At 34.7% G+C, this 288,358-nt stretch overlaps 19 protein-coding genes and 1 long non-coding RNA gene across 23 annotated transcripts in view; 8 read left to right on the plus strand and 12 right to left on the minus strand.

Moving 5' to 3' along the window:
- Positions 1-9,107: 9,107 nt before the first annotated feature.
- On the plus strand, positions 9,108-24,197 carry LOC131953779 (uncharacterized). The gene is made up of 7 exons (XM_059317149.1): positions 9,108-9,140; positions 10,186-10,337; positions 10,560-10,671; positions 19,661-19,785; positions 20,467-20,596; positions 23,343-23,498; positions 24,118-24,197. Coding segments are annotated over exons 2-7 (663 nt in total). The 5' UTR covers positions 9,108-9,140; positions 10,186-10,198; the 3' UTR covers positions 24,119-24,197.
- Positions 24,198-27,967: 3,770 nt separating this feature from the next.
- LOC131953781 (uncharacterized) lies at positions 27,968-42,566 on the plus strand. Its single transcript, XM_059317151.1, has 9 exons — positions 27,968-28,077; positions 29,157-29,268; positions 33,965-34,092; positions 35,397-35,526; positions 36,231-36,382; positions 36,607-36,718; positions 41,380-41,504; positions 41,796-41,925; positions 42,353-42,566. Exons 1-9 carry the CDS (start codon positions 28,023-28,025, stop codon positions 42,564-42,566), a joined length of 1,158 nt encoding a protein of 385 aa, XP_059173134.1. The 5' UTR covers positions 27,968-28,022.
- A 9,852-nt stretch (positions 42,567-52,418) lies between these two features.
- LOC131953792 (uncharacterized) lies at positions 52,419-60,462 on the minus strand. Of its 3 annotated transcripts, none has more exons than XM_059317164.1 (6): positions 60,288-60,462; positions 59,556-59,661; positions 57,608-57,735; positions 55,871-55,982; positions 55,190-55,339; positions 52,419-52,491 (listed from the first exon to the last, which is right to left on the minus strand). In XM_059317164.1, exons 1-6 carry the CDS (start codon positions 60,415-60,417, stop codon positions 52,485-52,487), a joined length of 633 nt encoding a protein of 210 aa, XP_059173147.1. In that variant the 5' UTR covers positions 60,418-60,462; the 3' UTR covers positions 52,419-52,484. The 3 variants fall into 3 exon arrangements, with proteins under 3 accessions (XP_059173147.1, XP_059173145.1, XP_059173146.1); XM_059317162.1 differs by having other exon boundaries at positions 52,419-52,492; positions 55,275-55,339; positions 60,288-60,461; XM_059317163.1 differs by having other exon boundaries at positions 52,419-52,492; positions 55,184-55,339; positions 60,288-60,460.
- A 14,123-nt stretch (positions 60,463-74,585) lies between these two features.
- Positions 74,586-80,263, minus strand: LOC131953797 (uncharacterized). The gene is made up of 6 exons (XM_059317170.1): positions 80,132-80,263; positions 78,885-79,023; positions 77,264-77,391; positions 76,135-76,246; positions 75,048-75,224; positions 74,586-74,719 (listed from the first exon to the last, which is right to left on the minus strand). Coding segments are annotated over exons 1-6 (636 nt in total). The 5' UTR covers positions 80,211-80,263; the 3' UTR covers positions 74,586-74,718.
- A 3,870-nt stretch (positions 80,264-84,133) lies between these two features.
- LOC131953798 (uncharacterized) lies at positions 84,134-86,111 on the minus strand. Its single transcript, XR_009388681.1, has 3 exons — positions 86,011-86,111; positions 84,651-84,815; positions 84,134-84,213 (listed from the first exon to the last, which is right to left on the minus strand). It is a non-coding gene; the product is annotated as an uncharacterized LOC131953798 (long non-coding RNA).
- Positions 86,112-86,158: 47 nt separating this feature from the next.
- Positions 86,159-88,267, minus strand: LOC131953782 (uncharacterized). The gene is made up of 4 exons (XM_059317152.1): positions 88,178-88,267; positions 87,299-87,437; positions 86,328-86,454; positions 86,159-86,176 (listed from the first exon to the last, which is right to left on the minus strand). The coding sequence occupies exons 1-4, from the start codon at positions 88,254-88,256 to the stop codon at positions 86,159-86,161; spliced, it is 363 nt and encodes a 120-aa protein (XP_059173135.1). The 5' UTR covers positions 88,257-88,267.
- A 927-nt stretch (positions 88,268-89,194) lies between these two features.
- LOC131953783 (uncharacterized) lies at positions 89,195-90,310 on the plus strand. Its single transcript, XM_059317153.1, has 3 exons — positions 89,195-89,282; positions 89,783-90,008; positions 90,183-90,310. The coding sequence occupies exons 1-3, from the start codon at positions 89,238-89,240 to the stop codon at positions 90,308-90,310; spliced, it is 399 nt and encodes a 132-aa protein (XP_059173136.1). The 5' UTR covers positions 89,195-89,237.
- Positions 90,311-94,144: 3,834 nt separating this feature from the next.
- LOC131953801 (uncharacterized) lies at positions 94,145-98,588 on the minus strand. The gene is made up of 6 exons (XM_059317172.1): positions 98,490-98,588; positions 97,873-98,008; positions 96,720-96,847; positions 96,419-96,524; positions 94,607-94,771; positions 94,145-94,286 (listed from the first exon to the last, which is right to left on the minus strand). Exons 1-5 carry the CDS (start codon positions 98,566-98,568, stop codon positions 94,633-94,635), a joined length of 588 nt encoding a protein of 195 aa, XP_059173155.1. The 5' UTR covers positions 98,569-98,588; the 3' UTR covers positions 94,145-94,286; positions 94,607-94,632.
- A 285-nt stretch (positions 98,589-98,873) lies between these two features.
- Positions 98,874-99,560, minus strand: LOC131953785 (proteasome subunit alpha type-3-like). Its single transcript, XM_059317154.1, has one exon. It carries the CDS (start codon positions 99,558-99,560, stop codon positions 98,874-98,876), a length of 687 nt encoding a protein of 228 aa, XP_059173137.1.
- Positions 99,561-102,559: 2,999 nt separating this feature from the next.
- On the minus strand, positions 102,560-106,571 carry LOC131953799 (uncharacterized). Its single transcript, XM_059317171.1, has 6 exons — positions 106,482-106,571; positions 105,896-106,040; positions 104,721-104,860; positions 104,469-104,574; positions 103,007-103,171; positions 102,560-102,717 (listed from the first exon to the last, which is right to left on the minus strand). The coding sequence occupies exons 1-5, from the start codon at positions 106,558-106,560 to the stop codon at positions 103,033-103,035; spliced, it is 609 nt and encodes a 202-aa protein (XP_059173154.1). The 5' UTR covers positions 106,561-106,571; the 3' UTR covers positions 102,560-102,717; positions 103,007-103,032.
- A 15,158-nt stretch (positions 106,572-121,729) lies between these two features.
- LOC131953795 (uncharacterized) lies at positions 121,730-125,760 on the minus strand. The gene is made up of 6 exons (XM_059317168.1): positions 125,667-125,760; positions 125,080-125,224; positions 123,914-124,053; positions 123,662-123,767; positions 122,202-122,366; positions 121,730-121,912 (listed from the first exon to the last, which is right to left on the minus strand). The coding sequence occupies exons 1-5, from the start codon at positions 125,743-125,745 to the stop codon at positions 122,228-122,230; spliced, it is 609 nt and encodes a 202-aa protein (XP_059173151.1). The 5' UTR covers positions 125,746-125,760; the 3' UTR covers positions 121,730-121,912; positions 122,202-122,227.
- Positions 125,761-139,879: 14,119 nt separating this feature from the next.
- LOC131953802 (uncharacterized) lies at positions 139,880-144,871 on the minus strand. Its single transcript, XM_059317173.1, has 5 exons — positions 144,708-144,871; positions 143,683-143,806; positions 141,542-141,678; positions 140,637-140,760; positions 139,880-140,080 (listed from the first exon to the last, which is right to left on the minus strand). The coding sequence occupies exons 1-5, from the start codon at positions 144,760-144,762 to the stop codon at positions 139,933-139,935; spliced, it is 588 nt and encodes a 195-aa protein (XP_059173156.1). The 5' UTR covers positions 144,763-144,871; the 3' UTR covers positions 139,880-139,932.
- Positions 144,872-155,770: 10,899 nt separating this feature from the next.
- Positions 155,771-160,775, minus strand: LOC131953803 (uncharacterized). Of its 2 annotated transcripts, none has more exons than XM_059317175.1 (5): positions 160,585-160,775; positions 159,636-159,759; positions 157,937-158,073; positions 156,945-156,987; positions 155,771-155,974 (listed from the first exon to the last, which is right to left on the minus strand). In XM_059317175.1, exons 1-5 carry the CDS (start codon positions 160,637-160,639, stop codon positions 155,824-155,826), a joined length of 510 nt encoding a protein of 169 aa, XP_059173158.1. In that variant the 5' UTR covers positions 160,640-160,775; the 3' UTR covers positions 155,771-155,823. The 2 variants fall into 2 exon arrangements, with proteins under 2 accessions (XP_059173158.1, XP_059173157.1); XM_059317174.1 differs by having other exon boundaries at positions 156,945-157,065.
- A 27,940-nt stretch (positions 160,776-188,715) lies between these two features.
- LOC131953786 (uncharacterized) lies at positions 188,716-191,385 on the minus strand. The gene is made up of 4 exons (XM_059317155.1): positions 191,233-191,385; positions 190,221-190,377; positions 188,952-189,211; positions 188,716-188,862 (listed from the first exon to the last, which is right to left on the minus strand). The coding sequence occupies exons 1-4, from the start codon at positions 191,383-191,385 to the stop codon at positions 188,716-188,718; spliced, it is 717 nt and encodes a 238-aa protein (XP_059173138.1).
- A 4,058-nt stretch (positions 191,386-195,443) lies between these two features.
- LOC131953796 (uncharacterized) lies at positions 195,444-206,864 on the plus strand. Its single transcript, XM_059317169.1, has 2 exons — positions 195,444-195,526; positions 206,086-206,864. Exon 2 carries the CDS (start codon positions 206,099-206,101, stop codon positions 206,525-206,527), a length of 429 nt encoding a protein of 142 aa, XP_059173152.1. The 5' UTR covers positions 195,444-195,526; positions 206,086-206,098; the 3' UTR covers positions 206,528-206,864.
- A 21,155-nt stretch (positions 206,865-228,019) lies between these two features.
- Positions 228,020-233,842, minus strand: LOC131953787 (QRFP-like peptide receptor). The gene is made up of 4 exons (XM_059317156.1): positions 233,795-233,842; positions 231,407-231,563; positions 228,199-228,809; positions 228,020-228,025 (listed from the first exon to the last, which is right to left on the minus strand). The coding sequence occupies exons 1-4, from the start codon at positions 233,840-233,842 to the stop codon at positions 228,020-228,022; spliced, it is 822 nt and encodes a 273-aa protein (XP_059173139.1).
- A 12,193-nt stretch (positions 233,843-246,035) lies between these two features.
- Positions 246,036-248,343, plus strand: LOC131953788 (QRFP-like peptide receptor). The gene is made up of 3 exons (XM_059317158.1): positions 246,036-246,188; positions 247,026-247,182; positions 247,649-248,343. Exons 1-3 carry the CDS (start codon positions 246,036-246,038, stop codon positions 248,341-248,343), a joined length of 1,005 nt encoding a protein of 334 aa, XP_059173141.1.
- Positions 248,344-255,163: 6,820 nt separating this feature from the next.
- LOC131953793 (E3 ubiquitin-protein ligase MIB2) lies at positions 255,164-265,392 on the plus strand. The gene is made up of 11 exons (XM_059317166.1): positions 255,164-255,327; positions 255,878-255,987; positions 256,765-256,959; positions 257,388-257,521; positions 258,214-258,457; positions 259,831-260,002; positions 260,650-260,762; positions 261,537-261,734; positions 262,571-262,692; positions 263,641-263,748; positions 264,721-265,392. Exons 1-11 carry the CDS (start codon positions 255,266-255,268, stop codon positions 265,159-265,161), a joined length of 1,899 nt encoding a protein of 632 aa, XP_059173149.1. The 5' UTR covers positions 255,164-255,265; the 3' UTR covers positions 265,162-265,392.
- Positions 265,393-268,778: 3,386 nt separating this feature from the next.
- On the plus strand, positions 268,779-273,171 carry LOC131953794 (E3 ubiquitin-protein ligase MIB2). The gene is made up of 6 exons (XM_059317167.1): positions 268,779-268,940; positions 270,184-270,296; positions 271,196-271,390; positions 271,744-271,865; positions 272,316-272,417; positions 272,736-273,171. The coding sequence occupies exons 1-6, from the start codon at positions 268,879-268,881 to the stop codon at positions 273,027-273,029; spliced, it is 888 nt and encodes a 295-aa protein (XP_059173150.1). The 5' UTR covers positions 268,779-268,878; the 3' UTR covers positions 273,030-273,171.
- A 6,482-nt stretch (positions 273,172-279,653) lies between these two features.
- LOC131953789 (uncharacterized) overlaps positions 279,654-288,358 on the plus strand; it is a 10,854-nt gene continuing 2,149 nt past the window's right edge. The window contains exons 1-7 of the mRNA XM_059317159.1: positions 279,654-279,742; positions 280,237-280,485; positions 283,970-284,141; positions 284,311-284,420; positions 286,386-286,580; positions 287,060-287,205; positions 287,808-288,030. Coding sequence (XP_059173142.1) covers positions 280,266-280,485; positions 283,970-284,141; positions 284,311-284,420; positions 286,386-286,580; positions 287,060-287,205; positions 287,808-288,030 — 1,066 coding nt within the window. The 5' untranslated portion in view covers positions 279,654-279,742; positions 280,237-280,265. The remainder of the gene's footprint in view (positions 279,743-280,236; positions 280,486-283,969; positions 284,142-284,310; positions 284,421-286,385; positions 286,581-287,059; positions 287,206-287,807; positions 288,031-288,358) is intronic.

Raw genomic sequence — 288,358 nt, forward strand, 5'->3', positions numbered from 1 at the left:
GAAAAGAGTACTTATCTCAATGAAACGAAAAACAAAATTTAATTTCTTTGAAACTCAAAGTTAATAAGTCACGTCGTCAATTTAATAACAAAATAATTTTTTTTCAAGTTTGTTATTTCTTATAATTATCAAGGGTATTCAGAATATAATATATTTTTAAATTAACTATTTATATCAACTAAACTTGTTTTGGATTTTTAGTATCTAATGAGCTAAAAACAGGTTGTCGAGTCGTCTACTTTCTTTAAACATGTGTCCTCCTAGATACTTAGATACGTGAATTATGTAAAGTAGTTTAGAAGCTGAACCTCTCTTTGAGTGTGTACATTCTGTAAAGTAGATCCGACGCTGTGTGATTGTGGCTAAAAAAGCCCCGTTAACATATTTAAACGGCGTATGCCTCGCTTCTGTTCAATCGAGTTTGACAGTGAAGCAAGAACACACACACGAACATACGAGGAGAGCTTACGTTTCTACCTGTTAAAGATGACCAACCTGATGAAAGTTGTCCTGATCTTTGCCACGTTTGTAGTCACGGCAGGTGAGTGGTAGAGCGCTAGTCTGCTAACCTGAAAGTCTCGAGCGCGAATCCGGGTTTTAGTTAGTAAAGGCGATGGGCATAGTGCTGACCACACTAGTTGATCATATGCTGTGGTCACAGAAACAAGTGACCTTTATAGGACTGTCAGGTTTGAAAAGAGAACCTTACATTTACTTTTTTAAGTGAGTGGTATTTTACCTTATGGCAATTGAGTGGTAGTTGAATTTATTACAGGTGAGCGATAGTTTACCTCGTGATACTTAACAATATGGCAGGTTAATAATATCTTATAGCGAATTAGTGATAATTTTCATAATGATACTCTTATATACAGTGGATTTGTTATACTTTGTATTATGTCATGTTTGTCGGTGGCGTCGCTAGGTCGATTTTCACCCGATGCGTCACTTTGTGGTGTCACCCCCCCCAAGAAACAAGCATATATATATATATATATATATATATATATATATATATATATATATATATATATATATATATATATATATGTATAAACTTTAATCACTGCATAATTAATAACGATGTTTATCTATAGTTTGTTAATAATACAGTTGGATGTAGAATTGTTTTCTCTATAGTTAGCACGTTGTAATAATTGTAGATTTGCAATTACAAGACTTTAACTTTAATTAATCATTAATTAATCATTAATTGAACTGGCAAAAAGAATGTTTCTTCTGTACATTTTTCTTTTTTTTTTCTTCACAAAGTTTACTGCGTCTGTTTGCCACAAATCCGATAAATTAGTTACGACCCTCTTCGAATAAAGCAATTTAAAAAAGTATTGTCAGTCTTAAAAATCTCTTGCAAAGCTAAGTTCCCTATGCACTTAACTAACGAAACAGTTTATTTTATTAAAATATTTCATTTAAAATCATAAAATTTTAATTGTTTTACATTTATGTTATGATTTAACAATATGATCATTTACAAAGAAATCTAATTCATTATATTGTGATATTTATAATTATATTCAAATGTATCTTGATAGCATCTATTTTACAATGAAACACCATACGAAAAGTCACATGTTTTTAAAATCAGAAAGCCACTATAAATAGGCCTATGTCCCACTTAGATAATCCTTTTCCATGACATTAAAGTGTACATATTTTTCACAAATTAGAAAGCCACGAGGAATGTTCCACACTTAAGAAATGTGTGACTCCTGGCATTAAACAATTCTTGCGTCGTCCATACTACTACATAGACAGTAAAACACTGGAAGCATTTTGTAGGTGAGTATCAATCCTGACTGTTTATAAAGATTTGATAATAACTTTAAAATATTATGACGGATGCAATATTATAAGTCAAATAGGCATGTTAGTAGACTAGCGTCTAGAGAAGTTAGAAAACTAGAATTACACAACAAATTTAACAAGAATGTCGAGCATGAAGTAAGCCACCATTTTTACATATATTTTTGCCCCGGAAATAGTCATGATAATAACCATTAACGTTTAGATATATTTCAACTTTTAATTTTAAAAGTAAATACATATGTATGGAAAAAAAAGCTTTTTTTTATTCTAAATATAAATATATATACATAAATAAAATTAAAAAATAAAATATAAATAGATAGTGAATGAATTTAGTAAATGAATTTAATGAATGAATTTAATGAATAAATGAGCGAATGAACGAATGAACGAATGAACGAATGAACGAATGAACAATGAACGAATGAACGAATGAACGAATGAACGAATGAACGAATGAACGAATGAACGAATGAACGAATGAACGAATGAACGAATGAACGAATGAACGAATGAACGAATGAACGAATGAACGAATGAACGAATGAACGAATGAACGAATGAACGAATGAACGAATGAACGAATGAACGAATGAACGAATGAACGAATGAACGAATGAACGAATGAACGAATGAACGAATGAACGAATGAACGAATGAACGAATGAACGAATGAACGAATGAACGAATGAACGAATGAACGAATGAACGAATGAACGAATGAACGAATGAACGAATGAACGAATGAACGAATGAACGAATGAACGAATGAACGAATGAACGAATGAACGAATGAACGAATGAACGAATGAACGAACGAACGAATGAACGAATGAACGAATGAACGAATGAACGAATGAACGAATGAACGAATGTAGGAATGAACGAATGAACGAATAAACGAATGAACGAATGAACGAATGAACCAATGAACCAATGAACCAATGAACCAATGAACCAATGAAAGAATGAAAGAATGAACGAATGAACGAATGAACGATTGAACGAATGAACGAATGAACGAATGAACGAACGAACGAATGAACGAATGAAAAATGAACGAATGAACGAATGAATGAATGAACGAATGAACGAATGAACGAATGAACGAATGAACAAATGAACAAATGAACGAATGAACGAATGAACAAATGAACGAATGAACGAATGAACGAATGAGCGAATGAACGAATATATATATATATATATATATATATATATATATATATATATATATATATATATATATATATATATATATATATATATATATATATATATATATATCGATGGTCTCGGTCGCAAACCGTCTAACTCAAAAAAATTCGATTTTCTTTTTTTTACATAAATCAAAAGCCAATATGATTCCCCATAATGCCTGAAAATATTAGAGAAATCTGTAGAATGATTATTGAGATATAATCATTTGAACAAACCGCCTATTATTTCTAGCGCTAAAAATCTCGGCGCAAAACGAATATCGCTATATTTGTCAGTACACTTTTGATCGGGAACGCAGTCGCACGCCGTAATCACACAATTTTACAGCACAGCAGTCATAGTACTTATAGGTAAGGATATTTGATTAATTATGTTCAACTATTCTATTACATTTTATCATTTTAAAGAATAATAAACAAATAGTATTTGTTTAATATAGCCTATTTCCAGATTTTCAATAACCAAACTGATTTGTTTACATTTTTTAGGCTAACACAATGCTTTGAAACTAGATCTTCATTCTAGAATCTAAATATCAATCAAAACAATATAATTCGAATTATATTTCCACAAGAATATGCAATACATTTAATAATTGTTAATTCACTACTAGCCATAGATTGAGGGTTTAGATACGTGATAAGAAATGTTTATATGGTAGGTTACAAAATGTTTGGCGTACATGTTCAACGACATGGTTAGTTGTCTTTAGTAGATGCTTTTATGATTAATTTTTCAACAGACAAGCCTATCTCAACACACCAGCCTCTCTCAACATACCAGCCTCTCTCAACAGACCAGCCTCTTTCAACAGACCAGCCTCTCTCAACAGACCAGCTTCTCTCAACAGACCAGCCTCTCTCAGCAGACCAGCCTCTCTCAACAGACCAGCCTCTCTCAGCAGACCAGCCTCTCAACATATCAGCCTCTCTCAACAGACCAGCCTTTCTCAACAGATTAGCCTCTCTCAACAGACCAGCCTCTCAAAATACCAGCCTCTCTTAACAGACCAGCCTCTCTAAAAAGACCAGCCTCTTTCAACAGACCAGCCTCTCTCAACATATCAGCCTCTCTCAACAGACCAGCCTCTCTCAACAGACCAGACTTACCACATAACAGACCAGCCTCTCTCAAAAGACCAGCCTCTTTCAACAGACCAGCCTCTCTCAACAGACCAGCCTCTCTTAACAGACCAGCCTCTCTCAAAAGACCAGCCTCTTTCAACAGACCAGCCTCTCTCAACAGACCAGCCTCTCTCAGCAGACCAGCCTCTCTCAACAGACCAGCCTCTCTCAGCATACCAGCTTCTCACAACAGACCAGTCTTACCACATAACAGACCAGCCTCTCTCAACAGACCAGCCTCTCTACATATCAGCCTCTCTCAACAGACCAGCCTCTCTCAACAGACCAGCCTCTCTCAACAGACCAGCCTCTCTTAACAGACCAGCCTCTCTCAACACAACAGACCAGCCTCTCTCAACACAACAGACCAGCCTCTCTCAACAGACCAGCCTCTCTCAACAGACCAGCCTCTCAACATATCAGCCTCTCTCAAAAGACCATCCTCTCTCAACAGACCAGACTTACCACATAACAGACCAGCCTCTCTCAAGAGACCAGCTTCTCTCAACAGACCAGCCTCTCTCAACAGACCAGCCTCTCTTAACAGACCAGCCTCTCTCAAAAGACCAGCCTCTTTCAACAGACCAGCCTCTCTCAACAGACCAGCTTCTCTCAACAGACCAGCCTCTCTCAGCAGACCAGCCTCTCTCAACAGACCAGCCTCTCTCAGCAGACCAGCCTCTCAACATATCAGCCTCTCTCAACAGACCAGCCTTTTTCAACAGATTAGCCTCTCTCAACAGACCAGCCTCTCAAAATACCAGCCTCTCTTAACAGACCAGCCTCTCTAAAAAGACCAGCCTCTTTCAACAGACCAGCCTCTCTCAACATATCAGCCTCTCTCAACAGACCAGCCTCTCTCAACAGACCAGACTTACCACATAACAGACCAGCCTCTCTCAAAAGACCAGCCTCTTTCAACAGACCAGCCTCTCTCAACAGACCAGCCTCTCTTAACAGACCAGCCTCTCTCAAAAGACCAGCCTCTTTCAACAGACCAGCCTCTCTCAACAGACCAGCCTCTCTCAGCAGACCAGCCTCTCTCAACAGACCAGCCTCTCTCAGCAGACCAGCCTCTCAACATATCAGCCTCTCTCAACAGACCAGCCTTTCTCAACAGACCAGCCTATCTCAACAGACCAGCCTCTCTCAGCAGACCAGCCTCTCTCAACAGACCAGCCTCTCTCAACACAACAGACCAGCCTCTCTTAACAGACCAGCCTCTCTCAATAGACCAGCCTCTTTCAACAGACCAGCCTCTCTCAACAGACCAGCCTCTCTCAACAGACCAGCCTCTCTCAACAGACCAGCCTCTCAACATTTCAGCCTCTCTCAACAGACCAGCCTCTCTCAACAGACCAGACTTACCACATAACAGACCAGCCTCTCTCAACAGACCAGCCCCTCTCAACATATCAGCCTCTCTCAACAGACCAGCCTCTCAACATCCCAGTCTTACCACATAACAGACCAGCCTCTCTTAACAGATCAGCCTATCTCGACAGACCAGCCTCTCTCAACATACTAGCCTCTCTCAACATACCAGCCACACTCAACAGATCAGCCTCTCTCAACAGACAGTCTCTCTTGACATATCAGCCTCTCTCATACGGTCATAATATATCTGACAATACGGTTTCTGTTTTTACTATTATCATTCTACAAACCCAGCACCCACCAGATTTAGTAAAATAAACTGTGAGAATAGAAAGATGTTATAAATAAAGCATAACCTTCAACAGTTAACAAGTCTAGTGCTAAATACAGACATAATGAATACACTCGAAAGCGATAAAGCCATACTAAAACATCTCTATTAAAAATTAAACTGACCCCATAATGCAGAATATACTCAAATAATTAAAATATGAGCCCAAAACTATAATCTAAATATTATGAAGTGTTAATTATAACTTAAAAATAACTAAATCACGTTCATCGGACAAAACGAACGAACGCGGCTGAGACCGAAATTCTCGGTTCAAAACGGCTAAGTCTGCGCGCGCACAGATAGACGGTTTGCACCGAGAATTTTAGACCGAGCAAACCGTCTATCTTTTTAAACCTGCTATAATTTTGGAAATATCAACAAAACCCATTTTAAAACGCTACAGTATAGTCGGTAGAGAGTTTCTTCGGAGATATCTTTAAAAAAAATTTGTATTAGAGCGATCGAGAAGGAAATAATCAGTTTTTTGTCTCTCCTGTAAAATTTACATTTTCGGAGTTAGACGGTTTGCGACCGAGACCATCGATATATATATATATATATGTATATACACATATACATATATAGCCTACTCTTTTTGTTTGTTGTTTATTTAATTTTAACCACGTGCCCGTTTCACCCACGACGCTACTATTAGTGCATTGAATGACTACATCTCTTGTGTGAACGAGTTTGCATGGGGCTGTGACGATGATTCCATTGTGCATTATCATGAAGAGATAATTACACGGGGAAAGTATGTCTGCACCAATGTGTCGAAAAAAGGTATGGCTATTCTCAATCTGTGGTAGGAGGCTCGGCCCAAGTTAGCCTATTCTAATAGACCCAATTTTGTTATACCAGCGGGTGGTAGACAACAACTAATTGCACAACTTTCTCAGCCTTCTTTAGACAGCGAGCTCACGCTGTAAGCCCGTGTTCATTCTCACTTTGTTATCATTGTATTTGTCAACCTAAAAAACAATCAACAAGGCTGTAGTTGTTTGATTAATCTTGTTTTATGTACTAGATACGTTGTTATCCCCAGCTATCGAGCCTCATCTGCCTGGGGGTTCAATCTCGGGAATTTTAAGTATAAGTATAAGAACCATGCAATACACATATACTAAACCCTGCACAAACATTAAAACCCACTTATATAAACACACTTTTAGAGGCATGTAGAACATGGAAAAAATATATTAAATAACTTGATTTGCCGTTACCTGAAACCTATTCCAATTCTTTTTCCCACGATGTATGTAACATATATGGGCACTCCTTTGTTCCTCTTTCACTATAGGTACTTTCGGGTAGAAAAGCAATACATTCTACTACTCACAACGTCACATTACAACACATTACACCATATAACAACAAATGGCACAACATCACAACACATGACATCACATCACATCACTTTACATCACACTACACACCACACCACTGTACGCCAGAGCACACCACATCATACTACACCACATCACATCAAACCACTGTACACAACAGCACAGCACATTATATAGCACACGGCCACACGACATCACACCACACCACATCACACAACATCACGCCACACCACATCACACAACATCACACCACACAACTTCACACCACATCACACAACATCACACCACGCCACATCAATTCACACAACACTGTACACACAGCACACCACATTATATAGCACCACGCCACACTAAATCACACCACACAACTACACTCCACGCCACATCACACCACATCACACCACATCACACCACACCACATCACATCACATCACACCACATCGCACCACATCACACCACATCACACCACACCACATCACACCACATCACACCACATCACACCACATCACACCACATCACACCACATCACACCACATCACACCACACCACATCACATCACATCACACCACATCGCACCACATCACACCACATCACACCACATCACACCACACCACATCACAATACATCACACCACATCACACCACATCACACCACATCACACCACATCACACCACATCACATCACACCACATCACACCACATCACTCCACCACACCACACAACATCACACCACATCACACCACATCACACCACATCACATCACATCACACCACATCACACCACATCACTCCACCACACCACACCACATCACACCACATCATACCACATCACACCACATCAAACCACATCACACTACATCACACTACATCACACCACATCACACCACATCACACCACATCACATCACATCAAACCACATCTCGCCACATCACAACACATCACAACACATCATTCCACCACACCACACCACATCACACTACATCACACCACATAACACCACATCACACCACATCACACCACATCACACCACATCACTCCACATCACACCACATCTCACCACATCTCACCACATCACACCACATTAATCACACGATACCACATAACACAACTCTACATCACACCACATCACAACACACTACATCACACAACACCACACTATATCACATAACACGACATCAAACAACATCACACCACATTACAACAAACCACAACACACCACATCACATCACACAACACCACATCACACTACACCACTCTACATCACAACACGCCAGATCACATTACTTCAGACCACATTACATCACATCACACCACATCACACTACATGACACCACTTCATACAACATCACACAAGATCATAACACACCGCATCCAATAACATAACATCACATAACATAACATCATCCCACATCACATAACATCAAATAACATCACACCTCTTCACACCACACCACATGAAACCTAATGACACCACACAGCATCACATCGTATCATAAGACACCATCTAACATCAAACAATACCACATAACACCACATACAACCATATTACACCACATACCACCACTCCAGGACAAGAACAAGCTAAAACTAAATAAACCCCGCTACATATCCCACACACCCCTCTTTCATATACTTACTTTCTGTTCACATTATATCCTTAATAAGCAGTTTTTTGACATGTTTAAATATTTATACTATAATTTATCTTAGTTTTCTAAACTTTTTTTTTGTTTAAACAATTTGTCTTTTTTACTAATGTTTAAATACCTTTTAATGTGAACAGCTGTTAACGATTTGACTGCTTCACGATGCCTTACTGATACGAAGAAGAAGGAAGAAGTTGAAAATGCGATAGACTTTTGTTCATGGATTACCTACAAATATCCTTACAATCAAATTGAGGACGTGTGCCAGTAATAAAACTTAATATTATAGTTTAGATGAAACATTATGTGACTAACTGTTTAAATGTTTAACCTAATGACGTATGCGTTAGACGTTGTATCGACAAGAAAAACACATATACAGATAGGAATTATACTTTGTGGATAACATCAGAAAACAATATATATACAATTCAAAACAATGTTTTAATAGGTTATAAAATAATCCGTTAAGTAGATTCAGTTTATTCTATACGAAAAAAATCTTAAAATATCTTTCATATCATATTCATATTATATTTTTTTACAGAAATTTAAAATTATTTAATATTTAAGATATATATTTTTTGGATCAATTGTCTTTAGATCAAAAGACCTGATACCATTTAAACTAAAATTATTTGCCGTGAGATAATTAATTTGTAATGAGATCATTTGTCCTGAGATTGTTTTTCAAGAGATTATTAGTAAAAAGGATAATTTATAATGCGATCATTGGTCCGTGAGATCATTTGCCTGTCATCATTTGTCCTGGGATGATTTGTCCGGAGATCATTCGTCCTAAGATCGTTTTTCATGAAAATTTGTAAACGGATCATCTGTTATGAGATATTATTTTTTTTTTAATTTGGGATCCTTTTTAATGAGTTATTTTATAAATTTAGCTTCTAATTTAGTGTTTCTGAAATATGTATGTATGTTAGATCATTTTTCCTAATAATTTGTCTTTAGACGATTTATTCTGAGATAATTTGTCCTGAGATTATTTATTCTGAGATAATTTGTCCTGAGTTCATTTTTCATATGATCATTTCTCCCGCAATCATCTGTGCTGAGATAATTTGTAATGACATTATTTGTTAAGAGATCGTTTTCCTTGAGATATTTTCAAATGAGATCATTTGTCCTGAGATTATTTGTCGTAGTATCATTTGACATTAGATCATTTAAATTTTTGTCTTGGGATAATTTATCGTGAGATCAATATATTCGGGCCATTAGTCCTGATATCATTTGTAAGGAGAGTGCTTTTACTGAGAAAATTACCGTGTCTCCATTTCATATCTACAAATAGGCTTGGATCACTTATGCAGAGCTGTTATGAAACAAAGTTGACTGCTTTGTGTGGTAGAGCTGGAGGGGACTTCTACAGCAGGTTAATCTGGGAAGAGTTGGAGGGACGATTTTTCGCTTATGGCTGTAAATTGGAGGAGGAAAAACATAAAGGTCTAGATAAAGATAATTTAACGTTTCAAAAATTTTAAAAAGGTTTATAGAAATTTAAATAAGTTTATTGTACATATAAAAATTGTATTATGATTGGAAATTACATTTTCATTTAAATTGTGTCTAAATCAATTGATGAGCATTATTATAACAAATGAAAACACTTTTGGATGTGTATCTCGTATCACAACACGCAAATGGTTACACATTTTATTATTTTAGTAAGCTGGAAAAAATGTAATCTACTTACTGAATGCTTGGAGGATGAAATACGCAGCTTACTATATAAATTTTACAACAGCATGGACAATACAACACTCACAGCCTTTTGTTAGTGAGTTGCAATTTCTTACATCGGTTAAATTTAAAAAGAATAAGTTAACGAATGTATTCTCAATTCATGAAATGTTTATAGGCTAATTTGTCAGGATGTTGTCAATCTAGAGTTACTCTTAAAAACTATTGTAAACATAAACATAAACATAAACATAAACATAAACATAAACATAAACATAAACATAAACATAAACATAAACATAAACATAAACATAAACATAAACATAAACATAAACATAAACATAAACATAAACATAAACATAAACATAAACATAAACATAAACATAAACATAAACATAAACATAAACATAAACATAAACATAAACATAAACATAAACATAAACATAAACATAAACATAAACATAAACATAAACATAAACATAAACATAAACATAAACATAAACATAAACATAAACATAAACATAAACATAAACATAAACATAAACATAAACATAAACATAAACATAAACATAAACATAAACATAAACATAAACATAAACATAAACATAAACATAAACATAAACATAAACATAAACATAAACATAAACATAAACATAAACATAAACATAAACATAAACATAAACATAAACATAAACATAAACATAAACATAAACATAAACATAAACATAAACATAAACATAAACATAAACATAAACATAAACATAAACATAAACATAAACATAAACATAAACATAAACATAAACATAAACATAAACATAAACATAAACATAAACATAAACATAAACATAAACATAAACATAAACATAAACATAAACATAAACATAAACATAAACATAAACATAAACATAAACATAAACATAAACATAAACATAAACATAAACATAAACATAAACATAAACATAAACATAAACATAAACATAAACATAAACATAAACATAAACATAAACATAAACATAAACATAAACATAAACATAAACATAAACATAAACATAAACATAAACATAAACATAAACATAAACATAAACATAAACATAAACATAAACATAAACATAAACATAAACATAAACATAAACATAAACATAAACATAAACATAAACATAAACATAAACATAAACATAAACATAAACATAAACATAAACATAAACATAAACATAAACATAAACATAAACATAAACATAAACATAAACATAAACATAAACATAAACATAAACATAAACATAAACATAAACATAAACATAAACATAAACATAAACATAAACATAAACATAAACATAAACATAAACATAAACATAAACATAAACATAAACATAAACATAAACATAAACATAAACATAAACATAAACATAAACATAAACATAAACATAAACATAAACATAAACATAAACATAAACATAAACATAAACATAAACATAAACATAAACATAAACATAAACATAAACATAAACATAAACATAAACATAAACATAAACATAAACATAAACATAAACATAAACATAAACATAAACATAAACATAAACATAAACATAAACATAAACATAAACATAAACATAAACATAAACATAAACATAAACATAAACATAAACATAAACATAAACATAAACATAAACATAAACATAAACATAAACATAAACATAAACATAACATAAACATAAACATAAACATAAACATAAACATAAACATAAACATAAACATAAACATAAACATAAACATAAACATAAACATAAACATAAACATAAACATAAACATAAACATAAACATAAACATAAACATAAACATAAACATAAACATAAACATAAACATAAACATAAACATAAACATAAACATAAACATAAACATAAACATAAACATAAACATAAACATAAACATAAACATAAACATAAACATAAACATAAACATAAACATAAACATAAACATAAACATAAACATAAACATAAACATAAACATAAACATAAACATAAACATAAACATAAACATAAACATAAACATAAACATAAACATAAACATAAACATAAACATAAACATAAACATAAACATAAACATAAACATAAACATAAACATAAACATAAACATAAACATAAACATAAACATAAACATAAACATAAACATAAACATAAACATAAACATAAACATAAACATAAACATAAACATAAACATAAACATAAACATAAACATAAACATAAACATAAACATAAACATAAACATAAACATAAACATAAACATAAACATAAACATAAACATAAACATAAACATAAACATAAACATAAACATAAACATAAACATAAACATAAACATAAACATAAACATAAACATAAACATAAACATAAACATAAACATAAACATAAACATAAACATAAACATAAACATAAACATAAACATAAACATAAACATAAACATAAACATAAACATAAACATAAACATAAACATAAACATAAACATAAACATAAACATAAACATAAACATAAACATAAACATAAACATAAACATAAACATAAACATAAACATAAACATAAACATAAACATAAACATAAACATAAACATAAACATAAACATAAACATAAACATAAACATAAACATAAACATAAACATAAACATAAACATAAACATAAACATAAACATAAACATAACATAAACATAAACATAAACATAAACATAAACATAAACATAAACATAAACATAAACATAAACATAAACATAAACATAAACATAAACATAAACATAAACATAAACATAAACATAAACATAAACATAAACATAAACATAAACATAAACATAAACATAAACATAAACATAAACATAAACATAAACATAAACATAAACATAAACATAAACATAAACATAAACATAAACATAAACATAAACATAAACATAAACATAAACATAAACATAAACATAAACATAAACATAAACATAAACATAAACATAAACATAAACATAAACATAAACATAAACATAAACATAAACATAAACATAAACATAAACATAAACATAAACATAAACATAAACATAAACATAAACATAAACATAAACATAAACATAAACATAAACATAAACATAAACATAAACATAAACATAAACATAAACATAAACATAAACATAAACATAAACATAAACATAAACATAAACATAAACATAAACATAAACATAAACATAAACATAAACATAAACATAAACATAAACATAAACATAAACATAAACATAAACATAAACATAAACATAAACATAAACATAAACATAAACATAAACATAAACATAAACATAAACATAAACATAAACATAAACATAAACATAAACATAAACATAAACATAAACATAAACATAAACATAAACATAAACATAAACATAAACATAAACATAAACATAAACATAAACATAAACATAAACATAAACATAAACATAAACATAAACATAAACATAAACATAAACATAAACATAAACATAAACATAAACATAAACATAAACATAAACATAAACATAAACATAAACATAAACATAAACATAAACATAAACATAAACATAAACATAAACATAAACATAAACATAAACATAAACATAAACATAAACATAAACATAAACATAAACATAAACATAAACATAAACATAAACATAAACATAAACATAAACATAAACATAAACATAAACATAAACATAAACATAAACATAAACATAAACATAAACATAAACATAAACATAAACATAAACATAAACATAAACATAAACATAAACATAAACATAAACATAAACATAAACATAAACATAAACATAAACATAAACATAAACATAAACATAAACATAAACATAAACATAAACATAAACATAAACATAAACATAAACATAAACATAAACATAAACATAAACATAAACATAAACATAAACATAAACATAAACATAAACATAAACATAAACATAAACATAAACATAAACATAAACATAAACATAAACATAAACATAAACATAAACATAAACATAAACATAAACATAAACATAAACATAAACATAAACATAAACATAAACATAAACATAAACATAAACATAAACATAAACATAAACATAAACATAAACATAAACATAAACATAAACATAAACATAAACATAAACATAAACATAAACATAAACATAAACATAAACATAAACATAAACATAAACATAAACATAAACATAAACATAAACATAAACATAAACATAAACATAAACATAAACATAAACATAAACATAAACATAAACATAAACATAAACATAAACATAAACATAAACATAAACATAAACATAAACATAAACATAAACATAAACATAAACATAAACATAAACATAAACATAAACATAAACATAAACATAAACATAAACATAAACATAAACATAAACATAAACATAAACATAAACATAAACATAAACATAAACATAAACATAAACATAAACATAAACATAAACATAAACATAAACATAAACATAAACATAAACATAAACATAAACATAAACATAAACATAAACATAAACATAAACATAAACATAAACATAAACATAAACATAAACATAAACATAAACATAAACATAAACATAAACATAAACATAAACATAAACATAAACATAAACATAAACATAAACATAAACATAAACATAAACATAAACATAAACATAAACATAAACATAAACATAAACATAAACATAAACATAAACATAAACATAAACATAAACATAAACATAAACATAAACATAAACATAAACATAAACATAAACATAAACATAAACATAAACATAAACATAAACATAAACATAAACATAAACATAAACATAAACATAAACATAAACATAAACATAAACATAAACATAAACATAAACATAAACATAAACATAAACATAAACATAAACATAAACATAAACATAAACATAAACATAAACATAAACATAAACATAAACATAAACATAAACATAAACATAAACATAAACATAAACATAAACATAAACATAAACATAAACATAAACATAAACATAAACATAAACATAAACATAAACATAAACATAAACATAAACATAAACATAAACATAAACATAAACATAAACATAAACATAAACATAAACATAAACATAAACATAAACATAAACATAAACATAAACATAAACATAAACATAAACATAAACATAAACATAAACATAAACATAAACATAAACATAAACATAAACATAAACATAAACATAAACATAAACATAAACATAAACATAAACATAAACATAAACATAAACATAAACATAAACATAAACATAAACATAAACATAAACATAAACATAAACATAAACATAAACATAAACATAAACATAAACATAAACATAAACATAAACATAAACATAAACATAAACATAAACATAAACATAAACATAAACATAAACATAAACATAAACATAAACATAAACATAAACATAAACATAAACATAAACATAAACATAAACATAAACATAAACATAAACATAAACATAAACATAAACATAAACATAAACATAAACATAAACATAAACATAAACATAAACATAAACATAAACATAAACATAAACATAAACATAAACATAAACATAAACATAAACATAAACATAAACATAAACATAAACATAAACATAAACATAAACATAAACATAAACATAAACATAAACATAAACATAAACATAAACATAAACATAAACATAAACATAAACATAAACATAAACATAAACATAAACATAAACATAAACATAAACATAAACATAAACATAAACATAAACATAAACATAAACATAAACATAAACATAAACATAAACATAAACATAAACATAAACATAAACATAAACATAAACATAAACATAAACATAAACATAAACATAAACATAAACATAAACATAAACATAAACATAAACATAAACATAAACATAAACATAAACATAAACATAAACATAAACATAAACATAAACATAAACATAAACATAAACATAAACATAAACATAAACATAAACATAAACATAAACATAAACATAAACATAAACATAAACATAAACATAAACATAAACATAAACATAAACATAAACATAAACATAAACATAAACATAAACATAAACATAAACATAAACATAAACATAAACATAAACATAAACATAAACATAAACATAAACATAAACATAAACATAAACATAAACATAAACATAAACATAAACATAAACATAAACATAAACATAAACATAAACATAAACATAAACATAAACATAAACATAAACATAAACATAAACATAAACATAAACATAAACATAAACATAAACATAAACATAAACATAAACATAAACATAAACATAAACATAAACATAAACATAAACATAAACATAAACATAAACATAAACATAAACATAAACATAAACATAAACATAAACATAAACATAAACATAAACATAAACATAAACATAAACATAAACATAAACATAAACATAAACATAAACATAAACATAAACATAAACATAAACATAAACATAAACATAAACATAAACATAAACATAAACATAAACATAAACATAAACATAAACATAAACATAAACATAAACATAAACATAAACATAAACATAAACATAAACATAAACATAAACATAAACATAAACATAAACATAAACATAAACATAAACATAAACATAAACATAAACATAAACATAAACATAAACATAAACATAAACATAAACATAAACATAAACATAAACATAAACATAAACATAAACATAAACATAAACATAAACATAAACATAAACATAAACATAAACATAAACATAAACATAAACATAAACATAAACATAAACATAAACATAAACATAAACATAAACATAAACATAAACATAAACATAAACATAAACATAAACATAAACATAAACATAAACATAAACATAAACATAAACATAAACATAAACATAAACATAAACATAAACATAAACATAAACATAAACATAAACATAAACATAAACATAAACATAAACATAAACATAAACATAAACATAAACATAAACATAAACATAAACATAAACATAAACATAAACATAAACATAAACATAAACATAAACATAAACATAAACATAAACATAAACATAAACATAAACATAAACATAAACATAAACATAAACATAAACATAAACATAAACATAAACATAAACATAAACATAAACATAAACATAAACATAAACATAAACATAAACATAAACATAAACATAAACATAAACATAAACATAAACATAAACATAAACATAAACATAAACATAAACATAAACATAAACATAAACATAAACATAAACATAAACATAAACATAAACATAAACATAAACATAAACATAAACATAAGCATAAGCATAAACATAAACATAAACATAAACATAAACATAAACATAAACATAAACGTAAACGTAAACGTAAACGTAAACGTAAACGTAAACGTAAACGTAAACGTAAACGTAAACGTAAACGTAAACGTAAACGTAAACATAATCATAAACATAAACAAAAACAAAAACATAAACATAAACATAAACAAAAACATAAACATAAACATAAACATAAACATAAACATAAACATAAACATAAACATAAACATAAACATAAACATAAACATAAACATAAACAAAAACAAAAACAAAAACGTAAACGTAAACGTAAACGTAAACGTAAACGTAAACGTAAACGTAAACGTAAACGTAAACGTAAACGTAAACGTAAACGTAAACGTAAACGTAAACGTAAACGTAAACGTAAACGTAAACGTAAACGTAAACGTAAACGTAAACGTACACGTACACGTACACGTACACGTACACGTACACGTACACGTACACGTAAACGTAAACGTACACGTACACGTACACGTACACGTACACGTACACGTACACGTACACGTACACGTACACGTACACGTACACGTACACGTACACGTACACGTACACGTACACGTACACGTACACGTACACGTACACGTACACGTACTCGTCGACGTCAACGTCAACGTCAACGTCAACGTCAACGTCAACGTAAACGTAAACGTAAACGTAAACCTAAACATAAACATAAACATAAACATAAACATAAACATAAACATAAACATAATCATAAACATAAACATAAACATAAACATAAACATAAACATAAACATAAACATAAACATAAACATAAACATAAACATTAACATAAACATAAACATAAACATAAACATAAACATAAACATAAACATAAACATAAACATAAACATAAACATAAACATAAACATAAACATAAACATAAACATAAACATAAACATAAACATAAACATAAACATAAACATGAACATGAACATAAACATAAACAAAAACAAAAACAAAAACATAAACATAAACATAAACATAAACGTAAACGTAAACGTAAACGTAAACGTAAACATAAACATAAACATAAACATAAACGTAAACGTAAACGTAAACGTAAACGTAAACATAAACGTAAACGTAAACGTAAACGTAAACGTAAACGTAAACGTAAACGTAAACGTAAACGTAAACGTAAACGTAAACGTAAACGTAAACGTAAACGTAAACGTAAACGTAAACGTAAACGTAAACGTAAACGTAAACGTAAACGTAAACGTAAACGTAAACGTAAACGTAAACGTAAACGTAAACGTAAACATAAACGTACACGTAAACGTACACGTACACGTACACGTACACGTACACGTACACGTACACGTACACGTACACGTACACGTACACGTACACGTCGACGTCGACGTCAACGTCAACGTAAACGTAAACGTAAACGTTAACGTTAACGTTAACGTTAACGCAAACCTTAACGGAAATGTTTATATATATATATATATATATATATATATATATATATATATATATATATATATATATATATATATATATATATATATATATATATATATATATATATATATATATATATATATATATATATATATATATATATATATATATATATATATATATATATATATATATATAGGTCTATTTATACTAACTTTTCAAACTATTCCACATGACCAAAGTGAATTTAATACATATACCAATTGCTTGGCAATACACAAAGACTGTGACAATACCATGATTGTAGATTTCTATGAGAAGGATGTTACAGCTGGACACTATTTGTGCACCGATGAAGTGAAAAAAGGTATGGTTATTCATTATCAATGCAGCGTTTTTTTGTTAACTAGTAGAATAAGATCATGGTGGCACTGTTCAAATTGACCCAACTCTGTGATACGTACTCATTTAGAATACCTTTTGAAAACCCTCTTAAAAGCAGCTTTCCGTGAAATAAACATAATAGCGTTATCTCCCCTACGTGTCAAACGTTTAAAAACGTTATTATCTGCCCCTTTACTAGATCGACCGGCTCTACAATTTTTAACATTCGGTATGGATCAAAGCTCACCAGACTATTCGGATGATAACGTCAAACTCGTTAGCTCTTTTTCTTTTATTGAATATATTAATGATCGAGTGATTCAACATCGTTATTTCTTATTAGATTCAAAACAGTAATTTTTATTAACTAATAATTTTTAAAAAAAATAGACATTTATTTCCATTAGGTTGGGTTGTTTCTGGAAAGTTTGAACGAAATCGCCGCCTTAAATTTGGGAAAAAAATTGAGTTACAAGATTTGCTACCAATACACAAACAAACAAGCGAACAATTAGACAAGCGTTGTGAATTAAATAAAAGCTTGTAAAGCTTGTAACAAAAATGACTTTTTAATGGTCTGTACTACATTTCATCCTTATTGCCTGATATTTTATCAATAGATTTTTAAAATCTAAAATCTTAAACCCATGTTTTATATGAACAGCTGTTGAAGCTCTGACAGCTTCACAGTGCCTCATTGATGAGAACAAGAAGAAGAAGGTTGAAAATGCGGTTAATGTTTGTTATAACACCTACACAACTGATGAAGCAAATGACAATGCAGAAATGTGCAGGTAAAAAATTGAACACTTCTACCGTAATCCTATTGATATTTTGGTTGAGATAAACTGTTTGTTAACTCCTGGGAAAACAATAATGTATGCAAATTTTATTTAAGTTTATTGGGAAATAAAAAACAAATTATAATATTTTGATTGTAATAATAAGACTTTATGAATAACAGCAATAAAATATAATTAAAGTTACTGCATTATTTTAATGAAAATGTTAAAGTTTTCTTTAGGTAGTAAGTTTCTATAGGAGTAAATGTATTCGGTTGCATATTCTTTGGACATTTTGTAATTTAGAAGCATATAATAGGTGCATATATATATATATATATATATATATATATATATATATATATATATATATATATATATATATATATATATATATATATATATATATATATATATGCATTGATTATGAATAACCATACCTTTTTTCACTTCATCGGTGGAGAAATGTTTTCCAGCTGTAACATCCTATATAGGCCTATATATTGTTTGCCGTCCACTTGAAGCGCATTTCTTTTTTTTCCTGAGAGATGCTATTCTATTTTGAAACGATTAAGTAATTAAAAATGGATAAAAAATCATGTCTATATCTCGAGTTGCCATTCCCTGTAGTGTAATATAATAAAATAAGTTTTAGTGGAGATCACTCCCGCTTTTTAACCCTTTCCCCGGCGACTGGGTGTAATCGACCCGAAGTCGCTATATTTTTGCTCATATCTCGAGTCTCGTTTTATAAATTTTTCTGGGCCTCATTCCCATCTATAAGGTGGTTGGGATAAACACATTGGAGGTTGTAAATTTTAAAAATATGCGTAAAAAAATTTTTTATGAGGGTTTGAAATTTTTTTATACTGTCCCTGGCAACTGGGTGCTACACACCCGTACACAATTTTGAATGGAAAAAATATTTATAACTTATAAACTGGCTTCTAACAATTTGTTTTTACTCATTGTGGGTTAAGTCATTGTGTTACATTTTCAAAGTTTAACTATACATTAACAATCTGAAGGTATTTGAGTAACAAAAATATTAAACCGGATTGAAAAAATCAACTTTAGTAACAAAATAATAGAACATTAACACGTTTTTAAAATTTGCACACCAGAGAGCACAGTTGTTAGATAAAATTAAAATAACTGGACATTTCCTTTTGCTGGCAGGGAACTTTTGTTTTCTTTGACAAAATATGGGCACCCTTTTAGTGGTGTTACATGAGTCACAGGTCCAAAACATTTGAATTCCATACTTATCGGAATTGCTTGGTATGTATTGGATAAATCTACTCCCACCTCTAAAATCAACCACTTGCTAATTAGTAATGATCTCTCCAGAAACATAACACCTTTCTAAATTTGAATGGAATATCTACCATAATGGAAGCAAATATACCATGAGCCTGATGGACTGTTAGTGTTATTGTTGTGAAGTGAATATGACCCAGAAGGTTTCTGAATTTCTTCATAGAAAATTCTGCCTTCAAAAACTTCCATAAGCAGAACTGAATAGACATACAACTATATTGTTATTCTGCAGAGTGTCAGTGTCTCCGCTTGCTTTCTCTCCATCCCTGCTAATGCAGTCAAATATTGGTTGTATTATTTTTTGTATTCATGCACAGAAGAAATATTTAGGGTCAGGCTGTTTATAAATTTCCTGGGATTAGCACTTCAGGCAGTGGTCTAGTGTATTGTTACTTTGTCTTTCCTGAAAATATTTCTTTTTCTTCACTTTGCACCAGCCGTTTCATTTTATTATGAGTGCCAACTGTTGACACATTATTGATAGTTGAAATGCAGTATATTGGGTAGATCTCGTCATCAGAGCTGCTTGATACTGATGGCTGCCATTCTTCATCTTCTACTTCTGATACTAATAGTTCAGACTCAAAACTTGTTGGTCATTTTCACCTGCTATACTAAAACTGGCAAATATATTCCTTTATCATTAGCACTTGAGTTTAGACAAAAGCGTTCAAGACTTGTTTCTGTTGTGTTCTCAATAACGTTTGTGACTATTTATAAACCTAACTCTCAGGGTCACAACCTGTAGAACACCCACCCACTGCCAGTTTGATCAATTAATTGCCCAGTATAAACTTCCAAGCAGCATTACAAAGTTGTTTTGCCTTTTTGTCCTCATTCGTACTCCAAATGAGGTTAATGTCAAGTTACTCTAAAAGGCTCGAATGTCTCTATCTACATTCCAGAGCTCCCAAAAAGAGTACAAATCACTATATATGTCCTCCCACAGGCAATCTTACCCCTGCATTTCATTAACCTATTGTAACTCTAAACTACAGTTCTGTCTGTAACTGCAAGTCAGAGCTCCAGTAAAGAGTATAAATCACTACATGTGTCCACCCACAGGTTAACTCTTGCTTGAGAATCCCATCAACCACTAGTATCATATTACAGCTCTCCCATTGACAACAACATGTCTTGTGTTCCCCATGGCCTCTGTGCCCTGTATACCTCAACTGTGTCAGTATTGTTACCCACCCCACAATGAATAAAGAAAATAATTTACTATAAGAAAGTCTTTGGGTGTGATCCACCCAGTTGCCGGGGACAGGGTTAAGACATCAAAATGTTACGTCTCTTGTATTAAGATAATTTTTCTTGCCACTATATTGCATTAAATCTGTACAAAGATAAGTATTTGCTCTATTTTTCCTTCATTATGTATCTGAACATAACAAATCCAACATAAATTGTACACTTTTTTATTTTTGTGAACTAGAATTCTGAACAAAATGAAGGACTGTTATGATTTGGAACTGACAGCTGTTTGTGGTAAAATTGGAGGGGAATTCTACAGCACATTTAACTTTGAGAATGAGGAAGGATACTTTTACCAAAAGAATTGTATTAGGAACGAGCTTGCAACAGAACATTGGTACGTTATGGCACCTACTTAGGTGAAAGGAGAATCCTAGGTGTGCGATTTGTGCTAGCTAGTCAGGTCGATTCGGTAGTGTCATAAAATGTGGGACGGCGTGGCCTAGAGACAGAGCGCTAGGCTACTAAACCGAAAGTCTCGCGTTCGAATCCGAGTTCAAGTCAGCGGAACATCACTGTGTCCACCCACCTTGACGTTCCACTGACTGAATTCTGCCTGGAAGAAACTTGGGCACGAAAGGGAAAATACGATAATGATGATGATGATGTCATAAACTGAGACAGGTGTAGGAATCTACACCACGGTGTGTAAGATTAGCGATTATATTTTACAGAAGTGTCCAGTATATCTATTTTCGGTATGTCATTGACATTTAAAATCATCGCCAATAGCGTAATTGTACTACGAATTAAGATATATTTTCAAAAAATCATTGTAGATATAGAGAATACTATTAGAGATAAAAAGGGACAAAAAGAACATTTATTTTCAATATCCAGCAAGGTAGCTAAATTGGTCTACATACTTTTTTAAGTTAGTGGTTTTGTTACGTTTTACTATTACACAACTTAGTATAACTAATGGTATTTTGTATTGTTTTTCACTTTTTCCCCAGAAATTTGAGAAAGGCAGGATAAAATACGGATTTCGATGGTACTTATATACAATGTATCTGCCAATAAAAGTATAGATACCAATATCAGTTTAGATCTTTTATTTTAAGTATTGTTTTATGTGTCAGAATTATCCGGTGGAAATATTCGTTTTATGACATTTATATATTTTTACTTTTGTCTGCCTTAGACATTTAATTTACAGCGTCAGTCTTCTTCTTCTTTCTTCTTAGTTCTTAATTTTTAGTGTTGGAAGGGATCGAGCCTTAACTGCCAGAGGGTTTGAATTTATCAACCATGTGCTTTTGCCGACTCGATCATGCCTCCATCACAATTAAGAATACGTGTGAACTGTTTATGCACCATTGAGTCTGATTTCAGCCTGCTTTTCTTTTTTGGATTTGCTTCCATAGCCTTTGTCCAACCAAGAACAAACTACAAGGCAGCAGTTGTTTGATTTGGCTGTCCCCAGCTAACGAGCCTCATGTTCCCGAGGGTTCGAACTCGAGATTTTTCGGTTTAGCAACCATGAGCTTTACCGCTTCGACCACGCCGACCCCACAGCGTCAGTGATTTTCTTCCTTTAAGGATGGAGGGGAGGTCTTGAAACTTTACAGGGTTTGGGGAAGGATTACAAATGGTAGGGGGGGGGGGGCACTTGAGACCATTCGGGTGTGGCGGTGGTGTACATTTTCGGGGGCAGGGTCGAGAGGACACTTGTAAATGTTTTATAATCACTGAATGAGCCAGAAAAGGTAGAAAAAGATCCAATGCCGGTTATCGGAAATCGCATAAAAGTTGATACAAAAATACAAATGTGATATAATGCTTATATATGAATTTGTATGAACCTAGCTGTAACGGTACTTAAACTATCGTGTTCACAGACACACATACACACACAGTACGGACAAAATTGCAAAATTGTTTTTTTCGACTCAGGAAAGTGTGAAACGTCGAGATTTGTGAAAATATCGATGTCGATGTTTTTTCCACGATAACAATTCGACCTCTATACTTCGTATACGAGAAAGTAAAAAAAAAAACAATTGCTCAACAAGTGAACGCCAAACAATATGTGTATAATAGTGTGGAATATTATTAGTACTTTATAAATTCACGTGCGTTATTTTGAGAAATCTGAAAAAGCATAAATTACTTTTTTCGGTCAACGAAAATTACTCAAAATTTGTCAGAAGCCAGATAATTAGTTCTTTACTTACATGTGAAATTTCAGTTATCTATCTGAAACAGTACTGAAGTTATAGGCATTTGAAAAATTGAAATTAGAATAAATTCCATTTCCGGTTACCGGAAATTGCTGAAAAGTTGATACAGAACTACACATTTGATATAATAATAGTATATTAAATTTTAATAATTTTATCAACCTAGCTATAACTTTTACTCAAGTTTTCATGTTCACAGACTCAATTACACACATACATACACACACACAGAGACATTTGGACAAAATTGCAAAACTATGTTTTTCTGACTTAGAGAGGTGTAAAACATCGAGAGTTGCAAAGGCGTGGTGGTATCTTAGAGGTTGTAGATTGCTTAAATTAGACTAATCGTGGGTTGCTTAATCGTGAATTGAGAATATTGAGTCGCTGAGCTGAAAAGCCACTGGGAGTGTTTTGGAGTAGTCGAGTGAGTTAATCGTATCGAACTGATAGTATCGAGTTTATGGCATCGAGTTGATGATTTTGGTTTGATGAATCGAGATGATTGTATTGCATCATTAGGTAATGTTTGTGAGAAGTAATAAGTTGAGTAATAGAGAGTTTATGATATCGTGTTGTTGGTTGTTGATTGTAGTTGGCCTAGAGGTAGCCCGAAAGTCACAAGTTCGGATCATGGGCTCGAGGCCGTGGGTTGCCCTTGACCAAACTGCCCCTCATGACTAAACAGGTGATGCGATGCACTGGGGGAGGAATGAAAAGCCTGGAGGGTCTAGCTACTACGAACATTGGTGAGAGAAATGCTCGATTCCAAACCCTGTAAAGTCTGCCTGGCTAATGAGCAATAGCTTGAACCGGTAATTGCGTACAGGAGAAGATACATTGTTCTAGGTTTTCGTGATAAATGTACTGAGTTAATTCGTTCTATTCTGTGTGTATGTGTGAGCGGGGAGGGGGAACCAATAATACGGTTAACTAGTGGTGGTCGTAGGCAAGATGGTGGTGTCAGTTGTCCTACCGTCACGCGAAGTAATTGTTAGGTTTGGGCATATTTGTGATGTATCTTGACCGGTACATGTCTGAAGTAAGCTGCCAGGATTGGAAATAAGTGAACGGTTTTTTTGACATGGTACAGGTCTTGAGTCAGCTTGTCTAGTTTTAGAAATATTTGTACTTAATGTTATCTAGGCATCACACGCTTATTTGCTAAAAGTATAATCGTTATTGATGTCGCAAAGTGCATAATGCCCATGAGTTGGCAGTTTCCCAAATAGACGGTGTTTACACTAATCTCTGCTAACTACTAGTAAGAACGTGTAAGCTGACACCAAACCAGTGATGATCTAAAGCGGATTAGTACAACCATAATGTGTTCTCATGTAATCTCAATGCATTGGGTCCCACGTTGAGATTGATCCTGTACAAGATTAGCTTTACAATAACACGATTCAACTATTTCCGGTATATGCTATGGCTACTAAGCTGAGGTATGGAACAGAATTATTAAAACAATGAATATTTAATCCTTGCTGTATATCCTCCCGCATCATAAAACTTCTTCAATTGTAAAACTAAATTTCTTGCTTTGTCATTGCATTAGAATAGTGCCAACATAAATGAATCATTTTTTTAACCACTAGTAAATGAGTAAAACTTATAAGTCTATTTCGGATCAGTAAGTTGATATCATGATTGCTTACTACCCGTACGTACGTCTACCCTTGTTGTGATACACGACTGTTTTAAGCCTCGTTTTGAATAACTTAATGCAATGCAGTGGATTCATACATGGTTCAGCGGCGTCAATATAATTTGTATGTAGCATTGTTTATATCTGTTGTTCGAAAATTTGCCTGGGTTTCGTTTATTTATCTAAAAATATCTGCAATTCTGAATTATGTCTGAGAAAATACACACATTTTATTACACTTGTGTACTACATTTGCATAGTACTGCTGACCCGAAAATTCGGATACAGGATCATGCCTGTAGAACGTCCCTGAGTCTATCCAGCTCTGATGTTGTCGAACTCACGATAAGGAAACTGCTAGGCATAGTGCTGACCACATTATCCATTGGTATGCTGATGCCGCTGAAAAAGGTGATTCTACCTCACCTGCCCCATGGAAAGGGTACTTTACTTTTACTAACAGATCATGTACTAAATTTCATCTAAAGACTGTGATGACATATACGGTTTTAGTAGTTTTACAAGTTTTTTTTTCGAGTCTTGTTTATGGGTATCTTTGTATTTATACAAAAGAAACGAACAAAATAATTTAATTTCTTTTAAAATCAAAGTCACGTCGTCTATTTTATAACAATATGAATTTTTAAAGTTTTTTTTTATTTCTTATAATTATCAAGTTTTTTTGGGAATATATCATATTTTTTAAATAAATATTTATAACAACTAAACTTGTTACGGATTTTTGAATCTTATGAGATCAAAGACAGGTTTTCGAGTCGCCTACTTTATTTAACCATGTGTCCTCTTAGATACTTAGATACGTGAATTATGTAAAGTGGTTTAGAAGCTGAACCTCTCTTTGATGTGTACATTCTGTAAAGTAGATCCGACGCTGTGTGATTGTGGCTAAAAAAAGCCCCGTTAACATATTTAAACGGCGTATGCCTCGCTTGTGTTCAATTGAGTGGACAGTATAACAAGAACACACGCACGAACATACTGGGACAGCTTACGTTTCTACCTGTTAAAGATGACCACCGTAATCAAAGTTGTTCTGATCTTTGCCGCGTTTGTTGTGACGGCAGGTGAGTGGTAGAGCGCTAGTATGCTAATTCGAAAGTCTTACCTTAATTTAGGCTAGCTATAATTTACTACATGATTATCTCCAATGAAAAAGACTCGACACTTAGTCCTCGTTTACGTCGGCGGTTCCTATAGGCCCTACCCATGAGTTATATGTTACAATACAATCATTCACCAGAAAATTTATATATATAATTCTCTTCTTGGAGACGTTAGAAAACAAGCTGTAAGCGCGTCTTGCAGTCCCCTCTCTTCATCTCTAGGAAGTCTGGTGAGGTTTGGTTCACGCTAAATGTTTACAATCGTAGAGCCGGGTTTACTGACGGCTATTAAGGCCAGATAATCTAGCTTGAAACGATTTTAAACTTAGGGGACGTAGCTAAGAGGAGGTTACTTTCACGGGGTTGGGGGGGGGGTGGTTTAGGGGTTGCGGAAAAGGATGGGGGGGGGGGGGGAATTATCGTCCTTAACGACTTACTGATTGTGTTTTAAAGCAAATATTTTCAGTGACAGCAGTGGTACTGTCGAATTCACTAATTATGAATCACTGAAAAGTAGAAAATAAAAAAACTAAATAGCGGCGTCGGCGTATGATACGCCGCGGGTCGGCTCGTATTATTTAATACGCTGGTGTTAAATACTGTTCTCAATACGTTTTTCTATTCTATACTCTTTACACAAAGTTTACTGCGCCTATTTGCGACAAATCCTATAAATTAAAAAAAAATGTTATCCGTCTTAAATTCTCTTGCATAGTTAAGTTCCCTGTGCATTTAACAAATGAAATAAAGATTATTTTTTGTATTAAAATTCCATTTTAAACCATCAAATTGTAATAGTTTTATTTTTGCTTTATGATTTAACGATATCATTATTTACAGTAAAATATAATTCATTATATTGTGATAATTATAACTAGTTTCAAATGTATCTTGATAACATCTATTTTATTAGCCTTGGTGCAATAAAACACCATAAGAACAGTCACATGTTTTTAAAATCAGAAAGCCCCAACAAATAAGTCCCACTAAGTAAATCCTTGTCCATGACTTTAAATTGTACATATTACTTGTGGAATTAGAAAGCCACGAGGAATGCACCGCACTTAAGGAATGCGTGACTCCTGGCATTAAACAATTCTTGCCTCGTCCATACTACTACATAGACAGTAAAACACTGGAAACATTTTGTAGGTGAGTATCAATCCTGACTGTTTATATATATTTGATTATAACTTTAAAATATTATGACGGAGGCAATATTATCAGTCAAATTGGCATGTTCTTAGACTAGCGTCTAGAGAAGTTAGAAGAATAGATTTACACAACAAGTTTAACAAGAATGTCGAACATGAAATAATCCATCATTTTTAAAAATATTTTTTACCCAGAAATAGTCAAGATAATTACCATCAGCGGCTCTATATATTTCAACTTTTAATTTTAAAAGTAAATACACCTGTATTAAAAATTTTTTTTAAAAAATTATATATATATATATATATATATATATATACATATATATATATATATATATATATATATATATATATATATATATATATATATATATATATATATAAAGCTATGTATGTGTGTCTGTCCGTGTGTCTGTCATTTATGCATTACTACACCTCTCATCACATCGCCGTGAAACTTTGGGAAGTTGTTGTGAATATTTCTGGGAAGGATTCTGCGGAAAAAAATTCAAATTCGCATGGGTGGAGCCCCTGCAGGGCGCAATTTGTTTTTCTCTTTATACGGTTTATAAAAATTAAAATAGATTTTGGTTTGACACCATTCATCCGATCGCCATCAAACTTTGGTGAGTTCATTAGAACACTCTTTGGAAGGGTTCAGTAAAAACATTTTTAATTTCGCAAGGGCGTCGCCACGGGAGGGTGCGATCCTTCTCTTTATACGATTTATAAAAAATGATAGTCAGATGCGGTTCGACACCGCTTATCAGCGTGCCATAAAACTTTAGGGAGTTGATGAATACTCCCGAAATCAACCCTGTTGATTTGTGTAACTTTAGCGAATGACGCAATCTGTATCGTTGTTTCTGGATGCTCTGGGTTATCCTGTTTGTTATTTTTAAGGAGCCAGCGGCCGTACGCTGCGCCTCTGTGGTAGTGTTTTCGGGGAGTTCCTGAGAGTGCCCCTCTACGTTTCTGATACATGGGCGGTCACGAAGTGTGTTCTACCTCATTGTTTCGATGAGTGATTAACGTACATTCAAGGATTTCAAGCGATAGTGTAGGTAAACCCGTGTCCCGTTAATTATGATCCTAGCGCAGGCATTGTTTACATTTGAATGTATCAGTTTTAGATAACAATGTCACGCGTCTTAGTACATAGAATTTGCAAGGCATTGATGAAACCCTTCTTATATATTTCGTCAGACTTTCTATTATCCCCGAGGCAACGCGTGGGGGACGTATACTAGTATAAAAATAAAAATACATAAGTAAAATGTTTAAAATATTTAAATAAATAAATTAATGAATAAATGAATAAATCTATAAATAATCGAATAAGATAACAATAAATTGAAAGAATGAATGAATGAGCAAATGAACGAACGAACGAACGAACGAACGAACGAACGAACGAAAGAACGAACGAACGAACGAAAGAACGAACGAACAAACGAACGAACGAACGAACGAACGAACGAACGAACGAACGAACGAACGAACGAACGAACAAACGAACGAACGAACGAACGAACGAACGAACGAACGAACGAACGAACGAACGAACGAACGAACAAACGAACGAACGAACGAACGAACAAACGAACGAACGATCGAACGAACGAACGATCGAACGAACAAACGAACGAGCGAATGAACGAACGAACGAACGAACGATCGATCGAACGAACGAACGAACGAACGAACGAACGAACGAACGAACGAAAGAACGATCGAACAAACGAACGAACGAACGAACGAACGAACGAATGAATGAATGAATGAATGAATATATATATACGAGAAAAATGGCCCGTTGAGGAAGGATACAACGGGCGCTAGGTTGATAGTGCTGTCTATTTTCTCTAAACTAAAACCTAACCCCCCCCCCCCCCACACACACACACCCCAAAACATGTCTACCGTCAGATTCAACGAAATATAATTATATACTTTTTCCAGTGTCCGCCCCCTCTCAGAAAATTCTACCCCCGCCCCCCGAAAATTTCAAGTACCCCCACCCCTATCCGGGGAGGAAAAAGTCTGAAAGAAACACTGGTCGCGTTTGTAGATCATACAATCTAAAGGAAGAACCTGGGCGTGGCTTCGTTCCTACCGGAAGAGATGCATGAAAAAAAACTGCGCACGCTAAACACTTTTTAGATTAGAAAAAGTTCCTCCCTCCGGGGAGGAAAAAGTCTGAAAGAAACACTGGTGTCGCGTTAGCCACTACCCTAAGAATTGCATGAAAGAAACTCTGCACTCAAACCACTTTTTAGATTAGACACATGAATTAGGCGGTAATTTTATTATAGAGTATCGATGACGACATTTCTTTTGAGTTGGGGGGGGGGGGGTTCGGCTTAGACGTTCTTACGCGGGGGATGGGCTTCGCCCCTGCCCGATGAATTGTATGAAAGAAACTCTTCACGCAAACCACTTTAAAGATTAGACAAAATTGGCTTTTTAATTCAATGTTTACTCGAGAATCAATGACGTCATATTATTGTGAGCACTCTCCGGCTTGAGATTATTTTTTACTATATGCTAAATGTGATGTCGTATTTCGTTTCCGTCATACTCTGAAAGTTTTTATTTTGCTTGTGTTTTCTCTAGAGCGTTCAGATACATAGGCAGATACATAGACAGACAGCGAAGCTATAAGTATTTATATATATATATATATATATATATATATATATATATATATATATATATATATATATATATATATATATATATATATATATAAACTAGCGGGGATAGAAGAAAGTTTGACGAAATGTATTAGAAGGATTTCACCAACGCGTTACCAATCATATGTTCTTAGACGCGTGACCGTCTTTTCTAAAAGTGAGTTATTTAAATGCAAACAATGCCTGCGCTTAAATCATAAATATCGGGATACGGGTTTACCTACACTACCGCATGTAAACATTGAGTGTACATTAACCACTCACCGAAATAATGTTAGAACACACTTCGGTGACCGCCCATGTGTCAGAGACGCACAGGGGCACTCTCAGGGCCCCCACCCCCCGATTAGACTACCGCATAGGCGCGGCGTACGACCCCTGGCTCCTTAAAAGTAAAAGGCGCCATCGTGTCAAATAGCATTAATACTAATAGTTTCGCTTTCTGTCTATGTATCAATCTGACAAGAACGCTCTCGAGAAAACACAAGCAAAATAAAAACTTTCATAGTAATACGAAAACGAAACATGACGTCACATTAAGTATAGAGTAGAAAATAATATCAAGCAGGAGAGTGCACACAATAATATGACGTCATTGATTCTCGAGTAAACATTGACTGGCTTGTCTAATAGTAGATGCTTAATGCATCATTCGCAAAGTGACGAAACTCTAGAGGATGCTGCTCATATACAAAAAATTATTTTTTCATCTTTGGCAAGGTGACGAAACAGTACAGAAGGATTTCCTCGCGTTACAAAGTTATTTTTAGAAGCCTGTTGTAGTTTTACCGCTGAATATAGTAGTACCCCTTACTCGCTATGCAGGACGCTCGATTAACTGATGCCAAGTGCCAACATAGTCGCTCTAAAACTCTGGGCGTCAAACCGGGTATTGACGAAAGTTGTACCCTATATGGCGCCGCCCATAAGAAACTTTAGTTTTCTTTTTTGCAGAAATATTCTCGGCAGTATTCTCATCTACTCCCTAAAGTTTCATGGCACTCGGATGAACCGCATCCGAGTTTTATTTTTTATATACCGTGTATAGAGAAAAAGAATTGCAGAACCCTAATATTGAGTGATCTAATAATCTCCCAAAAGTTTCATGGTACACGGATGAACGGTGTGAAACCGAAATAGACTTTTATTTTTATAAACCGTATATAGAAAAAAATCGCAGTCTCCCGTGGCGCCGCCCTTGCGAAATTTAAAAAGGATTTTATTTAAAAAAAAACCCTTCCCATGAATTGTTCTTATCAACTCCCCCAAAGTCTCATGGCTATCGGATAACGGTGTCACACCAAAATCGACTTTTATTTTTATAAACCGTATATAGAGAAAAATCGCACCCTCCCGTGGCGCCGCCCTTGAGAAATTAAAAATTAATTTTTACATAACCCTTTCCTAGAGTTTTATAATGAACTCCTCAAAGTTTCATGGCTATTGGATGAACGGTGTCACTACAATTCACTTTTATTATTTTTATATTCCGTATATAGAGAAAAATCGCACCCTCCCGTGGCGCCGCCCTTGAGAAATTAAAAATGATTTTTGTACAGAGCCCTTTCCGAGAGAGTTCTAATCAACTCCCTAAAGTCTCATGGCTATCGGATGAACGCTGTCAAACCAAATTCGACTTTTATTTTCATATACCGCATATTGAGAAAAAACAAATCGCGCCCTGCCGGGGCGCCACTCCGGCGAATTTGAATTTTTTTTTTCCGCAGAAACCTCCCCAGGAATATTCTCAACAACTTCCCAAAGTTTCACTGCGATGTGATAAGAGGTGTGGTAAAGCATAAAATACACACACACAGACACACAGACAAACACAGACAAACAGACACACAGACACACATACATTGCTTTATCTCTCTCTCTCTCTCTCTCTCTTTATATATATATATATATATATATATATATATATATATATATATATATATATATATATATATATATATATATATATATATACTCCCACGACGCTACTATTAGTGAATTGAATGATTACATCTATTGTGTGAACGCCATTGCATGGGGCTGTGATGATGATTCCATTGTGCATTATCATGAGGAGACAATTACACGGGGAAAGTATGTCTGCACCAGTTCTGTGAAAAAAGGTTTGGCTATTCTCAATTAAATCATGTATTTCCCTGTGTTGGGAGCCTCGGCCCAAGTTTGCCTGTTCGAATAGACCCCATTTTACTGATGCCAGCGGTGGTAGACAGCTATTAATTGTAAAACCTTTTCAAACATACTCAGACCGCGAACTTACCAAAAAAGACCAATTTTTGTAATTCTCGGTAGATTTTCCCCCAAAATGTAAACCCAAAGATACTTCATCCTACTTATCTGGATATGACGCATTCATTTACTAAGTGAAGATCTTCCTCTTTCTTCTATTTTAACTTGTTGATGTTTGCCTGTTTTCATTCATTTGTTTCCATAGCATTTGTCCACCCAAAGGTAAACAACAAGAGTGTAGTTGTTTGATTTTGGTGTTTGCTGTACTAGATACGTTGTTGTCCCAAACTATCAAGCCTCATCTGCCTGGGGGTTCTATCTCGGGAATTTTAAGTATAAAAACCATGCGATATACACATACTACACCATACACAAACATAAGAACCCACTCCTTGAGGCATATAGAACACGGAAAAACATACCAAATAACTCGATTCGCGGCTACCTTTTAAAACTCAAGGCATAAGAATAAAACCTATGCCAACTCTTTTTCCAACAATGCCTATGACAAATATGGACACTCTTTTGTGCTCCTCACAACATCACATTACACCACTTGACACCATATCACCACAAATGACAAAACATCACAACATATGACACCACATCACTTCACATCTCAGTACTACATATAATATCACATCAATCATAACACACACGCATAACATCACACCACATCACAGCACAGCACACCACATCACATAACACCACATAACACGACATCACAAGACATCACATCACAAAACATCACATCACATAACACGAGATCATATGACATGATATGACATGACATGACATGACATGACATGACATGACATGACATGACATGACATGACATGACATGACATGACATGACATGACATGACATGACATGACATGATATGACATGACATGACACCACACCACACCACATCACACCACATTACATTACATCACATCACATAACACCACTTGAACACCACTCCAGGACAAAAACAAGAACAAGCTAAAACTAATGAACCCAACCACATAACTCCCATACGCCTCCTTATGTATTAAATTCCTGGTCAAATTTCATCCTTAAATGCACAGTTTAAATTGACATGTTTTAATATTTATACTTATAATTTATCTTACTTTTCAAACATTTTATTCTTTAAACTTTTTTTACTAATGTTTAAAAACCTTTTAATGTGAACAGCTGTTGACGATTTGACTGCTTCACGATGCCTAACTGATAAGAAGAAGAAGGAAGAAGTTGAACATGCAATAGATTATTGTTCGTGGATTAGCTATATCTATCCTTACAATCTCATTGAGGACGTGTGCCAGTAATAAAACTTAATATTATAGTTTAGATAAAACATTATGTGACTTGCTGTTTAACTGTTTAAACTAATGACGTATGCGTCAGACGTTGTATGGGCAAGTAAAACACATAATATGCAGATTGGAATTATAGTTTATAAAATAATTCATTAAGAAGATTCAGTTTTATCGATACGAGAAATATCTTAAAATATATTTAGAATTAAATATATATATATATATATATATATATATATATATATATATATATATATATATATATATATAACATATTTTAAAATATCTTAAAATATCTTTAGTATTTATATATATATATATATATATATATATATATATATATATATATATAAATATATATATAAATATATATATAAATATATATAAATAAATAAATATATATATATATATATATATATATATATATATATATATATATTTACAGAAATTTTACCTAATTTAGTGTTTATGATATTTATTTTTTAGCATCAATTATCCTTAGATCAATAATCCTGATATAATTGTATTGAAATCATTGGCATTGTGATAATTTGTAATGAGATCATTTATCCTGAGATTATTTGTCTTAGGATCATTTAACCTAAGATCATTTAAGTTTTGTCTTGGGATAATTTATCCTGAGATCATTTGTAAGGAGGATATTTTTCCTAAAAACATAACCCTGAATCTATTTCAAATCTACAAATAGCCTTGGATCACTTATGCAGAGCTGTTATGAAACAAAGTTGACTGCTTTTTGTGGTAGAGCTGGAGGGGACTTCTACAGCAGGCTAATCTGGGAAGAGTTGGAGGGACCATTTTTTGATTATGACTGTAAATTGGAGGAGGAAAACCATAAAGGTCTAGATAAAGATAATTTAACGTGTCAAAATTTAAAAATGTTTTATAGAAATTTAAAAAAGGGTTATTGAACAATATAACTAGTATTAACATTTGCAGTTACATCATTTTGATTTAAATTCTGTCTTAATCAATTGATGAGCATTATTATAATAAGTGAAAACACTTTTGGATGTGTATCTCGTATCACAACACGCAAATAGTTACACATTTTATTATTTTAGTAAGCTGGAAAAAATGTAATCTACTTACTGAATGCTTGGAGCATAAGATATTCAACTCTATAAATGAATTTTACTACTTCATCGACAATACAACACTCGCAGCCTTTTGTGAGTAAGTTGCAAATTTTTCCACCGGTTAGATTTAAATAGAATAATTTGGGGGATGTATTCTTAATTCATGACAGTATGTTTATGTACTCATTGATAGAGACATTGGAAATCTAGAATCACACGAGAAAACTCTTTAAAACTATAGTATACATAAACATAAAAATAAGCATAAGCATAAGCGTAAGCGTAAGCGTAAGCGTAAGCGTAAGCGTAAGCGTAAGCGTAAGCGTAAGCGTAAGCGTAAGCGTAAGCGTAAGCGTAAGCGTAAGCGTAAGCGTCAACGTAAGCGTCAACGTAAACGTCAACGTAAACGTAAACGTCAACGTCAACGTCAACGTCAACGTAAACGTAAACGTAAAAGTAAACGTAAACATAAACGTAAACATAAACGTAAACATAAACATAAACATAAACATAAACATAAACATAAACATAAACATAAACATAAACATAAACATAAACATAAACATAAACATAAACATAAACATAAACATAAACATAAACATAAACATAAACATAAACATAAACATAAACATAAACATAAACATAAACATAAACATAAACATAAACATAAACATAAACATAAACATAAACATAAACATAAACATAAACATAAACATAAACATAAACATAAACATAAACATAAACATAAACATAAACATAAACATAAACATAAACATAAACATAAACATAAACATAAACATAAACATAAACATAAACATAAACATAAACATAAACATAAACATAAACATAAACATAAACATAAACATAAACATAAACATAAACATAAACATAAACATAAACATAAACATAAACATAAACATAAACATAAACATAAACATAAACATAAACATAAACATAAACATAAACATAAACATAAACATAAACATAAACATAAACATAAACATAAACATAAACATAAACATAAACATAAACATAAACATAAACATAAACATAAACATAAACATAAACATAAACATAAACATAAACATAAACATAAACATAAACATAAACATAAACATAAACATAAACATAAACATAAACATAAACATAAACATAAACATAAACATAAACATAAACATAAACATAAACATAAACATAAACATAAACATAAACATAAACATAAACATAAACATAAACATAAACATAAACATAAACATAAACATAAACATAAACATAAACATAAACATAAACATAAACATAAACATAAACATAAACATAAACATAAACATAAACATAAACATAAACATAAACATAAACATAAACATAAACATAAACATAAACATAAACATAAACATAAACATAAACATAAACATAAACATAAACATAAACATAAACATAAACATAAACATAAACATAAACATAAACATAAACATAAACATAAACATAAACATAAACATAAACATAAACATAAACATAAACATAAACATAAACATAAACATAAACATAAACATAAACATAAACATAAACATAAACATAAACATAAACATAAACATAAACATAAACATAAACATAAACATAAACATAAACATAAACATAAACATAAACATAAACATAAACATAAACATAAACATAAACATAAACATAAACATAAACATAAACATAAACATAAACATAAACATAAACATAAACATAAACATAAACATAAACATAAACATAAACATAAACATAAACATAAACATAAACATAAACATAAACATAAACATAAACATAAACATAAACATAAACATAAACATAAACATAAACATAAACATAAACATAAACATAAACATAAACATAAACATAAACATAAACATAAACATAAACATAAACATAAACATAAACATAAACATAAACATAAACATAAACATAAACATAAACATAAACATAAACATAAACATAAACATAAACATAAACATAAACATAAACATAAACATAAACATAAACATAAACATAAACATAAACATAAACATAAACATAAACATAAACATAAACATAAACATAAACATAAACATAAACATAAACAAATGTTTCCAGTGTCCGCCCCCTCTCAGAAAATTCTACCCCCACCCCCCAAAAAATTCAAGTACCCTCACCCCTCGCCGGGGAAGAAAATGTCTGAAAGAAACACTAGTCGTATGTGAAGATTATATAAACTAAAGGAAGAACCTGGACGGGCTTCGCCCCTATCTGAAGTGATGCATGAAAAAAACTGTGCACGCTAAACACTTTTTAGATTGGAAAAAGTTTCTCCCTCCGGGGAGGAAAAAGTCTGAAAGAAACACTGGTGTCGCGCTTAGCCACTACCCGAAGAATTGCATGAATGAAACTGCAAGCAAACCACTTTTTAGATTAGACACATTAATTAGGCTGTAATTTTATTATAGAGTATCGATGACGTCATTTCTTTTGAGTTCTCAGACGTTCTTACGCGGGGGTGGGGCTTCGCCCCTACCCGAAGAATTGTATGAAAGAAACTCCTCACGTAAACCACTTAGATTAGTAAAAATTGCTTTTTTATTCAATGTTTACTCGATAATCAATGACGTCATATTACTGTGTGCATTCTCCTGCTTGATATTATTTTCTACTATATGTTAAATGTGACGTCATATTTCGTTTTCGTTTTACTATGCATGTTTTTATTTTGCTTGTGTTTTCTCTATAGCTTTCTTGTCAGATAGATACACAGACAGATAGATAGATAGACAGACAGCGAAACTATTAGTATTAACTATTAATATATATACGAGAAAAATGGCCCGTTGAGGAAGGATACAACGGGCGCTAGGTTGATAGTGCTGTCTATTTTCTTTAAACTAAAACCAAAACCAAAATCACCACCTTAATTCAATTTAACCGGAAACGAAAAATGACATTGAAAACGGATTTTTATCCAGAATCGGTACTTTAATTTATACAAAATATAGTCATAGGCATATCCCTAAACCATGCACCTAATCTCATTCATGACAAAAGTCGCATTTAGAGTTTCTTTCAGGCAACTCTACTTGGGAGAAGGGGGCTCCACCCCCCCCCCCAACCCAAAATATGTCTACCGTCCTATTCAACGAAATATAATTATATACTTTTTCCAGTGACAGCCCCCTCTCAGAAAATTCAACCCCCGCCCCCCAAAAAATTTAAATACCCCCACCCCTCTCCTGGGATGAAAACATCTGAAAGAAACACTGGTCGCATTTGTATATCATACAAACTAAAGGAAGAACCTGGACGGGGCTTCGCCCCTACCGGAAGAGATGCATGAATAATAATCATTAAAAAAGTTTAAAAAAACCCACGTTTTCTGATTGAACTAAAAAGTAGAAAATAAATACTATACATCACAATAATGCAAGCGATCACTCTACTATAAGCGATGAAAAACGTGGGGCGCCGAAGTAAAAGTTATATTACTATTGATTAGATAATACTATTGACTTTTATTAGGGAGCTTGTAGAGAGTCAACAGTATTAGAAACTGTAAGAAAATCACGGCGCCCCACGTTTTTAGTTCAATCAGAAAACGTGGGTTTTTTAAAACTTTTTAATGATTATTATTTTCTACGTTTTAGTCTTTGTCTGTTTGTTTGCATTGAAATCTTGCTATCGATTTTATCTTTTCACTTTTTTTTGGGTAAACGAAGACAACTCGTAAAAAGACAACTCGTAAAAAACGAGAGACCCTTTCTTCTTCGGTCTCAATCGCAAGTGAATGATTGTCAGAGGTTAGTTGATAGCGGTTAGGACGAGGGCTGGTTACTGACTAGAACACATAGATTTGAACCCGTGTGCCCCAATCGTGTGCCCAACCACTCGACCATATCGTCTCCCCCAAACTGGCCACCAGTGGTAATAGTTACCTCCTGTAAGTTTAAAGTCGGTTCAAACTAAATTATCTGCCCCTAAGCCTGTCGCGACGTGGGATCGTTCGCTTCACTGCGCGCGGCAAGAGAGAGGCGAGCTACGCGTCGCTCGTTTTTTTTTTCTAATGGCTCGCAGAGGAGAATTATATATATATATAGATTATATAGCGGTCTAAAATGCTCAATAAAATGTTTCCATTGATCAATTTAGTAATAATAACAATTGAATATTCTATGGTCATCCAAAAGAAAGCTTCCCTGAAAATTTCAGCGCGCTAGCTAACTGGGAAGTGCCAGAAATTTTGATCGCAAGATTTGATTGGAAAAACAAACAAACAAACAGAGAAAGCAAGTTAAAGAAAACGTGGGAAAAAAACTTCGCCCCTACCCAAAGATTTGTATGAAAGAAACTCTTCACGTAAACCACTTAGATTAGACAAAATAGGCTTTTTAATTCGATGTTTAGTCGATAATCAATGACGTCATATTATTGTGTGCACTCTCCGGCTTGATACTATTTTCTACTATATGCTAAATGTGACGTCATATTTCTTTTCCGTATTACTCATGCATGTTTTTAATTTGCTTGTGTTTTCTCTATAGCGTTCCTGTCAGATAGATAGATAGATAGATACATAGATACATAGATAGACAGACAGCGAAACTATTATATAGAATATATATATATATATATATATATGTATATATATATATATATATATATATATATATATATATATATATATATATATATATATATATATATATATATATATATATATATATATAATTTTTAAACTATCCCACATGACCAAAGTGAATTGAATACACATACCGATTGTCTGACAAAACACAAAGACTGTGGCATTAGCGAGATTGTGAATTCCTATGAGAATGATGTTACAATTGGAAATTATTTCTGCACTGATGAAGTGAAAAAAGGTATGGTTATCGATAATCAATGCAGCGATTTTTTTTTTTGTGGGTTAGTAGACCCAGATCATTGTGGCACTGTTCAAATTGACCCAACACTGTGATACGTACATATTTAGAAAAAATCTTTTGAATACCCATCTTAAAGCTTTTTTCTGTGACCAGATTTTACTTACGAAATTATGTTCATAATCGTTTTTCACCTCTTAGTAAAGGGTTGTACAAAATAGACTTTTTTAAAGGTCTGTACTACATTTTATCCTTATTGCTTAATATTATCAATGTGTTTTACATAAACAGCTGTTGAAGCTCTGACAGCCTCACAATGCCTCATCGATAAGGAAAAGAAACAAAAGGTAGAAAAAGCGAGGAGGACGTGTTATAATACCGGCCGACGTTATGAAACAAATGACAATGAAGCAAGGTGCAGGTAAAAAATCGAACAATTTTACCTTACTACTATTGATAGTTTGGTTCAAATATACTGTTTGTTACCTGCCGTGAAAACAATAATGTATGCAACATTTAATTTAAATTTATAGTGAAATTTAAAAAAAAAAATTATAATATTTTGATTTTAATAAGACTTTATGAATAACAGCAATAAAATATATTTAGAGTTACTGCATTATTTTAATGAAAAGGTTAAAGGTTACTTTAGTGAAGATCACTTCCGGTTTATTATGCTATTAATTGTTACGTTTCTGAGATATGCTTGTATTGAGATCATTTTTCTTGCCACTATAGCTTTAAATCTATTCACAGATATGTATCTGCTTATTCTCTTCCTTGATTATCTATCTGAACATAACAATTCCGGAATAAAATGTAAATTTATATTGATTTGTGTGAACTAGTTTTCTGAACAGAAAGAAGGACTGTTATGAGCTGGAACTGACGGCCGTTTGTGGTAAAATTGGAGGGGAATTCTACAGCACATTAATCTTTGAGCATGAGGAAGGAGACTATTACCACAAGAATTGTATTAGGATCGAGCTTGCAACAGAACATTGGTACGTTTTGACATCTACTCAGGTGAAAGGAGAATCCTATGTGTGCGGTATGTGCTAGCTAGTCAGGTATGTCGTAATTTATGAGACGGCCTGGCCTAGAGATAAAGCGCTAAGCTACTAAACCGAAAGTTTCGCTTTCGAATCCGAGTTCAAGTCAGAAGTACGTCCCTGAGTCTACCAATCTCTGATGGGTACCTACCTCACGTTAGCGAAAACACACTATATTTTCATCTGAAACAGACTGACTTTACTTCGTCTGTTCAGTGTGCCTTGGGCAGTGTTTTTTTCATACTTTTTCTCGGGGGGGGGGCACTTAACATTTCAGCGGAGGGAGTGCGGACACTGGTATATCTATATAAATTCCATTTCATTCGGGGTGGGGGGGGGGGTGGGACGGTAGACGAACATTCGGGTGGGAGGGGGGGGGGCTCCGTCTGGAAGAAACTCTGGCCTGGGGCACGAACGGGAAAAGACGATGATGTCATAAACTGAGACAGGTGTAGGAATCTACACCCCGGTGTGTAAGATTAGCGAGAACCGTAGTTTATATCAGTTATGTTATAAAGAAGTGCCCAGTGAACCTATTTTCTGTATGTAATTGACGCCGATAGCGTAATTGTACGACGAATTAAGATAGTTTTAAAAAAATATTGGGGAATAAGTGTAGATATTGAGATAAAAAGAGACGAAAAGAAAGTTTAAAAAAAAAAAAAATCCAGCTAGATAACTAAATTGGTCTACAAACTTTATTAAGGTATTACTTTTACACAACTTTGGATAACTAATGGTGTATTTTTTATTTTTTTCCACAGAAAATTGATAAAGGCCGGATAAAGTATTGATTTAGACCAGGGGTCTCCAAACTACGGCCCGCGTGCCGGATGCGGCCCGCGAGGTCCTCTCATCCGGCCCGCGGAGATCTTTCTGTCCAAGGAAAAATCGTTTGTTGCTGATGGCCGAGGAACTATGCCCAGAAAAATCAAAGACGTGTCTGGAACTGAAAATTTATAGTTAAAGCGGCCCTCAGACTGAAAAGTTTGGAGACCCCTGATTTAGACGATACTTATATATAATGTATCTGCCAATAAAAGTATAGATAATAATATCAGTTTAGATATTTTATTTAAGTGTATGTTTCTAGGTGTCTTGTAACTTTCCTGGGTGGGGATAGGCTTATATTTTCGGGGCGTTGGGGGGGGGGAGGGACGCTTAAACTTTCGGAAGGAGCGGCGAAGGGACAACTATAAAAGTTTTATATTCCTGCATTTTCTATATAAATTGTATTCCTTTTTCCGGGTGGGGGGGGGGGGGGGGAATTGGGGGGGGGGGAGGGCGGTGGGTGGACGTGATTCAGGTGTGCCGGTATGGGGGAAGGGGGAGATTCCTTCCGATTTGATGCGAGAAAGAAATTCTGGTATTAATAAAGCCTCAGTAAAAATCAATTTTAAAAAAAATTTGAACTAAACAGATGTAAAACAAATGTGTTTTTTTTTAAAGAGTTACATGTCTGTACTGTTAGTTATTCTGCTGTATCGTGTAGTTTATATCATGTACCGTGTGTGACTAAAATGTAACATTGTAACACGGACTTTAAAAATTGGCTTAAAAAGTGTGACGTAAGTTCAGGACTATCCCTTAGCTAAATATAACCCTATGACAACATTTCTTATTCATGAATGCATGTTGTTTAAGTTGTTAATAGAAAAAAATTGAGCCAATATAATAGCAGTATCTATATAGATTATTTTTAAAAACCAAATTTCTTGTAACCAACACTCTTATTAAAAAGATAACGTAATGCCAATTTCAGTTTCTGTGTTCATTTTATTTTTAATGGAATAAATATTGTTGGGTCCAATCTTTATTTCTTCGTTATTTTTTGTTATGCTGCAAGCTAGCTGTTGTTTCTTTTGGGGATGTCTTTCCTAGATAAATTGCTGTCCCCAGCTATCGAGCCTCATCTGCCCAAGGGTTCCAACTCGAGAATTTTCGGTTAAGCAACCGTGAGCTTTACCAACTCAACCAACTCAATTCAAAAATAAAATCCTGTACATTCAGTGACTGATAAATACTGCGCATCAGACTTTTCAAAGATGGAAGTGTGTACTTTTTCACCAAATTAAATCGTTAATGTTTTAAACCTTGTTGGTGCGTAGATAAATCGCTTAACACATAGAATCCAATTGTATTAACGGATAATGATCGATTAAGTAACAGTAGAATAAATACCCTTAAGAAATTGTGACCATTCACTAAGGGGAAAGTTCAGTGCCCCCCCCCCCCCCCCCCCCGGAGAAAAAAGTCTGAAAGAAACACTGCCCAAGCTGCCCAAGGCACACTGAACAGAAGAAGGGATAGCGTGATTTCCCTAACGTGAGGTTAGTTAAGTGATTAATTAGAGTGTTAAACAGTCTTTTAAGAGCAAATTTGACAAATCCCGACGAGGGTGGAGGACAGGGGGGGGGGGGGGGGGGTGACACCATAACGTACACCTGCTAATGATAAAGAAAACATGCTTCATCAAGCAGAATTTATAACCGACTATAGATAAAAATCGTTAATACTATATCTGAGCACAGTTTAAAGCAATCGCCGTGGGGGAGGGGTGAGTCCGGGGAAGTTACATTAACTTAACGTTGCAAAAGTTACCTGAGGTAAACGGTTTGGTTGAGAATCGTAATTATTTATGTGTTAATTCATGTAGGGGTGGGGGGAAGTAAAAAATATATGTGAATACATAAAGGCCTACACATGTGTACCTCGCCACGTCACTGTCAAAGTCAAAGTAAGGTATTACAAACGTGACAGAAGACCAGACTAGTTACTTTAGTTTAGAGCTGAATTAAATCGCTGTTCTGAAGTGTGAGGCTATACCTGGTCTAGGGATTCATTATTTAAAAACATTGATTGTTATTGGTTGACTAATGCGAAAGATGTACTCACCACTTTAAAGTACAGTTACATAATGTTAAAACGTATATTCTTGTGTTGCTTTAATTAATTAAAAAAATATTAAAATATAAAAAGAGACGAATCTGATTTTAAGTTACCTATATTTTTACTTTCTCGTATACATAGTATAGAGGAAGTATTGTAGACCTAATCGTGCACAAAAATTACATGGAATTTTCAGTTTTCATCGTTTTACTTCTCAGTACTTCATCATATACGGAATGTAGGAGATTTATTTTAATCGAGTAAAAATTTTAAATGCAGTTTTATAAAGAGTTCGGCGTTTTACGCGTAATCGAGTCGGAAAAACTGGACTTAGCAATTCTGTCTGTGTGTGTATGTGAGTTTGTAAACATGATAACTTGAGTACCGTTACAGCTAGGTTGATGATAATTTATATACATGTATTAAATCAAAGTTGTAGTTATGTGTCAACTTTTCAACGATTTCCGGTAAACGGAAGTGGAGTTTATTCTCTTTTGAGTTTTTCAATAACTTGAGTTGTGAGTTTTCAAGGACGTGTAACATCTTCATTACTGTAGAACTCTCCAATGTTTAGACTTTATTAAATGTCCACAACGTATTAGCTGCTGGCTACTGTATAGCATAGACGGCTAAAATTAAAACAAGATCACAGAAAACTTCAAATAAAAAAATTCATAAAAAAAAGCGTTTTAATAACAAGCTTTTATGTAATAATGCACTGAAAAGTAGAAAATAAATTATACACTACTATTTAAATAACTATAAAGAAAAGCATGGGTCTCTTCCTAAACATTAGTAAAGGTATCCAATAGATACTAAAGTAACCCACGCTTTTCTTTATAGTCATTTAAATAGTAGTGTATAATGTATTTTCTACTTTAATCAAATTTAATGTCATAATGCATTGTCTTCATGTCTTGACCCACGTACCAATTACGAACCGTATCTGTCAGTTAGAAGTGTCCGAATTTTCGCTCCGGCGTTTCGATCTAGACTGACGACAGACAGACAGACAGACAGACAGACAGACAGACAGACAGACAGACAGACAGACAGACAGACAGACAGACAGACAGACAGACAGACAGACAGACAGACAGACAGACAGACAGACAGACAGACAGACAGACAGACAGACAGACAGACAGACAGACAGACAGACAGACAGACAGACAGACAGACAGACAGACAGACAGACAGACAGACAGACAGACAGACAGACAGACAGACAGACAGACAGACAGACAGACAGACAGACAGACAGACAGACAGACAGACAGACAGACAGACAGACAGACAGACAGACAGACAGACAGACAGACAGACAGACAGACAGACAGACAGACAGACAGACAGACAGACAGACAGACAGACAGACAGACAGACAGACAGACAGACAGACAGACAGACAGACAGACAGACAGACAGACAGACAGACAGACAGACAGACAGACAGACAGACAGACAGACAGACAGACAGACAGACAGACAGACAGACAGACAGACAGACAGACAGACAGACAGACAGACAGACAGACAGACAGACAGACAGACAGACAGACAGACAGACAGACAGACAGACAGACAGACAGACAGACAGACAGACAGACAGACAGACAGACAGACAGACAGACAGACAGACAGACAGACAGACAGACAGACAGACAGACAGACAGACAGACAGACAGACAGACAGACAGACAGACAGACAGACAGACAGACAGACAGACAGACAGACAGACAGACAGACAGACAGACAGACAGACAGACAGACAGACAGACAGACAGACAGACAGACAGACAGACAGACAGACAGACAGACAGACAGACAGACAGACAGACAGACAGACAGACAGACAGACAGACAGACAGACAGACAGACAGACAGACAGACAGACAGACAGACAGACAGACAGACAGACAGACAGACAGACAGACAGACAGACAGACAGACAGACAGATAGACAGACAGACAGACAGACAGAGGAAGTGAGTTAAATAAAAGCTTGTAAAAGTAGTGTCAACTAATGATAAATAAACTTCAATTACCGTTTCGTATTGATTAATAAAACGGGAGTGATCTCCCCTAAACTTTCTAAAATATTCTTATCTGACTCTACGGGAGATGGCAAATCACGATATAGACATGATTTTTAATCCATTTTTAATTACTTAAACTTAAAAAAATAGAATAGAATCTCGTAGAAAAAAGAATTGCACACCATCGGCGTGGTTAGCTGAGGGAGGGTGGGGGGGGGGGAGGGGGTTGGTTTTTTTTTTAAGTAGAGCTGAAATAAATTGGGGATTACAGAAAATTTAAATGATACCGGAAAAGTTATGTTGATTACAATGAGCCACATCAAATCAAACATTCTTCCCTTTCAAACATCTATATCTATTGCAGTCCTTCCACAGTTTTTTTTTTTAAATTTATTTATTCTAAACATTTAAAATATTTGGTGGTTCTACACAGCTTCAAAGACATATGACTTGTTCCAATGATAATTTACTCGAGGGCTGATAGAATGATGTGGGGAAAAAAATAATCAAGGGAAATAATTTACAAATTAAATTTGATACAATTCAGAAAAAGGATAACCACATACTGAAAACATTTAATATAATATTTAGATCTTTGTAATAATATTTAAAAATAGTTTATTAAGTTTCTATTTAAATTAGATAAAAATACTGACCCATTTTAGAATCTAAATAAAATTTTGTCTTTAATATAAAAAACAAAACCTTTTAGTTTTATTTCACAAATTTTATTTATTAAAGATAACCAATTTTGAAAGTCGTTTCTCCTTTGTCGGTTGTTTTTCGATAAAGTATCTCAGATTTATCTCGATGTATAAATTAAACGTACCGAGCTTTCTTACTTAATTTTATTTTTCAAGTGCCAAAAAAAAAATTAATCAAACGTAGTAAAGCGTGCGGAAGATAAGTACTCTATAAACCAGGGGTCGACAACTTGCGGCTAGCGGCTATTTTGATGTCGAGATGTGGCTCTCCAGCTCCTTGCACAAATATTAATAGTTATTTTATTTTCAAAACTTATTAAAAATTATATAAATAAAAACTACTTTAGTAGGATAAAAACACTCATCAGAGAATTTTGGGGGTAGGTAAGGAGAGAGTATACCGACAGCTGACAGCCGCTTGAGCACCAGGCCCAGCCCCAAAGTCATGCTGTGACCAGCACAGTGGCAACGGTTCCATTATTGCAACTGCCGACTCTTTCGAATATCATTAAATGGGAAATGCCAGTGGCGTAGGCAGGAGGGGGGGGGGGGGTTAGGGGGGGTCATACAACCCCCATAGACCCCTCGGTATCTATATAAAGTATGAGAGGGGTGCAAATCGAAAGTTTGAGGGGGGGGGGGGTGCAAATCGAAAGTTTGAGGGGGGGGGGGGGGTGCAGATCTAAATTTTGTCCCTGGGTAAAAATTTGACCCCCCCCCCCCATGAGACGATCCTGGCTACGCTACTGGGAAATGTTATTTTATACAGAATGCATTTTTCTATCTGTCAGTATGCATTAATTTGACTTAAGTGACGTGTTTTTTAAAGTTATTAGCTTCCTACGGTTGAGCAGGTGGGGTACGAATTTACTATGCGTTCAGTGGGGTGGAAGATAAGCCCAGTGAGAACCGAAGACAGAAGCGACCGATATCCAAGCCAGTTAATCGGTGCTTGTCGTGTTGAGGCCTGCCTGGCTATGGGAGATACCTCCTGAGGGTTCCATGACAAATGATCTCAGACAAAATATCTCACGGACAAATGATCTCAGGACAAATGATCTCAGGACAAATGATCTCACGGACAAAAGATACCAGGACAAAATAAATCAGGACAAATGATATCATGGACAAATGATCTCAGACAAAATATCTCAGACAAAATATCTCACAGCAAAATTCTGATAGTATGTACAATGATTTTAGTTGATTTGAATTTGTTTTTATTGACTGTCAATATGATTTTGATTACTTTTTTTACGCATCATAATTATGAATATAATGAATTTGTTAAACTTAACAAACCATCAAAAGATTTATTAAACTTAATCTTTGTAATAGCATTCGATTTGAAAAAGTAAAAATTAAAGCAAACTTTCTCCTTTAGCCTGAAAGGTATAATAAATGATAATGTATAAAAAAAAAAATAAAGTAACGGTAGCTATACAACATTAATGTTCAACACATGCGAAATATCTATCAAAAATGTGAATGGGTCTTCAGGTTCGTAACGTAAAATTATTGTTTTTATTCCATCATCAACACAAACATAACGCTTACGTTTTTTTGCGGACAGCGCATCTTTATGATCACACCTCTCCAATACTATGTGATCATGTATTGTGTCAACTCTTGCTCGACATGTTCTAACTTCACAGTTCCAAATATCTTTGCCTGCTGCTCCACGTATGGAGAGATGACAGTTACAATTTATAAACATAAATTCACCAGAAACTAATGTCCTATACCCTTTCTGCGAGGTAACCAAAGAGGCAATAACTGAATAATCACCACTGACACTGCTTTGTTTGCATGCACATTAAGACAAACTAAGCTCCACGATGACCGCTGTCGTTTATATAAGCATAGGTCATCTGATCACTAAGGTGTGACCGACGCATAACAATAGACTTTAGATGCTAGTTGTATTGTCCATGGAGGGCGGATGTCTTTCCCTTAAGGCATGTCCCTGCCATCGAAAGAGGCGGCCACCTTGATACGAAGGTGTGTCTGTATTGTTATTTCATTCATTTTGATCTAGTTTCGTCCACCTGACATGTTAGGATTTTCTCATGTTTGGCAGGTTCACCTACGCTGTCTATCGAAAAAATTTCTTTAATCTTCGCATACTATATTATTAATCATAATTTTAAAATGTTTAGTGCAGTATATTAAATTTATACGGCAAACATTTCTTACAGGTATCATATAGGCCTATAAACAATATTAATCATAGTAAACAAAACCATATGACAGTCAATAAAAATTAATGTTAAGATCAACTAAAATCACCCGATACACTATTAAAATTTAGGTGTGAAAATATTTTGTCCGAGATATTTTGTCTGAGATCAATTGTCCATGGTATCATTTGTCCTGGTATATTTTGTCCTGGTATGTTTTGTCCGTGAGATCATTTGTCCTTGAGATCATTTGTCCTGAGATAATTTGTCCTAAGATAATTTGCCTGTGAGATATTTTGTCTGAGATATTTTGTCTGAGATCATTTGTCCTGAGATCATTTGTCCTGTCACCTTCCTGAGCCGGTGGTGTCCGTAAAGAAAGAAAAAAAAGTTATTGGCTTCAAAACTTGATTGGGATAGTCGTATAGTTATATTATTTGATTATTAATTTTATCATAGCAGAACTAGCTAAAATATTTTAATATGTTTTGTGCGAAATATTAGTATGTGTTTTTAAGTATGATTATTATTTCATATTTAAAGCTATTACTTTCAAATAAAAAATCAACTGTATTTATCTAATCATCATCAAATGCCGAAATATTGAAATAAAAATGTAAGTGGCTCTTTAAAAACTGGGAACTTTTGTAAATTGTAACTTTTGGCTCTTCCGGCTCAAAGGTTGCCGACCCCTGCTATAAACTCATATGGTTTGAGAAATCGGAAATAGCGTAAAGTACTACTTTTGGTCAACGGAAATTACTCTTTTACTTTTAAGTGAAATTTAGTCTATCTATCAGAATCAGTACTCAAGTTACATGCTTTGAAAAATCGAAAGTAGAATAAATTGCATTTCAGGTTACGGAAATTGCTGAAAAATTGTTACAGAACTACAGATTTGATATAATACTTATATATGAAGTTTCGTAAACGGTACTCCAGTTATCGTGTTCACAGACACACACCCATACAGACATACGGGCAAAATTGCAAATATATGTTTTCCGACTCAGGGAGGTGTAAAACGTCGGGATTTGTGAAAATCTATATTTCGATTATTTTCAGGATCACTTCTTTTCTTCTTCTTCTTCTTCGTTCTTAATTATTAGTGTTGAAGGGGATCGAGATTTATCTGCGAGGGGGTTTGAACTGGAGACTTTGTTCGAATTATCAACCATGAGCTTTTTACCGACTCGACCACGCCTCCAACACAATTAAGCGTTACGTGTCAACTGGTTATGCGCCATTGAGGCCGTTGACTCCGATTTCAGCCTGCTTTTCTTTTTGGATTTGCTTTTGTCCAACCAAGAACAAACTACAAGGCAGCAGTTGTTTTTAATTTTGGAGTTGTCTCTCCTAGAAGAGTGGCTGTCCCCAGCTAACGAGCCTCATCTGCCCGAGGGTTCGATCTCGAGACTTTTCGGTTTAGCAACCATGAGCTTTACCGACTCGACTACGCCGACCCCTTCAGGATCACAATACTACATTTACAGGCCTACTTCGTATACGAGAAAGTAATTTAAAAAAAAATTATTTTCTCTTTTCCCTCCCTTCAATTGCATAGCAATCTCGAATGTTCTTAACATAAGATGTGTCATACATAGCTAGCATTACGTTTCATACAACATGTTTTATAAAAGTAATCAACGATTACTTGAGCGTGTTTGTATCTGCCTTGTGATATAATTTCAGTTTATCAAACAGAAGTTTAAATATTTGAAATCTGAACAATTAATCTAATTACTTATTACATATTATTTAATGTATACCAACTAATTTATTTGTAGTTTTCGTGTGTTTGGTTTTATTAGTCGTTGTGGTCAATGTATGCAAGAATGCTAGTGTGGTCAAATTTTAAATGAGTTTTACTTACTTTTTATCACAAATTAATCTTTAATTCTCACAAAATCAAAAGTGGAGTCAGTCAATTTTAACAGTTAGGGTAATAGACACTGTAGAACTAAAATGACAACGGTTTTTTTGCACAACCTTTAAGAATAATTCTGACTTATGAAAAATATGGTTAAAATAGATTGTAAAAAATTGACATTGTTATCCAGTGATTTTATTTTGCGGATAAAATTAGTTTTTGAGTCAATATTTTTCCTGCCAGTGTCACATTTCTGAAGAAAAAATTACAAATTATTACATCATCATTTATTTCTAGTTGTGTACATTTAAAATCAACTATCTTATTATTTTGCTTCAGACTCAATATTAAGCGTCAATGTGCCTTGTAAACGTGTTTACTTTTGTATAACAATTTTAACCCATCAGCGTGTTAGGACTAATATAAAATTAAGGAAATGGATATTTTTTTGACAAGTACTTTCATTGGAAATTACATTATATGTAAAATAATGAACTTATAGGCTTCATACATTTTTGTTCAAACCAAAAGTTATTGAATAATCGTTAATAAACTTCTTGTTTCATTAATTTCTGGAGAGAAAATTAAGATGACTTAAAAAACTGGACCTGAAATTTCACAGTGAAACTGTTTATGGCAGATTAGATTTATAGGTTGTGGTGAATTAAATTTGGGATTTAAAAAAAATTGTATTATCCGCAAATATGACATATGTGGTAAAACAAGACAGTTCAATATAATACATTTTTCCTTTACAAACGGATAAATACGTTTAACTAATGAAAATACGTCTATAATATTGTGCATAGTATAAATTATAATGCGTTGATAATAACATAAAACATGTCCAGGGGAAGTAAATCAACATTATCGACATAGCTTGCAGTTTTCATTGTTATGTCCCTTTGCTAATAAAAGGGAAGGCGGAGAGGTAAAAATAGTCCAAAATACCTTGACGTCATTTAAGGATGACCCCTTTAGTTTAAGGATTTCCGAAATATTTTAAACGGAAGTTTACTAATGTAACCTCAGAATTTGATGCTGCACGCAATGGGGCGACTGGGCGGTATTGTGGACAAACCAGCACCATTAACAACTCAGATCCAAGAAAATAGCGAATGCTTTATTTTAATTTAATCAGTTTTAGAAAACAAGGTCACGCGTTTAAAAATACACAATCGTTAATGCATAGATGTAATCTTTTTAAATAATTGCATCAGCTTGTGTAATATAATGTGTTGACAATATAATAATATAAAATATTACCAAGGGAGGTAACTCAACTTTATCAACACAAAATGTAGTTGTTTTCATTGTTATGTCCCTTTGAGCATAACAATTTAAGAATTTTTGAGTTTTACGATGTCAAGAAAAAAAATTGGATGACAGACCTATTTTTCTTTTAACCTGACGCCTCAAGTTTACACGATTCGCCCCACTCCCCCACCTCCCACCTCCCACCTCCAAAAGGAGATATCTACTAAAATAATATATAAACTCTTACTTGTACTATAGTTTTTTAAAAAATAATTTAACATATGTAGTGTATGTGTTACTTGCAATGATAATTTTTACATACTGATTTATTCTATTCCGCAATGTCTGATTTTCAATATTTTAAAGTAGCAACTGGAATTAGCAACACAAGTAAAGTTAATTAGAGGTTCGAAATACTATAAATATATATACTATAAATATATAATGTTCCCCTATTTTATCTAATTTTTGACGTTTTTTCTTTTTCGTTTGTAGGAAACTGATAAAGGGTATTAAATTATCTATTTTCGCTGGTCAAGAAAAAAAAATTAAGTGCTGTTGTAGAGAAAAGCGGCATTACAATAAGTTCCCATTACAACAAAACAAGCAGAACAAAATAAATATAATTTATATATCATATTTATATATAAATAATAATGCTCATCTGCATTATATAATGTGCAAGACCAGTGGCGTAGCCAGGATCGTCTCAAGGGGGGGGGGGGGGCGGGGTTCCAATTTTTACCCGGGGACAAACTTTCGATTTGCACCCCCCCCCCCCTCCCCCCTCAAACTTTCGATTTGCACCCCCCCCCCCCCCCCCCCCTCAAACTTTCGATTTGCACCCCACCCCCTCAAACCAAACTTTCGATTTGCACCCCCCCCTAACCCCCCCCCCCTGCCTACGCCACTGTGCAAGACAATCACAGATATTCTAGTTAAGAGATTATTTTATAACCCATTTTTTTACCGGATGCTCGATTGAAAATAAGAATTCTGATATTGCCAACAGCGTTGAAAAGGGGAGATAAGTTTAGTATTATTTTTAATTTAAGTCAATTACTTCCCTTTACTCAGACTGACGCATGCCTTTAAAAAGTCGTGACGATTTAGTTGGAGTAGGCGATAGCGAAAAGTAAAGTAGGATCAATTTGAATCTTTGCTGGATAGTATTAGAAACTAGCCAGATTCGCCCCTATTCATTAGACGGTTTAAAGGGAAGTCAGCTGTTTTGATCTGCCTGGCTTACTTCCCTTTTTTAACCTCTTAATATTATTCTCAATGCTAATACTTATGGGTTTTATTGAAATAAATCTAGGATATTATTGTATTCAGTTTTATTATTACGATGAGCGAAAGCGTGGTTGGGTGGTAGAATATTCGACTGTTTAAACAAAAGTCTTAGGTTTGAGTCGACCCAGCTCTTTAGGCGGTTGGGCATAGTATCTGTACATCTATCTATATTCTATATCATAATGAGAACAATTGCTTTCATGTTCGGTTATCTGTAGTGCTTATCACACTTCCGCTTATAGGCCAAGATCAACGAAACTGATGAACTCTACTTCATCTCTCCCAAATAGCTTACCCATGCACAGGATACGATAATTTTAATTATTATTATGTTATCATCATGACATTCGTAATTAACGAGATACATTGTGTATTAGTTAATGACAGAACTTACTAATTATCTGTTTTGGGCTGGTTCGCGCTACACCACAAGGCGTAAAAGAGTCCATCTATCTCTTCCCATACCAACCTTCCATAGATCTTACCCTCCTCTTCTCCACACCTATGAGTCATCACTTTTTTCAGACACCTTTTTGTTTTTAACGTGGAGCTAGTGCAAAGAAATCCAAACATTAGTTCATTCTAGATTAGTTTCTTTACAGCGTTATTTTATCAATACATTTTAAACTAAATGGGTGAGAGAGATTTAAAATTTGTTTAAAGACATTAAAAAATAAGTATAGTTAATCAGGCAATTAACAATAGCTGTTGTAGAAAATATAAATTTTACTAAATATAATTCTTTCTACTTTTATATAGTGTATAAAATATAATACTACGAGCTAGTTACTTAAGATAATTGTTTTTATAGAAGCTAGATCTGCCTCTAGAATTGCATTGTTACAATAATTATTTTAAAACCTATTCGAAAATTCGTGAAATTGTAAATAAATTTTACTGCTGTAATTCAGAAAGTTATATTCCTTTTCTCAAAACGTGTATGAATGTTTCACATGTGTAAATATGTCAAATTCAATATGACTTTCGTCAACGTTTGTACTTGTACATCTATATCAAAATAAAAACAATTGACAACATATTCTGGTATCTATAAAGAACAATAGATTTAATGGTCTGGTACCTGCACGTCTTGTGTTCACCAATTTCGTCGTCTGTACATTTGGATAATGCTTTCTCCACAAATTTATTTCTTTTTTTCTTTACACACCCCGACTCAGTCAGCTTGTCCACAGCTGGTGGTGTGGGCAAAAAAAATGTTATGAAATATGCTCGTGTCAAATGACTTTAAAAAGTAGGCAATATAAAAATATGCGTATGTCAATTGTCATTTGAAAAATACGATAATATTAGATATGTTCGTGTCAAAAGGCCTAGCGGTAGAGAGCTGGACTGCTATCCCGAAATGTTCAAGTTCGAATCCGGGTTCAATCAGTAGACCGTACCTGAGTCCACTCAGCTGTTATGGGTACATAACTCAAGACAGGGAAAACAAATGCGGCTGGGCATAGTGATGACCACACTATCCCTACATGTGACGAGGTCTCAGAAACAGATGAACTCTACTTTCTCTGCCCATTGTGTCTTGGACTCGAACATGAAAACATGACAAGATAATAGTCATGTCGAATGTCATTAGAAAAGTAGATGGATAACAATTTTATCATGTCGAATGTCATTAGAAAAGTAGATGGATAACAATTTTGCCATGTCGAATGTCATTAGAAAAGTAGATTGATAACAATTTGTTTATGTTGAATGCCATTAGAAAAGTAGGAGGAAAACAATTTGGTCAAATCAGTGGCGTAGCAAGGTCGGGTGTCAGCCGGTGTCACCCCCCCCCCCCCCCAGAGGCGTAGCGACAAACTTCTAATTTTCGATTTGCACCCCCCCTCCCCACAAACAAGCTTTCGATTAAACGACTATTTAACACTTGAATTAATCACTCAATTAAGTGGAATTATCATTTTTCTCTATATATTTTGCTATTTTTTGCTTTGGTGTCACCCCCCTAAATGGTGTCACCCGGTGCAGTCACCCCCCCCCCCCCCCTCGCTACGCCTCTGGGTCAAATGTAGTTAGGATAAGATAGGGAGATAGGGTTTGAGGGAGTATGTGTGGTTTGGGGGGGGGGTGACGTTTGGTGAGCTAGAGCTTGGTGTCGGGAGAGGGGGAGGGGGAGCAAAGAAAGGCACCGATTTGAGGCAGGGTTGACGTTTTATTTTTGTGTATGTGAGTGCGTTTCCGTGAGAGTGTGTGTGTTTGCGGTGTGTACCTGCGGGTGTGTACATGTGTGTATATAACTGTGTGAGTGTGTAAATGTGTACTTATTATCTGTGTGTGTGTTTGTGTCTATGTATGTGTGTAAGTATGCTATTTTCTTCTTCTTCTTCTTCGTTCTTTGTTTTTAAAGTTAGTGTTGGAAGAGATCCCCTCCGACACAATTAAGTATGGGTATCAGCTGGTTATGTGCCATTGAGGCCATTGACTCAGATTTCAGCCTGCTTTTCTTTGGATTTGCTTCCATAGCCTTTAACCAACCAATAACAAACTACAAGGCAGCAGTTGTTTGATTTTGGAGTTGTCTCTCCTAGAAGAGTGGTTGTCCCCAGCTAACGAGCCTCATCTGCCCGAGATGTTAATCACAAACCGCGGTTCATTCACCACGGCTACTGTGTAGCTGTGGATGTGTATGTGTGCGTGTATACCTGTGCGTGTGAATCTGTACCAATACTTGTGTGCGTCTACGTGTATATGCGTTATTAAAAATGGGGGTTTAATCGTCTAGCCTTGACAGAAAAATTTCTATAAGGTTATGTACCTTTGTGTTGTTTATATATAAAATGGAGTAAAACAATACCTTTTTTACCGGCATCGCTGCAAGCGAAGTTCCCCACAGAAATAATGTGCTCCATACCTATCACAGTGTAGGTGTGGTCACAGTTTTTCTTACCTTTGTCCACACAGTTCTTGTAGTCCTGCAGTTCACTGAAACAATTACGTGATGCTTGAGATTAATTCTCAGTAATGTCTGTTGAAGCTTTAGGTATACAATCACGTGATGCGTGTGATCCAATCAGTGGGATTAATTCTCAGTAATGTCTATTAAAGCTTTAGGTAAAACGTAAGTTTAAGTTGAAATTATGATTCATTGTATACAGATTGTTGTTAGTTTATTTTGTTATTTGTAAAAAAAAAAAAGTGTAATGCTTCAGTCAAATTGATTCATTGAACGACTAGTTCCTTCAAAACCATATAATACCCAATTATACAATTAAAATGTATGTAGCGTATTATGTTAATTGTATTTCAATTGGGAAGGCGTGACCGTATGGTAGACAGCTCGACTGCTAACGCGAATGTCACGACTTCGTATCCGGGTTCAAACCAGTAGAGGGCCCAGCTGTTATGGGTATCTAACTTACGTTAGACAAAGGCGGCTGAGTAAAGTGCTGACCACATTATTCCAGTGTATGCTGAGGTCATTGAAACAGATTAACTCTACTTCATCTGTCCCATATAGCTTGGGCAAAAACGGAAAAAAGTGATAATGCTAAATTTTATATTTTTATATAAAAAAAACAACACAATCGCTAATTTTAATGCGTAGTTCTTGTGATGTGTTATTCTTGTCCAGGGCATATACGACCAATTTTTACTTTCTCGTATATGCGAAGTATAGAGAAAGTCTTGTAATCGTGTAAAAAAATCTCGACGTTTTACACCTCACTGATACGGAAAAACATAATTTTGCAATCTTGTCCGTATGTCTGTGTGTCTGTGTGTGTGTCTGTCTGTATGTAAACACGATAACTTGATTACCGGTTTAGCTAGGTTGATGAAATTTCATATATAAGTATTTTATCAAAATCATAGATCCTGATAAACTTTTGAGCGATTTCCGATAACCGGAAGTGGTACTTTTTCTACTTTGAATTTTTCAAAAGCCTATAACTTGAGTAATATTTCAGATAGATAAATGAAATTTCTCATCAAAGTAAAAGATCTAATTCTCTACATTCTGTTAAATTTTGAGTAATTTCCGTTGACTGGAAGTACTAATTTACGCTATTTTCTGATTTTTCAAAAAAACGCATGTAAATTTATAGAGTAGTAATAATATTGCGCACTATTATGCACATTTTGTTTTGGCGTTCGCTTGGTGCGCAATTCTATGAGATTCTATTCTTTTTTTAAAAGTTTAAGTAATTAAAAATCATGACTATATTCCAAGTTATATAAGAATATTCGAGAAAGTTTAGGGGAGATCACTCCCGATTTATTTTAATTGCTTAACGAAATCTCGCCAACAGTTGTGAGGGGAGAGAACAACAAATTTGAAAGGAACACAATTTCACGTTTCTTACTCTTTATAAATATTAAAAACAAAATGCTAATGTTAGTCATAGACACTTCATGGTATTCCAGTACAGATCCTAGCTGTTTACTGGTGTGATTCTATGCTTCTATGCATCTCTACACTTGACCCAAAGACAGTGACCTCAGAGCACATCCCTAAAGTAATCGACCATTAAGGTCCATGGGATGCAGGTGAAGTAGAGTTCACTTGTTTCCGTAACCTCGACAAATAAATGGATGGTGTGGTCAGCACAATGCCCGGTCAACTTTTACTTTCCCTTACGTGTGTAAGGTAATGATCAGAGCGGGGTGAACTCATGAACGCGAAAGGACTCGAGCCCTGAGTCCAAACTCGAGCAATCGAAGACTCTACCATCACCATCTCAATAAATTTTATGTCATCATGACATTCATAACTAATGGCTGAAACAACTGAAACCGGTACTCACCTACAAAAAGCTGCAAGTGTTGCATTGTCGTAGTAGTAGTCTGGATTAGATGGAAGCAGTTGAAGATCCGGAACCGAGCACTTTAAAAGTGGGTTACAGTTGCTTTCTGGTGAACAGTTTTATTGAGTGGGGCACATTTGTTAAGATAAACTACCACTAACCTGCCTTAAGATAAACTACCACTAACCTGCCTTAAGATAAGCTACCACTAACCTGTCTTAAGGTAAACTACCACCCACCTGTCTTAAGGTAAACTACCACTAACCTGTCTTAAGGTAAACTACCACTCACCTGTCTTAAGGTAAACTACCACTAAAGTGCCTTAAGATAAACTACCACTAACCTGTCTTAAGGTAAGCTACCACTCACCTGTCTTAAGGTAAACTACCACTAACCTGTCTTAAGGTAAACTACCACTAACCTGTCTTAAGGTAAACTAACACTAACCTGTCTTAAGGTAAACTACCACTCACCTGTCTTAAGGTAAACTACCACCCACCTGTCTTAAGGTAAACTACCACTAACCTGTCTTAAGGTAAACTACCACTCACCTGTCTTAAGGTAAACTACCACTAACCTGCCTTAAGGTAAACTACCACTAACCTGTCATAAGGTAAACTACCACTAACCTGCCTTTAGGTAAACTACTACTAACCTGTCTTAAGATAAACTACTACTCACCTGTCATAATGTAAATTACCACCCATATGTCATAAGGTAACTACCACTCACCTGCCGTGACAACAAACGCAGCAATGATCAGGAGAACTTTGATCAGGTTCACCATCTTTAACAGGTAGGAACGTAAGCTGATCACGTTTGTTCGCATATACGTGCTTGCTTTATTTCCCACTAGACTCATCACATTCGAGACATCCACGGTTTATATTGGTTCATCTGACTATGTCTAGCGTCGGATCTACGTTACAGATAGACAGAGTGGGGGGTTCAAACACAGACACATTTTGAAATTATGTAAAACCCGTGATTAATTTTTTTTTTAAATTTAAAATATGTGTATATTTTTTAATTTAAATTATGGTAATGAGTTATTGCTAAAATATATTTTGTCTACATTACCCCTGATCAAGGCGGGAAAACACAAATCAACTCTAGTGAAAATTTCATATTTTTTGTTTTTAAATAGCATGAACCTCTTGTCAAGAGAAAGAGAACTAAACTATTAAAGTTGTTGTTTTTTTAACGTTTGATTAAAAATTTTGTTTATATTTAATTGTAATGTGTATTAAAGCTATAAAACTTTTGAATATACGTTTTGCAGATACGGGACATGGTGGTCGAGAGGTAGATCTTTTATCTGCCAGCCCGAAAATCTAGAGTTCGTTTCTCGGTTAGAACTTGAGACTGTTGATCGTCTGTGAGTCCACCCAGTTCTTTTGTGTACCTGGCATAACTAATGGCGGCTGGGCATAATGCAGAAACACCATCCATTAATATGCTGTGCCAAGAATCATATGAACTCTACTTCATCTATCCAACGGATCGCTAGGTCTCAAGAGGAATCTATACTTTTTCACATTACGTTTAGCAGATGATATAATCTATAAACACAACTATTGCAATATATAACCCACAACAACCTCCAAGATTTTAGAACAATTTATATAAACCAGAAACGTTATTTAGAAAATTGTATCTACGCCACTACATTTTTTTAATCCCCCTAGATCAATGCTGGGACTATCATTCAAATATTAATATAGTCGCAGCCGTCTTGTTTTCTACACCCTTGTGGTAAGTAAAGCTTTAAATACATTTTAAAAAAAAATATAGTCGCATGACGGTCCCTTATGTAGATAATATTAAAATTCTTCATTTTAAAATATCACCCTATGATGTTAACCTTTCAAAGTCACTCCACTCCAATTTTGCACATATTGTGATAAACATCCAAACTATCATCGCTCTTCATCCTACCCCCTTGAACCACGCATGAATATGACATAACTTTTTACCCCTATGTAAAACAAAATAACTTCCTGATGTATAAATAGGCATTACCATGTGCTCAAACAAATTGTATGGAAACAAGTATCATTAGTACCTATATTATCAAACATACTCTTTTAGATACTATAATATCAATCTATATTTTAATCGTGAAACTTCAAATTATGTGGGTTCTTTAAACTCATTTAATATATTTTAAAAAACTTTTGATGTTTTATATATACGGAAATAATTTAACACAATTAAGTTTTAATAAATACACACGACTTCGAGACTTTCCCGCACCCCCACGCATACTTATCGCATTTATCTAACCTTCATGTAATAGACGTATGGAAATAATTTAATACAGTAAAGTTTATAATAAATACACACAACTACGTGCCTTTTCCCTCACCCCATCCCCATTCTTATCGCATTATGTGGACAACTCACCCCTACCCACAACAACACCTACATTTTAAGTACACACATTCTTTCGTCAACTCTGAGTGTAATGTTTACAACCTTTTTACAATTTGTTTTTACTCTATGTATTAGACGTACGGAAATTTTATACAGTTAAGTTCATAAAAAATACACACAACTACGTGACTTTCCCGCACCCACTCGCATACTCATTGCATTAAGTATTAACCATACATCGACACCTACACTTACACTCACAACTTTACAGCTACAAAAACAACATCAAATACATCTTTATTTTCACTAGTTCCTACATTTACAACCTCACCTGTATCTACACCAACCCCTACATTTAAATCTACAACTTCATTTACAAATTAATTCAATTTAAAACTTTTCATCATTTTAGATATTTTACTTAAAAAATTGCTAAGCTGTGGAAATATTTAACCGCTTTAGCCAACATCGTTTAAAATTCGACTCGCCCTCTTTTCTCTTACTTTCTTCCAATTTCCAATCCCCGTGTAGCAAATATTCGTCATGGTTCAATTGATTAAATGGTATAGTGTTTACTTTCTTGTACAATGAGTTATTAAGAAACAAGCCAATCAAACTCGACCTAATATGTAAGCGACAGATATAGGCTCCGCATATTTACTTGTTTACATGTTTTAGTTCTCTAACTTTTAAGGAGTTGTAATTTGTATTTCATTATTTTATTTGGCTATAATTAATTTAAATGATGCACTAAAATTATTTAAGTTCATCAAAGGTCTTTAAAACACTGTTGATAATTGTCTGCTTCTTCACATTAAATCTATATTTTTAGTATTTAAACAAGCATGGTCTGCCGAAAAGAGAAATCGATGTCTATATATCCGCGTCGTTTTTTGAGCGCGTAGCGAAGTATTTTTTCTACTGCAGAAATTAAACCAAGGGAAATAATCGAACAAATCAATAGGTCGGCTGTAAGGAGCTTTTGAATTTTTTAAATTTATTGTCCGTATGAATTTTGTCATACGTTAAAAATGATACCAATCGATAAAGGATTTAATTACGCTCATTTTGATGTACGTTAAACGCGTGAAACATTACCGCTAGCATTTTTAGGTTGGTTTACAAAATTGAAAGTCAAAGAAGCATGCTTCTATCCTTTTCGATACTTCCTCATAAGCTCCTATATTGAGATTATGCCACCTAACCTACTAATATATATATATATATATATATATATATATATATATATATATATATATATATATATGAGTGTGTGTATGTGCTACAGTCCGTAAACGATTTAATAATTACGGTATATGACTTTCGTTCCCTAAAACTTTACTCGACGCCAGTTAAATTCCCCTTTAGATGCGTTATCTTTCAAAATTATATTGAAGAACCTAAATTAGTGTTTTCCTGTGAATTTGAAAGCTTGTTGCTATAAAAAAAAACACCTTTTGTTTTTACCTTTCAGTGATTTATAATTTATGAAGTCGACACGACTTAAAGTATTTGCTTTAAAACACCATCAGTAGCTTGCGACATCTAAAAGACGATAATCCGTCCCGTGAAAAGCAAACTATATGATCGACGATTGCAAAGATTTTCGTGACCCACAGCTCACCAGACTGTTAATATGATTGCGTCTAGCTAGTTATCTCCTCTTATGAATATAGTAATCTAAAAGTAAAAATAAAGTTCCCTTTCAAACTTGATAGTCTACGGGGCAAGTAAAGTAGATTTCACGGACTGGCCTAGCGGTAGAGAGTTAGACTGCTAACCCGTTTGTCTCGAGTTAGAATCCGGGTTCAAGTCAGTAGACCGTCCCTGAGTCCACCAAGCTTTAATGGGTACCTAACTCATGTGAAGGAAAGTAAAAGCGGCTGTGCATAGTACTGACCACACTATCCCTTCATGAGGTCACAGAGACAATTGATATAGTTATCTATCGATTAATTTAATTTTGTTATCCCCTCTTGTTTCGAAACCATAAAATTAATTTTAATGACTAAATAAACATCTAATTAATAATATCAGAAAGACAGTAAATAACATCACTAAGCAGGTGTTGGTGTAAACTAGGTAGTTAGGTAGTTACAGATAGTAGTGATAAAAATAAGAACAACGAGAAGTTGGTGGTTAGGGCACTGTATCAGAAAGACAGTATATAGCATCACTAAGCAGGAGCTGGTGTGAAATCCACAGGGAAAGAGGAAGAGAAGAAGACAAAAAAAAAGTCATGAATGAAATTTTTCGAAATGAAGATGGGCGAGGTTGTATTATTAGAGATCAATCTTCATAAAATTCAAGTGAGTTGACGAAGTGTTGCCTACGCCTATGCTTCTCATGACGCAAAAACAAATCTAAGGAAGAAAACCACAAGAGTTTAAAGCAGTGGTTCTTAACCTGGTTTAGATCGGTGAGTCAGTTGCAGGGATCCACTGGAGGTCAAGACACACATCCAACTCGTCAAGATCGGAATTAGTCAGCGCATATAAAACTGGTGGGGTTTTTGTTCCTCCAAAAAGATTAAGAACCACTGCTTTAGAGTGTAGTTTGTAGAAGATGCAAGCTCATTTTGTCTACATTTGGTCGTGTCTTTACAACAATTTCGATTATGGTATGTTATAGTTTTAAATTGTCAGTTAGGTTGATTAAAGTATTAAACAGTAGCAGTTGACTTGCAGCGCAGTACCAGTATTACCAAGTTTAAAAAGTCTAGCGTGTTAATTATTGGGTAGCGGAAAGGGCAAAATTTATGTACACAAACTTATATATTTATTGTAAATCATTAATAATCTTATATCGTAAATTATTATTATAATCTTATATTGTGAAACATTAATATAATATTATATGGTGAAATATTATTAAAATATTTCAATGTGAAACATTAATATAATCTTATATTATGAAACATTAATATAATCTTATATTATGAAACATTAATATAATCTTATATTATGAAACATTAATATAATCTTATATTATGAAACATTAATATAATCTTATATTGTAAAACAGTAGCTGGTTGGGAAAAAATGATCAAGGTATTATCTAAAATCTTGGGAACCCCTGACACGCTGACTTTAGGTGATGAAGTTTCTCCAGTAATCTCTCACAGACAGCTGTAGCTGAAAACGTGTTCAGTTTTAGGGGTTTGACGGAGGTCAAAACACAAAAACCGACTCATATGATTCACGATCAGATTTCGTCAGTGCAAACGATTAAACTATTAATTGAATTAGCAAATGGGAGAGATTGAGTTCGGTACCTTCATAAGGGTTAAGAACCTCTGCTAAAAATCCCTAAAATTACAACCTATACGGTGCAACCACGTTAACTTTAATTTGTCAACACCTTGATTTTTTTACCCCATCCCTAGCTCTAATAACCTTTATCTGTATTTACAAGCACAAATCTATATATTCTCTTACATAATCCTAACTTATCGTACAGGCTTAACGTGTTTGCCTGCCAAGTTTTCTAATATCTTATTTTAAACATCTTATTTCATGTTGTAGGATTACATTAAACAAACAAATATCCCAAGATCAATGAAGGCAAATTGTCTAACAGTAAATGAAAATTTGTTGAACAGTTTGTCGTTGTTACAGGTTTCTGTCTATCCCATGTTTGGTTCAACTAGGAATGGCTTGTCTTACCGCATCTTTGATATAGCTAACACTGGCTACCTTTAATCCCCCAATAGGTGTAGCTAGAAATGGCTACGGCTACTCCAATCTTTGATGTAGTGGGAACAGATTGATCTAATATCATCTGCGGTATAGTTGCCACCGGCTTTATCTTAGGATTAGGGCGAGTATTAAAATAGGGATAGGTATGGGCTAGGGCAGGGGTTCCCAACCTTTTTTTACTCTAGAGCACATTCTAAAATATCGGTAGGGTGGCGGGCACCACCTATTTTAAATCGACAAACTCCTTCCAGAGGCGTAGCGACCCTTCCTGTCACCCGGGGACAAAACTTTCGATTTTACACCCCCCCCTTCAAACTTTCGATTTGCACCCACCCCGTCAAATTTTCGATTTGCACCCCCCCCCTCTCAAACTTTCGAATTCCACCCCCTTCAACTTTTCAATAATGTTTATGAAAAAAAATCTGTCTGTCGAATAGTGAGAGGCGGGCACATACGAATCGTTCGGCGGGCGCCATAGGAACCCCTGGGCTAGGGTTTCAAGTTAACTTTAAGGTTTAAGTTAAGGTTCAGTTAAGGGTATAGTGTTAGGTTTAAGTTAAATTTTGGGAGTCAGTTTCGGGTTTAGGTTAAAAGTTGAGGTTTAGGTTAATGTTTGGTTACCAGTTCAGGTTAAGGTTCCAGTTAAGGTTTAAGTTCTTGCCGAGTTACGGTTTCGAGTGCTGGTTCTTGTTCAGGTGAATATTGGTGTTGATGTTGGTTTTGAGGTTGGTGTTGAGGTTGGTGTTGATGTTGGTGTTGAGGTTGAAGTTAAGTTTGAAGATTAGGGTAAAGTCAAATTTATGTTAAGTGAATGTCAATATCAATGCCAATGACAATGCCAATGTATAGTTTTAGGTTTAGGATTAGGTTTAGGTTAAGGTTTAGGTTTAGGTTTAGATTTAGGTTTAGGTTTAGGTTTAGGTTTAGGTTTAGATTTAGATTTAGATTTAGATTTAGATTTAGATTTGGTTTAGGTTTAGGTTTAGGTTTAGGTTTAGGTTTAGGTTTAGGTTTAGGTTTAGGTTTAGGTTTAGGTTTAGGTTTAGGTTTAGGTTTAGATTTAGGTTTAGGTTTAGGTTTAGGTTTAGGTTTAGGTTTAGGTTTAGGTTTAGGTTTAGGTTTAGATTTGGTTTAGGTTTAGGTTAAGGTTTAGAGTAGGTTTAGGTTCATGTTCAGGCTCCAAGTGTTATTGATAAAGATCTTGAGAATCTCTGACACGTAGATGGATCTGGGCTGTGTGGCCTGACCATTCACACCCCCCCTCCTTACACACAGACTGCTATAGATTATACAGTTTTAAGCATACACATCATTTAAGCCATAGAGCCTTAAAGTTACAATCTATACTAAGCATCCACGTTAACTCAATATTTCAACACCGTGATTCTACTACCCATCCCCCAGCTATAATAATGTTAGTCTGTTATTATTAACCCATATCAGACACACACATCGACAAGCTAATCACACAGCCACGGTGTATTTGCATGCTTACTTTTATAATCCCTTCATTTTGTCACTTCATTTAGTGTTGTAGGATTACATTAGCAAAGACATAGCCTGTGATTTATCATGGTCGTTTGTATAACGCTAATTAAACTGTTGAAATAGATTGCGATGGGTACAGATTTCTATCTATCCTATATGGGTATAGCTAACAAGAGTTTTGTCTAATACAATCCTTAGTACGGACAGCACTCGATTAATCTAATCCCATTCTTAGTGTAGCTAGCAGTTTTCGAAATGAAAAGCCATAACACGTTCTGCTCCTTCGTTTTCCCTCGTACGAAAATCTTGTGAGATCATAAAATTGTACAACGATTCTAAAGGCTAAACACATTAGAATGAGAGCGAATTTGTTAAGCAACAGTGCTTTCAATCTAGCACCCGTATAGACTGTGATGATATGGTGACTAGAAGCTAATGGCCTAGGCAGTAGCTCTCAACTAGAGACCCATACAATAGGTGTCAGCTAGAGACCCAGACAGTAGCTGTCACCTAGAGACCCAGACCCATAGAGTAGCTTTCAGCTAGAGACCCAGACATAGACAGTATATGTCATCAAGAAGCCTTAGATATAAGAAAAAGCCTTAACTTACAAAAGCAATTATAGAACTAGGTCTTTTTAACAGTAAATTAAAATATTGTCAGACGTGTTTGATCCGAAAATTAAAGTCGTTTGACCTTGTGAATGTGACATAAAAAATCCAGGGGGTCAAAAGTTCATAAGGTCACCAGGTATATAGTTGTCATTTAATGTCATCTCGTGTAATTTAATTTACTTCCCAGTTATTCAGTCACCATCACCAGCTATACAGCCTCAATCTTCCAGTTCTAGTTTCCTACTCACAGCTATAGTCTCCTCCCAGCTATACAGTCCCCATCTCCCTGTTATAAAGTCCCCATATAGCAGCTATACCGTCTCCATCTCCCAGCTATACAATCTCTATCTCCCAGTTACATAGTCCCCATATCCCAGTAATACCGTTTTTATATCACAGTTATACACGGAATTTCGCAACACAACTTAAGGGCTTCTTCGGTGGGTGACTGAAATGTTATTCTAATAGGTGGGTGGTGGCCACAATTTCCTCTACGGGTGACTAATTCTAATAGGTTATGATGTTCTTTTGTAACGCAATGTGATGTTGTGATTTGAGTGGTGGCTTAGTTTCTCTGAGTGGGAGGATTTTAATTCATTGGTAGTGATTCATTTTGAACATTAAAAGTCAACACACCCCTGACACCACGTGAAATCACGTGATCACCACGTGAATGCACGTGATAGCTCAGTCACAGCTTGAAAACATTAGAATCGCATTTGGGGGTCAGCTTGCTATATTGGTTTTGATCAGTGGCATTCAGAGGGGGGGGGGGGGACGACGGGGCCTAGTCCCCGGGCATCCACTTCGAGGGGGCATCCGTTGAAGTGCATTTGATTATTTATTTTTTTTGGAAATTGTATCTTTGAGTCATAATACGTTTTCATCTGCCTCCACAATGATTGCGGATTGATTTTTTTTTTTTTTTGCCAATCCCACTCACAACAAACACATTGTCATTCTCAATCGTCTATCATTCGTTATGGGAAAAGCGGGCTATAAAGTTTCTTTAATAAATGCGGTCTTTATATTAAAGTGTGTATTTGATATTTATTTTGTATAGTTTAGGGGCATCATTTAGAATACTTTTTGCCCATTTAATTCCTAGGCACTAAAGGGGCATCTTTTTAAAGTATTTAAAGTAATTATGCCCATATTCGTTTTACTACTTTTCAATGAGAACCTTAGAGTAATAATTATTATATCCATATATATATTTATACACTGCAGGAGCATCTTTGAAGTTATTAAGCTTATATTCGTTTGATGTATTTGAAGGGCATCCATACAGTAACCATACCCATAATCATTTTATCTATTGTTGGGGGCATCTTTAAAGTATTTATGTCTATATTCATTATAATACATTTTAAAGGCATCCTTATAAGTTTGGGGGAATTTTTTGTAAAATAAATTTAAAGGCATTTGGAGATGAAGTAAGCCCGTATTATTTTTTGATAAATTGTAGGGGCACCCTAGAGAATTTATTCGGTTTGATGCATATGAATATACTAAAGAATAAGAATGTCCGTATTGTTTCTGAGACACTGTAAGGACACCCTCAAGAATATGCATCAACTGATTTTTTAAATATACATTGTAGTGATATAATTTCAAACAATTGTGCCCATATTATTTTTTATGAATTGTAGGGGCATGCTAAAAGTTGTGTTAAAGTATTTTAATGCAAAGTAGAGCTATCTGTAAAGAATGGGCTCTTAAACAGAACTAATGTTATAAAAAGTAGAGCCATTTGTAAAGTGAGTCCACGTTGATTTAATGAATTGAGGGAGTTATAACGGCCCTGGTAGCCGTTACTGGATTCATTCCCACACAGGGCTGGCATAAGAATACTCGGGGTCTAGAGCCGACCATAGAGTGGGCCCCAAGTTTAACATCGTTGTCTCAAACATGTACAGCGAGGCTTATCAAACCAGGGAAATATAGTGTTTTAATTGTTCGTAACCTTTTCTTCCAATTTGGAAAAGTAGCATTTTTTCTTCTGCTCAAAGCGATTTAATATTATGTCGACGATATAATTGTATTATTGTTTTAATTTTATATTAGCTCCACTATTATATCTCTGGCCTCGACATTCACCAATCTTATTGCCATATTTCTCGAGTAATGCTGGCAGTCAAGCTAAATATCTTTGCCTGTTATGTATTTAGCGATACAAAAATTCTATTACACATCGACAAAGCGCACAAGCATATATATATATATATATATATATATATATATATAATATATATATATATATATATATATATATATATATATATATATATATATATATACATATACATATATATATATATATAATTTATGGGGGCACCTTCCCTTGGGTTTGCCCTGGGCATCAACATAGCTCTACACGCCACTGGTTTTTATGATTCTCATCAGAAGGTATGTCGCTTTGAGCTTTTATTGTTTACACTGGTTTCTTTGGGCGTATGGTGAATAAACGTGCATTTTTAATGAGGTTTAGTTGAAGCTACTTACTCCACTTGCTCTCTCTCTCTCACACACACACACACACATGCACGCACACGTATTCACACTCACTTACAAACGACAAAAATATCCCAAAGCATAAGATATCATTATATCTTTGACAAATTAACTCAAACAAATACATCATTGTATAATACATACAGTATATTGCATACAAGATATTAGTCGACTGAACATATTTTTATTGATTCTAGCTGTATACCCGTGCTCCGCCACGGAAAACCTTTTTAAAATGTAACAACTTGAGAATAGAACAAAACAAAACAAAACACAAACACAACACAAACACAACACAAACACAACATAAACTCAACACAAACACAACACAAACACAACACAAACACAACACAAACACAACAAAACACAACACAAACACAACACAAACACAACACATACACAACACAACATAAACACAACACAAACACAACACAAACACAACATGAGGCCTAGCAATGGACAGCGTTTGAGCCTGCGGTGAAGAAAAAAAATATCTTTCTATATACTACTAAAACTCAAGTTTGTTTACATGTTTGAATATTTTTTTTTGTTTGACTGATTGACTATTGTAAATGGATCTACTCTATGTGGAGAGCTATAAAATAGTATGTAGGTAGAGAACATTTTTTTGTTTTCAGACAGACTGTTATTAAAAAATTTATTTAAAGACGTTAATTAATTTATTGATTTATTCATAGGTAGATTAACCACATTAATTTTAAAGTTTTAGAACAATGGCATTCTTTGACTGAATAGTGACGTCACAAGTTTTGTTTACTTTTTAGTACAATAACATGGCGGCTTCGATCATGGACTTTGTGGCCCATTCAAAAGTTTAACGCGTTCTACAGCTAATTTTCTGTCGGCCATAACTTTAACAATACGTCCGTTTGCTGTTTTTATTACGTTCCAACACTTTTATAAATTTTCAACTGTCTTTTTCATTTAGTTTTACAATAAATTTCTCTAGCTCTACGATCTGCCCAAGAAAGTTATTTAAAGATCTAAAAATATCATGTGGCCAAGCAAGTTATTTATCGATCTAGATCTAGAATCTAGGTCAAACCAAAGATTAATTAGACACATACCAAAGATTAATTAGATAAAAATACAATCCATTTTTATAATCATAATACATTTTTTAGTCCTTAAATACTTGACATAAATCTTTGTGATTTATCTATCTAGATCTAGACCTATCTAGCTAAAATAGGCCTAATGAAATGATTAGATCTAGATTCTAGATCTAGCAAGAGTTACGCAAAAAACTAGACTTAAGACTTAGCAAACGAGTCGTAGAATCTAGATCTAGACAATTCTATCTAGATCTAGATAATTTCAGACCTTCATTATTTTATATAAATCTTTGTTTGGCCAATTTAAGATAAAATTTAATTTGAAAGTTACTACTACTAGTCTTAGATCTAGATCTATGAACTTGGCGGGATACAGGGCAGGTGAAGTAGAGTTAATCTGTTTCTTTGTCCTAAGCATATGAAGGGATAGTGTGGTCAGAGACATGCTCAGCTGGAATCGTTTTTTTTAAACGATAAAAACATGTTGTCTGAGACTTGGTGGGACACAGGGCAGGTGAAGTAGAGTGAGTAGGTGTTTTTAAAAGATAAAAAAAAAACATCTTTTTGAATGTGGGGTATGGTTTTTTGTGACGATAAGTGACAGACGTGATGTATTTTATGGATGATCCCCGAAACTCACAGTTATCCAACGGATGATGGGTAGTCTAGTTTCTATTAAAAATCACAAATGTTCTATAGAAATGCAAAATATTTTGATATAAACCAGAAACATTATTATGAACAAAATTAAACCAAATCTTCATTTAAAAATAGTGTGGTTATGAATATGCCCAGCTGCCTTCAATTTTCATAAAGAACGACAGGTACTCATTACAGCTGGGTGGACTCGGGGATGCCCTATCAATCACAGTCCGGTATCCGAACTTGAGGTCGTTCTACCATGTCGTAGCGTAATTTAATTACAATCAGACTAAAGGTCTTACTTGATTTGCCTTCAATGTAACATCAACTTTTATATCTTCACTTTAATAAGAACAAAGATAATGATAATAATAATCACTTGCATAATTACAATGTGAATTGTATCAATTCTTCAGCTCAATGAAAAGTAAAACAAACCTTCATGCTAATTATTTAGTTAGTATTAAAGGACACGCTTTTAGAACTTCATTCAAGAAAGCTAAGTGATTGATATTTTAATAGATAGATAGAACTCACACTCAGATGATGCGAAAAGCTTTGGTTTTGTAAAAGGGGGTACCTTCTTCAACCAAATATTTTTTAGCAAACAGAGAGAGTCACAACCAATATTTTTATTATTTCTTTTGAAGTAAAGAGTTATCTAAAATTAGGCAATTTTTAGACGTAAATGCTCAGTAGTTTAAATTATGTAGAATTGCATTATTTAGCAGCATTGCATCATGATATACAAAAATCTTTCTTGCTATGATCAAATTTTGATATTATTCATTGATCCACTCATAGTTACTGTGATGTATTTGTTTATATAAAGTGTGTGTGAGAGTGGCCTCCCCTTGTAGTGGTGTGCAAGCGAGGGAAGAAGTGTGTGAACTGTAGTGTGTAAGCGGTGTGTGGTGTAGAGCGTAGCATGTAGTCAGTGGTTTTCGTCTCGATGTTCACTGTTTCTATGTAGAAGTTACAAGATTATATTTGACTGTTATAAATGAACTGTGGATTCTGTTTTTGATTTGTGTTGTGCCTTGTTCCAACATTAAATGGAAAGCTGAGCATAACAGTTACTCATTCTGAGTTAATTTGAGCTCAATATTTCACTTAGGTAAAAGATAATCTGTTGTTGAATGAAAGCCCTGCGTGTTCAAAAATAGGGGGTGGGGTTCCATGTTCCACTTTTGTTTTTCAAACGTTTTATCCATAAATATCTTATTTTATGGTTTATTATGCTTTCATATATTTGATAACAAAAGATTCTGGGAAGTTTAAACCCTATCTACCATGTAGTTTACAGCTATGATCATTTAAAAAAAAAACTTCTTCACAAAAGTTTAAAAAATTCTGTGTTAAAAAATGCACCTTTTTAAATAGGAAAACAAATAACTTTTAACCATTGGAAATACATAAAAAACGAAAGCTTTTCTATGATTGTTATGTTTTTACTCATTTAACATGCAGTCAACTCATTGCAATCAAATTTTTTTTTTAAATTTTATCCTAGTAATTATACCTCACCTTTAATAAAAAAAATGTAAAGCATCTTTCATGCCTTTCTTAATAGTGTAGCGGGTAAGCAAAGACGGTCAGGCATATTTATTCTATAATTCTGCTTGTCTTAATGCTTGCGAGGGCGAGCTAATTCACTATGTAGATGCTAGCTGACTGAATAATATTGACTCGTGCTTTTTTTCAAGAGGCGTCAATCATCAACTCATTTGTCAGAATTCGACCGGAGTTATTGTTTTATAAATCTAAAATCAGCCCATTTTATTGTCCTAAGACAAAGCTGTCCAGACTATTTATTTTAGGGAGCGTTGCCTTTATGTAAAAATGTATGGGGAGGAGGTGATGACAGCTGGTATTTTTACTAAAGTAAAACTCGTGTTGAATATTGTTTTTTAAAAATTGAAATAAGCTTGTGATTTTATAATAATTAAAAAAAAATGTTGCTTGAAAGTGAATTTTACTATGATTGAAATAAAAAATTTGAAGGTCCCCTAAAAATCGGGTCCCAGACTTTAGCCCTTTAAGCTTCCCCTTTCCCACTTAATTGGAGACGGAGTGGTCTAGCAGTAGAGAGTTGGACTGCTAAACCGTAAGTCTCGAGTTCGAATCCGGGTTCAAGTTAGTAGAACGTCCCTGAGTCCACCCAACTCTGATGGGTACCTAACTCACGTTAGGGAAAGTAAAGACGGCTGGGCATAGTACTGACCACACTAACTCTTCATATGCCGAGGTCACAGAAACAAGTGAACTCTACTTCACTTGCACCATAGACCGTCAGGTTTGAAAGGGAAACAAACTTTCCCACTTAATCCGCTACTGGCTGTCATTAACATGTACGCAGTTTGTTCATGCTGCTAGAACCAGTTTAAAATGGACAAAACTGTTAATCTCCATATGCGATAATGGGTTTCAGCAAAAATACACTAACATTACAACAGTATTGTATTCCTACGCCCGTATTGAGTATCCCCATGATGTGTTCCTCGAGTATAAAGCAAAAACCGGAACTGAAAGTAAATTTAACTTAAGAAAACCTAGTGTATTCTGATACGGTTTTAAAAAAAAAATGTAAACAATAAGAACACTCAAATGAAAAAAAGAGCTGGGATATTTAACTGTGTTTTATTATCATTTTAAGAAGCAAATTTTATTTTGTATATTCATTTTAAGCATTTTGTGTTGAAACATTACTTCACAAATTCTGGGTTGTTTATTTTACGAAACCTGTGTGTGGCCTTCTGTAAAAAAAAATTAAAATATTTGTTCAGAAAAATATACTTAGTTCTATGTTATGTTTGGTAATAAATTATCAGTGATATTTCTAAACTGTTGGTAATATTTACAAGTTTAGATGTGAAATTTGTCCTTGCAATATTGGCTAACTAAAATTGTATTGCGGTATGAAAATAAATATTATAAACGTAAAGGTTATTCACTACGATAACTTTAAATATTGCACTAAAGAAATTTTAATTTATATTATGACATTTATTAAAATGATATTTGGTAGCTATTGATTGATAACATATAACCCTGTTGCCTAAAAGTGTAACATAAATAACTAACCAGATAACATAGTTATTTAGCAGAAATGTCAAAAAAGGTGACATGTAACATATCTGAGCACGTAAAGAACCCAGGACGGATTCCCATGCAACACTGGCAAAGACCCGAGCACCATTCTCGCCACAGTCAGATTGTATAGCCACCCTTAAGCATTGCTTTTCTTCTGTAGGGTCGTTGCTGTTTGCAAAAAGTTTTTTTAATGTAATGTTTTATACTTTAGACTAAATGATACTAAAAGAAAAAAAAACACGTCAAAGTTAAGTGCTGTTCACACGTGACACGGTTGGTGATTTTTTTAATAAACTAAGACATACTTTAATTATTTTTTGATTCTTTAATTCACGCACAAACCAGTGGTTTAATTGATAGCAAGAAAGGTGTTTTTCTCTTTAATAATACTTATGTTTACATAAAACATCCGCAATTTTGCATCCATCCATACTTGCAAACTTTAATCTTGGTGTCTATACTTTAAAATAACAGTTGAAGGCATTTTTTTTAATAAATATAGGATTTCTGGTTTTATAAAGTATATAAAGGAATTAATGTTCTAATACTATTATGGATTTTGTCCTAAGAATGAACCCAGATGATTTCTAGAGAATGGCGCTGAACAGGACTCTACAAGGAAAAAGAAAACAAGGAAGACCAAGGAAGACATGAAGGCGCACAGAGAAGAAGCAGTTGGCAGAGGCAGGACTGTCGTGGGAAGCTGCAAGGAAAATTGCCGGTGACTGACAAAAGTGGAGGGAGCTCTCCATAACGGCCCCGTGTGTCTTGGACACACGAAAGAAAAGATAATGATGATGATTTTGGGTTTTTGTTCTATACCTTTATCACTTCAAGAAAGAAAGTAGTACGCATTTTAACTAAAGTGTACATTCTTAATTTATACACAATATTAGAGTTTACCCAAATACACTATTTATAATTCAGATTAACTTTTTTCAAATTTTATTCTCTTTTTTGAATTTAGAGAGAACTTCATATTATCTGTAACAATGATATGTTCCAAATTTCACTAGCATATTATTGTGTTTGATTATGTACGTATCTGTATATTAAAGGGATAGCAATGGTATACAACCTGCAATTATAGTTGTCGTAGTCAGCATCAAAACATGTTTCTATAGCATCCAGTACCCTCTCTTTTTTCTCCTCATCAATCAGACACTGCGAAGTTTCGAGATCTTCAACAGCTGGTCATAGTAAAACCAACAAATACAATTTGAATAATATAATCACACAAGTTTATACTTCTTTAAAATAAATTTTATTTCCATAACATCAGCGTAAACATAGGGTTTAGAGTTTACACTTGTCATCATGCATGTTTCTTAAGAATACCTTTTAAGTCATGTAATAGTTTGGTTATTATCTATATCTATCTACAGGGGCTTAGCGAGGGGGAGGGGGTGCGGACCGCACCGGGTGACACCATTTAGGGGGGTGACACCAAGGCAAAAAATAGCAAAATATATAGAGAAAAACTCGAGGGGGGGTGCAAATCGAAAGTTTGAGGGGGGGGGGGGGTGTGCAAATCGAAAACTTGAGGGGGGTGCAAATCGAAAATTTGAAAGTTTGTCCCTGGGAATGGTCTCTATGCCTCTGGGGGGTGACACCATTAAGTGCCGCACCGGGTGACACCCGACCTCGCTACGCCACTGTCTATCTATCTATATATATATATATATAAACAATGTTTGTGTGTTTTTGCATCTGTCTGTCTGTCTGGATGTCTTTTATGCGGTACTACACCTTTCATCCGATAACCATGAGACTTTAGAAGTTGTTGAGAATATTCCTGAGGAGGTTTCTGCGAAAATAAAATTTCAAATTCGCAGGGATGGCGCCCCGACTGGGCACGATTTGTTTTTTCTCTATAAACGGTTTATAAAAATAAAAGTCGATTGCAGTTTCACAGCGTTTATCCGATCGCCATGAAACTTTGGGGAATTGATTAGAATAATACAGGAAAGGGTTCTGCAAAAAAAATATTGTTGTAAATTTGCAAGGTCGGCGCGATTTTTCTCTATATGCGGTTTATAAATAATAAAAGTAGAATGAGGTTTGACACCGTTTATGCTAGTGCTATGAAACTTTGGGTAGTTGATGAGAATACTCCCGAAAAGTTTTCTTGCGACTTTTTTTAAACTCGCGGCAACGCGCGTGGACGGGCACGCTAGTTTAAAATAAAACAGCAAAAGTGTATTTACCGGACCTCCCTGCATCGTTACAAAGTATGTTGCCAATAGTTTTTATGGTATCTGTGATTACTCGACGTGATGTGAAACTGCAAGAAGACTGGTTTCTGTCCACACACAATTTGAACTCGTCAAAGTCTCTGAAATCAGTTGAAACACTACATTTTATGTAGGTGTAAAAACATTTTGTAAATGCGGTGCTCTAAAATTAGGTATTTCTAATTTTTTTTTAAAATTACCTCGCCAATGCGTAGCCTAGCAGCCATTCTGCTTGGAATTAAAATCAGTTATATTGTGCAATAGCAACAACACAGTTTATTTAAGAGTGAAACAATTTCAAGTGGATAAAGTATTTTTTTAAATAAATTATAATTAGAAAATATTTAGTAAAAGATTACTACGGTTAGAAAAAAATGACAGTTTGTTTTCTGGACGAAAGTCTCAAAAATATCGCTAAATTTAACCAAATCTAATGAGTATCAAACACACATTAGGATATGTAAAGACAGCTTGCTGACTTTTAATTATTAAGTACCGAGGTCAGAAAACCAGTTAAATTTAACATCATCCGTTCAATCGAACATCTGATTCGAAATGGTGATTTTACCCTTAAAAAGTTACTTTAATGTAAAGGTTTGAAAGGTTGATGCTAAATAGCTCCAAATCATTGTTGCTAGAAATTATATTTTTTAAAAATGGAATTTTCTATAACATTTGTGAAATAAATACCAAATTACTACTGGCTTTATCTTAATCTCAACCTCAGACTTAAGCTCAACCTCAAGTTTAACCTCAGCATCATCATTAATATTAACGCCAACATTAACATTAGCAACAACAATAACCTCAACCGAAATATAAACCTGAACCTCAACCTCAGCATCAAACTTAACCTTAACCTCGAACTCATCATCATTCTCCTCTTCTTCATCTTCATCCTTAACCTCAAAATCAACCACAACCTCTACCTCGACCTTAAATTAAACCTTAACCTAAAGCTCAACCTCATCCTCAACCTCATCCTCATCCTCCTCATCCTCATCGTTAACCTCAACCTCAAGTTCTATTTTTTTCATCACAATTGTAAATTCTAGTACAACATTCAGCATTCAACTTTAACCTCAACCTACACCCAGCTTATACAAACACAACACACACACACATATATATATATATATATATACATATATATATATATATATATATATATATATATATATATATATATGTATATATATATATATATATATATATATATATATATATATAAATATATATTTACGTTAATAAATATATATATATGTATGTATATATATATATATATATATATATATATATATATATATATATATATATATATATATATATATATATATATATGTGTGTGTATTTAAATACATACACCTGCATATAATATATATATATATATATATATATATATATATATATATATATATATATATATATATATATATATATATATATATATATGGGATACCATATTGAAAGTTCGCCCAGTCGCCGGCAGAGGTTGCTACGCCTCTGCTTTAGAGAAAGACATACTCTCTAGTAACGCTCGCTTGCAATGTAAATGGAAAGAAAACGTTTTTGAAACAAATCACTCGTTACTCACGAACATAAATCTGCAACCGTTGAGTTGTTGACAGGGAATCTGGGGTTGTCAATAAAATTATTAACCGCTGGCACCCAGCACGGCCAAACTGGTTCACATGTCTCAGTTTCCTCGATAGAGTTTTCGCCACTTTGAGCATCTTTAAAATGCATGGTTATGTTATTAATTCCTTTGAAAATATTATTTGCTGTTTAAAATGTAAAAAAAATATATCGTTTAACTTTTCATTATTGTTTATTTTTTAATTAACTTTTATTAATTTTATATTCAAACACATTAAGAAGTTAAATGCATTTTTTTCAAACATTGGGTATTGGTTTTCACTATTTGCTATTGCACCGAGATATGTTTAAAATTCTGGTTCTATTCGGAAAATATTATAATTTTAAAGTTAACGGGGCCTTATGTGGTGATCGGCAAATATTGGTGCTAAAATGGCCACTCCAGATAGTGGCAACCCCACCCCCCCTCCTTCCCCTCCCCCTTCCGCGGAACTCGTCCTTATACTTTTCAACATAAAACATGTCCTTGAGCAAACAGTGGCGTAGCCAGGATCGTCTCAAGGGGGGGGGGGGGAATTCCAATTTTTACCCTGGGACAAGCTTTCGATTTGCACCCCCTCATACTTTATATATATATACCGAGGGGTATATGGGGGAGGGGGGTTATGACCCACCCCCCTAACCCCCCCCCCTGCCTACGCCACTGTGAGCAAATATTATTATTGACCCACACAACCCTGTTCCTAAATCACACTGTAGAAAGTAATATTACTTATGGAATCAATTTATGAAAAGCGAAATACTTTTTAAAATTATATCGTGTATGAGCCGAAGGAGGCGGCGTGACCTAGCGGTAGAGCTCAACTGCTAACCCAAAAGGCTCGAATTCTAATTCGTGTTCCTGAGTCTACTCTTCTCTAATGAGTAACCAACTAACGTTAGGGAAAGCAAAGGTGGCTGGGCATACTACTGATCACACTATCTCTTTTTATGCCGAGGTCCCTGAAACGTATGCACTCTACTTCACCTGACCCATGTGTCTTCAACATGAACGGGAAAATATGATGAAATGAGCCTACTCCTATTGCAAATTCTAGGTAAATAAAGTTATATAAAGTTAAATGTAAAATTTGATGTTGGACAAATTTCCTAAATCCAGCAAGTCGATATAGAAAACTATTAGTGTTAAGAATTAAACTAAAGACGACAGTAAACGCTACATGATTTTAAATGAATGAAACTCACCATCTATAGAAACAACTGTGCTGATTATCAGCAAGACATTCATCACGCTGCATAGAAGGCCATAATTCATCTTGGACATTTTCTAGGCTTGGAATTGAAAAAAGACTCTTACATGGTGTTATTTATACAGACAGACACACAGACAGAGACAGAGTAACATGTGCTAAATTATCAAGAAATTACCCACTTAAAATATGTTCTGTCTGAACGTGATCATCGCCATTCAGATATCGTTCACATGATTACGACATTAAAGATTAGACAATTATAGATTCAGCACGTGCGTTTGTTGGCAATGAAACGTGAAACTAATACGCTTGTCTACCCAGACCTAGAATATTGTGTAGCAAGTCTAAGTCTGCGAAATCAACAAATCTATGTTTGTTACGATTGTCGGTGGTAAATGGTTAAAGAACCCACCAAGTTAAAGTTAGAAATGGTAAGTGTACCGATATACTGAAAAAAATCATTATAAAAAACTATTTTGAAAATAATGCCTGCCGAACAAGAGATGCATACGTCGTATTATTTAAATATATATGTCTTGAATTATAATGAGTTGCTGGTTTTTTCAAAGTACAAGAATCCTCTTTAGACCCAGCATTCATTTGTTTACCTCGACATACGAGGGGATGGTGTGGTCAGCACTTTGTCTAGGTGTCTCTATTTTCCCTAACACGAGTTAGGTACCCAACACAGCAGGGTGGAATCAGGAACGATCTACATACTTAGACCCGGATTCGAACACGAGACTTTTTGTTAGCAGCCTCGCACTTAACCGTTTAGGTCACGCTGTAAGTAGATGTGCATAATAAAAAATTAACATTTACAAAGAAAATATTTACTTAAATAAAAAAGTATAAACAGATACCCTATCCATATCAGCATCTTGTATTCCGAATACTGTGGTCTTCTTAGACATGTCCTGTCCTTTCCCTATCTCCTGTCTTAGGTGGATAACTCTGTCTAACCATTTTATTTAATTTTCATATTCACCCATAGAATCTGTTTATAAAGCATCGTATTCTTTTCCAGTACACCTTTGTCGACAACACGCTTTCCTCATTGTACAATAGTACATAATTAAAATTTAGAATTAAAAAATTGTTGTTGTTTTTTAAATTTAAATTACCTTTTAATTTTATTTTATTTACTCTTATCATGAAGCTGAATATATTTTTAATTGCTTTATGAACTCTAATTTTTCCTAAGTGCTTTGACCACAGGTGCTTTGACCATAGAGGTTTGACCATAGGGGGCTTGACCACAGCGGGGCTTTGACCACAGAGGGGGGTTAATCATAATATATTGATTTTAAAATATAAATTAAAAACTGTTATTAGATTTAAATTTATGATACAATTAATACGATTGTATACATTGTTTCCAGAGAGTACTTTAATAAAAAAAAGTCAAGAACGATATTTTAGTCTCCACATATATTTTAAATATAAATGCAACACAAATAATTCGACATATAACAAGTTTCACAAATAAATAATGTAGATGTACTTGAAAATACATAGCATATATAAAGGATAAAAATGATAAAAACTTGCCAACAAAATAGTCAAAGAAGTAATACTTAAATAGTTAACTATAGCACGCAAATATGTCAGTACATCTGTTTGACCATATGGCTGGACAGCACGTTATACTTTTTCGTGCAGCATCTTGTATCGCTTCTCAGCTGGGTAGCTGATTTAACATATTATTACATCCTGTCGCAATATAGAATATAATTTAGCAACTTTTAAAATAAATTCTTACCATATATGGACAGCATTGAACAAACCACCTGAGATCAAAGACCCTATGTGGATAAAAAACGTGTGATCAAAGCTGGACACAGCGCTTGTGATCAAACACCCGTTGACAAACCGCATGTGATCAAAGACCCTCTGCTGAGAAAACACATGTGGTCGAGCCCCCTATGGTCAAACCCCCTATGATCAAAAACCCTATGGTCAAAGCACCGCTATGGCCAAAGCCCCGCTGTGGTTAAAACCCCTATGGTCAACCACCTGTGCTCAGGTCAAAGGTCCGCGCACCGTCCTCATCAACTATACTTCCTCCCGAAAATTTAAGCCCCCCCCCCCCACCCCCGAAAATTTCATGGTGATATCATGAATGATGTAGTAATGCATAAGAGACTCAAACATGTTTTTTACATCTACAGCTGTTTGTGTCCAACTCAAGCTTCAGATAACCTTCTGATTTAGGGAACATCCACAAATGACGTCATGTTTTTTAACGATTTACAAAAACCAGACCCCCACAACCACCCACCCCTTCTCCTAAATGATACATTTATTAGTAGCCATTGACAATAAATAATGTTTAAATAATTCATTTTTTAATGAATAACCTTTTCTGCACCTACTTTTTTTTTAGAAACCAATCACAAAGACATAAATGAAAAAAAAAATTTAAAGTTCATAAAATATTAATTATGGTCGGCTCTGGGCCCCATCCCCCTCCACTTCGCAATTCGGGGTCTGGCTGCTTGATATTTCCGCCCTGGCTGGGAAAAAAAACATAGCCAACTCAACTGTAAACTACACCAGGGGTCTCCAAACTACGGCACGCGGGCCGTATGCGGCCCGCGAGGTCCTCTCATCCGGCCCGCGGAGATCTTTTTCTCCCCAGAAAAAACGTTTGTTGGTGATGGCTGAGCAACTTTGCCCAGAAAAATCAAAGACATGTATGGAAGAAACTGGCCCCCGAACTGAAATTTGATAGTTAATGTGGCCCTCGGACTAAAATGTTTGGAGACCCCTGAACTACACAATAGACGTTGAAATATCATTTTGCATAAAAGTATAGACAATTTTCGGCTAATCGCTACTTGGATTACTTCAGACAAGCACTTATCGAGTATACACACTAAAGACCCACAGTGTAACTAGTTGAACACAACCATACATTAAAACAGGGGCTATATTTTTATTTATTCAAAGAGCTTTAAACAAATATTTTAAATCATTGAGAATTTAATTTAATACAATCATTAATTTTCTTGAGTGGTTAAATGCATAGGTTGACGTTCTCAACTGGCTTTTAGTTGCTTTAACCAAAAGGGTTTTGACCACAGGTGCTTCGATCTTACTTGGTTGACCCTAGGTGCTTCGATCTTACTTGGTTGACCAATGCGGCTATATTAATATTAAGTTCCTCTACAGCTGGGATAGCTGACTGGACAGCAACCACCCCCCCCCGGCAACACACACACACACTTGTTAATGTCCACTGATTGTCTTTTATGAAAGACTTGCTTGGGAAATATATCTGCATTTGCAAATCTGGCTAAATGAACGGCATACATTTCGAAGAAACTTCGAATTTTTTCAATAATGATTAATGTAGTTAAGATATATTAAATTAACTTATATAAAAAAGTGTTTAATTCACACATATGAATATTTTGCAATAAAAAAAAATTTAGTTCATATATTGTGTTTTTTTAATTTAAGATAAATATTCATATCTATACCATTAATTTTGGAATGCTGTTTTCAAATGTATATTGTGATTACTTCTATATTCTTTATTACTTTTACAGTCCTAATTTTAAAAGTCAATAACATGTAATTGTTGGCATTGAAATGTATTTCTATATTATTATTCGCTGTCATTAACATGTAGGCCTACACCGTTTGTTAAATTTTTAAAAATCAGTTTAAACTGTACAAAACTATGTATCCTTATGTAATAGAGTGGACTATAACATGAATACACTAACATTACATCAGTATTTTATTCCAACGCCCGTATTGAGCACCCACATGATGTGGTTGTGGAGTAGACAGCAAATACCGGAAGTTAAGTAAGTGAAAGTAAATGCACTTAAGAAAACCTACTTTTGTATTCTGATACTATTTTTAAAAAAACCCATTAAACAATAAGAACTATCAAATGAAAAACAGCTGAAATATTTGACTCTATTTTATAATAATTTTTAAGAAGCAAATTTTATTTTGTAAATCATTTTTAAGCATTTTTTGTTAAAATATAGCTTAACAAACGTAAATTCCTTGTAAATTTGTAGGTTGTTTTTTTTTACGAATCCTGTGTGTGGTCTTCTGTAAGAAAAATTTTAAAAAATACGTTCAGAAATACATATTTGGTTCTATGTTATGGTTGCGAATAAATTATCAGCGATATTTTTAATATGTAGGTAAATTTACAAGTTTAGATAAAAAAAATATGTAAGCTTACTTGCAATATTGGCATATATATATATATATATATATATATATATATATATATATATATATATATATATATATATATATATATATATATATATATATATATATGATATATATATAAATATATAAATATTTATATTATATGTTAAAAGCGTAAAGGTTTCTACCAACAATAAACTGTAAGTGATGTACTAAATAATATTTCATTTTATTTAGACAATTATTAAAATAAAATTAGGCAGCTATGTATTTATAAGATATATAAAAATTAGTCTTAAAGTGGAACATAAACAATTAACCAGACTCACCTATTTAACACATGTGACAGATACGGTTACTGGTTACATAGGAAAGCATATAAAACACCCCGGTGGTATTCCCATGCTACATTGGCATAGACCCGAGCACCATTCTCGCCACAGTCCCCTTGTATAGCCTCCCTTAAACATCGCTTTTCTTCGGTAGGGTAGTTGCTGTTTGCAAAATGATTTTTAAAAAAATGATTTATAATCTAGATTAAATGATACTTATGGGAAAAAAAACACGCCTAAGTTAAGTACTGTTCACACTTGACACAGTCGGTGATTTTTTATATACAAAGACATTAATTATTTTGCGATTTTATAATTTACGTTTAAAAAAGTTTAATTAAAAAATCATTATTAACTTGGCATTCATAAATACTTGCAATCTTTAATTTTGATGACTGTACTCTAAAATTATAGTTGAATGCAATTTTTTACATAAAAAATAAGATTAGTGATTTTTATGGATTAAATGTGGTATTTTTGTCGTTCACTAAATTGAATCAGGCGCGTCAGACCTGAACGCCTACGTTCATTTAAAGAAAAGTCATATAATAATGGCGATATGGGCAACAATAATCGTTAACTATATCGAAACAGGCGCGTCATACGGGGCGATTAGGCTGTTCGGGCTCACCAATGAGCTCCATTGCACATACGTTTATTTTAAACAGCTCGAAAGGTTATGGATCCAATGGGTTACTATAATCGCCCAGTAAGGAATTAATATTCTAACACTATTATGGTTTTTGATCTAACAATGAATCCTGACGACTTGGGCTAAAATAGCGCTCAACAGGACGCCTCAAGGTAAAAGAAAGCAAGAAAGACCAAGGAAGACATGTAGGCGCACAGAGGTAAAGCAGCTGGCAGAGGCAGGACTCTCATGGGAAGCTGCAAGGAAAATTGCCGATGACTGACAAAAGTGGAGGGAGCTTTCCATGGCGGCCCTGTGTGTCTTGGGCACAGGAATGTAAAGATAATGATGATGATTATGGTTTTATTGTTATTTAGTTTTAACATTTCAAGAAAGGAAAGTAGTACACATTTTTAAGTTTACATTATTGTTTTGTACCCAAATACACGATTTTTTTATTCAGTTTAAATTATTGCAAAATTGATTTCCTTTTTTGAAGATAGAGAGAGAGAGAGAGAGAGAGAGAGAGCAAAGGAAAGTTTTTGAATTGTAATATTTAAGTGTTAAAGTTGGAACCTTATATTATCTGTACCTCAGTCTTAAATTAACAATGAAAAGTTTCAAATCTCAGTAGTCTGTGTGTGTTTAAGAGGAAAACGCACAAAAATATATTGTTTGATTATGTAAGTATCTATGTGTTTTGAATGAATAGCAATGGTATATAACCTGCAAATGTTGTTGTCACCGAAAAAGCATGTGTCTACAGCATTGAGTACCCTCCGTTTCTTAGTCTCATCAATCATACACTGCGAAGTTTCGAGATCTTCAACAGCTGGTCATAGTAAAAGAAACAGATACAATTTGAATAATATACTCACACAAATTTTAACTTCTTTAATACAAAACCTTATTTCCATAATGTTATCCTAAACATACGGTTTAGAGTTTACACGTATCACCATACTTGTTTCATGGGAATACAATGCAGTTGATGTAATAGTTAGGGGATAATTTAAAATTAAACACATCGAAAGTGTATTTACCGGACCCCCTGCGGCGTCACAAACTATATTGCCCATATCTTTTACATTATCTGCGACAAGGTGATAAATTACGTTACTGCAAGCAGCCTGGGTTCTGTCCACACACAATTTGAACTCCTCCAAGACTCTGAAATCAGTTCAAACACTACAGTATATCTAAGGTGTAAAAGCATTCGGGCTTTCGATTTTTTGTGAATAAAATTACGCGTCTCGATTTTACAAAACAGCCTCGCGTTAAGTTTGGAAAAAATGCGTGGCAAAGCTTGTTTACTTGCAAGCAAAATCCGTCACAATAGGCAACTACATTAAGAATGAATAGGTTTCAAGTCGATGAAGTATTTTTAAACATGTTTTGATTATTAGAACACTCGACTAAAATCGTAGAAATGCAAAAACGGGGTCAACCTCTTCCTGATCTACATTATCATTCTCTTCCCCATCGTCAACATAATCCTAATCCCAACTATAATTCTAATCCTCATTTTCATGTTCATCATAACGTTACGCTAGTCGCCCATTAACCTCATCATTACCCTTAACCTTAACTTCAACCTAAACATCAATATCAACCTCAAAACAAACCTCAACCTAAACTTCAATCTCAATCTTCATCTAAACTTTTTAAGTTCAAGTTCAAATTCAACTTTTAGCTCAACCGTAGTCTCAACTTCTATCTCAACCTCAACCTTGGCTTCGACCATAAACTCACCCTCAATCTCAACCTACTTATCATCACTAGCATCAGGCTCATCTTCAACATAATTCTCATCATCCTTATCTCATCGTATCGTCATCGTCGTCATCACCTTCAACTTCAACTTTAACCACAATAACTACCACTACCAGACTCTCAAACTATCCCCAGCCCGAATCATATCCTTGGCTCTAAAGAGAGACAGACTGCTCTTATTCCAACTCTTGCAATGTAAATTGCAAGACAAACATTTTGAAACAAATCCCCTCTTACTTACGCACAGAATTCTGCAACCGTTGCGTTGTTGAGATAGAAATGTGCGTGGTCAGTAAAATAATCAACTGCCGGCACCCAGCATTGCATTATTGATTGACATTCCTCAGTTTCCTCCTTGTAGTCTTCGTCACTTTGAGCATCTGTGACATGCATGGCAATATTTTTAAATATTTTAAAAATAACATTACACAAGTGGTCTAAAATGTTATTGAAAAAGTATATTATTCAACGTTTCATTATTGTTTATTTTTAATTAACATTTATTGATTTAATAGTCAAACTTTAACAAGTCAAACGCCTTATCTATTTTCTTCAAATTTTTAATTTTGATATTCACTATTTTCTATATTTTTCATTGAGTAAGGAAAATACAAGTATACTTTTCAGCAGAAAATATGTGATTGGGTGATTCTTATTATTGAACTACGATCTGGATAAAAAATGTCTTAACTAACGCTTTAGGAATTCATGCAAATCATCTGATCATTTTACGAAAAATGAAATACATTATTAATTAGTTCGTATATGAGCCGAAGGGGACGGCATTGCTAGCGGTACAGATCGAGATTGCTAACTCAAAAGTCTCGAGTTCTAATCCGTACTTAAAGAACGTTAAGGAAAGCAAAGGCTGCTGGGCTAGATGTTCACCATACTATCCATTCTTATGCTGAAGTCACTGAAAAAGATAAACTCTACTTTATCTGCCCCTTGTGTCTTAGACACGAAAGTGAAAGTTTGAAGATACCTTAATAAAGTTAAAAGTAAAATTCTACTTTGGATAAAACTCCGAAATTTACTATGCAGACATATAAAAAAATGTTTTAAGAATTAAACTAAAGACGGCAGGAAACGCTAAGTACTACAAATGAATTAAACTCACCAGCTACAGAAACAACTATACTTATTATTAACAAGACATTCATCACGCTGCATAGAAGAACAGAATTCATCTTGGGCATTTTCTGGGATTGGGATTAAAAAGACTCTTACATGGTGTGATTTATACAGACAGACACAAGGTAACATCTGCTAAATTGTCAAGAAATTACCCATTTAAAATATGTTGTTTCAGAACGTGATCATTTTATTGAGATATAGTTGAAAGACAAAACAGTAATAATCTTTTTACAATTTTAGAGTCAACATGAATATATGCTGGCAATGAAACGTGATATTCACATACACTTGTGTACTCTAAATTAGGTTTAAATGTAGCCTGAAAATGGCAAATAGCTACTGTTACGATCGAACTTTCGTACAACTCCAAACACAATTCAAGGCATGTTCAAACCTTATTTTATTTTCTCATCTCCCCGATTACACTATAAGCCCTCCACCCTAGCCGCTACCAGCAAGCCCCCTTACAAACGTTCACTCCAGTTTTTCTACCCGCACTTGAACTTGGTATAACAATCCCTAAACACCCCAGGGTTGGCTCAACTCACACACGCCTCTCCTCTACGTTCTAGATTATTCTAACCTATTCTTCTGATCTAACCTACAACGGACCCGTAACAGCTACATTGTATTTGAAGAGTTGATTTTCAAAACGCGATAAGCGCCAATTTTGAAAAAAAAAAATGAGATAAGGTGTCCATATTGTAAAGCTACTCAGTTACTATTAGGAAAACTTAATTTTAATCTTCACGGCGCAAAATTTTCATTTTATTTCTATTTTTGAAAAAAACGTTTGGTTTCAAAACGCGGCATTGTCGATTTTATTTAGCGTCAAAATGCGGTATCGATTTGGACCAATCCGTGTAAATATTACTATTTATCTGCGCATGCGCATTAAGCATCTCCAAGTGAAACAATTGTTAAAATGGCGGACTTTGATGGTGACGACGAAAGTGTTGTACTGACATTTAAGTCCAAAAAAAAAGAAGAGGTTATGCACAGAAAGAGAAAAAGAAAAGATCTTTCGTCATTCAGGAGGAGGAATGATCCCGTCCATTTCGTGTAATCATATTAAAGTATTCTGCAAGGTAAGTTGTAGATAAAACTGTAACTTATCTAACACTAGGCAGGCCTGAGTTTACTTTTTTTTAAACACGATAGTATTACTAGAATTTAGATATCTAGCTTGTTCTTTTATTTGTTGAGTGAAGTTTTGAATGTAAATGTATGAATACCAGTGACCAGTATGTCTAGGCTACTGTCAGCTCTAGCTTAACATTCCAAAAGTAAGGAGAGATTCTAGATCTAATTCTAGACTAGATTATCTACTCTACTACATATTCTAGATCTAGTATCTAGGCCTACTATTTTTTCTAGCTAGACGAAAGTTTTAACAATTCTAGTCAATATTATATCTAAACTTCGATTTATCATCTAGGTTGTATGTCCTCGTTTGTCTAGTCTATCAATAACTTTAAGCAAGGCAAGGGGCTAGCCCTAGCTACTAGATCTAACTAGTAGTATAATTTTTAATATAAAATTAAATCTTCCATTGTAGCAAAACATACATTTGTATTATTTATTTCAGGCTCAAGATATAACACCTGATGACCTGGTGAAATGCCATGCAGAGTTTTACAGCAAACTGGACAAAGTGTCACAAGATGCTGCTATAGTAGCTTTGCTTGATGCGGACACCACGAAAAGAGTGAATGATCAGAGGAAAAAAACAAGACACATGACGATCAAATACTTTCTTTGTAGTGATGGAAACAAGCTGCAAGTTTGCCAGTCTTCTTTTTGTTCAGCATTGTGTACATAAATAGCTTTACCTTCAGTTTGCTATATTGGATTTGCTCGTACTGCAGTTACTGTCAATAAAAAACTGACTATTGTCCAGAGGTTTATCCGATTATGGAAATTCTCTTTTTTCAATGTTACAGTGGAATTATCTTAATAATACATGGTTAATATATCCACTTTTTTAGGGAAAAACTGGGATTCATTCAACACAAAGGAGCCTGGAAAAAAGAACTGTGTAAAGGTGGCTAAAAAGACAGATGTTCTTTGTGTTCTCGAAGCCGTAGGGGTGGAAGAGAATAAAGATTTCTTATGAGGCACTGCTATGTGATGCTACTGAGGATGTTGCTCATTCTAACTCTGATGTAGATAGTGCCTAGTTTGTCTGAGTTATTTATTTTTTCTTGCTTCGCTCATTTTTGTTTTCAACCTTTTTTTTTTTCATTTCATACTATTTCTTTTACATTTTATGATTGTAGTATAAACTAATAAACTTTTTTTCTTCTTTTAAAACTATTTTATGTTGACTTTTTTAGTTCTTTAGACTTTGTTAACACAGTTCAACATTAGAAAAGACAAGCTGTACTCTTCAAATTAAAGTCTCTCGTTAGAGACTTGCATCATTTTGAAAATGGTTCAAATAACTGAAATTACTCAATAAAAACATTTTATAGTAACAGAAAAACATGGTACAATTGTAGTAAGATGGTAACACTGGGAATATAAGTGGGTTTTAATAAAATAATAAACTAAAATATTGGACATTAGATGTATTATCAGAAAAACAAATGGATATACAGCGTTTTGTAGCTTAACAAAAGCTGGATATACCTCATTTTTGCAACTAAACGCAAATTTTGGGACCAAAAAAAAGCATCTTTTTATACAGGTACATTTGAAAAGCCATTCTAGTCCTATTTATATGAGGGTTATGAACCTAAATTGATAAACAGTTTTAGCAAATTGTACAATGGCTTCGTGTAGGAGAAAAATGCGATTTTCTCGAAACCCAAATTTTGGATATATTGCATTTTGAAAATCACCTCTTCATTTGTTTTAAAACATACATAAACAAACACACAGACATAGGCCTACACATTTCAGAGGAGTTCTTTAAATATTATTCTTCTTGGTCTTTTCCAAATATCTGATTGCTGATATTCAATTTTAACCATCCTTCTATGCTTTATTAACTATTTTGTTTCCGTTTTTTTCTAACACACTATTCATTATTAATTTCATGCCTTTTTATAATAGGCATTTTTTCATGAATGTGTGTGTCTTGAATTGTAATAATTGTCTAAACCATTTATGCACATAATTTAACGAATCTACTGATTCACTTAAACTGGTCCCGTCTTTTCCTAAATTGCTAAGTTAGGTTGGCTACGCCGTCTAACCATTTTATCTATTATTCACTGTAAATATCTACCTATAAAGCATTGTATTATTTTCCAGCCCATCTAACTTTTACAGCCAGCTTAAAATAAATGAGAATTCCGCCAGAACTGAGAATTCTCAAATTTGATTTTTTAATTAATTGTATTTTAATGCTATCACAGAGCTGCAAAAATTTTAACTGTTGTATAAATTGTAATTTCTTCTGCAATTTTGTTTGAAGTTTAGAGACAGTCTTTATTGACTACACTACCTAGATGTGTAAACGTTTCAACCTTTTTCCGGGATCCTCCCCTGTGTTATTTGTGGTTTGTGAAGTTTTACTTTTAGCCTGATCTTCTTCTTTGTCGTTCTTAATTGCAGTGTTGGAAGTGATTCACTCCTACACAATTATTTGTTACGTGTCCACTTATTCGCCGTTGACTCAAATTTTAGCCTGTTATTCTTTTTGTGTTAGCTTTCATCGCCTTTATGCAACCTAGAACAAACTATCAAGACAGCAGGTGTTTATTTTTGGAGTTGTCTGACCTAGATGAGTAGCATTCCCCTATTGTGGAGCCTATACTGCCCGGGGGTTCGAACTCGAGACTTCTTGGTTTAAATACCATGAACTTTATCGACCCGACTACCTTACCCAGAAATCAAGATCAAATGACTCTTTTCGCCTACCTGTATGAATGATGCTACATTTCTTATTTCAAAAAGTAGTTTCTATCATGTCAATTTTTCTGTGGAAAACCATGGCGTAGCAAATTTTCCTAAATGCATCTTTTAAAGTATACTATTTATTATTTTCTTTTGTGGTGTAAAAGTATTTTGTTTAATACGAAATTGAAATCACGAAAACAGACACTTAAAGTTTTTTTTCCCCAATCCAACAGTGGCAGCTATTCTAGCTGTTAAATGTATCTTTAATTTTTAAAACTAAAATTTCTTGTTTAGGTTTTTGTAAATTCAGAATCTTATAACAGCTTTTCATGTAAAGCCCTCGCAGTAAGGTAAGGCAGACTTGAACGGGGTCAATCAATATTTAAAAACTGCATTAAATGATTTCAATTTATTATTACTTTAAATTAAACTTTGATTTTAAAATTACAAGATTTTTTTAGGTTTACAATTTATCGCTAGGCGATGTGTGGGCTCACGTTTGTAAAATATAAAACTTAGATACCGCATGTCCACATATGTTTAATTTAGATGCTAGGCAATTTTAGCGCTGAAATTATTGTAAAGTTATGCCTCTCAATGATATTTTACTTGATACATTGATTGTGCAATAATTATTGGAAAAACCAGCTAACGGATGGTTAAACTCATAAAAAAAAAGAACTTGAAATATCATTTTACGTAAAAGTACTAATTCGGCTAATTTTTCCGTGGATTACTTCATACACGCAATTTTTTGTATATAGAGTGTACACAACAACGGCCGATAGTGTAGCTAGAAACATGTTTATAAACAAAATCATGAACTAAAACAGGGGCTATAAATGTGTTATTTATAAAGCTTAAAAATTATTATAAATTCTTGAAACTTGCATTTAGCACTGTTATTAATTTTCTTCAATGGTTAGAGGTATACTCTGACATTGTAAAACGGGTTTTTGTTTGTTTTCACAACAAGGGCTTTGACCACAGCGATACTCGACCACATTTAATTGAATTATTAACTATTCTGGAGAGACTGCTTCTCGTTGATAAAACACATGTGATATAGCCCCTGTCCCCAACCAAAGACTTAAACACCCAGGAATAAACCACCTCCGTGAATAGAAAACACACACATATGCACCCGCATTTAACAAGATTAAATGACACCCATTTACAAAGACAACACATTACATTAATTGATGTTTGTTAAATTTCATAGGACAAATTATGGTCGATTTAAGTTACGATATACGAATGTGCTACTCTGAAAAAATCATCGCTCATAAATTAATGTATAATTTACTTTATGCACTGTATTTAGCCTCTGGATGTTGTTTCATTGGTTAGGCGTAGGTTGTGTTAGTTTACAAGAAATGCAAACTTTCAAAAAAAGAGAATGTATATGAGTTGGGTTTGTTTCGGGGGGTGAGGGTGAGTAGATTGTGACGTCTTTTAACGAGTGAAAGCCTAGCATTAGGATACGATGACCTACATGAAGGCAAGGGGATTTGTTTTATGTGTAATTTATCAGTGTTCGCAAGATTTACGTTTGGTAATTTAGTATAAATTATTTAGATTTAAAAAACAAGATATACATTGCTTTTAGTATACAGGCAAAGTAGTAGTGCCTATAAATTATGTAATTCGATGCGTTTTTTCATTTAAGTAAAAATATTCATGTTTAAACCAATACATTTTAGGTATTATATTTTAGTATTATGAGTAAAGTCCTAATTTCAAAATTGCTTAACATGTATTTGTTGGTATCGACATTTTTCATATTATATTATTTGTTTTAATTAACATATGCAAGGTTTGTTCTAAACCATTAAACCAGTTCAAAACTGTAGCCTATATAGTCAATTATGATAGAGTTAACTACAACGCGAATACTCTAACATTACACCAGTATGTTAATCCAAAGCCTGTTTTAGGCACTCACATGATAGGGTCCTGACAGCAAAGACCAAAAGTAACATATAATCCTATAACTTTCGTGCCAAGGAGACATGGGTCAAATGAAATAAAGGAAAATTTGTGATAATATAAAAAAACACATTAAAACAATAAAAAAACTAAAATGAAACACAGTCAGGGTATTTAATTGTAATTATCATCATTTTTTCAGAAGCAGCATTTATTTTATAAATAATGTTTAAGTCTTTTATGTTGCAATATGACTTCACAAATGTAAATCCCTTGAAAACTTTAGGGTTGTGTTTAAATTGCCAACCCTGTGTGGTCTAAATAAAAGATAAAATATACATTCAGATTAGTATGCTTAGATCTATGTTATGGTTGGTCTTAAGATAAGAAGTATGCATATACGTACTTGCAATATTGGCCATTTAATTTTTTTTATCGCAGAATGAAAATAAATTTTATAAATGTGAAGGTTATCCATATCAATAACCTCTTAATTTAGTTCTTCATAATCTTTAATGTACGTTAGGACAATTAATAAAAAAAACTATTTTATAATGATGCTTATTAGAGTTTAAGTTGCCAATGATCTATAACATGTACCCTGAGTAGCTTAAAAGTGTGATGAACCAAGACTCACTTATTTGACAGGTATGACAGACATGGTTACTGGTTACACAGCTGAGCATATAAAACACCCCAGTAGTATTCCCAAGCTACACTGGCAAAGACTCGAGCACCATTCTCGCCACAGTCCCCTTGTATAGCCTCCCTTAAGCATCGCTTATATTCGCTAGGGTCGTTGCTGTTTGCAAAAATATTTTTTTAAAATAATGATTTATACTTTAGCCTAAACCATACTCAATACAAAAGACGCCAAAGTTAAGTACTGTTTACACGAGATACAGTCGGTGATTTTTTTTATATACATAGATATAAAGTAATAATGTATCGATTCTTTAATTTTTATACGCCCAAACCAGTTGTTTTATTGATCCGGTGTTAGAGCCTTGTCGTGGTTTGGCAGCTTGTGTATCCTGACCACCCCAGAGCTATACCAGCGGGAGTGTAAACTCCTAGTAGGTTCAACCAAGCTGGGAAGGTCTGCGCGTGTAGGGATCAGACCAAAGCTAACACCCTGGTCCTCCAGGTTGGGGGTTGAAACATAAGGCTAGTAACCTTATCTCGTAAAAAAAATATACCGCTACAGAAACTGCAAGTACACAAATCCAGCACCGGCTTGGTCATGATGCCTACTAGTGAAAGCCTAACGGAAGCTAGTTTGAGGAAAAGGCGAAAACAGCTGGGCTCTCATTAGCACAGATTGGAGGAGCAGCCCAAAACCGAGTCCGCTGGAGATGTGTGGTTGCAGTCCTTTGTACCCCAGGGGCCACAAATGAGTGATGATGATGATGAATGTTTTATTATATATGTAAGATTACTGACGCAACAAAGTAGATTTGTATATTTAGGATATCACATTAATATGGTTTTATTTGTAATTGAATATGTAACATTTAAAAAAGTGAAAGTAATAAACAAAGTGTATATTACTTTTAAAACACAATATTAGAGTTTTCATTAATACAATAAATTAAAAATAAATTATTGCAACGCTGATTTTTTAACATAGCGAGACAGACGAGATTTTAATTTTTTGATACTAGAAAAATTAAGGTTTAAGATATTGATAATATTTATTTAACGGTAATCTCCATCCTTAATTACATATAAATAAATTCACTTTTTAGTACCCATTGCGTGTTTTGTCAGATACATACTGATAACGATATGTTGTTTGATATTGTACGTATCTATGTCTTTTGATCTAGAATGGATATAAATGAAAAAATACCTGCACATATTGTTTTCACCACAAAAACCCGTGTCTACAAAACATTATTAATTTTTCATTCATGGTTTTTGTCCTAAGAATGAAAACTTACAACTTCGCTGGAGTCGCTCAAAAAAGAACGTCTCGAAGAAAAAGAAAACAAGAAAGGCCAAGGGAGACTTGGAAGAGCTTAGACGGAAGCAGATGGCAGAGGCAGGACTGTCATAGGGGGACTGTAAGGAAAGTTGCCGGAGGCCGACAAAGTGGAGGGAGCTTTCCATGGCGGCCCCGTGTGTCTTGGGGCACGAATAAAAAGATGATGATGATGATGATTATGTTTTTTTGTTATTTAATAGTTGTACACATTTTTAAGTATACATTATTGTTTCAATCAAATTAAATTATTGCAAATTTAATTTTGTTTTTTGAATATAGATAGATCATTAGAAAGTGTTTGAATTAAAATATTTAAGTTTTAAAGTTGGAACTTCACTTTAACTGTAATCTCCGTCTTAAATTAACAATAAAATTCATATTTTGAGAGGAATACTTATGACAATATACTGTTTGATTTTGTAAGTATCTATGTATTTTCAATCGATAGCGATGATATACAACCTGCAAATGTGGTTGTCACCGTAAAAACACGTGTCTCTAGCATCTTGTACCCTCCGTTTCTTCTCCACATCAATCATACACTGCGAAGTTTCAAACTCTTCAACAGCTGGTGAAAGCATCAGATACAGTTTGAGTAATATATTTGCTCTTATTTTAAGTGGAAACTTATTTCCATTATATCTTCGTAAACATAGGGTTTAGAGTTTACATGTATCACCATGCTTGTTTCATGGGAATACCATGTAGGTCATGCACTGGTTAGGGGATTATTTTAAAATGAACACATCGAAAAAGTAATTACCGGACTTCCCTGCCGCGTTACAAACTGTATTGCCCATAGCTTTTACACTATCAGCTTCTAGGTGATTTTCTCTGTTACTGCAAGCAGCCTGGTGTTTGTCCACACACAATTTGAACTCGTCCAAGACTCTGAAATCAGTTCAAACACTACATTATATATTAGGTTTAAAAGCATTTGGGCTTACGATATTTTTTTGTAGACGGTGCTCTTTTACAAAATAACATCGCGTTAAGTTAGATGTAAATGCGTAGCCAAGCAGCAAAGTCTGAATGAAAATAAATTCCGTCATATTAAGCAAACACAATACAATGTTTTAAAGAATGAATTGGTTTCAAGTCGATTTTTAAAATGTTTTTGGTAGTTAGAAAATACTTTGTAAATAAAATGTAATTTAAATTTGGGCGGAAAGTTTTGGTGGTAGAGAGTTCAGGTTCAAACCTGAAAATGTCATGTTCATTATAAACGATTTTATGTTTAATCCAAAGTATGAAAACGATTATAATCGATGGTTCCCTAACACATTTAATTTTTACAAATGTAACTATAATTTTATTGCTTAGATAACTTTTTAAAAGATTAAACAAAAATAGTATGATTATTAGACTGTTTAAGTCTATTACTATGTAATTTAAAAACAACAATTATCAACAGTTCTGTAGGTAATGTATCTTGCTATCTGTGTTTTGTTAATTTTTGTAGAGTATACTTTTAAACACACTAGAGAGTTCGTAGTCATGCAAAAACATTCTAATCCTAATCCTAATCCTAATCCTAAGCATCAGCGTCAGCCTGAGCCTTAGCCTCAGCCTCAGTCTCAGTCTGAACCTCTTTCTTACATTATCCTCATCATTAACTTCAACCTCAAACATAACCTAAACCTCAATCTCAACTTCAATCTTAGCTTCGACCTCGACATTCAGCATCAGCCTCATCCTGAAAAACAATCCACATCCTAGTCATTTAATCCTTATTTTGGTCATCATATCCTCATCCTTAACTTTAACTTTAAACTAAAACTAATCCACAACCTTAACAACCAACTACCCCAGCCCTAGTAATAGCCTTGTCTATAGAGAGACGCACTGCTCTTATTCCAGCTCTTGCAATGAAAGTGGAAATAAAAATTGTTTGAAACAAATCACTGGTTACTCACTCGCAGAAATCAAAAACCGTTGTGTTGCTAAGATAATATGGATCGTAAACAAATTCATCAACCTGGTCGTTCCAGCACCGCAAAAGTAATCGACATTCCTCAGTTTCCTCGTTGTAGTCTTCGTCACTTTGAGAATCTTTGACAAGCATGGAAATGTTTTTATATATTTTAAAAAATATCATTTTAAAAAGGGAAATACAATGTTAATTAGTTCGTATATAAGCCGAAGGAGAAGGTGTTGCCGAGCGTTAGATCTAACCCGAAAGTATCGAGTTCTAATCCATGTTCCTGTGTCCACCTAACTCTAACCTGAATAACGTTAGGGAAGGCAAAGGCGGCTGGGCATAGTACTGATCATAGTATCCCGTCATATGTCGAGGTAGATGAAACAGATGAACTTTTCTTCATCTGAAACATGTGTCTTCGACACGAACTGGAAAATATGATGAAATGAACCTAACCCCATTGCACACTCTATCTAGATGAAGTTAAAAATGTCTATGTTGGACAAATCTCCGAAATTCACAATGCCGACATGTAGAAAATAGTTTTAAGAATTAAACTAAAGACAACAGGAAACGCTAAGTACTACATGATTTAAAATGAATTAAACTCACCAGCTACAGATACAACTGTGTTGATTATCAGCAAGACATTCATCACGCTCTTTAGAATGAAAGAATTCATCTTGGACATTTTCTGAGCTTGGAATTGAAAAAGACTCATTCGTAGTGCGATTTATACAGACAGACACAGAGTAACATCTGCTAAATTATCAAGAAATTAACCACTTAAAATATGTTGTTTCTGAACGTAATCATTTTATTGAGATATCGTTGACAGACAAAACAGTAATAATTGGTTGTCAATTTTAGAGTTAACATGAATCTATGCTGGCAATGGAACGTGATATTCACATACACTTGAATACTCTAATGTAGTCTGAAAATGGCGAATGGCTACTGTTACGGTCGACCTTTCGTGCAACTCCAAACACCATTCTACAGATCCTCATCATCTGAGTCATCAGATTCTTCTAGTGCCTCCTTGGCATATTTTTCAGCTTCAATATAAACTTCAGGTGGAACAAGTTCATGCCTATTTCCCATATCAGCTCCAACCCAACTAAGCTCTAGTTCAAATGATTTGTCTTTGACTTCATCATGGACAATGTAAATTATTTTTGCAACTTCTTTCACAAGTTCTTTAATAGTCAGGTCTTTCATCTTTAATTTTTCTATTTCTGTTTTGGCATTTTGTTTAGCTTTACCAATTGCACTTCCATGGTAACCCCATGAAACCCCTGATGGTTCTACGAGATACATCTGAGGACCATCCTTCTCAATCGAACCAATAATCAAGCTCACACCAAATGGACGTACAAAACTGTACAAAGCGTGCGCATGTACATAACCAGCAACACGTTCTGTCAAATGTTTAAGAAGTATAGCATCACCATAACTACTTCTGTAGCTTGAAGCTTCAACCCTGGCTCTATCAATCAAATGTCTAGCATCAGCATTGAGTCCAGCTACAGCTGCACCTATATGACGATCGATATTAAGAATTCTTTTGTTGTCTCCTTTTTCATACAACTTTGAGGTAATAAGCTTTTCTACTCCAAATACAACACCATCTTTTCCTCGTATTCCAATAGCAGTTCTACTATTTTCTATTACTAAAGTCATTGTTCTAAAGTTATAAAATTAATGTGGTTAATCTACCTATGAATATATCAATAAATTAATTAACGGCTTTAAATTAGTTTGGAATTAACAGTGTGTTTAAGAAGGAAAAATATTTACCACCCAAAATCCTATTTTACAGCTCTACACATAATGCAGATTCTCCCTAATAACAAATCAGAAAAACAAACAAAAAAAAATGAGTAATCAAACATCACTATTCAGTCATTGTTAAGCCATTGTTCTAAAAATTTAAAATTAATGTGGTTAATCTACCTATGAATAAATCAATAAATTAATTAACGTCTTTAAATAAATGTGTGATTAACAGTCTGTTTGCAATCAAAAATTGTTCTCTACCTACATACTATTTTACAGCCCCCCCCCCCCCCCCATATAGAGCAGTTTCCTTACAGTACCAAATCAGACAAACAAACAAATAAATATTCAAACATGTAAACAAACTTGAGTTTTAGTAGTATATAGATAGATAGATATACAATATTCTTCTTGGTCACTGCAAAATATCTGTATGCTATAGCCAATTTCAACCAAAATTCTATACTTTTTTGAACTACTTTGTTTTCCATTTTCTAACACATTATTCCTTAATAATTTCATGCCTTTTTTCAACACTCTACCGGCAGCTGGTTTTTTATATTATGAATTTTTTATGAATGTGTGTGTCTTGATTTGTAAACATATCTGCTCATAGTTTACCGAATCTACTGATTCACTTAAACTTGTCATCTCCTTACCTAAAGTGCTGAGTTAGGTTGACTACGCTGTCGAACCATTTATTTAATATTCACAGTAAAAAATCTATCTATAAAGCATTGTATTCATTTCCATCCCATCTATTATTGACAGCCAGCTTTCCGCACTGTAAAATAAAACAGAATTTACACCAGAACTGAGAATTCTCAAATTTGATTTTTGATTTTTAACAGAGCTGCAAATATTTTAAATGTTGTATACCCTGTAATTTCTTCTGTAATTTTGCTTGAAGTTTACTTCGTGACGTTCTTAATTGCAGTGTTGGAAGAGATTCACTCCTAAACAATTATTTATTACGTGTCCACTTATTCGCCGATGAATCCAATTTCAGCCTGTTTTTCTTTTTGTGTTAGTTATTATCGCCTTTATCCAACTAAGAACAAACTATCAAGGTAGCAGGTGTTTATTTTTGGAGTTGTCTGACCTAAATGAGTAGCATTCCCCTATAAAGGAGCCTATACTGCCCGGGGTTCGAACTCAATACTTCTTGGTCCAACAACCATGATCTTTATCAAGATCAGATGACTCTTTTCGCTTATTTTTATGAGAGATGCTACATTTCTTATTTTAAAAAGGAGTTTCTATCATGTCATTTTTTCTCTGGAAAACTATGGCGTAACAAATTTTCCTAAAAGCATCTTTTAAAGTACACCATTTATTATTTTCCTTTCTGGTGTAAAAGTATGTTGTTTATTACGAAAATGAATTCATGAAAACAGACACTTAAAGTTTGTTTCCCCCAATCCAACAGTGGCAACTATTCTAGCAGTTAAATGTATCTTTAATTTGTAATACTAAAATTTCTTGTTTAGGTTTTTGTAAATGCAAAATCTTATAACAGCTTTTCATGTAAAACACTCGCAGCTAGATAAGGTAGACTTGTACAAGGACAAACAATATTTTTAAAACTGCATTAATTGATTTCAATTTCTTATTACTTTAAATTAAACTTTGATTTTAAAATTACAAGAAGTTTTTTAAGTTTACAATTTATCGCTAGGCTGTGTGTGTGTGTGGTAACGTTTGTAAAATATAATACTTAGATCCCGCATGTCCACATATGTTTAATTTAGATGTTCGGTAATTTTAGCGCAAATTATTGTAAAGTTATATGCCACAATGATAGTTTACTCGAAATATTGATTGTGCAATATTCATAGGAAAAATCCAGCTTGTAAGAACCTGTTGTGGGCATACAGTATAGAAAGTAAGACTTAATAATATTTTTAACATTTAATATAATTTATACCCTTAATCTTGAAAAGGAACACGAATAAAAGATAAAGATAACATGATTATAGAGATTTCCTTTTAGAATGTCGAGTACAGAATAATAATCAAGAAAAACACTGACAAATAATTTTTAAAAAAGAGCGATTTGATAAACAATACAGCGTACTATCAGGCCCTAATGCTCTTCCAGAGAAACACAACCATATACATTCTCACCAATAGACTAGATCAATGAATCCTCTTTGGTTCAGAGTTTTTCTTGTGTTTGAAATAAAGTATTCTGAAGAGACTGTTTCTGCTGGATAAAACACGTGATGTAGCCCCTGTCCCCGACCAAAGGCTTTAGCACCCGGGAATAAAACACCTCCATGACAAGAAAACTTACACATATGAACCCGCATTTAACAAGATTATGAACTGTATTTAAGTTAAGCTCAATGTTCGCAAGATTTACGTTTGGTAATTTAAAATAAATTATTTAGATTGAAAAAAAAAACAAGATATAAATTGCTTTTAGTATACATGCAAAGTAGTAGTGCCTATTAATTATGTATTTCGATGCGTTTTTACATTTAAGTAAAAATAGTTATGTTTCAACTAACACATTTTAGGTATTATATTTTAATACTATGAGTCCTAATTTCAAAATTGCTTAATATTTAGGCATAATTGTTGGTATCGACATTTTTCATAATGTATTATACTATTATTTGTTTTAATTAACGTAAACAATGTTTGTTCACAACTATTAAACCAGTTCAATAACTGTAAATAGTAAATTGTGATAGAGTTGGCTACAATACGAATACACTAACATTACACCAGAATTTTTATCCAAAGCCGATATTAGGCACCCACATTATGTGGTCTTGACAGCAAAGACCAAAGAGGCAGTTCAAGAGACATGGGTCAAATGAATTAAAGTACCATAAAAGAAAGTTTGTGATAATATTAAAAAAACATTAAAACAATAAAAACACTAAAATGAAACACAGTCAGGGTATTTAATTGTATTTTATCATCATTTTTCAGAAGCAGCATATATTTTATAAATAATGTTTAAGCCGTTTATTATGAAATATGACTTTACAAACGTAAATCCCTTGTAAACTTTAGAGTTTAGTTTAATTATCAAACCTGTGTGGTCTTACTAAAGAAAAGATAAAATATACATTTAGATTAGTATGCTTAGATCTATGTTATGGTTGGTATTAAGATAAGAGGTATGCATATAAGTACTTGCAATGTTGGCTATTTAATTTTTTTATATTGCAGAATGAAAATAAATTTTATAATTTAGTTTTTCATAATCTTCAATGTAGGTTAGGACAATTAATGAAACAAAATATATTTTATAATGATGTTTATTAGATTATAAGTTGCCAATGATCTATAACATGTACCCCAAGTAGCTTAAAAGTTTGAGTAACCAGACTCACTTATTTCACAGGTATGACAGATATGGTTACTGGTTACACAGCTGAGCATATAAAACACTCTGGTGTTTTTCCCATGCTATACTGGCAAAGACCCGAGCACCATTCTCGCCACAGTCAGATTGTATAGCCTCCTTTACACACAGCCTTGCTTCTGTAGGGCCTTGGCTTTTTACAAAAAGATTTTGTTTTATATAGTGATTTATGGTTTCAACTAAACCTTACTCAATAAAAAAAAAGACGCCAAATTTAAGTACTGTTTACACGAGAGACAGTCGGTGATTTTTGTAAATACATCGATATAAATTAATAATGTATCGAATCTTTATTTTATACGCATAAACCAGTTGTTTAATTTATAGCTAGATCGCTGTTTTTCAATAATACTCACATTTACATGCAAACTTTAATCCTGGCAAATATACTATAAAAATATAGTTAAATGTTTTTTTATATATGTAAGATTACTGACGTTACAAAGTAGACTTGTATATTTAGGATATCGCATTAATATGTTTTTTTTAATTAAATACGAAACATTTCAAAACGGAAAAGTAATAAAGTGTATATTACTTTTTTAACGCATTAATAGAGTTTTCATTAATTCAAAAAATTAAAATTAAATATTTGCAAAGCTGATTTTTTTAACATAGCGAGGCAGACGAGATTTTAATTTTTTGTTACTGTAATAATTAAGGTTTAAGATGTGGATAATATTTATTTAACGGAAATCTTCCCCCTTATTACACATAAATAAATTCACTTTTAGTACCCTTTTTTGTGTTTTTTTCAGATACATACTTATAACGATATATTGTTGGATTTTGTACGATCTTTGTGTTTTGTTCTAGAATGAATAGAAATGAAAAATTACCTGCACATATTGTTTTCACCATAAAAACCTGTGTCTACAAAACATTATTAAATTTTCATTCATGGTTTTTGTTCATAAGAATGAAAACTGACCACTTCGCTGGGATAGCTCTAAGCAGAACGCCTGAAGGAAAATGAAAGCAAGAAAGGCCAAGGGAGACTTGGAATAGCTTAGACGGAAGCAGCTAACAGAGGTAGTACTGTCATAGGGGGACTGTAAAGAAAATTGCCGGTGACTGACAAAAGTGGAGGGGGCTTTCCATGGCGGCCCCGTGTGTCTTTGGCACGCGAATAAAAAGATAATGATGATGTTTATGATTTTTTTGTTATTTAATATTAGTACACATTTTAAGTATACATTATTGTTTATATCAAATTAAATTATTGCTAATTGATTTTGTTTTTAATATAGATAGATCAGTTTTTGTATTATAATATTTAAATTTTAAAGTTAGAACTTCATATTTAACTGTAATCTCCGTCATAAATTAACAATAATACAATTCTTATTTTGAGAGGAAAACTCCTAACAATATACTGTCTGATTATGTAAGTATCTATGTATTTTGAATCGATAGCAATGGTATACAACCTGCAAATGATGCTGTTAGTGTAAAAACACATGTCTAAAGCATCCTGTAACCTCTCTTTCTTCTCCTCATCAATCGTACACTGCAAAGTTTCGAACTCTTCAACAGCTGGTGAAAGCAACAGATACAGTTTGAATAATATAGTTGCTCTTATTTTAAGAGGTACTTACTTCCATAAAATCATGGGAATACCATCTAGGCCGTTCACTAGTTAGGATATAATTTTAAAATGAACACATCGAAAACGTAATTACCAGACCTCCCTGCCGCGTTACAAACTATATTGCCCATAGCTTTTACTTTATCAGCTCTTAGGTGATGCTCACTGTCACTGTCACTGTCACTGCAATTTGCCTGGTGTATGTCCACACACAATTTGAACTCGTCCAAGACTCTGAAATAAGTTCATACACTAGATTAAAGCTAAGTTGTAAAAGCTTTTGGGCTTAATATTTTGTGGAGACGGTGCTCTAAAATTATGTATCTATTTTACAAAATAACATCGAGTTAAGTGAGGTGCAAATGCGTATTCAAGCAGCACATTCTTCATGAAAATAAAATCCGTCAAATTAGGCAAAACAATACAATGTTTTAAAGAATGAATTTGTTTCAAGTCAATTTTTAAAATATGTTTTGGTAGTAAATAATTTTGTAAATATTTTGTAAATAAAGTTTAATTGAACTTTGGGCAGACAGCTTTAGTGGTAGAGAGTTCAGGTTGAAACCTGAAAATGTCATGATCATTATAAACGATTGTAAGTTCAATCCAAAGTATGAAAACGATTATAATCGATGGTTCCCTAACACATTTAATTTTTACAAAAGTAACTATAATTTTATTGCTTAGATAACTTTTAAAAACATTTTTAAAAAGTTGAATAATTATTAGACTGTTTTAGCCTTTTTCTATGTGATTTAAAAACAACAATTATCAACAGTTCTGTAAGTAATTTATCTTGATATCTGCATTCTGTTAATTTTTGTAGAGTATACTTATAAACACACTAGCGAGTTCGTAGTCATGCAAAAACATTCTAATCCTAATCCTAATCCTAAGTATCAGCCTCAGCCTCAGCCTCAGTCTCAACCTCTTTCTAATCATTATCCTCATTATTAACCTCAAACATAACCTAAACCTCAATCTCAACTTTAATCTTAGCTTCGACCTCGACATTCAGCATTAGCCTCATCCTCAAAAACAATCCACATCCTAGTCATTTAATCCTTATCTCGCTCATCATATCCACATCCTTAACTTCAGCTTAAACTTAAACTTTAAACTAAAACTAATCTACAACGTTAACCTTAACAACAACCTACCCTAGCCCTAGTAATAGCCTTGTCTTTAGAGAGACGCACTGCTCTTATTCCAGCTCTTGCAATCAAAGTGGAAATAAAAATGGTTTGAAACAAATCACTTGTTACTCACTCGCAGAAATGAAAAACCGTTGTGTTCCTAAGATAATATCGGTCGCCAACAAAATTATCAACCTGGTCGTTCCAGCACCGCAAAAGTAATCGACATTGGTCAGTTTCATAGTAGTAGGCGTCGTAGTCTTCGTCACTTTGAGCATCTTTGACATGCATGGAAAGTTTTTATATATTTCAAAAATATCATTTTAAAAAGCGAAGTACAATGTTAATTAGTTCGTATATAAGCCGAAGGAGAAGGTGTTGCCAAGCGTTAGATCTAACCCGAAAGTATCGAGTTCTAATCCATGTTTCTGTGTCCACCTATCTCTAATGTTAGTACCTGAATAACGTTAGGGAAAGCAAAGGCGGTTTGGCATAGTACATATCATCTGAAACATGTGTCTTCGACACGAACTGGAAAATATGATGAAATGAACCTAACCCCATTGCACATTCTAGCTAGATGAAGTTAAATAAAAATGTCTATGTTGGACAAATCTCCGAAATTCACAATGCCGACATGGAGAAAAATGTTTTAAGAATTAAACTAAAGACGACAGGAAACGCTAAGTACTACATGATTTAAAATGAATTAAACTCACCAGCTTCAGAAACAACTGTGCTGATTATCAGCAAGACATTCATCACGCTGCATAGAAGGACAGAATTCATCTTGGACATTTTCTTGGCTTGGAATTGAAAAAAGACTCTTACATGGTGTTATTTATACAGACAGACACACAGACAGATACAGAGTAACACTTGCTAAATTATCAAGAAATTACCCACTTAAAATATGTTGTGACTGAACGTGATTATCGCCATTCTGATATCGTTTACATGATTACGACATTAAAGATTAGACAATTACAGAATCAGCACGTGCGTTTGTTGGCAATGAAACGTGAAACCATACGCCTGCCTACCCAGACCTATGTTATGGTGTAGCAAGTCTAAGTTTGTGGAATTAACAAATCTATGTTTATTACGATTGTCGTTGGTAAATGGTCAAAGAACCTACCATGTAATAAGGTAGAAATGATAACTGTACCGTTATAATGAAAATAATCAGTAAAATATATAAATCAACCGGTAGAAAGGTCTGAGCCACTTTTCTTCTCTTAAAATGTAAATATATAGTAGGACATATTTACAATGTTGGTATCTAATGCTTAGTGGCTGATACACGGGCAGGATAAATGTTTACTGTGCAATAGGTAAAGTCAAGTCTACCGCCACGTGAGGTGAGTCACAACAGGACAAAGGATAACAATATTACAGTTTCTAGTAACAGCAGGCAGTAGCAATGCTGATAGCCAAGCCTAATGACCGCTTGTCTTCGCAAAGGTTTACAGCGGGCAACTAAACTTAATAATACGGTCAGGTGACTACGTGTCAACGCAATGCAGCGTACTGCCTGTGTAATAAAATCATAATATACTCAAAACACGAAGTATAGAGTATGCTATATGAGAATGTATTAGAGTTAAGAAACAATTGGTTTACTTGGTAAGCATTGATAGAAAAATATGAGTTACAATAAACGAAGCAGTAAAAGAATAATAAACTAAGTAAATGATACAAAAGCAAGCTCATGGAAGTTGGGATGACGGCTCTCAACTCCACCTGCGAAATCCAATAAGTAAAGTAAGAGAGCTAATCAGGTTCTCCTCCCCCTTACATACACCTGTACTCTTCGTAATACGTGACTAGTCCCTCTATTCAGACTGGACAGTGCATTAGGTGTACACGTGTTGGTCAAGCCAGTGACATGATTTGCCGATGACCAGCGATCTGTTCGCGGGGGATGGTATGCATGCGAGTATCTGGTGGGGGTCTTAGACTATCAACTGTAATTCCCAGGTGTAGACTTTTTTTTTCTTCCAGCGTTTTATCAAGACGGTCCATGCGGCCAGTTATGTAGGGATCACCTGTTTCTATGACCTCGGTGTATGATAGCATATGGTCAGTATACGCCCAGAAAGTATTTATTGAATTCAATTTTTGCAATCTTCTGTGGTTTTCATTATGATCCACCCAGCTGGGATGGGTACCTTACACACTATCCTTATCATATGCCGAGGTCCCTGAAACACATAAACTCTAGTCAAGTGTCCTATGTTCTTGGGCACTAAAGGGAAAAGAGAAAGATGAAGAAACTACCTATATGTTGTTATGATTTTATTTATTATCGCTTTTAATGCACGTTTGAGTTGAAATGGACGGAAATTTTTTTTTGAAAGTATTGAATGGCTGTGTGTGTTTATGTTTATGTGTGTGTTTATATTTGCGTGTGTGTGTGTGTGTGCATGTGCGTGCACGTGTAAACAAATCTAGAAACATACAGCATGCACTAACAGCATGCACGAGTCAGCGCTAAACGCATCGTAATTTGACTCGCCTCAACACTTGTAGCCTTGTAGAGCTTGCGAACCAACCGATCAATAAACACCACAAAATATAACTCGAAATATAACATTACGTAAATTTGTAGCAATTTTCAGCCAATCGCTTCTTGGATTACTTGAAATTAGAATTGGTAAATGGAGTCTTTACAACATAGACCCATAGTTTAACTAGCTTTGTATTGCTGAACAAATATACAAATGAAGACAGCTGTTGTATTATTCTAAATTCACTAAACTTCATTTTTAAAACTAGTATTCATCAAGATGAAAAGATTGCCATTTTCAACTGAAATATCTTTTAATATTAACACGATAATTAATCTTCTCGAGCATCTTAAAATGCCTGTCTTAATTGACAGCAGGTTATTAAATCATTCTATAACGCAAACAGCTATACTTTAAAAGAAAATGAGGGTATGATTGTTTCGAGTACAGTAATATTTGTAAAGTAAGTAAAGTTAAATAATAACAAATGTGTATTAAAAAAACGGAATTTTTTACTGAAAACAATCACGGGTACTTTTACAAGTTTTTATTTTTAACTTCCTTTCTTTGTCTGTCTGTCGTCACTTTGTCGTCGGTCTGTCTGTCTTAATCCTCCATGGAGACGGGATAAGTACCGTTACAGCTAGTTTGTGGGGTGATTTTGCCAGAGGTGTAGCGACCCTTCCCGGCGCCCGGGCCCAAACTTTCGATTTGCACCCCCCCCCCCCCACCTTAAGCTTTCGATTTCCACCCCCCCTCTCAAGCTTTCAATTTACTTTTGCAACCCATTTTGGCGCCCCTAAGGTAAGCGCCCGGGAACAATTGTCCCACCGCCCCCCCCCCCCCCTCGCTACGCCTCTGAGTTTTGCTGAGATTGAACAACTATAGATGGTACTACAAAGTTTATTAGGGTATTGTCTTAATTTAGTCTAGCAAAATATTTCAATAGATTCAATTATTCAAGTCTTTGTTATTAATTTGTAAGTGTTGCAATTTATTCGATAGTACTCGTAGTGAAGTCATTAACATGTGCATATTAAAACATACGAACCAAGCTGAAAATTGACACAATTGTCGCTTAAAATACGATAGATTATAATACAATACGAACACACCTTACATACATTAAGACCACAATATAGTATTATAATCCAGTGACTAAACGTTAGAACTAAAAAAAAAGTACTCGTTGGGTCTTAAGTATGTCAGGCTACAAAAACAACATACGGATATAAGCAAGACATTCAACAACTGCTCAGGATAACATAAATCATCTTGGATATTTCTTGGCTTTGAGTTAGGAGTTGTCTCTCCAAAAAGAGTTGCTGTCCCCAACTATCCAGCCTCATCTGCCCGCGGGTTCGAACTCGAGACTTTTTCATTTGGTAAACATGAGCTTTACCGACTCGACCACTCCGAATAGAAAAGTTTTTAAACTTTATGCATTTACTGACAGACTGTGTGCATATGTTCGTATGTACGTTTATGTATGTGTATGTATGTATGTGTCTGCATGTGCACGTGTGAGCAATCTAGAACCAGTTCCAGCTAAATCGGTTGTAATAGTGTACGCTATAAAACCATGTATCGCAATTAGGAATACCCAATAGAGCTTGGAGATGATAAAAACATACGGCAACTGAAAGTTATACTCCAAAAAAATATAATACTAAAGTTAACGTTAGGTAAATTATAGGCAATAGTCGTGAAGTACGCTCGATTTTAACGCTACTATGATTACTTCAGACCAGCAATCGTAGATGAGTCTACATAATTAAGGACAAATTTGTAACGAGATATGTCTTCCCCAGAACAGCTGCCAAAATCAAAACGTTGATAGTTGTAGGTTTGTGTGAGTTTTGTGTTAGGTTAGTATAAGTTAGTATGTCGCCCTTCCTGTGTTATATAATAGTTTAGTTTAGCGTGTCACCCTTCCAGTGACATATTTTAGTTTAGTTTAGCCTGTCACCCCTCCTGTGTTATATAATAGTTTAGTTTAGCCTGTCACCCCTCCTGTGTTATATAATAGTTTAGTTTAGCCTGTCACCCCTCCTGTGTTATATAATAGTTTAGTTTAGCCTGTCACCCCTCCTGTGTTATATAATAGTTTAGTTTAGCCTGTCACCCTTCCTGTGTTATATAATAGTTTAGTTTAGCCTGTCACCCCTCCTGTGTTATATAATAGTTTAGTTTAGCCTGTCACCCCTCCTGTGTTATATAATAGTTTAGTTTAGCCTGTCACCCCTCATGTGACATATGTTAGTTTAGTTTAGCCTGTCACCCCTCCTGTGTTATATAATAGTTTAGTTTAGCCTGTCACCCCTCCTGTGACATATGTTAGTTTAGTTTAGCCTGTCACCCCTCCTGTGTTATAAAATAGTTTAGTTTAGCATGTCACTCTTCCTGTGTTATATAATAGTTGAGTTAAGCCTGTCACCCCTCCTGTGTTATATAATAGTTTAGTTTAGCCTGTCACCCCTCCTGTGTTATATAATAGTTTAGTTTAGCCTGTCACCCCTCCTGTGTTATATAATAGTTTAGTTTAGCCTGTCACCCTTCCTGTGTTATATAATAGTTTAGTTTAGCCTGTCACCCCTCCTGTGTTATATAATAGTTTAGTTTAGCCTGTCACCCCTCCTGTGACATATGTTAGTTTAGTTTAGCCTGTCACCCCTCCTGTGTTATAAAATAGTTTAGTTTAGCCTGTCACCCCTCCTGTGTTATATAATAGTTTAGTTTAGCCTGTCACCCCTCCTGTGACATATGTTAGTTTAGTTTAGCCTGTCACCCCTCCTGTGTTATATAATAGTTTAGTTTAGCGTGTCATCCCTCCAGTGACATATTTTAGTTTAGTTTAGCCTGTCACCCCTCCTGTGACACATGTTAGTTTAGTTTAGCCTGTCACCCCTCCTGTGTTATATAATAGTTTAGTTTAGCCTGTCACCCCTCCTGTGTTATATAATAGTTTAGTTTAGCCTGTCACCCCTCCTGTGTTATATAATAGTTTAGTTTAGCCTGTCACCCTTCCTGTGTTATATAATAGTTTAGTTTAGACTGTCACCCCTCCTGTGTTATATAATAGTTTAGTTTAGCCTGTCACCCCTCCTGTGACATATGTTAGTTTAGTTTAGCCTGTCACCCCTCCTGTGTTATATAATAGTTTAGTTTAGCCTGTCACCCCTCCTGTGACATATGTTAGTTTAGTTTAGCCTGTCACCCCTCCTGTGTTATAAAATAGTTTAGTTTAGCCTGTCACCCTTCCTGTGTTATATAATAGTTGAGTTTAGCCTGTCACCCCTCCTGTGTTATATAATAGTTTAGTTTAGCCTGTCACCCCTCCTGTGTTATATAATAGTTTAGTTTAGCCTGTCACCCCTCCTGTGTTATACAATAGTTTAGTTTAGCCTGTCACCCTTCCTGTGTTATATAATAGTTTAGTTTAGCCTGTCACCCCTCCTGTGTTATATAATAGTTTAGTTTAGCCTGTCACCCCTCCTGTGACATATGTTAGTTTAGTTTAGCCTGTAACCCCTCCTGTGTTATAAAATAGTTTAGTTTAGCCTGTCACCCCTCCTGTGTTATATAATAGTTTAGTTTAGCCTGTCACCCCTCCTGTGACATATGTTAGTTTAGTTTAGCCTGTCACCCCTCCTGTGTTATATAATAGTTTAGTTTAGCCTGTCACCCCTCCTGTGTTATATAATAGTTTAGTTTAGCCTGTCACCCCTCCTGTGACATATGTTAGTTTAGTTTAGCCTGTCACCCCTCCTGTGACACATGTTAGTTTACTTTAGCCTGCCACCCCTCCTGTGTTATATAATAGTTTAGTTTAGCCTGTCACCCCTCCTGTGTTATATAATAGTTTAGTTTAGCCTGTCACCCCTCCTGTGTTATATAATAGTTTAGTTTAGCCTGTCACCCCTCCTGTGTTATATAATAGTTTAGTTTAGCCTGTCACCCCTCCTGTGTTATATAATAGTTTAGTTTAGCCTGTCACCCCTCCTGTGTTATATAATAGTTTAGTTTAGCCTGTCACCCCTCCTGTGTTATATAATAGTTTAGTTTAGCCTGTCACCCCTCCTGTGACATATGTTAGTTTAGTTTAGCCTGTCACCCCTCCTGTGTTATAAAATAGTTTAGTTTAGCCTGTCACCCCTCCTGTGTTATATAATACTTTAGTTTAGCCTGTCACCCCTCCTGTGACATATGTTAGTTTAGTTTAGCCTGTCACCCCTTCTGTGTTATATAATAGTTTAGTTTAGCCTGTCACCCCTCCTGTGTTATATAATAGTTTAGTTTAGCCTGTCACCCCTCCTGTGACATATGTTAGTTTAGTTTAGCCTGTCACCCCTCCTGTGACACATGTTAGTTTAGTTTAGCCTGTCACCCCTCCTGTGTTATATAATAGTTTAGTTTAGCCTTTCATCCCTCCTGTGTTATATAATAGTTTACTTTAGCCTGCCACCCCTCCTGTGTTATATAATAGTTTAGTTTAGCCTGTCACCCCTCCTGTGTTATATAATAGTTTAGTTTAGCCTGTCACCCCTCCTGTGTTATATAATAGTTTAGTTTAGCCTGTCACCCCTCCTGTGTTATATAATAGTTTAGTTTAGCCTGTCACCCCTCCTGTGTTATATAATAGTTTAGTTTAGCCTGTCACCCCTCCTGTGTTATATAATAGTTTAGTTTAGCCTGTCACCCCTCCTGTGATATTAATTATTAGCTACTTTTTAATAACAGCGATTACACATTTTTGCGCCCCCTTATAGATAGCGCCCTAGGCGACCGTTTAGTTCTCATTATAGCAAGCGCCGACCTGCACACCAAAATATGTATGTTAGCCATTTCCCTTCATGAAAAAACCGCAGAATGTAGTTGTTTTCTTTTCGTAAGGGGATATAACCAAGCTATATTGATCACACTAAAATATATATTAGAGTTGTTTACGCTTTCATATAAGAAATTACTCTGTTAAGGGATATAACCAAGCTATTTTGTTGAAAGCAAAATATGTATGGAGTTGCTTACATTTAAGCAAAACATATTTCGTCAAGTGATTAAACCAAGTTTATTGATTTTATCAAAACAAATAGATAAAAAAAACAATAACCAGAAAATTGCTTTGTCTCACTCAATAACGATATTTAATCAAGCTACGTCGAATTACTCTAAACTCTAAATGCATAATACTATGGTTTTGTTATAAGGGGCCTACTTTAATAAACCTCTAAGTATTGTGTTGACAGATATCGTTGACAGACAAAACAGTGATAATTGGTTGACGATTTTAGAGTTAACAGGAATCGCTGCTGGCAATGGATCGTGATATATCACATACACTTGAATATTCTAATGTAGTCTGGACATGGCGAATGGCTACTGTTACGGTCGACATTTGGTACAACTCCGAACACCATTCAAGGCATGTTCAAGCCTTAATTACATTTTTCATTCCCCCGATTACACCACAAGCCCACCACCCTAGTCGCTACCAGCAAGTCCCCTAACAAACGTTCACTCCAGGTTTTCTACCCGCACTCGAACTTGGGATAACAGTACGGAAACACCCTGGGGTTAACTCAACTCACACACGCATCTACTCTACGTTCTAGATTATTCTAACCTATTCTGATCTAACCTACAACGGACCCGTAACAGCTACTTTGTATTTGTTTTAAAACAGACAATAACAACACACAGACATTCCCATTTCAAATGAGTAAAACAGGAATTTTTATATTCGACTAGACTACCCGTTATCTAGTTAGATAACTGTGGGTTTCGGGGGGTCATCCATAAATGGTATCACGTCTGCCAGCACTTATTATCCCAAAGTAACCAGACCCCACATTCAAAAAGACGTTTTTTATATTTTAAAAACTCTACTAAACTCTACTTCACCTGCCCAGTTCCCCGCCAAGTCTCAGACATTTTTGTATTTAATAAAAAAGATTCCGGCCGAGCATGGCTCTGACCATACTATCACTTCATATGCTGAGAACATAGAAACCGGTGAGCTCTACTTCACCTGCGCTGTGCCCCGCGAGGTCCTTATAGTCAACCTTATCATTCACATATAGGCCTTTTTTTCTTTTTTTTTCTTTTCAGTAATAATAATTTAATTGATAGATTTTACACAACATCAAAGACATGAACATCAACATGCATATAAAGGGAGAAAATAAAAAGCATAAGAACTAGACTAAAATAAGGTGTGCAAACTGCTTAGTTTACTGTGCTCTGTCCTTAGCTGAGGAGTCAATGATAGATCGCATATAGACTTTTTTTTTTGTTATATTTTTTTTTTGTTATTCATATGAATAAAACATTTGTTCATAAGAACACTGACAAATTTCCATTGAATAATATAATAGAAAACAGGAAGTTTGCAGTAAAATTGTTTACAGAGCTAGCTATAAGAAAAAGTCCCATTCATGACGACAAGCAATCCAAGTTGGCGACCATTCAACATCCATATCTGAGGCGTATCCAGGTTTTCGTTGTAAGGGGAGCGAAAAGAGCAAAAGAAGGTGCCGAATTTTTAACACTTTCTACATACGTGTATTATGTATATATATATATATATATATATATATATATATATATATATATATATATATATATATATATATATATATATATATATATATATATATATATATATATATATATATATATATATATATATATATATATATAATTACTAGATGTATGTCATTACTTCGCTATGATATAAAATAAATTGAAAGTAGCCCTCTGAAGAAATAAGAAAAAACTGACAATGTAGACCGACAAAACAAAAATTGTATCAATCTAAACAATATATATATATATATATATATATATATATATATATATATATATATATATATATATATATATATATATATATATATATGTATATATATATATATATATATATATATATGTATATATATATATATATATATATATATATATATATATATATATATATATATATATATATATACTACAACAAAAAAAATGAACGTAACACAATCTCTTTTGTAATTCTTGTAAAAAAAGTTTCTTACATAATAATTCCTGGGCAATTATTTAACAAGTCTTTCTTCTTCTTCGTTCTTAATTATTAGTGTTGAAGGGGATCGAGATTTATCTGCCAGTGGGTTTGAACTCGAGACTATTCGAATGTATCAACCATGAGCTTTTTGCCGACTCGACCACGCCTCCAACACAATTAAGCGTTACGTGTCAACTGGTTATGTGCCATTTAACAAGTGAAATAGGGGAAATAATCACTCTCTTAATATAAATATATATATATATATATATATATATATATATATATATATATATATATATATATATATATATATATATATATATACACACATTTAATTATAAATGTCAAAACAAATAAATAATTACTTTAGAATATAATGAAATTGTTTAACACTATTCGGGTTTACAAAATGTTTTTGTCTACCATCAGAATTTAATATATCGTCATCATAAATGCTAAAGTATTACAGCATAATGAAAGTTTTTAAAATCAGAGTTGGTATAAAAGCACGCTTTTCGATATAATAAAAAAACATTTAACTAAATATTGGTCTTTTAGTTCAGATCATATATTTTAATTAACTACTGCTTCTTTGTGTTCTCTAAAGATCGTTTTTTAACATCGTGATAGGTATGGGTTAGATCACTGTTTTGCTCACACACCTTTTTACTGGTAATTGCAAAAACAATATTCACAGAGTTTTACTTTTAAAATGCTAATTTTCTGGCGGCATGGTACTTTGGTACATCATTACGCGTTTTTCTACATGTACTTAACAGATCAGTTCGGGGTGGGTTGGGGGGGGGGGGGCGGGGGTTAACTTCATTCACCACTGTCCGTTCACTTTAGGTCAATTATCCAACCCAGTGTATACCTAGGTGTGACATTAATGTCGCTCTACACAATTGTGGTAGAGAGGTGTGTGTGGGGGGGGGGGGGGGGGGGAGATAACCAACTCAGAGTGAACATGGCGTCAGTTTTTTTAGATGACTGTTCTAAACATACATATATATTACACAAATATAATTATATTACACAAATATATATTACAGAAATAGATTTAAATAAGTAGCAGTGGTATTATGACAATATTTTTTTTTACAGAGGGGTCCATGTGGGGGGGGGGGGGTTGTAACTGTTTCATATAATTTGTAATCGTAATCACTATCGCCCAAACTGTAAGAATACTACTACTTCATCGTAATGACGTTGTTGACCTTGTCAAAATGTCCCCACCACTACGCAGTTTGCTCATAAGTAAATTTAAATAGGTGCCACATCAATTGTATTTGTTTCTGTATTGTAATTTTTATTTTTAAATTAATCACACGATTCAAACTGTATATACAATGTAATTATGTGTGAAGTTTTATAACATTTTCTAATTCAATTATTCGTAAGCAAATACATTATAAAGTTGCCTTAAACCTAACACCCCTTTTGCCAAGTGGTACTACCCGTAGAGGTTTTTTAAACATTGCAATGCATCGTAATGGTTATTTTTAGAATGGCAAACTGATGCAGCTGTTAATACGTGTTGTAAACGTAGACACTACTAGACTAGTACAATAATGCTTAATTGCTGCATGAAAAGAAATCTTGTGATTTACATAGATGTGCTGACCAAAAATATTTTTTTTAACAAATATCATTGTTTAAAACTTTGAGTTTAAAAAGTTTCCAAAAAGGCGCCACTTTGCTGAAAATGGCCAGAGGGGGAGCGGCCGCTCCCCCTGCTCCCCCCCCCCCTGCGTACGCTACTGATCCATATATAAATTTGTCCTAAAAAGTCTATTCTTTTCCTTGTGCTGCAACTGTTTTAACTATTTTTCCATTTTCCCATTTGGCTGTTTTAATGACACTGTCATCTCTTCCAAACACATTTGTCTTGTGAGGCTCTTTGAGGACCCTCCTTACAACTTTAGCACATATCTGAGAGTAATTTATGTAATTTAGTCCAACTTGTCTCCAGAAGGCGGTCATTTTTAAAGATTTTTAGAATATTTCTAAAAAATGTATTCGAGGTCACCTTCAGTGGAAGAGAATGCTAGATCACATATAGACCTTAAGAAAAAGTTATTGAAAAAGTTGTAAAAAAAAAACTTTTTACTATTTCTAAAGTCATTTTTCTAAACTTTTATAATTATTGTGGTTAATTTACCAATGAATACATCAATAAATTAATTAACGGCTTTAAATTAGTTTGTAGTTACCAGTGTATTTAAGAAAGAACAATATTTACCACCCAAAATCCTATTTTACAGCTCTACGCATAATGCAAATTCTCCCAAATAACAAAAAAAAAAAAAAAAAAAAAAAAAGAAAAAAATGAGTTATCAAACGTCACTATTCAGTCAAAAGTAAGCCATTGTTCTAAAAATTTAAAATTAATGTGGTTAATCTACCTATGAATAAATCAATAAATTAATTAACGTCTTTAAATAATGTGTGATTAACAGTCTGTTTGCAATCAAAAATTGTTCTCTACCTACATACTATTTTACAGCCCCCCATATAGAGCAGTTTCCTTACAGTACCAAATCAGACAAACAAACAAATAAATATTCAAACATGTAAGCAAACTTGAGTTTTAGTAGTATATAGATAGATAGATATACAATATTCTTCTTGGTCACTGCAAAATATCTGTATGCTATAGCCAATTTCAACCAAAATTCTATACTTTTTTGAACTACTTTGTTTTTCATTTTCTAACACATTATTCCTTATTAATTTCATGCCTTTTTTTCAACACTCTACCGGCAGCTGGTTTTTTATATTATGATTTTTTTATGAATGTGTGTGTCTTGATTTGTAAACATATCTGCTCATAGTTTACCGAATCTACTGATTCACTTAAACTTGTCATCTCCTTACCTAAAGTGCTGAGTTAGGTTGACTACGCTGTAGAACCATTTATTTAATATTCACAGTAAAAATCTATCTATAAAGCATTGTATTCATTTCCATCCCATCTATTATTGATAGCCAGCTTTCCGAACTGTAAAATAACACATAATTTACACCAGAACTGAGAATTCTCAAATTTGATTTTTAATTTTTGATTTTTAACAGAGCTGCAAATATTTTAAATGTTGTATACACTGTAATTTCTTCTGTAATTTTGCTTGAAGTTTACTTCAGAGACGATCTTAATTGCAGTGTTGGAAGAGATTCACTCCTACACAATTATTTATTACGTGTCCACTTATTCGCCGATGACTCCAATTTCAGCCTGTTTATCTTTTTGTGTTAGTTATTATCGCCTTTATCCAACTAAGAACAAACTATCAAGGTAGCAGGTGTTTATTTTTGGAGTTGTCTGACCTAAATGAGTAGCATTCCCCTATAGAGGAGCCTATACTGCCCGGGGTTCAAACTCAATACTTCTTGGTCCAACAACCATGATCTTTATCAAGATCAGATGACTCTTTTCGCTTATCTTTATGAATGATGCTACATTTCTTATTTTAAAAAGGAGTTTCTATCATGTCAATTTTTCTGTGGAAACCCATGGCGTAACAAAATTTTCTAAAAGCATCTTTCAAAGTACACCATTTATTATTTTCTTTTCTGGTGTAAAAGTATGTTGTTTATTACGAACATTAATTCATGAGAACAGACACTTAAAGTATTTTTCCCCCAATCCAACAATGGCAACTATTCTAGCTGTTAAATGTATCTTTAATTTTTAAAACTAAAATTTCTTGTTTAGGTTTTTGTAAATTCAGAACCGTATAACAGCTTTTCATGTAAAACACTCGCAGCTAGATAAGGTAGACTAGTACTGGGACAAATAATATTTTTAATGTGTATTTACGGATTTCAGTTTCTTATTGGTTTAAATTAAACTTTGATTTTAAAATTACAAGAAGTTTTTAGGTTTTTAATTTTTCGCTAGGCTGTGTGTGTGTGTGGTAACGTTTGTAAAATATAATACTTAGATCCCGCATGTCCACATATGTTTAATTTAGATGCTAGGCAATTTTAGCGTTAAAATTATTGTAAAGTTATGCCTCTCAATGATATTTTACTTGATGCATTGGTTGTGCAATAATCATTGGAAAAACCAGCTAACGGATGATTGAACTCATCAAATGCAACTTGATATATCAATTTACGTAAATGTGCTAGCTATTTTCGGCTATTTTATCCAGGGATTACTTCATACAAGCAATGTTTGTATATAGAGTATACACAACAACGGCCGATAGTGTAGTTAGAAACATGTTTATAAACAAAATCATGAACTAAATAGGTGCTATAAATGTGTTATTTACAAAGCTTTAAACATTATTATTAATTTTGCTTGAAGTCTGCTTCAAAGACTGTCCTTATTAACTATAGTTCCTCCCAAAAATTTAAGCCACCCCACATTCCCGCAAATTTCACGGTGATAGGTTGAATGATGTAGTAATGTATAACAGACTCAAACATGTTTTTCACATGTACAACTGTGTGTGTCCAACTCAAGTTTCAGATAACCTTCCGATTTAGGGAACATCCACAAATGACGTCAAGTTTTGTTTATTGATTTACAAAAGACAGACCAGACCCTCACCACCACCCACCCCTTCTCCTAAATGATTCATTTATTAATAACAATTGACAATAAATAATGTTTAAATAATTCATTTACTAATGAATAACCTTTTTCCGCAGCTAATTTTTTAGGGGGTTCGAACTCAATACTTCTTGGTCCAACAACCATGATCTTTATCAAGATCAGATGACTCTTTTCGCTTATTTTTATGAATGATGCTACATTTCTTATTTCAAAAAGGAGTTTCTATCATGTCAATTTTTCTGTGGAAAACCATGGCGTAACAAATTTTCCTAAAAGCATCTTTTAAAGTACACCATTTATTACTTTCTTTTCTGGTGTAAAAGTATGTTGTTTATTACGAAAATGAATTCATGAAAACAGACACTTAAAGTTTATTTTCCCCCAATCCAACAGTGGCAACTATTCTAGCAGTTAAATGTATCTTTTATTTGTAATACTAAAATTTCTTGTTTAGGTTTTTGTAAATGCAAAATCTTATAACAGCTTTTCATGTAAAACACTCGCAGCTAGATAAGGTAGACTTGTACAAGGACAAACAATATTTTTAAAACTGCATTAATTGATTTCAATTTCTTATTACTTTAAATTAAACTTTGGTTTTAAAATTACAAGAAGTTTTTTAAGTTTACAATTTATCGCTAGGCTGTGTGTGTGTGTGGTAACGTTTGTAAAATATAATACTTAGATCCCGCATGTCCACATATGTTTAATTTAGATGTTCGGTAATTTTAACCTAAAAATTATTGTAAAGTTATATGCCACAATGATATTTTACTCGAAATATTGATTGTGCAATATTAATAGGAAAAATCCAGCTTGTAAGAACGTGTTGTGGGCATATAGTATAGAAAGTAAGACTTAATAATATTTTTTACATTTAATATAATTTATACCCTTAATCTTGAAAAGGAACACGAATAAAAGATAAAGATAACATGATTATAGCGATTTCCTTTTAAAATGTCGAGTACAGAATAATAATCAAGAAAAACACTGACAAATATTTTTTTAAAAAGAGCGATTTGATAAACAATACAGCGTACCATCAGGCCCTAATGCTCTTCCAGAGAAACACAACCAAATCCATTCTCACCAATAGACTAGATCAATGAATCCTCTTTGGTTCAGAGTTTTTCTTGTGTTTGAAATAAAGTATTCTGAAGAGACTGTTTCTGCTGGATAAAACATGTGATGTAGCCCCTGTCCCCGACCAAAGGCTTTAGCACCCGAGAATAAAACACCTCCGTGACAAGAAAACTTACACATATGAACCCGCATTTAACAAGATTATGAACTGTATTTAAGTTAAGCTCAATGTTCGCAAGATTTACGTTTGGTAATTTAAAATAAATTATTTAGATTGAAAAAAAAAAACAAGATATACATTGCTTTTAGTATACATGCAAAGTAGTAGTGCCTATTAATTATGTAATTCGATGCGTTTTTACATTTAAGTAAAAATAGTTATGTTTAAACTAACACATTTTAGGTATTATATTTTAATACTATGAGTCCTAATTTCAAAATTGCTTAATATTTAGGCATATTTGTTGGTATCGACATTTTTCATAATGTATTATACTATTATTTGTTTTAATTAACGTAAACAATGTTTGTTCACAACTATTAAACCAGTTCAATAGCTGTAAATAGTAAATTGTGATAGAGTTGGCTACAATACGAATACACTAACATTACACCAGAATTTTTATCCAAAGCCGATATTAGGCACCCACATTATGTGGTCTTGACAGCAAAGACCAAAGAGACAGTTCAAGAGACATGGGTCAAATGAATTAAAGTACCATAAAAGAAAGTTTGTGATAATATTAAAAAAACATTAAAACAATAAAAACACTAAAATGAAACACAGTCAGGGTATTTAATTGTATTTTATCATCATTTTTCAGAAGCAGCATATATTTTATAAATAATGTTTAAGCCGTTTATTATGAAATATGACTTTACAAACGTAAATCCCTTGTAAACTTTAGAGTTTAGTTTAATTATCAAACCTGTGTGGTCTCACTAAAGAAAATATAAAATATACATTCAGATTAGTATGCTTAGATCTATGTTATGGTTGGTATTAAGATAAGAGGTATGCATATAAGTACTTGCAATGTTGGCTATTTAATTTTTTTATATTGCAGAATGAAAATAAATTTTATAATTTAGTTTTTCATAATCTTCAATGTAGGTTAGGACAATTATTGAAACAAAATATATTTTATAATGATGTTTATTAGAATATAAGTTGCCAATGATCTATAACATGTACCCCAAGTAGCTTAAAAGTTTAAGTAACCAGACTCACTTATTTCACAGGTATGACAGATATGGTTACTGGTTACACAGCTGAGCATATAAAACACTCTTGTGTTTTTCCCATGCTATACTGGCAAAGACCCGAGCACCATTCTCGCCACAGTCAGATTGTATAGCCTCCTTTACACACAGCCTTGCTTCTGTAGGGCCTTGGCTTTTTACAAAAAGATTTTGTTTTATATAGTGATTTATGGTTTCAACTAAACCTTACTCAATAAAAAAAAGACGCCAAATTTAAGTACTGTTTACACGAGAGACAGTCGGTGATTTTTGTAAATACATCGGTATAAATTAATAATGTATCGAATCTTTATTTTATTCGCATAAACCAGTTGTTTAATTTATAGCTAGATCGCTGTTTTTCAATAATACTCACATTTACATGCAAACTTTAATCCTGGCAAATATACTATAAAAATATAGTTAAATGTTTTTTTATATATGTAAGATTACTGACGTTACAAAGTAGACTTGTATATTTAGGATATCGCATTAATATGTTTTTTTTAATTAAATACGAAACATTTCAAAACGGAAAAGTAATAAAGTGTATATTACTTTTTTAACGCATTAATAGAGTTTTCATTAATTCAAAAAATTAAAATTAAATATTTGCAAAGCTGATTTTTTTAACATAGCGAGGCAGACGAGATTTTAATTTTTTGTTACTGTAATAATTAAGGTTTAAGATGTGGATAATATTTATTTAACGGAAATCTTCCCCCTTATTACACATAAATAAATTCACTTTTAGTACCCTTTTTTGTGTTTTTTCAGATACATACTTATAACGATATATTGTTGGATTTTGTACGATCTTTGTGTTTTGTTCTAGAATGAATAGAAATGAAAAATTACCTGCACATATTGTTTTCACCATAAAAACCTGTGTCTACAAAACATTATTAAATTTTCATTCATGGTTTTTGTTCATAAGAATGAAAACTGACCACTTCGCTGGGATAGCTCTAAGCAGAACGCCTGAAGGAAAATGAAAGCAAGAAAGGCCAAGGGAGACTTGGAATAGCTTAGACGGAAGCAGCTAACAGAGGTAGTACTGTCATAGGGGGACTGTAAAGAAAATTGCCGGTGACTGACAAAAGTGGAGGGGGCTTTCCATGGCGGCCCCGTGTGTCTTTGGCACGCGAATAAAAAGATAATGATGATGTTTATGATTTTTTTGTTATTTAATATTAGTACACATTTTAAGTATACATTATTGTTTATATCAAATTAAATTATTGCTAATTGATTTTGTTTTTAATATAGATAGATCAGTTTTTGTATTATAATATTTAAATTTTAAAGTTAGAACTTCATATTTAACTGTAATCTCCGTCATAAATTAACAATAATACAATTCTTATTTTGAGAGGAAAACTCCTAACAATATACTGTCTGATTATGTAAGTATCTATGTATTTTGAATCGATAGCAATGGTATACAACCTGCAAATGATGCTGTTAGTGTAAAAACACATGTCTAAAGCATCCTGTAACCTCTCTTTCTTCTCCTCATCAATCGTACACTGCAAAGTTTCGAACTCTTCAACAGCTGGTGAAAGCAACAGATACAGTTTGAATAATATAGTTGCTCTTATTTTAAGAGGTACTTACTTCCATAAAATCATGGGAATACCATCTAGGCCGTTCACTAGTTAGGATATAATTTTAAAATGAACACATCGAAAACGTAATTACCAGACCTCCCTGCCGCGTTACAAACTATGTTGCCCATAGCTTTTACTTTATCAGCTCTTAGGTGATGCTCACTGTCACTGTCACTGTCACTGCAATTTGCCTGGTGTATGTCCACACACAATTTGAACTCGTCCAAGATTCTAAAATAAGTTCATACACTAGATTAAAGCTAAGTTGTAAAAGCATTTGGGCTTACGATATTTTGTGGAGACGGTGCTCTAAAATTATGTATCTATTTTACAAAATAACATCGAGTTAAGTGAGGTGCAAATGCGTATTCAAGCAGCACATTCTTCATGAAAATAAAATCCGTCAAATTAGGCAAAACAATACAATGTTTTAAAGAATGAATTTGTTTCAAGTCAATTTTTAAAATATGTTTTGGTAGTAAATAATTTGGTAAATATTTTGTAAATAAAGTTTAATTTAACTTTTGGCAGAAAGCTTTAGTGGTAGAGAGTTCAGGTTGAAACCTGAAAATGTCATGATCATTATAAACGATTGTAAGTTCAATCCAAAGTATGAAAACGGTTATAATCGATGGTTCCCTAACACATTTAATTTTTACAAAAGTAACTATAATTTTATTGCTTAGATAACTTTTTAAAAGATTTTTAAAAAGTTGGATGATTATTAGACTGTTTTAGCCTTTTTCTATGTGATTTAAAAACAACAATTATCAACAGTTCTGTAAGTAATTTATCTTGATATCTGCATTCTGTTAATTTTTGTAGAGTATACTTATAAACACACTAGCGAGTTCGTAGTCATGCAAAAACATTATAATCCTAATCCTAATCCTAAGTATCAGCCTCAGCCTCAGCCTCAGTCTCAACCTCTTTCTAATCATTATCCTCATTAACCTCAAACAACCTAAATCTCAACTTTAATCTTAGCTTCGACCTCGACATTCAGCATTAGCCTCATCCTCAAAAACAATCCACATCCTAGTCATTTAATCCTCATCTTGCTCATCATATCCACATCCTTAACTTCAGCTTAAACTTAAACTTTAAACTAAAACTAATCTACAACCTTAACCGTGACAGCAAACTACCCCAGCCCTTGTAATAGCCTTGTCTTTAGAGAGACGCACTGCTCTTATTCCAGCTCTTGCAATCAAAGTAGAAATAAAAATGGTTTGAAACAAATCACTTGTTACTCACTCGCAGAAATGAAAAACCGTTGTGTTCCTAAGATAATATCGGTCGCCAACAAAATTATCAACCTGGTCGTTCCAGCACCGCAAAAGTAATCGACATTCGTCAGTTTCATAGTAGTAGGCGTCGTAGTCTTCGTCACTTTGAGCATCTTTGACATGCATGGAAATGTTTTTATATATTTCAAAAATATCATTTTAAAAAGCGAAGTACAATGTTAATTAGTTCGTATATAAGCCGAAGGAGTAGACGTTGCCGAGCGTTAGATCTAACCCGAAATTATCGAGTTCTAATCCATGTTTCTGTGTCCACCTATCTCTAATGTTAGTACCTGAATAACGCTAGGGAAAGCAAAGGCGGCTGGGCATAGTACTTATCATCTAAAACATGTGTCTTCGACACGAACTGGAAAATATGATGAAATGAACCTAACCCCATTGCACATTCTATCTAGATGAAGTTAAATAAAAATGTCTATGTTGGACAAATCTCCGAAATTCACACTGCCGTCATGGAGAAAAATGTTTTAAGAATTAAACTAAAGACAACAGGAAACGCTAAGTACTACATGATTTAAAATGAATTAAACTCACCAGCTACAGATACAACTGTGTTGATTATCAGCAAGACATTCATCACGCTCCATAGAATGAAAGAATTCATCTTGGACATTTTCTGAGCTTGGAATTGAAAAAGACTCATTCGTAGTGCGATTTATACAGACAGACACAGAGTAACACCTGCTAAATTATCAAGAAATTACCCACTTAAAATATGTTGTGTCTGAACGTGATTATCGCCATTCAGATATCGTTCACATGATTACGACATTAAAGATTAGACAATTATAGAATCAGCACGTGCGTTTGTTGGAAATGATACGTGAAACCAATAGGCTTGCCTACCCAGACCTATGTTATGGTGTAGCAAGTCTAAGTTTGTGGAATTAACAAATCTATGTTTATTACGATTGTCGTTGGTAAATGGTCAAAGAACCTACCATGTAATAAGGTAGAAATGATAACTGTACCATTATACTGAAAATAATCAGTAAAATATATAAATCAACCGGTAGAAAGGTCTGAGCCACTTTTCTTCTCTGAATATGTAAATATATAGTAGGACGTATTTACAATGTTGGTATCTAATGCTTAGTGGCTGATACACGGGCAGGATAAATGTTTATAGTGCAATAGGTAAAGTCTACCGCCACGTGAGGTGAGTCACAACAGGACAAAGGATAACAATATTACAGTAGCTAGTAACAGCAGGCAGTAACAATGCTGATAGCCAAGCCTAATGACCGCTTGTCTTTGCAAAGGTTTACAGCGGGCAACTAAACTTAATAATACGGTCAGGTGACTACGTGTCAACGCAATGCAGCGTACTGCCTGTGTAATAAAATCATAATATACTCAAAACACGAAGTATAGAGTATGCTATATGAGAATGTATTAGAGTTAAGAATCAATTGGTTTACTTGGTAAGCATTGATAGAAAAATATTAGTTACAATAAACGAAACAGTAAAAGAATGATAAACTAAGTAAATGATACAAAAGCAAGCTCATGGAAGTAGGGATGAGGGCTCTCAACTCAGCCTGCGAAATCCAATAAGTAAAGTAAGAGAGCTAATCAGGTTCTCCTCCCCCTTCGTATCACGTGACTAGTCCCTCTATTCAGACTGGACAGTGCATTAGGTGTACACGTGTTGGTCAAGACAGTGACATGATTTGCCGATGACCAGCGATCTGTTCGCGGGGGATGGTATGCATGCGAGTATCTGGTGGGGGTCTTAGACTATCAACTGTAATTCCCAGGTGTAGACTTTTTTTCTTCCAGCATTTTATCAAGACGGTCCATGCGGCCAGTTATGTAGAGGTCACCTGTTTCTTTGACCTCGATGTATGATAGCAAATGGTCAGTATACGCCCAGAAAGTATTTATTGAATCCAATCTTTGCAATCTTCTGTGGTTTTCATTATGATCCACCCAGCTGGGATGGGTACCTTACACACTATCCTTATCATATGCCGAGGTCCCTGAAACACATAAACTCTAGTCAAGTGTCCTATGTTCTTGGGCACTCAAGGGAAAAGAGAAAGATGAAGAAACTACTTATATGTTGTTATGTTATTATTTATTATCGCTTTAAATGTAAGTTTGAGTTGAAATGGACAGAAAAAAAATTAAGTTTTGAAAGTATTGAATGGCTGTTTGTGTTTATGTTTATGTGTGTGTTTATATATATATATGTGTGTGTGTGTGTGTGTGTGTGCATGTGCGTGCACGTGTAAACAAATCTAGAAACATACAGCATGCACTAACAGCATGCACGAGTCAGCGCTAAACGCATCGTAATTTGACTCGCCTCAACACTTGTAGCCTTGTAGAGCTTGCGAACCAACCGATCAATGAACACCACAAAATATAACTCGAAATATAATATGTCGTAAATTTGTAGCAATTTTCAGCCAATTGCTTCTTGGATTACTTTAAACTAGCATTGGTAAATGGAGTCTTTACAACATACACCCATAGTTTAACTAGCTTTGTATTGCTGAACAAATATACAAATGAGGACAGCTGTTGTATTATTCTAAATTCACTGAACTTCATTTTTAAAACTAGTATTCATCAAGATGAAAAGATTGCCATTTTCAATTGAAATATCTTTTAATATTAACACGAGAATTAATCTTCTCGAGAATCTTAAAATGCCTGTCTTAATTGACCGCAGGTTATTAAATCATTCTATAATGCAAACTATACTTTAATTATAAACAAGTTAATAAAAAAGTCTAGTGACAATTTAAGCTCAATTTCCTTATGTACGCGTCATCACGTTCAAAAGATGCGTCATCACGTTCCATGACTGCGCCATCACGTTCAGTAGGCGCGCAATGGTTTTTAGTCATATAACTCAATTGTTTTTAAAAAATGTGAAAAAATGATAGGCCTAGCGAAACAAAACCTTGTAATTGTAACTCCCTATCACTCTCATATAAATTATAAATAAATTAATAGGGTACAAAAATAACGTTTGCATTAATAAGTAAATATGTAATAAAAAAATTAACTTATAGCAAGATCTAAAAGATAGCGAAAAATAGATATCTATATATTGCTATATAGTACTGTAGTGTATTATGTATAATGTAAGTTTAAAATTTTTTTTGTGACCGAACGAAAGTTTATTTTTGAAAATTTTCTTCGGCAATATTGTTCTAAATTATGGTAGGAATCGATTGGTAAATGTTTCAAGTCGCTAAGTGGTCTGGTTGCCGAGATATGGGCCAAAACTGCATTTGTTCGAGGTTTTTTGGCTTTTCCGGAAAATCCAGGAAGGAATTTCGGGAATTTTTTTTACCCACTATCATCGTCGGAACTTCGTTAACATATTTGCTTTTGGAACTAGTCCTCTATATTGCTTCGTTGAGGAGGAGATACGACTTAAAACTGCGAACACACATCCATCCATCCATTCCCAGAAAAGACGAGTTAATAAACGCAATTCTCCAGAATGGAAATTGCCCAAAAAATGACGGTATCATTGTTTGGAGATCTGAACTATTTGTAAAGTATGTAAAGATAAATAATAATAAATATGTATTGAACAATACAAAACTGAAATTTTTATTGAAAAATACCACGGGTATATTTATTAGTTTTTATTTAACTTCCTGTCTATGTCTGTCTTTTATCAATGTGTCGTCAGTCTGTCTGTCTTAATCCTACATCAAGACGGGAGAGCAAACTTTCTGGCATTTATAACCAATCAATTCCTTTAAAATTCGGCACGTGAGTCAAGAACAAATGACACTGCAATATAATATTAAATTTGAATTTATTGAATGATTATTCTTTTTAAAGAAGTAATTATTATTTCTGAAATTAGTATGCTGTCTATCCTACTATTACGCACTATTATACGCGCTTTATCATGTTCATTTGTTATGTAGTTGTTTTTACAAGTGAAATTCTATTGTATCAAAAATATTTAGTCTGGCAAAATATTTTAATATGTTTATTATTTAAGTCTTTGTTATTAATGTGTAAGTGTTGTAATTTATTCGATAGTACTTGTAGTGATGTCATTAACATGTGCATATTAAAGCACACGAGCCAAGTTAAAAGTTGACAAAATTGTCACTTAAAATACGATAGACTATAATACAATTCGACCACACCTTACATACATTCAGATCACAAACTAGTATTATAATCCATTGACTGTACTAAGCGTTAGAACTTAAAAAAATACTCGTTGGGTCTTAAGTATGTCAGGCTACAAAAACAACATACGGATATAAGCAAGACATTCAACAACTGCCCAGAATAACATAAATCATCTTGGATATTTCTTGGCTTTGAGTTTAAAAAGACTCTTAAAAAGACTCGAACATAGTGTGATTTACGCCGACAAACACAGAGTAACATGTGCTAAATTATCAACCAATTACCCACATAAAAACTTTTTTTTTCAGAACGTGATCAATGTATGCAGATGTTATACCGAGTAATAACGGCAGTAAAGAGTTGACAATTTTAGGGAAAGCTCTGGCATATGCTGGTAATAAAACTTAAGATACACATACGCTGAATTCGGATATAAAGTAGCAATTCTTAATCAGGAAAATTGGCAAGTTTGTGACAAAACCTCAAATTACATTAAAGCAAGTAGGCCTAAACATATGCACACACATTCACATATAAGCCTATTTATAGTCTTGTTTGTTGATTTGAACAACCTTTGAATGTTAATTTAATTGGTAAATGTAAAGTATTTCTCCATAAAAAGCATAGAAAATTTTAAAAAAATAATAAACTAGATTGCTTTCTGTTAAAAAAAAACTAGCCGACTCCATGTAAAAAAGGTCATTTATTAGTTGGTCTTTCTTCTTTTCTTCTTCGTTCTGAATGTTAGTGAAGGAAAGGATTCCCTCCAACACAATTAACTATCACGTGTCAACTTGTTATGCGCCATATCTGCCGTTGACTTTAGTTACAGCCTGCTTTTCTTTTAGGATTTGCTACCATAGTCTTTGTCCAACCAAGATCAAACACGTTGTTTGATTTTGGAGTTGTCTCTCCAAAAAGAGTTGCTGTCCCCAACTATCGAGCCTCATCTGCCCGCGGGTTCGAACTCGAGACTTTTTCAATTGGTAAACATGAGCTTTACCGACTCGACCACGCCGAATATAAACGTTCTTTACTTATGCATTTACTGCTAGACTCTGTGAGCACGCGTATGTTCGTATGCATGTTTATGTGTGTGTATGTATGTATGTGTCTGCATGTGCACGTGTGAGCAATCTAGAACCAGTTCCGGCTGAATCGGTTGTAATAGTGTACGCTATAAAACCATGTATCGCAATTAGGAACAGCCAATAGAGCTTGGAGATGATAAAAACATACGGCAACGGAAAGTTATACTCCAAAATAATAATAATAATAAAATACTAAAGTTAACGTTAGGTAAATTATAGGCAATTGTCGTGAAGTACGCTCGATTTTAACGCTACTCTGATTACTTCAGACCAGTAATCGTAGATGAGTCTGCATAATTAAGGACAAATTTGTAACGAGATATGTCTTCCCCAGAACAGCTGCCAAAATCAAAACGTTGATAGTTGTAGGTTTGTGTGAGTTTTGTGTTAGGTTAGTTTAAGTTAGTATGTCGCCCTTCCTGTGTTATATAATAGTTTAGTTTAGCGTGTCACCCTTCAGTGACATATGTTAGTTTAGTTTAGCCTGTCGCCCTTCCTGTGTTATATGTTAGTTTAGTTTAGCCTGTCACCCCTCCTGTGTTATATAATAGTTTAGTTTAGCCTGTCACCTTTCCAGTGACATATTTTAGTTTAGTTTAGCCTGTCACCCCTCCAATGTTATATAATAGTTTAGTTTAGCCTGTCACCCCTCCTATGTTATATAATAGTTTAGTTTAGCCTGTCACCCCTCCTGTGTTATATAATGGTTTAGTTTAGCCTGTCACCCCTCCTGTGTTATATAATGGTTTAATTTAGCCTGTCACCCCTCCTATGTTATATAATAGTTTAGTTTAGCCTGTCACCTCTCCTGTGTTATATAATAGTTTAGTTTAGCCTGTCACCCCTCCTGTGTTATATAATAGTTTAGTTTAGCGTGTCACCCCTCCTGTGTTATATAATAGTTTAGTTTAGCCTGTCACCCCTCCTGTGTTATATAATAGTTTAGTTTAGCCTGTCACCCCTCCTGTGTTATATAATAGTTTAGTTTAGCCTGTCACCCCTCCTGTGTTATATAATAGTTTAGTTTAGCCTGTCACCCCTCCTGTGTTATATAATAGTTTAGTTTAGCCTGTCACCCCTCCTGTGTTATATAATAGTTTAGTTTAGCCTGTCACCCCTCCTGTGTTATATAATAGTTTAGTTTAGCCTGTCACCCCTCCTGTGTTATATAATAGTTTAGTTTAGCCTGTCACCCCTCCTGTGTTATATAATAGTTTAGTTTAGCCTGTCACCCCTCCTGTGTTATATAATAGTTTAGTTTAGCCTGTCACCCCTCCTGTGTTATATAATAGTTTAGTTTAGCCTGTCACCCCTCCTGTGTTATATAATAGTTTAGTTTAGCCTGTCACCCCTCTTGTGACATATGTTAGTTTAGTTTAGCCTGTCACCCCTCCTGTGTTATATAATAGTTTAGTTTAGCCTGTCACCCCTCCTGTGTTATATAATAGTTTAGTTTAGCCTGTCACCCCTCCTGTGTTATATAATAGTTTAGTTTAGCCTGTCACCCCTCCTGTGTTATATAATAGTTTAGTTTAGCCTGTCACCCCTCCTGTGTTATATAATAGTTTAGTTTAGCCTGTCACCCCTCCTGTGTTATATAATGGTTCAGTTTAGCCTGTCACCCCTCTGTGTTATATAATAGTTTAGTTTAGCCTGTCACCCCACCTGTGACATTAATTATTAGGTACTTTTTAATAACAGCGATTACACATTTTTGCGCCCCCTTATAGATAGCGCCCTAGGCAACCGTTTAGTTCTCATTATAGCAAGCGCCGACCTGCACACCAAAATATGTATGTTAGCCATTTCCCTTCATGAAAAAACCGCAGAATGTAGTTGTTTTATTTTCGTAAGGGGATATAACCAAGCTATATTGTTCATACCAAAATATATATTAGAGTTGTTTACGCTTTCATATAAGAAATTACTCTGTTAAGGGATATAACCAAGCTATTTTGATGAAAGCAAAATATGTATGGAGTTGCTTACATTTAAGCAAAACATATTTCGTCAAGTGATTAAACCAAGTTTTTTGATTTTATCAAAACAAATAGATTAAAAAAAAACAATAATCAGAAAATTGCTTTGTCTCACTCAATAACGATATTTAATCAAGCTACGTCGAATTACTCTAAACTCTAAATGCATAATGCTATGGTTTTGTTATAGGGGGCCTACTTTAATAAACCTCTACGTATTGTGTCATTAGTTACCGTTTGAATCTTGTATAAGTTTAGCAGAACACGTCACTAGACACTTTTTCATACAAAATCATCACAACCGAAACTAAAATAAATACATTTATACTTCATTTATAAAAGAAAACACAAAATAAAAAAAATTACAGAACAACAACAACCACAACAACAACAACAACAACAACAACAACAATAACAATAACAATAACAACAAAAAGAGCATAGCAAAAAGTCTGCCTCGATATGAATTGTTTTAAAAGCAATGTTTGGAGTGGCTTGTCGTCAATTGTGATTATTGTTGTTGAGTGTAATAAACAGACACCGTCCAACAGAATGTGTGATGTCTCCTTAAGTCTTAATACAATACTAATAGCTCTGACAATAGCTGCACAATTGCAAGTTGGATGAAGAAAATCAAAACGTATATACACTCAGAAAGGGACATATCGTTAACGCCTCAATTGCACAAACAATGTATAAATTCAAGTTAAACTTAAGAAATTGAATATATTTCAAAGGGAGTGATAACAGCTTAAAAAATGACTAGGTAAACTTTTTGAAAAGTTATATTTAAAATAATGGTCCACCTTGTTGGCTGTTGTTGTTATTTAATCGTAAATTTTTACAGTATATTCTAGACTGTTTTTTATAAAATAATGCATGTTTTTTGGGTATTTTTGAAAATGGTCTAGTTTTGTGTTGATTTGCTTTTAACCTCAAGTATTATAATACTGTTAAGGTCAGGTATGGTCATTCTATTTCCACAGATATATTTGTAGACAATATTGGGACCCTGTTGATCTAGATCGAAACTAGGAAGGCGATTGATACTTGTTTTAATGTTAAGTTTATAGGCCTATTGTTATTTATGTTTATATGGTAATTAAACTTGTGTTGATACGAGTTTATTGTTCTAAAAACAAATTGGGTGTGGCTAAGAATGTTAGGATATGATATGGTGGTATGTAAATGTGAAATGAAATTTTTTTAGTCATATACACTGTGCTAAGTACAGAATTAAATATTTCTAGCTAGTTTTAGCAAGATAAGGGTTCGTCTAATCCAGGGGTTCCCAACCTTTTTTTACCCTAGAGCACATTCTAAAATATCGGTAGGGTGGCGGGCACCACCTATTTTAAAACTCCTTCCATAACTTGTCATTTTCCCATATATGTACATGTACCCGTATATGTACATGTACATGTACATATACATGTACTCAATTAAATAATAAAAAAAAAACAATAATTGAACTACAATATAATATCAATGTTATAGCGCAAGTCTGTTCTGCATTATATGCATAAATATATTATAACAAGAACTATAACTATCTACTGGCTCGCCGCTAGACAAGTTGGGACAAGTATCGAACATATTTAATAAACATAGGCAGTCAAAAAAAATTAAAACTGTAACAAATGAATAAAAATAAATCATATTTTTAAAAAATGTTTATGAAAAAATTATGTCTCTGTCGAATAGTGAGAGGCGGGCAAATACGAATCGTTCAGCGGGCACAGGGTTGGGAACCCCTGGTCTAATCGTTCAGTTTAATATTATGTTTTAACAGAGAGCACGTTGTTTTGAAGTTAGAGTTTGCCTTGAAAAGAGGTTTCGAATATATGTTAGTGTTTAGACATTTAGTTAGATTTTAGATAGAAAGTTTAAGAGTGCTACAGTGTAAATCTATTTGGAGGAAATGTTGCTTTTCGTGAAAATACGTTGTGCAGAAATGTGTGTGGGTTTCAGTCAAGGGTGTTGTGTATGTGTGTGTGTGTGTATGTGTGTGAGTGTGTGTGTGTGTGTTTGTGTGTGTGAGTGTGTTTGTGTGTGTGTGTGAGTGTGTGATTGTGAGTTTTTACGTTTGTGTGGAATTATTAACATATCTTTCAGTATTTAATATTTCGTTTCCTAGATAAAGCCTAGATAAATCCATAAAGATACCAAACATAAAAGAAAGGAATTTAATTAAAAATGTATCTGTTGCACATTTTTCACCATCCAGAGTGTTAGCCAGCTCTTAAGGTTGCATTGGGTTATTTTTTTAAATTTAATCATCTAATTCTAATATCTTGTATCACACGATCGCACTTAATTAAAAGGGGATTTTGATGAATATGTATCTGCATTTTAGAAGCTGTTAAAGTGAAGCACTTAGTCATCCTATCGATAAGGGGCATCAATGATGGTCAGTAGTATGATTTCAAAGGTTTTACCCCTAAAATGACGGATTGGTCTAGCGGTAGAAAGCTGGACTGCTAACCCGTAAGTCTCGAGTTCGAATCCGGGTTCAAGTCAGTGGATTTACCTAAGTCCACCCAACTCTGACTGGTACCTAACTGACGATAGGGAAAGTAAAGGCGGCTGGGCATAGTGCTGACCACACTATCTCTTCATATGCTAAGTCTACTTCACTTGCCCTATAGACCCGTCAGGTTTGGAAGGGCACTTTACATTTTCTTTTACTTTACCTCTACGTCCCTAGCTAACGAGCCCATGTTAAAAATGCGTAATAACTTGTCTCAGTATAATAGTATGGTAAGCTACTAATCCATCCCACGCCTTGCAAAACATATTAAACCAAATGAATAAAAGAAAATATTTTTAAAGGATTACTGAATGTATAATTAGATTGCAAATTATATGTAGGGATTCTCGTTTAGATCCGGAATGCTTTTGTGATAAGATTTACATATATATATAATTAGCTCTGGTTAACAAAGACTTTACAAACAAGATAATAAAATGCTAAAGCTGGCTTTTGTGTAGTGCGGAGTTTACGCTGATTAATATTGATATGGATTTCTGTACAAGGTACAGTAAGGGCCTGTTTGAAAGACATACGGCTGTATTCAGACGAGAAAGCGTATGGTTTTAATTTGAAAAGTCCCAATTTCGTACTCCGGGCAAATTAAGGTTGTTAGATGGGGGACTGATACGCATTTAAGAATTAAAACTTTTAAATCAGACAACTTTTTCCTTGGAAAGGCTGTGGGTACAAATGCAGAAAATAAATCAGGATGAAGAATATGTCAAGAGGGGAACCCGAATGTTGCATAACAATTGGTTTGGAGTAATTGATATGATTCAATTCAAAGCTCTTGCAGTTTTAAGTATCTCTGTGTGGGCGTCTTACACGTGTATGTACTGTGTTGGCGGCTGTTTGGGTGTGGCATTTCGCAAATATAATTTCCTTGACAAAGCAATAAAGATAGGTGACACACAGGACAGGAATGTAATTAAGAACACAACAGAAAATCTGTTACAGTGCATTCCATAATCGAGAATAATATAATACATTTCAATTCAACTATAATCCTGATAAGTTTGCTAGATATGAAACGGAATGTAATCAGCCCATACCAATTACTTCTTATTAATATGTACACAGTTGAGTCCAGATGAATCATCATAACAAATCATCATGTGGTATTTTAGCGTCCACTAGACTCACTTAGAAGATCTTCATTCTCTTCATCATTATCTTCATCATCTTCATCATCATCATCATCTTCATCATCTTTTTGTTATCCTCATCTTCATCATCTTCATCATCTTTATCATCTTCATCAGATTCATCATCTTCTCATAATCCTCATCTTTATCATCTTTATCTTTTTCTTCATCATCTTCATCATCTTCATCATCTTCATAATCTTCATCATCTTCATCATCTTCATCATCTTCATCATCTTCATCATCTGCATCATCTTCATAATCTTCATCATCTTCATTAGTTTTATAATCTTCTTCGTCATCCTCATCTTCATCATGCTCGTGATGTTCATCATCATCTTCATCATCTTAATCATCTTCATAAGCTGTGCCTTTATCAGCATCTACATCTTCGTCATCACCTACATCATCTTCATCATCTTCTTTATCTTCCCCATCTTCATCTCCATCTTTATCTTCATCATCTTCAAAAAGTTCGTCATCTTCATAATCTTCATCTTCTTCAATATCTACATCATCTTCATTATCTTTTTTATCATACAAAAATCATATGACTAATGAGGAGGTCCTAGAAAAAAAATGTCAAAATACTTTGTCCTTTAGATAAAAAAAACTACGATGGATTTGGAAGATTATCATCCACCACTATATTACGCGGTATTTCAATCTACCGCCGTTGTATGTCTGTCTAACACTGTTGTATGTCTGTCTAGCACTGGGGTTGAGAAAAATGTAATTTAAAGTATTCCAGTTTCATTTATTGTGTTGTTCTGGATTGTGAAAGGCGCGTGCCTTTTGTTCGGTTACATTTTTAATTAAATTCTGTTGTATTACATGCCTTGATCTAGCTCAATAAAAAATGGAATGTATTCGAATCAAACACACACGCACACAAACACACACACACACACACACATACACACATATACACATACACACGCACATGGGGAACTTAATCTATCTTGTTTCATGTTTCGAATAATTTATTACATTCCTTTAAAACTTACAATAACTATCACTTGAGCAACAAATATTTTGACATTTAACTCCAGCTAAACAAAAGAATAACATAAACATATATCTAAATTACATTACAATAGGCCATATAATCAATTTTTTAACACAATATATAAAGTTAACAAACATTACAATCAAATCCTATTTGTCAAAATAATCACATTTTAAAATAATTCATGAGAAAAAAAAATATGAGTTAAAATTGACACATGGACGTCTTTCTGTCCCATGTGTTAAATTAGATAACTGATTAGAGGAACTTTTACCTCTCTAGGGAATCCAGATTAATTTCTCATTGAAATTACCTCTCTAAGTCCGTAAGACTAGAGGAAGATTTACCTCTCTAGGGACTCCAGATTGGAGGAAGAGTTGCGTCTCCAGAGCAACCAGAGCGGTAAATTAACCTGTAGGTTTATTGAAGGACGATTTACCTCTCTACATCAGATAAGTGGAAGCTTCAACTCTCTACGACGGAGAAAACTAACATTTCTTTTCACCTCGTTATTTAACATACACTTGTTTCACTTCTGTCTTCACCATGGAGGAAGCGGTTTATAAGCTTTACCTAGGGGATTACCTGTCTGACAGTTTTCATATAATCACTTCGTGCTAGATATATATTGGGAGGGGGGGGGGTTAAACCATATTAGCTCCTTAAAAAACCTTTCTACTCACAGTATGAAATATATTTTTAAAAGTCTACAAAAGACAAGTATAGTGGCTTGCCAATGAAGGGACTGTTTAATTATATATATATATATATATATATATATATATATATATATATATATATATATATATGTGTGTGTGTGTGTGTGTGTGTGTGTGTGATAGAGACAGACACATTATCTCGCTCCAGTTGTTAGATTGTCAGATTTCTCGCTTTCGGGCACGTGTTTCTCGGAATTTTTCATAAAACCGTATTTTTTATACCAGTTCTATTTCGTTCAAGGATGCTGTAAACGTTCTTCAGGGGAAGTGGGGGGTGGGGGGGCTTGCTTGACAGAAACTTTGAAAGAAACTTTGGTTAAATTTGAGCTTAGGTGCAGGTTTATGGAGATGACTACGACATTATTTAGTATTAATGTGCAAAAACTACGGATAGATCAAATCACCCGATAAAGTATCGTGGTAATATCAGCAGTTATATAATTACATCCTTATGATGACAAAAGCGTGTACTCAGTGTACTCTCAGCTCTGAAGTGTACATGACTGTCGTTAGGGAATGTAAAGGCGGTTGGTTTTAGCGCTGACCACACTATTTCTTCATATGCCTAATTCACTGAAAAAGGTGAACTCTATTCCACATGCCCCATGGACTGTCCGGTTTCAAATGGTACAGTGTACCTATCGTTATTTGTCATGCTTTCCAAGTCTTGCATCTGATATTTAAGTACATAACTAGCTGCCATTTTGTCAAACTATAGTTAGTTGTTCCCCTTCAAATCATTACATTTTTTAATGAGTTACTATATATTTTTTCTAAAATTACTGTTTAGCATAATAATAAGGTAAGGGTTAGATCACCTTATTGATCTCACTTCCCCCGCCCCCACCCCAAATAATTGCATATAGTTTGTAAACACTATCCAAATAAATACTCTGAAGGACACCTTTTACGTGACAATTAACCAACGTCTCTAGATTGATCTTAAGACTCAACGATAGTAGTCCTTCCATATAAGAGATGTATTTGAATTGAGTGTGCCAAGTGCTACAGTAGTAAATTCTGATCAATCCGTCGGTGGTTGTTGAAGTGGATTGACATTGTGCGGCTTGCTCTTGCATGGCGCTGAGCTAGGCAGAGGCGTAGCGACCCTTCCCGGCGCCCGGGGACAAACTTTCGATTTGCACCCGCCCCCCCCCCTCGAACTTTTCATTTGCACCCCCCCCCCCCCCTCAAACTTTCGAATTGCACCCCCCCTCAAACTTTCAATTTGGCGCCCCCCCTGGAGCTAGGTGTCGAGAAGTAAGCAAACACGTTTACTTGCGATGAGTCATAACATGACAATATTTAATTTGCACATTCTGTTACGTGGGTCTGTTTTCCGCTTTGTTTGAATTAATTTTTTATGAAACTTGTTTAAAATTTGTACTATATCAAACTCAGAAAAGATGCCACTTTTATTAAAATGGACGTAGGGGGAGCGGGGAGCTGTTCTCCCCGCTCCCCCTACCACCCCACCCCCCCACCCCTGCATACGTTACAGATGACAACTGAACTCAGGACAAATATTCTAAGACAAAATATCTCACGGAAATTTGAGATCATGACAAACTATCTCAGATAAAATATTCTCCGATACAATATCTCAAGGAAAATTGATCTCAGGACAAATTAACTCAAGACTTCTAACTGTTAATTTATTAAAATAAATTATTGTTTTTTATTGCTATTAGGCCAATGTCTATTTGTTTTGGCATATCTTTGTTTTATTTATATTTGTCGAATGATTTGAACATAAATATCGTGCTATTTTACAGTGTGTAACCCGGGTGTCGTTCTGCTTGCTATTTGTTATTGACACATTATAAATGCAGCAGGCTTTAAATTGCAACACTATTTTATCAACACTTTGATTGTATATCTTTGCTAATTATATTGTGTCATTGTTTAATATTCTCTTTTCTACTTTTCTAAAGCACATGTGTACTTCGCTAAAACCGAAACTATTGGTTTCGATTGGTATTTTGATTTTGTATTACTTTTCAGGTATTTAAATAAAATTATTAACCCTATATTAGTAAATTTTATTTTGATATAATAAAAACGAATTTAAAACGAATAAAAAACTATTTAAAACGTTTTTTTTATAAGCATTCATAACCGAACACGTAAAGATTATTAACAAAACGTTCAATACAGTTTGCAGGATTTTATTGAGGGAAAATAGCAAACACTGTTTCCCATAACTCAATTTGATGTACCATTTGGATATACTGAGTTAATTTTAGCGCTCATTAAATATATTGAGTTCATATCCCCAAAAAAGGTGGCAGGTCTGAGACCACACTTTGCCCATACAGAATCTGCAACACAGTATTTGAATCTTTGATAGCACCTATAAAAGAAAGAGTCATAGTTACACTGAGGTAGGGATTAAACCTGAAATAGGTTACTAGGGTAGATAAATAAAGAACCAAGAAAACAAGTAAATGCATAAACGAATAAATAATTACACAAATAAATATATAAATAAATACATAATTTAGAAACAAAAATATAAAAACGTATATATATATACACCTCCATATAGGGCATATATTATATAAACTTAATATACACAATTATATGTATACTAGCTGCACACCCGTGCTCCGCCACGGTGAATCATTCTTTCAGCGCAGTGCGCTGCGCGTATACCCGTGCTTGCACGCCTGTCAGACTTTCGATTTGCACCACTTTTGATTTGAAATTTCCCCCCCCCCCCCCCGCTCAAACTTTTGATTTGCACTCCGCTCAAACTTTCGATTTGCACCCACCGCCCTAAAACTTTCGATTTCCATCCCCACCCCGCAAATTTTTTTCCAACCCACTTTGGTGGTCGGCACCCGGGGACATATGCCCCCCCCCTCTATGTATATTTTTCAAGTAAGTAGTTTTTAATTAAGTCTTACCTAAGTGAATATGACTGTTCTGATCTAAAGCACGTATTTAGTTCTGTAGTGCAATTATGTAAGATAGACGGAACATGAGCACCTTTCAAGCAATTTTTATTATTCTCATACAGTTCCCAAATAGCTGGGGAAATTAGATGCTATGAAAGTCATAATGCAATGTATTAAACATACATTATTTTTTATATAGGTGTAGTTGTAGGAGTTGGTGTTGGTGTAGGAGCATGTGCATGTGCAGTAGCTTGTGTAGGTGTAGGTGTAGGTGTAGGTGTAGGTGTAGGTGTAGGTGTAGGTGTAGGTGTAGGTGTAGGTGTAGGTGTAGGTGTAGGTGTAGGTGTAGGTGTAGGTGTAGGTGTAGGTGTAGGTGTAGGTGTAGGTGTAGGTGTAGGTGTAGGTGTAGGTGTAGGTGTAGGTGTAGGTGTAGGTGTAGGTGTAGGTGTAGGTGTAGGTGTAGGTGTACTGTGTAGGTGTACTGTGTAGGTGTACTGTGTAGGTGTAGGTGTAGGTGTAGGTGTAGGTGTAGGTGTAGGTGTAGGTGTAGGTGTAGGTGTAGGTGTAGGTGTAGGTGTAGGTGTAGGTGTAGGTGTAGGTGTAGGTGTAGGTGTAGGTGTAGGTGTAGGTGTAGGTGTAGGTGTAGGTGTAGGTGTAGGTGTAGGTGTAGGTGTAGGTGTAGGTGTAGGTGTAGGTGTAGGTGTAGGTGTAGGTGTAGGTGTAGGTGTAGGTGTAGGTGTAGGTGTAGGTGTAGGTGTAGGTGTAGGTGTAGGTGTAGGTGTAGGTGCAATAGCATAATCAAGTGCAGGTGCAGGCGCAGACACATGCGAAGATGCAACTGCAGGGTAGGTGTTGATGTCGTGTGCAGTGTATTAGACCCATAAGAATATGTTTTTTTCCTTAGATATGCTTACCTACATTTCCAGATTCACTGCAAAGGTCAATTACGAAAGTTTCTGTTACATTCAATTTAACCACCTTGTCTTGCCATTCTTTGGTCTTACATTTGTTTTTTATATTTTTCAAACACGTTTTCAAATTATCTTGTGCGCTTGAAGTAATCACATGAATAACCATAAAATAAACAATATTAAAGATAAATATATATATATATAAGATAAATAAACCTAAACTTTCTAAAATATTCTTATATAACACTACGGGGGCAGGCAACTCGGGATACCAACATCTTTTTCAATTAACTTTTAATTACTCAAACTTTTTAGATATAATATAATCTCGTAAAAGAGGAATTGCGCACCAAGTGAACGCCAAACAATATGTGTAAAATAGTGCGGAATATTATTAGTACTTTATACATTCATAATCGTTTATGAGAAATTGGAAATAGCGTAAATTACTAATCAAAATTTGACAGAAGGCAGAAAATTAGATCTTTTACCTCTAGGAAATTTCATTTATCTATCTTAAACAGTACTCAAGTTTAGACTTTTGAAAATCTAAACATAGAATAAGTCCCGATTCCGATTATCGGAAATAGCTGAAAAGTTGACAAAAAACTAAAACATTTGATATAATACTTGTATATGCAATTGAATTTTTTTTCCTGTATCCTTCCGTAAAGTGTTCTAATCAACTCCCCAAAGTTTCATGGCGATCGGATAAACGGTGTCACACCCCATTTGACTTTTATGTTCCGTAATTCAAAATCGAGCCCTACCTGTTTGACAACCCTGAGAATTTGAAAATCTTTTTTTTCGCAAAAAAATCTCCCTCTTGGAATATTATCAAGAACTTCCCAGTTTCATGTCGATCGGATGAAAGGTGTATCATTGCCTTATATTTATTAGTACCTTACTTCTGGTTTGACCACTTTTCGACTATTTCCCTTATCTACCTCTATTTTATCTGCTATAGCAGAATTGTAGTCTACGATTCCGGAATGTTTTAATTGATACTGTTATCAACTTTTCATTTGTTTTAATGTAAACGCTTATAGAACAATAGGTCACTTCAGTCACTTTTGTTTTTTCGGTAGGTGGCGTTGAAGAGATGAACTTGAATTTTTTTTTCTATTTGGCTGACTTAATTAACTGACAATGCAATGTATAAGCATATGGTTAGCATATTAGTATACTCGTTTAATTGACAGATTACTATAAGTCATCGAATTAGTATAGAAGTACTCTTAGAATATAGACATATTCGACATCTTTTTAGCGCAATTTCCATACTGGTCAATTGCGATTATTAACTCGTCATTTCTGGATGGATGGATGTGCGCAGATTTAAGTCGTATCTCCTCCTCAACGAAGCAATATCGAGGACTACTTCCAAAAGCAAATATTTTAAGCAAGTTCCGAGGATGATTGTGGGCCAAAAAAAATTCCAGCCAAAAAAAACTCGAAAAATGCAGTCTTTGGCCAATATCTCGGCAACCAGACCACTTAGCGACTTGAAACATTTACCAATCGATTCCTGCCATAATTTAGAACAATATTGCCGAAGAAAGTTTTCAAAATATCTTTTCGTTCGGTCACAAAAAATTTTTTAAATTACATAAACACCTAAAAACCGATTGTTCTCCTAGCTTGAATGCACCCCAGTATTATACGTCTATCTATTTTTAGATAACATAAGGAAATTGCGCTTAAATTGTCACTAGACTTTTTATTAACTTGTTTTTAAATAGATTAGTGGTTCTTAATTTTGTTTTTGGCAGGTACCGAACCCTACCATTTTTATATTAGCATTTGCCGAACCATTATTAATAGTTCGCACCGACAAAATCCTACCGCCATTCACATGTATCTGGTGTGTCTTCACCTCCGCCTACACCTTTGACATTGACTGGCATATCCCCTGGGGTTCGATCGAACCCAGGTAAAGAACCACTGGTATAGAGTATCTCGACATTTGATCAGTGTTAACCTTACCAATAACTATTTTACTATCTTGGGTTAGCTGTTTACGACTTGACGACGTTTATATGGTAACATAATTTCACACGTTATAGAATTAAAATAATGATCTACGCTTGAAGTAATAAATAATGAAAATGTCCCGACTATGTCGTTGAAGAATTTTTACTCACCCGCATGTTTTCTCATATTTTCTGCTGTCAAATTTCGAAGGGTCTAGAGTGTACAGTGTTACGTTTTTAAAAAAACAATCAGCTTCTTTCTCGCAATTGTTTTTAGGCACTTCATTTTGTTTGCCTAAAATAAAATAGAGATGTCAACAAATGATCATAGATAAACAAGCTTTCATTAAGATAAAAAGTGGTATTTAAGGTATTGCCATTTGAGAAATTGCTGAAAAAGGTAACAGGGAAACAGAAATCTGATGTATGAAATTTCGTTAACAAAACTTAAACTCATATAAAGTTATCGTGTTCAAAGACACACAGACACAAAAAAAAACAGAAACACAGACACACACATTCCCACACACAGACTCACCAATACACAAACTCACAGACACACAAACACACAGATTCGCACACAGACTCACCGACACACAATCACACAGATTCACTCACAGACACACAAACACAAGGACACATATACACACAAACACATTTGTATGTTTATTTACAAAATATTTTCAGAAAATAAACGAGCGAAAGTATAAAAAAAGTGACATTGATACCGAAAGGGGTCATCCATAAATGACGTCACAAAAAGCCAGACCCCCCCCCCCCCGTAAAATGACGTCAATCCACAGAAATGGTCTTATTATTTTTTTTTTGCCGAATATTATCACTTGAAAATGTTACTAAAATAACATGGGACGGCGCGGCCTAGCGATAGAGCTAACTCAAACACCTCGAGTTCAAATCTGGGTTCAAGTCAAAGGAACGTTCCTGAGTCCACCCAGCTCTGATAAGTACCTTACACACCTTAGAGAAAATAAAGTCGGCTGGGCATAGTGCTAGCCTGCGTGTAACCTCTACTTCAACTGCCCAATCTAGATCTAATAAGGTATCATTACATTTTATGATTACTAAAGTAATACAACAACCTCTCATCAAGTTACGTGTAGCTGAAATGACGTCAATTAAAGACGCGTCACAAAGAGAAGTTTATCAAACATGTCATAAATGGAAATGTCTCTTACCTGCAAGGACGACAGAAGCGATGCATGCCACGCAAAATTTGAACAACACGGACATGTTGAGAAGAATTGATTCTGGTCTACTCGTGATTCTCGTGTATTGTAGAAGTGTGATCGAAGGCTGTTTGCATACAGAGATGATAGCTTACACACAGTGTTTAGACATATGTAATAAAAGCGCGATGGTATATATACCGTATTTGTTCACTAAACTACCCACAGGCTGTCTGTAATTAAACATAAGGGCAGTGGCGTCGCTAGGTCGGTTTACACCCGATGAGGTGTCACCCCCCCCCCCCCCCAATAATGTGTAATAAATGTTTACGCTATTGGAATAGCTATTAGATTGTTATATAAATGCATGCAGCTTTCGTAATGTTAATTTAGATAAACGAAATTTCGTCCCAAGGCAAGATTCCATATTTCATCATGTCCATTCACCTCTTAAGAGCCCCCAGTGTTTCGGTGGGCGGGGGTGGGGCAAGGACGGGACACGTTGGTAAAAGTAAGTTTTCTATGTTCTATATTAATTCCATTTCGATCAGGGGCTAGACTTTCTTTGGGGGGGGGGTGGGGGGCTTTGAAACTTTATCTTAAGTTAGGGAAGCTAAATGTTACTGGGTCGGCCTATAGAACTCACGATAATATCCCTTCATACGCCGATATTTAATTTAATTTAATTTTAATTTTGCCCCAAGGCAGTGGCGCAGCGAGTTCGGGTGTCAGCCGGTGCGCACCTAATGGTGTCACCCCCCCCCCCCCCCCTCCTTCCCCCGTTACCCACACGGTGATTGCTTTAAACTGTGCTCAGATAATACTAACGTTTTTTTATCTATATTCGTTTATAAATACAGCTGGGTGTTGCATGTTTTCTTTATCATTAGCAGGTTTACGTCATGGTGTCACCACCCCTCCCCTCTCTACACCTGTGTCGGGATTTGTCAACTTTGCTCTTAAAAGACTATTCAATTTACTCTAATTAATCATATAATTACGTGAAATTATTAATTTTCTCTTTTTATTAATTGCTATTTTTTGCCTTGGTGTCACCCCCTAAATGGTGTCACCCGTTGCGGTCAGCACCCCCGCCACCTTCCCTCGCTACACCTCTGTCCAAAGGACATCTTACTACTTTTTAAAAAAAATATCTGGGTGTATGGATTTATTGCATTCGGACTGTAAACTCCGTAGTATAAATGTATATTTAGCCGATGTATCGTTTTCTTACTATTAACTTATTTTGAGCCGATTTATCTAGCGAAGAACATGAAGATGGTTGGACCAACTGCAAAGAATGAGAGCAGACGCATTGGCTAGGACTGCTCTCAGATGAACAACATAAGGTAAGAGAAAACAAGGACGGCCAAAAGAAACATGGAGAAGATCAATGAGAAAGAGTTGAAGGAGAGAGGCCTAACATTCATAGATATATCGGATATAGGGCTGGTAAGTAGGTCATCAACCAGTTCTACGGCTGAATAAAAATTGTATGAGCCAAAGAACTGGTTGGTGACCTACTTACCAGCCCTATAGCTAGGGACGTGAGGAAATGACGCACGCTTGTTGATGCCTTGTGTGAAAATAAGCACTAAGGTATCGAATCCTAAATAAATCGATTTAGCTTGGATACCTGACTCAGATGGGGGGATGGTAAACTAAAGAGGTTGTGGCTCTTTTTAACATAATATATCGACACTAGTAGGATAGTGGACGGTGTGGTTGAACGGTAACGCATACGCCGTAGGATATGAGTGGAATTTAAATTATGTATAATAACAGAAGAGTAAAATGACAGCGTCGTCAAATGAATAGGACTATACATTAATACGTACCATGGTTTTTTTTATTACTTTCAGGGCAAAGATTGATTGCAAGAAACATCACACACATTAATTTTAAAGCAACCTAAAATATACTAATTACTATCTAAGACAACCACAAAAAATCAACTAGTGACTATGCCAAACTTAGTCATCGTGTGGAACCCACAATAAGTAGACTTCACCTGTTTCTGTCTTTTCAGCATATGAAGGGATAGTGTGGTCAGACCCTTGCTCTGTCGAAATAGGTGTTTTTAAAAGAAAATCAAAAAGTATATACACTCAGAAAAGGACATATCATTAACGACTCAATTACACACACAATGTATTAATTAAAGCTAAACTTAAGAAATTTAATATGTTTCAAAGGGGGTGATAACAGCTTAGAAAATGATTAGGTAAACATTTTCAAAAGTGGTATTTAAAACAATGGTCAAGCTTCTTAGTTTAATTTAATAGTAAATTTAAACAGTAAAGGGTAGTCTGCATTTTATATATAATGCCAGTTTTTTTTTTTTTTTATAAATCGGCCTAGGTAAGTGTTGATTTGCATTTAGCCTCAAGTATTATAATACTTTTAAGGTCAGGTATGGTCATTCTATTTCCACAGATATATTTGTAGACAATATTGGGGCCCTGTTGAGGTAGATCGAAACTAGGAAGGCGATTGATACTTGTTTTAATAATAAGTTTATAGGACTATTTTTAATTATGTTTGTAATATAATTAAACTTGTGTTCATATGAGTTTATTGGGTGTGGCTTTGAATGCTAGGTTATGAAATGGTGGTGTGTAAATATGAAATGAGATTCGATTTTTGTATATACACTTGGCTAAGTACAAAATGAATTAATATTTGTAGCTAGTTTTAGCGACATAATGGTTCGTTTAATCGTTCGGTTTAATATATTTTAAAGGAGAGCACGTTGTTTTAAAGTTAGAGTTTGCATTGGAGAATGGTTTCAGATATATGTTAGAGTTTAGACATTAAGTTTTATTTGGAGTTTAGATACAAAGTTTAGAGTGCTACAGTGTAGGTCTATAAGGAGAAAACGTTGCTTTTCGTGAAAACACGTTGTGCAGGAATGTGTGTGGGTTTAAGTCACAGGGTGTCGTGTATTTAATTGTGTGTGATTGTGTGTGTCTTTACGTGTACGTGTTTGCAATACGTGTTCAGTAATAAATATTTCGTTTCCCCGATAAAGCTATAAAGATACAGAATATAAAAGAAAGGAATTTAATTAAAAATGCATCTGTTGCATATCTTTCTACATCTAGATTGTTAGCCAGTTTTTAAGGTTGCATTGGGGTTTTTGTTTAAATTTAATCATCTATAATCTAGTATCACACGATCGCACTTAATTAAAAGGGGATTTTGATGAATATGTATCTGTATTTCGGAAGCTGTCAAAGTGAAGCAGAGTTAGTTATTCTATCGAATAAGGGGCATCACTCATGGTCAGCAGTATGATTTCAAAACTTTTTACCTCTAAAGGGACGGAGTGGTCTAGCGGTAGAAAGCTGTACTGCTAGCCCGTAAGTCTTGAGTCCGAACCCGGGTTCAAGTCAGTAGACCGACTTGAGTCCACCAACTCTGATGGGTACGTAACTCATATTCCGAGGTCACAGAAGCAAGTGAACACTAGATAGACCCGTAAAGTTCGGAAGGGAACTTTACTTCTTTTTTTTATTTTACCTTTACGTCCCCAGCTAAGGAGCCTTAACTGTTAATATATATATATATATATATATATATATATATATATATATATATATATATATATATATATATATATATCGTCATGGAGACTATAGAAAACACCAAGCTGTAAGCGCGCCTAGCAGCCCCCTATCTTCCTCTCTAGGCATATCCCTACCACCCCCACCACAAACATGGTCTGGTGAGCTGTGGTTCGTGATTAAATGTTTATAAACATAGAGCCGGGTTTAGTGACGGCTATTAGGGGCGGATAATTTAAGTTGAAACGATTTTAAACTTAGGGGAGGTAACTAAGAGGAGGCTGCTTTCTGGGGGGGGGGTTGTAGGGTAGGGTTTGGGGGAAAGGAGGGTGGGGGTATCGTCCTTAACGACCTACTGATAGTGTTTTAAAGCATATATTTTCAGTGGCAGCATTGGTACTATCGAATTCACAAACTATGAAAAGTAGAAAATAAAACAACAAAATAGCAACATATGGTACGCCGCGGGTCGGTTCGTGCTTAATAATTTGTCTCGGTATAATAGAATAGTCAGCTACTAATCCATCCCACGCTTTGCAAAACATATTAAACGCTGAGTTTAATATTGATATGGATTTCTGTACAAGGTACAGTAAGGGCCTGTTTGAAAGAGATGCGGCTGTGGTCAAGCGAGAAAGCGTATGGTTTTAATCCCTAAAGTCCCAAGTTCTTACTCCGGGCAATTAGGGTTGTCATATGGGACTGCTGCTACGCCTTTAAGAATTAAAAGTCTAAAATCAGACAACTACTTCCTTTGAAAGGCTGTGAGTACAAATCCAGAAAGTAAAGCATAAGTAGGAGTCAATTGCCCTAATATTGCATATTGTTGGAGTAATTGATGTGATTCACTTTTAAAGTTAAATTGAAGAATGAAGAAAAAAAATTTAAAATTGAATTTTTAAAAGCTCTTGCAGTTTTAAGTATCTCTGTGTGGGCGTCTTACACTTGTATGTACTGTGTTGGCGGCTGTTTGGGTGTGGCATTTCGCAAATATAATTTCCTTGACAAAGCAATAAAGATAGGTGACACAAAGGACAGGAATGTAATTAAAGGACACAACAGAAAATCTGTTACAGGGCATTCTATAATCGAGAATAATATAATACTTTTAGTTCAGCAGTAATCCTGATAAGTTTGCTAGATATTATACAGAATGTATACAGCCCATACCAATCAGTTCTTATTAATATGTACACAGGTGATTCTAGATGATTCATCATAATCATCATCATCATGATTATCATCATCATCATCATCATCATTATCATCATCACCATCACCATCATCATCACCATCATCACCATCATCATCGTCATCATCATTATCACTATCATCATCCTCATCCTCATCATCACCATCACCATCACCATCATCACCATCACCATCATCGTCATCATAATCATCGCTTAGTGCTTATTTTCACACAAGGCATCAACAAGTGAGCGCCATTTCCTCCTTTCCATAGCTATAGCCAAACCAACAACACCAACTTGACCTTGCTTCATTTACAGACGAGCTCTTCCACATTCCCCCTCACTCAATAAGAAAACATACGAACTATAACTTAACATATTGTTTCGTATCTCAAATACAACCATCTATGAGGCTAATTTACATTGTCCTCCTAACATGATTATCCGTAAACAAACATGTATTTTTAATCAATTCGACACACAATTAATTATATAAGCTGTACCCACGATTACTATAAGTTTTTATTCTCTAACCAGGATTAAGTAGTTATTATTAATTATTACAGACTAGCTGTAGTGAAATATCAGTTAGCTGTTGTATTTTAGCGTCCGCTAGACTGACTTGGAAGATCTTTATTATCTTCATCATCTTCATCAGTTTTATAATCTCCTTCGTCATCCTCATCTTCATTATCTTCATCATCTTCACCATCTTCATAAGCTGTTCCTTTAACAGCATCTACATCTTCATCATCACCTACTTCATTTTCATCATCTTCTTTATCTTCACCATTTTCATCTCCATCTTAATCTTCAATATCTTCTACATCATCTTCATCATCTTCATTATCTACATCATCTTCCTTATCTTTTTTATCATACATGCATAATATGACTAATGAGGAGGTCATAGAAAAAAAAAGTGAAAGTAGTTTGTACTCTAGATAAAACAAAACTACGATGGTTTTTGAAGACTATTATATACCATTGATTTATGTTTATTTACCTCTGCGGTATTTCGATCGACCACCGTTGTATGTCTGTCTAGCACTGTGGTATGTCTGTCTAGCACTGTGGTATGTCTGTCTACCACTGTGGTATGTCTGTCTATCACTGTGGTATGTCTGTCTACCACTGTGGTATGTCTGTCTACCACTGTGGTATGTCTGACTACCACTGTGGTATGTCTATCTAGCACAGCGGTATGCCTGTCTAGCACTGTTGTATGTCTGTCTACCCCTATGGTCTGTCAGTCTAACACTGGGGTTTAGAAAATGTAATTTAAAGTATTGCAGTTTCATTTATTGTGTTGTTCTGGATTGTGAAATGCGTGTGCCTTTTGTTACGTTTTTAATTAAATTCTTTAGTATTACATGCCTTGATCTAGCTCAATAAAAAATGGAATGTATTTAAATGTATTTAAATCAAACACACATACACGCACACAAACACACACACACATACACACATGGTAAACTTGGTGACCCGTCAAAAGAGCGCACGACAAAAGAGCGCCGACATAAGAGCGCAGACAAAAGAGCGCCGACATAAGAGCGCCGACATAAGAGCGCACCAATTTGCCGACAAAAGAGCGCCGACATAAGAGCGCAAACTAAAGATCTAAAAACCATATTTAATAAATAGCAACAAGAAAATTTACTCATATCAGACGTCATCGTTTGAATCTAACTCTTTATTGCTTCATTAAAAAACTAATTGTTCGGTTTCTTTAACTAAAAAACTGATATAATTAACATGAAGTCGAATTATTCAAAACGCAACGTAGTAACACATACAAAGATTTTAAAAGTTAGGCCTAAAGTGAGAGTATAAACTAAAATGAAATGTAACAAAATGAAAATAATTTCAGATTAATAAAATGTTTCTTTATAGTTGCATTTATAATGTTAAGTTGTGGGCTATACCCCGTAGGTAGTCCATCATTGAATCATTCGCATAGGTTGAAACAATCGTCTGCAATCTTCGGTTCAGCTGAACATATTTGTTCTTTGAAGCTTCTGGTCGATTAACTCCAGCCAGATGACGTTCCAGTTCGATTTCGATGTGATCTTGTATCAGACGAAACTGGTTGATCAATTTATAAACTGAAGGATGATTGCAATCTACCGTTTGTTGGAATGCGCGATGCCATGCCTCGACTGAGTTGTTCGTACGTGGTAGATTTTCAGAGACACGATTATGGATATTCCAAATAGCAAGAGCGAAGCGTGGGTCACCTCGACGGTTTCTCCTTCGCCTCCCTATGTAACTATCCTCCCAATAATCTACCAGTGGCATAATTTCTGCAGGACTAGCTTCTACTAAATGCTCGAATGTGGTACAGACATCATTTACATAAACAAAACTTAAGGCAAGCAGCATCTTCACTGTCATTCGACATTCCTCGTTGTCGTGATACAGTTCCATCCGTACTTCCATCAGCATTTGCTTTGTCCTTTCGATATCTGTAGCCTTCGACCAATAAGATAACCTTCCCTTTCTGTGATTCTATCTTCTCCATGTAACTTGGGCTAGAAATTTTTTTCAAACTGCATTTATAGCATATCAACCACAATATATAAATAAACACATGTCGTTTTATCGTACCGCCGATTGTTTAATGCCATATTTGTTTAGCTTACAACATGTGTTTTTATAATTGACTGCGCTCTTTTGTCGGCGCTCTTATGTCGGCGCTCTTTTGTCTGCGCTCGTATGTCTGCGCTCTTATGTCTGCGCTCTTTTGTCTGCGCTCTTTTGTCGGCGCTCTTTTGTCGTGCGCTCTTTTGACGGGGTGCCCAAGCTGCCGGTAAACTTAATCCATATATGTTCATGTTTCGAATTACATTCCTTTAAAACGTACACTAACTATCCCTTGAGCAACATATATTTTGAAATTTTAACTCAAGCTAACAAAAGAAAAACAAACGTATATCTAAATTACATTACCGTAGGCCCCATAATCAATTGTTTTAACAAAATATAAAAAGTTAACAAACAATACAATCAAACCATATTTGTCAAAATAATCACATTTTAAAATAATTTACGAGAAAAAAAATATAAGTTAAAATTGACACGTGGACGTCTTTCTGTCTCATGTGTTAAATTAGATAACAGATTAAAGGAACTTTTACCTCTCTAGGGACTACAGATTACCAATGAAGGGACTGTTCAATAATCTCTCTCTCTCTCTCTCTCTCTCTCTCTCTCTCTCTCTATATATATATATATATATATATATATATATATATATATATATATATATATATATATATATATATATATATATATATATATATATATATATGATAGAGACAGACCCATTATCTCGCTCCAGTATTTTCCATTTTGAGATATCTCACAATCGGGCAAGTGTCTGTCGTAATTTTTCACAGAAACAAATTTTTCGTTTTTAATTCTAATTCGTTCGAGGGTGCGGTAGACGTTCTTCGGGGGAGGGGGGATGCTTGCTTGACAGAAATTGTGAAAGAAACTTTGGTCAAATATAAGCTTAGGTGCAGGTTTAGGGTAATGATACGATATTATTTAGTATATAATAGCGTGGGGGAGGAGAGGTGCAAGACTGCCGGGAACCAAGAAGGGTTTGCTCTCGACCCTAACCAGATATCTTGACTTTAAGCGGCGGCCTTCACGTGGCTTCGGAAGAGTGCCACTAGTCGGAGCAAGCTCATGACACCCCTAATGGGTGCGGAATGGCTAGTGGTAGGCAACAGCAGCTAGAGGTTTTTGATCTGGCCGAGTAGAACTGCTGTATGCGCTAGGTTCAAAGAATGGCCGAACGCCCCCCAAGATCAAGCTGGGTACCAGGCGGTAGGACGACGTCCCGCGTCTGGTGGGTGGGGAAGGAAAGCCCGGTGAGAGCCGACGGAAGTAGCGACCGATGTGTGGGAAACTCTTATGGTCGGAGATTGCTACACTGAGGCCTGCCTGGCTAATGGAAGTCAACATTCTGAGCCGGTTTCCGTATAAGGAAGGAAGATCAAATTACCAGATAAAGTATCGTGGTGATATCAACAATCATAAACTGAAATCCTTATGATAACAAAAGCGTGTACTCAGTGTACTCTCAGCTCTGAAGAGTACATGACTGTCATTAGGGAATGTAAAGGCGGTTGGTATTAGCGCTGACCACACTATCTCTTCATATGCCTAATTCACTGAAAAAGGTGAACTCTATTCCACCTACCCCATGGACTGTCCGATTTCAAATGGTACAGTGTACCTATCGTTATTTGTCATGCTTTCTAAGTCATTCCACTGGTATTTAAGTACATAACTAGCTGCCATTTTCTCTTATCTCAAACAATTAAATCCAATGTACAAGCAATCTTCTTATTTATTCCTACAGGCGTTAGTTAAAAAGAATTTTAGGGCAAGCAAACAACAGATCAGCGTAAACCTACACATTTAAAAGTAATTTTCAAATTTTATGAGATCAATCATTTTTTTATTTTTTAATATAATAGTTTATTACAATTCATTTGTACTAAAAATGTTATCAACAATTAGAATTAAATATGTCATATGCATAAATGCTACAGGATGAAAGCATACAGAACATTTGTAAAAGCGTAGTATATATTTAAAAAACTCGTTTTGTAGCTGTTAGTATATTATTTTAAATTGGCACTTTCATTTTCTCAACTAAACTATTATTTGTTCTTCCCCTTCAAATCATTACATTTTTAATGAGTTACTATATATTTTCTTTAAAATTACTGTTTAGCATAATAATAAGGTATGGGTTAGATCACCTTATTGCTCACACGCTTCTTTACTAGTATTTGCACAAACAAGCTTTAGCTTTTCGAAAAGTTATGATTCTGACTTGTAAACAAGTATATTTTTTTCCAGAAGTTTGGTTATCCATTTTTGGAAGCATTTTAACTTTTATCCTCAGCATTTTTAATGGTCTCAACTAAATTTACTGGAGGTATGTAAGTATATGTTCGTTAAGTACAACTTTACGGGCTGATCGTCTTGAAGTTAGTTGACATTGTGTCTATTTTTCTTTACATTAATGCAGCTCCTTTCCCCAGCCCCCACTCAAAATAATGGCATACATGGCATACAGTTTTTAAACACAATCAACATAAATTATGTTCATCTGTATAAGTTGCATGCGGAGATGTTCTAGATCAGCTGACATACAAGTGACCTGCAATTTCAATTCCTGCTAGTATCGGCGAAGTTAAGTAAAATCTTACTCTAAGTGACACTTTGTTCAATTAACCAATGTCTCTAGATTGATCATAAAACCCAACGATCGTATACCTTCCATATAAAAGATGTATAATTGAATTGAGTTTGACAAACGCTACAGTAGTAAATTATGATCAATATGTGAGTGGTTGGCGGTCCATATCGAGTAGGAATAATACAGAGATCAGACTTACATAAATGTTAAAATGGGTTTACATTGTGACAAAAAGAAGCACCTCACTCCTGCATGGCGCTGAGGTAGGCGTCGAGAAGTAAGCTAACACGTATATTTTTGATGAGTCATAATATGACAATTTTTAAATCACACTTTTTGTTAGGTTGGTCTATTTGCCGTTTTGTTTGAATTAATTTTTTATGAAACTTTAACTTTTTTAATTTAATTAAACTCTGAAAAGATGCCACTTTTATTGAAGTGGACGTAGGGGGGAGCGGGGAACTGTTCTCCCCCTGCTCTCCTCCCCCCCCCCCACCCCTGCATACGTAACAGATGACGACTGAATTCGGGACATATTCTCGTTCAAAATATCTCACGGAAGATTGATCTCAGGACAAATTATCTCAAGACTTCTATCTGATAATTAATTAAAATAAAGTATTGTTTTTTTATTACTATTAGGCCAATGTGAATTAGTTTTGGCATATCTTTGTTTTATTTATTTTTGTCGAATGATTTGAACATAAATATCGTGCTATTTTACAGTGTGTTACCCGGGTGTCGTTCTGCTTGCTATTTGTTATTGACACATTATAAATGCAGCAGGCATTACATTGCAACACTATTTTATCAACACTTTAAATGTATATCTTTGCTCATTATATTGTGTCATTGTTTAATATTCTCTTTTCTACTTTTCTAAAGCCCATGCGTAATTCGCTAAAACCGAAACTATTGGTTTCGATTGGTATTTTGTTTTTGTATTACTTTTCAGGTATTTAAATAAAATTATTAACCCTATATTAGTATGATGGTATAATAAAAACGAATTTCTTAACTATTTTAAAACGTTTTTTTTTTATAATAACCATTCATAACCGAACACGTAAAGATTATTAACAAAACGTTCAATACAGTTTGCAGGATTTTATTGAGGGAAAATAGCAAACACTGTTTCCCATAACTTATTTTGATATAACATTTGAATATTCTGAGTCGATTTCACCGATCATAAAATATATTGAGATGATATCCCCAAATAAGTTGGCAGCTGTGAGACCACACTTTTCCAGTAAAGAATCTGCAACACAGTCTTTGAATTGTCCTCGAAAGCATCTATAAAAGAAAGAGTCATAGTTACAATAAAGTAGGGATTAAACCTGAAATAGGTTACTAGGTTACATAAATAAAGAAACAAGCAAACAAATAAATACATAAATGAATAAATGAATACACAAATAAATGTATAAATAAATTCATAATAATATAAAACCAAAAATATAAAAACTTATATATATATATATATATATATATATATATATATATATATATATATATATATATATAATTATATATATATATAATTATATATATATATAATTATATATTATATATTATATATTATATATTATATATTATATATATTATATATATATATATATATATATATAGGCATACATATTACTACTTATTGGGGATATGCATCTACATATAGGGCCTATATTATATAAACTTAATATACACAATTATATGTATATATATATATGTATATATATATATATAATATTGCATTAACTATGGGTTTATAATACCATTTGTGATACTGTGTGTGTGTGGTGTGTAGTGAGAACAGCGTGTTACCCTGTGTATAACGGTGTGTCAATTTGTGTGTGAAGTACCTATAAGAGCTGGGTGGACTCAGAGACGTCCTGAATACAGGAGCCCGTTGTTTTAAACCTGAGATTTCTGGGTTAGCAGTCGAACGCTCCACACTTCAGCTTTTTATTTTAGTGTATTGTGACAGCACCATTCCATTATCATCTACCGCGATTCATTACGATACACTAAAGTGCAACTAAGTTTATTGCAATATATACACACATTTCTCTATACTCGTTCACACTATACTGCGATACATCATAACGCGTAAAACACGACTTTACACCACATAACATTGAAATACACAGCAATAATGTATTTCTTCAATCAGCATCTTTCCTTTCAATGCAATCATGTTTTACAAACCCATTTTTTTCGATTGTGTAGGCCTATATTTTTCAAGTAAGTAGTTTATAAATAGTCTTACCTAAGTGAAAATGAGTTGTCTGATCTGAAGCACGTATCCATTTCTGTAGTGCAATTAGTTATAGTATACATAACCGAATGAGGATTGTCCAAGCACTTGGTCGCATAAAGTTGTATATAAGCTGGGAAAATTAGATGCTATGAAAGTCATAAAGCAGTGTATTAAAACATACGTTATTTTTGATATAGGTGTAGTTGTAGGTGTTGGAGTTGGTGTAGGTGTATATGCAGGTGCAGGTGTAGGCGTAGGTATATTTGTATGTGTAGGTGAATGTGTATATGTAGGTATAGGTGCAAGTGTAAGTGTAGGTGTATGTGTATGTGTAGGTGCAGGTTCAGGTGCAGGTGCAGGTGTAGGTGTAGGTGTAGGTGTAGGTGTAGGTGTAGGTGTAGGTGTAGGTGTAGGTGTAGGTGTAGGTGTAGGTGTAGGTGTAGGTGTAGGTGTAGGTGTAGGTGTAGGTGTAGGTGTAGGTGTAGGTGTAGGTGTAGGTGTAGGTGTAGGTGTAGGTGTAGGTGTAGGTGTAGGTGTAGGTGTAGGCGTAGGTGTCGGTGTAGGTGTAGGTGTAGGTGTAGGTGTAGGTGTAGGTGTAGGTGTAGGTGTAGGTGTAGGTGTAGGTGTAGGTGTAGGTGTAGGTGTAGGTGTAGGTGTAGGTGTAGGTGTAGGTGTAGGTGTAGGTGTAGGTGTAGGTGTAGGTGTAGGTGTAGGTGTAGGTGTAGGTGTAGGTGTAGGTGTAGGTGTAGGTGTAGGTGTAGGTGTAGGTGTAGGTGTAGGTGTAGGTGTAGGTGTAGGTGTAGGTGTAGGTGTAGGTGTAGGTGTATGTGTAGGTGTAGGTGTAGGTGTAGGTGTAGGTGTAGGTGTAGGTGCAATAGCATAATCAAGTGCAGGTGCAGGCGCAGACACATGCGAAGATGCATCTGCAGGGTAAGTGTTGATTTTGTGTGCAGTGTATTAGACCCATAAGAATATGTTTTTTTTTCCTTAGAATTGCTTACCTGCATTTCCAGATTGACTGCAAAGGTCAAATACGAAAGTTTCTGCTTCGCTCATTTTATCCAGCTTCTCTTGCCATTCTTCGGTCTTACATTTGTTTTTTATATTTTTCAAACACGTTTTCAAATTATTTTTTGCGCTTGAAACAATCACATAAATAACCATTGAATAAACAATATTAAAGAACTGTGTTTTTTTTTATAAATGTATTACAAAACTTGTATATCAGATAAATAAACCTAAACTTTCTCAAATATTCTTATATAACACTACCGGGGCAGGCAACTCGGGATACAGACATATTTTTTAATCAACTTTTAATTACTTAAACTTTTTAGATATAACATCACCTCGTAAAAATAAGAATTGCGCACCAAGTGCGGAATAATATTAGTACTTTATACTTTCATTATGAAAAATCGACATTTTGCGTAAATTACTAATAAAAATTTGACAGAAGGCAGAAAATTAGATCTTTTACCTATAGGAAATTTTTATTTATCTATCTTAAACAGTACTCAAGTTTAGGCTTTTGAAAATAAAAAAAATAGAATAAGTTCCACTTCCGATTATCGGAAATAGCTGAAAAGTTGACAAAAACTACACATTTGATATAATACTTGTGTATGCAATTGAATTTTTGTTTTTGCTGTACCCTTCCGTAAAGTGTTCTAATCAACTCCCTAAAGTTTCATGGCGATCGGATGAACGGTGTCACACCACATCCGACTTTTATGTTTTTATATACCGTTTTTCAATCGATCCCTACCCGGGCGTCAAAACCCTGAGAATTTGAAAATCTTTTTTTTTTCGCAATAAAAACCTCCCTCTTGGAAAAAAATACTCAAGAACTTCCCAGTTTCATGTCGATCAGATGAAAGGTGTATCAATGCATTATATTGGTTAGTACCTTGCTTCTGGTTTGACCACTTTTCGAATATTTCCCTTATCTACCTCTATTTTGTCTGCTATAGCAGAATTGTAGTCTACGATACCGGAATGTTTTAATTGATACTGTTATCAACTTTTTATTTGTTTTAGTGTAAACGCTTATTGAACAATAGGTGACTTCAGTCAGTTTTGTTTTTTGGGAGGAGACGTTGAAGAGACGAATTTTTTTTTCTAGTTAGCTCACTCAATTATCTGACAATGCAATGTATAAGCATATAGTTAGCATGTTAGTATAAGCTTCTAATTAATATATTAGTATAAGTCATCAAATTAGCATAGAAGTACTCTTAGAATATAGACATGTTCGACTCCTTTTATTCTGGAATATTCTAAATGTTTTTAATAGATCAGTGGTTCTTAATTTTGATTTTGGCAGGTACCGGGCCCTACCATTTTCATATTAGCATTTGCCGAACCATTATTAATAGTTAGCACCGATAAAATCCTTTCGCCATTCACATGTATCCTGTGTGTGTCTTTGCCTCAGCCTACACATTTGAGACTGACTGGCATATCCCCTGGGGTTCGATCGAACCCAGGTAAAGAACCACTGGTATAGAGTATCTCGACATTTTTACAGTGTTAACGTTACCAGTAACTATTTTACTATCTTGGGTTAGCTGTTTATGACTTGACGACGTTTATGTGGTGACATAATTCCACACGCGATATAATTAAAATAACGATCTCCGCTTGAAGTAATAAATAATGAAAATGTCCCGACTATGTCGTTGAAGAATTTTTACTCACTCGCATGTTTCCGCATATTTTTTGCTGTCAAATTTCATAGGGTCTGAATTGTGCAGTGGAAAGTTTTTTAAAAAACAATCAGCTTCTTTCTCGCAATTGTTTTTAGGCACTTCATTTTGTTTGCCTAAAATAAAATAGAGATGTCAACAAATGATCATAGATAAACAAGCGACACACAAACACACAGATTCACTCACAGACACACAGACACATAGACACATATACACACAAACACATGTGTATGTTTGTTTACAAAATATTTTTAGAAAATTTAAAGAGCGAAAATATTTTTAAAAGTCACATTGATACCGAATATTAAAAGCTAATACTTCTTAAATAAAATAAGCTTAGAAAATAATTTTATCATGAATACAAAACCTGTAATATTATAAAAAAAATAGGTATAGCGAAAGACAAACTAAAACAATGTTCTCCTAAAGGTTTCTACTGTTATTAGAAAAAATAAAAATATAAGAATGCACATATACAATGATAATTTGTTAGCCAGTAATATTAAAGTAGTTGTTAAGCCACAGCTATGGGCTTATTTCAATTTTTAGCCGAATATTATCACTTGAAAAATAGGATGAAATATAAAAAGAAATTTTATTAAAATAACATGGGACGGCGCGGCCTAGCGATAGAGCTAACTCGATCACCTCGAGTTCAAATCTGGGTTCAAGTCAATGGAAGTTCATGAGTCCACCCAGCTCTGATAAGTACCTTACACACCTTAGAGAAAATAAAGTCGGCTGGGCTTAGTGCTAGCCTGCGTGTAACCTCTACTTCAACTGCCCAATCTAGATCTAAAGAGGAATCATTACATTTATGATTACTAAAGTAACACAACAACTTCTCATCAAGTTACGTGTAGCTGAAATGACGTCAATTAAAGACGCGTCACAAAGAGAAGTTTATCAAACATGTCATAAATGGAAATGTCTCTTACCTGCAAGGATGACAGACGCGATGCATGCCACGCAAAATTTGAACAACACGGACATGTTGAGAAGAATTGATTCTGGTCTACTCGTGATTCTCGTGTATTGTAGAAGTGTGATCGAAGGCTGTTTGCATACAGAGATGATAGCTTACACGTAGTGTTTGGACAAATGTAATAACAACGCTATGGTATATGTACCGTATTTGTTCACTAAACTACCCACAGGCTTTCTGTAATTTAACATAGGTGCAGTGGCGTCGTTAGTTTTCTACATAAATTCCATTTCGTTCAGGGGTAGACTTTCTTCGGGGTGTGGGGGGGGGGGGGGTGGGGGGAGGGGGGCTTTGAAACTCTGTGCGCTTCTATCTTAAGTTAGGTAGCTAAATGTTACTGGGTATAGAACTGACGATAATATCGCTTCATATTTAATTTAACTTAATTTTGCCCTAAGGCAGTTGCGTAGCGAGGTAGGGTTTCACCTGGTGCGGCACCTAATGGTGTCATCCCCCCTCCCGTAAGAAAGAATATATATATATATATATATATATATATATATATATATTCCATATACACTTGTAAGTATGTGTATACGCATGTGTAATATGTATTCTTTTATTTTCTCCTGGTTTGTTTTTTTTACTCCCCCCCCTCCATTGTTCGATTCTCAACCAAACTGTTTTCCTCGGGCATATTTTGCAACGTTGAGTTGATGAAACTTTGCTCTTAAAAGACTTTTTAATTCACTCTAATTAATCATTTAATTACGTGAAATTATCAATTTTCTCTATATATATATTGTAATTTTTTTGCCTTGGCGTCACCCCCCTAAATGGTCTCCCCCGGTGCGGCCCGCACCCCCCGCACCCCCCTCGCTACGCTCTGCCACTACTTTTTCTTTTTGCGCTTTTTTCCGTTTGCGTTTTATTCTGTTGTTCGCTTTTTTCCGTTTGCGTTTTTTTCGGTTTGCGCTTTTTTCTTGTGCGCTTTTTTCTGTTTGCGCTCTTTTCCTTTGCGCTTCTTTCTGGTCACCCTTTCTCAGATGTGGGGATGGTAAACTAAAGAGGTTGTGGCTCTTTTTAACATAATATATCGACACTAGAAGGATAGTGAACGTTGTGGTTAAACGGTAACGCATACGCCGTAGGATATGAGTGGAATTTAAATTATGCATAGTAACAGAAGAGTAAAATGACAGCGTCATATGAATAGGACTATACCTTAATACGTACCGTGGTTTTTTATTACTTTCAGGGCAAAGATTGATTGCAAGAAACATCACACACATTAGTTTTAAAGCAACCTAAAACTCGAGGCAAACTAAAATATACTAATTACTATCTAAGACAACGACAAAAAATCAACTAGTGACTATGCCAAACTTAGTCATCGTGGGGAACCCACAATAAGTAGACTTCACCTGTTTCTGTCTTTTCAGCATATGAAGGGATAGTGTGATCAGACCCTTGCTCTGTCGAAATAGGTGTTTTTAAAAGAAAATCATAAAGTATATACACTCAGAAAAGGACATATCATTAACGACTCAATTACACACACAATGTTTTAATTAAAGCTAAACTTAAGAAATTTAATATGTTTCAAAGGGGGTGATAACAGCTTAGAAAATGATTAGGTAAACATTTTCAAAAGTGGTATTTAAAACAATGGACAAGCTTCTTAGTTTAATTTAATAGTAAATTTAAACAGTAAAGGGTAGTCTGCATTTTATATATAATGCCAGTTTTTTTTTTATAAATCGGCCTAGGTTAGTGTTGATTTGCATTTAGCCTCAAGTATTATAATACTTTTAAGGTCAGGTATGGTCATTCTATTTCCACAGATATATTTGTAGACAATATTGGGGCCCTGTTGAGGTAGATCGAAACTAGGAAGGCGATTGATACTTGTTTTAATAATAAGTTTATAGGACTATTTTTAATTATGTTTGTATTATAATTAAACTTTTGTTCATACGAGTTTATTGGGTGTGGCTTTGAATGTTAGGTTATGTTATGGTGGTATGTATATATGAAATGAGATTCGATTTTTGTATACACATTTGGCTAAGTACAAAATAAATTAATATTTCTAGCTAGTTTTAGCGAAATAAGGGTTCGTCTAATCGTTCGGTTTAATATATTTTAAAGGAGAGCACATTGTTTGAAAGTTAGAGTTTGCATTGGAAAATAGTTTCAGATATATGTTAGAGTTTAGACATTTAGTTTATTTGGAGTTTAGATACAAAGTTTAGAGTGCTACAGTGTAGGTCTATAAGGAGGAAACGTTGCTTTTCGTGAAAACACGTTGTGCAGGAATGTGTGTGGGTTTAAGTCCCAGGGTGTCGTGTATGTGATAGTGTGTGAGTGTGTGTGTCTTTACGTGAACGTGTTTGAAAGGAATTCAGAATTAAATATTTCGTTTCCCCGATAAAGCCATAAAGATACAGAACATAAAAGAAAGGAATTTAATTAAAAATGCATCTGTTGCTTTTAAGGTTGCATTGTGGTTTTGTTTAAATTTAATCATCTATAATCTAGTATCACACGATCGCAATTAATTACAATGGGATACTGATGAATATGTATCTGTATTTCGGAAGCTGCCAAAGAGAAGCAAAGTTAGTTATTCTATCGAATAAGGGGCATCAATGATGGTCAGTAGTATGATTTCAAAGGTTTTTACCCCTAAAATGACGGATTGGTCTAGCGGTAGAAAGCTGGACTGCTAACCCGTAAGTCTCGAGTTCGAATTCGGGTTCAAGTCAGATGACCGTCTCTGAGTCCACCCAACTCTAAAGGGACAGTAAAGGCGTCTTGGCATAGTGCTGAACACACGATCGCTTCATATGCCGAGGTCACAGAAACAAGTGAACTCTAGATAGACCCGTCAGGCTCGGAAGGGAACTTTACTTATTTTTTTTTACTTACCTCTACTTCCCTAGCTAAGGAGCCTCAACTGATAAAAAATGCTTAATAACTTGTCTCGGTATAATAGTATAGTGAGCTACTAATCCATCCCACGCCTTGCAAAACATATTAAACGCTGAGCTTAATATTGATATGGATTTCTGTACAAGGTACAGATCTGTGCAAGGTACAGAAAGGGCCTGTATGAAAGAGAGGCGGCTGTGGTCAGGCGAGAGAGGGTATGGTTTTAATTCGAAAAGTCCCAAGTTCGTACACCGGGCAAATTAAGGAGAAAGTTACGCATTTAAGAATTAAAAGTTTAAAATCAGACAACAACTTCCTTCGAAAGGCTGTGAGTACAAATCCAGAAAGTAATGCATAAGTAGGAGTCAAGAGCCCTAATTTTGCATAACAATTGGTTTGTAGTAATTGATATGATTCAAATCAAAGCTCTTGCAGTTTTAAGTATCTCTGTGGGGGCGTCTTACACGTGTAAATACTTTGTTGGTGGCCATTTGGGTGTGGCATTTCGCAAATATAATTTCCTTGACAAAGCAATAAAGATAGGTGACACAAAGGAAAGGAATGTAATTAACGGACACAACTGAAAATCTGTTACAGTGCATTCCATAATCGAGAATAATTAATCCTGATAAGTTTGCTAGATATTATACGGAATGTAATCAGCCCATACCAATAAGTTCTTATTAATATTTACACAGGTGATTCTAGATGAATCATCATAATCATCATCATAATCATCATCACAATCATCATCATCATCACCATCACCATCATCATCACCATCACCATCACCATCACCACCAGCGACAAATAGACCCCGTCAAATAGGTTCAAGACAAATAGGCTCCCGGCATATAGACTCCAGATAAATAGGCTCAAGTCATATTAGACGAACGGGCTGTCATCAATAAAGCTCCCAACAAACAGACTCCCTGTATTCAACAACAAATAGGCTCCCATCGACAAAACGGCTCCAGTAATTACGACTTCCAACAAACAGCTCATGTCATTACGACTCCCGACAAATAGGCTCCCATACGACAAAAGGGCCCTTGTTAATACGCTTTCCGTAGAGACTAAGTCTCCCGGTAAAACGTCGTCATTGAATATGACACCTTTAGGGTTAGCATAACCTTCAAATTTAAATAATATAAGTTTTTCATTCAAGCATATAAAATAGATTATAGCGGTAGTAGTGCTAGGAACTGAGTGTAGTTGGTGGGTTGTACACAATTGTTACGTTTATACCAATAGTGGTCATGCGATTCCTTTGTCAGGAGCCAATAAGTTGCAGTCATTTTGTCGAGAGCCCATATGTCGGTAGCCCAATTGTCACGAGGTAATATGACGGGAGCCTATTTGACGGGAGCCAAATGTTGGGGCCCTTTTGACGCGGCTATTTAAACTGGGTCGTTTTCCTGGGGGTCAATTTAACAGTAAAAAAATGGTTGAAAGCAACTTCGGTTGTCATGGAAACGAAAAAAAACCCTCCGCAATTGTGAATTTTTTGGTACTTTAAAAAAGGCTTAGGCTTTTTTAATGTATGCATTTAAAACAATCAAATATACACTACGTGTATGTCAATTAATATTACAAATTTTGTCAAATTTTGTCACGAAAACATATTGACAGAGCTACTAGTATGAATAATGGCACCCTTTGCAATATGAAAAAGTTTCAAAATATGCATATTATTTACCATATTTTTTTTTCTAATTATAGCCTTCACAATTCGCTCGTAAAAAAAAGTTGTATTTTTTAATGAACACTCACTGAAAATATTGTAGGTATTGTTTCATAAATTAAACAGTAGTAGGCATTTGAGTGTTAAAAAACTGCGAACTGAGAAAAAAAAGGTCATGAAAAATAGGATACGAATATAACATTTCCCTGTAATTTGTAAACATTATTATAAGCTTTTGATATTTCCAAAATGATGGAAAATACGATTATCAAATACATTGGAAATTCAATTTTCCAATTATTTCAATAAAATATTAAATTTTCGAAGAGAGATTGTAAGAATGTGAAAAATGTTTTTTAATTGATAAAATTGTATTTTAAACATATTAAAAAAAATTCTCATCAAAGCTTTAATTCTTAAAACAAAAATGGACAAAGTATCCAAAAGCGAAAAAAATCTATTATGACTAAAAATCGGAATTTTGGTGATTTTGTTATGCCCATATTATTATCCCGTTAAAAGGTTAATAAAAAGAATACTTGTTCGATGTATTATTGATAACCTGTGCCTTATTTAAGAAAGCTCTTCTAAATCTTAGGTTTACTTGCAGCACGTTTTGACGAGATGTTTCAATGCAGAGTTGTAATTGGCGCTCATGTTGTAGTAAATGAATATATTGACAGAACTGTGAATAGCCTCCACTGCAACTACCGCATTATACACGACCAAAAACAAATTAAAATTTGGCCCCGTCATGTTAAACTTAGAACCAGCCAGAAACTCCGTAGTAATGCAAACACAGCTGGGAGTCAAGCAAATGAAGAAAACACACGCTATGGTCAAAATCATCTTGACCAGCTTCTTGTCCCTTGTAGATACCCGGTCAACTGAAGACTTCAGTGTCGACTCCTGTCGCCATTTCGATTTAATCTGCATATGTCTTATAATGATAATGGTGGAGATAAATTCGACTAAAATTGCGAAACCTTGTACTGATATACAGAAATTATAACTGATATAATCCGTGTATTGCGCGGACTGGTCGTTGTTTCTCTCTAATCGAGTCATGTTTAACTGAACGTTGAACGTGTAGGCCAAGGAGACGCGAAAATTCAGCGGAGACACCCCTACAAAGGCACAGATGTAGATACACACTATCACAACGACTGTTCTGGTTGCTGTGACGTAGCGTTTGATCTTGAGGGGCATGGTGACACACAGACATCTCTCAAAGGTGATGAAACTGGTGATCAGCCAGCTGACTCGGACAAAGGAAGCGTATACAGCTGGAAAACATGATCAATTAAAAAATATCAAATCAATCATCAGTGCTTCAATTAAATACATTTTATCAAATTCAGGCGTAAATATATACTTCGACAACCATAGCGAAATCTCAAATCGTCTCAAATATATATATATATATATATATATATATATATATATATATATATATATATATATATATATATATATATATATATATAGCTATGTTGAAAGCGTGTAAGAGTGTACGAAGCCTTAAAATGAAACCGAATTGAGCTTAAACTTAGGTCATGACTCCGGACAAAAAAGAGGCTACTTCGCTATAAAATATAGATAGCTGTACAAATGGGTTCAATTGTATCATTTGCAATGTTTAATGAGTGACTTTAGCTTTCGACGATAGCCTGAATCAAATAACTGTTTGTTGTTTCTATTGGGTTCCAACACTCTTATCAACTGCTTAATTCGAGAATATAATACAAATAGCCCTTAGTTATGTCTGTTAGGTCAGTCGGAGATACCCCATTCTAGATTTTAAATCTAGAGCTATAAAAACACAATAAAAAAATAAGTTTCAATGCATTATAAACTTCGGCTGTAGGTTTAATAATTTAACTGTTTGTTCTTTCTTTTTGATCACATTGTAATAGGTTCAATTAGAATATTTTATTTAAATAAAACGAGATTTTACTTTACGATTACGGAGAGCATGCTAAATTCTACAAAATGTTTTCATCAATTGATGTAAGAGTTCCTAGCTAAGATGATAGGACATTAGAAAACCACTTAGGTAGCACGGTTACGGAACCTATAAAGTAGTAGTAAATAAAGTTCCCTTTCAAACCTGACGGTCTATAAACCAAGTGAAGTAGAGTTCACCTGTTTCTGTGATCTCGGCATATGGAACCTCTGCAGGCAATATACATTTTTTTTCATTGTTTTCAACTAAGAAAGTGGACCGAAGGAAGTCTCAAAGTAAGCAAATGGCTCTAAATCAATGCTACTTTTTTGACGTATGGTTTACAAATTCATATATTTGTTATCATATGAGGTTGGCGCTTAAAAGAACCGCTTCATTAGTCCTATAATTATGATTCAACTTAATTGAATCCCGTTTTTTTTTCTTTAAAGTTTGTTTCTCCATCAAAAAAATTCAAATGGGGTGCGCTGAATTAATATTCACATAAATGAGAATATACACAAGGAACATACTACCACAACCCGGGCGCTAATATAAGAGTATCTGAAAATATTTTGATTTATTTATTTTTTTGATTTATTTTTTTTTTCAAAAAAAATTTAAACAAGTTGGAACTAGCCATTTTAAAATTTCAAAATATAATTAAGTGATATATATCAGTACTTGTATATAATAATCTTAGCTTACGTGCAATAGATATCTTGAGGTCCTCCATGCTTACGGAGGGATCCCTCCAGAACACTCCAATAATTGACGTTAAACAAGTTGAATTTAATACAAGTAAAGCTCCAAGGTCCGAAATGCTCAAGGCCAGAAAACTTATATTTACCGTCTCTTGAAAACCCTGGAATCATTTTAAAACGTTCATTTATGTGTAAAACTTAACTGCTAATTTAATACCCCTTATAACATTTAGGAAACGGATCGCGTCAAAGTAATTCAAATCACGATTTGTTTCATGCAGAAGTCTGTTTAATTCAGTTTCCCTTTCAAATCATATCCGAACGGATGTAAAATAATTTCTAAGTCTGCTATCTCTAACACAAAACAGTACAATCAAGAATATGGTTTAATGATTAGTAACAATTTGTAATAAAATCGATTAAATAAATAATTAATAAAGTTCTGTCTATAATGTTGTAAAAATTTAAAAAAAAAACGTTTTTTAACCGATTCTCTATTATATCTCTGTTACAAATACAAGTTTTTTTAAATATAAAAAGAAACTAGTTTTTTTTTAATATTCTTGTTGTGTCTTTGTTTACCTGCTTTATAAAAACGACAATATTGATGATATTGCCGATGGAACCAAAGTTACAGGTAATGAATGTGATGACTGTCATGATTACAATATCAGCCAACTTTTTTTCTTCATCTGTCATCAGAGGAATGAACTGCTCAACACTGCTGTTTGCCATGGTCAGAATGTCCTTCTCTGGTCTTCTGTGGTAGTAAATAATTTACATATCACGTTCTCAAACGTTCGCGTAGCTTGACCACAAACACAAAACAGGTTAAGGTTCGTCACTGACTATAAATAAGTACATTAACATAAAATATCAACAGACAATATCATCAGACAATTAAACAGACAATATTATCAGATAATTAAACAAAAAATATAAACACGTGGTGTTTTTGTATATATTAAAATTACAATCTATATTCTTGGCAGCCGAAATATCTTTGTCTTTTAAATTGTGGGTGAAATTTAGTTATTTAAAACTAACAAAAAATCTTTGTCTAGATAACAACTGTGATATGATTGAGAAAATAGCAGCACTGTTGCTTGTAGATTCCCTGAGAAAGCTCTAGTTATGGCCTAAAGCAATGTAAGAGCTTCAAATAACATAGGGTCTCGGTAAACAAATTGTATTTAATCTGTATACTACACTTAAGCTTAAAGTAACCTTTGAACCATCGTGAGACGACATTACGCCTCTAGCTTCAAGCAATCACCCGCAATTATTTTTTAGCGAAACAAAAAGAGTAAAAAGTACAGCAGTCGATTTAAAATAGCCAATTACTTTATTTCAAAAACAAGAAGTAAATGAAACGAAATTTCTCTAAACTCTTTGTCTTCTTAAAGAAGAATAGATGGCTAATATAATGGTCTTTGATAAGTGGATATTTTACTTGACTTATACTATTGATGTAGCTCTACGTCACTCACGAGAACAAGGCAATTGGTCGATTTACAACTGGCAACAGTGAAGTCTCGACCAAGCGCTAGATTCAAGCAGCTTAAGCCAGTGATGAGCGGTGAGCACTTTGAAAATGTATAACTTTTCCCTCTATGTCACAAAAATCTACATTAGGAAATAAAAAGTTTAAATAAAAAATGTTATTAAAATTACCTATGCAACACATGGGTGAGGTTTAAAGAAATCAGATATATCGCGATTTTCCAATTTAGGGGTAGACTACAACATGTAAAAAATATTCTCTACTTAATAAATTTCAGGGTTTTGATAAATCCAAGTGTTAGTAGAGTTGCGATTTACCTATTTAAAAAAATACAATCTGGATAATTGTTGTTGTATTAGTCAATGGGTTCTTAAAAAAGAAACCACTTCTAAAAGGTCATGGTGACACACTGTTAACTTGGTGTGGTGAGACAACGTCAAATTTCTGATCTAGCACATTGAAACTGATATTCTGAAATACGTACATACTAAGTTACTTAGAACAACAATTCTTACACACTGACACAATTATTTTCTAACACATTGAAATATTTATATACTTAGCTGCTAACGGAGAATAATAGCAACACACTGTCAAATTTCTATTCTAACACATTGAAACTGATATTCTGAAATACTTACATACTAAGTTACTAACGAAAAACAATTCTGTGACACTGACACAATTATTTTCTAACACATTGAAATATTTATATACTTAGCTACTAACGGGCAATAATTCTGAAACACTGACACGCTGTACATTATTCTCATGTTTTACTGAATTCTAACACGGATAGGGTTTTGGCTAGGTTTGGGTTAAGGTTTAAAGGTATAAAAAAATAGACTTTTTCATGCAAAACATTAATGACATGTTCCATTTTCACCCACTTCACTATTCATATTTATGATCCAAATTATCAGTACGGTGTTTAGTTGAATAATACATAAATATATGTTTCTTTTTCTTTTTGTTGTAGTATGCTAATGATATATTTGTTATGTGAAAGTTACCGTGAAGCCAACCAATCCCCTACTAATGCAAGGACACACAAAGACCGACTTCACTATGACCCCATCCCCTCCTATCCCGCATAAAGGTTATAAAATTATGTTGCAAAGAGACCGGGAGGGAATTGGGGTCTAAGAACAGTGATTCACTTAGGGTTAAAACACTACTAAGGGTGGGATTGGCATAAAGCACCATTTATTTGTGTTGTGCAGTACAGCCTTTAGACTGTTTCCGAGCTGGGAACTTGGTCTATTTTTATTTATTGGACTAATCTTAATTTTTTTATGAAATACATTTTTTTTTTTACATCACTCAAGTGCAAACAATTAAGTGCAAACAGTTTTGAAATTGTGTACATCGACTCTCAAAAATTAAATATCTCTCTCTCTAATCTCCTTCAAATATAACAGTAAGACAACGAACATAAGCAGCTACATACTTGCTTTCCTAGTCACTGACCACTTACTTTTATCTTCACTGACAATTTTTTCCCCTCTTCACTGATCACTTGCTTTCCTCTTCATTAACCATTTTTTCCCGTCTTCACTGACCACTTGCTTTCCTCTTCACTGACCACTTACTTTCCTCTTCACTGACTACTTATTTTCCTCTTCATTAACCATTTTTTCCCCTCTTCACTGACCACATACTTTCCTCTTTACTGAACACTTACTTTTCTCTTCACTGACCACTTACTTTCCTCTTCACTGACCACTTACTTTCCTCTTCACTGACCACTTACTTTCCTCTTCACTGACCACTTACTTTCCTCTTCACTGACCACTTACTTTCCTCTTCATTAACCAATTACTTTCCTCTTCATTAACCATTTTTTCCCCTCTTCACTGACCACTTGCTTTCCTCTTCACTGACCACTTACTTTCCTCTTCACTGACTACTTATTTTCCTCTTCATTAACCATTTTTTCCCCTCTTCACTGACCACATACTTTCCTCTTCACTGAACACTTACTTTTCTCTTCACTGACCACATACTTTCCTCTTCACTGACCACTTACTTTCCTCTTCACTGACCACTTACTTTCCTCTTCACTGACCACTTACTTTCCTCTTCACTGACCAATTACTTTCCTCTTCATTAACCATTTTTCCCCTCTTCACTGACCAATTACTTTCCTCTTCACTGACCACTTACTTTCCTCTTCACTGACCACTTACTTTCCTCTTCACTGACCACTTACTTTCCTCTTCACTGACCACTTACTTTCCTCTTCATTAACCAATTACTTTCCTCTTCATTAACCATTTTTTCCCCTCTTCACTGACCACTTGCTTTCCTCTTCACTGACCACTTACTTTCCTCTTCACTGACTACTTATTTTCCTCTTCATTAACCATTTTTTCCCCTCTTCACTGACCACATACTTTCCTCTTCACTGAACACTTACTTTTCTCTTCATTGACCACATACTTTCCTCTTCACTGACCACTTACTTTCCTCTTCACTGACCACTTACTTTCCTCTTCACTGACCACTTACTTTCCTCTTCACTGACCAATTGCTTTCCTCTTCATTAACCATTTTTCCCCTCTTCACTGACCAATTACTTTCCTCTTCATTAACCATTTTTCCCCTCTTCACTGACCACTTACTTTCTTCTTCACTGACCACTTGCTTTTCTCTTCACTGACCACTTGCTTTGCTCTTTACTTCTTAACAACTTCAAAGGCAAACAAACAAAAAACAAACAAAACCATAGAGATACATACTTTTATTTATATATTTCGCTTCCTTAGATTCAGATTGTTCTTACTACATTTTTTCATGTTGTTTATTCTGCGATGTCTACACAGTTTTTTTTATTAAACCTACAAAGGTATCTTGGTAGAAAAATTCAAAGACATGTTTTAAACAACATAATGTAAACATTGTAAAGAGAAAAAACGTTAAATAATTGTTGTTAACATTTATTAAAAAACTGTATTTATAAAAGTCAGTTTTTGGGTTAGAGATAGCATTGTTATCTAAAATATAATGTTTGTATTATATATTTATGTGGTGGACAGCGAAACGACCCGTGATTACAAAAGGATAGAGGGAAAAAATGACTTTATTATCTAAATTAATGGTATGAAAAGTAATAATAAAGGTGTTATAAGTCTAGTTTTATTTTCCAAACTTGTAGTGTTAATTAACGGCATGTGCATTAGACAAAATTAAAGAAAATGTATTACCCTTCACAAAAATTCGAATTGTGTCTGAAAAGTGTTTATTCTTCGTCATTTAGTACTCACTACGTCCCTTGATAAATTAGAAAAACACAATAACTTACCTTAAAAAAAAGATTACACCGGGGAAAAAATACTTTTGATTAATTTGTTTTTGTGTTTGAAAAAAAAAAATAATTACATAATTAGCGTGGATTGATCAAGTAAAATGTGGTAAGTAAAACACAGATATTTTAAATACTGTCTTTCGTTTATTGTATGCACTGAACGTACTGTTTACTAATTATTTTTTAAAATCAATAACAGTTAAAAAGCCAGTTCCTAAATGTCCTATATGATTACTTCCATCTTTCAGTTTGCGGATAAGCTTGGGGTATTATAGTCTTTCACTAACTTCAATCAAGCACGTCCGTCGGCGCCCGACAGGGTTTGATTTGGCGCCCTGGGCTATCCTGTGAGCGCTATGGTGCATAATTTCGTTTTAGACAGTGCGATAGACTACGGATAAGAAATCTTACTATAGTCTTTAACTGAATGGGATCTGGGCGTCCTCCGGCGCCCCGAATTGTTGTTATTTGGTGCCCCGGGCCTTCCGTGTTAGCAATGGCGCCTCCGTTTGTTTAAGTACAAAAGACTATAAATAAGTCGGGGTAATATAGTCGTTTACTAAGTTGAATCAGGCGGTTCCGCCCGCGCCCCAGAGTGGTGCGATTTGGAGCCCCGGGCTAGATTGTTTGCATTTGTGTTTTCTTTGTGTTTGTGTTTGGGTTTAGGTTTAAGTTTGTGGTTGGCTTAGTGTTTGTGTTTGGATTCGTGTTTGTTTTCGTTAGCTTTTTTGTTTGCGTTTGTGGTTTCGTTTGCGTTTGTGTTTTCTTTGTGTTTGTGTTTGTGTCTGTGTTTGCGTTTGTTTTTGTATTTGTGTTTGCGATTGTGTTATGGTTGCGTTGTTTGTGTTTTGGTTTTGGTTGTTTGTGGTTAAGGTTAATTCGAAAAGTAATATATTTCCTAAACCCGGGCAATGACGGATACATGCTAATTACTAAACACACAAGTCATGGTCCTTTACAGATAAGTTTTTCACAGAGTCTAGTGCAGGGACTGGCCGGGACGGCTAGTTATTTCATAATTCACTTTAAAAGTTAAGAAGAAACCAACAATCTAAAAAGTGTGTAAAGGTGAAACATTCAATAGTGTAAAACCTTTAGATATATCATTTTTCAAATGGATATTTAATAACATGTCATTTGTGTAATTTAAATAGAAAACAAATCCTTTAGAGAATGTATTAGCTGTTTCGACAGTGCAAAAGTTTCATAATTTTATAAGCAACTGTAAGTACAAGAGAGTACAATTCTTAAATACATAATAGTCTACATGTAAAGCATTAGTCCAAGGCAAAAATAGTTGTATAGAGTACCACCCCACCCCTTCACATGGACTGGTGAGCTGTGGTTCACGCTGTTTACTTTTTACAATCATAGAGACGGGTTTGGTGACGGCTATTAGGGCAGATAATTTAGTTTGAAAAGATTTTAAACATAGAGGAGGTAACTAAGAGGAGGCTGTTTTCACGGGGGGGGGGGGGGGGGGGGTTAGTGTTTTTAGGCAAATATTTTTAGTGGCAGCATTGGTACTTTCGAATTAACAAATTATGAATTACTGAAAGGTAGAAAAAACAACAACTAAATAGCGGCGTATGATACGCAGCGGGTCGGCTCGTATATATATAATTCTCTTCTGGGAGCCGTTAGAAGAAAACAAGCTGCAAGCGCCTCCTTGCAGTCCCCTCTCTTTCTATCTATCACTATCACTATCACTACCACCCCCACCCCACCCCGACATTGTCTGGTGAGTTGTGGTCACGCTAAATGTTTACAAAGCTAAATGTTTACAAATCGTAGAGCCGTAGAGCCGGGTTTCTATTAGGGGCAGATAATTTAGTTCGATTTTAAACTTACAGGAGGTAACTAAGAAATAACTAAGAGGAGGCTGCTTTCACGGGGGGGGGGGGGTGTAGAGTCGGGGTTAGGGGAAAGGGGGGGGGGGGTGGTTAGTGTTTTAAAGCAAATATTTTTAGTGGCAACATTGGTACTGTCGAATTCACAAATTATGAATTACTGAAAAGTAGAAAATAAAACAACTAAATAGCGGCGTATGATACGCTGCGGGTCGGCTCGTTAATTATATTTTAATACGTTTTTCTTTTAGTGCTTTTAAAATTTACTAAATATTGTTTAGTAATTTTTGAAAAATTCGACTTTTATTTTATACTAGCCATCGGTACCCGTTACACGGGCAGTTCAGGTAAATGTTAGCTCTCTTCTCTTTACATATAGGCTACCCGGTTTTTATTTTAGATATTTATCTACGGGTAGGGCATTTAAAACTGTCCGGGGGAGCGTGTGGGGGATGTGTGTGCGTGTGGGGTGGGAGAGATTGGTGGTAGCGGATACTGGCTTTTCTGTTTTTTTATGAAAGGGGAAGAAACGGCGGAGATGCCTAAAGAAACTGTATTTATCTACTGAATTTGTGTAATAAAATGATTTGTAATTCAGCTTTTTAAAAAGTAATTATCTGAAAATTAGCCAATTCCATAGCTAGGCCAACAACGATTTATATCAAATAATTAAGGATTGTATATATTTCATAGCGTACGTAGATCTAAATCAAATTTAAATGAAATAGTTCATTTCTTTATATTCTAAAATTGGAAGATGATGCCATTAGTTTTGTGTTCTTTCCATTGTGTAAACATATGACATGTGACGTCATTGTTTAATGCTTTCTTGCCACGATAATAAACGCTTCAGTTAGAAATCTGTTTCTACATTCGAATATGCTTTTATTTTTATTTTCATTCTTTAAAGAAAATTTAGTTTATACATTTATACCGTCCACCATATTATTTTCAACAAAAGTCCGTATCTTTAAGTTCTCCATATATTGCTGAACATAGTTTGAAACATTAATAGACGCATAGCATACAGGGTGTTTGGTATGATATAGATGTAGGCGGATGTTGAATAATATCTTAAAACAAAAATTATACGTTCACGCGATATGTTTAAAGAAAAAGATTACGCTTAGAGGGTATCTGTAAGATATCATAAACTGTATTCATATTGCCTTCAATTACATTACAAATGTAATATTTTATGCTTTCCGCAAAATACAACTATCTGGCTAGCTTTTAGCTACTCAAGCAATCCAAATGTGCGCTGTTGAACGCACTATTTATATAAGTATATACAATATTACATTCATACTTTGTTTTTGCATTTTTTTAATATTAAAAATGTAATGTTATATATGTATGGTGGCCTATATAGAATGGCACGATTATTATTGTACATATGCTAATATCAGAAAGATAACAAATTAAATTACATCGTTTCAAGAGAAATAACACAAAACATAATTTACCTTTTTAAAAACGTTTATTAAACTTGCTTTCTATTCATGTTTGTCTGTATCGCCATTGATTGAATCAAGCGAGCGAAGTTTCAAACACTTCTAACCGACCAAATTCTCTGATATTCGGCAAGTGGGTCAAGACCTGATGGCAATGCAATCTGACATCTAATTTGACTTCATTGGATGACGTATAATTTTGTTATGGCTTAAAATTATTTGTTATGAAATTAGAAGTGTTACTTGCTACTATTTTTCCGCACTGTTATACGCGTATTATCATGTTCTTTTAGTGCGTAATGTTTTAGTCATGAATCTCAATTGTAATAAAAATCTTAAAGTATTGAAAATAACATAAAAAATCGTTTTAATAATAAGATTTTATGTAATAACTAGCCATCGGTACCCGTTTCACGTGAATTATAGGCCTATATATTTTAAAATGTTGTACTTGTTTGAGAAAAAAAAATTATAAAACAGTTATTGTTAAAAACGCAATGTGCTTTACTACACGTAAAAAGATCGATATAAGTGACAAAGCAAAGAAATAACTAACTAGCTAAAAATCTGACACATTTAACATAACACAGGCACACATTGATTAAGTGACAAATGATTCCGTTAAAACCTCGGCTATTCAATTGTATTCTTCATGTTTTTAAAGTGTTTAAAGTGATTTATTTTTATTAGGTTTTTATGTATAGATCTATAGATTTAAATGAAATATTTCATTTCTTCATCGGTAACCATACCATATTTAATGCACTCGCTGATTAAGAGACTTAAAATTAAGAGACTTAAAACATTTCGTTAAAAACCCGGCTGTTCAAAGCAGTTATGTTGTTTTTGTTTTTTAAAATAAAAATTTATTATGGGAATATTTTCTAGAGTAGATTATAGTCTAAATCTAGATCTTAGCGTCTACGACTAGTTTTTCCATAAATCTAGTATAGATCTGGAATCTCTAGATATAGAATCCATATAGATAAAGTAAATTTTATAAGTTTAGGCCGAGAAAATTGTATTATATACATTTCATATCGTGCGTAGATCTAAATCAAATTTGAATGATTGAAATAGTTCATTTCTTTATATTCTAAAATCGGAAGATGACGCCATGAGTTTTGTGTAAACATTTGGCGAGTGACGTCATATTTTGCGGACAGAGAGAGAGAAGTGCGCACATGGGCTTTTATATATTCGGATTTATTAAAAGTAAAAGAAATGCTTTTCTTTAAATGTACAGTATTAGATTACTTTTTAATTAATCATAAAGAAAATAGTTGGTATCTTCAAAAATATTAATATATGTATCCATTATGGTGACAAAAGATTTTCTTGTAGTTTGAAGAAGCAGTCAGCGATAGTATGTTTTTACTTACAGCAGGATTTGAAAAGTTGTTTAAATGTAGAGTTATAATTGGCACTCATGTTGTAGTAAATGAAAATATTAACAGAACAGTAAATAGCCTCTAATTCCATTATTACAAAAAACACGCACAAAAAAAAATTATAATTTGGCCCCGTGATACTAAATCTAGAACCAGCGATCGAAGAAGCCACAAAGCTACAACTGCTTGGGGTCAAGCAAATGAAGAAAGTACATGCGATGGTCAAAACCATCTTGACCAGCTTCTTGTCCCTCGCAGATAGATGCTCGACCGTGGACTTTAGTGTAGATTCCATTCGCCATTTTGATTTTTTCTGCATCTGTCTTATAATAATTATAGTGGAAATGAATTCAATTAAAATGGACAAACCCTGTAACAAAACGCCGAAAAAATAAACAAAATTATCTACTACTTCCGCGGACTGGTCGTGGTGGCTTTCTAGTCGAGTGATATTCAGCTGAACGTTGAACGTGGGGACAAGGTGAATGCCAAGTTGGTACGGAGCCAAGTACACAAAAACAAAGACGTAAATACACACCATCACTGCAACTGTTTTGGATGCTGTGACGTAGCGTTTGATCTTGAGGGGCATGGTGACACACAGACATCTCTCAAAGGTGATGAAAATGGTGATCAGCCAACTGATTCGTGCAAAAGCTCCGTAATTAACTGTGAAGTATGATAATTTAAAAATACATTATTTATAGTGACCACCTCGACATATGTATGTTCCAATACATATAGTCTTTTTCCGGCATCTATTTGCACTGCCACCCATTACTCCCCGAAAGAATTTGTCAGCGCGTTTCTGAATGGGAAGAATTAGCAAGCCGAAAACGTTGTGCTATATACACTACACTCCTTTTAAGTTTACACACCATGAAAGCTATGACATCGTAGACAATTAATAACAAACGTTTAATTTGTTTCTGAAAGTTTCTAGGCTTTCGAGCTGTTTGTTTTTAATTTCTCGCATTTGAAGTATTTAGAACGCTCTGTAATCTTTTAAAAATTGAAATTCCTGGAAATCAATTAAGAATTTACGAAGGCTGTGTATACAAAATGTGAAATTTCCTCCACCTAACTTGAACTATGATTTAGTTATTGGCATTGAGGAACCGGAGGTGAAGTTGGTTAACACGTCCGATCAATTGAAGTTATTCCAACACTGATTGAGAACTAAAAATGTGACCTAAAACTTATATTGAAAAAATATTAACCTAACTGAAACTGTTTCAAGTAATCGCGTTCACAAACACACAGACACGGAAAAAAATAGCAAAATCAAGTTTTACGGTTTCTGGAAGGAGGTTGATAGTCAAATTTTGATTAACGTCTTTATTTATATTTTTGTGTACGATTACAATACACTCTGTATAATCTGTTATTAATAAAGAAAGGATGTGAAAAATGGCGACAATTGTCGAAATATCTGTTAATCATACAGCACGATTACAATACTTCCTCTAGAACCTTTATTCAAGAAATTGAAAAATAAATATTTAAATAAATTATGAAAAAAAAAGTTTTAATAACAGGCTTGTTAATAATAATGCCCTGAAAATAAAAATGAAAAATTTTCTTAAAAGAAAATACCGATGCTTCTTTTTAAATGACTATAAACGAAATAGTTGGTGGCTCATTTAATTGTAATGTTTTTTTTTGTAAATGTATTCAATACTTAGTATTTTGACCCAACCTCTTTAAAATAGTTATTAAAAAAGAGAGGCATTATTATACCACATTAAAAACATCATTATTTTCTTCAATGTAGTGCTTAGTTATACAAAAACTTGTCATTAAATCATTTTTTATTATATATTTTGAATACTTTTAACTATTTAATACAACATAGTTGCATGACTAAAAATGGTTGTACACCAAATGATCACGAACATTGTGTGTTTAAGAGACGGAGAATGCTACTTTAATAGAAAAAGTAATTAATTTAAAAAAAAAATTAAGTAGGCATTTCGTTAAGTCATATTTGATGTAAGATTCTATTGCCATCATTTCTTGACTTACGTGTCAAATTTTAAACGAATCTTTGCGCTAGAAGTGGTTGAAAATTTGCACGCCAATTTCGATCCAACGCTATGCATTATGGACAAAAGATGGACAAAATCAAGATCAATAAAGTAAGTTAAATAAAAACTTGTAAATTCATGTAAACTTATAAATACTTATATAATAGTCCTTGCTTACTGAGAATAATTATCTTGAGATCCTCCATGCTAACTGGGGCATCTCTCCAAAAAACTCCAACAATGGCCGTTAAACAAGTTGAATTTAATACAAGCAAAGCTCCGAGGTCTGAGATGCTCAAAGCCAGGAAACTTATGTTTACCGTCTCTTGAAAACCCTGCGATATTTATATTTTTTCAATGAGGAAAACAAAACAAATTATTAAAACACTGTGTACCCTACGCAAGCTCTGAACCTGATAGTGATTTTAAGGTGCGCGGACCTTTGACCACAGGTGATTTGACCATAGGGTGTTTGACCATAGGTGGTTTGACCACTGAGGGGCTTTGACCATAGGGTCTTTGACCATATGGGTTTTGACCACAGCTGGGCTTTGACCATAACGGGGCTTTGACCATAAGGGTTTGTCCATAGGGAGTTTGACCATAGGTGTTTTCTCAGCAGAGGGTCTTTGATCACAGGTGGTTTGTCAACGGGTGTTTGATCACAAGCGCGTGTCCGGCTTTGATCACAGGTGTTTTGTCCATGTAGCATCTTTGATCAAATGTTTTATTTGATCACAGGAGGTTCATCCAATGCTGGCGTTTGATAACAAGTGCTTTGTCCATATATTGTAAGGATCAATTTTAAAAGTTGTGTAATTATATTTTAAATCGTAACAGGATGTAATAATATTAATAAACTTGTTATATGTCGAATTATTTGTGTTCCATGTATATTTAAAATAAATTCTATGAGGCTTAGCACCAGCCATTCTGTGGAGACTACAATATCGTTCTTGACTTTTTTTAGTACGTTAATTTCTATAAATGGACTCCCAGGAGAAACATGTATAAAATCGTATTAACTGTATCACAAATTTAAAACAAATGACAATTTATAATTTCTATTTTAATATCTATATATTTTGGTTAACCCCCACCGGGGTCAAAGCCCCGTTGTGGTCAATGCCCCTATGGTCAAATCTATATGGTCAAAGCCCCTCTGTGGTCAAAGCCCCGCTGTGGACAAAGCCACTATGGTCAAACCCTCTATGGTCAAACCCACTATGGTCAAAGCACCTGTGGTCGAATCACCGAGGACTGATTTTAATTAGGTTTAGGTAACCTTTCTTGTAAAATATGGAATCCATTTCATTCAAAACTCCACTCTGTTTATTAACCCACTGAAACTCAATACCAACTTAAAAAAAAACAGTTTGGTAAGTCAGATATTGCTGACAATATTTATAATAAAAGTAATTTTGTGATGTTGTAAAAATATATAAATAATTACAAAGAAACTAAACAAGCTAACAATTATCATCTTTGTATGAATTACGTTATAGAAGATACACAATTGAATATAAAAGAAGGATATAGACCAAAATATCAATAAATGTGTTTTTATGTATTTGTTTGACGAATTAGCTGCACACACAAGAAATAGAAAAAAACTCAAATTTATTCGTGTAATGTCAGTCTTTAGATTTTTTACCTGCTTTATAAAAACGACAATATTGATGATATTGCCGACGGAACCAAAGATAGTCGTTGTGTACATGATGATCGTAAGCAGGATGATGTCAGCCATCTTTTTTTCCTCATCGGTCATCAAGGGAGAGAACAGCTCAACACTGCTATTGGCCATAGTAAAAAAATGTCTGTCTCTAAATTGCTTCAGTGACTAATACTTTACATTACACGTTTTCAAACCTTTGTTTTATTTAAACATATACACAGCGTAGCTTATTTGTCAATTATTGTCTATGAAGTGAGTGAATATATTTAAAAGAAAATGTAGTGTGCTTAAAAGGTTGTTTTTTTCTGTCAATATGTTTGTCAATAAGCAAACTAAGAAAATAGTAATAGCTTGTTGATTTCTCAATTCAGGAGAAATGTTAGTTGATAGCCTTAGGCAACTTTTTTACTTGCTCCGACAACATAATTTCGCAGCAAACGATCACAGATAATAATTTTCTCTTCTCTAACCACATACATTTTTCTTTGATGCTGGGCAAGTGATTGTCAATTATGAAATCATACGCGAAAACAAGAAAGAAGGCAATCTAAAGTAATTTATTTCAGTTACTCGACAAATTAGTATGAATGAAAAGGCAACCGAAGAAAATAATGTTGACTATATTAATCGTCACGAACAATAGATATTTATTTTTCTCCTGGCAATATTAGAATTTTTTGTGTCTTATGACAAAGTTGACGATCGAAGGGAAATTCAAAACAAGAAGGTTGTCAATTTAAACTAATTGATTTGGATCCCTGAAAAATTCGTTATCGGAGAACAAAATAAAGCAGCAGTCATCTCCCCTTATATTTTCTCGAATATTCTTATACTAGGCATACTGCCTAGCTTCGCTTAGGTTTCCAAAAAAAAAAAAAAAACTTTTGAGAATTTTAATAATTTATTAATCGGTGATTGGCTGTTATGTGGAATGCTAAGGACCTAGGTTTAATAAAATGTTAGAGTAATTTCATGTCTTGGAAACATAGGTGGAGTATTCGCAAACTTACTACTCGCAAGTATAGTAGAACTGGAAAGGCTTCCTTAATAATATCAATCAAATATTATATTACATTCACTTTTGCAATTAATTTTCACATTTTCAATACAATAATAACCCAATTGATAAAGAAATATGTATTTAAACGAATGCTATTCTTTTTTGTTTTTTGTTCGTTGTTTCTTTTAAATAGTATTTTTTTTTTAAATAATTACTTTAAAAAGTTACCTGACCTGAACATAAATCAAATGACTTAGTCTTTGTTTATTTTTTCACAAACAATTGTTTATGTAAGAAAATACGGCATCTGGACACATCTAACGATCCTATTTTGTTTTTCCGACGGGAATAATGTTTTTCTGTTACCCTCCAGGGTCGGTCTAGGACCTCACAAAATATTAGGGAGATCGTTTCACTCGCGGTCATTTTAGGCCTCGTCGAGGGCTTTAAGTCCGACCAAAAATATAAGGTATACAAGGTGCCGGTCAAGGAGGTCAGTTTTGACCCTTTATTTGTGAACTTTGCGTCAACCGGCACCGGCCCCCGTGTTCTATTGCCCCAAGGGTGGAGCCTGCCAAATTTGAAGCGCCTGCGGTGCTGGGAAGTGCGCTATTCGGCACCCGACCACTTAAATATATATATATATATATATATATATATATATATATATATATATATATATATATATATATATATATATATATATATATAACACTTAGGAAAAGCAACTCGGAATACATAACATTTTAAATTAATTTTTTATTACATAAACTTTTTAAAATACAATAGAATCTTGTAGAAAAAAAATTATTGCGCACCAAGTGAATAGCAAACGATGTGTGTATAATACTGCGGAATACTAGTACTTTATAAATTAATAAGCGTTTTTTTATAGAAATCGGAAAAAAAAATTCAGCTCTATGCCCAGCCATTAGGAGAATAAATTAACGTAAAAAAAGGTTTAAATCAATGTCGGTAAGAGCCATTTTGTTTAGTTATCCACTGGTTAGTATTTCGTTTGAAATGTAGTTGACATAGAATGCGACTAAAAATTATAACGTTGAATCTCGAACAGTAGCTAGTTCTCTCTAAAAGACAGTTATCTGCCTCTACCTAATTTGTGAGCAACGTTCATCCGAGAAATTAGCCAACAGAAACATTTTACCATCGTCCGTTAGCCGGATTATCGGATTGAAAACTTGATGTTTCAGCATTTCCATCAAAGAAGAGGTTAGAAAATTAGCTTTAAACACTCATTATTTGTGAGCTACTTAAACGCTTGTAAAAAGCAAAGAAAGCTCAAAAATGTTGAACTAGTATTGTAAAATGACATGTGTTACTTATGTTGTCAGACGATTATCTGCCCATTAAAGCAGCCGTCCATGACAAAAATTTACAGAAAAAACTTAAAGATCGTTCTAAATCTTGCTATCTCTCCTTAGTTTCAAACCAAAACTCACAGATTGTTAGGATGATCGCGTCTAGCTAGTTATCTTCCCTTCTAATATTCCCCTTTAATCCGTTTAATTAAATTTTAATGACTTATAAAATGTTGCTGCTTTTTAATAGTTAAAAATTGAGTTACAAAATTTGCCAAAATCCACACAAAAAAAGATACAAACATTCTGATATTTCGAACTAAATAAAATCTTGTAAAAACAGAAAGCGTCGAAAGAACATCAACATTGATTTTAAATTATCCAACTTCTCAATCAATATATATATTGAGGTTAATCACTGTGAGAGCATTGAACTCAAGTTATTCTATCATATTCCGATATTTAGAAACTGAACTGTGGTTGTTTTTCTTTTTTGTTTTTGGCTATTACTACGCGAGAAAGCAATATTCTGTAGCATATTACCATCCTAAAATAATTTTAGGCGCTTTTGTGATCACGACGTTATTCACAGCCTACTTGATTAGTTAAATATTTGTTCGGACTTGAATTTTGGAACGCTCTAAAACTTTAAAAAAAAGGCTAGATCTCATTTCAATTATTTAAAAAAATTTGAATCCAAAAAACATTTTATTCTGTGGTACGAGATTATTACAGGAAAATAGTTTTAAATCTAATATATAAAGTTGAAATGGAATCTTTGGTTCTGTGGCGGACGGACCCTTGGAAGACATGCAAAGAGTAAAAAATTTGACTTTATCGCCACAGTGTAATGTTCTTAAAGTGTTCACTTTTGAAATAAAATAAAATTGATAATTAAAAAATCTTAATATTGATATATTTTAAAATAAATTTTCATTTTTCAACTAATCATTTTGATTGACATAATGTGAAAAAACAAAAATTACAATAAATGTACTACCCTTTACAAAAGTTCCCATTTCGTTTGAAAAAGTAGACAAATTACGTCGCTTCGTGCCAAATACACATGTGACTTGAAAAAACTAAATCACGATATAAAATAAAATAAATAATTCTAAAATGTTTGTTTTTATTTTTGTTTTGTTTTTGCGTTTCAGTTTATTTTTGCGCTTCAGTTTGTTTTTTAGTTTGCGTTTGTGTTAATGTTAATGTTTACTCTTGCGTTTATGTTTGCGTTAAGTTGAACTTTGTGTTTGTGTTTTTGTTTGCGTTCACGTTTGTGTTTACTTTCTCTTTTTTCTCCTTTTTTTGTGTTTGTGTTTCCGTTAGCGTTGTGTTTGTGTTTGTATTTACGTTACGTTTACGTTTTAGTTGGCGATTGTGTTTTTGTTTGTGTTAATGTTTACGTTTGCGTTTTTGTTCGCGTTTTTTTTAGTGTTTTTGTTTGCGTTTTTGTTTGCGTTTGTGTTTGCGTTAGTTGTTGTTGTGGTTGGTGTACGGTTAAGGGATTGAATTATATTCTATTTTATTGCTAATTACTTTTGATTTGATGCTCATTTGAATTTTTATTTTTTTACAGATATAAACTAATGGAGATTTTGACACTGTAACAAGTGGCCAACCCCATCTTGTTAAGTTTTTTAGGTTACTTTGAGGGACTTGCATATGTAATAATGGACATTAATCCAAGTCTCTATCTGAGTTGCTTATACTTGATAGTCACTAATGTAGACACATGCACTGGTGTTGTCACATGTGTTATCAGATGTTAGGTAATGTCGTAATGTTTTACGGGGAATTATGTCTTATTGTATTTTATTAAGGGAGACCATGTATGATCATAATATATCAAGAGATATCATATATTATAGTATATTTATGGAGACCATTACATTACATTATGTTGCTACGGAGATTGTGTCTTATCATAATGTATCAGGAGAGATCATTTCATATCAAATCGTTTTTAGAGACATTATGACATATCAAAATGTATCAGGGGAGGTAATATCATATTATATTGTATCAGGGGAGACAATATCGTATCAAATTGTTTCTAGGGAGATTGTGTTATATCATGATGTATCAGGTGATATCATATCATATCAAATCGTTTCAAAATCATTTTATAACATCTCAGGGTAGTCAATATCATTTAATACTACATCAAATGAGATTATGTCGACCATGTCATATTGTAGTCACCTTATGTATCTATAATGTAGACCAGGGGTCGACAACCTTTTGAAACGATAGAACCAAAAGTCACAATTTACTAAATGTCCATGTTTCTAATGAGCCACTCACATTTTTATTTTAATATTATAATATAATATTGAAATAAAAATGTGAGTGGCTCTTTAAAATTATATTTGATATATTTGATTATGATCATATATATATATATATATATATATATATATATATATATATATATATATATACAATTTAAAATAAAGAGCTTTAAATATGAGATAACTTCATCCATATAAAAACATACACATGTTTTGCAGAAAAAAAAATTAAAGTATTTTATCCAGCTCTGCAAGAATAATAAAATCAGTAGCCAAATTATATAGCCTTAAAAACTGAATACTATTTAAAATACTTTGTTTAAACATGGCTCATAACTTGTTGCTTTCAGTTTCATGCCTGCCTCTAGATTTTTCTTTGTTACTTGGCTTCTTACTTATCTTTTATATTATACTCATGCAAGAAAATGCTTGCTCGCATGAATATGTTGACCCGAAGATCATCAGCATCCAAATGTCAACTTCTTCTCCTTACTGTAGCATTCTGGAAGACTATTCCTTGCGTCAAATATGAGTACCTCAACTCACGACATTTCTTTTAGAGCTGTCCAGTTGTGCAACGAAACGTGCTTGTTTTCAGTACCTCAAAATCTCCTAATTTGCTCTTGAGTTCAGTGAACTCACCACTTCACAAATGTTTGGTTTTCAAATCCAGCAATTTCATTTGTAGAGAACCAGCATCAATTCCAAATAGCCCAAAGTTAATTTCATGTGTTTTTGTGTATGAGAATCTACTATGAACGTCAGAGTACTTGCATTTGTTTTGAATTGCTCAAATCTTTCAATGAAACCATCCTTCATTGTGTTTATAGAAATGCTGCAGTGATTCAAGCAAATAGTAGCATTAGTTTTATCACGATATTTTTTGTTCAGATTTTTCGAAAAAAAGCAATTTACCGCTCTCCGTGTCTCCAACCAAATGAAGTAATTTTTTTTTTCGAAACAATCTTCTTCAAGCAATGCATAGGCTGGGTTTTCCTTTCCTTGCAGTTGTAGGCTACATTTAGCTCGTTTAGTTTCTTTGTGATAACCACCATGAAGTTGATTGTTTCAATTCGGAATGGACAATTTAAAAGGAAGTACATTGAAAATAGGGAGTAGCTAAATATTCTAATAGACTAGCTAGTGTTTATTATTATATCGTTCATTACCAAGGGATGCAGAACAATATTTTTATGAGTTTTGAAAAAAAATAAAAATTAATATTTGTGCATGGAGCTTAAGAGCCGCATCTCGATATTAAAAGAGCCGCCTGCGGCCCGCGGGCCGCAGGTTGCCGACCCCTGATGTAGACTCTCTAAGAAAAATAACATCATCTAATTATGTAAGAAACTGAAATAAACTTTACGTATTAATTTTATATTTTATTATGTTGTTGTTTAAGTGCGTTTACATTTTGTTAAAAGTTGTTCAGTAAGTTTTTTTTTTTTAAATACGGCTTTAATTTTATTTAAATATTAGAAAAAACAATGTATAATTCTTTCTAAACAGATTGTAGTTTGATTTTAAAACATTATTCAGCCCAGGAGAGCTTAATTTTGTGTACATGTAGTGTTTTACCTTGATTGTATCTTGTCTCTTTAAGCTGCGATAGAGGGAAAGCTAAAAAGTATCGAACGTAAGGCAATACCAGCATCATATAGGTTTATTATTTTACTTTTCATGCCTATTTAAAAAAATATTGTATCTTAAGAGAAATATCATTTTTAAAATATGATTATCATTTCATTTTAATGCTATAAATCATTGTTTTACTACCAATGAGTTGTTTTGGAATAGGGTAACCACAGACAACTATGTAAACATTGATAAACTGTGTAATCATTGTCATGATGTGTAAGTAAATAAAATAAGTATTAAAACAATTCTAATAGCAAAATTTTAAATGCACTGAAAATAAAAAAATGCAACTAATTTTCTTTCATACCCTTTCGGTATGCTGGCTAACGGGCCTAACAATTTTAGTAAACGACACTAAACCCCATCTTAAAGTAAAGTTTCCCTTTCAAACCTGACGGTCTATGGGGCAAGTGAAGTAGAGTTCACTTGTTTCTGTGACCTCGGCACATGAAGAGATAGTGTGGTCAGCACTATGCCCAGCCGCCTTTACTTTCCCTAACGTGAGTTAGGTACCCATCAGAGTTGGGTGGACTCAAGGACGGCCTTCTGACTTTAACCCGGATTCGAACTCGAGACTTACGGGTTAGCAGTCCAGCTTTCTACCGCTAGACGACTCCGTCCCATCGTATGCATAGTTTATCGCACTATTTAAAACGAACGTAGGCGCCATAGTGCTATCGGAATAGCTCGGGGTAACAAATAGCATCCTACATGGGCGCTGGAGGACGCGCCTAATTTGTCCATCGTGGGTTGAGTATATAGCCTTTTTTTAGAAACGAACGTAGACGCCATAGTGCTCACATGGGAGCCTGGAGCGCTTTGGGTCATGAAGTGGCCAGAACGCCGGCGGCTGCGCCTGTCAAAGTTTCAACGCTGAATATAGAACTACCCCTTACTATTTATGCAGGACGCAATCGAGATTTATTTTTTATATAGCTTACAGTACGACATAGAGAAAAATCAAATTTTGTTGTGTGCAGAAATTGGATTGAATTAAATTGAAAAAAAGGGGTAAAAATGTTTTAATAACAAGCTTTTTTATATATTAACTCATTAAAAGAAAAAAAAATTCTTGTAATATATGATATTACATTACATTTTAAATAATAATAAAAAAAATCGTTGTTATCTTCAAAACTATTTATAGATGTGTCCAATATATAATATAGTGACCCAAGGTTTTTTTTTATAGCATGAATAAACAGTCAGCGATAGTATGGTTTTACCTACAGCAGGATTTGAAGAGTTGTTTAAATGTAGAGTTATAATTGGCACTCATTTTGTAGTAAATGAAAATGTTAACAGAACAGTAAATAGCCTCTAATTCAATTATTACTATAAACACGCACAGAAACAAATTATAATTTGGCCCCGTGATACTAAATCTAGAGTCTGCTACCGAAGTAGCCACAACGCTACAACAGCTTGGGATCAAGCAAATGAAGAAAGTACATGCGATGGTCAAAACCATCTTGACCAGCTTCTTGTCCCTCGCAGATAGATGCTCGACCGTGGACTTCAGTGTAGATTCCATTCGCCATTTTGATTTTTTCTGCATCTGTCTTATAATGAATATCGTGGAAAATAATTCGAATAAAATGGACAAACCCTGCAACGCAACCCCGAAAAAATGAACGTAAGTATCCACTACTTGCGCGGACTGGTCGTGGTGGCTTTCTAGTCGAGTGATATTCAGCTGAACGTTGAACGTGGCGACAAGGTGAATTTCAAGTTGATACGGAGACAAGCCCACAAAAACACAGACGTAAATACACACTATCACAGCGACTGTTTTGGATGCTGTGACGTAGCGTTTGATCTTGAGGGGCATGGTGACACACAGACATCTCTCTATGGTGATGAAACTGGTGATCAACCAGCTGACTCGGACAAACATGGCGTGCGGCAACACTGGCAAAAAAATTGAGAGTATAAAGTAAACTTGGAGCCATGCAATAAAATAACATACAGGTTCACAAATAAGCAAATTCTGCTATAATTGATTTTATATTACTTTATCCCGCTCCTATTTTTCTATGAAAGGGTAGAACTTCTTTGAAGTTACTATGATTGAATGGTATTATTATTATATTTAGAAGGCTCCGTTTTTAAAATAAGAATACTCAAATTCAAAACTATCCCAATGAAATTGAATTTCGAAATAAATAATTTTAAATTAAAGAAAATATTTTTCTTTAAATATTCATAAATATTGTATTTATTCCTATTTGTGAAATTGGAAAATGCAACAGCTGTAGAAACTACGGAAAAATAGTATCATTTTTAATATCATTATCAAAATTCAATTAAATATATGAACACTTTTTTCTTATATATCTATGGCAGATAGAATAGAGTACATATAATTTGTTGTTAAGTTAAGAACAGTATCCATTAGAGCTGGGTGGGCTCTGGATATTATGCAGTATCAAATCCAAACGAAGATTCAAACTCGAGATCTACGAAATAGCAGTCGAGCGCTGACCAAGATGTCCCATCTGATAATATAATTTAAAGTCTCCAGTTCAAGACATGAAAGAACGACACCCTAGCATCATTCTTCTTCTTCGTTCTTAATTTTTAGTGTTGAGACCATTGACTCCGATTTCAGCCTGCTTTTGTATTTGGGTTTACTTCCATAGCCTTTGTCCAACCAAGAACAAACTCCAAGACAGGATTTGTTTGATTTCGGAGTTCTCTCCTAGAAGAGTGGCTGTCCCCAGCTAACTAGCCTCATCTGCCCGAGGGATTGAACTCGAGAATTTTGGTTTAGCAACCATGATTTTTAACCGACTCGAACACGCCGACCCCTTCCTAGACTCTGATAACATAACGTCTCCAGTTCAAGACGTGAATGAACCAACCTCCTAGCATCTGATAACAATGTAAAATCTCCAGTTCAAGACATGAATGAACCAACCTCCTAGCATGTAACACACATCGTTCATGTTGAATGGGGCGTCCGGCCAGTTCTTGGATATGATCAAAATTATCCCATCAGCCACCAACGTCAGCAGACTGCCCAGGTCAGATAAAGTTAAGGCCATTAGGCTGATGTTCACTGTTTCCTGGAATCCCTGGAACAATTAAATAAAGTTAAAATGGCAATCTAAATACGATCGGAACACACAACCAGATCCGCAACAGAACCATATCAACCACACAACAGTTTGAAACACTCAACCGTATCAAGCAAAGTCAAATTAACCACAGAACAATAACCACAAAACTATATCAACGACAACCATATCATCACAACCTGACCAACCATACAACTACGTTAAAATTAACGACATAACCACACAGCTATATCAACCACTAAACAATACAAACCTAACACCCATACCAATCTCACAATCCGACAGCCTACACAACCCAAACACATATTTGTATCAACCGCACAATCGTATAACCCACACAACCATATCACCACACAATCCATCTAATTAAACGCAGTCAACTACAAAAATACAGAACTTCATTTTCAAAGATATAAATTTTTCTCTGCATAAAATAAACACGTGAAATAGTCTTCGACTGTTGGAACTCTTCAATATATTCTAGCGATTGTACCGTAACATCAAAACACATGATTAAGCGAATAATCATACAACAATCATACATTGTGGGACGGAGTGGTCTAGCGGTAGAGAGCTGGACTGCATACCCGTAAGTCTCGAGTTCGAATCCGGGTTCAAGTCAGTATACCGTCCCTGAGTCCACCCAACTCTGATGGGTACCTAACTCACGTTAGGGAAAGTAAAGGCGGCTGGGCATAGTACTTACCAGACTATTTCTTCATATGCCGAGGTCACAGAAACAAGTGAACTCTACTTCGCTTGCCCTATAGACCGTCAGGTTTGAAAAAGGGAATCATATGTTTGTCACACATATATGATGTAAATGATGTTTTTTACACATCAAATCCCCACCTGTTTGATGAACACAATGATGTTAATGATGTTAGCCACGGACCCCATGATGCTGATGACGAAAATGATGACAGCGAAGAAAAGGATGTCGATGATTTCTCTCTCGTCGTCTATCATAAGAGCCAAGCTCTGATCAAAGCTGGAGTTCCACATCTGTTATGTTGTTGTTGTTTGTGTTGCTGTTGTTGTCTTTGTTGCTGTTGTTTTTGTCTTTGTTTGTAGCGTTAGAAATATGTTGTGTTATTTATTTAAATCAGAAATACAGCTATACATTATCTTTCTCCATTTATTTTAAGGTTTGTTTACGTTTTTCTTCTCTTTAGGTATACAAATGGCATTTATTTATTAGTTTATTTTTATTTTTATTTTATATTAACATTATTGTTTTGAATTAGCATAATTCTATATTGTTTCTACACCGAGTTTTTATCATGTTTATTTTAGTCCAAGCTTCATATAATACTTCAGTTTATTTTTCATAAGTTTTTTTTTATTTTTATCTTGTTTCCTATTTTATAACATTTTATGCACACGTAGCTCTCTATTAGCGCTACGTTACTGGGTTATTCTTTAGACGAACTTGGTATCCCAAAAATGTGGAAAATAATTTTAAACATTACTAAAACCAAAATCTCTAACCATCTATTTTTAAACATTGTATTTAGTTTACAAATTAAGCTAGATTTTAGTAAAATAATTACAAGTAATCTCTTTTACATTCGTAAATCTAGCAAACTGTCTGCTTTACCAAATACCCAAATCTTATAGTTTCGTAGATCTCATAGTCAAGCGTACACATCAGTTCTCATTAACGATCTATTAAGTTAATTAGGACTTGCATTTGGTAGTTAATTTCTTCTTTCGGTGCTTAAGTACTATATACCCGAGTCAAATAACTGTATTTAGTGAAGCATTGAATAATTAATTACATACAATTATCGGCAGGCAACCCTATCATCAGTGTCGTACAAAAATAGCTAAATGGTCTATTTAATTCTAATTAAACTTAGCATGTATTGCAATGATATGTGATTAATTTTTAATGAAATAATCAATGAATAAAAATAATTAGTAGACTATTAGATGCGATTTTATATTTTTTTCTTACTTTTATTTCTTTCATCACATAGAATTTTTTTTTAAGAATCTCAGAAGAGCAATCAATAGTCTGTATCATTATACATTCAGACGATACACATGCCTTTGTATTTGAGTGTAAGATTGTAGATAACAGTACATGTAGAACTCATGCATTTTAATGGCAGCAGCCTTTTAAAAATGTTTCGGATATTTTCGTAGATTTAATATGGAAACTACTTACTTATTACTTTGGAGCCCCTGCGGAGCAAAGGTTACTTTAACGCCCCTGAGGGGAATAGATTACTTTGGAACACCTATGAGCAAGGATTACTTTTTAGCCCGTGAGGGGCATAGATTACCTTGGAACCCTATGAGCAATGATTACTTTTAAACCCCTGAGGAGCAAAGGTTACTTTGGAACCCCTATGAACAAGGATTACTTTTGAGCCCACGAGGAGCAAATGTTACTATCTAGCCAGTGTGTAGCAAAGATTACATTAGAACCGCTAAGGGGCATAGATTACTTTTGAGCCCCCGAGGATCTAAGATTACTTTCTAGCCCTTATAAGCAAACAGTTTTAATCTCCGCGTGGTCGAGTCGGTAAATCTCATGGTTGCTAAACAGGAAAAATCTCGAGTTCGAACCCTCGGGCAGACGAGGCTCGTTAGCTGGGGACCGCCACTCCTCTCTAGGAGAGACAACTCCAAAATCAAACAACTGCTGCCTTGTAGTTTGTTCTTGGTTGGACAAAGGCTATGGAAGCAAATCCAAAAAGAAAAGCAGGCTGAAATCGGAGTCAATGGCCTTAATGGCGAATAACCAGTTGACACGTATACTTAATTGTGTTGGATGTGGTCCCTTCCAACACTAACTTTAAACACCGAGATAAGGAAGAAGAAGACTCTCCGCGGGATTGAAGACTACTTCGCCCTTGACGAGTAAGATTACTTTGCAGCCCTTGATGAGCAAGATTACTTTAGAGATTACAAAAAGCTGCAGCTACGCTTCTCAAGCGGATTATTTTAAGGGAGATATCTGTAACCGCAGCAGTCTTACTTCTACTTCAGTTGTCAACCTCTAGGATTGGTTAGGTCGGCCGAATTTGCTTTCTCCCCGTGGCTTCTGTCGATCGCCTGTTGCTTTGTGTTTTACCATATGTGCTCGTTGGATATTTTATCTGGCCATCTTATATTAAAGGGCTTATCGTAAACATATGGGGGGTTTTTTCGCCTTAATATTTATATTAATTAAACAAAATTTAAAAAAAAAACTAATACAAATTAGCGTTTTTTAAAGTAGAAACCCCCATGAGATAAATCCTACCTCCCCTAAACTAGATCCTCCCTCCGGCAAACTCACATACTCGAAATCGCCATCTTTCTGCCCACCCTATGTTGTAACTCCCATTTTCTCAAAATAAGGCCCCTCTGTCAAGTAGCCCCATTCTCTACCAACCCCCCCCCACCCCCTCCTGCAATCACCCAATCACCCACCATCCACCCCCACCCCTTGCAACTTATAAAAAAGCCATATAGAAACTAGACAAATGTCAGGGTGTAACAGGTTTCTCATTACATACACCTTGTGAGCACCTCATTCTCATTACTTACACCTTGTGAGCACCTCATTCTCATTACTTACACCTTGTGAGCACCTCATTCTCATTACTTACACCTTGTGAGCACCTCATTCACATTACTTACACCTTGTGAGCACCTCATTCACATTACTTGCACCTTGTGAGCCCATCATTCACAAATTCTATCTAACAACATTGCTTGACACTTATCGATTCCCCCCCCCCCACTCCCCACCCCACCTCCACCATTAATTCTAGGTTTCATCAAACTAATAAACAACGAGTATTATTGGTGGTTGGTGACAGGTAGGATAATACACTACGGGATAGGGGTGGTAGACGTTGTGGAGATGTAGTAGGGTTAATGAACTGGGCTAATTAACGTTATAGCGTTGTAGGTCCACGATTGGCTACGAGGTTGTTTGAGTAAGACAGGGAAGAGAATGGGGGTTTGGGAGAGTGGAGGTAAAAGAGAGATGGAGGGAGAGAGAGAGAGAGAGAGAGAGAGATAGGATACTTTTTCTCGTCGAATAAATTGTTGTAGTAACTTCGACATTTATTGTTTAATATCTTCTGTTTCACACACATTTACACGTAACATACACATTCCCAAAAATCAGTTCTGTATTTAGAGTTTATTGTGTAATAATGTGTTTTGTGATTTTCTTTTATTGATATTCATACGCTTTAACCATACACAACCGAGCGTAAACATTCTCCCAAACACACCCACCGACACATACAAAAACATAACATACACATTTCTACATACATAATCTATGTATACTCTCACAAATACATAGCTACATATGTATGTACATATACCACCCGCATTTGGACCAGAATACAATTAGCTTAGAGAATCTGTCTATATTAAACTAGAATACAATTTGTAACAATTGAATAATGTCCGCACGTGTAGCCTAAGTTGCTCACCAATGACATCAATGATTCTCAAACTCTATCGGACTGACTTGACTAATTCATTTAATTTATTTAGATTAAGATAATATTAAATAGAAAAGTTTTCTTTTATAATAACCGGAAAGTCTGTTAAAATCTGTGGGGTGCTTATATTATTAACAAGAAACCTGTAGTTTCATCATTAGCTTTAGATGACGTCCAAGGATTTGATCCTTATGGACATGTTTAGCCACCTTCAACCCCCATCCATCGTTTTATAATACACCCGAGGTTTCGAACGCCTCCTAAAACCATCCCAGCAGAGGCGCAGCGAGGGGGGGGGGGGCGGGGGGGGGCGGACCGCACCGGGTGATAGCATTTAGGGGAGGTGACACAAAGGCTAAAAATACCAAAATATATAGAGAAAAACTTGAGGGGGGGGGGGGGTGCAAATCGAAAATTTGAAAGTTTGTCCCCGGGAAGGGTCGCTACGCCTCTGGGGGGGGGGGGGGGGGTTGACACCATTAATTGCCGCACCGGGTGACACCCGACCTCGCTACGCCACTGCATCCCAGCACAACCCTCAGTGAGCTACCTCAACTTGTGTGAGAACCATTGCTCTACAGTTTGGCATACACGTCGTATCCTTTTAAAATTAGTCATTACATTGAGTGCAAGCTGTTTTGACGTACTCCGTACAACGTTATCTAAATACTGCTAATCATTAAAAGGTATGTATGTTTTTATTCAATGTAACAATATTTAAATTTGTGTGTGCTAGATTTGACAATTACTTAACAATCTAATAAGACTTCTATGAGTTAAGTTTCGTTTTCAGACTTGAAGATTCACGGGCAAATGTACTAGAGGTCATAATTTATGTTTCTTAAACTTTTCTTATAAAAGGATTGTGTGGTCAGCACTATTCATACACGACTTTACTTTCCATAACTTAAAGCATGCACACTTATCAATTTTATATAAAAGGACAGACGAACTTCACCATATCTTTTTCTACTAGAGCCAAAAGGTTTTTACCTTGTTTAACTTAGTCTTAAGGGTGATCTTTCTCTTCGCTGAACCTCTCTTCCAAATAACTTCTCACCAGGCCTGAGAATAGAATATATATATATATATATATATATATATATATATATATATATATATATATATATATATATATATATATATAAATGCATATATATATATATATGTATATATATATACACACACATTATGGTTGTGATGATATAGTATATATATATATATATATATATATATATATATATATATATATATATATATATATATTTATTTATATTTATTTATATATATATATATATAAATATATATATATATATATATATATATATATATATATATATATATATATATATATATATATATATATATATATGCGTGCGAGTGTGTATAAAGAGAGAAGAGAGAGATAAGACAAAAAAGAAAGAGAAGCCAGTTCTGTAGAATAAATGAAGACATGCGACGTGGTGAGTGAACTGTTAAGAGGCTGGCTACCAACAAGGTTGTAAAACTTGAATAGCCCCCCCCCCCCCGTCACTGACAAATCACATCTGGTGCCGACACCTCAACAGCCGTTATGCTCCTGTTTTGTGTCAGTGTGTGTCACTTACGTCGTTAATAAACAGCCTCAGCCTGCTTTTATTTGTTTTGAAGTCTGCACTTGTTTTAAAAGTAAGACAACCCTCACTCGACGTCTGTCGAAAGAGAAAGACAGCTTGGTTGAAGTATGTCTGAAGAGTAAGACTGATATCACAAATAATTATCATTAAAAAAGTTTTTAAAAACCCGCGTTTTCTGATTGAACTAAAAAGTAGAAAATAAATGCTATACATCACAATAATGCAAGCGATCACTCTACTATAAGCGACGAAAAACGTGGGGCGCCGAAGTAAAAGTTTTTTTATCGGTCATTGTTAATATAAGATGTAAAAGTTATATTACTATTGATTAAATAATACTATTGAGTTTTATTAGGGAGCTTGTAGAGAGTCAACAGTATTAGAAACTGTAAGAAAATCATGGCGCCCCACGTTTTTCTTCGCTTATTTATATGATTTATTTTGATTTAAAATTGTTATGGATAATATAAGAAAATTGCGCTTAAATTGTCACTAGACTTTTTATTCTTTTGTTTTGTCTTGTTGCCACAGTTGTGCCAAAGTGAAGCCAGAGTTGGTAATAATATCATCTAAAGGGCTCCATTCCTGTTTGATTTTCCCACGTTTTCTTTAATTAACTTGCTTTCTCTGTTTGTTTGTTTGTTTTTCCAATCAAATCTTGCGATCGAAATTTCTGGCACTTCCCAGTTAGCTAGCGCGCTGAAATTTTCAGGGAAGCTTTCTTTTGAATGACCATAGAATATTCAATTGTTATTATTACTAAATTGATCAATGGAAACATTTTATTGAGCATTTTAGACCGCAATATAATCTATATATATAATTCTCCTCTGCGAGCCATTAGAAAAAAAACGAGCGACGCGTAGCTCGACTCTCTCTTGCCGCGCGCAGTGAACCGAACGATCCCACGTCGCGACAGGCTTAGGGGCAGATAATTTAGTTTGAACCGACTTTAAACTTACAGGAGGTAACTATTACCACTGGTGGCCAGTTTGGGGGAGACGATATGGTCGAGTGGTTGGGCACACGATTGCTATCCCACTCGACACGGGTTCAAATCTATGTGTTCTAGTCAGTAACCAGCCCTCGTCCTAACCGCTATCAACTAACCTCTGACAATCATTCACTTGCGATTGAGACCGAAGAAGAAAGGGTCTCTCGTTTTTTACGAGTTGTCTTTTTACGAGTTGTCTTCGTTTACCCAAAAAAAGTGAAAAGATAAAATCGATAGCAAGATTTCAATGCAAACAAACAGACAAAGACTAAAAAGTAGAAAATAATAATCATTAAAAAAGTTTAAAAAACCCACGTTTTCTGATTGAACTAAAAAGTAGAACATAAATACTATACATCACAATAATGCAAGCGATCACTCTACTATAAGCGATGAAAAACGTGGGGCGCCGTGAATTTCTTACAGTTTCTAATACTGTTGACTCTCTACAAGCTCCCTAATAAAACCTCTCCCTTTAGGATGTTTTAGGACACGAATAAAATGACTGCAGCACAAGGAACAACCTCTCCCTTTAGGATGTTTTAGGACACGAATAAAATGGCTGCAGCACTAGGAACAACCTCTCCCTTTAGGATGTTTTAGGACACGAATAAAATGGTTGCAGCACTAGGAACAACCTCTCCCTTTAGGATGTTTTAGGACACGAATGAAATGGCTGCAGCACTAGGACCAACCTCTCCCTTTAGGATGTTTTAGGACACGAATAAAATGGCTGCAGCACTAGGAACAACCTCACCCTTTAGGATGTTTTAGGACAAGAATAAAATGGCTGCAGCACTAGGAACAACCTCTCCCTTTAGGATGTTTTAGGACACGAATAAAATGGCTGCAGCACTAGGAACAACCTCTCCCTTTAGGATGTTTTAGGACACGAATAAAATGGCTGCAGCACTAGGAACAACCTCTCCCTTTAGGAAGTTTTATGACACGAATAAAATGGCTGCAGCACTAGGACCAACCTCTCCCTTTAGGATGTTTTAGGACACGAATAAAATGGCTGCAGCACTAGGAACAACCTCTCCCTTTAGGATGTTTTAGGACACGAATAAAATGGCTGCAGCACTAGGACCAACCTCTCCCTTTAGGATGTTTTAGGACACGAATAAAATGGCTGCAGCACTAGGAACAACCTCTCCCTTTAGGATGTTTTAGGACACGAATAAAATGGTTGCAGCACTAGGGACAACCTCTCCCTTTAGGATGTTTTAGGACACGAATAAAATGACTGCAGCACTTGGAACAACCTCTCCCTTTAGGATGTGCTAGGACACGAATAAAATGGCTGCAGCACTAGGAACAATCTCTCCCTTTAGGATGTTTTAGGACACGAATAAAATGGCTGCAGCACTAGGAACAACCTCTCCTTTTAGGAAGTTTTAGGACACGAATAAAATGGCTGCAGCACTAGGAACAACCTCTCCCCTTAGGATGTTTTAGGACACGAATAAAATGGCTGCAGCACTAGGAACAACCTCTCCCTTTAGGAAGTTTTAGGACACGAATAAAATGGCTGCAGCACTAGGAACAACCTCTCCCTTTAGGATGTTTTAGGACAAGAATAAAATGGCTGCAGCACTAGGAACAACCTCTCCCTTTAGGATGTTTTAGGACACGAATAAAATGGTTGCAGCACTAGGAACAACCTCTCCCTTTAGGATGTTTTAGGACACGAATAAAATGGCTGCAGCACTAGGAACAACCTCTCCCTTAAGGATGTTTTAGGACACGAATAAAATGGCTGCAGCACTAGGAACAACCTCTCCCTTTAGGAAGTTTTAGGACACGAATAAAATGGCTGCAGCACTAGGACCAACCTCTCCCTTTAGGATGTTTTAGGACACGAATAAAATGGCTGCAGCACTAGGAACAACCTCTCCCTTTAGGATGTTTTAGGACACGAATAAAATGGCTGCAGCACTAGGAACAACCTCTCCCTTTAGGATGTTTTAGGACACGAATAAAATGGTTGCAGCACTAGGGACAACCTCTCCCTTTAGGATGTTTTAGGACACGAATAAAATGGCTGCAGCACTTGGATCAACCTCTCCCTTTAGGATGTGTTAGGGCACGAATAAATGGCTGCAGCACTAGGAACAACCTCTCCCTTTAGGATGTTTTAGGACACGAATAAAATGGCTGCAGCACTAGGAACAACCTCTCCCTTTAGGAAGTTTTAGGACACGAATAAAATGGCTGCAGCACTAGGAACAACCTCTCCCTTTAGGATGTTTTAGGACACGAATAAAATGGCTGCAGCACTAGGAACAACCTCTCCCTTTAGGATGTTTTAGGACACAAATAAAATGGCTGCAGCACTAGGAACAACCTCTCCCTTTAGGATGTTTTAGGACACGAATAAAATGGCTGCAGCACTAGGAACAACCTCTCCCTTTAGGATGTTTTAGGACACGAATAAAATGGTTGCAGCACTAGGGACAACCTCTCCCTTTAGGATGTTTTAGGACACGAATAAAATGGCTGCAGCACTAGGAACAACCTCTCCCTTTAGGATGTTTTAGGACACGAATAAAATGGCTGCAGCACTAGGAACAACCTCTCCCTTTAGGAAGTTTTAGGACACGAATAAAATGGTTGCAGCACTAGGAACAACCTCTCCGTTTAGGATGTTTTAGGACACGAATAAAATGGCTGCAGCACTAGGAACAACCTCTCCCTTTAGGATGTTTTAGGAAACGAATAAAATGGTTGCAGCACTAGGGACAACCTCTCCATTTAGGATGTTTTAGGACACGAATAAAATGGCTGCAGCACTAGGAACAACCTCTCCCTTTAGGATGTTTTAGGACAAGAATAAAATGGCTGTAGCACTAGGAACAACCTCTCCCTTTAGGATGTTTTAGGACAAGAATATAATGGCTGCAGCACTAGGAACAACTTCTCCCTTTAGGATGTTTTAGGACACGAATAAAATGGCTGCAGCACTAGGAACAACCTCTCCCTTTAGGATATTTTAGGACACGAATAAAATGGCTGCAGCACTAGGAACAACCTCTCCCTTTAGGATGTTTTAGGACACGAATAAAATGGCTGCAGCACTAGGAACAACCTCTCCCTTTAGGAAGTTTTAGGACACGAATAAAATGGCTGCAGCACTAGGACCAACCTCTCCCTTTAGGATGTTTTAGGACACGAATAAAATGGCTACAGCACTAGGAACAACCTCTCCCTTTAGGATGTTTTAGGACACGAATAAAATGGTTGCAGCACTAGGGACAACCTCTCCCTTTAGGATGTTTTAGGACACAAATAAAATGGCTGCAGCACTTGGAACAACCTCTCCCTTTAGGATGTGCTAGGACACGAATAAAATGGCTGCAGCACTAGGAACAATCTCTCCCTTTAGGATGTTTTAGGACACGAATAAAATGGCTGCAGCACTAGGAACAACCTCTCCTTTTAGGATGTTTTAAGACACGAATAAAATGGCTGCAGCAATAGGAACAACCTCTCCCTTTAGGAAGTTTTAGGACACGAATAAAATGGCTGCAGCACTAGGAACAACCTCTCCCTTTAGGATGTTTTAGGACAAGAATAAAATGGCTGCAGCACTAGGAACAACCTCTCCCTTTAGGATTTTTAGGACACGAATAAAATGGCTGCAGCACTAGGAACAACCTCTCCCTTTAGGATGTTTTAGGACACGAATAAAATGACTGCAGCACTAGGAACAACCTCTCCCTTTAGGATGTTTTAGGACACGAATAAAATGGCTGCAGCACTAGGACAAACCTCTCCCTTTAGGATGTTTTAGGACACGAATAAAATGGCTGCAGCACTAGGAACAACCTCTCCCTTTAGGATGTTTTAGGACACGAATAAAATGGTTGCAGCACTAGGGACAACCTCTCCCTTTAGGATGTTTTAGGACACGAATAAAATGGCTGCAGCACTTGGATCAACCTCTCCCTTTAGGATGTGTTAGGACACGAATAAAATGGCTGCAGCACTAGGAACAATCTCTCCATTTAGGATGTTTTAGGACACGAATAAAATGGCTGCAGCACTAGGAACAACCTCTCCTTTTAGGATGTTTTAGGACACGAATAAAATGGCTGCAGCACTAGGAACAACCTCTCCCTTTAGGAAGTTTTAGGACACGAATAAAATGGCTGCAGCACTAGGAACAACCTCTCCCTTTAGGATGTTTTAGGACAAGAATAAAATGGCTGCAGCACTAGGAACAACCTCTCCCTTTAGGATGTTTTAGGACACGAATAAAATGGCTGCAGCACTAGGAACAACCTCTCCCTTTAGGATGTTTTAGGAAACGAATAAAATGGTTGCAGCACTAGGGACAACCTCTCCATTTAGGATGTTTTAGGACACGAATAAAATGGCTGCAGCACTAGGAACAACCTCTCCCTTTAGGATGTTTTAGGACAAGAATAAAATGGCTGTAGCACTAGGAACAACCTCTCCCTTTAGGATGTTTTAGGACACGAATAAAATGGCTGCAGCACTAGGAACAACCTCTCCCTTTAGGATGTTTTAGGACACGAATAAAATGGCTGCAGCACTAGGAACAACCTCTCCCTTTAGGATGTTTTAGGACACGAATAAAATGGCTGCAGCACTAGGACCAACCTCTCCCTTTAGGATGTTTTAGGACACGAATAAAATGGCTGCAGCACTAGGAACAATCTCTCCCTTTAGGATGTTTTAGGACACGAATAAAATGGCTGCAGCACTAGGAACAACCTCTCCCTTTAGGAAGTTTTAGGACAAGAATAAAATGGCTGCAGCACTAGGAACAACCTCTCCCTTTAGGATGTTTTAGGACAAGAATAAAATGGTTGCAGCACTAGGAACAACCTCTCCCTTTAGGATGTTTTAGGACACGAATAAAATGGGCAGCACTAGGAACAACCTCTCCCTCTAGGATGTGCTAGGACACGAATAAAATGGCTGCAGCACTAGGAACAACCTCTCCCTTTAGGATGTTTTAGGACACGAATAGAATGGCTGCAGCACTAGGAACAACCTCTCCCTTTAGGATGTTTTAGGACACGAATAAAATGGTTGCAGCACTAGGAACAACCTCTCCCTTTAGGATGGTTAGGACACGAATAAAATGGCTGCAGCACTAGGAACAACCTCTCCCTTTAGGATGTTTTAGGACAAGAATAAAATGGTTGCAGCACTAGGAACAACCTCTCCCTTTAGGATGTTTTAGGACACGAATAAAATGGCTGCAGCACTAGGAACAACCTCTCCCTCTAGGATGTTTTAGGACACGAATAAAATGACTGCAGCACTAGGAACAAACTCTCCCTTTAGGATGTTTTAGGACACGAATAAAAAACGCATGTAAATTTATCAAGTACTAATAATATTACGCACTATTATGCACTTTTTGTTTTGGCGTTCGCTTGATGCGCAATTCTTTTTCTATGAGATTCTATTCTATTTTATAAAAGTTTGAGTATTTAAAATGGATTAAAAAACATAACTATACCCCGAGTTCCCATCCCCTGTTGTTTTATATAAGAATATAAGAATATTCGAGAAAGTTTAGGGGAGATCACTCCCGGTTTATACTTTCTCGTATACAGAGTATAGAGAAAGTATTGTAATTCTTGCACAAAATTCACATGAAATTTTGACAGTTTCCACAGTTTACTTCTCAGTACTTCATAAACGGAGTATAGGGGACTTATTTTAATCAGGCAAAAATTCTAAATCCAGATTTATTAAAATTTCGGCGTTTTACGTGATCTTGTCGGAAAAACTGGACTTTGCAATTCTGTCCGGATGTGTGGATGTGTCTGTAAACACGATAACCTGAGTACCGTTAAAGCTAGGTGGATGAAATTTCATATATAAGTATTATATACAATTTGTAGATCATTTTCAACTTTTCAGCGATTTCCGATAACCGGAAGTGGAACTTTTCTAGTTTGAATTTTTGAAAAGCCTATAACTGGAGTACTTTTTTAGATAGATAAATGAAAATTTCACATACAAGTAAAAGATATAAATTTTAATACTGAAATAACACACGGGAACAACTACGTTTGTCTTCGTTCAAAAATACGCTATGATAAAATAAAACTGCTGTTACCGGATCAAACTAATCAAGTCTCTATGTTCATGTGCTATTGATGGAACAGAACACATTCAACTGTAAATATTGGTAATGCTCAATCTATCACTGTAATACAAACTGGGATGCACGCCATGAGTCCAGGGACAATGGGCAGGATTCATGACACTTTTATCTCAAGTCATGTGGAATGATTCATTCTTTGTTGAAATAGAAGCATCTTGTCTGTGTGTCTGTGTGTCTGTGTATGTGTCTGTGTGTAAACACGATAATTTGAGTACCGTTACAGCTAGGTGGATATATAAGTATTTTACCAACATCGTAAATCCGTATCAACTTTTGAGCGATTTACGACAACCTTAAGTGGTACTTTTTCTACTTTGAATTTTTCAAAAGCCTATAACTTGAGTACTATTTCAGATAGATAAAAAAATTTCACATGTAAGTAAAAGTTCTAATTCTCTATCTTCTGTCAAATTTTGAGTAATTTCCGTTGACCAGAAGTAATAATTTACGATATTTCCGATTTCTCAAAAAACGCATGTAAATTTATAAAGTACTAATAATATTGCGCACTATTATGCACATTTCATTTGGCGTTCACTTGGTGTGCAATACTTTTTTTTCTACGAGATTTTATTCTTTTTTAAAAACTTTAAGTATTTAAAATGGAGTTCCCATCCCCTGTTGTTTTATATAATTAAGGATGTTCGAGAAAGTTTAGGGGAGATCACTCCCGGTTTATTTTAATTTGTTTCCATAGCCTTTGCCCAACCAAGAACAAACTACAGAAGATGTTTGATTTTGTAGTTGTCTCTCCTAGAAGACTTGCTATCCCCATCTAACGAGCCTCATCTGCCCGAGGATTTGAACTCGAGACATTTCGGTTAAGCATCCACGAGTTTTACCGACTCGACCACGCCGATTCCCTAACATCTAACCAATATGTACTCATTTTCATCATGATTATATGTTGTCCCCACCCACTACCACGACACACACACACACACTAACAAAACACAGGCGAGATCCAACCGCTACGTCAGTAGCACTAAATATATGACCGTTTAGTTTAGGCCTATAGAAGTTTCCGACCTCTGCCCCGCGATCTAGCCGGGTACCAGACGGTAAGACGATGTCCTGCGTCTGGTGGTGGGGGAAGTAAAGCCTGGATAGAGCCTACGGATGGATAAGCGACCATCATGTAGTGTTTCAAACCAACATCTCAGTGAGACTGATTCAGTTCACAATTTGCCATTTAGTTGGAGTTCACTACGTCGAGACCTCCCTGGCTAATGGGAGTCAAACTCCTGAGCCTGTATATCCGTGTCACGATAGTTATTGTTCTGTAATTCAAGTATTTATATTGGGCATGAGAAAGCTGGAAATGCAGACTAACCTTGAACAAACGTAAATATCCATGAGAATATTATAATGTAGTTACAGAGCAGACGATAAAGACTGTTGGCACTCGTTTGATTATAGACGCAAAAAGAAAACAAAGAATATCAAACCACATTATGTAGGAAATTATCAATAACATACAGGGGTTAAACTAGGCCCAACTAAAACAGTAAGAACGGTATAAGCGTAAAAAAATCCACACCTCCATCCTCTTAGATGTCATTCATTTATGAGGCCCACAAAAACTTGGATTTCCACAGGCGTCCATTTAAAGAACGTCATCCCTGGCCTGTAAACCCGATATTAATGTTCCCTGAAAGTAAAGGCCTATAAATGTTTTTAAAAGTTTAAATCATACAGTATTCACACCAGATGCATGTCATTTTATGTGTCAGAATTCGACCGCTGTTTTTGTTTTTAACTCTAAAATCAACCCAATTTATTGTTATAAGCAAACGCTGTCCGGGCTGGTATTTATACTAAAGTGTGTGCTCGAGTTTGATATTTTGATCAAAAATTGAAATAAACTTGTCATTCAGATATTAAAACATTGGCTTTTATAGTAAAAAGAAACAAAAAATCCAAAGATTTCACTTTAAAGGGAAATTAACTATGATTGAAAAAGGAAATTTGGGGGCCCCTAAAAATCGGGGGCCCCTGGCTGCAGCCCCCTAAGCACCCCCCTTAATCCGCCACTGCACAGATCATGTACCTATTACATAATACACAATTTGACATTTATGACCACCGCCACAGTTGACGTTATTGATGCACTCTTGACGTAATGTGTTGTGTACATTTGAATATATTTGTCTATCATTATTTTATTTATTATAAAAATTATTATATTTTCTTAGTTTACTTTTAAACCTTAATAAATTATGTAAATGACCCTACCAATATAATATTGTAATATCGGAAACCATCGCTTTTAGGCTTTAGGTCAATGATTGGGGATAGGACTATGCCAAGAGTTGATATTAGGTTGGGTTTAGTATTTCTGTTTGACTTTAGGGTTTGGTTAGTGGCTGAATCATTAACGTCGACAATATAACTTATCCAAAAAAATTTTCCATTAAATCAATTTTAGTAACTTTTTAAAAACGTAGTTTGTTCTACAATTTGCCCTTTCTCTCTATTTACCAGAATCTCTACCATCATGCCAATGGGATCTGAAGGTGTACTCACGAGCTTGGTGCTGCTTGGTCTCGTTGCATTGTCCGTCTGCAGGACCTCGCCCTTTGACCCAGAAGAAGAGATCAACGACTTCCAGGACGACCTGTCTAAAAGGTCATTTCCGGGAGACGCCTCCCCAGACCCGCTCCTCCTCGCGCTGAGAGCGCATGCGCATTCACTGCGCCAGCTGGAGTCGGCCATTTTAGAGCAGAAAAGATCCTTGACCAGTGGTCAGTACAGCTCGTTTCCATCTCGGCTCGATGACGACACGGCGTATCAAGGCATGCAGCGAAGGGCGCTCTATAGGCCCCTTGGGTACGCGCCCGCCGCTGTGAGGCTTCAGAACAGCTACTCCAGCACCGCCAGACCTGAAAATAGAGAAAGAGTCCACGAGCCTTTCCGTAACGGTTAAAGTGGATTGAGACGTTTAACAGCAACAACAGCAAAAAAAAAAAAACCAGCAACAACAACAGCAGCAGCAACAACAGCAACAACATTAACAACAGCACATCATTTAGCTTAGTCATTCATTGGCATTATGACGGCATGAGCACACGTCGAAGAGAATCTGAAAATCTAAAACAAAAAAAAAACATTTAAAAATTTAGGTTTGAATGTATTGTTTTTCTTACACAATATCGTCGTGGTTGTTAGATTGACATTTTTAATTAATTTATTTTAATTAGCCAATTAAATAATCTCTTGTAATCGCATAATGATAAGATTGTTGCAAAAAATAAAACAAATCTCCTTTTACAATGTGTCATATTAGCCATTTCAGAAAAAAACAAATTGTCAACGGCTGGTTGTTTGTGTCATCAGTTGTTTGTTTTCCTAATCTTTGTTTTAGTGGCTGTTTTAGTCATCGGTGGTTTTATTGTCCATTGCACATTTTCGATAGATGGTCAACAAATCGATAGATTTAACAATGTCGCGGCTTCTTTTTTTGTCTACAGTGTATATCTCTACGGTCATGGCTTTATTTTATGCCTGACTCAGTTTCCCTTAGTCAGCACTCGGGTTATATATATATATATATATATATATATATATATATATATATATATATATATATATATATATATATATATATATATATATATATATATATGTCTAGCTATTAACACTCTACACACGGAATCAAACACATTAGCTCGTCAAAATTATATTTAAAAAAAAACTACTACTAACTTAAACCAAAATTTGTTTATCGATGTAAAGGTCTTATACGTTTGAGAAAACGCTTCTATATATGTTCAGAAAATATTTTCAAAAGGGGGGGTCTTTTAAAAATATTTTAGCAATTTTAATGATAAAGTTATGAAAGTGATCACAATCAAACTTTAACTTCACCTCGGCAACAAGTTAATTTCTGGCATCTCTTTAAACTAAATTTAAACAAGTTAATTAAAAAGTCTAGTGACATTTAAGCGCAATTTCATTATGTTTTATTTACAATAGAGTTACATGACTAAAAACCATTGCGCGCCTAGCTACTGAACGTGATGGCGCAGCTATTGAACGTGATGGCGCAGCTATTGAACGTGATGACGCGTGTGGTGTGGTTGGATAAACATGCCTACTAAATCGGTATAAATTTTAATTAATTAAAAAAAAATTGTGACCGAACGAAAGGATATTTTTGAAAACTTTCTTCGGCAATATTGTTCTAAATTATGACAGAAATCGATTGGTAAATATTTCAAGTTGCTAAGTGGTCTGGTTGCTCAGATATGAGCCAAAAACTGCATTTTTTCGAGTTTTTTTTTTTTTGCTTTTCCGGGAAATCCATGAAAGAAACCCGGAATTTTTATGGCCTATGTTCATCCTCGTAACTTGCTTAACATATTTGCTTTTGGAACTAGTCCTCGATATTGCTTCGTTGAGGAGGAGATACGACTTAAAGCTGCGGACACACATCCATCCATTCCCAGAAAAGACGAGTTAATAAACGCAATTCTCCAGAATGGAAATTGCGGTAAAAAGTATTATTTATATAGAAAACATAATGTCTGGTTTCTAAAAAGTGCGACGAATAGCGTTTACAGAGAACAATATGACTATAATTTCTATTATAAACTTTCACATAAGAGGGGAAAAGCTCAACAACTGTAATCCTTTGCTAAGCTCCGAGACATCTAGTGCGGCTTGCGTCAGCTAGACCTATCGATACAGACTGTAGTTATAGAATACTTCAAGTTTGTATCCAACTAAAGTAGTTGTTGAATACTTTAAGTTTGTATTCAACTAAAGTAGTTGTTGAATACTTCAAGTTTGTATCCAACTAAAGTAGTTGTTGAATACTTTAAGTTTGTATTCAACTAAAGATGCTGTACACATCTGAATTTAGACACTTGAACTAAGACCATGTTGTTCAACTTGTACAACTTTTGTAGCATCTGGCACGGTGTGTGTACAGCTGTGTGTACGTGTGGACACAGTGGAACTCGAGTTGATGGGATTTAGATCTAAATCCAATGCGCTGTGACTGACTACTTTTAACTGGTAGTTAAACAAGTAATTAAAAAAAGTCTAGTGACAATTTTAGCGCAATTTCCTTGTGTTATCTAAAAATAGCTCTGTCGTAGCGTAAATCAAGAGCAGGGTTAGTAAAACCATTGGTTAGTTATTAAAACGTTTTTTATTATTTTTTTTCCAGTATTTTACATGTTTTATTTACGATAGAGTAACATGACTAAAAACCATTGCGCGCCCAGCTACCAAACGTGACGTCGCAGCCATTGAACGTGATGGCGCAGCTATTAAACGTGATGACGCGTGTGGTGTGGTTGCATAAAATGCCTACTAATTCGGTCCAAATTTTAATTAATTCAAATTTTTTTTTGTGACCGAACGAAAAGATATTTTTGAAAACTTTCTTCGGCAAAATTGTTCTAAATTATGGCAGGAATCGATTGGTACATGTTTCAAGTCGCTAAGTCGTCTGGTTGCCGAGATATGGGCCAAAAACTGAATTTTTTCGAGTTTTTTTGGCTTTTCCGGGAAATCTATGAAAGAAACCCGGAATTTTTATGGCCTATGTTTATCCTCGTAACTTGCTTAACATAATTGCTTTGGAACTAGTCATCGATATTGCTTCGTTGAGGAGGAGATACGACTTAAAGCTGCGGACACACATACATCCATTCATCCATCCATACATTCATACATCTAGAAATGACGGGTTAATAAACGCAATCCTCCAGAATGGAAATTGCGCTAAAAACTAAATTCCTAATGCTGTGCCTGATTACTTTTGAGTGGTAGTTAAGAAATGAGTGGGACGGAGTGGTCTAGCTTAACATAATTGCTTTTGGAACTAGTCATCGATATTGCTTCGTTGAGGAGGAGATACGACTTAAAGCTGCGGACACACATACATCCATTCATCCATCCATACATTCATACATCTAGAAATGACGGGTTAATAAACGCAATCCTCCAGAATGGAAATTGCGCTAAAAACTAAATTCCTAATTCTGTGCCTGATTACTTTTGAGTGGTAGTTAAGAAATGAGTGGGACGGAGTGGTCTAGCGGTAGAGAGCTGGACTGGTAAACCCTTACGTCTCGAGTTCGAATCTGGGTTCAAGTTAGTATACCGTCCCTGAGTCCATCCAACTCTGATGGTTACCTAACTCACGTTAGGGAAAGTAAAGGCGGATGGGCATAGTGCTGACCACAGTATCTCTTTATATGCCGAGGTCACATAAATTTAAATTTACTTCAAATACTTAATTCAACGAAGGACTACAGTGCATCTTTAAACAACCTGCTTAAATTCAGATCTAACACAACTGATTTGAAGAAAGAATATCAGCAAAGCCCTTATTAGCTGCGCCATGCATAGAATCTATATTTAAAATACTTAAACGGACATTCAACAAGGCTGGCATTTACAAGAACGGAAAAAATAAAGCTATACGCTAAGCTTTTATTTTACCTAAAATATGAAAATCAATCTTAACTTAATTAAATGAGAAATGAAATCAGATTAATCAAATAAATCAAATATTTAAGCTAAGAAATTGTCCGCACGATGAAGTACAATAATAATTATTTTAATTTCGTTTGTTGATAAAGTTTTTTTAAAATCAGGGTTGAGGAAATTAAAACTAGTGTACTGGCACTTTTGTTTTAGGTGGTGAAGAAATGTACGGTGAGGTGGATTATTTGAGCTCAAGTTACAGAGCCGTACTCGTTAAATGATAGAGCAGGTGATTAAAGGTGAGAGGAACCTTTACATGAATTTACAATTTTTTATTTAACTTACTTTATTGATCTTGATTTTGTCCATCTTTTGTCCATAATGCATAGCGTTGGATCGAAATTGGCGTGCAAATTTTCAACCACTTCTAACGCTAAGATTCGTTTAAAATTTGACACGTAAGTCAAGAAATGATGGCTATAGAATCTTACATCAAATATGACTTAACGAAATGCCTACTTAATTTTTTTTAAAATTTATTACTTTTTCTATTAAAGTAGCATTCTCCGTCTCTTAAACACAATGTTCGTGATCATTTGGTGTACAACTATTTTTAGTCATGCAACTATGTTGTATTAAATAGTTAAAAGTATTCAAAATATATAATAAAAAATGATTTAATGACAAGTTTTTGTATAACTAATCGAAGAAAATAATGATATTTTTAATGTGGTATAATAATGCCTCTATATTTTAATAATTATTTTAAAGAGGTTGGGTCAAAATACTAAGTATTGAATACATTTACAAAAAAAACATTACAATTAAATGAGCCACCAACGATTTCGTTTATAGTCATTTAAATAGAAGCATCGGTATTTTCTTTTAAGAAAATTTTTTATTTTTATTTTCAGGGCATTATTATTAACAAGCCTGTTATTAAAACTTTAGTTTTCATAATTTATTTAAATATTTATTTTTCAATTTCTTGAATACAGGTTCTAGAGGAAGTATTGTAATCGTGCTGTATGATTAACAGTTACTTCGACAATTGTCGCCATTTTTCACATCCTTTCTTTATTAATAACAGATTATACAGAATGTATTGTAATCGTGCACAAAAATATAAATAAAGACGTTAATCAAAATTTGACTATCAACCTCCTTCCAGAAACCGTAAAACTTGATTTTGCAATTTTTTTCCGTGTCTGTGTGTTTGTGAACGCGATAACTTGAAACAGTTTCAGTTAGGTTAATATTTTTTCAAATATATGTTTTTAAAGAGCCACTCACATTTTTATTTCAATATTATATTTGATATATTTGATTATGATCATATATATATATATATATATATATATATATATATATATATATATATATATATATATATATATATATATATACAATTTAAATTAAATAGCTTTATATATGAGATAACTTCATCCATATAAAAACATGCACATGTTTTGCAGAAAAAAATATTAAAGTATTTTATCCAGCTCTGCAAGAATAATAGAATCAGTAGCCAAACTATATAGCCTTAAAAAATGAATACTATTTAAAATAGTTTAGCCGTATATGCCTTTTGAAAGTTTGTTTAAACATGGCTCATAACTTGTTGCTTTCAGTTTCATGCCCGCCTCTAGATTTTTCTTTGTTACTTGGCTTCTTACTTATCTTTTATATTATACTCATACAAGAAAATGCTTGCTCGCATAAATATGTTGATCCAAAGATCATCAGCATCTAAATGTCAACTTCTTCTCCTTACTGTAGCATTCTGGAAGACTATTCCTCGCGTCAAATATCAGTACCTCAACTCTTGGCATTTCTTTTAGAGCTGTCCAGTTGTGCAACGCAACGACTTGTTTTTTAGTATCTCAAAATCTCCTAAATTGCTCTTGAGTTCCGTAAACTCATTAATTCACAAATGTTTGGTTTTTAAATCCAGCAATTTCATTTGTAGAGAACCAGCATCAATTCCAAATAGCCCAAAGTTAATCTCACGATTAAGATTTTTGTGTATGAGAATCTACTATGAACGTCAGAGTACTTGCATTTGTTTCGAATTGCTCAAATCGTTAAGTGAAACCATCCTTCATTTTGTTTATAGAAATGCTGAAGTGATCCATGCAAATAGTAGCATTAGTTTTATCAAGATATATTTTGTTCAGATTTTTCGAAATAAAGCAAATTACCGCTCTCCGTATCTCCAACCAAATGAAGTAATTTTTTTTTCGAAACAATCTTCTTCAAGCAAGGCATAGGCTGGGTTTTCCTTTCCTTGCAGTTGTAGGCAACATTTAGCTCGTTTAGTTTCTTTGTGATAATCACCATGAAGTTGATTGTTTCAATTCGGAATGGACAATTTAAAAGGAAGTACATTGAAAATAGGGAGTAGCTAAATATTCTAATAGAATAGCTAGTGTTTATTATTATATCGTTCATTGCCAAGTGTTGCAGAACAATATTTTTATGAGTTTTGAAAAATAAAATATTTTTGCATGGAGCTGAAGAGTTGTTTAAGTGCTTTTACATTTTATTAAAAGTTGTTCAATACGTTTTTTTTTTAAATACGGCTTTAATTTTATATAAATATTAGAAAAAACAATGTATAATTCTATCTAAACAGATTGTAGTTTGATTTTAAAACATTAATCAGCCCAGGAGAGCTTAATTTTGTGTACATGTAGTGTTTTACCTTGATTGTAACTTGTCTCTTTAAGCCGCGATAGAGGAAAAGCAAAAAGTATCGAACGTAAGGCAATACCAGCATCATATAGGTTTATTATTTTACTTTTCATGCCTATTTAAAAATAATATTGTATCTTAAGAGAAATATCATTTTTAAATATGATTATCATTTCATTTTAATGCTATAAATTATTGTTTTACTACCAATAAGTTGTTTTGAAATAGGGTAACTACAGACAACTGTGTAACCACTGAAAAACTGTGTAATCACTGTCATGATGTGTAAGTAAATAAAATAAGTATTAAAAAAATTCTAATAGCAAAATTTTAAATGCACTGAAAATACAAAAATGCAACTAATTTTCTTTCATACCCTGCCGGTATGCCGGCTAACGGGCCTAACAATTTTAGTAAACGACACTAAACCACATCGTATGCATAGTTTATCGCACTATTTAAAACGAACGTAGGCGCCATAGCGCTATCGGGATAGCTCGGGGTAACAAATACCATCCTACAGGGGCGCTGGAGGACGCGCCTAATTTAATATATTCAACCATTATATTTGTCCATCGTGGGTTTAGTATATAGCCTTTCTTAGAACCGAACGTAGACGCCATTGTGCTCACATGGGAGCCCGGAGAGCTTCGGGTCATGCAGTGGCCAGAACGTCGGCGGCTTCGCCTGTCAAAGTTTCAACGCTGAATTTAGAACTACCCTTTGACTTTATGCAGGACTCAATCGAGATTTATTTTTTATATAGCTTACAGTACGACATTGAGAAAAATGAAATCTCGCCCTTGCGGGGCAACACCCCTATGATTTTAATTTTTGTGTGTGCAGAAATTGGATTGAATTAAATTGAAAAAAAAACTTGTATAAAATGTTTTAATAACAAGCTTTTTTATATATTAACTCATTAAAATAAATCAAAAATTTCTTGTAATATATAATATTACATTACATTTTAAATAATAATAAAGAAAATCGTTATCTTCAAAAATATTTATAAATGTGTCCAATATATAATATAGTGACCCAAGGTTTTTTTTTATAGCATGAATAAACAGTCAGCGATAGTATGTTTTTACTTACAGCAAGATTTAAAGAGTTGTTTAAATGTAGAGTTATAATTGGCACTCATTTTGTAGTAAATGAAAATGTTAACAGAACAGTAAATAGCCTCTAATTCAATTATTACTATAAACACGCACAGAAAAAAAATTATAATTTGGCCCCGTGATACTAAATCTAGAGTCTGCTACCGAAGTAGCCACAACGCTACAACAGCTTGGGATCAAGCAAATGAAGAAAGTACATGCGATGGTCAAAACCATCTTGACCAGTTTCTTGTCCCTCGCAGATAGATGCTCGACCGTGGACTTTAGTGTAGATTCCATTCGCCATTTTGATTTTTTCTGCATCTGTCTTATAATGAATATCGTGGAAAATAATTCGAATAAAATGGACAAACCCTGCAACGCAACCCCGAAAAAATGAACGTAAGTATCCACTACTTGCGCGGACTGGTCGTGGTGGCTTTCTAGTCGAGTGATATTCAGCTGAACGTTGAACGTGGCGACAAGGTGAATGCCAAGTTGATACGGAGACAAGCCCACAAAAACACAGACGTAAATACACACCATCACTGCGACTGTTTTGGATGCTGTGACGTAGCGTTTGATCTTGAGGGGCATGGTGACACACAGACATCTCTCAAAGGTGATGAAACTGGTGATCAGCCAGCTGACTCGGGCAAAGGATGCGTAATTAACTGTGAAATATGATAATTGAAAAATACATGTTTTAAAGTGGCCACCACGACAAATGAATGCTCAAATACATATAGTCTGTTTCAGGCATGTTTTTGCACTGCCACCCCCCTCAACCCCGAAAAATTTTGTCATCGCGTTTCTGAATGGGAAGAATTAGCAAGCCGAAAACTTTGTGCTATATAAGATGAATTAGGTCACACAACACTCCTTTTGAGTTTACACACCCTGAAATTTATGACATCGTAGACAACTAATAACAAACTTTAATTTTTTTCTAAAAAGTTTCTAGGCTTTGCAGCTGTTTGTTTTTTCTGTCTCGTATTCGAAGTATTTAGGAAGCACTGTAATCTTTCAAAAAATTGAAATCGAGATTTTAACAAATCACGACGTTTTACACCTACCTTAGTAGAAAAAACTTACTTTTTCAATATTTTCTGTGTCTATCCGTGTGTTTGTCCGTTTATCTGTGAACACGCTAAATTAAGTATGTTGTTAGTTATGTTGACGACATTTTCAAATATCAGTATAATATAGAATTTTTTTTTTTGCGTTTCACATTTTCTGCAATTTCCAGTAACTGGAAAGGGTATTTATTGCACTACCTGTTTCTTAAAAGCCAAAAACTTAAATACTTTTTATGTTCGGTGGAGGACATTATTCATATAAGCAGTTGACTACACTATATCCGCTGGGTTCTATTAACTTTTGAGTTATTTCCGGTTAAGAGAGGTGGTTCTTAAACAGTATTTTCATGTAAACATGCTGACTTAAGAAATGTTACGTTAGAGAGACTGAATTTAAAATATAAACAGAAAATTTTATTCATGGATCTTATCTAAACTTTCTTGTATATTCTATAATAACAGAAAAGAAATGTGGCACTTTCTATTGCAATCGAGCAATATATTTTTTAGTTGTTATTATTTTTTTTTAATACTTACGTTTTTCAATTAGAATATAATCGACTAGAAAAACATCTGGGCAACAAACGAACGAACATTAAAACACCAAAAAGGAAACATTAATTAAGTGTAATATGTAAATAAGTCTTCTAACTAAATGCCATTTTATGTCACATGCACTGTCGTCGAGTCTTAACCTTCGTAAAATATGCTAATGAAATTGAACTGGTAGAAGTAATTTTTTTTTTGACCAATTGGAAATTGCGTAAAGTATTATTTCAGTTGAAAATATATTACTAATTATTTGATACAATTAAAAAATGGATTTTACACATAAGTATAAACTTTCTACCACCTAACTAAAAAGGAAATAACACGGAAATAAAGTAAGGTGCCACTTCCAATTCTTGGAAATCATCCAAGAATTTATGAAAGCTGTATATACAAAATATGAAATTTCCTCCACCTAACTTGAACTATGATTTAGTTATTGGCATTGAGGAACCAGAAGTGGAGTTGGTTAACACATCCGATCTATGGAAATTACTTGAAAACTGATTGAGATCTAAAATGTTAAATAAACTTTATATTTGAAAAATCATTAACCTAACTGAAACTGTTCTCAAGTAATCGCGTTCACAGATACACAGACATGCACGGAAAGAATTGCAAAATCAAGTTTTACGGTTTCTGGAAGGAGGCTGATAGTCAAAATTTGATTAACATCTTTATTTTTATTTTCTGCACGATTACAATACATTCTGTATAATCTGTTCTAATAAAGTAGGGAGTTGAAAAATGACTACAATTGTCGAAATATCTGTTAATTATACAGCACGATTACAAAACTTCCTCTAGAACCTGTATTCGAGAAATTGAAAAATAAATATTTAAATAAATAATTAATAAAACGTTTTTATAACAAAGCTTGTTTATAAGTATGCCCTAAAAATAAAAAAAAAAGATTTTCTTAAAAGATACACAGAAGCTTCTATTTAAATGACTAAAGACGAAATCGTTGATCACTCATTAAATTTTAATGATTTTTGTGTAAATGTATTCAATACTTAGTATATTGACCCACGATTTTAAAAATTGTTACGTAAATAGAGAAGCATTAGTACACATATTAAGAACATGATTAATTTCTTCAATTAAGTGCATGATTATATAAAACCTCGTCATAAAAACACTTTTAGAAATATTTTTGAATACTTTAAACTATTTAATACACTTTAGTTGCATGACAAAAAAAAATTGCGCACCAAATTACTAAGAATAATGTGTGTGTAAGAGAAGGACTTTAATAGAGAAAGTCATTAATTTTTTACAAATTAAGTAGGCATTTAGTTAAGTCATATTTGATGTAAGATTCTATTGCCATCATTTCTTGACTTACGTGCAAAGTTTTAAACGAATCGTTACGTTAGAAGTGGTTGAAATTTTGCACGTCAATTTTAATGCAACGCTATGCATTAAGCACGAATGATGGACACAATCAAGATCCATGAAGTAAGTTAAATAGAAACTTGTAAAGTGCTATTTACTAAGTTATATAAACATAAATACGAAAACTTTCAGGGGATATCCCTCGCGCTGTAGGCCTATATTATGTTTTGTTATTTTTAAATTACTTTTTAAAGTACTTCATACAATAACGAGGATTAAAATCGACACATAAACGCAGTATAAAATAAACCGGGATTGTTCTCCCCTAAACATGCTCGAATATCTATAATATAAGCGGCTAGGTAGTGTGTCAGTCCTTCCTTCCGTCATCGCTATAGCTTTTGGAACTATAAAAGTAAACATCGCACCATGCTGTGCATTTCAGTGCACCGCAGTGTCTTATTATAAGAAATAGAGTAGGATTCGTTTATATAACGGCATAGAGCTATTTTATAAATGCCACTGTGTTTACTTTTTTGCATAACGTTATGAAAATATTAAATATTTGCACATTGCTAAAACATATTAAAAAGATCAATGTCAAATATCATTTTAGTTTATATTCCTAGAAAAAATTGATACATTTCCATAAAAGTAGGTCGAAAAAGCTAATTAATTCCACTTTTTTTTTGTGGTAATTTTTTCAAGGGAGGTAATTTGAAAATATATTTAACTCAACAATAATTTAAGTTAATCTTTTATTTATTACTACCGCATTGATTAGTCTATGTTAAGGTTCATAATTAAAAGAGAAAAATGTTAAGATTATTTATATTATTTTCTAATTAGTCTATGATTTCTCAAAATCACTATTTTTTGTTTTTGTTTTTTGGTGTTAACAGATGGTGAAATTTTATAATTATAGTAGGCCTATAGAGAATGCTGGAAAGACTCTCTCTGGTCGCGGACGCCTGGGAAAAGCGTGTTTTTCGGTGGTAATTCTAATTACATTGCCAATGTGTTTTCTTAGAACCATAAAAGTAAACACCACTTGCCGTACATTCATTTGCATAGCATTGTCTTATTGTAAGTTATGGAGTAGGATCTATATATGTGACTTAAATTTTTAATGTTGGAAAGGCTCTCTTTGGGCGCGGACGCCTAAAAAAGCGTGTTGTTTGGTGGTGATTCTAATGTTGTGGTTGTGTTTTTTTTTTTGGTTGTGTTGTGGTTGTTTTTTGGTTGTGTTGTGTTTGATTTTTGGTTGTGTTGTGGTTGTGTTGTGTTGTGGCTGTGTTGTGGTTGTGTTTTTGTTGTGGTTGTGTTGTAGTTGTGGTTGTGTTGTGGTTGTGTTTTGTTTGTGTTTGTGTTGTGGTTGTGTTGTGGTTGTGTTGTGGTTGTGTTGTGGTTGTTTTTTGGTTGTGTTGTGGTTGTGTTGTGTTGTGGCTGTGTTGTGGTTGTGTTGTAGTTGTGGTTGTGTTGTGGTTGTGTTGTAGTTTTGTTGTGGTTGTGTTGTGGTTGTGTTGTGGTTGTGTTGTGGTTGTGTTGTGGTTGTGTTGCGTTTGTGGTTGTGTTTTTTGTGTTTGTGTTGTTTTTGTTTGCTTTGTTCTGTTCCAAAGTTGGTACATTTAAAAAAAGATTTACCGTGGCGGAGCACGGGATGCAGCTAGTCTATAATATAAGCGGGCTGAGCGTGTGTCAGTCCTTCCTTCCTTCTGTCATCGCAATAGCTTTTGGAACTATAAAAGTAAACATTCGCACCATGCTGTGCTTTTCAGTGCACCGCAGTGTCTTATTATAAGTATTAGAGTAGGGTTTGTTTATATAACGGCATAGAGCTATTTTATAAATGCCACTGTGTTTACCTTTTTGCATAACGTAATGAAAATATTAAATATTCGCACATTGCTAAAACATATTAAAAAAAATCAATGTCAAATATCATTTTAGTTTATATTCCTAGAAAAAATGGATACATTTCCATAAAAGTAGGTCGAAAAAACTAATTAATTCAACTTTTTTTTGTGTGGTAATTTTTTCAAGGGAGGTAATTTGAAAATATATTTAACTCAACAATAATTTAAGTTAATCTTTTTTTTATTACTACCGCATTGATTAGTCTATGTTAAGGTTCATAATTAAAAGAGAAAAATGTTAAGATTATTTATATTATTTTCTAATTAGTCTATGATTTCTCAAAATCACTATTTTTTGTTTTTGTTTTTTGGTGTTAACAGATGGTGAAATTTTATAATTATAGTATAGAGAATGCTGGAAAGACTCTCTCTAGGCGCGGACGCCTGGGAAAAGCGTGTTTTTCGGTGGTAATTCTAATTACATTGCCAATGTGTTTTCTTAGAACCATAAAAGTAAACACCACTTGCCGTACATTCATTTGCATCGCATTGTTTTATTATAAGTTATTGAGTAGGATCTATTTATGTGACTTAAATTTTTAATGTCGGAAAGGCTCTCTTTGGGCGCGGACGCCTAAAAAAGCGTGTTGTTTGGTGGTGATTCTAATGTTGTGGTTGTGTTGTTGTTTTTTTTTTTGGTTGTGTTGTGGTTGTGTTGTGGTTGTTTTTTGGTTGTGTTGTGGTTGTTTTTTGGTTGTGTTGTGGTTGATTTTTGGTTGTGTTGTGGTTGTGTTGTGGTTGTGTTTTTGTTGTGGTTGTGTTGTGGTTGTGTTTTGTTTGTGGTTGTGGTTGTGTTGTGGTTGTGTTTTGTTTGTGGTTGTGGTTGTGTTGTGGTTATGTTGTGGTTTTGTTGTGGTTGTGTTGTGGTTGTTTTTTGGTTGTGTTGTGGTTGTGTTGTGGTTGTGTTGTGGCTGTGTTAAAGTTGTGGTTGTGTTGTGGTTGTGTTGTGGTTGTGGTTGTGTTTTTTGTGTTTGTGTTGTTTTTGTTTGTTTTGTTCTGTTCCAAAGTTGGTACATTTAAAAAAGATTTACCGTGGCGGAGCACGGGATGCAGCTAGTTCTTATATAACTTGGAATATAGACATGATTTTTAATTACTTAAACTTTCAAAAAATAGAATAAAATCTCATAGAAAAAAGAATTGCGCACCAAGCGAACGCCAAAACAAAATGTGCATAATAGTGCGCAATATTATTAGTACTTTATAAATTTACATGCGTTTTTTTGAAAAATCGGAAATAGCGTAAATTAGTACTTCCGGTCAACGGAAATTACTTAAAATTTGACAGAAGGTAGAGAATTAGATCTTTTACTTACATGTGAAATTTCATTTATCTTTCTGAAATAGTACTCAAATTATAGGCTTTTTAAAAATTCAAAGTAGAAAAAGTACCACTTCCGGTTATCGGAAATCGCTCAAAAGTTGAAACGGATCTACGATTTTGATAAAATACTCATATATGAAATTTCATTAACCTAGCTGTAACGGTACTTAAGTTATCGTGTTTACACACAGACAGACAGACAGATAGACACACAGACATACGGACAAGATTGCAAAATTATGTTTCCGCGTATCAGTGAGGTGTGAAACGTCGAGATTTGTAAAAATCTCGATTTTTTTTGTACGATTACAAGACTTTCTCTATACTTCGTATATACGAGAAAGTAAAAAGTTATAAACAAGTGAAGTAAATCTGACCGGTGACGCTAAGTTTGGTGGCACTAAGAGTTGTAGCACGTGCATTTAGCTTCGATAGGTACCTAACTCTGGATATACTGTTGACCACACTCTCCCTATAGGGAAATTTACTTGACGAATTTCTCAGATGCAGGATTGTTAAATTAACGATTTTTTGACGTAGTTTGAAGTTATGGATAAATGTTATTTAAAAAGTATAATATAAGAGTTTAAAAAAGTCATGTAAACTTATATATACTTATATAAAAGTCCTTGCTTACTGAGAATAATTATCTTGAGATCCTCCATGCTAACGGGGGCATCTCTCCAGAAAACTCCAACAATTGACGTCAAACAAGTTGAATTTAATACAAGCAAAGCTCCGAGGTCTGAGATGCTCAAGGCCAGGAAACTTATATTTACCGTCTCTTGAAAACCCTGCGACATTTATATTTTTTAAATGAGGAAAAAAACAAATTATTAATACATTATTAATACATTATTAATACGCAAGCTATGAACCTGATGGTGATTTTTATTCGGTTTTGGCAAACTTTCTTTTGATATCTGGAATCCATTTCATTCAAAACCACACGTTGTTTATTTACCCACTAAAATTTTATACCCACTTCAGAACAATAGCTTGGTAAGTCAAATATTGCTGACAATATTCATAATGAAAGTAATTTTGTAATGTTTAAAAAAATATAATGAATTACAAAGAAACTAAACAAACTACCAATTCTCGTCTAAATATGAATTACGTAATAGAAGAAACACAATCTATATATTGAAAATAAAAGAAGAATAGAGACCAAAATATAATTAAATTTGTTTTTATGTATTCATTACACAAACAAGCAGCATTAAAAAAATATTATAAAGGTTCAAATTTACACATGTAATGTCAGTCTTTGTTTTTTTTACCTGCTTTATAAAAACGATAATATTGATGATATTGCCGACGGAACCAAAGATAGTCGTTGTGTACATGATGATCGTAAGCAGAATGATGTCAGCCATCTTTTTTTCCTCATCTGTCATCAAAGGAGAGAACAGCTCAACACTGTTATTGGCCATAGTGAAATGTTCGTCTTTTGATTTCTTCAGTGACCAATACTTTACATGACACGCTTTCAAGGCGTTATTTACTCATACACACGGAGCAGCTTATTTATTTTCTATGAAAAAGGGAAATAAATCAATATATATATATAAGAACTAGTAGTTTGTTTAAAAAGCTGTTTTCTTCCTGTAAATATTCTAAACAAAAAAGGAACTTTTGAGTTAGAAAATAGAAGTAACTTCTGTTGTTTCTGATTTCAGGACAAATGTCAGTTGATAGCCTTAAGCAATTGTTGAACTTTCTCCAACAAACTAATTTCAGCAGCAAGCGATTGACAATCATGAAATAATAATCCAGCTCATTTCAAAACAAGACGGGGGAGAATCTCAATTAAGTGATTTCAGTTACTTGTTAAATTGGTATGAACTAATCGGCAACCGAAGAAAATAATGTTGACTACTATTATCGTGGGAACATTAGATATTTTTTCGTCTTCTGGCAGAGATGACGAACGTACGCTCAATTCAAAACAAGAAGGAGGCTAATCTAAACTAATTGATTTGGTTCCCCGAGAAATTCTGCTCAAAGAAAATATAATGCAAACAGTAAAATGCGCAAAAACGTACTTGTCATACCAATATACATAAATTTTGTCAAATTTCGTTCTAATTTCCTTTATTATAATACAATATACAATGGATATTTAGTCACTCTTTGTTGATTTTTATAAATGCTTGGTTTGAAAAAACAAAAACCAGTCCTCATTTTTGTGTGCGCAGTTTTCCGTTGCGCATCTTTCCATTCACAGGCCAGATCATATCATAAGATATTCATTGTGAGTAGCTTGTAAAATCACGACCAGTATCGCATCAGACTAAAAAAAAGTGGCTACCATCATGTTCTCTGCTGACCATACTCACGGCGTGAACATGAAGAAATCACGCATGGAGGTTTTTTTTGTTGTGTTCCCGCTAATGTTTAGGATACGGATTATGGTTGAATAAGATTAAAGGTTAAGATTATTGCTACTGCAATGATCAGGGTTAAGCCTTTGAGTATTTTATCAATATCGCTTTTGATGTTCGCGTAATGTTTAAGGGGTTATGCTCCGTTTTATTTTCTTCTTTTTTTTTACAATTTAAGATCTCAAGCCTTTTAAATTAATACTTTTGAATCTCCGCTATTTTGAATTTTCCGCTACTTTTAAAAATGCTACGGCTATTTTATTTATGCACTTATAGCAATCAAATTTAAATAGCTTATATTTCAGTATATATTAAAACTTTTGTCGCAATAACTTTTTGAAGTAGAAATGTGCATATTATTTACCATATACATTTTTCTAAGAAAGCCATCACAATTTCCTGCTGACGAAAGTTGTACTTTTGCATGAAGAACAAAAACTGAAAATGTATTGAGCATTGCTTTATAAATTAAAAAAAGTATTAGGTTTTTAGTTTTAAAAACCTAAGAACTGAGAAAAACAACCAAAAGTAGGAAAAAGTAGCTCATGAAAATACTATATTTGCCTAAACTGCAAAGCCGATGGTAAGCTTTGAATGTTTCTGACACGAAGGAAATTAAGATTATCAAATATATTCTAAATCTAGCTTTCAAATGATGCCTAATGCAATATGAAATAAACCTTTTCGTAGAGAGATTGTAAGATTAATAGTCATAAAATGGTATTTTAAACATATGCAAATTTTTTTCTCATTAAAGTTATTATTTTCTTGACATAAAAATGGGCAAAGTAACCAAAAGTGCAAGAAAGCCATTATGACGAAAAACCAGGAATTTGGGGATTTTTTACCAAGCATCTCCAGTTAAGGTAATTTTAAGAACCACTAACGGCTTGTGAATTATTATCTACTAGAGCATATTGTTGGATTTACCTGAACGTATTAAACATGCGTTGAATATAAAATTGGAATCAAAATACGGTAACTTAGAATAATAGAAAACCAATGAAAATTTGATTGTTACCAATTCTGTATTTGTATATGCCTTTCATTATTTTGTGTCTTATTTGTGGCGTTATTGGATAAAGGATGCACATGACCCTTGCAAACAGAAAAGACATATTATCAAAATGATAATTGGAAGTTTTAAAATTTAAAAAAAAATGTGTCTTGTAAAAAATAATGATTAAGGGGGAAGGCTCCGGTAAAAAAAACCTTTTTTAATACTCGTTAGAAAACAGTTATTTCTTTACAGCTTTATTAAGATACATCCGCATATGCATTTCCACTAAAAAAATGTTGGAAAAATTCATAAAATATTATATTTTAAGCCCAATAAACAATAATTTATAATCTTCTTCCATATTTTGGGGCACTCAGCTAAAAAATTTAAGTGCATATCTTCAAACTAATTTTTTATGAATTTTCAAAATGTGTGTCCATTCAAAACACTAGTTTTTATGCCCTAAAATTCCCCAAAGTTAAGTGTAATGTAGTGGGATGTAACTCCAGTTTTAGTTCATTACTGGAGTTACATCCCACTTGGTTTTGAAGTACCGCTAAAATCTCACATGAGTGTATCATTTTGCGCTGTCAGTTTTCCTAGATACAAGATGTATAATTTTTGTGTGATTACAACTCGATTTTTAACATGTGAACAATACTGGCACTACATTCTTTTGGATCTCATTTGTATGAATTGTTTGGAGAATAAGTAATGTTTCTTCTTTTAACCTGAAGTCCATGGTGCAAGTGATGTAGAATTCGCCTGTTAATGCGACCTCGGCATTTTAAGGGATAATGACTGTGGTCAACACTATACCCAGCTATTAGGAGAATAAAGTGAAGTAAAAAAAATAGTTGAAATCGAGATCAGATGATCGCGTTGAGCTAGTTATCTTGCATTCTAATATTCCCTTTGAATCCTTTTAATTAAATTCAATGAATAATTAAACATTGCTGCTTTATAATGTGTCGAATTTGATTTATAAGATTTGCCACAAGCCCACCAACAAATAAACAAACATACCTACATTTCGAACTAAATAAAAGCGAGTAAAAACATGAAGTGTCTGCTGAACCTCAACATTGATTTTACAAAGTAAAAGGACGAATCCACCATTTTAAATTATCTAGCTTCTCTATCTATATAATTGAGGTTAATCACTGTGAAAGTAGTGAACTTGTGTTTTTTCATTATTTTCCGATATTTAAGAACAAAGTTATGGTTGTTTTTTTTTTGCTAATACCACACGAGAATACAACATTCTTTAGAATATTTATACTTTAAATTCATTTTTTGACGTTTTTGTAATCGCGAGTTTATTCACAGCTAAGTTCACTATTTAAATATTTGTTCTGGCTTGAGATTTAAAAAAAAACCTAGATCTCATTATAATCATTTTAAGAAATTTAATTCTAAAAATATTTTATTCTATGATACGAGTTTAGTACCAGAAATAGCTTCAAATAAATAAATACATTTTTTTTTTTTAAAATCTGATATTCTCTTGGTGTTGAATTTCAAAGTCTTGTATAGAGTCCTGGCATCTGACGTCACGGATCGTTAAGTATGTAAACATCCACCATCGCGGTGTACAGGTCCCCATTCAAAATGGCGATCTGTGTTGTGAGAGGTTGTGATACACGAAGTGGCAGATCTAATGGAACTCCTTTATTTTGACTGCCAAGGGTTATATTAAACCAAGATTATAGAGATCGAAAGTTCACAGAAACTAGAACCTGTCAACTATAAGCCAATATTTATCGAAACCGTGTGAGAGAAGCAGCAGCAGCAAATAAAATGCGAATTTGTTCTCGACACTATGTTTTGGTAGAGACAGTAAACAATAAACTTTAATTTAATTAACAAAAGAAAACTGCTAATAAAACAAATATGCTCGGCCTTCACAAATATTTATAGTCTAAAGTCAAAATTATTAATACAATTTAAAATGGATTATTTATTTGATATTTAGATCTAGAATCAAGCTCTAAATTTAATCATGGTGTAAACGCAATCAGAGCTAGATTTAAAGTGACTGGCTTCACAAGGTAGACATAAAATATAGAATCTACAGATTTAATTAAATTTAATTACAAAATTAATTACATTTAATTAAAAATGTAGACCTATATTCGACTCAAAATAGGCCTACACCAAAAATAAAATAAATTAAAAAATATGCCTTATGATAAAAAAATGTAATCCATAATCTAGCTATAGATTATGATCATTTTATTTAGCAAACGAAATTGTCAGAAATTAAAATAAGATTGTATTACTAGATATAGATCTAGAATTTGCTACTTAAATTAAATTTTAAAAGAAGTTGATATTTTTATGTAGAAGGCTTTAATAAATTACTTAGGCCAACCTACTGTGTCTAATTAAAGTAATATATATCTAATACTGGACTACGTTTAGTTAAATTTTAAAGCACATCAGTGGTACTGAGATCTAAGAACAGTAATCCAAGTTACCTACAAATAGATCAAGTTTTATGGTGAGCTAGAAACGCCCAGCGCTGCGGAACAGCTGATTGTTTACTGGCGGTGTTCACCAACGTGGCGGCTGAAGTAGGTATCACGTGATTTAAGTCACGTGTTTGAAAGTACTCTATTTGTTTGGAAACTTACCACAACGAGCGTGATAATAATGTATACAATACAAATACAGCAATTTCATAATTTTTGCTTACTTTGATTTGGTGCCGCGGGGAATAGTAGGTTCAGATCCCGCTTGGTTAAAACCGCTGTGTTTTTACTCGTACTATATTTTTTACCTGTGTCTACCCTTGGCATCTAAATATCACTCTCTGTTTTATTTCAATTTACCTTTGATTTGATGCTCATTAAATTTTTTTTTTACAGATACGGACTAATGGAGGTTTTGACCCGGTAATAAGTTATATCAGATGTTAGGTAAAGTCGTAATGTCTTACGGGGTATGATATCTTACTGTAATTTATCAAGGGAGACCATGTATAATCATAATATATCAAGAGATATCATATATTATAGTATAGTATTTGATACCATTATATATCATTATGTTGCAACGGTGATTGTGTCTTATCATAATGTATCAGAAGAGATGTCATATCAAATAGTTTTTAGGGAGTTTATGACACATCAAAATGTATCCGGGGAAGTAATATCATATTATATTGTATCAGGCGAGACAATATCGTATTATATTGTGTCTAAGGAGATTGTGTCGTATCATGATGTATCAGGTAACATCATGTCATATGAAATCGTTTCAAGGGAGGTTATATCATTTTATAACATGTCCGGGCAGACAATCGCATTTTATACTACATCAGTTGAGATAATCTCGACCATGTCATATTGCGGTAATTTAAAGTCACAATCAGAAGCGTAGCGACCCTTCCCGGCGCCCGGGGACAAACTTTTCGATTTGCACTCCCCCCCTCGAGATTTCGATTTGCACCCCCCCCCTAAAACTTTCGATTTGCACTCCCCCCCTCGAGATTTTGATTTGCACCCCCCCCCCCCCCCCCTCAAACTTTCAATTTGCACCCCCCTCAACCTTCCAATTTATTTTTCCAACCCATTTTGGCGCCCCCTAAGCTCGGCGCCCAGGGACATATGTCCTCCCCCGCCCCCCCCCCCACCCCCCTCGCTACGCTACTGGTCATAATAATGTGGACCCTTAAAGAAAAATAACATATTATAATTTATCATGGAAGGTCACATCATCTTTGTAAATATGTAAAAAAACTTAAATAAACTTTACGTATTAATTATATATTTTATTTAAGTGTTTAAGTGCTTTTACATTTTATTATATGTTTATATTATCATTATATGTTGTTCAGTAAGGTTTAGAAACTTGGGCCTTTATTTTATTTTATTTTATTTAAACATTAGAAGAACAACACATATTTCTTTCTAAACAAATTGTAGTTTGAGTTTAAAACATTGTGCAGCCTAGGACATCTTGTGTACATGTAGTGTTGTACCATGATGGTAATTTGTCTCTAGAACAGATGACCATCCATGTCGGTTTATTTATAAATCAAAATTGTGATTTAAGTTTGTTGCTATAAGCTGCGACAGAGCATATGCAAATAAGGTGATAGTGAAGATGAAAAAAGGTAAATCTACAATGTGCTCTGCGTGCTTATTTAAAAAGAGAATGTATCTAAATAGAAATGTAATTTTTAAACATGAATATAATTATAGTCTGAGGCTATAAATCACTGTTTTACAACCACTGAGTTGTTTTTGAAGATGAACATTTCCTGTTTTTGAAGCGTTTTTAGCATTAAAATGTTACTGGTTATCGAGATGTTTGTTAATTAGTTTGTGTGGTAATTCGATTAGTTTTGATTAGAGTTAGATGAATTGATTGATTAAAAATTGTAGATACGTCTTGTACAAAGCGTTCGGGACATTTTTTGTTCCTGGTTATAGGCCAACCTGTCGATGATTGGAATACTAGTGTAAATTTGTACGTACTATACGTAAGCATTTATCATTTACTTTCCGCTTTACAGAAAATCTGTTTGAAAGTTGACTTTACTTGACTAATTAATGCGTTGGGGATATGCGCACTTCTTGATTATACCTTGAATAAGAATTGGAATACTATTATAATTTTGTAGAATACCAATAGTAAAGATTAGATTTATAAAAGTAATAAATCTAGGAATTTTCTTATTTACATTCAGTCTTACAGAAAATCTGTTTAAACGTTGACTGATACTTAGCGCTCATGTTATAATAAATAAAAATATTGACCGAGCTGTGCGCAGCTTCAAATGTAATGATGACAGAACAGACGGTGATGAAGACGTTATAGTTGGGCCCAGTTAGACCAAACTTCCAGCCGTAGACCAGCTCACACAGGAAGCTGGCACAGCTGGGTGACACGCACGCGACAAACACACACAAGATGGCCAGCACCATCTTGACCAGCTTCTTCTCTCGGACAGACAGGCGGTCACTGGTGCCAGAAGACGTGGACTCCAGCCTCCACTTCCACTTGACCTGCATCTGTCTGACAATGACCAGCGTGGACAGCAGGTCGATGAAGATGGAACTGAACTGGGCGGACACGCTGAAGTTGTGACCAATGCTGTCCGTGTAGTAGACGCTCTCTTTACTAAAACTTCGGACGATTCTGGTCTTGTTGGTTTGAAGGTCATGGACGCTGGTCAAGGAGCTCCCGATGTAGAAGGGAGACATGCCTAGGAAAACGCAGACGTAGATCAGCGCCATGGCCGCGACGGTTCTGGACGCGGTGATGACGTGTTTGACCTTGAGGGGCATGGTGACACACAGACATCTCTCTATGGTGATGAAACTGGTGATCAGCCAGCTGACTCGGACAAACATGGCGTGTGGGACCACTGTGTGGGGATATACAGGAAGTTAGTGTGTGGGACCACTGTGTGGGGATAAACAGGAAGTTAGACTACACAAAAGGTGTGTGTGGGACAACTGTGTGGGGATAAAGAGGAAGTTAGACTACACAAACGTGGTGTGTGGGACCACTGTGTGGGGATAAGCAGGAAGTTATCAGAGACTAAGTCTTGTGGTGACCCACCTACAGTGTCGTGGAAACTTGGTAAGATGACCTACCTGCCGTCATGTAGCTGACGTGAAACTTATTAAGATGACCTACCTGCCGTCATGTAGCTGACGTGAAACTTATTAAGATGACCTACCTGCCGTCATGTAGCTGACGTGAAACTTATTAAGATGACCTACCTGCCGTCATGTAGCTGACGTGAAACTTATTAAGATGACCTACCTGCCGTCATGTAGCTGACGTGAAACTTATTAAGATGACCTACCTGCCGTCATGTAGCTGACGTGAAACTTATTAAGATGACCTACCTGCCGTCATGTAGCTGACGTGAAACTTATTAAGATGACCTACCTGCCGTCATGTAGCTGACGTTAAACTTATTAAGATGACCTACCTGCCGTCATATAGCTGACGTGAAACTTATTAAGATGACCTACCTGCCGTCATGTAGCTGACGTGAAACTTATTAAGATGACCTACCTGCCGTCATATAGCTGACGTTAAACTTATTAAGATGACCTACCTGCCGTCATATAGCTGACGTTAAACTTATTAAGATGACCTACCTGCCGTCATATAGCTGACGTTAAACTTATTAAGATGACCTACCTGCCGTCATATAGCTGACGTGAAACTTATTAAGATGACCTACCTGCCGTCATGTAGCTGACGTGAAACTTATTAAGATGACCTACCTGCCGTCATGTAGCTGACGTGAAACTTATTAAGATGACCTACCTGCCGTCATATAGCTGACGTTAAACTTATTAAGATGACCTACCTGCCGTCATGTAGCTGACGTGAAACTTATTAAGATGACCTACCTGCCGTCATATAGCTGACGTTAAACTTATTAAGATGACCTACCTGCCGTCATATAGCTGACGTTAAACTTATTAAGATGACCTACCTGCCGTCATATAGCTGACGTTAAACTTATTAAGATGACCTACCTGCCGTCATATAGCTGACGTGAAACTTATTAAGATGACCTACCTGCCGTCATATAGCTGACGTGAAACTTATTAAGATGACCTACCTGCCGTCATGTAGCTGACGTGAAACTTATTAAGATGACCTACCTGCCGTCATGTAGCTGACGTGAAACTTATTAAGATGACCTACCTGCCGTCATATAGCTGACGTGAAACTTATTAAGATGACCTACCTGCCGTCATATAGCTGACGTGAAACTTATTAAGATGACCTACCTGCCGTCATGTAGCTGACGTGAAATTTATTAAGATGACCTACCTGCCGTCATGTAGCTGACGTGAAACTTATTAAGATGACCTACCTGTCGTCATGTAGCTGACGTGAAACTTATTAAGATGACCTACCTGCCGTCATGTAGCTGACGTGAAACTTATTAAGATGACCTACCTGCCGTCATGTAGCTGACGTGAAACTTATTAAGATGACCTACCTGCCGTCATGTAGCTGACGTGAAACTTATTAAGATGACCTACCTGCCGTCATGTAGCTGACGTGAAACTTATTAAGATGACCTACCTGCCGTCATGTAGCTGACGTGAAACTTATTAAGATGACCTACCTGCCGTCATATAGCTGACGTTAAACTTATTAAGATGACCTACCTGCCGTCATATAGCTGACGTTAAACTTATTAAGATGACCTACCTGCCGTCATATAGCTGACGTTAAACTTATTAAGATGACCTACCTGCCGTCATATAGCTGACGTTAAACTTATTAAGATGACCTACCTGCCGTCATATAGCTGACGTGAAACTTATTAAGATGACCTACCTGCCGTCATGTAGCTGACGTGAAACTTATTAAGATGACCTACCTGCCGTCATGTAGCTGACGTGAAACTTATTAAGATGACCTACCTGCCGTCATATAGCTGACGTGAAACTTATTAAGATGACCTACCTGCCGTCATGTAGCTGACGTGAAACTTATTAAGATGACCTACCTGCCGTCATGTAGCTGACGTGAACCTTATTAAGATGACCTACCTGCCGTCATGTAGCTGACGTGAAACTTATTAAGATGACCTACCTGTCGTCATGTAGCTGACGTGAAACTTATTAAGATGACCTACCTGCCGTCATATAGCTGATGTGAAACTTATTAAGATGACCTACCTGCCGTCATGTAGCTGACGTGAAACTTATTAAGATGACCTACCTGCCGTCATATAGCTGACGTGAAACTTATTAAGATGACCTACCTGCCGTCATATAGCTGACGTGAAACTTATTAAGATGACCTACCTGCCGTCATGTAGCTGACGTGAAACTTATTAAGATGACCTACCTGCCGTCATGTAGCTGACGTGAAACTTATTAAGATGACCTACCTGCCGTCATGTAGCTGACGTGAAACTTATTAAGATGACCTACCTGCCGTCATGTAGCTGACGTGAAACTTATTAAGATGACCTACCTGCCGTCATGTAGCTGACGTCATCGGTGCTGAATGGGATGTCCGACCAGGCAACTGCCAGGGTCACTGTGATCCCTTTCCATATCAAGGTCACGAGACTGCCAAGGTCAGACACGGCCAGAGCCAAAAAGCTGATGTTCACTGTGTCCTGGAACCCCTATCCAGAAAAGTTGGATTAGAAAGGAAATCTGATACAGAAGTATTTTATAACTGTTTTACTTTGACCCATCTACTTAGATCAGATTTCATCATATTTTTAAAGACTCCAGTAAGCCACTTTGCAAATCATTCTCAACCCAATCTATATACTACAAAATTCAAGTTTGTTTACAAGTTTGTATATTTTTTTTGTGTTTGTCTGTTTAGTTATACGAGAGAATCTGCACTCTGTGTAGAGCTGTAAAATACGTGTTTAGGTAGAGAATAATATTCTTTTTTACCAGACTGTTAATCACAAATTTATTTAAAGACTTTAATTAATTTATTGATATATTCATTGCTAGGATAACCGCTTTAATCATAAAAGTTCAGAACAATGACTTTATTTATTGTGACGTCACATGATGTATCTACTTTTTACAACATACATGGCGGCTTTCATGTTGCCCACTAAAAAGTTTAACGCATTGTAAAGCAAAATTTTCTGTCGGCTATAGCTTTAACAGTACGTCCATTTGCTATTTTTATTAGGTTCCAACACTATTATCAATTTTCAACAATTTGAGTATACAATAAATTTCTCTAGATCTACAGATAAGCTGTTGGAGGAAGGGGAAGTCAATCATAGATTTAAAATCTAGAATCTACGCCAAACCAAAATCAATTAATTAAAAAAAAAAACAATTGTAAAAACACAATAAATTATTGAGTATCTTTATTAAACTATGTTAGTCCTTAAATATGTGAAAAAAAATCTTTGCTTTTTAGCTTCAAGGATCATCTAATTCGACCATACATTGGATTTATCTGTCTAGGTTCTAGATCTAGAGTCTAGAGCTACTGAAAAACTAGCCTTAAGCCAGCCGTAGATTCTACATATAGATCTAGCTCTATCTAGATCTAAAATCTGTGCCAATAATGAGTTTCTATACTAAACTATTTAAGGACGTAATTGTTTTATATAAATCTTTGTTTAGCTTTGGAATTGTCTAATTTGGGATATAATTTAATTTGAAATAATAGGGTCTATTCGCGTAACTGAAGTTTCTTACTTCGCAGACTCTAAGTAAATTTTACCACTAATTCTGCACCTAATCGGAAGTACCCACATAGCTAAGATGATTGTGTAATAGTTACCATGCGGATGGTTTGGGATCGAGACCCAACACGACAATGTTAAAAAAAAATCAATTTTTTATTTAGATGTGAATGATAAAGTTGCCTATCGGGACTAGGCGGGACACAGGGCAGGTGAAGCAGAGTTCACCTGTTTCTGTATCCTCAGCATTTGAAGGGATAGTGTGGTCAGACCAATGCTCGGCCGAAATCACTGTTTTAAAACGATAAAAACATGTTGACTGAGACACTGGGCAGGTGAAGTAGAGTTGGTTAGGTGTAGAGTTCACCTGTGACGTCAGCTTATTTATGGATAGTATAATTAGACCCATGCTCAGCCGAAATCAGTGTTTTAAAAGACAAAATCATGCTTGAGTTGGCGGGACACTGGGCAGGTGAAGTAGAGTTGACCTGTTTTTGTTACCTCAGCCTATGAAGGGATAGTGTGTTCAGACCAATGTTCAACCGAACTCGGTGTTTTTATAAGACAAAAACGTCTGAGGTGTGACGACTTTTGAATGTGAGGTCTGGTTTTTTTGTGTTTATAAGTGACAGTAGGGAGGGGAGGGAAAAGATAAAGCTCGTCTTATAAACATGACGTCACTAATGGATGACCCTTGAAACTCACGGTTGTTCAAGAAATATGGGGAGTCTATTTATATTTATACATAATGTTTTAACTTCCGAAAATAAAATAGTTATCAAGAGTAGGCCTACATTTGGAATATATCATACATATTTTCTGCGTAAAATGAGTATGTTGGAGGTTTTATAAATCAACAGATTGTTCTTTATTCTAAATGTTATATAGAAAGCAACCATGTATAAAATGTTCACCCGGTGAATAATTGTGTTATATATGATTTTATATTTGGTTTGAGCTGTTTAACTATGAAATATGTTATAAAACATTGAGAATAAAACACACTCATTTCAAATAGTGCGTCATGATTTTTTTTTGTTATTACGCAAGGTAGTTCGAAGATCGAGTCTATTTTATTCCATTACCTGTTTTGTAAACACTATGATGTTTATGACGTTGCCAACTGATCCAAGGACACTAATCGTGTTAATGATAACCGCAAAAAATAATACATCAGTTATCTCTCTTGCCTTATCGGACATCAGCGCTGTAAATTCCTCAACACTTGAGTTGTCCATCGTTCAAAATCTTATATAGCAGATACAAATATTTAATATAAAACACTTGTAACTTATATGCCCAAATTAATAATTAATATCATTTTAATTGTTGTTTCTCGCACAAAAATGTAAACAATTGGTACTTTAATCATTGCGGAAATGAATATTAATTTTTGATTCTTTGTTCATTTTATCGCAAAGCGAAAGTACTAAAAATGTATAAGAAAAATGTTCATTCTGGATTAACGTTTATTTTTTTACACTCAACTTGAGATTCACAAATCTGGGAAACGTACAGCTTTAATGATGAAACAGATTAAATGAGTAATTTAACTGATAGAAATAAGAATAAATATAATTAAAACCGTTGTTTTATAAGGAAGTTTTGTTCAAGAATTAAATCTTCAACTTGGATTCTAAAGAACGATAACAAAATTTTATGTTCTATTTATTGGCTTTTATTCTGTGTTTCTCCGAAATATTGATTTGACACTGCAGTTATTGTTTAGTTTAAATATAGTGAAATTCTGATACTTCTCAAATGTTCGGCTGTTTATCATACATACACACATCAATCAATATTTTTTTTAACAATATTGAACTATTTGAAGATATATTTTAATGAGTTTAATTCAGATCTAATCTGGTAAAATTACTATCAGATGTTTAATCATTTTCTGAATTTGTAAATAAACCAATTTTGTTGAGTTCATTGTCCTGTTAAAAACAATTCGAATCCGTGGGGTATTTTAATATAACTTGGTCTAAAAAGTAATACTTAGGTAAATAACTTAATTGTTATATTTTTGAACGAAAATAATTATCTTGAACCCCCCAGGCAAAGATACAATCTTCTGAAGACATCATAAAATAAAGCTTGTTAGTAAATGATGAATACAAAATCAATCGGCGATTGAACCACTTAAGGTTGGTAGACGTTCAGAACGAGGCACAAAAGATTCCGAGGGTAATTGTTTAATCATTTCACAGGCTAGTACGCCAGTCGAACAATAGAAAGACATTTGTAGCTACAATTTAGTTATAGACTTTAACGTTCAAACAACATTTATATGTTAATTCCATTTTATATAAGAAAACATTGTTTAATATAAAAAAAAACTACATACACATTCACATAATACAATGTATTTTGCAAAGATGACTTATGCAGGCAAGATACCCTCTTCACACATAGGCAGATTGTACCTACTACCTTCAAAAAATATTCAAAAGTTAAATCGTAAAGTAGATTCAGATTTTAAGATGTCAGGACGGTGGCTATGGGGACAGGAAGGAATAGTTATAGGTATATTATGTATTTTATAGAGGGGTAAGTACAGAGGGTCGTAGCTGAGAGGAGGTAAGTGATCTAGAGGGGTGAGGGTGGGGCGGGGTAATGACCGGGTGGGGATAGGGGTGACGAACTTCTTAAACCCAGGAAAAGAATGTCACATTTCAGATAGTGTTAAGATTGAATTTAAGTCAATATGCATTTTTAAGTTAGGTTTTAATTTTATAAACTATTTTATTATGTACATATTATTTAACATTTGATATTACTAGTGGCTTTTATTTTTGTAGTAGATATAGAGTATGCTGTATGTGTACGATGTCGTGTTACACTTTCTAATATATTTTTAAATGTTTTTTTTGTTTACGTTAATACTACACTTAACATTTTTTTGCTATTGCGTTGTATAAAACGATATACTTTTACATAATACTATTCCGATTTTCTATTTTTGTTATATTTTAAATTGCATCGTATTAGGCTGCGGCTCACTAGGAGAGGGAAAGTAAGTACCAAACATTTTTAGCGCAATTTCCATACTGACAATTGCGATTATTAACTCGTCAAGGATGGATGTGTGTCCGATGTGTGTCCGCAGCTTTAAGTCGTATCTCCTCCTCAACGAAGCAATATCGAGGACTAGTTCCATAACCAAATATGTTAAGCAAGTTCCGAGGATGATTGTGGGCCAAAAAAATTCCCGGAATTCCTTCCTGTATTTCCCGGAAAAGCCAAAAAACGTCGAAAAAATGCAATTTGTGGCACATATCTCGGCCACCAGACCACTTAGCGACTTGAAACATTTACCACTCGCTTCCTGCCATAATTTAGAACAATATTGCCGAAGAATGTTTTCAAAAATATCCTTTCGTTCGGTCACAAAAAATTAATTAAGAACATTTAAACGGAACATCGTGTAGGTTTTTAGCGCAAAGCTGAGGTTCGAAAGGATTTTACCATAGCGAATGAGCGGAGGTTCGAAAGGATGTTTAAAAATTTAAACTGAGCATCGTGTAGGTCTGTGAATTCTAAAAAATTAATTAAGGAAATTGCGCTTACATTGTCACTAGACTTTTTATTAACTTGTTTTACTAAACACATTTTGTAAACATACATCTATATGTACGTTATCATTTACATTTGGACATAACTGTAAATGGCTGGAGCAAAGCCTAGCCGATAACGGTTTGGAAAACATAAGACTAACTCATATCAAATATGAGGCTAAGTGGTCTCGAAAGCTGTACATTATGGTGTGCTGTGAGTAGGGACGCGGACAAGCGGCTAGGGTTTTTAAACCAAGATGCAGATTAAATAAATGTTCTAAGATTTATGTTCACTGAGGAAGGGGCGTAGCGAGGGGGGGGGCGGGGGTGCGGACCGCACCGGGTGACACCATTTAGGGGGGTGACACCAAGGCAAAAAATAGCAAAATATTTAGAGAAAAACTTGAGGGGGGGGGTGCAAATCGAAAGTTTGATAAGGGGGGGGGGGGTGCAAATCGAAAGTTTGAGGGGGTGGAAATCGAAAACTTGAAAGTTTGTCCCCGGGAAGGGTCGCAACGCCTCTGGGGGGGGGGGGGTGACACCATTAAGTGCCGCACCGGGTGACACCCGACCTCGCTACGCCACTGCACTGAGGTAACATTAGAACGATTTTTTTAAATATGAGATATGTATACACTCGCATATACTGAACAGAGCACATATATCCCTCAATAATAGCATTTTTATATAAACACATAAATTTAAAAAAATGATAATGCGTACTATTCAAAACGCCATGTCTTATAAAGCAGATTTAAAAATCATTTTCATAGTATACACCACAAAACAGGTTATAGTAAACGAACCCAAGTTGTTAAATGTAGTGTGCTGACGAAGACCTTGGGTCGAAACGTCCATAGTACTTGTAACTGTCTTTAACTTGTGAGGTAACTAATACTATCTGTTTTATTACTAAATGTTGAAATGCATCGTTCGATTATGGGATTACCTTACTAAAGATTGTACAGCCCCCAACTTCAATCCCTTGGTTTTAATTACAATCCCGTGGTTTTAATTACAATCCCTTAGTTTTAATAACAATCCCTTGGTTTTAATTACAATCCCTTGGTTTTCATTACAGTCCCTTGGTTTTAATTACAATCCCTTAGTTTTAATTACAATCCCTTGGTTTCAATAACAATCCTTTGGTTTTAATTACAATCCCTTGGTTTTAATTACAATACTTTGGTTTTAATTACAATCCTTTGGTTTTAATTACAATCCTTTGGTTTTAATTACAATCCTTTGGTTTTAATTACAATCCTTTGGTTTTAATTACAATCCTTTGGTTTTAATTACAATCCCTTGGTTTTAATTACAATCCCAGAGGTCGGCGTGGTCGAGTCGGTAAAGCTCATGGTTGCTAAACCGTAGTCTCGAGTTCGAACCCTTTCGTGCAGATGAGGCTCGTTAGCTGGGGACAGCCACTCTTGTGGGAGAGTCAACTCCAAAATTAATCAACTCCTGCCTTGTGGGTGTTCTTGGTTGGAAAAAGGCTATGGAAGCAAATCCAAAAAGAAAAGCAGGCTGAAATCGGAGTAAATGGCCTCAATGGCGCATAACCAGTTGACACGTTATCCTTACAGTCGGCAAAAGTTCATGGTTGATAAATTCGAAAAAAAAGTCTCGAATTCAAACCCTCTGGCAGATAAGGCTCGATCCCTTCCAACACTAAAAATTAAGAACGCAGAAGAAGAAGAAGTATTACAATCCCAACTCCCAGAACGTAGCGTTCTATGATTGGCTATAAAACTACAGATGTGAACAAATGGCTGGTTTGATATCGTGGGTCCTTTTGATTGGTCATCTTCTGATGAGTAAATTCTTAAACCTTTATGTGCCACGTAGAAGAAACAAGTGAGAATTGCATCTTTAAAGGAATATTCGGTAAGTTATGTGAACATCGTTTTGCGTTTGTTCTCTTGTATGCTTTCTTCATTACTATTAAAATATAGATTCACTTCATGACCTAACTTCTGGTTAAACATATAGTTGTCGAGTTAAATAATACCTCAGCTCGTTCAAATGTTGTCATCGTATATATGGATCCTTTATCTGCTGAGGTCAAGAAAAACTGAACTCCATTTCATCTGCCCAATGGATCGTTATGTCTAAAGAGGAATCTTTACTTTTTACTACCTGCCGGGTAAAAAAAAAATTCTGTTTCACGTTAGTGATAGAGCGGTAAGTATGTCACCAACCAGTTCTACGGCTCAATAAAACCTGCATGAGCCATAGAACTGTTAATTTTCCTACTAACCAGCCCTATTGGGGCAGTTTTCCAAAACAAAACTAATTTATTCATACACTGAAATGATATGTCAGCACCTTTGTGTTGAAAGGATACGCGAATTTATTTTTTCACCAGTCTAGCAAATAGTGGTTGTATTTTAATCCATGAGAAATAATGTTCAACGTCTTCAGGTTTGCCATTAACTTGTGTGACACCATCATTTGTGACACTTGTTTTCTTTATCTGAGTGTGAGGTCCAGTAAACACTCAATTGTCACAAACAGCAAGCTAAATGGAACTTGGGGATCAGAAAGAGTAAATAGAACCATGCCTTTCAAACGTGATCAATATTTTTAGCTGAAAACATGTTCCAAAATCAAACGAATTTCAGGTATTTTAAATATAACCGTGTTCGTTTTTAGGTTTTATTGTATTATCTATAGATATAAATGAAAGTGTGTGTGTATGGTTGTGCGTGTGTGTGGGTGTGTGTGTGTGTATGTTTGTGTGTCCGTCTGTCTTTCTGTATCTGTTATGCACTAATACACCTTTCATCGGATCGCCATGAAACTTTAGGAAGTGCTTGAGAATGAATCTGGATGGGCAAATATTATCTAAGAAATTGTTTACATCTAAATAACTTAGTCTTAGAAAATAAGGTCACACATCTAAGAATATAAGAGTGGTAACTCAATGATGAATCACTTCTAAATGTTTTGCGTCAGATTTCCTTTTGCGACCGCGGCAACGCGCGGGAACGGGCACGCCAGTATAGATAAAAAATGTGTGTGTGTGTGCCTGTCTGTCTGACTGTATTGTGTGTGTATCCTGTATGTATTACTACGCCTTTCAGCAGATCGCCATCAAACTTTGGAGAGTTGATGAGAATACTCCCGGGAATGTTTATGCGGAAGAAAATTCAATTTGGGTCCCCGATGACTCACAAATGCTATCTGAGGGCTTCATAAAAAATAAGAAGACTTAAATTATTTTTTCAAAAAATATTTACTTGTTTGTTTCTCATTGTGCTATTTTGTGTTATTTTTATTGTTAAAACGACAGCGATCATCGCGGAGCTAAGTTTGTCGTAGTGTGCATGCAAACAAAGCAGTATTAGTGGTGCTTACTCAGCTATGGCCTCTTATGTTACCTCGCAGAAAGGTTTTAGGACATTAGTTTCTGGTGAATTTATGTTTATTAAAGCCATAAGTGGAGCAGCAGGCAAAGAGATTTGTAAATGTAAAGTTAGAACAAGTCGAGCAAGAGTACACACAATACATGATCACATAGTATTGGAGAGGTGTGATCATAACGACGTACATGCCAGCAAAGAACCTTAAACGTTATGTTTGAGTTGATGATGCAATAAAAACAATAGTTTTACGTTACGAACCTGAAGACCCATTCACATTTTTGAAACATCTTTCGCCTGTTTTGAACATTAATGTTGTATAGCTACCGTTACTTTATTTGTTTTATACATTATCATTTATTATACGTTTCAGGCTAAAGGAGTAAGTTTGTTTTTTATTTTTACTTTTAAAATCAAATGCTATTACAAAGATTAAGTTTGATAAATCTTTTAAGTTTAACAAATTCATTTTATTCACAATTATTATGCATAAACAATTAAACAAAACCATATTGACAGCCAATAAAAAAAAGTTCAAATCAACTAAAATCACCGAACATACTATTAAAATTTTGATGTGAGATATTTTGTCTGAGATATTTTGTCTGAGATCATTTGTCCATGATATCGTTTGTCCTGATATATTTTGTCTGAGATATTTTGTCTGAGATCATTTGTCCATGATATCGTTTGTCCTGATATATTTTGTCTGAGATATTTTGTCTGAGATCGTTTGTCCTGGTCAGGGGCGGAACTACAGTGCCCTCAGACCCCGCAATGCGGGGGGGGGGGGGGGCCAGACCAATTGGGGGCCCAAAAATCCTGGCTAAATTATTAAAAAAAAAAAAAAAATAAATAAATTAGGTGGAGGTCGAGTTATCTTTCTTCTACAGTTACAAACAAACACGATAGTCGGCAAACGTCTTTGAGAAAAATGCACTGACTATAGCTCGAGAGACCGCCAGACTTCAAAGACGAAGCATCTGAAATTTGACTGTGCCGGTACGCTTTGAAATCGGGCTGGGGAAATGTTGCGGCGAGGCGACTATCCTGGTCTTCTAGACGATCGGAAAAAGTCGGCACTATTGATGTAGATGTTTATCGGCGCTTTCTTGTCCCCTTCCCTTCCCAACTCTCTCCCCCCCCCCTCCCCCCTACCCCTCACTTCTACCCCTCACCACACCCTTACTCTTACAATAAGATGTAATGCATAGATTAACGAACCGTCTATGAACTGTAAACTGACCACTTCTGCACATTTTGTTAAAGACACTAGTCAGTAGTTGTTCATTTACCTGATGAACAGGGGCGGAACTACAGTCCCGCCAGACCCCGCGATGCGCGGGGGGGGGGGGGGGGGGGAGGCCGTTTAGGGGCCCACGGCTGACCAATTTTTTTTTTTTTTTTTTAAATTTTGAATTTAATTTTTGCCTTAATATTTGGTTTGTAAAAGAAAAACACTGTAGCTGCGGTACGATTATCTTTATTTTACAGTCACTATACCACGCTCTTCCGCAAAAGATAAAATCCATTACACAAACTACAGTGTAAAATATAGGCAACTCTTCAAATTTTGAATGACTTCTTTGACTCGTTGCCCCCCCCCCTCCCTTTGATAGCTAAATAGAGGACACGTAACTGTTTGACCGATCCTTTAAAGTATACTATGGCGGATGGGGCAGGGGATGGGGACCAAAAAGGGGGTTAAAAATTGTCGACAAATTCTTTACATATTTAAAACAGTTATTTATAGTTGTATTTTTTAAGCATCGTCAAGGCCGAGTTCTATTTCCCTACAATCAAACACACGCTGTCGCCGGCGAAATTCTTTTTAAAAAAAACAACAAAGTCCATAGCACGAAAAGCCGCTACATATGAAGTGGGATTTCAATACTTTCATGATGCGCGGTTCTTATTTGCGGCATTGGTAGGGGACCCGAAATCCATTGTACATTTTTCAATGTTAATATGTGTTTGTGATAGTGGTTGAATTAGTATCCTGTACTATCTTGTATCGTACAAATAATTTTTAAAAAATAATATAATACTAGAAGCTTCAGTTTTATATACGTTTACTTGTTTTTGATTTTACAAGAAATATAGTAAACTTTTAAGGCCTATACTTCAAATTATCTCCCCCGAGTAAGTTTTACAATGGGCGATGCTGACGTACATAGATCAAGGCGTTTTGTTGTCCCTTTCAAGTTTTTTCCCGAGCCGACCCCTATCCCATCACTCTTTCTCAACCTCACAAGTATCGAGGAGATAAATGTATCGTTTATGAACTACTTCCTAACCGTACGATTCACCACTTCAGCACATTTTGTCAGACACTAGACAGCACTAGATCTAGTCAACACATATTAATTTACTTTCATAGTAATAGGCACATCTAATTCACAAAACAGGGCAGGTAAGATTATTTTTTATATAATTATTTAGAAATTAATTAGAACGTTTAGAATTAATTGAACATTATTAATAGTCATTGAGGTGGGGGTGTGTGAGGGTCTGGCTTTTTGTAAATCCCCCCCTCCCCTAAATCAGAAGGTTATACAACGCGTGACCTGGCCACATACAGTTGTACATGTGAAAAACATTACTGCATCATTCAGTCATCACCCAATCGCCATGAAAACTTGGGAAGCTGTTGAGTACAGCCCCGCAAAGATTTCCGTCATAGGCCTAACATTTGTACATATTTGAGTGGGGACTCCTAACGGAAATATGTGATTTAGCGCCCCGTGAAACTGCATAAGCGGATGAGGTTACTACTTGAATACAACCGGCGTCAGTGTCATCCTGAGCGCATCACATATGAGCAAGTTGGCACCCACGGACAGTCGTTTAAAAGTTCCCACAACACTAGGAATAAGTCTCGCTACAACACTCGATGACTAAATCTAATTAGGTGTCGCACCAATGTTTCTTCCAGGGTAGACTGTTTTCGGGGGAGGGGAGGGGGGGGGAGCTCTGCCGGAAGAAACAATGTGTCACACCCATCACCCGTGCAGTAATGTAACCGGTAGCTCCAAGAGCCCCGTGACTCCCCTGACACCTGGGCCGTCGCAGAGGGATTTACAGCATGCCTTGGCGTGTCTAGTTGGTAGTGTGGACAAACCCGCACCCTAAGATCCAAGAAATGAACTGCCGACATTGTTAACATTTAATTCAACTTCTGGAAAACAGGGCACACGGTTAGTAACGTTTCGATGAAAGCCTCAGTTTGGTGTGTTGGACTAGATTTAGAAAGGGGCCAGCTCGTGTGTTGGAAAACCTCTGATTTATTCGTGTACCAGATGGAATTTTTTTTAAATTGAGAGCGAACCTAGTTATATATATATATATATATATATATATATATATATATATATATATATATATATATATATATATATATATATATATATATATATATATATATATGGGGGGCCCAAAAAAATTTTTTGCGGGGTGGCCCATTTTTTCTAGTTCCGCCACTGGTCCTGGTATCTTTTGTCCGTGAGATAATTTGTCCTGAGATCGTTTGTTCTGAGATCATTTGTCATGGAACCATATATATATATACATATATATATATATATATATATATATATATATATATATATATATATATATATATATATATATATATATATATATATATATATATATATATATATATATATATATATATATATATATATATATATATATATATATATATATATATATATATATATATATATATGGTGAGGAGAAATTTGTATAAAATGTTGTTTTTGGTTGGTGCTAAATCTGTTAATAAAATTTGTAAAGACAACTTTCTCTTCGTTGATTTTTTTCATCCTGAATATTAACAAATACATAGTCCAATAAACAGTGTATAATTAACAATTAATATAAAAATGAACCATTGATCTAAAATAATCTAATGTTTAGTTTAAGAGTTAAATTTAAATATTGTTTGTAGGAAAGTTCAGTTCAGTTCATATATATATATATATATATATATATATATATATTTATATATATATATATATATATATATATATATATATATATATACACACATAAATATATGTATGTACTGTCGGCGGGGGGTGTTGGAACTTCCTAACGACACCTAAATGGACACACCTTCATACATTCTTTGAGGTTCAACTTTGTTCAACATCATCCATTTGGATGTTCCTCATCACAACCACGTTACCTGTCACTTCTAATGGTGATCTTCTACTGCCGATCCCACATTGATTACACACCCAGCTCCTTCCTCTTGTTTACCACACAACAGCTGTCACTCGACCAATCGCTTCTTTTGTTATCCTTTTGTACAATAAGTTCCATGTCAACACAACCGCCCTCGCGCAACAATACCACGGTACACACTACCATGCCGTGATCTGTCCAACATACACACCTTTCATACACATGAAATCACGTAAGTTAGGAACTATGTCTATGCTTTAGTTTTGAAAATCTGTCGGTTCGTTAACCTAATACTGTGAATCCTGAGCACTAGGCTACTGCTACATCTCTCTGCTGTAATCTTTTTTGTGGGTGACTATCTTTAGTTGAGTTTATGTAAGCACTCATGCCCCATTATGTCTTCAGATTATTTCACACAGCAATTCAAAATAATTGACCTCAACATTTGTTATTTATATTTACTTAACTAAAATATGACATAGGGTATGTATGTAAAGGTAATGTTGGGCACTGTTATAGTCAAACACATTCTATCCATTATTTTTTCTATTTTTTTTTAAATAGGTAGATTTTGTGTTACATCTAGTATCCTCATTATAAATACATGTGCAGTTGGATGCGTATGTAATATTCGCTTTGTTCATAAGTAATGCATATCTTCAGGAAAACTGTATAGGTCTAAAGTCTAATGACAAAAACATCAGCCATACATAGCCGTCATAATCCTTCAGACTAAAACTTTTAAAGTAACTTGCATAATTCCTACACCCTTTTTTAAGTAAAAAAAAATATATGACAAGATGTATTTAATTTACAAAATAAACTAGAGTTTATGTTAGAAGAATAAATGTGTAGCTCCGTTTTATGAGCTGAATCACCCAACACATTATCTGTGAACAAATGGTATGTAAGCCAGTTCTATGAGCTTATTAATACGACAAATGAACAAGAACACTTTAAAAAAAAGGATAAATCCTGTAAAACATTTTAAAATATTAAACTGCTTACAAACCATCCCTATCTCGAATAAATAAAAAATAAATTTAAATAAATTTTAAAAAAAACTAAATAAAAAACAACAATGAAAAGTGACCATATTCCCCCTTTTCTTGTAAGATAATTTTACCACACAATGTTTTTCCCCCGAAGTAATTGATTTCGCTCAGTCATTACCACAAGCAAGCTATATCTACATTTAGTGCTGGAGTAAATGTTTTATCTTTTGCCCTGGGACATCATGTTATTCGTCCTGTAGGTCTACACCATATACAAACAACAGCGTTATTTTCTTAACCATCGTATTTCATCAATCATTAATACCCTCAAGGGATTGATTATACGATAAGACAGAACAATGAACTGTAATTGGTTTGTTTCTCGGTATAATAAAACTGCATTGATTTAAACTAAACCTAATTTACAGAATCTACAAGTATTTTGTGCTTGTTGTGGTAGATTATGTTTATCAACAACCAAACAATTGGCTAAAACTATAACAAATATTAAGTTATTGAATATGAGTTTTATACGAAACTATTGTTCAGTAGAATTTAATATTAAAATATGGCTTCAAATTTCAACAATTTGTTTGTAGAAATAATGTTGTAAATCGAAATCCCATTTGTTCTAAGACTATGTATTGAATTGAAACTCAATTGATGATTTCACTATGAATACAGATTTTAAATGCATTGTTATAAAAGACTCTAGTCTTCAAAGAGTTTAGGGAGCGATTAAGACACAGTGCAAACAAAACTAAGTTATTTATACCTCACAGTCTTTACAGTCTATTGAAAACCACAGAAATGTATGTTTCTATTTACATTTGCAACAAAAGGTTTAGACTATAGGCCTACCTAGTATGAAATACAAATTAGCTACTAGATCTTTTTTAAATTGAATTTTTTTTTTTTTTTAAATACTTTTATTCGCAATTAAAACAAGTACATCAACATCAATTTCTTTTACATAGTTTTTGCATAACGAAAGGTTTTGCAAATGAACATAATGAATTTTACATGATGTCATGTATATGATTATACAAAAATTGGAAATTGAATACCAAAGGATTCAATACGTGGGAAAGCTGATGGTAACCAAAATGGAACTGTCATGAACTTTTTATACAACAATCAACTTATAAGATTTAATACTGTTTCTAGAAATCTACAACTAATATTTAAAGCCCCTAGTAGATTATTTGGACTAGGTCTAAAGTAACCTACGACAAAACGTATCAAGCCACAAGTGAATTATTTGAACTAGGTCTGATATAACCTACGATAAAACGTTATAAGGCTCTATAAATTTTTCGAGCAATGGCCAACTCAAGCGCTGAGCAATTAGTTCCCCTTATGACTGATCAGCAAAGGGAGGTAGTCGATGTATTGTTTTTCGCCTTTATCATTAACACGATTAGTACCCTTGGATCAATAGGCAACATAATCAACATCCTTGTGTTTACTAAACAGGTAAGACCATAGACTCCACGGGTAATCCCTGCATGCCTTTAAATTTTAATGTTGTCCTGTGTAGTTGCGAGCCCAAGAAACCACATCTATAAACGACACGAGCTAAATTTACCATTTTTGTAGCGCTCACCTTAAAGACAATGTATTTGATATTAATGTTTTGTTTCCCCCCACAAATATATTTGTAACAATAAAGAACAGATACTTCTTATTTTAATCCAGACTCTGGTATTTTTGTAACAAAGAAATTTTATTCAAATAGTTCGTGTTAAAAATATCAAGATGATCTAAAACTTCTATGTTCTAGTATCAGTTACAGGTCTGAATGTACCTGGTCTGAATAGATATACTACTCAATATATCAAGTGTTATAAACTAAGTATATATATATATATATATATATATATATATATATATATATATATATATATATATATATATATATATATATATATATATATATATATATATATAAGAAAGATAAGGTAAGCTCTAGTTTTTTTAAATCATTATTTTAACAATCTCATTTATTCACCATTTAAGGTGCTACCAAGAAATTTAATTAAGATAGAAGGTAACCTACTAATAAACGAGCTTTTTTAACCGAACAAAACGCCATTTCATTATTTTCATTATATTCACCCGACGCTGTTTAAGTTAAATATTTAAGTTAAATACTGCTGTATCTCATGTTCTCACTAGGTATTGCAGTAAGGAAGATAATCGACAAATTTTGCAATAGCGAAAATCCCCGGTTGCCATTCTTTAAAGCAAGATGGCAGCGAGGCCTACATCACTAGTACCAGATGTCCTTTCTAATCCAACTTTTCTTAACAGGGGTTCCAGGACACAGTGAACATCAGCTTCTTGGCTCTGGCCGTGTCTGACCTTGGCAGTCTCGTGACCTTGATATGGAAAGGGATCACAGCGATCTTGGCAGCAGCATGGCCGGACATCCCAATGAGCTTGGGTGACGTCAGCTACTTGACAGCAAGTAGGTCATTTCAAACGTGAAGAAGGTCCTTCCTTTCTTTCTCTGACTCTTTCTCTTTCTCTTTCTCTTTCTCTTTCTCTTTCTCTTTCTCTTTCTCTTTCTCTTTCTCTTTCTCTTTCTCTTTATATATATATATATATATATATATATATATATATATATATATATATATATATATATATATATATATATATGTGTGTTTGTGTGTGTGTGCGTGTGTGTAACAAAACATAAATATTAGTAAAGTTGATATAAATTGTACACTTGTTTAAATTATTGTTCTATCTACACCCCTTCCCACACACTGCCGTTCCTCACACCACGTTTGTGTAGTCTAACTTCCTGTTTATCCCCACACAGTTATCCCACACACCACGTTTGTGTAGACTAACTTCCTGTTTATCCCCACACAGTTATCTCACACACAACACTTGTGTAGTCGAACTTCTTGTTTATCCCCACACAGTGGTCCCACACGCCATGTTTGTCCGAGTCAGCTGGCTGATCACCAGTTTCATCACCATAGAGAGATGTCTGTGTGTCACCATGCCCCTCAAGGTCAAACACGTCATCACCGCGTCCAGAACCGTCGCGGCCATGGCGCTGATCTACGTCTGCGTTTTCCTAGGCATGTCTCCCTTCTACATCGGGAGTTCCTTGACCAGCGTCCTTGACCTTCAAACCAACAAGACCAGAATCGTCCGAAGTTTTAGTAAAGAGAGCGTCTACTACACGGACAGCATTGGTCACAACTTCAGCGTGTCAGCCCAGTTCAGTTCCATCTTCATCGACCTGCTGTCCACGCTGGTCATTGTCAGACAGATGCAGGTCAAGTGGAAGTGGAGGCTGGAGTCCACGTCCTCTGGCACCAGTGACCGCCTGTCTGTCCGAGAGAAGAAGCTGGTCAAGATGGTGCTGGCCATCTTGTGTGTGTTTGTCGCGTGCGTGTCACCCAGCTGTGCCAGCTTCCTGTGTGAGCTGGTCTACGGCTGGAAGTTTGGTCTAACTGGGCCTAACTATAACGTCTTCATCACCGTCTGTTCTGTCATCATTACATTTGAAGCTGCGCATAGCTCGGTCAATATTTTTATTTATTATAACATGAGCGCCAAGTATCAGTCAACGTTCAAACAGATTTTCTGTAAGGCTGAATGTAAATAAGAAAATTCTTAGATTTACTACTTTTATAAACATAACGAACCGGCCCGCGGCATAACATACGCCGCTATTTAGTTGTTTCTAATTTTCAATAATTCATAATTTGTGAATTCGACAGTACCAACGCTGACACTGAAAATATTTCTTTAAAACACTATAAGTAGCTCGTTAAGGACCATAACCCCCCCCCTTCCTTCCCCCCCCCCCTCCCCCCCCCCCCCTGCGTTTAAAATCGTTGGCTCTGCTTGTAAACATTTAGAGTGAACACAGCTCACTAAAACCATGTAGGGGTGGGGAGGTAGGGAGAGCGTTTGCAGCTTGTTTTCTAACGGATCGAAGAGGAGAATTATATATATAGATCTTTACTATTGGTACACTACAAACTTATACTAGTATTCCAATTCCTACTCAAGGTATAATCAGGAAATAAGCAGATCCTAAACGCATTAATTAGTCAAGTATCAGTCAACATTCAAAAAGATTTTCTGTAAGATTGTAAGTAAATAAGAAAATTCTTAAATTTACTACTTTTATCCCGGGCAAATGAGGCTCGTTAGCTGGGGACAGCCACTCTTCTAGGAGCGACAACTCCAAAATCAAACAACTGCTGCCTTGTAGTTTATTCTTGGTTGGACAAAGGCTATGGAAGAAAATCCAAAAAGAAAAGCAGGCTGAAATTGGAGTCATTGGCCTAAATGGCGCATAACCAGTTGACACGTATAATTAATTGGGTTGGAGAAGATCCCTTCCAACTCTAAAATTAGGAACGAAGAAGAAGAAGAACAACTTTTATAAACCTAATCTTTACTATTGTTACAATACAAACTTATACTAGTATTCCATTTCTTACTCAAGGTATAAACGGGAGGTAAGCATATCCCTAACGCATTAATTAGTCAAGTATAAGTCAAAGTTCAAACAGATTTTCTGTAAAGCTGAATGAAAATATAATGAAAATAAACAACAAAAAAACTAGCAGTGTGTGACATTAAGTATTTACTTCATTCTTTACAATAATGAAACATGAAACCCTGATACAAGATGTCTCATTTGTAATATTAGAACCTCACGATTGTGATCTACCCACGTCTAGGTTTAGATCTAGCAGTCTTCTTTAGCCTAGGATGTAAACACACGCCGTCGATTCATGAATATTCACAGTTACTGTTTTCGTTATTTATTCAAGCCACCTACCGCTAGCATGAACAACTTTCAATGCAAAGAGGAAACAGATTACAATGACTACTACAACTATAAATGTAAGTCGAAAACAATGAACAATAAAACATGCAGTGTGTCGTCTGAAATTAGGATACACTTATAAAATTAGGCCCGTGATCAAATCGTCAAGTATCCAGTGTTTTCTATTGAGTTATTTATCTAACGTGGTCATCTTTCACACCGTTATATTATAAAAAAATTGATAGTTTAAACAAATGTACGTATCCATATGCATTGTAGTCATTTGCACAGCAGTGTTTTATTATATACAAAATAAAATGTAACATATTTTAGGGATTATCCGTAATTTATGTTGTTATAGCCTAGTTAAGTTTATGTGGTGGAAGTCTAAGACGTTGTGTTTCGAGTAGAGTAAAAGATGAGTTGTGTCGTTAAATATCAGCTGGATGTTTCAGTAAAAGTTGGGTGTTTAAAGTTAGATTTTGAAATGTAGGATAATGAGTTGTAATTGTGGGAGGTTGTATAATGAATATTGCTTAAACGTGATGATAGCGGTTAGATGGTGAAACATATAGCCTGCACTGATTATTTATGAAACAGCTAACGTTAGTGCTTCGGCGTGGTCGAGTCGGTAAAGCTCATGATTGCTAAAGTCTAGAAAAGTCTCGAGTTCGAACACTCGGGCAGATGAGGTTCATTAACTGGGGACAGTCACTCTTCTAGGTAGGACAAAGGCTAAGGAAGCAAAGCCAATAAATCAGAGTAAATGGCTCCAATGGTGCACAACCAATTGACATGTATAGTTAATTAAAATTAAAAACGTAGAAGAAGAAGAAGTACTTCAGCTGGCCTAGAGTGTTTAATTAGGAAAACTAAAACTTTATAACATGACCATCTAAACTGTTACGAGCACATTCACAGCGTAAACAAGACCTGGGTGTGTTCTATTAAACAAAAATAACAGCAGTTTGAAGCCATTTTTTAATTAAAATAAGGGTGTCGTTTACAAAGTTACACACACAATACAATATAACTGCTAATCCAAGCACAAATCGTTCAGGCTGTCATGTATAAATAAATGCATTTATGCTTTTTTATGTGTATTTAGTCATATATCTAGAACCAATACAAGTAACCATGTCCTAATGTTATGCTTTTCATTTCTTCGAAACTATCTTAACACTATAAATGCCCTATAGCCTTTAAAATGTGCTGTGCAAGAAAAATAATAATAAAAATTAACAATTATTTTTTTTGTTAGTCTTTCTAAAAATAGATCAAAATGAAAAAAAAACATGAATTTATTGTTAGACAATATGTATAAGATTCTTAAACAATATACACATATACAATTTAGAGACATTAAAGGTCTACAATAACGTATCAATGAAAGTGTGTTGCCCTATGTAAAAGCAGTAATTTCCGAACCTATTTTTAGCTTTATCTAGAAAATTGAGGATATGGGCATTGCCATTGCTGGGAATTGTTATCTAGGTTGTATGGCTAATTCCAGCACATAAGGAGGATAGGGGAAAATCGAGGTAAAGAGGGATATACTCTAACAAGGTACAGTTGATTATTTAAATAAAAATAACTTTATTAATATGGTATTAATTAGATTACATTATTTCAAAGCAATAAATTAGAATGTATTTTTTTGCGTTTTTTGTACTGATCTTCAAGTTCGTACTCTGCTGTTCAGCTTAAAGTTAAACGCTGAAAAGGGCATATGGATGGATGTTGTTTAAATATTGTGTTCAAGATTTTTTTTTTTATGGGCGCTAAAGTACATTGACTCACGATAGCACTATACTAGGTAATAAACAAGTGTTGCGACATGGGAGGTACTTAACTTCTATGGGAGGAACTAAACTACTGTGGCATTTTCGAAGGTGCCGCCTACAACCTCATGCTGATTATACCAAAACTAACCAACCTCAATAGCTAGCTAGAACTACACATGGGTACAACTATATAAACGTAAAAAAAAGCTGTAAAACATTGTCAGACACAGAGGACGTATATTACTTTCTTTTACAATCGTCATTAGCTAACCCTAGTGTAGTAGGTGTGGTACAACGGCAATACGCCAACAGGTAAAGGACATAGCGCTAGTTGCCATAGGATATATTGCAAGCTGAACACATTTAACTATCCCACCAACTACTGTTCTACTGCACTTGTGCTTGTGCAATGGCCTAGAGTGTGAGTGTACTTCTAGACATTTGGGTAGATGTTGAAGAAATAAAGTGTATATATATATATATATATGTATGGTATGTATATATATTCTCTCCCTCTCTCTCTCTCTCTCTCTCTCTCTCTCTCTCTCTCTATATATATATATATATATATATATATATATATATATATATATATATATATATATATATATATATATATATATCTAAATATTATATATATATATATATATATATATATATATATATATATATAATTGTTTCTATATACTTTTGTCTATTTAGTTAACAGTCAAGGTACAAGAGGCATAGTGATTCCCACTACCCATTCCTAATTATTCAACTTGACACGAATTAATTGATTTACTAAAACTCAAATACATATAGGCCAACAAGTTAACCATGAAAAATGTAAACAAAATATGGTCTAATTTTTTGTTTGTTCTCTAATGTAGGCATATTTAATAGCCAGAAACAGCCCTACACATGGAGGTTGGTCTACGGGTTGTCCGTGGACCCGACTGGAAATATGGCGAGCAAGATGGCGGAGAGGGTCATGTCGGCACTGTGGTCGAGTTGGGAGAAGACTCGACCTCTGTCCCAGACGACTGTGTGGTCGTGTTGTGGGACTCGGGGATCAGGAAAACCTACAGGGCGGGGCATGAGGGGTGCTTTGATCTGATGGTCCTAGACAACGGCATCTGTGGTAAGCTATTCTTAAACTAACCCGGATCTAACCATTATCACAGTGTCCCAACTCTAATCCTAACCGTGACAAACAAACAAATACTTGTAGAAAAAACATCGAATGTGCTGTTTGCTCCTTAAAAAAAAGAACCGGGAAGCCTCAAACAAAACAAATTGCCGAGACCTTATCATTATATAGCAGGGTAATAATTCAATTAAATGTGGTATACAATTACCTATTCTTGGCATTCTTCATACTTTATTCTCCTAGGGAGGGGGATATTTGAAACTTTCGTGGGGAGTGTGGTGGTGGTGGTGGGCGGAGTGGTACCGGTTACACAATTATAACACTCGCATACTACTAACAAAAGAAATTTAAAAAGCAGTTTTATATATATATATATATATATATATATATATATATATATATATATATATATATATATATATGAAGCATTTTTCTAATAAATACAAATCCGGAAGCCATACGTATATTCAAGTATAATATTTTGTATGTACAAATCTAAAGTCAATGAGGCCTATAACGTAAATAAATGACTAACATAACAAACACCTAGCAATTTTAACATCATGCCATACTTTAGACACAACTATACATTCTACACAACAATAACACTACTAACTATAGACCTATTTTAGCTACACGCATGACTGCATCACACGTCACCTCGCTAGACTGTGTATCGATGTACTTCCTAGATGCAGTAGCGTTTCCTAGGAAAGCCGATAATCTACGTTTTTTGGAACACAGCCAAACTTGTATTCAAACTAGGCCGTGTGTTTGTCTGTGTTTGTTTTTAAATTTATAGTCCGTGTAGAGAGATGTTTTTTTTTCTAAAATCCATTTTTAATAAGATAAGGGTGACACATTAGTCACCACCCAGCACGTTAGATGTTACATGAGAAAGGTGACACACCTGTGACGTTATATGTTACAAGAGAAAGGTGATACACCTGTGACGTTAGATGTTACAAGAGAAAGGTGACACATCTGTGACGTTAGATGTTACATGACAAAAGGTGACACACCTGTGACGTTAGATGTTACATGAGAAAGGTGACACACCTGTGACGTTAGATGTTAAATGACAAAAGGTGACACACCTGTGACGTTATATGTTACATGACAAAAGGTGACACACCTGTGACGTTAGATGTTACATGATAAAGGTGACACCCCTGTGACGTTATATGTTACATGACAAACGGTGACACACCTGTGACGTTAGATGTTACATGAGAAAGGTGACACACCTGTAACGTTAGATGGTACATGATAAAAGGTGACACACCTATGACGTTAGATGTTACATGAGAAAGGTGACACGCCTGTGACGTTAGATGTTACATGAGAAAGGTGACACACCTGTGACGTTAGATGTTACATGAGAAAGGTGACACACCTGTGACGTTAGATGTTATATGACAAAAGGTGACACACCTGTGACGTTAGATGTTACATGAGAAAGGTGGCACACCTGTGACGTTATATGTTACATGAGAAAGGTGACACACCTGTGACGTTAGATGTTACATGAGAAACGTGACAAAACTGTGACATTAGATGTTACACGAGAAAGGTGACACACCTGCGAAGTTAGATGTTACATGAGAATGGTGACACACCTGTGACGTTAGATGTTACAGGAGAAATGTGACACACATGTGACGTTAGATGTTACATGAGAAATGTGACACACTTGTGACGTTATATGTTACATGAGAAAGGTGATGTAACCTAACACTTGATGTGAAAAGGTGACACAAATGTAACGCCATAAGAAATATGTGAGCGGTCACACTTGAAATAAAAGATGTAGTATGACAAAGGTGACACATGCATATGGTGAACTGCAGGGGAAAAGGTGACATATGCACACACAGAACTACTGAGAGAAAGGTGACACGCTCAGGATAGCCTTCTGTTACGTATCTACAGCTGTTAGCCACAATACATATTTATAAGTTAATCTTAATAATTTTTTCTCTACTCAGTAAACTCCCTTACACTCTCTCTCACACACACACAAACACACACACGCAGACACACAGGCAGACACACAAACACACATTTACACACACACACACACACATAACAGACATGAACAGAACACCAATGTCTGGCAAACCTTACGCTAAAAGCACCTCGGAACTTTTCTCACTTCCTTTTCAATGCTATGACCGTCTATTTTCACCGGGTAGGTTTTCCTTATCACCGGATATTGCTCGAGTTAACTTTTTTGGTAGTTGCTGGGGATAAGGTGGTGTTAGTGTGGAGGTGCGGATTGGGGCGTGTCAGACCTGTTGACCTAAAATCTACCTACAGGATAGGTATAGAACTTGTTACTTTGAGTAATCCAATTCTCGAGTTCAGATCCCGAAATCTAGTTTATATGACTTCTCTGAGCCCCGCCCTCCCCCCCCCCTGCTCTGGTGTTACTTGTCTCACGTTAGGGAAAACTTAGGTGGCTGGGCATATTACTGGCCAGCTTATGTTTTTTTTTTCATGCAAAGATCATTTAAACAGACGAACTCTACTTCATCTGCCTTAACTGTCTTGGGCATTGGCTGTAAAATATTAATGTTGCCTTACACCGTTAGATCGCATTGACACAACTCTATCTTCGTTTCTGTTTAATAACTAAGTAATTCGCAAAAATAGTGATAAATGTAACCTACGAGTGTACAAGTAAATTGACAGATAAATGAAATGACCTTGACCCCCAGGTGTGAAACACCCCCGTGTTGGCTGTGACGCATGTGAACGACTCATCACGGGGCTGCGCTGGAAGTGCACTGACTGCGTCAACTTTGACCTCTGCAGCCGGTGTTACATGGCGGACAAACATGACGTCAGACACGAGTTTCAGCGCTTGTGCAGCCCAAGATCGGATGGGTGAGTCTTGTGTGATTGTATGGTGAGTCTTGAACTGGTGTGATTGTACATTCCCAGATCTGAATAGTGCGTCTTGTGTGTTTGTGCATTCACTGATCTTATGGGTGGTTTTGTGTGATTGTATGGTCCCATATGGGATGTGTCTAGTGCTAGAATGATTGTAAAGACCCTGGTCGAATATTTCCTGTCCTTAAATGATTGTACAATCCCAATATAAGATTCTACAGTGCCGCATCTGACGAGTGAGCTTGAAATTCTAAGATTTCACAGTCGTGTCGATGTATGATTGTAATCACCCAGATTTACAATGTTTGACCTAATAAGATTGTGCAGACCCATATAAAACGGACAACTTTTGTCCTTGTGTGATTTTAAAGTCCCAGATATGAATGGTGAGAAGGAATGTAATTTAAAAGTGCAAGAACAAGATTTGAACACTGTTTTAGTTAGACCTCTATGTTTTACTAGAAAGCACAACGACTAGCTGTATAGATGTACCACCTCTTGTCCTAAGAACTTAACCATTGCTGATGTTTTTATACGTCTTCAGGGTTGTTGTGGGAAAACGATGCAACAGCAAGGAAAAGAAAACAGCCATGGGACTCTTTGTGGGGGCGACAGTGTGTAGGGGGTGTGATTGGAGGTGGGGGAACCAGGATGGTGAGTACATAGGGTGGGGGTGTAGGGGGAACCAGGATTGTAAGTACATTGGGTGGGGTGTGGAGGTGGGTGTGGGTGTGGGAGAACCAGGATGGTAAGTACATTGGGTGGGGTTCTGGGGGAACTGTGGACGGTGAGGGGGGGTGGGTCTGTTCACTTGTAATTGTCATGCTTATGGTTATAGTAGGCTTTTAAATTGGTAGTAGTTATATTTATTGTTGTATGGGACTGTGTGGTCGGGTAGTAGAGCGCACATCTGCTTGCTCGAGTTCGGATCCGGGGCTTAAAGCCTTGTCTTCCCAGCTCTGATGGGTACTTGACTTGTGGTGGTAAAAGTTATGAGACTGCGAATAAAACAGAGGTCACCAATTAGATGAATCAGATGAACTCTACTTTATCTCCCCGAAGGACCCCGTTTATGTTAAAAAGTATTTCTTCTAGGAGCACCAATTGCACGATATAGATGTAGTATAAGTTACACATTACTATATCGGAGTATAAGTCGTCTATCTACGAGCACTTTTCTTAAGTCATCTAACTGCATCCAAATGTAAGTCCTCTATTTCCGTGCGCCTATCTTAAGTTATGTAAGTGCATCTAAATGTAAATCCTCTCCCTATAGTAAGTTATCTAAGTGCATCTAATTGTGAGTCCTATATCTACGTTTACATATCTTAAATCATTTAAGTGCATCTCCTATCGTAAGTCATCTGTTCACCTATTGTGCATCGTAGAACTAGTGCACAAATGTATCGAAGTACACCTATCCCTCTATAGGTGGGTCAGGCACCGAGGGAATGATACTCAACATTGACGACTGGGGGGAGGACTCATTCCGTAGCAAGGCCACGGTCCTGTGGCCCTCTAGATCTATCAACAACTACAGACTCGGACATAATGGATCCATGGACCTCAGGTGTATTAAGCCGTCAAAGGGTGGGAGTTACTACAAGGATCATCTACCTGTACTAGGTATGTTATCATTTTCAGAAAACGTGGGTTTTTTTAAACTTTTTTAATGATTATTATTTTAAGTAAAACTTTTTTTCAGATTTTAGTGCCAATAACAATGAAGAAAAATTACTATGATTTTTATGAAGTTATAAACTGAATTATGTGTGTATTCAATATAATTAATGTTATAGATCCAATTAATGTAATTAAAATGCTAAGTAATATAAAATTCTAAACTTAACTATCTTACAATATAAATGTCTAAAGTTAACTATCTTAGGTAATTTGTAAATTCTGAAATAAATATGAAAACTTATTTTGCTGTGTATTATTAAAGGTATAACTAAAGCTACTTAAAATATGATATTTTTTTTCAATTGCGCAATATTATTTTGTTCTTATTTTTTCAAGAAATTAAAAATGTTTTATTTTTGTGTGTATGACAGGAAAAATCAAAGAAAAGAAAATGGATGACCTCTTGGCGTCCGTGCTAGCCCGCGGGCTGCTGGGAGAAAGTCTGCTGGGACCCATGCATAAGATGTTCATGATGCATCAAATGCTGGGCGCACTCAGGGAGCTGGTACTTATTTGCTCCACATACCCGTTCGGTAGTTTTCAAACCTGGTCGTGGCTATGTATCATTCTATAACTGACTTGGTTGTCTGGCACTAACGCTAATCTTACCAGGAGTCTAAACCATATAGAGAACTTTGACTTAACATACCCGCTAGTTCTAATTCCAAGTTAAAGTTTCTTAGCAGGTTAGCTGCATGTCAAGTTTCATGGAGAAAATAAAATAACTAACAAATGCGGACAGATTAAAAGGTTGTTAGAGGGGGGGGGGGACACACCAGTGTTTCTTCGAGGCATCTCTTTCTCAGAAAGTCTACCGCCCCCCTCCTTCCCCGTACAAAATGAAATTTATATAGAAAACATATACTTTTACCAGTGCCGCGCCCACAAAAAATTTCAGTCCCCCCCCCTACCCCTCGGAGAAAAAAGTCTGAAAGAAACACTCGGGGTGACGGACGTTGATAGTCATTACGATAGATTTCGTACCAAGATCTTTTGTTAAATGGTTATTTATTTAAATAAAGTTGAATACAATTAAATTTTTAATATAATTAATATGCTGTTAAACTTACAAATTAGGACTTCGGTTGATGATGTTTTGCTTAGTTAAAACATTTCTGCATCTAGCTTCTAAAGCTTATTCAATAAATTCAAGAAATGTATTTCCATCTCTACCCCTCCACCTCCTCTCACACCCAGCAAACGACAGATAGCTCAGCAGACGAGATTGTCGGCACCCGAGTGGTCAGGGGGCCAGACTGGAGCTGGCAGAACCAGGACGGGGGCGTGGGTCACGTGGGCACCGTGGTTAAGGTCAACGGTGGGGGCTCGGGAAAACCGGAGCAAACGGTCGACGTGGTGTGGGACAACGGTCAAAAGAACATGTACAGGATTGGCATCAACGACAAGTTTGATCTGCTGGTTTTCGACAACGCCCCTTCCGGTGAGTGAGCCCTTTATAATAGGGCTGGTAAGTAGGTCACAAACCAGTGGCTCCCGGTCAAAAAACCCCTGGACATAAACCCCCTGGACATAAACCCGCCCTCGCGACATAAACCCACTGGACAACCCCCCCCCCCCCCCCCCGACTAAGGTTTATATAGGGAAATAATAATGTTGATGAGAACCAAATATTTTTTTTTTAAATAACTTTATGTAATTTTTAACGACTAACGATTCTGGTATTGAGTCAAAAGTAGGATGTTTTTGTTTGGAGCTAAGGACAACCTTATGTTATTGGAGTTTATTCGGCACTGTTTTATGGATGGTACATTCAAAACAGCTCCTGCATTGTTTCACAACTGTACACAGTCCATGCATTGGTCAATGGGAGGGACTGTTCCATGTGTTTATGCTTTACTTTAAAAAAACACAGGAAACATAAACAGCACTCTTACAGCAACTAACGGTCATGAATACAAACCTGCAACCAATTTCTATTATGATTGACTTTTAAATTTGCTGTGATAAAAAGTGTTGAAAGGGTATTTCCAGAGTGTGAGGTAAAAGGATGCTTTTTCCACCAAAACATATACAGAAAAATACAGGTTATGTTCAGGAGGTTTAAGTCGGGGGGGGGGGGGGGGTTGTCCAGTAGGTTTTAGTTCAAGGAGTTTATGGCCGGACACCCCAACCAATTGCCCATGCAGGTTTTATTGAACAGTAGAACTGTTTGGTGACCTACTTACCAGCCCTTCTTCTTCTTCGTTCTTAATTTTTAGTGTTGAAGGGGATCGAGATTTATCTGCCAGTGGGTTTGAACTCGAGACTTTGTTCGAATTTATCAACCATGAGCTTTTTGCCGACTCGACCACGCCTCCAACACAATTAAGCGTTACGTGTCAACTGGTTATGCGCAAGGCAGCAGTTGTTTAATTTTGCATGAGGAGTGGCTGTCCCCAGCTAACGAGCCTCATCTGCCCGAGGGTTCGAACTCGAGACTTTTCGGTTTAGCAACCATGAGCTTTACCGACTCGACCACGCCGACCCCTCTTGATTTTTATTTCCGTTTGATTTTTATCGTACTCAAATAATACGTAATTAAGTTAAATGACATTTCTCGTAAGAGATAACAAAAAAAATAACAACAGACATACAAAACACACACATATAATAAGATCAGAAAAAACGTTTTATAATTTATCTTTTTGTTCATGTTACTCTTCTTGTTTTCTGTGTTCGGTATTTCTTAGTTGTTCTCCTTTAAAACTTGAATTACAGATAGACTTGATTAGCGCACGATTGTGTTGGATATTGTTTTATTTAGGGTTGAAATTGAATAGTTTCAAATAACAATTTATTTCTGGTACACCAAAGGTGTTAGACATGCCCATATCACCTGTGATGAATGCAAAACAGAAGGTGTTCGGGGCATCCGCTGGAAATGTTCCGTGTGCACCGACTTTGACCTGTGCACTGTGTGTTACCTGAATGACAAACATTCTAAGGACCACAGGTTTATTAGGATAGCCAGACCAGACGATCGCAGGTATTGTACTCTACTCTTAAGTCAGTCAGATGCGTGTGTATATGTTCAGAGGCGTAGCAAGGGTGGGGGGGGGGGTAGATATGTCATCAGGCGCCGACCTTAGGGGGCGCCAAAATGGGTTGGAAAAACAAATTGCAAGTTTGAGGGGGGGGGGGGGCTGCAAATTGAAAGTTTGTCCCCGGGCGCCGGGAAGGTCGCCTCTGTATATGTTGTATACTCTTAAGTTAGTTCATACGTGCGTTAGTATGGTACAGAAATTGAAGTATTTTGTGCCACATAAATAATTAAACCGTCGACCGAAAAGATGCGAAACGGAAAATCGCGCAACGAAAAAATGTGCACTATAAAATGCGCAAAGTATTTTTGTTTTCTTAAATCAAGCATTTATGGAAATTACCAAAGAGTAACCATACGTACATTGTAGCATAATTAAATTGCATATTTTCCTGTTTTCGCAATTTCCTTTGCGCATTTTTCTGTTTTCGCATTTGTTTGGGAACCATTTTTAAATTAGATAATAAAACAAATGGCAAACGGCGTTTTATGATTTTATTTTAAAAAATGTAAAAGATACAACTCTTTAAGTTGATCTCTAAATAGTAAATGTGTATTTGACTGTTGTAATAAAATGACTTGTATTTCCCCAGCGTGCTGGTGCCATCCAGGTCATCTAGCTCAGACAAACGAGTCCAGTCACGTGGTATATTTAAAGGCGCCACGGTTGTTCGAGGGTTGAACTGGGAGTATGGTGAACAGGACGGTGAGAATCTGGGGGGTCGGGACATTTACAAAGCTTTAACCTAGTTCACCACGTCCGTTTAACGGTTTTGTGTCAGATCTTGTAACTCAATTTTCACCCAATCCTAATGCAGTGCTTTCGTTTAAAGTTTCTAGGTACGTTTTTCTTCAATGGCAGTGCAAGAATATATATTTTTAATGTTATTAGATGTTAAATGAGTACTGAAAATTTATTCAACATTTTTAAAACTAAAAATGGGTAAAAAGTGGTGGACAATAGTGTGTTATTTTAAAGGTTTTTATATTTTTAATGTTTATGTGTATCTGTCACACATTAATATACCATCGCAAAATTAATGTCACATTACGGTTTAATCATGCGACATATTCTTCTTGTTATACAAATGTTATTTTGTGTTGTAATGTAAAATGTCAATTTCGTCTTGTGAAATAATTCATCATCGAATAATTCATCATCCAACTTCACACAGTGACACATCCATCAATCAACACCAAAATTTCACACACAGAGAATTCATACTTTAAGACCACTTTGCAAATTAATGAAATGGGTGTTTCATTCAAAAATACACATCAACTAGGTCAAATTTACTTATTATATCTACTACATTTTAAAAGAACCATATAATGTAGGAAATCTAGTATAGCTGCTAAAATTCAATTAAAATAAACTTACAATTTTTCTTTTGACTTCACAATATTTGAATACCACTCCTCCCTCTCGCACAATATCAAAATGCTATTTCTTTAAATGTATGGCTTTTTTCTTCCACAGGGACCGAGGGCACAAAAGGAAAGGTGGAAGAAATCATTAATTCAGACAATGACAGTGGGCGGGGCATTGCAACCGTGACTTGGTCCCTGTCGACCCGCGTCTATAAATATCGTGTGGGTCATAAGGGTCAGGTTGACCTGAAGTACCTGACCCCGGGGATCGGGCAGACGTATTATACAAACCATTTGCCTGTTTTAGGTAGGTTTAAAAGCGTTCATTTCAAATTATTTGCACATTTTATAGAGGGAAGGGGTGTTCCTTAGACAATATTTACATTAAGTAAATCACAATCCAACATTAGATTGGTTTAAAATTTAGCGGCCAGTGTATTGCACACATTTTCTAATAAACCATTATTGTGTCTGTATGTTTCGACCATAATTGTTAGACAAGCTAAATTATAAAATAGGAAGTTATACGAGAGGTCTAATATCTTCTTAAACCTACTAGTCGCATGACATCAATCGACATGAAAATTATTCATGAACAGTACTTGTTGTTATATTATAAAACGTTAACATTGGTAAAGTAGAGGAACAGTACACGTGGTTACATTTTAAACCTTATAACATGACCTAGGTAAAGTAGAGGAACAGTACTGGTGGTTTTGTTGTTACATTTTAAACCTTATAACATGACCTAGGTAAAATAGAGGAACAACAGTAATCATGGTTTTGTTGTTACATTTTAAATTTTATAACATGACCTAGGTAAAATAGAGGAACAGTAATCATGATTTTGTTGTTACATATTAAACCTTATAACATGACCTAGGTAAAATAGAGGAACAGTAATCATGATTTTGTTGTTACATTTTAATTCTTATAACATGACCTAGGTAAAATAGAGGAACAGTAATCATGGTTTTGTTGTTACATTTTAAACCTTATAACATGACCTAGGTAAAATAGAGGAACAGTAATCATGGTTTTGTTGTTACATTTTAAACCTTATAACATAAACCTTATAACATGACTAGGTAAAGTAGAGGAGCAGTACTTGTGGTTCCATTTTAAACCTTTAAAATTATCTAGGTAAAGTAGAGGAACAGTACTCGTGGTTTAAGGTCGGGGACCCGGTTATGTGTGTGATGCCACTGGACGCGTTGAAAAAGTTCCAGGAAAAACATGGCGGTTGGAACAACGAAATGGCAAAGGTAAACAATGGCCTACTCTTACTGTATCCACTCACAATGGCCTACTCTACTTTATCATCTCACAATGGGTGGTCGGCGTGGTCGAGTCGGTAAAGCTCATGGTTGCTAAACCGAGAAGTCTCGAGTTCGAACCCTCGTGGAGATGAGGCACGTTAGCTGGGGACAGCCACTCTTCTAGGAGAGACAACTCCAAAATCAAACAACTGCTGCCTTGTAGTTTGTTCTTGGTTGGACAAAGGCTATGGAAGCAAATCCTAAAAGAAAAGCAGGCTGAAATCGGAGTCAATGGCCTCAATGGCGCATAACCAGTTGACACGTAATCCTTAATTGCGATGGAAGCATGGTCGAGTCGGCAAAGCTCATGGTTGATAAATTCGAAAAGTCTCGAGTTCAAACCCTCTGGCAGATAAGGCTCGATCCCTCCCGACACTAAAAATTAAGAACGAAGAAGAAGAAGATCTCACAATGGCCTACTCAGTTCACTGTAACCATTCACAATTGCCTACTCTATTCTAACATTATATGGTTCTTTTAAAAAACTCAATGAATTTATTCAAGTAAAAAATCTCCAACATATTACTTCAACTTGTTGCACAATGACGGAACATGCTAAGTTTATGAAGAACTTGTGAAAGTCTGTACGCATACATCGCTTTTCTAGAACAAAACAATTCAAACTCTACTTTTAAAATCGTTCATAACAAGACTTTAAAGTTTTGTTTTTCTTAAAATTTCTATTTAATGTACTTGGGAAATTCAAAGTGTTGTGTATTAACGGTGAGTGGTGTGAAAACGAGGTTTTTTTGTCACGATGTCTTGATGGATTTAAAACACAACGGTGTGTAAATCTTGATAAAAAAAACATAGGGTTAGAACAGTCTGGTTCTAGGGAATCGATATATCATCTCAGTAGCAGCTCTACTTTTACAATGTGTGTTGTGTATTTAGTACATTAACAAGAAAGGGACTGTGTGTGATGTGGACGATGATGGAGACATACAAGTTGTCTATGAAGACAGACAGAAATGGTGCTTTAATCCTGAGGCTTTGGTCAAGGTATGGAGCAAGACTTTTTATTTTTATTTTATAAGGAAACATACTTAAACTTCTTGTTTTTAATAATTTAAAATTATACTTAAAGTATCAACAAAAAACAAATTCCAGATAAAATGTGCGAATAAATACCAATATGAAAACGAACATCAAACACTTTTCAAATTCTTTAGCGTAAAATATAGCTAGTAGCTAATAGAGGTTGCTAATATATGTTTCATTAATTCTCTAGACAAAACTTAATATTGATTTAGAAAGCAATACAACTCTAGTAGTGTCTAATTTCTTATTGGAAGATAAGGACTTAATGTAATGTTTTAAAAAAATATTTCATTTCTCTGGCTGTTTAATAAATGTGTTTTCTAGATTTGAATATATCTTTTATTTATTACTGTGTGTAAATAACATTACGTTTGCACAATAAGTATAACTAGAACATTTTTCTCCAAAAAAAATCCGTAGCTTTACGATCTACACACATTGCTGAAGATATCTATCTCATAGCCTCAAAAAAACAGTGACAGACATTGAAGTGCACACGCGGACTTTTGTATATAAAAATATTGGATGCTTTAATATTAATTTGTACATTATAAGCTTTATACCATATTAACATTACATTACAATTTAGTCTTGTGTATTTAAAGTATTCTTCAAAGTCTTTGGTTTTGAGACGCCAAAATATACTTAACTAGGTTTTAGACCGTAAAATTTATACAAACACCTGAGTGAATCGTATAAGGTGTTTGCGGTTCATACATCGATCATTAGCCAGACAGGCGGTAAATGGATGAAACGCTATCTCCAATTCATTTTACCAGTAACTGGACATGTATTAATCCACTAGGCGTTTTACAACATCTACTAGCATTTATGTTTTATTTGGAATGATATATATATATATATATATATATATATATATATATATATATATTGTGGGGTTACTTTACACGTTTCTGTGTTGAATATTTTTAGGTCGAGGTCAAACGTTTAACTGTTGACGTCATGATGAAGGACGACATCGTCAAGCACGTCCTTGACCTCGACATCCCAGAAGACCTGGTCAAGAAAACTCTGACCAAAAGACTGGCCGAGACAGGGATGCAGTTTGAGAGCTCTGAAGCTCTGACCGAGGCCATACTTAAAGAACACTGCGGGGGTGCCGTCGCCTCTGGTACCAAAGGAACCGATGCTGGAAAACCCAAAGCTAAGCTTCAGGCGGATTCGAACCTGGACCAGGAGAACCAGTTCACGCGACAACAGCACCAGTGTAAGATCTGCATGGACAGTGAGGCTGTCATCACGTTCGTGCCGTGTGGTCACCTGTCATGCTGCGGCACGTGCGCCGCTGCCATCACCGACTGCCCCATCTGCCGCTCACGTATAGAGAGCCGTATCAGAACTTTTGTTGCATAGGGCGAGAGGATCTTGCTTGAGCTCATGCACGTTGTGATGTGGAATGGTAGTTTGGTACAATCTAAGACACATCTTATGTACATTATAGTCATTTGACTTGAAGCTAAGCTTAAACGAAGACCTCTTGCTTAAGTGCGTGCATATTGTGAGTTGAATGGTAGTTAAGTACAAGCAAAGACACATACACAATGTTGACGCATTTTATGGCTACCACTTGAAACAAAGCTTAAATCAGAATGTAGACTTTCAATTATTTCATTTTTTTGTAATTCTGATTGATGTTGTATGTTTTTTTTTTCAATTCTCAAATCAATTTAAAACATTTGTTTTTCAATAGTGAAATACTGTATGTATAATTCGAAAAAAAAAGAATCAGTCCAGTAAAAAAAACAGAAATGAATATTAGCTGTTTATTGTAATAATTTGATAAGTAATTATTAAACAGTAATTTTCAATGCAATTAGTAATCTTATGTTGTTTCTACTAACCACTTTTTGTGTAGGCCGATATTAAAGTATATAACTGTTTTCATTTTCTAAGTTTTCGTCACTGTAACTTTACTACATAACCAGAAGGTTTGTATGCTGCCTATAACATTTGTTTTACAATATAACAAAGTTCGAGGACCAGCTAAATAACATCTTTCATAACGCAGCATAACAGTCATTTTATCTCATAGCAGAGCTTAAGATTTTGTTTTTTAAATGCTAAAGTTTTACTTCCCAAAATGTATGTACAAATTTTATGTTGAATTTATTACATCTCAGGTTTACTTTTAATTTTTTTTTTTAAATGTGACTTATGTTTAATTTTATTAAAGTTTTCTGCTTTTTATCTGTGCACTTAATATCCTACGAATATATATATATTTTGCCGCTATAATATGCTCTACAAACAATACGCAAAAGTAATTGCGATCTGTTCTTAAGTCAGTGCTATATTTACATGATGCTTAAAGCTTGGTATTTTGACAGTAATACTAATAATTTATGTTTATTGTGTTAATCTATGTTCTTTTTTTTGGGTTAAATTACACGGTTCTGTTAATTAACAAAACGATTATTTGTATACTAGTGTTATAAAAAAATTAAGGCAGAAAATATTAGATATTTTTCAGCTATATATATTCAGAACAATTGTTTATTGTTGGCTACATCGATGTATTTTACAAATATAAATAAATAGCGTATATAAATAAAGCTGTATTTTCATTTTTTTAGTGTTGATGTGAGAGGGTCAAGCTTGACCTGACGCGATCCTTCCCCCCCCCCCCCCCACTCCACGGCATCTCTTCCTACCTCGCTTGATAAAAATGACTGAAAGAAACCCCGAGTAAATGTTTGCAGTGAAGACAAAAATTCCATTCTATTTTTAAACTTTTAAGTTCGGTATTCAGGACCTACACATATTTATTATGTTATTGGAATCTTGCTGGGAAATCCCGATTTAGTATACAGAACCAGGTAAGCAATACAATATTAAACACAGCGGCTTTTCATGTAGACAAACACGGTATTCAGATTATAATTGTATAGCTGTTTGAATATATATTAGCATGTTTTTCGTAGAGCATTTAACATTAGCAAATATTATTCACATTCTATAAAAGCTAGCGTAGCAATATTGATTATTTTTTTCCAAATTTCTATATGTACACCTATAGATACTTACTCTTATCCAAGTAAATATTTCATTGATTTTCTTAAATTCACTACCGTGTTAGATTTACGTGTGTTGTTCGTGTTGTTTTAAATCGAAAATGCTACACTACTGGCAGGGCTAAAATTAAAGCAGTTATGGTAAGTAAATGATTTGAAACGATTTTTTTTTAAATCAGTTAATATGAAAAAGGAGTGATATTTTTCGATCAATGGTGTATGTCGCAATTAAAGGAAATTGAAAAGCTCAAATCAAATTTATTCAAATTTATTCAAACAACGGTTACAATTGTAGGCACAAAGGCCTTTTTTCACATTGGCCGTTTAAACAAATAAAACAATTCAATAACACATAGCAGTAACACATAGCACTAAAAATGGATAGTGCTTCGACGTAGGTTTGTATGATACTAGTATTACATTTAGTTAAAGTTCTTTATATTTTTGTTTAATATATTATTAACTATGTCCATTCGTTTTGTTTGAGCTTTTTAGTTTTTCGAAATATATTTAATGTGTAATATGTATAAACACGGCAATATGTGTAAGGAAACAACAAGAGGATTTATAAAGAGTACGAGCCGACCCACGGCATATCATACGCCGCTATTTACTTGTTTGTTTTTTTTTTTCTACTTTTCAGTAATTCATAATTTTGAATTCGACAGTACCGACGCTGCCACTGAAAATATTTCTTTAAAACACTATAAGTAGCTCGTTAAGGACGATAACCCCCCCCCCTTCCCCCCCCCCCCCCCCCCTCCGTTAAAGTAAACTCCACTTAGTTACCCCCCCCCCCCCTACGTTTAAAATCGTTTCAAACTAAATTATCTGCCCCTAATAGTCGTCACTAAACCCGGCTCTGTTTGTAAACATTTAGCTCACCAGACCATGTAGGGGTGGGGGTGGTAGGGAGCGCGTTTACAACTTGTTTTCTAGCGTCTCCCAGAAGAGAATTATATATATATATATATATATAAATATATATATATATATATATATATATATATATATATATATATATATATATATATACATATATATATATATATATATATATATATATATATATATATATATATATATATATATATATGTTTAATTTTAATATATTTCGATTGGCAGCAGACTGGAGCTTTATCTAATTTACATCTTGGCACCAGAGTGGTGCGTGGCCCGCACTGGAAATGGCAGAACCAGGATGGTGGCCTGGGGTATGTCGGCACTGTGGTCAAAGTTCATGTTGACAAGACGGTTGACGTGGTGTGGGATCACGGTAAAGGTTACACATACCGAGCAGGTGCAGATAGGAACTATGATCTGCAAGTCTACGATAACGCTCCTTCTGGTAAATACAATTTGTAGTTTCAAACAAAAGTGTCAGGCTAGTATACACTAAGTAGGAAAAGCAATACACTCTTTGAATTATATAAATAAATATATATGTATATAAACAAATCGGACTTACATAAATATAAAAATATCCATAAATGTAAAACTATGTACGTATGTATCAGAGTTTCTTCCAGGCATCTCATCGCGGTGGCTGAGCCCACCCCCCCCCCAAAACAAAATAGATTTTATATAGAAAAATATACTTATACCAGTGTCGGCACCCCCGGGAAATGTTGTCCGCTCCCCCCCCCCCCCCCCCCCGAAAATATCAAGTGCCCCCTCCCCCGGAGAAAAAAAGTCTGGAAGAAACACTGGTATATATTAGTGTAGATACATTTGCTAAACTGTGCGCATTCGTATTTATGTGTTAATATGTATCGTATGTGTGTATATATTCTAGTGTGATGTGTGTGTGTGTCTACTTCAGCCCTACGAATCAAGTGATTTTTTTAATTATTATAAAGTAATTATATAAGGGCAAAGCGTAACAAACACGCACACACATACACACACAGTAACGAGTACCTAACCTATTTAACGAACTTGACACCCAGGTGTGCTCCACTGGTCTATCGGCTGCTGTGAGTGCAAGTGTGCTGTGATTCGTGGCGTACGCTGGAAATGTTCTGAGTGTAACGAGCTCGACCTCTGCACTGACTGCTACATGAACGACAAGCACCTAACAGAGCATAGGTTTCTCAGGATAGATCGACCTAATGAGAGTAGGTAGGTAACTTCGGCAGAGCTGAGTGGAGAATTACAACTTGATAGTATAAATTCTAATAAACGGTAAGCTTAAGAAGAGATCCCCCAGAGAAAAAAGAAATGGATTGGCCACATACCCAAGAAGCCTGTTTCCAGCATCACAAGACATAACCCTCACCTGGAATCCTGAGGGCAGGAGGAGGAGAAGCAGACCTAGAAAGACATGAAGACGTGACCTGGAAGAAGACACCAAGAAGATTGGATTTGGATACACCTGGGGACAGTTGGAGAGACTAGCACAGGACAGAGATGCCTCCTGGAAAGCTCTTGTCAGCGGCCTATGCCCAAGTAGGGGCAACAAGCTAACCTAAACAAACAATATGAATTCTAAGAGGACTGCCTAGAAACGAACTCACGACTGTGCTGCATGTATAAGTGTTACTGAGATACCTGGATTTAGTATAAAATACTATATTGTTTTAGTACAAGATATATATTTGATATTTTATTGTGCTCTATGTGGGGTTAAAATTTAGAATACCTGAAATGAATGTATGAAGAAATAATTGAAGCATACTATGAACATTCCTGTATTTTATCCCTTGTAACCTAGAATACTACAAAGTAAAGATTAGTCAATTACGATATTAAAACTCTTTAGTTTGATTAAGCCAAGTTGGTATTTTTAACTACTTCTTTTATAATAGCAAGTGCCTACTTCGGTCAACCGTAGATGAAATAAACACCTTGCCAGTTTCAGTCAATAGCTATGCATATTTAGGCAAACATATTTTTACAATTTTCGAACGGAAGTAGGCCTATGCATACTTTTATATGAAGCTTTGTTTGAAGATAATTTCTAGTGCCGGCTTGGTAGAAAGAAACGTACGGCAGATATCAAAACAGAAGTTCGGTTCCCGAACAGAGCAAATATGTGTTGACTGTTTTTTTTTTCTGTGTGCATTTAATTGTTAGTACATAACATCAAAATTAGGGCTAGGGTTTAGTAGTAGGTGGAGAGGTTAGGATTAGGGGTTAATCTAAAACAAATAAAATTGCTTTTTCTCATAATTGATGAAATGTTTAACTAAATTGGTGAAAAAAGCATCTTTTATAGTATCTACCGTAAAATGATATGTCTATAATTTTTATTTCCTCAACAAACCATTGACAGAAAAAAGCTCGATGCTTATTTTGTCTAGGTTGACAAAAGTAAAATCTCCGATTAGAAATACAACAAAGGAAATGATTTTGATCTTAACAGTGTTCTAGTCCAGCCTCGATCTGAATATTCAGACCAGAAGGTTCAGTCACGTGGTATCTTCAGACGTGCCACAGTGTCACGTGGTTTGGACTGGAAGTATGGTGAACAGGATGGTAGGTACAGGCAGATGTTGGTTTGGATGGTAGGTACAGGCAGATGTTTAGTTGGATGGTAGGTACAGGCAGATGTTGGTTTGGATGGTAGGTACAGGCAGATGTTAGTTGGGATGGTAGGTACAGGCAGATGTTGGTTTGGATGGTAGGTAAAGGCAGAGGTTGGGTTGGATGGTAGGTACAGGCAGATGTTTGGTTGGATGATAGGTACAGGCAGATTTTTGGTTGGATGATAGGTACAGGACGATGTTTGTTTGGATGGTCGTACAGGCAGATGTTGGGTTGGATGGTAGGTACAGGTAGATGTTTGTTCGGATGGTAAGAACAGGTGGCTAGGATGGTAGGTGAATGTAGATGATGATTTTGATGGTGTTTATATGTTATTGGTTATTAGGATGGTAAATAGAAAATAAAAATATTGATGTCAGTTACTTGGTAGTAAGGATATTAACTAGATACCTATAAAGTTTGTAGTTAGTAACTACAGGTAGATTATGCTAAAAATATAATTGTCGGCTAGGATAATAGTAATAATTATTTATTGGTAATACCTGCCTGTACAGACAATTGAATATAAGACACATGGGGCATTTGAAGTAGATTTCATCTGCTTCAGATGACCTCGGCAATTGAAGGGATATTGTGGTCAGCACCATGCCCAGCCGCCTTTGCTTCCCTAACGTAAGTTAGGTACCCATCAGATTTGAACCCGGATTCAAACTCGAGCCGTCTAGCTCTCTGCCGCTATGCCACGACGTCCATTTCAGTTAAATGCTTCTACTCAATCGAGTTAAGAACGCTGACAATCATTATGTTGTATTTAGAAATGAAAATAACCTATAATACTCACTCGAAGCGTAATATTTGTTTACCTGTAAAATTTTGTTCCATTAATGCAGGCGTTCCAGGTAACGCAGGTAAGGTGATAGACATCACTGATGGGGTGGGAAGCGGCAGAAGTCACGTGAGAGTGCTGTGGTCAACTTATGGGAGAAACTTTTTTTACCGCTTGGGACACGGAGGTCAGGTCGACCTTAAGTTTGTAAAACCTGGGATGGGATTAATCTTTTATAAAGGTCATCTTCCCATATTAGGTAGGTTTTTTAATTGTATTTATATAAAAATGTTTAACTGATTTGAGTCTTGGGGGTCTAAGTCTAAGGAATGGGAGAAGAAAGAACAACTCTGGGATAGCTATAAATAATCTAGAGAAGAATAGACACTGTCACATCAATTTTCTAATTCCTGAATCCTTCTCTTTGTTATAGTTTTAATTACAAAATGTAAGAATCTGATACAATCAATAGCATTTTGAGTTTTTGAAAAAAAATGATGTTAATTATATTAAATCATTCACTAAACGCACACGTTTTAGCGCATGGGTAAATAATTAAACACTAAACACACAGGTAAATCAGGCAGTAAACACACACGTTTGTTCACTCAGGTAAATCACTGAAACCACCTGCAAGGTTTAAAGTTGGAGATCAGGTTACCTGTGAGATTTCCGAGAACAAACTAAAAAACCTTCAGCTCAACCACGGAGGATGGAGAGATGAAGACAATAAGGTGATTCGGTTTTTATTTATTTGGTATTTTAACACAATGTTCTAGGATTCTCTTCAGATATATAGAAAATATATACCCCCCCCCCCTCAAAATTTTCAAGAGCCCCCCCCCCCCCCCCGGAGAAAAAAGTCTCTAACAAACACTAAACTCTACCTGTAAAATTATTATTGCATTAGTTATTGCAGATCTTTAGTCCAATGTTTATCAATCCGAAAAAAAAAACATATTTTGCATTATTTTGCTTTGTTTGGTTATAATTAATTCCGTTCAGGTACTTTTTCAAGCCGGGATGGGGGCGGGGGTTATAACATTCAGTTACATAGCCCAAGATATTGAATTATATATATATATATATATATATAATATATATATATACTAAGTAGAAACTTTTTTTTAAATCATGTGCCAAATGTGTTATTTGTAATTATTGATAACCGTATATATATTTAGTACCTCAAACAGAAAGGGCAAGTTTTCTCCATTGACGATTATGGCGATGTTTTAGCTGTCTTTAAAGATGGTAGAAGGATTACATTTAATCCTGAGGCTTTGGTAGGGATTAACATCTAATTTTTACATTATGATTGTTTTTATTTGTATTTGTTAACAAACGTTCCTGATTGTTGTACAATGTGTGTGTTATTATTGAAATTACGTAAAAATGTTAAATTAAATATAAGTTGAATGAATGTTTTAAATTGAGATAGGCCTACATCAAGTTACGTTTCACTATAATCTGATTACATGTGTTAAAAAACCAACAAGGAACAGCTTAAATATTCTTTATAGTCACAAAGCGTTTCCTTTTATTCTTTCAAGATATTTTACAACTCATAATTTCAATTTTGTTTAATCAAATCGTGTCCCCAGACTTTTCTTCAACCGCTTACTGTAGCTGACATGCTGACTGACCCCATCAGCTTACAGGTGCTTCGAATGGACATCAACAAAGCTTGGGTCGTCAAAGCCCTGGAGAGGAGACTCGTGGAGCACGGCCAAAACTTTGAAACAGCTCAGTCTCTGGCTGAAGCCGCCCGAAGAGAAGACCGCGCTGAACATACAACAGCGGTACCTAACCCTAGCGTGGTCACAAGGCTCAGCATGGAGAACAGGAAGTTGAGGGAACAGCTGAAGTGTAAGATCTGTTTAGAGAGAGAGCGGTGAAAATCACGTTTCAGCCCTGCGGGCACCTGGCATGCTGCGGTGACTGTTCAGCTCAGTTGGTCACGTGTCCTATCTGTCGGGCTGTCGTGGTCTCGAGACTCGTTACATACGTGTCTTAATGAGACCTTGAACTGAACATTAAATTATGCGGTTTCGTCTCTACTAAATCTTTTGTTTCATTGATGTACATATGACTATGTAATTGGATTCATGCTTTGTACAAATATTAACAACGAGCCGACCCGCGGCATATCATACGCCTATATTTAGTTGTTTTTTTTTTCTACCTTTCAGTAATTCATAATTTGTGAATTCGACAGTACCAACGCTGCCACTGAAAATGTTTCTTTTAAACACTATAAGTAGCTTGTTAAGGACGATAATCCCCTCCCCCTCCTCCCCCCCCCCCTTCCGTTAAAGTAAACTCCACTTATTTACCCCCCCCCCCACCCTCCCCCTTACGTTTAAAATCGTTTCAAACTAAATTATCTGCCCCTAATAGTCGTCACTAAACCCGGCCCTGCTTGTAAACAGCGTGAACCACAGCTCACCAGACCATGTAGGGGTGGGGGTGGTAGGGAGCGCGCTTACAGCTTGTTTTCTAGCGTCTCCCAGAAGAAAATTATATATATATATATATATATATATATATATATATATATATATATATATATATATATATATACATATACATATATATATATATACAGGTTTGTGTGTGTATGTGTAAAGCCGCATTTTAAATTTTAAATACATGTTTTCTTATGTTTTCCTATTTATAAAATATTGTTTGATAGCTTTGTTACACGTTCAACCTAATTGTTCGTTGTTTTCTCGTTGTTTAAAAAATTTGGAAATGATTTACATTAATGGAAAAACAATTAAGTTAATTCAAAATATGTTGTTATGATATTTCGTTCTTTTTGGAGTAATTTAAACAAACCACGAAATTATGTTTTTAATAAAAAAGAGAAAACTGACTTTTTGTTTTGTTTATATATTTATGGGTGTGATTTTGATTCAATTTTAACTTTCGAATTGACGTTTGTCTTGTTTGACATGATAGACAAATGTAGATAAAGAATGATGTATCAATACTCTCAAGTCACTTCCTTTATAATTGGTCAAGGTGGTAGGATCGAAACCATCTCAGGTACTTTCCAACCACTTAAACAGGTATCTTAGAAATATAATAGCAGGCGATTAAATGACCTAAAATAAAATAAACAGATTTAAAAAATAATAATTAAATTATAAACACAAGTAAATGTTTGTTTCAAAATAAGTGCATGGTTTGCTGATCCACAATACGACATCGTTTGATGGAAGGTCGACCGATACATTTCTTATTATACTTAGAAAATCTAGTTTAACTGGCTAATGTAATACATTGCTCCAGCTATGTACAGTTACCATCACATGAAGACATCAACAGGACTACGCTGCCCCAATTAGGGATAGCTTGACATCAGCATGAATAAAGTGACCCAAGCATTAATAGGGTGACCCCAGCAGGAATAGGGTGACCACAGCAGGAATAGGGTGACCCTATCAGGAATAGGGTGACCACAGCAGGAATAGAGTGACCCCAGCAGGAATAGAGGAATATTGTGACCCCAGCAGGAATAGGGTGATCCCAGAAGGAATAGGCTGACCCCAGCAGGAATAGGGTGACCCTATCAGGAATAGGGTGACCACAGCAGGAATAGAGTGACCCCAGCAGGAATAGGGTGACCCCAGCAGGAATAGGGTAACCCCAGCAGGAATAGGGTGACATGAAACTGCCCCACCACCACGAACAATTTCGTCGGAACGGTTCACCTGAATAGAGGCGTAGATAATGTTTGGTTATCGATCCAGCCCTTTAACGTCTTTTACAGGTAAACGTTCTTGTGGGGTCTTATGGAGAGATTCCACTTCCTAGTCTGTATCGATCAATTAAAAACAATATCATGATGTGTGCGCCTAGAAAAAATTTATTGCAACATATTGTAGGAATAAATAGGCACTGAATGTAACTTAATATCGCATAATAAAATCTTCACTTCAATAAGCGTAGCTGAAATACACACATATAGACCAAGTTCTACTGAAAATGAGATGAGAACCAGTCTCTGGTTTGGAAATCTTGACGTAAATCTATGACATCGGAAATTCATATAAGGGCACAATCTGGATATTTTATCTTCAGTAATGAGTTAAGGGGGGGGGGGGGGGGGGATTTTGATATAAAAGACTTAAATTGTGAACTGTTGCTTTAAAAGACACTTTGCACTCACATACATAAACTATCCGGATCGTAGATTAAACGGTGACGTTATTAACAATAAGGTACTCGGGCAGATGAGGCTCGTTAGCTGGGGACAGCCACTCTTCTAGGAGAGACAACTCCAAAATTAAACAACTGCTGCCTTGTAGTTTGTTCTTGGTTGGACAAAGGCTATGGAACCAAATCCAAAAAGAAAAGCAGGCTTAAATCGGAGTCAATGGCCTCAATGGCGCATAACCAGTTGACACGTAACGCTTAATTTTGTTGGAGGCGTGGTCGAGTCGGCAAAAAGCTCATAGTTGATAAATTCGAACAAAGTCTCGAGCTCAAACCCACTGGCAGATAAATCTCGATCCCCTTCAACACTAATAATTAAGAACGAAGAAGAAGAAGAACAATAAGGTAGAAAAATATATTTCGATATTTGTTGATGTAGGCTAATTCAAGGTAAGTGAAACATATCCTAATTTAAAGAGAAAAAATCTAAATGTTATATATAACGTTTGGGTGTGTATCATTTTGAAAAATACATATTATATGGTTATTTACAAAGGTTTAATGAATTGTTTGGTATACGTGAAGCTAACGTCTAGTTTTTTACCAAGGTAAGCTTGAAGCTTCGTCGACGTTTGCTGTTGGTGATAAAGTAATGTGTGAGACATTTACCGATTGTCGAAGTGAGACATTTACCGATTGTCGAAGTGAGACATTTACCGATTGTCGAAGTGAGACATTTACCGATTGTCGAAGTGAGACATTTGTCGATCGTTACTACCACTTGCCGATTCAACAATAGCAAACATTTCTGACTTTGATGGAAGCAAACATACACATTCTTAAAATGAGCACAGTGTTGAGCTACAGAAATGTATATTATGTTATTGTTTTTAGTCTCTATTTACAAAACAATTTAGTTGATAATTGCTTAAAAACGCTGGTATATTAGGTAATGTTATCTTATGTGCTCATCAGAATTTTAAATCTGGCTCTACTGAAGTACCATTTTTAAGATTTATTTATACGCATTTTTAAATCTATTAGAATGTACCATTGTCTACCTTAAAAAACAATTTAATTGCCGACAATTTTGTTTATAACCGCAACCTCTTCATATTTGAATAGGAAACGTATTAAAATTTAATCTATAATATAAGCGGGCTGTGTCTGTCCGTCATCGCTATAGATTTTGGGACTATAAAAGTAAACAACGCACCATGCTGTGCTTTCAGTGCACCGCAGTGTCTTATTATAAGTGACAGAGTAGGGTTTGTTTTTATAACGGCATAGAGCTATTTTATAATTGCCACCGTTTTTATTTATTTGCATAACGTCAAGAAAATATTAAATACCCGCACATTGCTAAAACGTATTAAAATGATCAATGTCAAATATCATTTTCTTTTTTATGTCTTGAAAAAGTGGAAGCATTTTAATAAGGTAATAACAGTACGGTAGAAAAATCTAATTAAACGGTTTAGTAATTTTGCCAAGGGAGGTAATTTAAAAATAAATTGAACTCACGCTAAAAATGTGAATGCAAAATCTGCAAGACGGAATAATTGTTGGAATAATATAATTAGCAAAATGTGAATGCAAATTGTGCAAACGTGTAAGAGTACATTATTGTTGGAATATTATAATTAGCATGGATTGATAAAAGGCTATCTTTTATTTATTTTATTCACTGAATGTACTGTTTACTAATTATAATTTTTAATAAACTATTCTCCATTATTATATTAATTATCACGTTCATTAGGTGCGCAATGGTTTTAGTCATGAAACTTTATTGTAAATTTTTAAAAGTACTGAAAAAAATGCATGAATTTATAAAGTGCAATATGGTCGGTAAAACACGGATATTCTAAATACTGCCTTTAATTTATTTGCGGAAAAGCTAGGGGTTTTATAACAGAGGCGTAGCAAGAGGGGGGGGGGAGGGTGGAAATCGAAAGTTTGAGGGAGGTGGGAGGGTGTAAATCGAAATTTTTCGCCGGCGCTCGGAAAGGGCGCGATTTGGCGCTACGGGATAGACCAGGGGTCTCCAAACTTTTCAGTCCGAGGGCCGCATTAACTATCAAATTTCAGTTCGGGGGCCAGTTAATTCTAAACATGTCTTTGATTTTTCTGGGCAAAGTTCCTCAGCCATCACCAACAAACGTTTTTTCCGTGGACAAAAAGATCGCCGCGGGCCGGATGAGAGGACCTCGAGGGCCGGATCCGGCCCGCGGGCCGTAGTTTGGAGACACCTGGGATAGACTGTGAGCAATATGCCTTTATGATTACATTTAAATTGAGTTTATGTTGAGTGTTGTGTTTGTTTTTTCGTTTTTGTTTTTTCTTTGCGTTCGTTTGTGTTGTATTTAGTTTTGTTCTGTTCCCAACTTGGTATATTTAAAAAAGATTTACCGTGTGTTGTGGTTGTGGTTGTGTTGTGGTTGTGGTTGTGTTGTGGTTGTTTTGTGGTTGTGTTGTGGTTGTGGTTGTGTTGTGGTTGTGTTGTGATTGTGTTGTGGTTGTAATGTGGTTGTGTTGTGGTTGTGTTTTGTTTGTGTTTGTGTTTTTGTTTGTTTTGTTCTGTTCCAAAGTTGGTATATTTTAAAAAGATTTACCGTGGCGGAGCACGGGATGCAGCTAGTATTAATATAAAGCACGTTTGCAGTAGCGTAGCGAGGGGGGGGGGGGCGGGGGTGCGGACCTCATCGGGTGACACCAATTAAGGGGTGATACCAAGGCAAAAAATAGCAAAATATATTGAGAAAAACGATAATCCCACTTAATTAAGTGATTAATTCGTGTGTTAAATTGTCTTTTAAGAGCGAATTTGACAAATCCCAACAAGGGTGGTGGGGATGGGGGTGATAATGGAAAGTTTGAAGGGGAAGTGCAAATCGATTGTTTGAGGGGGTGGTGCAAATCGAAAATTGAAAGGTTGATCCAGAGATTGCGCCAAATTGAAAGTTAGTCCACTGGCGCCGGGAAGGGTCGCTAAGCCTCTGAGAGGGTGACACCATTAAGTGCCGCACCGGGTGACACCCGACCTCGCTACGCCGCTGCACGTTTGAATTATGGGGTCATCCATAAATGACGTCACACTCGTAGGGGGGAGGGGGGGTCCGTAATTTTGTGATGATGTGTGATGAGGGGGAGGGGGGGGGGGGTCAGATGTTGCGACGTCACATTTTTGCATTATAAAAAAGCAATGTTAGAAAACGAATTTTAGACGTTATTTCGCGTTTTAGATAACTGTTTTAATAAATTTTAATAGTTTAGACAAGATTTTGGAAAAATATCAAGGTTTAAAAAAAATTCAACTGCAATTTTGAGGGGGGTTGTGGGTTGAGGTGTGACGTCATTTTAGGGGGGGTGGTCTGGCTTTTTGTGACGAAGTGTGACGGAGGGGAGGGGGGGGAGGTAAAAATCGTCAAAAAAAGCGTGACGTCATTTATGGATGACCCCTATTAACATATGTATCTCTGTTTTCAATTTGCCTTTACCTGAGCATCAGGCAGAGACCGCATGTGCTAAAGTAATATTTTCAGATAAAATTCTTTAACCAAGGAGATTTGTAATGAGTAAAAACTTGATTATATTTAAATATTTCAACGCCTCAGTGGAATCCAGTCCCGTGTGATATGGTTGTGTAGACGAAACAGTTTTCATGTAAGGCAACAACATGTTTCTGTATGTTTCTTCAGTACAGAGGCAAAGTAGGATCGGTGCGTGGTATAGATGAGAACGGCGGCGTAAAAGTTTCTTATTACGACGGGAAAAGATTGTTGTTTAACCCTGCAACATTGGCTAAGGTTATATTTTTAAACTAGCAATTACAATTTTTTTCGGCTAACAATTTAGCAAACCTTATTCATTTTTAACAGAGCTGTAATAAACAAGATTTTTATCGCATTAGATCAGCCAAAATAAGGTGCACTTGGCAGAGGCGTAGCGACCCTACCCGGCGCCCGGGGGCAAACTTTCGATTTGCACTCCCCCCCCCCCTCGAACTTTTCATTTATACCCCCCTCAAACTTTCAATTTGGCGCCCCCCCTAAGGTTGGCGCCCGGGGACATATGTCCCCTCCGCCCCCCCCCCCTCGCTACGCCTCTGGCACTTGATCTAAAATTACAATTATTTAAATTTCATTTACTTCAGGGTAAGGTAAGCGAAATCGTTGGGGCAGTGTTTTGGCTTCAATTTGGGTTTATTAGAATTTGGTTTATTTTTAACATTTGGGATGTCTATTGAGTGTTCAGTTAAACGGATTTTTCAGAATGTAATAGCGGTAAATCCCGAAGCTAATTTTATCTTTATCCAGAAAATAACTAAAATTGGAAATACAGAGCTATTTGATTGCAATGTAGGCCTAGAATCTACGTGTTTACTAAAAGCGATCCAGACTCATCGTTCTAAAAGGGATATTGCATTTGTTCATATCTACTAAAGGTAAGTTTAAAAAAAATCAATAGCGGACTATTTATTAAAAAGAAATCAATTAATGATTTAACACGAAGTCTACTGGTAATATTTTTTTAACACAAATATTAAGTATCAATTTGTATTTGTAGTTTAAGCTTTAATATTGATATCGAGAGTGCGAGGGTGTTTTGCATGTTTTATCAGATTTTAATTCAAGTTTATTTCATCAACTGCAGACGATATGACAAGTCTGCGTTGCTGGTCTGCTAGTAGTGTTTCTGTGAGGGAGGGGGGGGGGGGTTACATGGCGATATTTTGAAAATGTATAGATAGACCGTTATTTGTATTATATGACGTGTATTAATATGTTGTTTACGCTATCTATTTTTGAGTCTTCTATGTAAGTTTTATGCTTGATGTAAATACATGTGTGCAGTATACATATGTAAGTGCACTTTTGGATTATATGGATACATTTATTTATTATGTTTCTATGAACATGTTCATGGCTTTCTATACAGAGAGGTTTCATTGATTGATTCACGTGAAAATGGAGGTTGGTCTACGGGTTGTCCGTGGACCCGACTGGAAATATGGCGAGCAAGATGGCGGAGAGGGTCATGTCGGCACTGTGGTCGAGTTGGGAGAAGACTCGACCTCTGTCCCAGACGACTGTGTGGTCGTGTTGTGGGACTCGGGGATCAGGAAAACCTACAGGGCGGGGCATGAGGGGTGCTTTGATCTGCTGGTTCTAGACAACGGTATCTGTGGTAAGTGATCTCATTCTATCTGATACAGTTGCTTCTACACAGGTCAGTCACTTAATCAGAGGAATCTACATTAGCCTATTTGGGTAGAAAAAAAAAAAAAAAAAAAAAAAAAATATATATATATATAAGCCACGTCGTTTGTAGCAAGCTTTAGAATTGGATTATCCTCCATTAAACTAAGTGATGAGTTATTCGTATAAACATATATTTGTCAGATTGTAATAAAATAAATAAATAAAATTTACGCGAATTCCAAGCCTAAAATTACTTTAAAATGTTTACCAGACTGGCAGACCTAGACTAGCTCAAAGGCATACATAGCTAACCTAAGAATAGCTCAGTAGCTTAATTAACCTAAGTATAGCCCAATAGCGTAATTAACCTATGATGAGCTCCATTGCTTGATTAACCTATGATGAGCTCCATTGCTTAATTAACCTATGATGAGCTCCATTGCTTAATTAACCTATGATGAGCTCAATAGCTTAATTTACCTAATAATAGCCCAGCTGCTTAATTAACCTAACACTAACGCAAAATGCCTTAACCTAGCACTAAGCTAATGCATTGACATAACACTAATTCATCCCACTTCCTTTTAATAGCTATCGACTAAATTCCCCCACTAGGTGTGTAAGATAATTCAGTCATATGGACTACAAACTTGCCCAAACTTGCCCAACTTTAGAGGGAAGAGGAATGCGAACGTTCAAGGATCTAGCTGATAATAATGCATCGTGTAAACCGCCCATTTCGCCCGTGTTACCCTCGAACTGTAAGTGGGTCACCTACACAATGCGACTTGGTCACATGCATCGTTGCTGTGTGATTTCCCTGGAAATTTGGTCTGACCTCAGCATTCAACAGATGGCACATGACACACTGGTAAAAAAAAAAACAACAACCAACACTGGAATGGTTTACGAAAGGTATGCTACATGACGTGTACCGAAATAGTTTCAAAAACAGAATTGTTTTAAATTGCCCGCAGTTAACACGACTGTATATATATATATATATATATATATATATATATATATATATATATATATATATATATATATATATATATATATATATATATAATATATAATATATATATATATATATATATATCAGTGGCGTAGCGAGGTCGGGTGCGGCACTTAATGGTTTCACTCCCCAGAAGCGTAGCGACCCTTCCCGGTGACAAACTTTCAATTTTCGAGTTGCACCTCTAAAAAGACTATCTAACACTCGAATTAATCACTGAACTAAGTGGAATTATCATTTTCTCTATATATTTTGCTATTTTTTGCTTTGGTGTCACCCCCCTAAATGGTGTCACCCGGTGCGGTCCGCACCCCCCGTTCCCCCTCTCTACGCCACTGATATATATATATATATATATATATATATATATATATATATATATATATATATATATATATATATATATATATATATTAAGAAAGAATCAAAACGTTGTATCGTAAATCTGATAATATGTTAAGTAACAGATTAAAATAATGACTGCAGATTAATTAATCCTGGGGACAACGATATTATGCTCCCCCCCCCCTGTGTCAATTAAAAACCCTATCTCTCTTTTACCATCGCCCTTTGTCCTTACCCTTCACTTAAAGTAATTCAATTTCTGACAACAAGCACCCTGTAAAAAAAACCAACCCGTTATACAATAAAAATTATCCCTATCCATGTCAAAGTCACGGCATGCTCTCTAATCCTATCCCAATCCTAATTTTAATCCGTATCCATATCTATTTACATCTTCCTATTGAGCTTCCTATCATAATCCCTCATATCCTGTCCCGATCCTTTAACCTATCCCTAATCCTATCACTATCCCTTAACCCTTAACTTAACCCTTTTCCTAAATTATCCATGTCATATATCTATCCCCATCTTTATCTAGTCATGGGTGTCCAAACTTTTCAGTCCGAGGGCCGCATTAACTATCAAATCTCAATTCGGGGGCCAGGTTCTTTCAGGCATGTATTTGATTTTTCTGGGCAAAGTTCCTCAGCCATCAACAACAAAAGTTTTTTTCTGTGGAAATAAAAATCTCCGGGGGCCGGATGAGAGGACATCGCGGGCCGCATCCGGCCCACGGGCCGTAAGTTGAAGACCCCTGATCTAGATCATAAACATAATTGATAAGTGACATATAGGAAATGTCAAATTCATTTTTTGTGAGGTGGAGTTGGGTGTAATTGTCACCGCGGAGTAATTAATCTGATTGGTAATGACGCGTGAATTCACCAGAGGTTAATTGAAGGGAGTTAATGAACACGTGACCATAATGCACCCAGACAAGGACTGCTAACCTATTAATGAAAATGTAATCATAATGACAGTCTGACATATGTGGAATAGCATATAATAACACAGCCATCGGAAATACTAATACCCTACTTCAACAAAAAGCTACTTCAACAACACTGTGTGACAAAAGTGTGTCGCTGTGTTGACGTGTGTGTGTGCCAGTCTTATCTAATGATGTCACGTGGTACACTGCATAAATGATTTCATTTTTTTTACAATTAATGATGTTAGATTAAGATCTCTCTACCGTTAAGTGTAAAACAAAACAAGAATAACAACATTGATAATCATCATCATCTCTCAAAGCATATTGTTGTATGAGGCATCAATAGTTGAGCGTCATTTCGTCATGTCTATAGTGTTACGTCCTTTACATATAGCTTCCATTGACCGTGTGTGGGTGTGTTGTGTGCAGTATTAGGGGCAGATAATATTAATATAGCTTTTAAACAATTGAAACTAAGGGGAGGTAATAAAATGTTCTGCTTGATCTTTTCATTGTCGTCCGTAAACTTTCGTCACTAACGGCTGCTTTCGCGAGGGGGGGGGGGGGGGGGGTGGAAGGGAGGGTATTGTCGAATTCACTCACTATGAAGTACTGAAAAGTAGAAAATAAAACAACTAAATAGTGGCGTATCGTGGGTCAGCTCGTTTATTATATTATTGTATTTTATATATATATATATATATATATATATATATATATATATATATATATATATATATATATATTTAACGTCTTAGAATTATTTAGTATAATCATTCATTAGTGTTATTAAGTCTGTCGTATCGTACACTATACGTTGTGTTGTTATCGACTACCCTTAGACAGAAGAACCTAACATCTACCTGCAAACTCTGCCTGTAAGAATGTTACATCTCTTTAATTCAACTCTTTCTCCTTTCATCTTCTCTTTTGTTTCTTTCGCCCGTCCTTTTTCCGCTGTGGTGTACTAATATATTAACTTTCCAACCCTAAATCTTAAGCTATAATACCAGGGGCATAATCATTTGGCTGGGGCGATCGCCGAGTCTAGGGAGGGGTCAAAGGCTTTATCGGCCTGATGTTTCGAACGCGTAAGTCGACTGACCAGGCCTAACACGACGACTACATGTTTTTTATAGACAAAGTACCAATACAAACTTTTTTTATGAATAGGTGTTAAGCATGAAAATATTAGCTGTGACGGATGCCAGAAGAGAGAGATCGAGGGCGTCCGCTGGAAGTGTGGGGTCTGCTCCAACTTTGACCTATGTACCACGTGCTACATGGACGACAAGCATGACGTCACGCATACATTCCTGAGATTGTACGCCCCATCGACCGAGAGGTTGGTTAATACAGAATCTACCTGGTGTAATGTTTTAAACTTTCTGAAAATAACAAGTCTGAAATAGAATAAAAGATAGCTCAAACAAACATTCTCTAATAGTATAATACGCTGAGATGGAATCCTCAAGGTAAGCGCAAAAGAAAATTTAAAAATATTTTTGTTTTAGCGTTGCAGTTGGTAAACGTGCGGACGTACGAGAAAAGAAAGCAGCCATGGGCATTTTTGTTGGAGCGACGGTGTGCAGGGGGTGTGACTGGAGATGGGATGACCAGGATGGTAAGTACATGGGGTGGGGGTTGTGGTTGGAGATAAGTAAGTACATGGGGTGGGGTTGTGGTTGGAGATAAGTAAGTACACTGGGGTGGGGGGAGATGTTATGGAAACGGGTAGACCAAGAAGAAAAGTGGGGTTGATAGATAACATTCAATAGTGAGAGACATATTTTACCCACCATCCTCAAACTAAATATTTGCAAATGTTATCTATATATATATATATATATATGGTGACAGGACAAATGATCTCAGACAAAATATCTCAGGACAAATGATCTCAAGGGCAAATGATCTGAGACAAAATATCTCAGACAAAATATCTCACAGCTAAATTTTAATAGTGTGTAGGATGATTTTAGTTGATCTTAACATTTTTTATTGACTGTCAGATGATTGTGTTTACTTTATTTAATATTGTTTATAGGCCTATATAATAATTGTAAGAAATGTTTGCCGCATTATGCGAAGATTAAAGAAATTGTTCTATAGATAGCGTAGGTGTGCCTGCCAAATAAGAGACAAACCTACCAAGTCAGGTTGATGAAACTAGATCAAAGGGAATGAAATAACAATAACCACTCCTTCGTATCGAGGTGGCCTCCCGCTTTGATGGCAGAGACATGCCTTAAAGTAAAGACATCCGCCCTCCATAGAAAATACAACTATTCAATAGTTATGTGTCGGTCACACCTTAGTGATCAGGTGACAAAAGCTTATTTAAATGATAGCAGTCATCGCGGAGCCAAGTCCGCCATAGTGTGTATGCAAACAAAGCAGTATTAGTGGTGATTACTCAGCTATGGCCTCTTACGCAGAAAGGTTATAGGAAATTATTTTCTAGTGAATTAATGTCGAGCAAGAGTTCACACAATAGTAGATGATCACATAGTATTGGAGAGGTGTGATCATAGCCATTTGATTGTCAGCAAAGAAACGTAAGCATTATATTTGTGTTGATAATGCAATAAAAACAACGGTTTGATGTTACAACATGGAGACCTGCTATTACAAATATTACGTTTATCAAATCTTTTGATGTTTTGTTAAGTTTGACAAATTCATTTTACTCACTATTATAATGTGTAAAAAAGTAAACAAAACCACATGACAGTCAATAAAAATGTTCAAAACAACTAAAATTATCGTATAACTAATTAAAATTTTGCTGTGAGATATTTTGTCTGAGATATTTTGTCTGAGATCATTTGTCAATGATATCATTTGTCCTAATATATTTTGTCCTGGTATCTTTTGTCCGTGAGATCATTTGTCCTTGAGATCATTTGTCCTGAGATCATTTGTCCTGAGATCATTTGTCCTGAGATCATTTGTCATGGAACCATATATATATATTACGACCGTATTCTACCTGTGAATAAAATATACAAATGACCTTACTCTATATTGTGGATTTACTCTATCTGTGACCTACTTATACTCTACATGTGACCTACTTATACTCTACATGTGACCTAGTTAGACTCTACCTTTGACCTACTTAGATTCTTGCATTTACTCTAACTGTGAATGTAATATATTCAAGTATAAATACTTGTGATCTTATTTTACCAATGACCTTATTCTACTCTGACCAAACTCTATTAGAGACCTAGCTATAACAGTGACCTGACTCTATGACCAGTGACCATACTGATATAACTGTGACCTAGGTATATTAGCGATATAACTATACTTGTGATCTACCTATACATTGGACCTGGCTCTACATGGGACCTAGCATACTTATGACCGATCCATACTTGTGATCTAATTCTACCTGTGACCTAGTCAAACCTATTACCTAACTCTACTTGTCAACTAGAAATAACTGTGACTATACCTTTAACCTAGATATGACTATGACCTAACTCTACTTGTGACCTAGATATAACTGTGACTATACCTTTAACCTTGATATGACTATGATCTAACTCTGTGACCCAATAAATTATTTACCGACCTACAGGCGGTGCCGGTACCGAGGGTCTAGTGTTAGAGATCGGAGACTGGGGTGAAGACTCCTACGGCAGCAAGGCCACTGTCCTGTGGCCGTCGCTGTCCATCAAGAACTACAGAATCGGACATGACGGGGATGTAGACCTCAGATGTATCAAGCCATCAAAGGGTGGCAACTACTACAAGGAACATCTAGCTGTGTTGGGTAGGTTAATTGTAAACATTATCTATTTAAAGTGTAAATGTAAATGCCAGCGCTTTCTTTTAGCTTACGTTTAGGTCACTTTACGTCAAGTAAAACTTGATGAGTGTAGTTTAGGTTGTGTTAGTCTGTAGTTTGTTAGTCTGTTTAGGTCAGTTATCTGAGGTTAAGTTAGTCTACATTAGGTTAGTATAGTTTAAGTCAACTTATGAAATATTAGGTTAGTTTATGGTAATGATGGGGCTAAATTTACTATCGAGGTTATATTGAGGGTTAGTTTGTGCGATACTTAGCGGAATATGTAATAGGCTGTATATATATATATATATATATATTTATATATATATATATATATATATATATGTATATATGTATATATATATATATATATATATATATATATATATATATATATATATATATATATATATATATATATATTTAAGTGGCTTTCCAGTTTAACAACTAATAATTGTTCACAGGTAAGATGAAAGGTCGACTGAAGAAACGAGACGGATCAGGTCTAGCAGCAGCCTTAGCTCTGGGTCTACTAGGTGAAAGTCTACTGAGCAGGCCTTTGCAGAGGATGCTTGTCATGCATCAAATGCTGGAAGCCTTTAAAGAGATAGTAATGTTGTTGTTATATTAACAAAATATGTTTCGTCTTTAAATGCTTACTTTTCAAGTATATCTGAAGCTGCTATTTTTTTTTTAAAGTTATTTTCTTTAAATGCTGAATTTTCTAATGTTTAAACAGTATGTTTATAGTTTATCCGTCCAAAACTTAAAATTGGATTATTTTTATTTGCTGTAAGAAACATAAAAGCATTGTCTATTTGGGTCTAAAATGTATTCATGCTTTAAATGTTCCTGTACGTATACAGTAACTGTCTACGTTCGTGTCTCTGTTTGTTAGTCTGTATATTTATAAAATTGGATGAAAGAGTATTCATATTGTTATCCCATGCAGTTTCCACGAAATTTGTATCAAAGAATATTGATAAACAGGGGCAAAGGGAAATAACAAAAGAAATACCGAACACTAAATAAGAGTGAGAGGGGGAAAGGGGGTTAATTTTTTTTTTACATTTAAACAATTGCTATTGTATTTTTTTTTATGCCTGTCGTCGAATAGGCTTTGCTGATAGATTACATTTAAACTCAATATAAAAATGATTTCATCAACACGGATTGTCTAACAGATAGATTCTGCTTGTGATTGGTACCCAGGTAACAGGGAGCCCAGAAGACATGCATGTCGGTACCAGAGTCGTACGGGGACCAGACTGGAAATGGATGAACCAAGATGGCGGCGTTGGTCACGTGGGTACCGTAGTCAAGGCAACACCAGAGCAGACGGTGACTGTCGTATGGGACAGCGGGGACAGCAATGTGTACAGGATAGGGAAAGACAACATGTTTGATCTGCTCGTCTACGATAACGCCCCTTGTGGTAAGTAAACGCGTTTATTTTTTCTTGACGTCAATTCAAAGATATATTGTTAGCTCCATGAAGAATGATCTCAGACAAAATATCCCAGACAATATATAAAAAGGACTAAAGAATCTCAGGGCAAAATATATGAGGACAAATGACGTCACCGATAAAATATATCAGAGACTATATCTTAAAGACTCCCAGGGCAAAATATATGAGGGCTAATTATATCACAGACAAAATATCTCAGACAATATATCTAAAAGACTAAAGAAACTCAGGGCAAAATATAGGAGGACAAATGACGTCACCGATAAAATATCTCAGAGACTATAACTTAAAT

This window comes from Physella acuta, unplaced genomic scaffold, assembly GCF_028476545.2.
Source record: "Physella acuta isolate Inbredline_101_S28 unplaced genomic scaffold, ASM2847654v3 ptg000952l, whole genome shotgun sequence".
In the NCBI taxonomy this organism is placed as follows: Eukaryota; Metazoa; Mollusca; class Gastropoda; family Physidae; genus Physella; species Physella acuta.

Excerpts from the sequence above, each read along its gene's own strand:
- LOC131953779 (XM_059317149.1), top strand. The coding sequence starts at position 10,199 with ATGCAGAGCTGTTATGAAACAAAGTTGACTGCTTTGTGTGGTAGAGCT. Across the intron at positions 10,338-10,559 it reads GGAGGAGGAAAAACATAAAG|TAAGCTGGAAAAAATGTAAT; the intron begins GTCTAGATAAAG and ends TTATTATTTTAG. Across the intron at positions 20,597-23,342 it reads GACAATGCAGAAATGTGCAG|AATTCTGAACAAAATGAAGG; the intron begins GTAAAAAATTGA and ends TTTGTGAACTAG.
- LOC131953781 (XM_059317151.1), top strand. The coding sequence starts at position 28,023 with ATGACCACCGTAATCAAAGTTGTTCTGATCTTTGCCGCGTTTGTTGTG. Across the intron at positions 35,527-36,230 it reads CTCATTGAGGACGTGTGCCA|CCTTGGATCACTTATGCAGA; the intron begins GTAATAAAACTT and ends ATCTACAAATAG. Across the intron at positions 41,505-41,795 it reads CACTGATGAAGTGAAAAAAG|CTGTTGAAGCTCTGACAGCC; the intron begins GTATGGTTATCG and ends TTACATAAACAG.
- LOC131953792 (XM_059317164.1), bottom strand. The coding sequence starts at position 60,417 with ATGAGTCTAGTGGGAAATAAAGCAAGCACGTATATGCGAACAAACGTG. Across the intron at positions 55,983-57,607 it reads CAGCGATGCCGGTAAAAAAG|CTGTGGACAAGCTGACTGAG; the intron begins GTATTGTTTTAC and ends CCACACCACCAG. Across the intron at positions 55,340-55,870 it reads GGTGAACACAAGACGTGCAG|CTCCACGTTAAAAACAAAAA; the intron begins GTACCAGACCAT and ends TCTTTGCACTAG.
- LOC131953797 (XM_059317170.1), bottom strand. The coding sequence starts at position 80,210 with ATGTCCAAGATGAATTATGGCCTTCTATGCAGCGTGATGAATGTCTTG. Across the intron at positions 77,392-78,884 it reads ACGGTTGCAGATTTATGTTC|AGACTTTGACGAGTTCAAAT; the intron begins GTGAGTAACGAG and ends AACTGATTTCAG. Across the intron at positions 76,247-77,263 it reads TAACGATGCAGGGAGGTCCG|CTGTTGAAGATCTCGAAACT; the intron begins GTAAATACACTT and ends TACTATGACCAG.
- LOC131953782 (XM_059317152.1), bottom strand. The coding sequence starts at position 88,256 with ATGCCCAAGATGAATTCTGTTCTTCTATGCAGCGTGATGAATGTCTTG. Across the intron at positions 87,438-88,177 it reads TATAGTTGTTTCTGTAGCTG|ATGCTCAAAGTGACGAAGAC; the intron begins GTGAGTTTAATT and ends TGCATGTCACAG. Across the intron at positions 86,455-87,298 it reads ACGGTTGCAGAATTCTGTGC|AGTCTTGGAGGAGTTCAAAT; the intron begins GTAAGTAAGAGG and ends AACTGATTTCAG.
- LOC131953783 (XM_059317153.1), top strand. The coding sequence starts at position 89,238 with ATGATCCCGTCCATTTCGTGTAATCATATTAAAGTATTCTGCAAG. Across the intron at positions 89,283-89,782 it reads ATATTAAAGTATTCTGCAAG|GCTCAAGATATAACACCTGA; the intron begins GTAAGTTGTAGA and ends TATTTATTTCAG. Across the intron at positions 90,009-90,182 it reads TTCTTTTTGTTCAGCATTGT|GGAAAAACTGGGATTCATTC; the intron begins GTACATAAATAG and ends CCACTTTTTTAG.
- LOC131953801 (XM_059317172.1), bottom strand. The coding sequence starts at position 98,568 with ATGTCCAAGATGAATTCTTTCATTCTAAAGAGCGTGATGAATGTCTTG. Across the intron at positions 98,009-98,489 it reads CACAGTTGTATCTGTAGCTG|ATTCTCAAAGTGACGAAGAC; the intron begins GTGAGTTTAATT and ends TGCTTGTCAAAG. Across the intron at positions 96,848-97,872 it reads ACGGTTTTTGATTTCTGCGA|AGTCTTGGACGAGTTCAAAT; the intron begins GTGAGTAACCAG and ends AACTGATTTCAG.
- LOC131953785 (XM_059317154.1), bottom strand. The coding sequence starts at position 99,560 with ATGACTTTAGTAATAGAAAATAGTAGAACTGCTATTGGAATACGAGGA.
- LOC131953799 (XM_059317171.1), bottom strand. The coding sequence starts at position 106,560 with ATGTCCAAGATGAATTCTGTCCTTCTATGCAGCGTGATGAATGTCTTG. Across the intron at positions 104,861-105,895 it reads ACGGTTTTTCATTTCTGCGA|AGTCTTGGACGAGTTCAAAT; the intron begins GTGAGTAACAAG and ends AACTTATTTCAG. Across the intron at positions 103,172-104,468 it reads ACTAACAGCATCATTTGCAG|CCAAGGCCCTACAGAAGCAA; the intron begins GTTGTATACCAT and ends TTTTGTAAAAAG.
- LOC131953795 (XM_059317168.1), bottom strand. The coding sequence starts at position 125,745 with ATGTCCAAGATGAATTCTTTCATTCTATGGAGCGTGATGAATGTCTTG. Across the intron at positions 123,768-123,913 it reads TAACGCGGCAGGGAGGTCTG|CTGTTGAAGAGTTCGAAACT; the intron begins GTAATTACGTTT and ends TGCTTTCACCAG. Across the intron at positions 122,367-123,661 it reads ACTAACAGCATCATTTGCAG|CCAAGGCCCTACAGAAGCAA; the intron begins GTTGTATACCAT and ends TTTTGTAAAAAG.
- LOC131953802 (XM_059317173.1), bottom strand. The coding sequence starts at position 144,762 with ATGTCCGTGTTGTTCAAATTTTGCGTGGCATGCATCGCTTCTGTCGTC. Across the intron at positions 141,679-143,682 it reads AAATATGAGAAAACATGCGG|CGCACAAGATAATTTGAAAA; the intron begins GTGAGTAAAAAT and ends GATTACTTCAAG. Across the intron at positions 140,081-140,636 it reads GAACAGTCATATTCACTTAG|GTGCTATCAAAGATTCAAAT; the intron begins GTAAGACTTAAT and ends TTTCTTTTATAG.
- LOC131953803 (XM_059317174.1), bottom strand. The coding sequence starts at position 160,639 with ATGTCCGTGTTGTTCAAATTTTGCGTGGCATGCATCGCGTCTGTCATC. Across the intron at positions 159,760-160,584 it reads CGCGTCTGTCATCCTTGCAG|GCAAACAAAATGAAGTGCCT; the intron begins GTAAGAGACATT and ends ATTTTATTTTAG. Across the intron at positions 155,975-156,944 it reads GACAACTCATTTTCACTTAG|ATGCTTTCGAGGACAATTCA; the intron begins GTAAGACTATTT and ends TTTCTTTTATAG.
- LOC131953786 (XM_059317155.1), bottom strand. The coding sequence starts at position 191,385 with ATGTGGAACTCCAGCTTTGATCAGAGCTTGGCTCTTATGATAGACGAC. Across the intron at positions 190,378-191,232 it reads TCATTGTGTTCATCAAACAG|GGATTCCAGGAAACAGTGAA; the intron begins GTGGGGATTTGA and ends TAATTGTTCCAG. Across the intron at positions 189,212-190,220 it reads TGTGTGTTACATGCTAGGAG|TGTTGCCGCACGCCATGTTT; the intron begins GTTGGTTCATTC and ends TTTTTTTGCCAG.
- LOC131953796 (XM_059317169.1), top strand. The coding sequence starts at position 206,099 with ATGCCAATGGGATCTGAAGGTGTACTCACGAGCTTGGTGCTGCTTGGT.
- LOC131953787 (XM_059317156.1), bottom strand. The coding sequence starts at position 233,842 with ATGGACAACTCAAGTGTTGAGGAATTTACAGCGCTGATGTCCGATAAG. Across the intron at positions 231,564-233,794 it reads CAGCGCTGATGTCCGATAAG|GGGTTCCAGGACACAGTGAA; the intron begins GCAAGAGAGATA and ends TTTTCTGGATAG. Across the intron at positions 228,810-231,406 it reads CGTCAGCTACATGACGGCAG|TGGTCCCACACGCCATGTTT; the intron begins GTAGGTCATCTT and ends ATCCCCACACAG.
- LOC131953788 (XM_059317158.1), top strand. The coding sequence starts at position 246,036 with ATGGCCAACTCAAGCGCTGAGCAATTAGTTCCCCTTATGACTGATCAG. Across the intron at positions 246,189-247,025 it reads TCCTTGTGTTTACTAAACAG|GGGTTCCAGGACACAGTGAA; the intron begins GTAAGACCATAG and ends TTTTCTTAACAG. Across the intron at positions 247,183-247,648 it reads CGTCAGCTACTTGACAGCAA|TGGTCCCACACGCCATGTTT; the intron begins GTAGGTCATTTC and ends ATCCCCACACAG.
- LOC131953793 (XM_059317166.1), top strand. The coding sequence starts at position 255,266 with ATGGCGGACAAACATGACGTCAGACACGAGTTTCAGCGCTTGTGCAGC. Across the intron at positions 260,763-261,536 it reads GGAGTATGGTGAACAGGACG|GGACCGAGGGCACAAAAGGA; the intron begins GTGAGAATCTGG and ends TTTCTTCCACAG. Across the intron at positions 261,735-262,570 it reads AAACCATTTGCCTGTTTTAG|GTAAAGTAGAGGAACAGTAC; the intron begins GTAGGTTTAAAA and ends AAAATTATCTAG.
- LOC131953794 (XM_059317167.1), top strand. The coding sequence starts at position 268,879 with ATGAACGACAAGCACCTAACAGAGCATAGGTTTCTCAGGATAGATCGA. Across the intron at positions 268,941-270,183 it reads GATCGACCTAATGAGAGTAG|TGTTCTAGTCCAGCCTCGAT; the intron begins GTAGGTAACTTC and ends TGATCTTAACAG. Across the intron at positions 271,866-272,315 it reads GGAGAGATGAAGACAATAAG|TACCTCAAACAGAAAGGGCA; the intron begins GTGATTCGGTTT and ends ATATATATTTAG.